General features: G+C 35.3%; 3 protein-coding genes across 8 annotated transcripts; 2 read left to right on the forward strand and 1 right to left on the reverse strand.

Annotated features, from left to right (window-relative positions):
• Window positions 1-5,708: 5,708 nt before the first annotated feature.
• On the forward strand, window positions 5,709-69,391 carry LOC128985365 (fatty acyl-CoA reductase wat-like). Of its 2 annotated transcripts, XM_054404794.1 has the most exons (12): window positions 5,709-6,655; window positions 7,517-7,554; window positions 31,710-31,869; window positions 32,496-32,586; window positions 34,595-34,840; window positions 35,442-35,587; window positions 41,151-41,260; window positions 51,029-51,230; window positions 56,431-56,664; window positions 57,837-57,968; window positions 59,953-60,081; window positions 69,274-69,391. In XM_054404794.1, the coding sequence occupies exons 3-12, from the start codon at window positions 31,718-31,720 to the stop codon at window positions 69,371-69,373; spliced, it is 1,542 nt and encodes a 513-aa protein (XP_054260769.1). In that variant the 5' UTR covers window positions 5,709-6,655; window positions 7,517-7,554; window positions 31,710-31,717; the 3' UTR covers window positions 69,374-69,391. The 2 variants fall into 2 exon arrangements, with proteins under 2 accessions (XP_054260769.1, XP_054260770.1); XM_054404795.1 differs by lacking the exons at window positions 5,709-6,655; window positions 7,517-7,554 and adding an exon at window positions 17,287-17,365.
• Window positions 69,392-95,128: 25,737 nt separating this feature from the next.
• LOC128985973 (uncharacterized) lies at window positions 95,129-214,631 on the forward strand. Of its 5 annotated transcripts, XM_054405997.1 has the most exons (21): window positions 95,129-95,387; window positions 120,982-121,127; window positions 121,738-121,814; window positions 149,508-149,703; window positions 153,901-154,203; window positions 154,790-154,975; window positions 159,115-159,162; window positions 159,635-159,754; window positions 160,337-160,459; window positions 163,031-163,143; window positions 165,130-165,403; window positions 184,273-184,363; window positions 185,046-185,199; window positions 186,233-187,071; window positions 188,434-188,668; window positions 194,637-194,804; window positions 197,900-198,006; window positions 199,935-200,064; window positions 208,631-208,792; window positions 210,251-210,418; window positions 212,621-214,631. In XM_054405997.1, exons 2-21 carry the CDS (start codon window positions 120,998-121,000, stop codon window positions 212,999-213,001), a joined length of 4,005 nt encoding a protein of 1,334 aa, XP_054261972.1. In that variant the 5' UTR covers window positions 95,129-95,387; window positions 120,982-120,997; the 3' UTR covers window positions 213,002-214,631. The 5 variants fall into 5 exon arrangements, with proteins under 5 accessions (XP_054261972.1, XP_054261977.1, XP_054261974.1 ...); XM_054406002.1 differs by lacking the exons at window positions 185,046-185,199; window positions 186,233-187,071; XM_054405999.1 differs by lacking the exons at window positions 95,129-95,387; window positions 120,982-121,127; window positions 121,738-121,814 and adding an exon at window positions 136,756-136,903.
• On the reverse strand, window positions 107,298-107,949 carry LOC128985104 (craniofacial development protein 2-like). Its single transcript, XM_054404485.1, has 2 exons — window positions 107,760-107,949; window positions 107,298-107,476 (listed from the first exon to the last, which is right to left on the reverse strand). The coding sequence occupies exons 1-2, from the start codon at window positions 107,947-107,949 to the stop codon at window positions 107,298-107,300; spliced, it is 369 nt and encodes a 122-aa protein (XP_054260460.1).
• Window positions 214,632-234,668: the final 20,037 nt, after the last annotated feature.

Below are 234,668 nucleotides of genomic sequence, written 5' to 3' on the forward strand. Positions count from 1 at the left end.
GTTTCATTTATCTGGCTGATAATTGATTGAACATTTCCATTAATTTAAAATCAGTTATAAAAGAAATTTGGATTAGTAGGTTTTGGGGACAAAAACATCCTCCTTTGACTAGAAGAGTGCCTTAAAAAAAAAATAAAGCTAGATTTTTATCACAGTATTTCAAAGTACTGTAGCAAGACTATAGAGTCTCGCAAAAGTGCATGTTACATCATGCCTTCACTCCTGATAGGTTTTCAAATCAACTAATAATTATTGACTAACTTACGGGATACAACCCATTTAGGCTAGACAAGTCTTCATTTAGAACAGTTGGTAGCCTCAGCAAGCAACAATGAAATACACAATCAACTCAGCACAGAGTATAGATGATGGTGCAATGTTATATTTGTTTCTTTTTCAATTCAATGGCATAGGTTGTTTCAAGCAGCCATGGAAGTAGGATTCCACGTTCTCCTTTTATGGATTCTGGCCTGCTGAAAGTCTGCAATTATTTTTTACAAGTATGTCCCAATGTTTGTCTAACCAGTGAAACATTATCAACATTGGGTGTTCGATGAGAGACTTTTTGAGTTGAAATAAAGTAAAACAAGAGGAAACAGAACTTGAAGAAGCTCTGAGGTACTTGTACATGCTATGTTTTTCTGACATTGTAAGAGCGAGAAAGTGAAACTCAATGTTTCAGTTGGTTGTTGAATTTGTCTTGATGTGTTGCAAGACTGGGATAGAATATTATTCTCTGCATTGTTGTTACCGACAATACTATTGCTGTTCTTGGTGACTAAAGCAAGTGTATAAGTCAATCTGATGCAGAGGATGTGAAATAAACACCAAGACCTGTTGATGTTGGTTTGTATCCTATCAAATTGTTGTGTTTTATTTTGGAGTTGTAATTTACTTGACTCATATTTTCATTTTATCTGCTCAGGTGGTGTTACTTAGATAACTGAGTGATGTCCGTTTTCAGCAGGACAATTGGAAGGTTGTGTATTTTTGTGCTAATATCTTGCCACAAATGTATCCTCCAATTGGTTTCTGAAAAACCAAACTTCCATAGTGTTTCTGCATTAACTCCAAAACGCAGATTTAAGTTTACTTATACCCATATTTAGCGATAAGTGATCATTCCTAATGAAATTGAAAGTGGAATTATAAGATGGTAGTTCCAGCAACTCAATCACGATGCTGTCAGAGTTTTGTTAAATTACATCAAGAAAATGATTCACGTCACTCTGTCATCGGTGAGAACTTTATTGACTATTTCACTGGATGGACATAAACACCATTATAACTAACTAGTATTGCCACTGCTATTGCCTAATTTGATCAACCACAACCTTTTAATTTCCCTTGAGTAAATATGTTCAGAATAATATCAACCTAAAAGGATAGCCTCAAGCAAGGTATGTGTATCTAGGTGGTGATGTACAGAGTGGTTACAGAGAATCAACTTGTCCCTATCATACAAGTTACATGCACATCATAAAATTACTTATCAGTAGTTGTCTGCAGGTCCCTGATATTTTCGGTCGGATTGGGTCATTTTACCGGTGATTGGGGAAGTTGTTTACGATTTCGCTGTCACTGGGGAAGAAGATGTCACCGTGACCAGAGAAGATGAATTTGATTTCGCCGTGACCAGGGAAGATGTACTTTTGATTCTGCCGTGTTGAGGAAAATTTTCTCAGTTTCGCCTTGACAGAGGAAGATATTTTGATTTTGTCATGGTGGAGAAGATGTTCACAATTCCCCCGTGCCCACTGACGATTTTACAGCGATATGGGGAGATCATGTACCATTGGTTGTAGAATTACAATTTCCAAATCAACCCGATTTTGGCCCGAAGTATACGATTCTGGCCTGCAGACCCTTTCTTTGCACTATTACTAAATAGAGGGAAGATTTTAATCTTATGCTCTATTTTTTGTTTTCTACTGTTCTCTAGGTTCTTATTCGCCTTGAATGCAAAATTAATTTGCCTTTATTGGTCTTGAAAACTCAAATATACGCTTTTATACTTTTTATTTTAGTTCATTTTCTTAATTTCCTCTTACAAGCTCAACTCCTTTACCAAATCCTCTCAACGTAAAAGAAAAAATGTTGACAACATGTCGATGAAATCATTAGATAAAAAACAAAAAAATTTCATGTGAACTTGAGAATATAACATTTCTGGGCAAATAACTTTTTTTATGTTCAAGCTATGTAATAATGGGGTACACATAAAGGTTAAAGATGTTAAAGACTATTTACTGACAACTTTCAATGATATCTTTTATGTACCTTTACATTATTTCTTTTGTCAATATAAAATTTGCAGGCTAAGTCAAGAGTAAGGTCATCACTTAGTTTTAAGGTCTCAACTCAAAACTGCATTACAATATTGCCAAGAACATTTTATCTTTGCATGATAACTACTTGCTAAGCCAGGAAAAGCTTTTATGTAAACTTGCCTCTTTCTACAGCCGAATATTTATATCTTTATTTTATTGTTGTTAGTTTTGACAGTAAAGGATGGGTCTCTTGGGTGTGGTGTAATAACCATTGGATGCAGTTTTATGGGCGTTTTATGTTGCTTGCATAGTAATAACTGTTTTGACAAAAGATTATTCTGCTCGATACTTTTAGATATGGATCCTTCAAAGAACTTTTATCACCTTGCTTTGACTGACCAAGACCAATGCAGTTTTCAAGTGAAGTTTTAAAACATCTGCAACTGTTAGGGAAATTTAGGACCTGCTTATAAATATATATGGTGAACTAAGTTTGTATATTACAGATAGCAACTCTGTTGTGGTGAGAAGGAAAACAAATTTAACATCAGTAGAACTGCAGTTACAAATTATTTTTCTATCCATGTTGTCTTCTAACCTTAAAATATAGCTGTGTTTAATCACAAGCCTGTTTAGTTTTTATTGCATACTTTTTACCACAGTTCATCACACACTCTCTTTACATGATGGCAAATTTTTGTGATTTCAAAAATGTTACATTCTAATTTCCATGATTGATTTGAGTAGGAATTTTTTAATATACTTCTTTGTCATTGCCTACTTAATATTTACCATGTTTGATCATGTTTAAAATTTAATGGTGATGGGTTTAAAATAGTTTATTTAAATTTTAAAACCCAATAGTAAAGGCTAAAGTTGATAGGATAATTAACATTGTGTCTTTTTTAAACAAAAATTAATTTGTTACTAAAAGTGAACTTAACCTAGTACTGTAGAATGTTATCAGATCTAGTTTGTTAAAAAAGGTTCAGTAGAAAACCTTATTCTTGGACTTAATTGTCACTGTTATCTTTGGGAGTTTTACAATTGGAACAAGGTTCATGATGAATTCTAACAGTGTGTATCATTTGCATATATTTTAAGTCATTCAATTATTAAACCATTTATAGGAGTAACCTTTGGATTTTCTTAAGTTACTAAATCACTCATGCAACTCAAATTATTAACTGCTGTCAGTAAAATAGTCGTACCTACTGACGTTTTCTTGAAGGCCAGTGTTTCTAGGTGTTTGGATTTCATTATCTGTGTCAGACTGGATGAGTAAAAACATTCATCTGTTAGTATTGCTTGGAGTTTATTTGTAATAAACACACCTTTATTTAGATGTTAGTCATCGCCGTTGTTATCTTCATTTTAGCAGTTTTAAGAGTGTCCACTCTTAAAATTGGATCTCCAAAATATTTAAAATATTTTTTCACGATAGTACTACTAATTCTTATTCGTCTTTTGGTAGGATCGTATTTCTGCATGTTATTTTGATTGCTAGCACTTTAAGATATATGTAGTCTGCCATCTTGAAGAGACGATCATCTGCTATTGAGGAGATTTGATTTTCCTGCAAGAAGCAACCTTGGTTTGACTCTGGAGCTAGAACTGGCCGGTTTGTTGGTGGAATTGAAAACCTGGTCTGTGAGTATATGAAGGTGTCAGTCGAAAAAGTCTGGATAAATGGTGAGCCGTTTAGATTTTAATTTCTATTTGTGACTTTTTTGTGTGTTGATCAAATATCAATTTCCATTTAAGACTCTATCACGGAAACTAGTTAATAATTTTTTTTTTTTTATAATTATCATAGGGATGGTATTTTTAATATACAAGTTAAAGTTACTAAAACATTATATTCCATTTTTTCACAATACTGTATTATGTAAAAGATTTGAGATCTCCTAGTCTAGAGAAAAATTCAGTTTTTTGCAAATCCCTTTCAGTCTCTATTTATATTGTAAGTCACATTAATCTGTGTATCAAACAATTCTAGTTGCCTAATGAGGAAGAATATGAAGTTTTTGTCAGTCAATAAATTGTAAGAACCACTCATCATGAAGTTCAGTAAAACTAACTACAGTATTGCCCTTTGTTTCTGGTGTTATATTGTCATTTGCTCATTTGGAGGTGTTCATTATCACTGTTTACTATGTAATCCAGAAGAACGGTTGAAAGGTCAAGTCTTTTGAAGGAATGGCCTAAGTCATATTTTGCCCTGATCGTTAAGATGCTACAGTACTTTTATAAGGGATTGTGTTTTTTCGTGCTATTAAGTGTTTTGATGGTTTGAATGGTGATTTTTTATTACTGTTCACGTTCAGTATTTTACCTAGTCTTACTTTTGAAACGCTAAGTTTAAAATTGTGATGTTGCTCTGTGAAATTGTGACCATTTATTACTAAATAGTATAGTAATTTCCTCAATAGTTCAAAATAAGAAGTTTTGTGTCCCCCCATCCCCCAAAAAATTGATAAAAAATTGTCTACATTTTTGCTCTGTTTTCACTACTGTGTGATCTTATAATTAGCATGAATCACTGAAATATCATATTTGTCTCCCTAAAAATACACTGTAATCTATTTAATTTTGCTACAATTATAACCCCATACATATAGTTAAACTATGTCATTCATAGATTAGTCATAATATTTTAACAGCAATTTTAAGAAGTTTTTATCCCTTTCATTTTTTACTCAACCTAAACTCAACATATTACCTGCAGAAAATCTTTTTTTGGGAGACATTCAAGGGTCAGTGTTATAGCAGCTTAATTTCAGAAATAGTCAATTTAACTAAAATGTTCAAGTGAAATTCTGTTTCAATTAATATTAATCACAGTATATATTTTACATTTTGGATAGTAGGAGTTAGTTATTGTAGCATAATCTTGTCAATATCTGGTAGCTACTATACTGGGTCATGAGAGTCAATTCTATCTGAAGGGTCAATGATCCATTCTGTCCCAGGCCACTGTATTGTCTCAGTCGCAAATAGTTATTGATCTCATTCATTACAATTCTGTCCTGGGTTGTTAGTAAATCTGTTTGATGAATGAGATTAATAGTGGCTATATCATGAAATGTGCATAGCAGACAATCCCACATTATGTTCTTGGTTGACTTTTGAATATTTGACATAGTCAACAATTAGGCGGTGTCCACAAGAAATATCTTTTTATTCGGTCTTGAAATATCAGGTTAACAAAACACAAAATCTAGTAGAATTCAACCGCACAGAAATTAGTGAATATTTGACATTACTAAATGGAATTATTTTTTAACTCTGAAAGCCTCTACAAGAAAGATTTCTTGCTTTAGGCACATTGTATGATTGGAATTGCACCATTGGTTTAGCTTATACTGGGTAATCAGATTTTAGAATGGTGGAAAGTATCTGCACCTCAGTAATATTTTATAACCCATGTTTATTCACGTTTGTGGGTCTGATTGGTTAACTATCACCAAAATGGCATTACACACTTATGCTTTGTTGTCATCTGAAGCCATTTACTTTTGAATTTCATAATGGCCTAAGTATGGGAATTTCTAAATTTTAAACTACCGTACTCAACTCTTTGACTGCCAAGGACTATTAAATAATGAAAAGAATTAACTTTACATCAAGGCCACAAAAAGGATTTTTTTAAATTGGCCTTTCTTGCTCCTTCTCTTACAGAAAGTTGAACATCAGAGCTAACAACTAAAGCCAAATTTGAACCCTGGCTCGCTTCTGGATGAAGGGAGAGCGAAATGTCTGATTGGCCTGAATCAGCCATAACGCTTTATGTTATAACAACGGCAGTGACATAAGTTATCGGGTAGTTGCCGATTACTCCCAGTTTCTCCCACTGCTCCAGCACATGCTTTTTGTTTTCCTATGAGTAGTAGTATCAGTATGCAAGATGTTGGTTTTTGTCTTGTTTGGATCTGATACATATGGTCCATGGTGGTCAATGGGTTCAATCAATGTTAGAAACCATTAGAAACTGAAGTTTTACTAATTATTTTAACATACAAGGTGTCTAGGAGCCTCAACTGTTTTACTGTCAGCGATTATTAGATTGATTGAACAAGCATGGTGTCACATTAGTAAAAACATTTCACAACCACCGAGTAATACTAAAACTCATTGTGGTTTGACTGCCGGTGATAGGTGTGAAAGTTTGGGGAGTTTTTGTATTACTTCTGCCTTTATAGTGTTGTTCTAGTACCTGTCTCCATTGAATGAAGACGTCCACAGCATTTTGGAAGTCTTGGTCTTGATTTACTGCGTATCAAGGCTCTTTGACTGTCGCCTTGTTGATGGATTTCTTAAAATGCAATACCTGGAGGGTGAATCGTTAATCTGTCGATATTTTTGTAGGAAGTTTGAAGAACAAGGTATGTAAACTTTTGGTTGTGCCTATATGCTGGATTTTATGTAGTTTGGGGTATTTGTTCTGAATTGTGATACTTACACTTAAGGTAACAATCGATGGTTTTTTTCAGGAAATTTGATATTTATAAGAACTATTCAAAAACAATCTATTCATATTCTATTTTATGGTGGGATTTTTCTTTGTCTTATATAAAAATCTCGTCATTAGTCAATACACAGTCTGTGGTTTGAGAGAAAGGTTAAGTAAGTTATAACATTGTATTGCAACTAAAACAGGAGGATGAAACAATATTGTATGTAAATAATTGTTTAGGTAAAATGACAATTGTGTCCCGCTAATCTGATGATTATCGCTCAACTGGTTGGGAAAGAAGGATTGTTCAGTTACAAATATGTTTACAACACAATTTGGGGTTGGAATGTTTTTCCAATACAGATTTTGCACACTATTTGTGAGTCATCTGGCAAAAAATGCTGCAAATTGAATTTGTAGGCTTTTGTCTGAAAAAAGGGGCCAAGGGCGGTTGTTGAGGTTTTTGTATCTTTGTTTTAAGTGGTTGAAGCTTTAACTTGTCTGATGACTTAACAACTTGGGCTTTAGAGCATTGGATTCCAAGAACCAAATTTGAGTGTTTTATTTTTGTGGATGGATCAGGTATACCCAACAGTTTGCCTCTCTTGCTTCATAAGAAGTATTTAAAATACAGTACACACACACAAGTTTTGTTTTTTGTAAAATCAAACTCTTTTTAACGGTTTGAAATTTGTTTAACATTTGACTGAAGTACCTATAAATAAGATAAATATAAAATGAATCCTACCAACTACTGAAATAAAATGTTTTCATACTGTTCTTTTTATAGATGCTGATTGAAGGACAACATCTCTTGAAACCAGTTAAGTAAGTAGTGAATTAAAATACTGCTTTATGAGAAGTTTGAAATGAAATACTCTACTGTGCCAATTATTATTTTGTTTATGTAACAAAGAATCCACAAATTAACTTTTACCATGTCTAGAATACAGACCCGAGCTTATAAAATTTAGGAACAACACTACTGCAAGGAAATTATATTTCCTGGGGATCACAATTTCTGAATAAATTTTAAATATTTTATCTAATGATATGTCACCAGTCTTTATTAGCGAATTTCCCATATAGGGAATAAGCTATTACCGTAGTACTCATGGTTAGACCTGAACCCGGGAACGATTTACTTTTTCGTTCGTGGGGTCCCTAGAAGCCAAAAACACCATCCGTTCAAATTCATATATATATGAAGTAAAAATATTTACTTATATAATATCTTAATTTTACTTGGGTACCGGTACTAAGTTTTTCAATGTCTGATTTTCATTTATATATGTCCGTTAGCGCAATAACTCTAGCAAAGTTATCCGATGATGAAATTTGGTACAAACGTGTAAACCTACATTTATTCAAACAAGCTAGCGAACCAGCATGATCAGCCTATGGGAACGGGGGTTTATGGGGTAAAAATAGGGTTTTCCCATTTTTTACCCTAAAAACACAAAATTTCACAAATTATTTCCAAACCATTTTGTAGAGCTTAAAAAAACAAATAATTTAGTATATTGAACCGTTTTTATGCGCCTAATGGTTATAGAGAAAGTTAAAAAAAAAATTAAATTTAAAATTCCCATGCCATTTTTATGGAGGATAAGTCAACTTGTTAGAACTCGTGTGAAATAAAGAACTTTTACAAATGTTATATAATAAAGAACTGATTTAATGCTGATACATAACAAATATTTCAAACATTTCTCTATAACAAAATTGTTATGTTCTCTTTTCTAACTTTAAACCCTTACAACAACTCTTCTCTATTGTTTAAATCAATTAAAACATAAAACATCTGTTAATTAAAAACAAAGCCTAATAACAAATAATTATATTTGATGTTGATCAATCTTGAAACTGTACTATACAAAAATAACTCAATTTCCAACATCCTCCCCACCTTGGAATTTTGTTTTACATTATCAAAATTTCAAACAAAACTATTTACATATTTCTTTTAAGTTTACACGTCCATTTTCCTACAGTTTTTTATCTTCTTTCATCTTCTTGTTTCTGTAGGTGTTGATGAATTATCTTCTACTTCAATATATAAATCCTGTTTCCTTGACATGTCTTTTGTATTCATTTTCATGGGGTCGAGAAAGATTTTAATATATACAATCATTCTATGATACTCTTTCTTAAATCTTGATCTCTTCGACGATGTTTCCAAACTTTTCACAAGTTGTTTCCACATACCTCCCCACCATGGGGGGCTCAGAGGATCAAACTTCCAGGATATTTGATGGATTTCAAACTTCTGTTTCGTGGTTTTCCAATCCAACTGCTTTCTGAATTTCACTACATGAGATGGAATTAAATTTTCCAAATTTGTACCTAGAGCAAAACATTTGTTTAAAGAATTACTTCTTCTGAACTTTGTAGACACATCAAACACTGGCTTTATTTTTGTAGTTAAGCTACTATCTTTTGTCACTTGGCGATGCAGCAATTGATGAACCGTTGTCGACTCTGCTGGATCTGAAACATTTTTTCTAACACAGTCACTTAATATGTTGGGAATATTTAGTCGTTTGCTTGATGAAAAATTGACTTCATATCTGTTTTCAACGTTCACCGCTACATTTTCTTTAAAATGTTGAAACACTTCCGCATGAATGGAGTCTCTCTGTTTCACCCCAATAGGACCCTTCTTCTAATTGTCTGCCAGCTCCCTAGATCTCTGAATTCTGGTTTGCTCTGGCAAAATAAAGTTAGAAGAGACGTATTACGACTTCCATTGCGTGATTGTTTCCCCATCACGGTCCATCCAAGGTACGTTTCAATAGCAACTAAATCGTCGTCAATCCTCTGGATAGTTCCTGTATACAAATCCACTAATACATCTGCACCAATAAAAAAATTTTAACATCTGGTACATTTTCACCTACATCAGTTAAAATAATGTTATTTTCTTTCAAGATGTCAAAATACTCTTCATTCTTAAGCCTAGGTACATGGTTGCAAATCATTTCTTGATCTGTCACAGGAATAGAGATCTTGAAAGAGTTATTTACATTCTGAAGAGTCACTAGGTAATTTTTATGAGATTTTAAAACATTTTTATTAGCTCGCTTTATTGTCCGGTACAAATTTTATACTAACTTCCCGATGAGCTAGAGACTTGAAACTCGAAACATAATTTTACAAATGGAAGACAATGCAATATTATATCATTTATTTTTCATATTTCCCTTGGGCTACGCCCCATGGGCTTGTTTTTATTAATTCACTTTCTTGCAAATTTTGATACTTCCCGATGAGCTAGAGACTCAAAACTTGAAACATAGCTCACAAATGGATGACAATGCAATATTACATCATTTAATTTTCATATTTCCCTTGGGCTACGCCCCATGGGCTTGTTTTTATTAGCTCGCTTTCCTACAAATTTTGATATCAATTTTAAACAAAGTTCCCGATGAGCTAGAGACTTGAAATTTGAAACATAGCTCACAAATGGATGACAATGCAATATTATATCATTTAAATTTCATATTTCCCTTGGGCTACGCCCCATGGGCTTCCAAATTTTCCATGTTTACATTTTGAAAGAATTTAAACGTATCAATTAATTTAAGTCAACTGTAAATACTTAAATTTGACAGTTCGAAGAGCTACAAATTTGTTAATTATTCTTAACCGTTTTGTGGTTAAGAGGTACAGGTTATGCTCCCAAGAGATTCTTTATTCAAACAAACATTTCAAAATAAAGATAAACAATCTGATTGCAGATATAAAGATGTTTGTTAATAATGTCAATTGTTATTTATTTAGTCCTATTCTATAAAGTAAACAATAAATAAAATAGATTGATATATTTATAGTTAGTAGGTAGGCCATACATTCAATCTAATACATAATTATATGAAAAAGAAACTTATATAAATCTTAGATTTCCCACATGCCTCTGTCTTAATCTGATATAGATGCTTGAAATAGATTTAACATCCAACACATTAAAAACTAAAAAGTAGAAAATAATTTATAAATAAAAAATTTTTTTAAAACAAAACGTTTTTAAACACACTAAAAAGTAGAAAATCCTACTAATATTATAAATGAGAAAGTTTGGATGTATGGATGTATGGATGTATGTTTGTGACAAGTGAACGCGAAAAATACTGGTCAGATTGGGCTGAAATTTGGCATGATGATAGCTGACATTCCCGATTAACATATAGGCATATTCTTATTTCAAAAATCCTTTCGGGCTCCGCCCCAGTGGCTCTGGAGTTTCCCATGTTAACCTAATGAGAAATGGAATTATTGAATCTTAACAGCTGTTACAATTAAACAAGTTGGTTCTGTTCTATGATGTTCAATAGCATTAAAGTTACAAGGATTACCAACAGGGTGCAGCACTATTATTTCTTTTACATTTATGACAACAGCTAATTTGCAACCAAAAGGTGAGTGAGCGTAGCGAACGAGCTCCAACCTAAAGGTGAGTGAGCGTAGCGAACAAACTTCAACCAGGACGTGATTGAGCCATGCGAACGAGATAATCTTGAAAATTAAGAAGTTAAACGGGGCAAAGCCCGCGGGTTACAGCTAGTAATTTATAAATATGTGGAGAGTATAAATACTTGTAAGATTTAAAACGAAAAACGTGGGGTGTATGCAATTGATAATAATACCAATAAGTTCAATAGGTTCAATAAATTCAATAGGTTCGATAGGTAATAGGTTCAATAGGTGAAGGTAATTGTAAATTATATATTGCATGCACCCACGTTTTTCTTTTTAAATCTTACAAGCATTTATACTCTACGCATATTTATAAATTATTTTCTACTTTTTAGTGCGTTTAAAAACGTTTTGTTTTAAAAAAGTTTTTTATTTATAAATTATTTGGTTTAGATTTACTCTACCAAACAAACTATGATTAATGACTTCACTACCTGTTTCTTGTAGACCTAATTTAGTAACACAGTCCTTAGTAATGTAGGATCTTTGGGAACCAGGATCCAAAAGTGCTCTTCCTAAATATTCTTTACCTTTCTCATCTGCAACCTTAACTAATAGAGTCTGTAATAGAGTTTCTCCTGTACCATTTCCAAAATTACTGAGAACCTCTGACTTAGGCTTAGTTATATAGCTGCTGTAAGTCTGGTATGTCAACATCAATTTTAGATCTACTTTCATATAAGTCCCTACTCATGATCCCATAATGCCTTTTACCATAGAAGAGACATTTGACAAATATGTTGCACTTTTTTGCTGCGTGGCCTTGCTTCAAGCATACAAAGCAGCAATTTTTCTTTTTCAGATGCTCCTTTCTTCCATCTAATAGTCCAGGAAATAAAGCTAAAAATATCATCAAATTAGGAAATAATTAAAGCCAGATTTTTTTCCATTTTTACCTTCTATTAGGTATAAAAATCAAATACAGAAAGTTCCCCATTAATGGTGTGTGCGGATTTGCCAATCTACTGGTTAAATTAAAATAATTATAAAATGATTTTAAAAATCTGGATAAGAAATGTTTATTCTTTCTTACAAGTAGACTATTCAATAAAAAAGTCATAAAACAGGTTAATCATAAATTATTGCATGAATACTTCTAATACAGTATGTAAACCTAACATAGCACACACAGAATAAGTTCGCAATGTAGGCTAGTTCTTTACTTAATCTCTATTTTTTGCTTTTTTCACAGGAGGCCTCTGATAGTTCACATCATTATACAGTGTTTCACCGGAACCCTGACAAACTTCAGGAAATAGTTCCTGGGGTCAAAACTGAAAAATGTCCTATAAGCATAAAATGTCCTAAGCTCACTCGTTATCTAGTTATACGTAAAAATTGTTTTTTTAGGTTTTTAGTCGATCTGTAGAACATTTTTCCCTCTAGATTGAAAAATTGACAAGATATTTTGATAAAACTTGCATTGATAGAATATTAAATTTCAAAGAGATTTCATTACTATTTTGTGCAATCATGTTGGTTGTGACCATCAAACTTGTATTATATACTTCGATGGTTGTGACTGATAAGTTTAAAAATAAAATATTTTCAAAAAATCTTGATTAAAAATTATTTTTTGTTTTTGACAGCTCTTCATGTGGTACCATTCAAGCTTTTTGCTTGCAACTTTACAAAGAGTTGTAGAATTTAACGGAGAACAAGGAAATGTGAATTGATGTATATCTTTTATTGGGATAATTTTTGTCAAAATCTAAAATATTTTAAAATATCAAAAATTAATTAAATTAAACTAAATAAACAAAATTGTATATACGGTATTTAGCTTATTTTTTTAACACATCCTAATAAAAGTTGGTATATGGGTTTTCCTAGTTGAAAAGTATTGCATAATGGCCTAAAATTTCCTTCTTTTTAATTTTTAATGATAGAAAAAAGGCAATACCGGTACCCACTTTCCCATGTTAACCTTATGGAAAAAAAAAAAATACAATAGCTCACATATTTCTTAACACATCTTATTAAAACTTGGTATATCCCTTCTTTTAGTTGAGTAGTACATGATTATGGCCTAAAATCTCTTGTTTTGCATTTCTGTTGCACAAAGCCTGCTTACTACCATCCTTTAGGAAAAAATTAGTTTTTCCAACTTTTTGTTTGTCTAATGAACGTTTTAACCTAAAATAGATATAATATTTTTAAAAGAGTGTTTGTGATTAGATAGAATATTAAATTTTAATTAGATACCTTTACTTATTTGTGCAGAAATATTTACTGTGGTAAACAAATCTTTTGAAAACCAATACAGTACTTGATCCAAAAAAACTAGATAAAAATATGTTTTTATTTTAGTAGCCATTCATACTGTAACCTTTCTATCGTTGATCTAGCGGATATTTTAGGCCACAATCTTGTAGTACTCAACTAAAAAAAGGAACATACCAAGTTTTAATTAGATGTGTCAGAAATATGCGAGCTATCGTATTTAATTTTTTCCCCATAAGGTTAACTTAGGAAAGTGGGTATGCTTGTTTTCAATCATAAAACGAAAGAGAAGAAACTTTTAGGCCATTGTGCAATACTTACTTCTCAACTAGGAGAACCCATATACCAACATTTATGCCATTTTATTTATTTCGCTTAATTTAATTAGTTTTTATATTTTACAATATTTTAGATTTTGACCAAAATTATCCCGATAAAAGGTACCTATAGATAAATTCACATTTCCTTGTTCTCCGTTAAATTCTACAACTTTTGGTAAGGTTGCAAGCCAGAAGCGTGAATGTTACTACATGAAGAGCTGTCAAAAACAAAAAATAATTTTAAATCAAGATTTGTTTGAAAATATTTTATTTTTAATAGTCACAACCAAAATGTTTGCCCAAAATAGTAATGAAATCTCTTTGAAATTTAATTTTCTCTCTACCAATGCAAGTTTTATCAAAATATCTTGTCAATTTTTCAATATAGATGTAAAACAGATAAACTGAAAACCTAAAATAGCCTATTTTTACGTACAAATAGAAAACGAGTGAGTTTAGGACATATAGGAAGTTTTTTATTTTAGGTTTGATCCAAGGAACCATTTCCTGAAGTTTGTCAGGGTTCCCGTGAAACACCCTGTATATTAGCACATAAAGCCACCTACCAAGTTTGTTTAAAATGCATTCATAAACAAGAAATATATATATATATATATATATATATATATATAATATTTGTGTACTGTATAGCATATGAATTATTCTCCATGAGAAAAACATGGTAACTGAGTACAAAGGTTTGCCGCAACAAGGAATACAAAATATGAGTTTTTATGAAAATATTAATAGAACTCAACTAGGTGAAACAACATAAAAAGTTTTATTAATTTATATTCATAATTAAGGGAGACGTAGCCTTAAATTATTCTCCTTCAGAATAACATAGGGGCTGAGTATGCAGGTTTGCTGCTACAGAATTTGGAGAAAAAATTTAAAAAATTGCTATTTAGAGAAAAAATGTTTTTAGAGAAAATATCAATAGACCACAACGAGAAGAAGCCGTATACCAAGTTCCATCAGTATACGTTCACGAATAAGCGAGGTGTACAACTTTTCTATTCCTCCATAAGAATAACATTAGACAGCGTACTGTCTTTAGCACTTTCAATATCTCAGTAACCAATTTGCGTAGATAAATGATCAAAATACCAATCTGTGTAATTTTTAAAGCCGTATCCAATGGTAACAACTAAAATTTGAATCTTTCAAACTTTAAATGTTAGTTAATTAATGTCAATTAATGTTAGTTAATGTCAAACTTTAATGTTAAATTACTCGAAACCCCCATTTTTGGGGTACAAAATCCCCCCAAAACACCCCTTCGGATTAAGCGATCTGGCTGGTTTTCAAACTTTAAGTTTGATATGCTACATTAATGGTTTGTACTAAATTTCATCAGAATCAGACCATTTTTACGTGCGTAATAGCTAATTTCCTGTAGGAGAAATTTGCTATATGACGTTAGAACATTTGACGAAGTTTGTGAAATTCCCGTACACACAATATTTGAGGAACTCTTCATTTTTGATCATTAGACCAAAGTAAAGCCATCCATGAAAAAAAATCCAGACTTTAATTTTTCCCTAGTCAAAATCTATATTTCCTGGACTATAAAGTTAATTGTTGAAAATAGGAACAATCTTGAGCATTGTGCCCTCCTTTAGAACAATAAGTGCAGTTACTCACCAACCTTCTAGGACCCTCTGTACCAGTTGTCAATAGAGCTGCTACCATAGGTTAACTCTGACGAGTTTCATGTACAGTTGACATTTTCTTTTGGCCGCTGTATTTGCTGTTGTTGTCTCCTGGAGTGGTAGATTTAAAACTCGAACGAGCAAGCGCCAGCCTCTCTTCACTTTCCACCTCAGCCTTTAGAAAATCAAGAAGTTCTTTTAGAAAATTACAAGAAATTACTAGATCTGACGATGTAGAAGTTGAGGGTGTGTGTAGTAACCTACTTGAACGATGCCGCTCCCAGGCTCGTAATGTTTCTTCGGGCAAAGCAGATTCTACAAGAGGATACAGCATTGAAGCATACTTGTCTGAAGTGACTCCTTAAGTTTCAAGTGCCCAACTGTGTTTCTAATTTGTCATACAGTTGGCACAGTTTAGTATTAGGACCTAGCGTTACTTGTTGGTGCACCAAACTGAGCAGTTCCCTCACATATACTTCTATTAAAAAGTCATCCCCACCAAATCTTGCTTTTAATTGTTGTAGGGCCTTAACATAATTAGTTCCCGATGGTGGAAAACTTTCTACTAATTCCCTAGGGGACGATCCTGGTTTTAAAGATTGGATGAGGTATTGGAACTTACCTCAGGTTCTAGATCAGGATCATCGTGGACCTTTTTAAACTGCCCCCAAAACCCTATCCAATTTTTTACATCTCCATCAAACTGGCTTAATTGTAATTTAGGTAGACTTAAGCCCTTCTTAGATGCTAATTTAAGACTGTGAACGGTATCCTCAACTTCACTTCTTGACTGTTGACTTAGGCCAACCTGAATAATGAAATGGTCATACTTAGCTCTCATTGAAGATAACATGTCTCTGTAAGATTCTGTAGTATCAAACTCAGCTTCTAGGCCTAAGTCCTCTTCTTTTGTTGCAGGATCTCCAAACAAGGCTTCCTTGATGTCTTCATCTAGCTCAAAAAGCCTATCAGCTTTATCTTGCAGCTTGTTTAAATTACTTTTAATTATTACTTCATCTTAACTATCTTCATTCAGTAATTTGTCCATTTCATTTCTGCACTTTGTAAAAGTTCTTCTTAGTTGAGTCCTTTCAGTCTTTAATGACCTCAGCTTATCCATTGTAAGTAAAATATAAGCTTGGTCCTAATCTGAATTTTTACTATAAATGTCCGGTCACGGTCGCCACTATATTAGAACTTGTGTAAAACAAAGAACTTTTACAATATTATTATAATAAAGAACTGATTTAATGCTGATACATAACAAATATTTAAAACATTTCTTTATAACAAAATTGTTATGTTCTCTTTTCTAACTTTAAACCCTTACAAAAACTCTTCTCTATTGTTTAAATCAATTAAAACATAAAACGTCTGTTAATTAAAAACAAAGCCTAACAAATAATTATATTTGATGTTGATCAATCTTGAATCTGTATATAAAAATAACTCGATTTCCAACACAACTGTTGTAGTCTGCTTGTTTATGAACATATTTTGATCAAATTTATAAAATACATTCATTTCTTACTAAACTGCAATATTAACATTTTACAACAAAAAACTTTTTACCATCCCTGTTGCAGCAAACCTAAGTACTCGTTAAACTAATTTGATTTAAATAGGGAATAAATGTGATATTTTTAAGGAGACATTTTAGTGTAGATCCAATCAGATAAATGGAAATTCGCTAAGTCTGCAGTCTTGCTGCGGCGGGGTTTTTGAGTTCTTATAAAACAATCATTATTTTGACTAGTGTAACTATTCACATATATATGTATGTAGACTACTTGACCATTGTATAATGCACAATCACTTAACAAATTAGATGCAACATTCATATTGATGAGTTTGGTTCACTAGTTTTGTAACGTCATTGTCCTCCGGTTCTTTGACTTGTGTTGTGTGTCTGTGACTTACAATTATTAAAGAGACAATACCTACTTCTTTCTGAGTGCATCGGTAATTAATAATCACAACATTAGTGATTTATTAACCATTATTTGTGTAATTAAATTTGATATCCATCCATTGCGGTCATTTTAATTACAGTAGACTCCCTCTTACCCAGACTCCTCGGGACCGAGGCCAGTCCAGATAATGGTTTTTCCGGTAAAACCGACATCCCCAAAAACTGGTTAAAACGGACCGTTTAAATGCATACTGTATACAGTATCTGACTTAAATTTAGGAGAGCATTGTATTTAGACACATGATCACTGGTCTCAAATCTTTCCCTTGAGAACAAGTCATTTCAGTACCGCCCACTTGCTGCTGATCTAGTCCGGTTAAACCGATGTGGTGATAAAACTTTTCCGGTTAAAGTGATGTCATTCCAGCCGAGTGTAGTCCGGTTAAACCGATGTCCAGTTAAAAGGTGTCCGGATAAGAGGGAGTCTACTGTACATGCAATATGTGGCATTATGAAAGTACATTTCTTAGTTTTAAAAAAATTAACCTAGTTCTTCTATTTTCAAAACTATTACCGATAAAAAGTATGAGACATCATAAGATAAGTATTAGTAATAAAATTTTACTTATTATAAAAAATACCATTTGTAAAAACGATTAAATAAGTTTTAACCGATCATCATTTATAACGCGTTGTTAAAGTCAATATAACATGTTTTTTTGTCAAACTGAGACTATCAGATGTGTATTTTAGAGATAGACAGTATATTTTTTAACTGATTCCGTGATAAAATATCTTTGTGATTTCGTTATGCAGGTTTATCACACCCCCTTTGCTGTTTTCCATAAAAATGCCCCAATTAGATAAAGACCCTTAAATTAATTAAACATGATCCCTTGTAGGCCTAAATGTATCCTGAGTATACCCAGCCTTGCTAAATTATTTTATTCAGGAGGATGACACTTCTCGGTTTACTATATAATTAATATTTTTTCTCTTTTCAGAACATATATAATTTTGTAAGAGAATAATTGTAACAATATGAATAAATCATACAATCAAAAAATTCAATATCATAATAGTGGAAGAATATTAGAAAAATCGACCTAACAAATTCGGACTAAGTGGAAACTTTGCACAGTTGTTTAGTAAGCCTAAATAAATAAAATATCAAAAGTCCCGATAAATCCTGGCTGTGCTTCAGCCGCCATCTTGGATCTTGGTGGCCAATTTTCACTTTTTTGACAATATTTCACAAACTATTGGTATTAGAGAATTTTCGTAAATAAAAGTTAAGATCGTCTAAAAATACATCTTTTTTATATTACAAGGTTTGCTCTATCTCTAACAGTTATTGAGTAATAAAAGTTAGTATTAAATTTAAAACTCCCATGTTATTCTTATGGAGGAAAATAAAAATTTTGCAGTTTGCTTATTCATGGATATATTTTGATCAAACTTGGCAAGTTTATTTATTTTATACTAAGCTATTAATCTTACTAATATTATAAATGTGAAAGTTTGTGTGTTTGTTTGTTTGTTTGAAGTTCAATCATGCTTTAACTACTGGTCGGATTGGGCTGAAATTTGGTATGATGCTAGCTCACATTCCCGATTAACATATAGACGTATTCGTATCTCAAAAATCCTTTCGGGCTCCGCCCCAGTGGCTCTGGAGTTTCCCATGTTAACCTTATGAGTATTCATATTTAAAAGGGATTTTTTTGTCAGCTGTTTCAATTACTCAAGTTGTTCTATGATATTCAATATTATTCAAAGTTATAAGGTTCACCAACAGGGTGTAGCACTTATACATTTTTTTCATTTATGACAACATTGATAATTTGAAGCTGTGATGCACATGAGAACTGTTAAAGTATGATTGTTCACAGTTAAGATTATGTTTTTAATTTATAAAATGATGTTTTGATATTGTGCGAATACTCGATAATTTACTTAAATTTTTATTGTTTAGGTGTAGTGGTAGAACATTATGGCTATCGTATATGTGCTATACTATAGCTTCCGTAAATTAAAAGAACCAAATTTTCTCAAAACTGTGTCCTCTTCCATTGCAAACACAAAGCATTAGTATAACTGCAATAAGCATTTTATACTTATAAGCCAACCCCGTACGAAGGACGGGTAAAGTTATTTAAATAGGAAATATATCTTACATTTTTAGGATATATTTTTAGTAAAAATCCAGTCAGGCAAATGGATATTCATTTGTTAATCATATTAACAATCATTTTTTCTTATTAGTATTATGATTTAAAGCCCACTTACTATCTTGTCACTACTAAGTAACTACTCAAAACTTACATGGTACGTTATTACTCCCGGTATAATTATTTTGTCGGTAAATATTAGGAAATTAAACCTTAAAATCCGGACTAAATTGAAATTTTGCACAGTTAGCCTAGTTGGTGAAAATGGCAAAAGTCCCCACAAATTCCGGCTGTGCCTCAGCCGCATTTATTCCGGATTTTAAGGTTGAATTTCCTAATATTCACCGACAAAATAATTATACTCAAAAAAATTAAAAATATATAAGTAGGCCTACCATGTAAGTAGTTACATAGTAGTGAAAAGATAGTGAGTGGACTTTAAACTTTAATACTAATAAGGGAAAACTATTGTTAATATGTCAAAAAATAACTTTCCATTTGCCTGACTGGATCATTACTAAAATACTTCCTAAAAATGTAAGATAGATTCCCTATTTAAATACGGTAACTTTAAATTTAACGAGTACTAGGTTTACTGCTATGGAGAGAGTAATAAAGCGTGGATTGAAGTTAAATATCATTAGCTTAGTATGAAATGAATAAATTTGCCAAGTTTGATCAAATTATATCCATAAATAAGCAATATGCAACAATTTTATTTTCCTCTATAAGAATAACATGGGAATTTTAAATTTAATACTTACATTTATATATTTATCTCAATAACCGTTAGAGATAGAGCAAACCTTGTATTATAAAAAAAATGTATTTTTAGACGTTCTTTAACTTATGTATTTACGAAAATTCTCTAATACCAATAGTTTGTGAAATATTGTCAATAAAGTGAAAATTGGCCGCCATTTTCCGAGATGGCGGCTGAAGCACAGCCGGGATTTATGGGGACTTTTGATATTTTATTTATTTAGGCTTACTAAACAACTGTGCAAAGTTTCCACTTAGTCTGAATTTGTTAAGTCGAATGGCAGTTTTACCCCTAAAATTCTTGGACTATAAGAAAAGTTTTTATCCAGACAAATTTTCAGGCAAAAATTTCCCTTTTTTAAAAAGAAGAATCTCTTTAAATTGAGAAACAACTTGTACGAACACAGAACCTACTTAATGGAGTTATAATTAACAAATTAATGCTCCAACAATAAATGTGATTAATAATCTACTAGAGGACCATAGCAGCAATTAACCTTAAGCTTTAAATTGAACTAGTTAACAGCCCGTGCTTTGCCACGGGAATAATGTCAGCAATAAAAAATGTTGATGCATATTCCGTGGAGATCCAATAAATGAATAAGGCAATATTATTTGTTTTCCAACAGCATCGTCCTGAAGACCACTTCTTTTGTGCACAAAGTCAGCAATATTCAGATAAAGATCAGCACGTAGGCTGTTTTGATTGAAACAAATATAGTTTAAACGTGTGCCCTCAATCCTACAATACATGTCCACTGTCCATTGCAGGTAGAGTTTTTGTGATCTATGCAATAGGCTGAAATCTGGACGAATCGCAAGCTGATAGGATGCGTACTGCAGTAATGTAGTTTTTTTACGTTGATTTACACTACAACGGTCATGTTCTGTTTGGGGTTTCCATCCAAAGTCACCATATGGGAACAACAGAGGATAGGCCAATGGGTCTAAAGATGGCTCAATCACAGAAATTTTACGAAAACCATTAGATCTTGAATATACTCTTTAAGTTTCTCTCACCAGGGGGTGCACCATCTTCTGACCGGAATATAACAGCCACATCTGTTTGAACGGCATCGTTGTAGCTTGTAGCGTCTCCTGTCACACAGTTTGTCTTCCACTATATGCATAAGAATTTCAGAGTCATATTTACAACACATATCTGCCATAGTTCTAAATGAAGATATGAAGGGATTGATGGAATAAAGATATTCACTTAAATAATGCATCAGCAGTTGGTCGCATTTCACATTGGACCTTTGACCCATTCTGTGAGTAACAGCGGTGTTTACGTCGTATATATAGAGTTGGGCATACTTTGGTTCAATGTTAGAGGGTATTAACGGTCCAATCCGATGGTAAAAGGAGTCATGGATCTTAAAGTTATATATACCACCATTCATCTAAGTGATTGAAGTGGTTGATTCATCTAAGTGAGACTCAGAACTCACCATAGCAAAAGCTGAGTTGTATGATCTTATATTATTCAAATAGTTTCTTGATAGATTTTTTGTTTCTTTTACATTTGATGTAGTCCCGTTGATAAGATTCTCCATAAACTCCAAATGTTGATAAGGGGCTAATTTTACCTTCCCCTTGTGTCAACATAAGGAGAATGCATTTGTGTCCCTGTTAAGCCCCCCATACACTATCGAACATGCCACCCGACCTGACAACCTGACCTGACGACGGACCCATCATCCAACCTGACTTATGTCGGGTGTTTCCCACACACTATCGAGCATGTTACCCGACAAGTCAGGTGAAATATTAGTTCTGAGATGGATTTCGAGACGACTGTAGCTGTTTGGGGGGGATTTTTAGCGATGATTTTTAGAGATTTTTAGAGCCTACGGAACGAGGCTCTTAAATTTTCAATTTTATTTTTAACGAACTTTAAATCACACTCTGGATACAGTTCCTTGCACTTTTCCATCAGAATATCTTGCTCCTCTTTACGCACATGTTTATTGCAATAGATTTACTTTTGACATCACAAAACGCCTTCTGGTCTCTGTAGAATTAAATAAATTCTAACCAGAACTATTTATTACCATTAAATTACATTAGGGAAAATGGGACGGTTATCACACACAACTCGCTAAATACAAGTCAACTGGAAACTGTGGCTAGTCGGGCGAGCAGTTTGACGGTTTCCCACACACGGTCCAACCATCGATGTATAATAACTCCCATGCATAATAAACCAAACCGATGTATAATCGATGTATGTAGTAGAGTATTATACATCGATGGGTCCAACATGTCAGGCGGACGGCTCGAGTCGGGTGGTGCTATCGGACCGAGCATCCGACCTGACATATCCGTCGAGCATGTCGGGTCGGAACCCACACACTGTCCAATATGTTCGACAAGACGTTGGATCCCGACATGTCCGACCAACATGTTGGATAGTGTATGGGGGGCTTTAGTCTGTTCTGACTCGAAATTCAAAGATTTGCAGTAGTGACAAATCCAATTTAATGATCCCAATTCAAAAGAGTCGGTGTTTTTTTAGGAACTTCCAGGGCACATTTTACACTATCACTGCTCTTTACTTTTTTAGTTCGATGGTTTTCTACGCGGGTTTTTGTTCTGTTTGTCTCTTTACGCCCAGTTAATGACTTTTTACCTTTTCTTTTTCTTTGTGTACTTTTTTCATCCTGGGTATTATGAGAAAGTTTTATAACACTGTAAGTTAATGACCCGAGTCAACATTGCCACTAAACATCAAGTCACATACTTCTTTGCCAGAACCAATGTCATAAGTCACAGTTTCTTCAGCAACTTCCCTGTGTACTCGAAATAAATAGTTAGGGTATAGCTCACTGATACATTGTAGTTCCACGTATCCAGCGTACTCGCCATCTCGGGAAAGTAAAGTTTGGTATTGGTGACGGTCAAACACTGATGTTGAGTAAAGACTCATCGCCTACGATAAAATTTTTGTATTTTTCCCACTCTTTAACAATTGTCTGGACAACTTTCAAACGGATTTCCCTATGATTATTCTGGTGGCCGTATAGAATAAATGATATTGATCGAAACAAACAGTTTCCGTCCCCTACCATGGGTATAATTTCATGTTCCATACTCAAACATAAGCTCAATCAACACTTTCCTTCAGAAACACTTTCAGCAACACTTTCGCAGGAAAACTAACACATTATTCGAAAATACAAAATTGACACTAAAAAGTACAAATAATGTTCAAATACATTTACAAATAATACATCGTGGTATACAACTTTAACAAATACACTTTTCCTTGAAAACTCAATCAACACACTCCTTCAGAAACACTTTCAGCAACATTTTTGCAGGAAAACTAACACATTATTCGAAAATACAAAATTGACACTAAAAAATACAAATAATGTTCATATACATTTACAAATAATAGGGCCTACGTTGTGGTATACAACTTTAACAAATTCACTTTTCCTTGTTTGAAATCATGTGTACAGGAACTCCTAGATTAATAATTACATACTGAAAGTAAGGTTATAAAAATAATAACAAATCTAACAAACATTAAAAAGCTGACATATGATTTACAATTACAGTATTAAATAAGCTGTAAATTATATTCTTCAATAAGAATTGTATTGACTCAACCTTTGAAGGGCTGTAGGTCTTAACCCTTAGAAAAATCGTGAATTCTAATGAAGTTCAGCAAATCTATGTATCATCCCCTTTAATTTGACACATAGATCTTGTGGATCGGTCCAGTAATTACTGAGAAAACAGTGATACAACTGTGTATTAAATATATAGATCCTCAACAGCCATGGTACCTTTTTCCTAGCTCGAGGTATCTCATGGGGACCGATTCGTTTATAGAATTAAATATATAGATTTTCACTTGTTTTTTGAAGATCCACATCTAAAAAAAATAATGAAATCAAAATTTCAAAATACTTAAAAAATACTACATGTTGCCATAAAAGTATCCCTTTCAATGTTGTAGTAGAGCCCTACTCTCCTATAGTCCGTTCAAAAAACTCAGGCAGTTTCAGGGGAAGTTTTCTGGTTTCATCCTCTACTTTTTTCCTAGATGTATGTTATAGCTGATTGACAGTTATGAGCTTATCTGTCCAGCTGTTTTTAGCGAATTTCCCATATAGGGAATAAGCTATTACCGTAGTACTCATGGTAAGACCTGGACCCGGGACCGATTTTTTTTTCGTTTTGAGGTCCCTAGAGGCCAAAAATAGCATCCGTTCAAATTCATATATATATATATATATATATTTATATATATATATATTTATATATATATATATTTATATATATATATATTTATATATATATATATATATATGTATTTATATATATATGTGTCCGTTAGCGCGATAACTCGAGCAAAAATGATCCGATTTTGATGAAATTTGGTACAAACGTGTAAACCTACGTTTATTCGAACGAGTTCGCGAACCAGCATGATCGGACCATGGGAACGGGGGTTTATGGGGGCTTTTATGGGGTAAAAATGGGTTTTTCCCATTTTTGACCCAAAAAACTTAAATTTTTGCAATTTCTTTACAAACTATTTTGTAGAGCTTAAAAAAACAAATAATTTAGTATATTGAAGCGTTATAATGCGCCTAATGGTTGCGGAGAAAATTCAAAAAAATTGTAAATTTAAAATTCCCATGTTATTCTTATGGAGGATAAGTAAACTGTTGTAGTTTGCTTATTTATTAACATATTTTGCCCAAATTTGGAAAATGTTTTTATTTCTTACTAACCATTAACATTTTACATAAAAAAACACTTTAACCCTCCCTGTTGCAGCAAACCTAAGTATGTGTTAAACTGATTTGATTTAAATAGGGAATAAATGTGATATTTTTAAGGAGACATTTTAGTGTAAATCCAACCAGGCAAATGGAAATTCGCTTAGTCTGCAGGTTTGCTGCGGCGGGGGTATTTCAAAAGTAGGGTATGGTGGATGGGATGGAATTGTTTCCCCTACAACTGCCTACATTTTGTGATCACACCACCACAGGTCTGTCTCCACATCGTAATCCCAGTAAACTCCCCCTTATTTACTTAATGTTCCAACAATCCCGATGTTGGCGATGTTACCTCAAACCATTCCAACTCTCATGAAATGGGGCTCAGAATATAAGGCTTATGAAAAATAATCCTTTCTTAAATTGTAATTAGATAGAAATAACATTATTTATCAATTGCCTGCTTTACTGATCTCCCTTGTCTTGCGTCTCTTCAACTAACCCATTGTCGCCGACTTAACGAGCGTTACTCGTCTGGCCACTGCAGGCCCAAAATCCAACTAAATGAGCTTAGCTTGTTTTTTTAAATTTTTGTTTAACTTTTATGATGTTTATAATTAGGCTATCTTGCTTTTGGTTTTGCGTATTTAATAATTTATTTTTGGGAATAACAATGGTTGTGTTGCCATGGAAACCAGATATCACCCAAAATGAGCTGTTATAAGGTAAAACAAACAATTATTTTTCTTTGTTATTGTTATTACCTACTTATAAAAGTAAACAACTTGTTATTTTTCAATGTAGGGAATCAAATCAAATAAAATCAAATCATTCTTTATTTTGTAGTTTCATTAAGAATAATACAATGGTGTCAATAAAAATACAATAATATATTATATATACCTATAACAATTAGAGTAAATGTCTACAAATTTGTTAAAATTAATTGCTGACAGAGGGCACTGCAGGCAGCTCATTAATTCCTTCCCCAATTGGTTAAATTGGCTATCAGCTGATGTATCTAATAATTTTATCTGCTTGTTAAGTCACCCTTGCCTTTTTCAGAACAGTAATATTTTAGTGTGAAATTACATTTTTAGACTCTAAAAAAAAATTTATTTCTTAAAAAAATTATAATAAAAACAAACAAATTTGAGGAATATTTTATTACATTAATTCATGGAAATCTGGTTTTGCCAGGTTTTTAGGCAGTAGTCCATGTGTGAATTGTCTATGCAATGCATTGGCTGGTGAATGCATTGTGCACTGACCTGTATGAATAAAACATTACAGTGAAATTTCTCTAAATCCATGGATTAACAGAACTACTGAACCGAGTCTAGTCGAATATTTTACCCAAAGTTGTCCTTAATTGCATTTCATAAATGAACTTTGATGAAGGCAAAGGCTGATATTAAAATGTAACTCGGTATTCAACAATCAATTACATAGGTCCTTGATGGCAAGTAGCTGTTAAATAAAAAAGTGAATCCAATTTCCAATCATTAAATAAAAAAATAACATTTGAATTACTTAGACAAACATTATACTTTTGACTTTTTGAGATTATTTTTTTAAATTTACCCCCATGGACAACTTCTAATCCAACGATTTCTCATCGGCCTTCAATGTTCTCATGTCTTTGACCTCTTCATCTTTCCTCCTTTTCTTTTGGCCTCCAATGGGTTCCCCTTCTATCTGGGTTTCACTTCCATATTTGTCTTGCCATTGCTTTTACTCCCCTCCTTATAACCTTGCGATAATGTCTAGGGACGTAAATTGTTAGGGTGGTTGCCGGTTGGTAGGCCATAGGTAAGTGAGGGACTCAGTAAGTAATGCAACAGACTACAACAAAGTCAGCAATGTCTCAGTTCCGGTCTCGAGACCGCAGCTTGAAATGTATCAGTACAGTTCGATCTTCTCTTCCTATCCTCCTACTAAGGGTCTGCGGGTCAGACTTTTTTGGTTTGGGTCGGGTCGGGCCGATAATTTTGGTCCTCGGGTTTCGGGCCAAAATCGGGTCGGGCCAAAAATTATTAATTACCGGAGTTTTTTTCTTTTAACTCCTATCTGTGTTTATAATATTACTTGAAAATAAAATATGAAAAAAGATTGTATTTATGTATATTATTTCATGTTCATAACTTATTTACAGCTTAGGAGTTGCCTCAACTGCAAGAAAGAAGAAAATAATTTTTTTTATCAAGCCATTCTTTCCCATTTTCATAACTGTTGAAATATCTAAATAGCTATATTACGACAATTTTTTAATGGGACTTAGTATAAAAGGATCATAAACAAATCAATTAACCTTATAACAAGTTTAGGGCTTAAAGACTGCAAGGAAGAAGAAAATAAAAATTCTATGTTTCCACCATGCAATATGAATCATTCATTCCCTGCCTCCTAACCTCCTAAGTATAAAAACCTCACATATACAATAGCATTATTAGTAACATCGTCATAAATAAAGAATTATCTATTATTGGCATTAGTAGGCCTTCAGCTTTACATAGGAATTATTTTTTTATAGGGCCTAAAATAGTAATAGGCTAAGCGACATGACAAGTGGATAACTCATTGAAGAAAAGATATTGTGTAAACTAATTTACTATAAAACTCTAAAACAGTAAATAACACACATACATTGTTTATGGTAAGGTTATAGTAAAGACTGTAAAAATTGAATATCATGTCATACACAGTATTATAGACCTACGGTATTGCAAGAGATTAAAATCCTAAAACAACTGATTTTGATAGCTAATAAATGAAAAGAATTTAAATTAGGTAAATATCACAATTAATTAGGTACCCAAAAAGGAACTCTTAATATATAGAAAATTATATTAATTCAAGATAAAAGAAAGTTAAATGCTAATTTGGCAACATAAGCAGACAGCAGATACATAGTGCCCTAAATTAGCAACACAACTCAATGTTTTTAAACTGTAAGTCAATTTTTTTGAAACTGTAGGGTCTTTTTCTCGGAAGGAAGGGTAGTAGAATGTAAACAAAAACCATGAATCACTCTCACAGACAGGTCCGGCCCAGGGGACACTCAAGGTTATAGACCCTCCCCCTCCCCCTCCCTTCCACCACCCGGTTGTTCCAATTGCTGACAAAATGCAAGTAACGAAACAAGGAAGTAGAGACAAAAAGATATATTTCTTTATTCAAAAATATAAAACTGTTACAGATAATGTTCAAAGAAATTAATTCATGGTAGTTTGTGTCTTGTAAATATTGTATTGGATCTTAGAAATATATTTTTTGAAACTCAATCTAACTTAAGAAAAAAATAATTTTACTGATGAAAACTTTCATAAAATTATAAAATACTAGCTGTACCCGCGGGCTTTGCCCCGTTTAACTTCATATGTGAGCTCGTTCGCATGGCTCAATCACGTCCTGGTTGAATAGGTTGGAGCTCGTTCGCTGCGCTCACACGACCTGGTTGAAGTTCGTTCGCTACGCTCACTCACCTTTACGGTTGGAGCTCGTTCGCTGCGCTCACTTGCCTTCAGGTTAGCTCGTTCGCTACGCTACCTCGCCTCCGGGTTGAAGTTCGTTCGCTACGCTCACTCACCTTTTGGTTTCAAATTAGCTGTTGTCAAATATTAAAAAAAATAATAGCGCTGCACTCTGTTGGTAATCCCTGTAACTTTAATGCTATTGAAGATCATAGAACAGAACCAACTTGTTTGATTGAAACAGCTGTTATGATTCATTAATTCCATTTAAATATGAGTACTCATTAGGTTAACATGGGAAACTCCAGAGCCACTGGGGCGGAGCTTGAGAGTTCGATCAGAATAAAAACCACTTAGTTTTCCTATTTAATGCCTAAAGAATCAGTGTACCAAATTTCAGCCTCCTAGGTAAGTGGGAAGTGGGAGAATTAGTGATGAGTGAGTGAGTCAGTCAGTCAGTGAGGGCTTTGCCTTTTATATATATAGATTTTGGCCTAACCTCTTTGTAGACTTGCTGATACTTGATAGTTAAAAAAATGCAATGGTGACCATAGAATGCCGAACCAGACGATCAGAAGTGTTGTTTTGTTTTGTTACTGAATGACAAAAAGGACAATATAGGAAAATAAAAGAACAAGATACAGATCTGTACGTACACTCTTATCAGATATTTCTTTTGTTTATAATTTATTATGTAAAATACTAAAATATATTTTAAACTAGGAATGGAATAAACAATCTATACTTATTTAAGGGGAGTCCAAGGTCCTATCTTTAGTAATGTTAACTAAATGTCACTTTTCTCAGGAGTTAGATTAGGTAGGATAGTGAAACTTGGTATACTTTTATATTAACTAATTAACTAGACACAGACACATGATTTTTCATTTAAAATTAAAAATAACTATTTTCCTACAGTCACCCGAGAAAGTTGGCTTCCTTGTACTGTTTACAGTACAGAAAGCTGCTAATTGCTGCATATTTATACTTTGCCGTACGGTTTATACTTTGCCGTACGGTTTATACTTTGCCGCACATCAGGATTCCAACGAAACAACACAAAACAGCGCGGTTCTATTATGCACGTAATCCGTGTACGCTTGGAAATAGGTTGGCAACACTTAAAGATAATAATACTATGAGCAGCTGATTGACTATTATAACTACGATTTAACCTGTCATTTCGTGTTTATAGTTTCAGTATTTCTAAACTTTCTGGACTTTACTTTTAAACGTTTTTAAAACATTCCTACGATCTTAATAAACAAGAAAATACCTTTATAGCATTTTTTTAGGCGTGGAAACCACTTCAAATTACAAAAACATACGGAACTATATTCTCAAAACGCGGAGCATATTTCTTGCCGAGGAAAAATAGCGGAGTGATACGGACCGCGGGTACTACTTTCTCTAGGGCACCATTTGTGTTGCCAGCTGAACCTAAAACCGTGTTGTAGCCTATAGTGTTTGAAAGACTAATTATTTATATGCTTTATAGTGACTGTAGGAAAAATATAATGTGTAACACGAGTGAAAAAGGCCTTTGCTGCACTCGAGATCATTCCGCACTCGCCTGCGGCTCGTGCGTAAACATTGCTCTCGTGTGCAGCAAAGTGCCACTTTCACCACTAGTTACACAAATAACTATTTATGAGTTTTTATAATTTAACAAAAATTTGTTTCAAAAAATAAAATTTATTATTTTTTTTTACATGCTTCTACTAAAGATATGATGAATTCCTTATGTCTGTGTTTAGAATAAGTCACTAAGACTACATGGTAAAAATTTCACAGCTGTAAGTATTACCAGTCCTGAAAAAAATGACATTAAAGTTTAAAAAAGTAAAGTTGCGGAAATCGGCAAGAAAAGGCTCCAAGGGTCTACTAGTTTTACCTTTAAAACGTCACTGCAATGTTATGGAAAATATATTTTTTTATACATTTTTAGGTTAGTAATCAAAAATGTAATTATACCATTTTAAAAAAGAAATTCTGTGCTATAAAAAGAACATAAAAAGTAAAAATTGAAAAAATTAAAAATTTCGACTTGGACTCCCCTTAATACGCAAGCAGGTTTTTTGTGACAATTACTCCTCCGAAACTACTGAACCGATTGACATGTTTTTGGTGTCATTGGAAAGAGCGTAACGTGAAGTTGTGCAGGAAACTTTCTTTTTAGGGAAATAATTAGAGAGTGAGGCCCTAGGGCCCTTTAAGTTTTGTATTTCTCCACAAGATTAACATGGCAAACAAACATTGTTATGAAACTCCAGCTGTTGTCAGAAATTAAAAGTGAGAAAAAGAACACATATTAATTAAAAAATTGTGACAGAGAGGTTATGCATAAAATAAGGTAGTTAATGGTTATTTGGTGCTATTAAAATAAAGACTGAAATTTGTAAATGTACTGGTGACAATGGGTGATACAATGCATTATCATTGACAAAGACCGACATGGACAACCTATTGCGGCTATAAGTGGGAAACATTAATTGTACAATACAGATCAGCTTTTGATAAATGATAAAATATTTACAAGAAATGTTGATTACATTGAACTGTTAAGTACATTGTGATTATTATCATTAGTTATGTAATCTTTGAGTTGAAAGTCATCGGAATTTATGACTATATTTGTTCTAAAATAAGTTATTTGTTTTTAAATAACTCCTTTACTTCTTTGTGATTGCTCGATTTCGAGCAACATGTACACTAGTAAATAATTAAACTGGTACCTCTGGATAAATAGTCTTTCTTTTGACTTCGTTTTCTTTGCACTGTTGCGTCACAGCTTTTGTCAGTAGTCGACTGGCTCTGACTAGTGGCAGTACGGCATTGGTCTGTTGTGTCTTTGTTCTTGAGCAAACTTAATATTTAATTCTAATTTTAACGTTTTAATTCCTCTGTAATAATGTATATTATAAGAGTGTTTCTTTGAAAATAAATTATCATTTTTTTTGGCCCGAACAGATCTCTGACCCGACCCGGTCTCTCGGGCCTTTCACTGGCCCGACCCGACCCGAAAAAATCGGGGACCCGCAGGCCCCTACCTCCTACTCTTCCTTTGAATGTTACGTTACGTTCCATGCACAAGCTTTAGAGGTCCATGTTGACAGGCAAATCCGAGGTGAAGAGTCTGCCAACCTTAAAGGAACAAAGTACCACAACACAAGACAAGTAGCTTGTAAATTTTTATCTAAGGTCTCTTTTATCTAAACTCACAATAAAAAATTAAATATCATATTTCAGGTTGGATAATGGACTACTACGAAGCTAGGGATGATCTGGACGACCCTCCACTTGAACAGCAGGAAGACAGTCCAATACAGAAACTGTTCAAAGGAGCTCACGTGTTCATAACAGGGGCCTCGGGGTTCATGGGGAGGGTCCTCTTGGAGAAAATACTAAGGTTTGCAAACAAAGAATTGTCAGCCAATTCATCTCAATACATAACAAATAGTTGGTGACTGAATCTTTCACTAATGGCATTAAGTAGTGTCTACCTCAACCTGGTGCTTAAATTCTGGTCTTAAGCCGTATTTTGATAACGTATGTCACCAAAAGCTATACGACCATTATTATTTTTGTGAAACTGAAAATAAAGCGATTAGGAATAATTATTGAAATGAGTAGGAGGTGGCGAAACTAAAAGGATTTGCTAAAATTAGGAGTACCTCATACTGTTGATTCCTGCTGTTCCAGCCATATTGAAGAAGTGAAGTCATGTGACCCAGTGGACTTCCCAGGTGACTCTTGATTTGAGGTAGTGGGGTATGGCGGCAAATTTGAATACTGGTATAGGATGGATAGGTAAACTGGCTGTAGGTCTTGGGGAAATAAAATGAAGTTATTCTGGTCAAGCAAAGGGGATTAAAATAAAATGGTTTTGAAACTGAAATAAATCTGTCCTTAACAGAAACATATTTGTTTTATTTTTCTTTGAATTAGTTTTGCAAGTTAAGTGAACCTTTTTTGTTTGGTATATGTCAAATATTATAGTGGTGGCTTCAATTATTTTGTAATATCTTGTTGCAGAACATGTGACGTGGCTCAAATATTTATTCTAGTGAGAGACAAAAAAGGAGTAAAATCACAAGAAAGGTTGTCGTCCATATTAGACGATAGGGTGAGTTTTGTACAAATATTTCTTTAGTTATCAAATTTAAGCTGAGGTTGGAAAATGGCCTTGGGTCGAAAAGACACTTTTGGCCCATGTGATAAACAGTAAACAGTATTTTTTGTCATAATTTGTCATTATTTAAGCTAACTCAGTCTCAAAAAATACATCTGTGTACATTGTTAACCTATAAATTAGCTTCAACAATTATTTTTAGATCTTTGTACCGAATTTCATGAAAATTAGGTAGTTTTCACTTGAGTTGTTATTGGACACTTTACTACAGAAGTCATTATATTAGCCTACAGACACAAATGCAAATAGAAATTTCCAAATAATGATTTTTGGCCTCTTTGGAATCAAACGAATGGTAAATTGGCCCCAAGGTCATACCATGAGACCCATGGTTTATTCCCTAAGAAAATTCACGATAAAATGTTTTAAAAAATAGTTGTTTAGCCTCCGGATTACTGTATTATACTTAAAATGGTTTACAATACCTGCATATAGTAATCCTTTGTTGCTGATTTTGGCAACTAGTTTCGGTTCATTATTGAACCATCTTCAGGCCTCAAGGTGTCAAATAATCACTTCATTCGAAGGTCGTTAATAACAGAGTTCAATAAATAAGACATATACAAAACACGATACACGGAACGGACACACATTACAAAAAACACGAAAAACACGAAGGGACATTGACAATCGATCGTGACCGGGCTGAGGTAAAGTCTAGACTAGCGGTCAAAGTGGTCTATGACGTTGTCTCTGTCTTCTTATCACCGCTGCGTGTTCATTCATTCATTGTTCCCCTCCAGTATCCTAATAGCTGTATTGTAAATATAGTTGGATTGAAAGGAGAGTTTATCGTTCAAAACGTTTTGATGGTCAGCTTTAACTGCTCTGTATATTTCAAATTCCTCCAATGTGTTTCTGTAAACGGTCCTGCGAAAAATGTTAAACTTCCATATTACTATTGATGTTTGAATAATTGTGGTTGTGTAATACCAGATGTTCTGCGTAATTTGATGTTTGGGGTGCTGTTGTCTTTCTGGGCATATGTTCCTTAAACCTCTTCTTAAACGAGCGTGAAGTCTGGCCAATGTAATATTTCGTGCAGTCATTACAATTTATTTTGTAGACTCCAGACTTATCGTAGATGGTTGAATTAGTTTCTGTTTTTTCTTTCAATAGAGATCCAAGTTTGTTGTTAGTCTTGAACGATACGGTGAATTTATTTTTGTCCATGATATTTTTAAATGTGCTACTGATATGTGAACCATAAATTGCTGAAATATACGTTTTCTTTTCTGTTGATTTCGTTTGAGGTTTATTTAAATGTTTGAAAATCAGTTTGTCCACTAGACTGGAGTGAAAGCCATTTGTGACTGCTATGTATTTTATCGTGTTTATTTCTTCATCATAATCATTCTGATTCATCGGTATTGATAACAATCTATGGATAAAACTGTTGTAGGCGGCGATTTTTTGAGAGTGTGGGTGGTGTGAATCAGCATTTATGGTCTGGTCAGTGCAAGTAGGCTTCCTGTAAATTTTAAATTCGAATCATTCGATATTGTAAATTTGTATACTAATGTACCTGTGCAGGAAACTATATCCATCCTACATACGAATTTGCAAAGAAACTCCAAACTTGAAAGAATGAATGAACACGCACCGGTGATAAGAAGACAGAGACAACGTCATAGACCACTTTGACCGCTAGTCTAGACTTTACCTCAGCCCGGTCACGATCGATTGTCAATGTCCCTTCGTGTTTTTTGTAATGTGTGTCCGTTCCGTGTATCGTGTTTTGTATATGTCTTATTTATTGAACTCTGTTATTAACGACCTTCGAATGAAGTGATTATTTGACACCTTGAGGCCTGAAGATAGTTCAATAATGAACCGAAACTAGTTACCAAAATCAGCAACAAAGGATTACTATATGCTGGTATTGTAAACCATTTTAAGTATAAAATGTTTAATTTTAACTGAAAATTCTCTCTCTCTGCAGTTGTTTGAGTCACTGAAGCTACAGAAGCCTGGAGAGGTGAGGAAGGTAAGGGTGGTGACAGGAGACTGCAGTGAGCCTGGCCTGGGACTGGGACAGGAGGACTTGCGACAGATGTCCTCAGTCAACCTCATCTACCACGTGGCTGCCAACCTGCAGATGGACCAACACCTCAAGATAGCTTACACCACTAACGTACTGGCCACCAAGTGTCTGCTGGAGTTTGCTAGGACTCTGCCTCAACTCAAGGTAAATGGCAAACACAGTAGTAATTAAAATGACCAGGTTAGCAGATGGTTCGGGATTAAGGCTGATGACTGCCACAAAATGCAAACTACAAACGAATTACCCAATTACCCACTCCAACTACACTGTGATTTACAACATCTGACTGCTGGACGTAACACCAGCAATTCAAAACATCTTCATGCATACTGTCTATTTACTTCTACCTATTTATACAACATTTAATCTAATTACCAAAACCACAGCCTCATGCATGTCGCAATCAGAACCTTAACAATAAAATTGTATAGATGAAATCATGAAAATTAAATAAAAAGGTATAATTGTTAAAAGTAGTGGAAAGTTTTTTTTTTTTCATTGAATAAAATACATGTTTGGTTAAATAGGCTAATCTTAAAATAATTGTGTTTATCAGATGTATTGAAATATTTTTTTTTATTTTTAGTTTAAACACACTACTTATTTTATTTCCACATCAAGCTTGGATAATGGTGAAGTTTCTGGAGTGAATAGTTTTGGAAGTTTTAGGTTCTAAGCGAATGTTGAAATTATAATTTTTAACAATTTATATTACATGTTATGTTAACGATCATTTATTTTTTAGGCTTTCATGTATGTTTCCACTGCTTATACACATGCCTACCGAGACCTGGTGGAGGAGACATTCTACAGTGTTATATATGACGAGGAAGAAATTGGTCAGATATGTCGAGACATGGATGATCATCAAATAGGTGCCTTGACGCCCAAGTAAGGATTTGACATTTATTAATGTTAGGGGTGTGCGAAGCAGCAAAAAATTTTTATTCGATTCAAAAGATTTTCGATTTGAATCGATGCAACTAGATTCAAAGCAATGCGCCATTTTTCTATTCATACTTGTCAATGGAGTGAAATAACAATAGGCTAATGAAAATTAACCTCTTTGTGTAATGCAAATTTTTGTTGGTGTGGTTATAAGCCTATTCATACATATGACACATATGAATTTTAGGTAAACAAATATTTATTTTAAATCATACTAGTGAACCTGTGCGGCTCAATGCCCCGCAAAATAACATAGGTATTTAGAAAACAAATTCATCGTGTTATATATTGACTCGATGTCGAAAATGAAATACAGTAATAATAAAGCCTTAGAAGGGAAGCAGTCCAGCCATTTTCTAGCTGTATGTGTATTATATTTATTAAATTAGCCTAATAAGTGTTCAAGTTAAAGTATGTTATAGGCAGCAAGTAAGGTTATAGGCTAGTTATTTTTAAAGATTTTAAAAACACATTAACAAAACATTATATTATATCAAACCAATAGGCGTATGTAGCATATTTTGAGGGTCATAAAAATGCTGCTTGAAGAAAACACACTTTTAAAATAAAAATGAACACTAAAAAAACAATATTTTTATCACAAAAGCACTTCCTTGAATACTATGATTTTAGTCTTAAAGTTACCTTCAGGAAGATTACCCTGGTCAGAGTTTTCCGTAACGAATACGCGTATCCTATTAAAAGATGTAGCCTTACATTAAAACAACATATAATCATTGACTATATATACCTACAGTATATACTACCTATACTACTACCTATAGGTATAGTTGCTCGTGACTGAAATTGGTCTGGGTAGAACCAAAAGTACCCTTTAATTAAAGTGGTTGTGCTGCAAATGCCAAAGATAACAGAAATTAACATCTTTCCATTTTAAAAGGTACTAAGTTTGTTTCAGACGGGCACATTTTTATCCTCAAAATCAAAATATGTCCCCACTCACTTGTTCCAGTTAAGACTTTACATTCTACTAAGATGTCAACCGTTCTGATTACAAGAAGCCTTGTGCCATTAATGAGGCCCTTTTTGATGTATTAATATTCCTCATCAATAAAACCACTGCCCCCTTTTATTAGTCTAATCTGTGTCTTGGCAATCCACTGACCTCTATATTTAAAAACTCAGTTGGATTTTCTAGATGGGTGTCTCCGCCTTCGTCTGTTATAGAGGACCCAGTCTTCTTCCCCTTGGCATACTGACAATTAATTACCTGACTTTTCAAGTTCATGTAGTAATTCTTTAATACTGTTAGTTTATAAAGAAAATAAGATAAAAGTTACTTGGCTTGGTGCTTTCAGAACTGCAAACTCAAAATACACCCACAAGTAAAAAAGAATCAAGATATTGGTAAAAAAAAAAAAAAAAAACCAATTTTTGTGTAATAATATTATTCACATGAAGTAGGTGATTTGTTTGATTTGTCGATCAGCTGTTTAGTTTCAAATGAATTAATAATGTCAAAGATTTGTGATTTTAAATACATAAATTATTATAGTAAAGTTTTCCAATTCATGGTAACTTATTCTCAACTAAATTTTAATATTTCAAGTATTAAAATAAAGTAGTAAGATCCATTATGGGTAAACTTTAAGGTACACAATCCTTGATTGAAATGTAGTATACATTAAGAGTCATAATACTCAGCAATTATTAGACTTTGACTATTTTCAAGTAACAAACATATGTTTCTGTAAATAAAAATAATCTCCCATGTTATCCTTATGGAGAAATATGAAACTTTAAAGAGCCCCAGGGCCTCACTCTCATATTATTTCGATAAAAAGAAAGTTTCCTGCACAACTTCACGTTACGATCTTTCCAATGACACCAAAAACATGTCAATCGGTTCAGTAGTTTCGGAGGAGTAATTGTCACAAAAATCCTGCTTGCGTATTAAATAAGTAAAAATAGATTAGAAGAACCTGTATTGCTGGAAATGTCAGTGAGCTGCTTTACTTGCCTATTTCATAATTTTTACTTGCAGATCATCATATTGTTAAGCATGTTACCTGTTTTATAATATTGATTTTACAAATAAAGATATATTTTGGTGTAAACAAATAAAAACATTTTCAAGATTTATACTGAAACTTTCAATTGGTTTACATTGATAAAATGAGAGGATAGAATCAGACCTACAAAGTATACATAAGCTTCAGACCTACTAAAATACCAAATTTATCAGTCAAAAACATCAATCTTACTAGTTAAGTATAAAGTGAACATTTTTAAGACTTGTGTTATGTTTAGAATGATTTTGGAGTGACTTGTTTTGGCTATGTTTACAGTAGTAAAACATGTCTCACACCGCTTACACTTAACAAAACTTACCATCATTTGCAATGTCAAAACAAAAAATTATAAAACAATTAAAGCAATATTCACAAGCAAAGAATTTGTTAAAAACGAACGCCTTCGCAAAGAAACGCAACAACGCGCTCCTGTATTGCGGGTATTGCATTGACTTTATGCAGGCGTTTTTCGTATATATGGATACTGACTCCCTCATAAATCGAATAGTTTTTTATTAATCACCACTGAATCGAATCGAATTGTATTTTCGATGCATCGCACACCCCTAGTTAATGTGAAGTAGGCCTATAAGTAAAAGTAGTTTTTTATAATTCTTACCTGATTTTTATTCTTTACATTGGTGCTACAGTAGACTCCCTTTAGTTCGGACACCCCAGGACTGGTTTTTTGAGCTAAAATATGTCTGTATAGCTAAAGGTTAACACAAAACTTAAGTACTAAATGGAAAACAAAGGATTACAGCAATTAACTATTTGCAATTAATTAAATAAACTATTTTTTTAAAGTTTATTTTCTAGTGCCAATTTTTTAAACCACACTACGTTTTGAGCTATCCAAATTTTGTACTGTGTCGTATATTGTTTTGTATTGTGTAATTAATGTTGTAAACATAAGTGTTTAGATTAAAAGGGGAACGTGCACCATTTTGGTTAGGTTAGATGAGCTAGTCAAAAACAGGAGAAATTTTATTACCTCCGGAATTTTCATAATTTTGCCACGATCGCGCGAGACGACGATCGTGTTTCCGTGACCACGGGTGACGATGATAATGTCTACACAGCCGCTGGAGATGTTTATGAAAAAGCCGCGATCGCGCTAGACGTTGATGACGTTTCCGTGACCACGGGTGACGATGATGATGTCTACATAGCCGCTGGAGATGTTTATGATTAAGCCGCGATCGCGCTAGACGTTGATGATGTTTTTCGTGACCGTGGCAATCGATAATATATACACTGCCGTGGAAGATTTTCATCATTTTGCCGCGATCGTGGAAGACGACAACAGGGTGTATACCAACCGGGAAAACCGGGAGAACCGGGAAATAACCTTGAATTTGAAGGGACCTGGAAAAAACCGGGAAAAAGCCGGGATTTTTGGTCCGATTCCGGGATTTTTATTTTAGCCCCGGTAGAAGATTGTAGTCGTAAAATGCGTCTTGCCGTGATTGCGGGCGACGACGATGACGTTTCCGTGACCGCGGGAGACGACGATGACGTTTCCGTGACCGCGGGAGACGACGATGACGTTTCCGTGACCGCGGGAGACGACGATGACGTTTCCGTGACCGCGGGAGACGACGATGATGATTTCTACACGGCAGCGTGAAATGCTCAAGATTTTGCCGCGATAGTGGCCGACGACGATGACGTTTCCGCGACCGCGGGAGACGACGATGACGTTTCCGCGACCGCGGGAGACGACGATGACGTTTCCGTGACCGTGGGAGACGACGATGACGTTTCCGTGACCGTGGGAGACGACGATGACGTTTCCGTGTCCGCGGGAGACGACGATGATGATTTCTACACGGCCGCGTGATATGCTCATGATTTTGCCGTGATTGCGGCCGACGACGATGACGTTTCCGCGACCGCGGGAGACGACGATGACGTTTCCGCGACCGCGGGAGACGACGATGACGTTTCCGTGACCGCGGGAGACGACGATGACGTTTCCGTGACCGCGAAAGACGACGATGATGATTTCTACACGGCCGCGTGATATGCTCATGTTTTTGCCGTGATTGCGGCCGACGACGATGACGTTTCCGTGACCGCGGGAAACGACGTCGACGTTTCCGCGACCGCGGGAGACGACGATGATGTAGACACGGCCACGGGGAATATTCATGATTTTGCCGAGATTGCGGACGACGACGAATATGACGTTTCCGTGACTGCGGGAGGCTATGATTATGTCTACAAGGCCGCAGATGTTCATGATTTAGCCGCGATCGTGGACGACGACGATGACGTTTACGTGACCGCGGGATCAACGATGATGTTTACACTGCCGCGGGAAATATTCATGATTTTGCCGAGATTGCGGACGACGACGAATATGACGTTTCCGTGACTGCGGGAGGCTATGATTATGTCTACACGGCCGCAGATGTTCATGATTTAGCCGCGATCGTGGATGACGATGATTACGTTTCCGTGATCGCGAGAGACGGCGATAATGTATACATACCGCGGGAGATGTCCAGGATTTTTCCATGATAACGTAAGACTGTGATGACGTTTACGTCACTGTGGGAAGCGACCACACGACCGCAGGAAATATTCAGGATTTTGCCACCGTTGATAATGTGTTCATAAAAAATTAAGATAATATTCAGGATTTTGCTGCTATCGAGAGAGAAGATGTTTCCGTGGCCTTAAGTAATGATGATAATGAAAATGATTACTATAATAAGGACTATTACTTTTTCAACACTAGCTCACTATGGACTTTGAAACAAATTTGATGTAAGTTTATATTGAATACTTAAGCTGCAAGTCTTAAATTGATTGTAGTTTAAGTGGAACCAAAGAAATACTCGGGAACCTGGAAAAACTTTGAAAAACCAGGAAAAACCTGGAAAAAACCTGGAATTTCACTTTAATAAAATAGTATACACCCTGGACAATCACGTTTCTATGACCGTTTCAGTCAATGATGATGTCCACATGGCCGTGGAAGATTTTCATGATCCAAAAACCCAAAATTAGCTAGTTTAAATTTGTCATTGGTGCATCTTTTTTCTTTACTTGAAAAATACCTCATTATCTAAATAAAAGTGTATGACATAAAGACATGATGTCAAATGTCAAAAGCTAATTAATCATCTAATTAACATCCATTTATATAGGCGTTCTTATCGGTTTGTAACACATACCTTCATAAAGTGTTGGATTAACTGTGGTTTTCAGTTATCTGTGGTCCCCCTCCCCCTCCCCCCCATTACCCCGGATATTCGATGTTCTACTGTACAATGGTACAATGGTGTTTGGTGGTACACAAACAAGCTGTACTTGTATTCATTCAAGATCAGAATTTGTTTGTTATTTAATTTAAAAAGTTGCAATTTGTGTAAATCATAGTGCAACAAATATTCCAATGATTTATGTCGATGAAGCCATTTAGATAAATATATTTTACAAGCTACCTTATGCTTGTCTCCAAGGTTGATCGGGAGGTGGACAAATACATACGCCCTCACCAAGGCATGTGCGGAAAACCTTGTGTCAAAATATGACGGTGTTCTGCCCATCGGTGTCGTTCGCCCATCAATAGGTGAGATTTAATCATTTGTTTTTTAAACGTAACAATTTTTTTCAGCCAATTATATTCATAAATAGCTTCTGTGTTGGCCTTATTGGAATGCCAATTTTATGCCGTTAGTATTTAGAAATAGTTTTGGGCAATGGTACAAGTGTTTGGTTTAAATTATGTATTTACTAGCAGAGTACCCGTCCTTCGTACGGGGTTGGCATAGAAGTATAAAATGCTTATACATATGGTTTGACAGCTCCATTTAAGTGATGTTAAATAATGTTTACATTTAGGCTAGTGACATCATTATTTTAATTTATAATCCTTACCCTCTCTGTTCTAATATTCGTGCAGTATTTAATATGTTTGAACCAGCTGTGTGGAATTGTAAAATCAAAATTCATTTGACAGTTAGTTCTGCTTGTTTACATTTTTAAACTTTGTAGGTTTGTTCTTTGTTACCATGGATACCATCAATCAATATTTACTTTTAAATCTCTCACCTCAAATTTTTGAATGCCCACGGGGCAGAGCCGTAGGACAATATCGAAGCGGGAATAGTTCTATATGTATCCTCGGAACTGTAGCTTCATTTGTGTGCAATTTGAGCCCAGTAGGTTCAGTAGTTTTTTAGATTAGCTCATACAAACACACACACACACAGACACCACCTCTTCTTTATAATAGTATAGATAGATTAGACTTGGCCTATTTAATTTAAATGTATTTAATATTCAAGCAGCTAAAGCCCATACAGATACTTAAACAGTGTGTCCAGCCGACCTGGAACCCGGGAGTTGTACGTGAATTTTGTAAAGAACCGGAAAATTTAAATGTTTAAATAACATTTGAAAAATCTGCTCAAAACCACAAATTTTTGTCGTTTTGGGAAGTTGAAAACCGCGATCGGCACTAGATAGCTATCACGAATAACAGATGTTGCCATGATCACGGAAGACGATAAAAAATTTCACCCCGATTGCAGGAAATCATAACATGTGTTGCCGTGATTGCAAGATAATCTCAGATGGCCGGGATCTCAAAAAATATTTGCAGGAGTTGAAATTATTGTTGGAGACGATCGCGTAAGTTGCCGCGATTGCGTGAAGTGTTGTCACCAATGCGGTATATAATCACAGTTGTTGCCGCGATCAGTGAGAAATGATCAAAGGTTTTGACATGATAGCCAGGAATATAAAGGGATGTTGTCGCTATCGAAAGACGTTATCACGTATGTTGCTGTGACCACAATAAATTATCACAAATTTTGCGGCGATATCAAAATATGTTCATGGATGTCCGACATCGTGGTAAATTTTTACCAATGTTGCCGCTATCAGAAGTTATGATCACCAATGTGGCCGCAATCGCAAGAAATTTATATGTATGTACTAGTGACTAGTTTTGTCCTTAAATTTTGAGTTTTGAGGGTGGGAAACCTGGATTGTCTTTCCAACTTCTAAGGCTTCCCAATATCTGTTGTTATGTAGGCCTAGGGTTTTAACGCCTGAATCAAATTAAATCAAAACTTCTTTTTTTTTCAATGTACAGTCATTACATTAAATTAACTTCAAATAATTCTTAAGTCTACTTACAAATTATAATACAGAATTTTGAGCAATGTGATGTTATATTACACTAAATAAAATTAATAATTACTGGTATGAAAGCAGAACTAATTTAAATAGCCTAATGGGATCAGTTGCTGAAGGTCTAATTCCCGGAAGGTCTAATTAGACCTTCGACACACATTTTGCAGTTTGTACTTGTTGCTGAGGGTCTAATCTGGTAGTATGTCGAAGGTCTAAGTCCCGGAAGGTCTAAGAGTACAGTCAATGCAAAAAACTATTACTTACTATTACTTCACTGATACTGTTTTAGACCTTGCGGGATTAGACCTTGGGCACACAATGTAACTTTTTTAAATAAATGTTTATAAAATGAGAGTTGCTGAAGGTCTAATTCCCGGAAGGTCTAAGATTCGATTCCCGGAAAGTCTAAGATTCGAGTCCCGGAAGGTCTAATATTTGAGTCCCGGAAGGTCTAAGATTCGAGTCCCGGAAGGTCTAAGATTTGAGTCCCGGAAGGTCTAAGATGCGGGCGGGCATTGCGTTGCCATAGATGAAATTTGAGGAGAGCCTGCAACTGTTTAGGGCCTCTGAGGGTTATGAGTATCACAATAACACATCATGCAAGGTGAATATGTAACTTAAATTTGTATATATATTTTCAATAAAGTTATGGTGGAACTGATTGTACTATTAAAATAGGTTTAAACGTGTAAACCTAAGCTATGGGAAATAGAATTATAGCAACAAACATGATTTTAAGATATTTTTAGAGTGAGCAGTCCGAAGCTCTTGATGGTTAATTCTTTCTAACTTGAACTTGAGTACTTTAGTAATCGTCCGTCACTCATTAATAACCAATTTTGTTGAATAAATATTAATATATTTAATACATCATTGGCCTGTGAGGACAGGGTTTAGGTTTCACCGTAGTATCTACGGTAATAGCTTATCTAGAGTTATTATTTGCTTGAAATTAATTATTGCGATGAACAACTACAGTACACTAACGATAACCAGACAGTAGAATAAAATAACAAACAGTAGTAGAGCTCAAAAGTATATTTCTAACCTTTATATCACGGCGGATTCAGATTGGACTTACGAATTTGCTTGAGACGCATAAATAAAACAGGGAGCTAACATTTCCCGTTCTCCCTGTGAGCTGCCACCCTGACAGCTGTCTACCTGGCTCGCAGACGTAGCTTACGTCCCCAGGATTAAAACCTTTTCGACCCTTTACTAATTGTTGTGGTTTTCGTCCCCCAGCTTTAGCCATAAACATTCGTGGCTTTCGGGACGCAGCCGAACTAGCCCTTCAACGAGTCGTCCGGCGTAGACTTCTTGACGGTGTAGGTGCATCCGGCGGTAACTCACGTGCCGTTCGGCGAATTCGCCGCCAGGCAGGCCGCAGGCGTGCGACGGACATCGTGTGAAAAAACTTATATAAAAACTCCCATAAACCAACGCCGCATGACAGTGTGAAAGAGGTCTTAGATTTTTTATTCAAACCGTCTTAGAAAAAGTTAAAAAAAAAACAATTTAGCAGCCATTTTTCCAATATGGCCCCCAACTTTGATTTACATCATGGAATACCCTATATTTTATGCTAAGAGTAAATAAGTCTTAAAATTGCTTTCACTTTCTAAAAAGGCCATAAAATACCTAGTTTTAGCGAAATTCCCTATAGGGAAGTAGCTATTACCGTAGGTGGCACGGTAAGACCTAGGCCCGGGACCGATTTACTTTTTCATTTTGATGTCCCCGGAGGCCAAAAACACTATTCGTTCAAATTTTTATATTATGTATATATATATATGTCCGTGAACGCGATAACTTGAGTAATTTTTGTCCGATTTTGATGAAATTTGGTTTAAAGGTGTAAAGCGGGATAAACTTGAATGAGTTCGCGAACCAGCACGATCGGACCATGGGAACAGGGCTTTACGGGGGGGTTTTATGGGGTAAAAATTGGTTTTTCTCACTTTTGACCCTCAAAACACAAAATTTCCCAATTTCTCTTTAGACCTTTTTAAAGATCTTAAAAAAAGAAATAATTTAGTATATAAAAGTATTTTTGTTTGATTATTAGTAACGGAGAAAATTAAAAATAAATTGTAAATTTAAAATTCCCATGTTATTCTTATGGAGAATATTGTCAAATGTTGTAGTTTGCTTGTTTATGAATATACAGGGTGTTTTTTTTAAAACTTGCATCTTTATTTATGTAAAAACCGCAATAGATAGAAATATGCAGTTTGCGTGAATCATCTATTGACGTAGGGGGCCCAATTGTTTTGAATTCTACGTTACATTCATATTCCCCCCCTTTCCCCCCCTGCCCCCAACTTAATTTTTTAAAATAGCAAGGTACCCCTTGTGACATATCAAATAAAAGAGCATGAAAAAAGAAAATGTTTGATGAAAAAAAATTGAAAATCGGTTCATAAATTTGGGAGATATTCCCCCCTCCCCCCCCCCCCCCGGAACTTAATTTTTTTAATAGCAAGGTACCCCTTGTGACATATCAAATGAAAAAGCATAAAAAAAGAAAATTTTTGGTGAAAAAAATTTTAAATCGGCTCATGAATTTGTGAGATAATCCCCCCCCCCTTTCCCCTACCCGTAACTTGTTTTTTAATAGCAAGGAACCCGCCGTGACATATCAAATGAAAAATAAATTTCACCAAACATTTTATTTTTTCATGCTCTTTCATTTGATATGTCACAAGGGGTACCTTGCTACTTAAAAAAATATAAGTTCCGGGGAGGGGGAGGGGGAAATATCTCGCAAATTTATAAACCGATTTTCAATTTTTTTTTCATCAAACATTTTCTTTTTTCATGCTCTTTCGTTTGACATGTCACAAGGGGTACCTTGCTTTTTAAAAAAATTAAGTTGGGGGCAGGGGGGGAATATGAATGTAACGTAGAATTCAAAACAATTGGGCCCCCTACGTCAATAGATGATTCCCGCAAACTGCATATTTCTATCTATTGCGGTTTTTACATAAATAAAGATGCAAGTTTTTAAAAAAACACCCTGTATTTTGATCAAACTTGGCAAATTTATTTATTTTGAACTAAGCTATCAATATTTTACCCAAAAACACACTTTATTAGTTTCCTTGTAGCAGCAAACCTAGGTACTCGTTAAACCTAATGTTATTAAAATATATTTAACTGAAAATCAATTCAGGCAAATGGAAATTCGCTTAGTCGGCATATTTGCTGCGGCGGGGGTATTCTTATTTTAAAATGTTGTGCCATGGGATCATTATCTATTATGTGTTATAATTTAAGGTCTTTTTAGACTGTATATGAAATTTTCAGACTTTTTTACTCTTAGCATTTTATCTCTATTTAAGAGATACCCTACATGGCGTCGAATGTAGGCCCCTACACGGCACGTAATTTTTTCTTAGTTTTAACACACTGTAACTCCTAAATGAGTAGCTTTAGAGAAGAAATTCAAAACTTTTTCAATGGCATATACTTTCTAAATAAATCATCAACTATAGAGTCTTATATTAGGGTCTAATGAAACCCTAACCAGTCGCAAAATAGTTAGTACATAATCAGAATTTGATCAGGCATTTTCCTTATAGAATATGTAAAGTCAATTGCACCTTAGGAGGATTACCACCAACCACCACATATATTTACACTAGACTAATAGTAGTTTTTGTAATGTCAAACAGAATCAAATTTAGGGTTAAGTTATGTCAGTGGTATGCCTTTACTTTACACTAATTTTGTCAAACCTTTACAAAATGAGCGTAGTCCTAAACATAGAAATAATAACTGTGTCGAGATGCTTATTTAGCGGTTTTCACTAAGAACTTTAGTCCGTCCGTTTGGCTATGATACCCAGCGGATTAGGAACCTTTTCCGAACTCGACTCACCCTTCAGACCCCCTTGCCTGGCTGGTCGTTGATAAAAAGTTTACCTACCTACTGTCCCAGTCCCACAGATATGTAATTTTTTTGTTTTAAGTTAAAATAAATTTGTATTTGTATATTTGAGTTTTACATTAAATTCCAAAAATAATGAGTCCAAACACGATGTGGATACTTATCTACGATCTGAAAGTTTGACAAAGCTGGTGATGATACAGAGTACCTAATTGTAATGCTTTCAGATCGTATATATTTAAGTATCCACTTCCTGGCTGGGCTCATTATTTTTGGAATTTTTTGTAGAACTCAAATTTATAAAGAACAATTTATTTTAACTTAAAACAAAACAAGTTACCGATCTGTGCGACTGTGCCAGTGGGTGAGTCATTGTTTGTCTCCGGCCAGCCCGACGATCGGGTCGAGAGGGTGAGTTGAGTTCCGAAAAGGTTCCTAATCCGCTGGGTATCATGACCAAACGGACGGACTATAAGCTTATCCCAACAAACCTTTATTCACCTTTTCATATTTGACGATAACAAATTCCAATATTTCAATCAGGGAAGCCTTTTTATTATCATTATTTTTATCATAAAGAAAAAAACAATAAACTGTAAACAAATTATGTACTGAGATATCTGAATAAAATTTGATTCTGATGTTATTTAAACAATACAATAATTTGTTTTACATTGGAGCTTTTTAGGGACTTATGTCCCTACAAGCCACTAGTGTTATTTAATACTGTAATTATTTTTAGCGAATTTCCCATATAGGGAATAAGCTATTACCGTAGGTCTCATGGTAAGACCTAGACCCGGGACCGATTTACTTTTTCGTTTTGAGGTCCCCAGAGGCCAAAAACACCATCCGTTCAAATTCATATATATATATATATATATATTTATATATATATATATATATATATATATTTATATATGTGTCCGTTAGCGCGATAACTCGAGCAAAATTGATCCGATTTTGATGAAATTTGGTACAAACGTGTAAACCTACATTTATTCGAACGAGTTCGCGAACCAGCATAATCGGACCATGGGATCAGGGGTTTATGGGGGGTTTTATGGGGTAAAAATGGGTTTTTCTCATTTTTGACCCTAAAAACTTAAAATTTCTAAATTTCTCTCTAGACCATTTTGAAGAGCTTAAAAAAACAAATAATTTAGTATATTGAAGTGTTTTTGAATGTTCATTGACTACGGAGAAAATTTAAAAAATTGTAAATTTAAAATTCCCATGTTATTCTTATGGAGAATAAATAAACTGTTCTAGTTTGCTTGTTTATGGATATATTTTAATCAAATTTGGCAATTTGGTTTATTTTATACTAAGCTATCAATATTTCAATTGAAAAAAACACATCTCAACATCTTCCCCGTAGCAGCAAACCTAACTACTCACTAAAATTAATGTTATTTAAATAGGAAATAAATCTGAAAATTTATAGGGAATATTTTAGTAGAAATCAAGCCGGGTAAATGGAAATTCGCTTAGGATGCAGGTTTGCTGCGACGGGGGATTTTTTTTATATTTGGGTATCGGAATAGTTTGCTCAAGTAACAATGGTATGAATAAAACTGTTTACCTAAATAAACAACTCATGTTTTTTTTGTTTTTTTTTTATAAAAAGAGGTTGGCGGCCTCTTTTAACTTTGCATTTGCCCGTCCACATAGACTACAGATCTGTGCGTGGAACGTATCCAGCAAAGCAAGGGGTGAGCCGGTACAGTACAAAGGTGAACTGTACTGATAAAAGTTAGTGGCAGTGACCAGGATCCGAACCCACGACACTTCTGCCTTGGGCCCGAAGTCCGCGACGCTACCGACTGAGCCACCGACTCACTTACATGTTACATGAGCATAGTACGAATGAGCATGTACGAATGTTTACATGTTATGTTAATGTGTAGTACGTTCCAAAAATGCATTAACATTCATAGGCCCACGCAGTTATGAGGTATAATAGAACCAAGATACTTGTTCTTTAATTTTACTACTGCTATTCGTCTAGGAAACAAACAAGCACAGCTTGGAAACAACGTTCTCGTGAGGTGTTGAATAGCAACTGTCCCCATTCCATTCGGACTGCCGACTGCCGTTAGTGATATGATATCTGGAATACGATGTCATATTGGAGAGAGGTGGAGCTGGGGGTTAAAGGGGAGCCTCTGCTTCCAGTTGAAGGATGTATCAGAGGGTGTATAGTGTATACATTATATGTTAGGGAAACGGACACGGACATCGGTTCCCGCGGAGAATGTCATTTTATGTCACATGCCACACTGTGTACAAATAAAAACTATCGCTACGTTCCTATAAGAAATTCCGTGAAGAAGTTTTAAACTTTCCATTAGGGTTCCAAGGTCTCGCTCAAAATCACTTAATATTGATATTAAAATTATTCTCTGGCATCGAACACGTTTTCGGTTGTATTTGGATCCGAGGTCCCGCACCAGGACCTCGAAACAAGCGGGGACCTCGGACCCACGGTGGAAAATCACATCGATCGCCTCGGAACCGGCCTTATACGCACGGACGCAAAAATTCACAAACTTTTAGATTTATAATATTAGTAAGATGAAACATTGACTATATATGTGGTATAAAGTCAATGGATGAAACTATTTATTGGCTAAGTTAAGCTGAAATAAACAAAACAGAATCCTGAACACCAAGGAAACTAACGATGTTATTTTAACACCAACATTAACTTATTTCTGCCGAACTTATTTAAATTATTTCTGCCGATTGCATAATGGTTTTTAATTACCAATTTAAACTGATGTAATGATTTATTCTGAGCTATAGCAACTGTTATGGCCCAGCAACTATGCCAGTAACAAAAATTAAAGTATCCAATAGTCAATGATATAATATAAATAAGGATTTTTTTATATCTCCATCGTACTTGTAATAACGAGCTAGCAAAAAAAAAGACGTGGGAGTTATTAAAACTATCACTAAGATTATTACAACTCTAAAAGTTGTTGCGTTATTATTGCCTGCCTGTATAGCCTTCATCTCTGGCGACGCAATGCCCGCCCACATCTTAGACCTTCCGGCACTCGAATCTTAGACATTCCGGGACTCGAATCTTAGACCTTCCGGGACTCAAATCTTAGACCTTCCGGGACTCGAATCTTAGACCTTCCGGGAATTAGACCTTCAGCAACTCTCATTTTATAAACATTTATTTAAAAAAGTTACATTGTGTGCCCAAGGTCTAATCCCGCAAGGTCTAAAACAGTATCAGTGGATGAGTTTTTTGCATTGACTGTACTCTTAGACCTTCCGGGACTTAGACCTTCGACATACTGCCAGATTAGACCCTCAGCAACAAGTACAAACTGCAAAATGTGTGTCGAAGGTCTAATTAGACCTTCCGGGACTTAGACCTTCAGCAACACTCCCTAATAATGTATACATGGTGTATACCAACTGGGAAAACCGGCAGAACTGGGAAAAAGCAGGGTTTTTCAGAGTGATTCCGGGATTTTATTTTAGCTCCAGTACTAATGGCAATAATTGTAAAATGTGTCTGCAAAGTTCGCGTGATACAAAAAATTCACACATTTGCCCCAAATGCGGAAGACCGTGATGACGTATCTCTGACCACGAAAGACAATGATTACGTCTACATGGCAACGGGAAATGTCAATGATTTTGCTGCCATTGCGGAACACAATGGTGACGTTTCCGTTTCCACAAAGGACAACGATAATGATGTCTACACGGCTGCAAAAGATTTTCGTGATTTTGCGGCAACAGCGGAAGACGAGGATCACGTTTCCCAGACCACGAAAGATGATGATGACGTCTACACGGCAATGGGAAATGTCGATGATTTTGCTGCGGTTGATGAACAACAGAGAATATTCATGATTTTGCTGCTATTGGGAGAGACAATGTTTTCGTGGCCTTAAGTATTGATGATAATTAAAATGATTACTATAATAAGGATTATTATTTTTTGAACACTTGCTCACTGAACTTTGGAACAATTAGAAATATACAAATGTGATGTATATTAATGTATACTCAAGCGGCAAGTCTTAAATTGGTTATAGTTTAAGTGGAACTAAACATTTACGCGGGAATTAATATAATGCTCATGCAGGAACTTGAAAAAACTTGGAAAACCTAGGAAAAATCCTGGATTTTCACTTTTAAAAAATAGTATACACCCAGTGTGTACCTATCATAAATTCATCAAGACTGTAATCTAATCTGTGTTCGTTGACATGATGATTGATGGTGTTGTGATCGCTGGACATGTTTTTGAAACTGGGTTGTGTTTGGTTGGCAGTGGTGTCGACGTGGAGGGAGCCGCTGGTAGGGTGGATCAACAATGTTTACGGTGCCGTGGGAGTGGTGACAGGGACAGCGCTTGGTCTCATGCGACTGTGGTGTGCTGACCCTGATATGGTGGGAGACATGATCCCCGTAGACACGGCCATCAACATGACTCTGGCAGCCACGTGGGAAGTGGCCGTCTCCAACACACAGCTGTATGTAGTTTAAAAAGAATTTGTAAACAAAATTCTAATACATATAATTTTACTAACGAGTTATATATTCATTATTCAAGAATACTAAAGTCTTTGGGACACATTTACAATATATTGTATTAATAATACATAATAATTAGACCATAAATCAAGATTTTAAAATACATTATCTTTATTGTAGCTAAACTTATTTTATTTATTTTTATATATTTTATATATTTTTTCCTTCAGTCACCCGACAAAGTTGGCTTCCGTACTGATTACAGTACAGAAGGGTCCGCGGAATTGGCTAACTCTGGAACTCGCTAACCCCATGTTAAACGCCCTATCTTCAAATTTGGTCGATGAGAGGAACTCGCTAACTTGTTCGGTTTCGGAATTGGCTAACTCCGGAACCCGCTAACCCGCTCTAGAGCCGGGTTAGCGAATTCCGTCCACGTACGGAAGTCGCTAACTCGGTCCCTCGGCGGAACTCGCTATCTCCCAATCAGAAGCCTCGCGGGCCGTCCAATGGGAGCCAAGCACGAAGATTTTTGGTCAGTGTTGCCGAAAGTGTAGTACCTATATCGTATCGGTACCATAATGTCGTATCCTACGAATAATTAGGAGTAAGAGCAACGTTGTCGATAAAATAAATATATTTAGAAGTATGTTTAATATTATTCTTATGATTATTAGGGTGGAAAATGCATTATAGTCTTACCATAAACTAACCAACACGAGTAAAATTTACATCCCATTGTAAACTTTGAAGCTAGTTTTTCGTGTCTAGTTCATGTCCGGTGACAATGATCGCTAGTGTCAACGAAATTGTGTTTCTATTATTTTATAGTTAACTTCATTATTTTTTCTTTACTGTTCGTTTATATAACTAGTGGACGTGTTTTTAATTGTGATTAAAACGTTTCATTTGGTTAAACGAGGTTTTAAAGGGCTGAAAACAATAAACAATTGTAAACAAAACACGACCTCTAAAGACAGTGCACCGGACAGAACTAACAATACAACTGTCTTCAGCTGATCCATAAGGATGAGAAATGTACTAATATAAGGGAGTATGTTTTATTTGTTGTTTTCTTACTTAAATAGTAGTTTATTGGGATGCAAAAATATAATACTGTAGGCATACATGTAATTTGGATCTTTTACATGTTATGAAATATCTATTTTCGTAGTCCGCCAAATCGCCATTTGTTTCTTTTATTCACATAAATACCATTTTGTGAATTTCTGCTAAAAAAATTATTAAGTTAGTATTTTATATACTGGGCTTGTAACCTTGAATCATAAAATTGAATCATAAATCATGATAAAATTTACATGTTAAACACCATTACAGAAATACATTGTAGTGGTAATGTATTTTTAAATAGAGCTATTGAATTTAAATAAATATTGATCAATGCATTATAAAGTGGTAGGCCTAATGTATTAATAGATTGCAATAAAAATTAGTCTATGCATACATACTACTTGTAAATTTCTGTTATCGTAGGCTATTAGTGTATAACCCGGGTCATCCTCTTAATTTTGTTTAATTAATATTAATTTTACGTCTTTCAGTAGGCCTACTTTTTAAACAAAATCCTACTTTTTTTTAAAGTCTTGAGTGTTTACGGTTCTAAATGGACCGAGGCGTTCTTGTTTGTTACCATTTTTATGAATGGTGGCCATAGCTAAAATTACCTGATCTTATTCAAAAAACAAAGCTATTGTCTATTGAGCAGTTTAGTACCGGGGAACGGAGAACCGAGCAATGGCTTGGTATAGTTTATTTCGATTGTAAAAGCAATATAATGAAACCCCACACTCAAATCAGGAAAATCCGTCAAGTCGTTGATTAAGAATCGTGAATTAAAATAACCCTGTCACGTTTTATTATATGAATATTATATCTTCTCCTATTATTTACTAGTAATGCTTAGGTGTACAACCTAAAAACTGTTTTAAAACATGTAACATTATTACTAAAAATTCAACACATTTTATAATTAGGCAACTATTTACTATTAGGCCTACAATGCTTTGGTTTAAACTATTAGGCCTAGATTTAGGCCTACAGCTATTCTATAAATTGATATGAAACTTAGTCTATGTCATATTTGTACACGTAAGTTGGAAGATTCAACGACGAAAATTTAATTTTAAATCTATGAATTAGGTTTGAAAGTTACGGTGGTTGATGACTGTATTAAATAATGGTTTTGGTTTATTACGACATTACGATTAAATTTGTTTTCCGTGTTTGAGAACTTTCGTGTATTTTAGCTGAATTTCGTAGAGGTTTAATTATTTAGTACCAATTAAACTGAATTTTTAATATTTTTCATATTCTATTATTTTCTTTTATAAGTATGGCATTTATATTAAAGATCGAAACCATAAACATTTAATTGGCCATTGTACAGTTGAATAAAAAAAAACACTTTTTCATGATTTTGTTATTGTCTTTGAATTACTTTGGGCTAGTTATCTGTTAAAAGTAGAATTGATAACAAAAAACCATAACATTTACTGTAACTTCATTGTCACTGACATTTTGAAATACGGCAGTCTACGATTATTTCGTTGTACAAGGTTGGCAATGCTCCGTGCAGTGGGCGCGGCCGGGTTAGCGACTTCCTGAGTTAGCGAATTCCGCCGCGAGACAAAATCGAGTTAGCGGGTTCCGGAGTTAGCGAATTCCTGACTGAGACGGTTAGCCAGTTCCAGAGTTAGCCAGTTCCGACACACGACCGAGTTAGCGAGTTCCAGAGTTAGCCAATTCCTACGTCTCGTACAGAAAGCTGCTAATTGCTGCATTACTTTGTCGTACCGTTAATACTTTGTTGCTTGGCGCACACCAGTATTCAAACCAAACCACACAAAACAGCATGGTTTTATTATGCACGTAATCCGTGTACGCTTGGAAGTAGGTTGGCAACACTTAAAGATACTACTATTATGATCAGCTGATTGACTATTGATACTACGAATTAACCTGTCATTTCGTGTTTATTTTCTATTTTAGTTCAACGCTTGGATTGAACATAACCTAAAGTGTAGTATTTGAAAGAATAATTATAAGTGGGTCTAACATGTTAGAGAATAATGAACTCAGTGATTGTGAATATATGTGCACACCAGAAGAAATATGTGTAGCAGAAACTGCAAAACATGTTTCATTAAACCTGTTTCCTGAAAAATCTAGGAAGAAGTATGAACGAGCATACAAATTGTTTTCTTCTTGGTGCGTAAGTAAGAAAGTTAGTAAATTACTTGTTTATTCTCAGCTGGTACAGTGTTTCCCATTCCGTTCAACACTTGGGTTTAACCTAACCTAAAAACGTGTTTTGTAATGTTTGAAAGACTAATTATTTATATGCTTATAGTGACTGTAGGAATGCTTATAACGGGAATCGCAGGGTGTCTACCAGTCGGGAATTCCGGGAAATTCGGGAATAAGTCGGGGATTTTGAAAGGTCGGGAAAAGTCGTGAAAAAGTCATGAATTTCGGCCGAATGTCGGGAATAATCTAACCTTTCAAAATTAGGGATGAACGGGTCCCAAAACTGTAAAAAAATGTTCTGGATCTTATATTCCTGATCATTGGGACGGGATTACATTTGAGGGGTGGGGGATGAAAAGAAAATGCATCGGAATTCCAATTCGATTCAGTGATGATCAAAATAACGATTTGAATCATGGGCATTCAGTGTCCATAATATACGTTTTTGAATCAGCATCCATACGTTATGGAATCAGTATCTATATACGGTATTGAATCAGTATCCATATACGTTATTGAATCATTATCCAAATAACTTTTTGAATCAGTGTCATACGTCATTGAATCAGTATCCATATACGTAGTTGACTGTTACATTGACTGTTACATACAGGTTATTGCCATCCAAGTACATGGCATACACTGAGACATTGCTTAGCCATACAGGTTATTGCGATCCAAGTACATGGCATACACTGAGACATTGCTTAGCCATACAGGTTATTGTCATCCAAGTACATGGCATACACTGAGACATTGCTTAGCCATACAGGTTATTGCCATCCAAGTACATGGCATACACTGAGACATTGCTTAGCCACACAGGTTATTGCCATCCAAGTACATGGCATACACTGAGACATTGCTTAGCCATACAGGTTATTACCATCCAAGTACATGGCATACACCGAAACATTGCTTAGCCATACAGGTTATTGCCATCCAAGTACATGGCATACACTGAGACATTGCTTGACCATACAGGTTATTGCCATCCAAGTACATGGCATACACTGAGACATTGCTTCGCCATACAAGAAGTTATGTATACCTTGTAGTTCTGATTCTGTCCTCTTATTTTATCAATGTAAAGCAATTGTAAGATTCAGTATTTAATCCTACAAAGGTTTTTATTTGTTTACACCCAAACAAATCTTTATTTATAAAATGAATAAAATAAAATAGGTAACATACTTAACAACATGATGCTGCAAGTAAAAATTATGAAATAGGCAAGAAGCTCACTGATATTTCCAGAAATACTGGTTCTTCTAATGTATGATTGAAAACAGATATTTCACTCCACTGAGAAGTATGAATAGAAAAATTCCATGTTGCTTCGAATCGAGTTACATCAACATTTTTTTTAATCGAATCGTTGCTTTGAGTTGAAATGTTTTGCTGCTTCACACACCCCTACATTTAATACGGGATTTTCTTGGCATGTGATACGTTTCGATCGTCAGTGATTTCGCTGGGTCGTAAGTGACAACATATGTTGACGAAGGTACCGTGACCGCGAGACGGAAAAAGGTGTAGTAACATGGAGAATGGACCGAGTTTTTGGTCGGGATTTATATAAAAATGGTTATGAAAAGTCGGGAATTCCATTTGAGAAATCTGGTAGACACCCTGGAATGTCATCGCCGTCATCCGCGATCTCCGCGTTACACAAATAACTATTATTTCTTGAATGAAAGATTAGATTCCTTAGATCTACCCAATCAGATTTAAAATTCAGGGTAGATAAACTTGCCTCAATTTTTGCCCAGGCACAGGCGGTTAATCAGAATCAGAACAACAATTAATTGATCCTGGAACAGTTTAAAAATTGTCTACTGTACCTGTCTGCTGTCGTTGGTAAAAAAATACTAATTGTTCTATATTTTATGCCAACTTAACTTATGTAACCGTGTTTAATGTTTGAACCAGGAAAATCTACAACCTTGTCTCATCGCCCAAGAACCCGATAACGTACGATATCCTGCGCACTGCCAACTTTGGTCATGGGGCCAACGAACGGATGGAGTCTATAAATAGCATTGCTGTTCCTAGCTTCATGCTTGTCAAGAACAAAACAGCCTTCACTCTACTGTCCATCTGGTACCATGTTATTCCAGGGATATTGATGGACATGTATCTCCAGTTTATTGGGAAAACTCCAAAGTGAGTTGAAACTGTTGTTAACTTTTATTACCGTAGCCGTACTCATGGTAAGACCTGGATCCGGGACCGATTTACTTTATCATTTTGAGGTCCCTTGAGGCCAAAAACACCATTCGTTCAAATTTTTATATCATACTATTATAAATGTGAAAGTTTGTGTGTTTGTAAAAAAAAAAAATTAAATTAAAAAGTCCCATGTTATTCATATGGAGAATAAGTAAACTGTTGTAATTCGCTTGTTTATGTACATATTTTGATCAATTGTGGAAAATGTATTTATTTCATCCCAAACTCAACATTTCATACAAAATAAACACTTTTTTACCCTCCCTGTTGCAGCAAACCTAAGTACTCTAAACGAATGCTATTTGAATAGGGAATGGATGTGCTATTTTTTTAGGAGATATTTTAGAGTAAATGCAATCAGGCAAATGGAGATGCGCTTAGTTTGCAGGTTTGCTGCGGCAGGGGTATTTTATAGTTTCATCAATTTTTGGTGATGCCAAGAATATGATAGTTTCAATGATTTTGTGTGAGGATAGTAGACTTTTCTGAATGCGAAAGAGTCCACTCCGGCACAAGATACCCAATCCTTTTCATTATACATTAAAACTAGAATATTCAACTACCAGAAACACCAGAACACACCAGAAATCGGGGCTGTATCGCAATGAGCTCTCACGCTCTCGAACTTTTCAAAAAGAAACCTAAATATATGCTGGTTCAAAATTGTTTAACAAAATTCCAAAAAGCATAACAGATGAGGTATCAACAAAAAAATTCAAAATTAAATTGAAGCAGTACCTCATCAACAAAGCTATTTATTCTTTCGATGAGTTGTAGGAAGTAATGTTAATTTTTACATTGTTAACTCTAAGAAACCTTTGTTTTTCATTTTTCAATACCTGTACTTGACACTATTTATGTATGTATTGTATAGGCCTACTACTAACAAATAATGATTATTTGAATTTAATTTTGAATTTCACTGTCACTGACTGCATTTTTAACTAAGTAAGGTTAGAATTAGAGAGTTTTTGGCAAGGAATCTATATGACAGTTTTAGTCTACTGAAACTATATGTAGTCAATAAATTAGATGTTTATGTAGTAAGTTCCCTCTGTTGAAGAGTAGGTATTTTGTTAAGTTTTACCTGTAATGACTTGTTTCAGGCTCAAGAAAGTGTACACCAAAATATACAACGTCAACAAAAATCTGATGCCGTACTGTGTGGACCATGACATCGTGTTTACTGCAAACAACGTCGACCGGCTATGGGAAACGTTAGACCCCTTGGACAAAAAGTAAGTATTAGTGTTACCAAGAGTAAAAATTAGATCATAGTGTAGACCCAAAAATATAATTATAATTTAGATTTAGGGGCAATGTATTTGATAGAGGTATACAAGCAGCTCAATATTCGAGCCAAACCAAGACCAGCCTAAAAGAAAAGCTCAAACAATGGAGCCGAAAATCCGAGCTTTCATTTTCACAAAACTAGTGATGGGTCGGTACCTCATTTTAAATTAGGCTACTTAATTGTTTTATCTTAAAAACAAAATATCCCTATTTAAATTTTTTAAATAGGGGTCTGAAAGATGATTAAAGCTAAAAACTTGGAGTTGGCTCTATCGAAAATCTCAGGTTTACACAACTCTAGTATTTGATTGAAAACTGTTTCATTCATACCAAAAAATAAACATCTAGCCTTAATATCCAGTAATTTTTAGCGAATTTCCCATATAGGGAATAAGCTATTACCGTAGGTCTCATGGTAAGACCTGGACCCGAGACCGATTTAGTTTTTTGTTTTGAGGTCCCCAGAGGCCAAAAACACTATCCGTTCAAATTCATATATATATATATTTATATATGTGTCCGTTAGCGCGATAACTCGAGCAAAAATTATCCGATTTTGATGAAATTTGGTATAAACGTGTAAACCTACATTTATTCGAACGAGTTCGCAAACCAGCATGATTGGACTATGGGAACAGGGGTTTATGGGGGTATTTATGGGGTAAAAATGGGTTTTTCTAATTTTTCACCCTGAAAACATAAAATTTTGCAATTTCTTTTTAAACCATTTTGTAGAGCTCAAAAAAACAAATAATTTAGTATATTGAAGCATTGTTGCATGCCTAACGGTTACGGAAAAATCGCAAAATAGTGTAAATTTAAAATTACCATGTTATTCTTATGGAGAATAAATACAGTGTTGTAGCTTGCTTGTCTATGGACATATTTTAATGAAATTTTGAAATTTTGTTTACTTCATACTAAGCTATTAAAATTTCAATAAAAACCCCCTATTTTCTTCCCTGTAGCAGCAAACCTAAGTACTCATTAATATTAATGATATTTAAATAGGAAATAAATCTGACAATTTTAAGGGAATAATTTAGTGGAATTCCAGATGTGTAGATGGAAATTTGCTTAGTCTGCAGGTTTGCTGCGGCGGGGGTATTATGAATCCATATTTACTTTTGTATTTGGCTATTTTGAAGCCACATGAACTACTTTTTTTCTGAGACAAACAAATTGAAATAAATCAATTTCTGTAACACTTTTACTACCAACATGTTAAAAAAAATTCCTTCACCTCGGACCAGCGTCAACTATGGTTGACGGATGGATTTTCGCCACAGACAGGCATTAATAATAGTTGACGTGTGGTCTGAACTCACTGGACCGACGTCAACTATTGTTGAGGCCAACATCCATATACTTAAATGGCTTGTTACAAATGTACAACTTATTTTATTGACTTGGTTGTTAGTTGTAGCTCCAATGGGATAGCCCCTAGATATGCTTTTGCTGTAGTTTCCATGTGGGTGATTTTTTCCCGTATAACTTACCGGCTGCATTTTTATAGACATAAATTTCTACCGGTCTCAATGTGTTAGAACCCAGTCCTTTTCAAGTGAGTTGGTGGGTGTTTATAAAAAATGTTTTAAGTGTGTTATATCATGGAAAAAGATCGACATACTACTAATCTATAAAGACATCAGACATACAACGAAGTAAGTGATGGACCAATGTCAACTATAGCCGATGACAAAACTTATTTGAAATAATCGATCAGGAAAACGAATAGAAAAGATTGGTCTGTGGGTATGTTTAATTAAATAAACTTGGTCCAAAAGGGACATCTGGCTCGTCGGTTAAGGCAGTGTCTTAGTAAAGACAGACTTAGTAGATGCAGACTTAGTAAAGTTTGGTGTCAACTATAGTTGACGATCGGTAGTGAAAACGTTAACTATTTCTAGATGTATCACTTTGTTGTAGGCTGTTCCTGTATGACTTGAGACAGCTAGACTGGGACTACTTCTGGCTTCAGGGGTTGAAAGGCATGAGAGTCTATCTGATCAATGAGCCCATGGATACTGTACCTCAGGGAATCAAACATTATCGGAAGTAAGTACACCATCTTTTGTTATTTCTAAAGTTTAGAATCTTGACACTTTTTGTGGTTAAAGGCCTACTTTGCTTCGAGCGACTTAAGCGATAGTCGTACACCTATTATCGCTCAAAAGTCAAAGTCAAAGATTTTTATTGTCTTTAAACACATGTGTGCAATTGACAAAGTCACAAGCATATAATGTATGTAAATAGCCTATTCTAAATAAAAGCATTGACTATGTATACCTATACAGACGTTTCATAGCCATAGTGGACCTGTCGCCAGTAATTTGTTGGCTAGCAGCGCCAGAACAGAAAATGAAGAGTTAAAACAAGCCTTGCATGAGACAAAAAATACTAAATCTTGCCGTGAACTGGAACTAGAAGATATAATAATAGGGAAAGACAATGAAATAAAAAATCTGATTAAAACCCATCTAGAAAAGGAAGATGATTTAATTTTCTAAAATTTCACACTTAGAAAACCAGATAAAGAAGTTACAAAATGTTAATAAAGAACTAACGGCTGAAGCTGCTATCGAAGAGGACACTTTGAGAAAAATGTCTACTGAAGCTATTTGTAACAGATGTGAAGTACTCAAGCAAGAAACCAAAAATATGATTGACTCCATAAAATCTTTAGAGGCTGTAATTAGTGTGCTACAATGTGACAATGCTGAATTAAGGAAATCAAAATTAGAATCACAGGAAAGTAATCAGTATAACTCAAAATGTCTAAATTGTTTTCCAAATTTGAATAAAAGAAATTCTCAACCTTATCGTGATCAGTGGCAAATGCCTAAAAATCCCCTAAAAATACCAGAGAACAATGAGGTCCCTACTATTGAATGTAACAACAAGTTTTTGGTTCTTTCTGAAGCAGGTGCCACAGGCGAAAAAGTAACCCACAATAACCCATCGGGTGAAACTGTGACCCAAACAAACAAAAAGATTATGCCTGTAAAAAGAAAAAGAAATCCATGTTTGACAAAATTACAAAAATCTAATAAGCTACTAATTTTGGCTGACAGTCATGGCCGAGGACTTAGTAACCTAGAGGCAAAGCTGAAGTTTAATGACCATAAACTCAATACTTGTGATAACAAAAGTAAGGAGGCCTGGAATATTATAAAGTCTGAATCTGGTAGTTTTAATAAAAATAAATCCAACCCTATTATAGATGTTGACAACTTCAATGACTTTTTTGTCAATGTAGCAAATTTTGATGGTTCAAACAACAATGCACTCTGCAACTCAAATAGGCCTAGTTCTTTTGATTTACTTAATAATCATCCAAAGCAATGTTATACTGAAAATCTTAACTTCATGTGGGAGCATGTATTTCCACAAGATATAGACTTAATCATCAATAATCTGAAAAACTCCACCAGCAAGGATTGTTATGGTTTAACAACAAACATTGTAAAACAACTCAAGTATGCTCTTGTTCCTCCTCTGACATTCATTATCAATTTAGTTTTACAAAATGGTGTTTTTCCAAATAATCTTAAGCTTACAAAAGTTGTGCCTATTCACAAGAAAGGCGACACTTCATGTCCATCAAATTACAGACCGATTGCGCTTGTCCCGGTATTTGCTAAGGTTATTGAGTGTTGTATTTATAACCAAATAAGTGTCTTTTTTAGTAATCATAATTTTCTAAGCAACTCCCAGTTTGGCTTCAGAGCCGGTTTATCAACTATCGATGCTTGTAAGTCAGTTGTTGATGACATTCTGAATGCTTTCGAATCACACGCCTTTTTAGAGTTAACTTTAGTAGATTTAAGTAAAGCATTTGATTGTGTTTCTCATAGCCTGTTGATTGATAAGTTAAGTTACTATGGTGTAAAAGATAAAACTTTAGATCTATTTAAATCATATTTAGGAAATAGATATCAGATGGTATCAGCCAACAATAAAACCTCTCAGTGGAAAGAAGTCACAGCAGGAGTACCCCAGGGTTCTGTACTTGGCCCTTTTTTGTTTTTAATTGCAATAAATGATCTTCCATCTAATCTCCCTTCAAAATCAGTACTGTATGCAGATGACACCTCCTTAATAGTATCAAGCAAATCTTTGCAAGAGGTAAAAATTAAAACTGAGGAGATGAAAATAGCAGCCGATAGTTGGTTTAAGGCAAATAAATTTTCAGTAAACAATGACAAAACTGTTTCAATTATTTTTTCACAGACAAATCTTGTATCTGAAGTATCAAATGCTAAACTGCTAGGAATCATATTAGACTGTAAGTTATCTTGGCGTAGTCATACTGAAATGGTTGTTGCAAGGTTAAGTAACTCTTTGTTTCTGCTCAGGAGGTTGAAAAATCATGTTAGTTTAAGTATGTTAATTAATGTTTATTATGCATTCTTTCATTGTCACTTAGTTTATGGGGTAATTTTGTGGGGCAGTAGTAGCGGGGCAGTTAACGTTTTTAAAAAACAGAAAAAAGCAATCCGTATCCTAGCTGGCATAAAAAGTAGAGTTAGTTGTAAGACCTTTTTTCCTGAATACAAAATTCTCACTTTACCAAGTGTGTACATTTTGCAGAATATCATTTTTGTAAAAACAAATATTGAACAATTCTCATCTCGCTCATTAACTCACAATCATTACACCAGAATAAGGAATAATTTAGAGTTACCATCATTAAGACTGGCCTCAACACAGCGCAGCTATAAATATTTACAACTTAAACTTTTCAATGCCCTCCCTGAAAATGTACGCAACTTGCCTATTAAGTCACTGAAAAATGTATTGACCGATTTTTTGAACAGAAAGGTTATCTACTCTATCGAGGAATTTTTATCTTTCAAACATGATGATTTTCTGTAAAATTCTAATTGTTAAGTAGGGTATTGTTTCTAAAGTATGCAATAATGGTTTCATGAACTGTGATATAATAGTCTTTCATAATAATGTTATTTCTGTCAACTTTATTTAAAAATTTATTGTTATTTAGTTTTAAGCTGTATCTCACTGCCAATTTTAGCCTTAATTATTTTGTTATAGGCACTTACCCAACTTGTTTGCTTAACTATAAACAGTATTATTATCATCATTATCAATACATCTCAAATACTTTTGTACAAAAACCCAGTATTATTAGTTTATTAGTATAGCATGTTCATCTATTTACACTTGACTCTGTACATTGTACTTTGAATTGTATATTATCTCCATTGACCTGGCCTATTGTATGACATGTATACTTAATGGCAATAAACTATTTGAATTTGAATTTGAATTTGAATTTGAACCTCTTATCGCAGAATACCAATCTTAATGTAACGGCCGTTGTAAAACCTGGGGCATTGTTGACTGATGTTATTCGAGATATCTCTGAAATTTCAAAAGACTTTGACCAGAATGATTTCATTTTGATCATGGGTGGAACCAACAATGTTGACCACAAAGGCGCAAAGAATGTCATGAAAGACTTTCACACTTTACTGAATAGTTCTATAAAGGCTAATTTAATAGTTGCTTCTCTTCCTATGCGCCATGACTTACCTAGACTAGACAGTAAAATCACTCAAATTAAATATGAGCTTACGGAAAAGTGAAGAACTCAACATCAAACACCAGACTTCTAGAACTACATCTTTTGCCCCGTGACCTATATACAAACCACGGACTTTACTTTAACAAGAAAGGAAAAAGGAAGATTGCTGAGGAAATTAAAAGACTACTCCAGGATTGCTGTTTAAGTTCGTCGTCTTACAGTAAACTTAACATCAAAATGCCTACTGAAGATGCACCGATCACTGTGATGGAGGCGGACATGAACACCGTGATTCACAAGTTAAGGGGTCTAAAACATACAGCTTTTGCCCACTGCATATCTGCCGATATTGACAGTGACAGGCACATGAGTGCAGGTGTGGCAACTGCATTCAAGAAACATTTCAACAAACCTTTGACGACAGATTTTGTTAATAAAACTCTGTCTTACCAAAATTCCACAATGCAGTTGTTTATGGGTTAGTAACTAAGCCTAAGTTTAACACAAAACCCAACATTGAAGACTACAATGAATCTTTCGAAAGCTTCATACAGAACACATCACTAGAAAGGCATCAACTAATTGTTTGTTCCCCAATGGGTTGTGTCAGAGACAATATCCCCATAGAACATTTTGTTACAAAAATATGTGAGCTCCACCAAAAAACAAAAGCTAAAGTCATGATTGTAGTAAGCAACGAATCTTCTACCAGAATTCTAAGATGTGGTCTTTCTTATGTCGAGTTTGTTGTAAGGATTAGACAACACCTAGGGAACCTGATGAAGACCTTTTATGTCGCTGATAGAAGACCGACAACAGCATCAACTTTGGTGAAAATCACACGTGACTGTGGGGATGCACCTGTTTCTGACACAAGATCACTCAATGTAAATAGTAATGTAAATAGTAGTTGTAGTGAAAATGTATCCCAACTTGACTCCAATCCCATCCTGTCCCCTCTCACTTTAAACTGTCAACACCCACTTATCGACCTAACAACCTAGATAAGTTGGAAAATAAGAATTTTCAGAGTATTATGCTCTTAAACATTCAAGGCAGGATTCCAAACAAGCTCAATAATCTTAATGTTATTTTACAGAACACAAATATAAATGTTATATGTCTCGTAGAACATTGGCTAAGACCTGATCAAATAGCTGTTCTTAATACTTTAAATTCTTTTAGCTTAGCTGCTTTTTACTGTAGAAAAGAAGGTATACATGGTGGATCCTGTATTTTAGTTAGATCTGATGTAGTAGTCAAGGAGAGAAATGATTTAAATGTATATTTTGTAGATAATGTATTTGAGGGATGTTGTATTGAGATACCAAGTTCAAAATCAGTCATCATTTCAATATACCGTGTACCAGATGCTAGTAATTTTAAATTATTTAAAAAAAAGTTAGAACAGTTTTTTTGTTTTATTAAAAAAGGAAACCAAAGGCAAATTTGTTTATATAGCAGGTGATTTCAACGTTGATGTTCTGAATGATTGTAAAAACAAGCAAGATAAAAACTCTTTTTTAAATGTTATAATAAGTCATGGCTATATGTACTACTCAGATGAACCAACCAGAATTAATCAAAAATCTCAAATGTGTATAGACAACATACTTTTTAATAGAGGAAGAGACCTTTCAAAGTATTACAATATAGAATTAGGATTATCAGACCATAGAGCCTTGTTTATCTTAACTGATTGTGGGTTAAAAACTGAGCTTAACACTAGCAATAGTTTAAAAAAACGTATATTTAATAAAAGAAACACGCTAAGGTTTTTAGAAGTGCTTAATGAATCCTCATGGAATGTCACTGTACTTAATGATGCCCAAACAAATTTTGATAATTTCTTGCAAAAATTTAAGTTGGATTTTCAACATTGCTTCCCTTTAAAAAGCATTAAAGCAAATTGTAAAAATAATGTAAAATCAAAAAAGTGGATCACCCAAGGTATTATGGTGTCAAGTGCTAGAAAAAGAGAACTATGCAGGCTAGCTAAACATTCAAATGACCAGCATTTTATTCAATATGTTAAGAGGTATAAAAAGGTGTTCAAATCTGTTTGTAACTCAGCCAAGAAACTATCTCACAGTAATTACATTAAGAACTCTGTGTAGATAAAAGTAAAGCTGTATGGGCAGTTGTTAACTCAGAGCTAGGTGTCCTTAAAAATAAATCTAGTTTCAGTAATATTGAAGACAATAATTGCATAATTGGTAATGGCACAGAAATAGCTGAACATTTTAATAATAAATTTGCCAACATTGCGAAATGTAACTCTGCTCTCTTCAATGAATTAGATGCCCACAAATTTCTTAGCGATACTAATCTCAATAATCATTACATACCTCATTTCAACTTTCAGCCTGTTTCCAGAGAGAATGTTGCAAAAGCAATTTTTACTCTTAAAAACAAAATGTCAGCTGGTTGGGACGAAATTCCTGTTAAACTGATAAAGCAAACTGCCAACATTGTTTCTGGACCTTTAAGTCAGATAATAAACCAGACAATAGACAATAGACAATAGACAAAATCTTTATTGAAATATTCCTAGAGAACATTCATGCGTCAGGTACATAAAATGTACAGTATGTACGTAAACTATTACAGTAATTTGCAATTACAATTAGAATTTTTTTCTTCTTTTTCTTCTTTTTTCATGGTAGCTTATTGTTTAAGAATTCATCCTCAGAGTAGAACGGCTGGTCCATAAGCCATGTTGTCAGGTGCTTCTTGAGCAGATTGGGTTGTTCTCTCTTGAGGTGCTCTGGTAGGTTGTTAAAGTACAGAGCACCTTTGTAGGATGGTTTCTTCTCGTACAGACTCAGATGGTGTTGTGGGAGGGAAAAATTGGCGGCATGTCGTGTGTTGTGCTGGTGTATGTCTCTGTGTCTTGGCTGGGCTGTTTTAGTGGTGTGGATAATGACTTCTCTTATGTAGAGTGAAATTGATGTGAGAATTTTAAGGTTCTTGAAGGCTTCTTGGCAACTGTCTCTGTAGTTCAGGTCGGCAAGGCATCTAATTGCTCTTTTTTGCTTTAGGAGTACTCTTTCCAGGTTGCCTTTTGATGTTCCACCCCAAGTCGCAATGCCATATCTGAGGTGGGACTCGAATAGAGCAAAATATGCAACTTTGGCTACTTCTGGGCTGCAAGCTTGCTTGATCCTACGTATAACGTAGAGACTTGAACTTAGCTTTTTGCAGAGCTGGTCTATGTGGGGTTTCCATGATAGCATGATAGATTGAAAGCCAGTCTTTTGAAAGTGGAATTTTTCCTTATCAGTTAAAATATGCTGATGTGAAACCGCTTCATAAAAATGGCAGTAAAACAAACTCAGATAACTATCGCCCAATTTCTATCTTACCAGCCTTTTCTAAAGTTTTTGAAAAAATTATTACTGAGCAAATTTCTTTTTTCATTGAAAATAATAACATTTTTGTAAAAGAACAATATGGCTTTAGATCAGGACGTAATACAACTCAGGCTCTGTCTGACTTCTTGTGGGAGGTCGGCTGCAGCATTGATAAGTCTCAGAATGTTGCTGGAATGTTTTGTGACTTGTCAAAAGCCTTTGACTGTGTTGTACATAATATTTTATTTTCTAAGCTTAAATTTTACAATTTTTCTCCAATTGCTTTGAAGTTTTTGAAATCCTATCTTACAAACCGCTTTCAAAGAACTATTATTTTTAAAGATAACATCTATAACTTTTCAAAATGGAAAATGATCTATTGTGGTGTACCTCAGGGCTCTATATTGGGACCCTTGTTGTTTTTAATCTATATTAACGACCTGCCTTTTAACATAAACTCAAAGCTTGTTCTATACGCAGATGACACAACAGCTATATTAAAATCAAACAGCCCTAAAAATTTACAAAATTTGATAAACCAAACTTTTGAAGATTTAAACAAATGGTTCAGAGCAAATGGTCTGAGTCTAAATTGTTCTAAAACTCAAATTGTCAGGTTCAAAACTACTCATGACAGAGAAACCATCGAATTAAATATTAATTTTCAGGGGGAAATTATTAATGAAACGTCATCTACAAAATTTTTAGGTATTCAGGTACAAAACACTTTAAATTGGGATAAATACACATCAGTTTTAGCTAATAAAATAAATACAGTCTGTTTCCAGATGTCTGTCCTGCAGCATGTTACTGACCTCAGAACTAGGATGATTGTTTATTATACTTTGTTTGTGTCAAACATGTTGTATGGAATAGAGTTCTGGGGCAGCTGCTCAAATGCCGAAACCATTTTCAAAATTCAAAAAAAGATCCTTAGAATTATGACATTTTCAAAGCCTAGGCAATCCTGTAAATTATTATTTAGAGAATTGAAAATATTAACACTTCCGTCTGTTTATATCCTGCAAACTTTAATATTTATTTAAAAAAATCTTGAATATTTTATGAATGAAAACCATAACCATAATTATTTAACACTACATCGAAATGATTTACAACTGCCCATTCATAGACTTGCCTCACTAGAAACCCTTCCACAATACCTAGGGAAAAAACTGTATAATAAACTGCCTGATAATATTAAATCATTAGAATCTTTTGAAAAATACAAAAAAGAAGTTACCAAATTGCTGCTTAATAAAGGGTATTACAAAGTTGATGATTTTTAAAATGATGTATATATTTGATTTCTTAGCATATTGTATAGTTATTATAGTTTTATGTATTTTAATTGTCCATGACCATTTCACCTGTTTCCCAGCTATGCTGGATCTGTAAAACGTTATGTGAAAATAAATGATTGACTTGACTTGACTATGACGGACGGTATAAGAAATATGTTATTCAATAAATTATTAACCATATTTTGTAACTAGCGCAATAGTCATTATTGTTTCTACACCTATTTATTACTCATTAAACAATACTAAATGCTCACATTTTTTATAATTTCACTCTTTTTGTCGCAGTTAGAAGAAGTCCTTGGAGACTAGACGTTCTAACTCAAAAACCAATTTAAAACCTACACAGCAAATTTCTAATCTCACATTAAGGCTAGATATATTTTGATTTGGTAAATAACTCTTCAGCGGCTGTTTAAAAATAACAAAATTAACATTGCTCTTATAGCGGGCAATTCCAAGAAGGCCGTTGGCTTCCATGATCTCCCTTGGAAATACATTTAAAACAACAAACAACATTTCTAATCTCACAGTCAGTGCAGATTTACTACTAGGCCGAATAGGCCGTGGCCTTGGGCCACAAATTCTTTAATTCCTCTAAATGTGAATACTCATAAGGTTAACACCATTAACTAAGTCCACATACTCGTTACATGCTATTATATGCCTCTCCTGTTAGATAAAACTAAATTCAAACATTTTCACACACTCATCCACGCAGTGCATGACCTGTCCACGCTCCCGGTCATCACCCAGCCGCAGTGAACGTTTTAAAGCGTGTTTGTGTCATGTACTTAACATAATTTCATTTGTGATCTGTAATTAGTGAATAAAGTTGAAAAACCATTTGATATACTAGGTTTAAATCGCTACTGTCAAATAATATATTGTTGATGAGTTTGAGCTTAAATTTACATACATTTATGTATATTTTACAAATTGTTCAATCAACTACTGTGCTTGCCATAAATAAATCTTGACTAATCCACCCGAGCTATCTTTTAGTGGTAACCAAACTATTTACTAACCATGTTTTTGTTTATTTCAGGTTACTTATTAGAAAGCTGCTATTTGACTCCATCATCTGGTCGTTTTTGGGAACATTAGGTTACTTAATTTTAAAATCAGTTGTTAGTCCTTATTTGTAAATAAATTATTATAAATTATATCCAGAATCCATTCCCCCTTCTTCAAGATTTTATTTCTCTTCTGTACGCTCTTTGACTGATTTTATGTAACTTTTCAGTTGGGCGAAAAAATACTATGTCATAAATTACATTGTTTTAAATAAGTGCCTGTGCTGCGTAGTGATAAAACTTATTGACTTTTGAGTTGTCCATTTTTATTGTGTACGTTCTAACGAAACACATGCCTAACATTATGATTTTTTAGGTAATGTGATCACAAGTTTATATTGTCTTGTTTGTATTGCACTAAATTGTACCAAATATCAAAATGGAGCTGTCCGTTGGAAGTTGGAATGTAATACAAAAATAAAAAAAAACAAGATTTTTGTTCATTTTCTCTAAAAGAATAAAAAAGAAGTTAAGTGTGATGATTGAAGTGCAAAGATATTACCATTCTTCAGACAATTAATGTAGGTTTTTTTTAACTGGTACTGTATTTAATGGTAAATTTCTCTACTTCAGATACACCAAAATTTCATTCCATAGTTAGGCCTACCATACACGTTCATTTTGGCCTCAAGGTTTGGACTGAACAGTCTTGGACTGAAGGCAGGACTGACAGTGTGTGGCGATTCCTTGAGGCGGATTGGCGGCCGGACGGCGGGATGGGAAACACCTGAGGCCCGGCCTCAAGGCAGCTTGCCCTTAAGGCAGGTATGTGTATGTGGAATCCCGCAGTCCAATTCTAGTTTTAAACTTCAGATCTTCCAGTGTCTTGCCTGCATCAAAGTATCGCAATGTTGCCGTTAACTTTTTGTGAGGCTTCACGGATTACCTCATAACAGTGTCATGCTTGACAATAAAAAATCCAACCATTATTTATAACTCCAGCTAAGTTAGTTTGTCCGTTCGTAAATAGTTCTTCCAAACTCTAAACACTGTACTTCGGCTGAAGTTTGGTTAGTATATTGACATGATAATATTTTCCCCTTTCAAGCAATGACTTCGCCCACATGTTTCTCTTTCCCTTTTTCCCATTTGCTATAACGTACACTATAACTGCCATTGCCACAAGATCTCCAATAGTTGACTGTCGATCTTAAAAAGTATGCATTCGAAGAAAGCTACCGCGTGACTCCTATGCTCAGGCCAGTTCGAAAATACGGTGCGTGTGTGGGGAGAAGACGACTCTGGCCAAACTGTGCAGTTCTGGCCTTCAGGGTGAAGGGTAGGCCTTAAAAAAAATCATAAATATTTATCCAAAAAATGTTTCCAAATCAGGCATAATAAATATAAAAAAATATAATGTTACTGTTGTGATGAGTAAAATCTGACACTTGTTGATTTCCAATATCAGAGTAACCCAAGTACAAGAGAACTTCAATGTCCCGCCTCTTCAACGTCAGGACTTGCTGAGCACATGATGGATAATCACAGGATTGATGAGGAATGGGGAAGATTGCTCCCCTTCTCAGACTTAAATAGTCTTAAATAGTCCTTCTCCACTGTTCTGTTTGGATTTGGAATATGTATGATAACTCTCCCCTACCTCAAAAAAGTAAGGTACTGAGGAAAAACACTTATGGGACGACCGTGCGTTTTCAGCTCTAGTATGTTGTGCCAGAAATTCATAAAACGGATTCGTTTCGAGTCAATTTTTCCCACATTTCTTACTCTATTCAATTTTCACAAAGTGCATCTATGTATGTGGTCACCCCACGCAAGCTCCGAATCCAGGGTGAAGGTGAAACATAGCAATCTTACAGACTCGTCACTGGAAACATTTTTATTAATGCTAAACATAATTTATTGAGTTTTGGCTGCATTCAAAGCCAATTTATTTCCATCAAACCATTGAGACTTTTCACTTAACAATGTGCTAACAGAATTTTTGGCCATTATATGATTAATATGTCTAGCAAAAATTGTAGTGTACTGTATTATCCGCGTACATCAATATATCATTTGAGACGCCATAGTACAAGTCATTCATTTTGTAGAGCTTAAAAGTTAGTATATTTTTTATTTTATTTTATTTCAACGGACAGGCGTTTTATTTTATTGAAGCGTTAATTATGCGCACAATGGTTGGAGAAAATTCAAAAATACTATCAATTTAAATTCCCATGTTATTCTTATGGAGGATAGGTAAACTGTTGTACTTTGCTTGCTTATGAACATATTTTGATCAAATTTGGAAAATGTATTTATATCTTACTAAATTATCAAAATTTTAGAAATAAAAAAAACACCTTTTTACCCTCCCTGTTGCAGCAAATCTAAGTAGGGGACTTGTTAAACTAATTCTATTTAAATAGGGAATAAGTTATTCCCTATTATAACTGTCATATTTTTAAGGAGACAATACAATGAGTGTAAATCCAATCAGGTAAATAGAATTTCGCTTAGTCTGCAGGTTTGCTGCGGTGGGGATATTTTCCTTTGCCATAAGTGATCAGACACTTGTAGCACAGACAATAGAATAAACCTTGTAGACGCTTGTGGACTACGTTTAGCCATGCCGCAGCACAGTATTCAAAATGGGTGAGGTTCATAATGTCCAAATTTCACAAACTCCAACGTCTAAAATATTAAATAAACAGTGCGTTTCATAACCTCCAAACTTCATAAACTCCAAAACTAAAACTTTCAAATAAGCACAGTTTCACAATGTCCAAATTTCACAAACTCCAACGTTAATATATTAAATAAACAGTGCGTTTCATAACCTCCAAATTTCATAAACTCCAAAACTATAACTTTCAAATAATCACCGATTCACAATGTCCAAATTTCACAAACTCCAACGTTTAAATATCAAATAAACAGAGCGGTTCATAACCTCCAAGTTTCATAAGCTCCAACGGTACAGTCTCTGCCAGAGGTTGCCGTGCCATAACAAAAAAACTACTGATGTAATCATCATGAAATTTTAACAGCTATTAGAAAATATACTTATAAAATATATTTATATGTTTTAAAATTTTTCATCGGTAAAAAAAATCTCTTACGATATTTGTAGTGGCTTTTTAATTGAGAGATGGAACAGTTAAGAAACTCAGTGAATTAAAGCTATTAAAAATATAAAAATGTAAATTTGATTTGCACATTGTGTGCTAACACATATTTGAGTCACACAGCTGAGTGTTCTTCAATCATTAAAATGCACGTATAATCAGTAGTTGAGCGCTGGCGAACGGTGCCTTGCCTGCTATCTGACTGTGGCAACCACTGTAGAGACTTCTGGCCCAGACTGTTCCGTTGGAGGTTATGAAATTTGGACATTATGAACCGCACTGTTTATTTGGTATCTTAACGTTGGAGTTTGTGAAACTTGGACATTGTGAAACAGTGATTACTTGAATGTTATAGATTTGGAGCTTATGAAATTTGGAGGTTATGAACCGCTCTGTTTATTTAATATTTAAACGTTGGAGTTTGTGAAACTTGGACATTGTGAACTAGTGATTATTTGAATGTTATAGTTTTGGAGCTTATGAAATTTGGACATTATGAAACGCGCTGTTCATTTAATATTTTAAGCGTTGGAGTTTGTGAAATTTGGAGTTTATGAAAAGCTCCCTTCAAAATCGTGTTTAAACAATATTTTATCATTAATTTTGGGTTTCCTTTTTTCGCACCACCACCATAGTTGACCATAAAAAGAGGATGTTTTCAAAAATGAACTAGTGTTTGAAAAATAACAATATTACTTAATTATGCAGATAAATTACACACAATTATTTCCCAATTATTCAAAATAATGCCTTTCAAAAAAAATTATCTCCAACATAAGCCTCCTATAATATAAGGCGTAGGTAAACGTGGCAACATCGCACTGGCCGGCCTGTTGCCATATTGTAATAAAATAACAAACGTGAAACCATAGATTAACCAGCCACGTGAAACATACACTTTGCACAGAAACCTCATTATCATTTAGTGCAACAACCTGTTTGCGGGCGGAATTTTACCCCCGTGGATTTGGGAGTAAAAAATAAAAATAGACATAGCGAGATAAATGAGATTAACAATACAAACCGGAATTATATCATATAATAGCACATTGTATAATTATATAATAGCACATCAAAACACAGCTTATCTTTTGCCATTTTAACTTAACAAAGTCATTTTTTTCATTTCTTGAGAACGAAATCCTGCAAGTGACGTCCTTGTCCTACTTGACATTAGGCACTTGAAAACACCATCAAATACTCCTCCAGCATTTCTTCAGGAATCACTTTAGTTTTTGGACAATTCTTAGCTTCGGTTCAAGCAAATCTGTGGGGTGACTTTGAAAAACCTCGAACTTCAAGTAGCTTATTAGAAACCCCCCCCCCCCTTTCCACAAAAAAGAGCCAACGTAAAGCTTTCATTAACAACAGCTTCCTGGCAAATCTCTTTGGACTTTGAGTTACTGCGACTCGCACTCTTTCAACATTTGCTGGTGTACAAAGAGTTTTGAGGCACCCACCGAATATTTTTTAGGTTTAAGCGTTTATCCAAAATAGTTTTACCCTGTTCATGATTGTTTTCCAATCTGGAACAGTGTCAGGTTGACTAAGGATGGAAATTTCGTTTACGTATAAACCGAAAACCGAGTGAGACTATAGATAATTATATTGCCGATGCTTGATGGAAAATCTGTAAAGGCGCGTTCACACATGGCGACTTTACTCGCTGCGACTAGAGTAGCGGCTACTAATCGCTATGTGTGAACAGTAAGTAGCGGCGACTAGCACTCGCCGGCGAGTAAAAATTCACTCGCGAGGAAAGTTGGACATGTTTAACTTTTGGGGCGAGTAGTCGCCAGTAGCTGACCTTGAAGTGTCACGTGGTACACTCGCCAGCAACCCTGTCGCCCTGTGTGAATAGTGTTATCGCCGACTAGAAGCCGGTACCGGTAGCTTGCGATCTGACGACTCGTGGTTGTGTTTTGCTCCTTTTAATAACGTTTTGTCAGTTTATACGGATTCTATACTAAAGATGGCCGATAGTGTGAAGTGGAGTAGTGACCAAATTGTTACTTTCGGAATTTTTTTTGTTACTTTTGTTTAAACGGAAATTGTATTGTATGGTACTCTAAAAAGGTACTGGAGTGATTTAAAGGCTGTCTCCACTCGCCATATACCTCAGAGCTATCTCCAGTTTGGTACGGCAAGAAATTGCTTCCCTCCATCGTGTATCCTCGTGTGAACGCGCCTTTAGTGCATACCTTCATTTTGAGAACTCAATCATGAAAATCGGTCTGGTTCTGGTAGAAGACATAACACGAACTCGGCAAAGAGAAACCAAATTTAACTCCCATAAGAAATACATAGAGAGCAAATTTCGTTTACGTATAAACCGAGTGAGACTATAGATATGTAATTATATGCCGATGCTTGATGGCAAATCTGTGGGTGCATGCCTTCAATATTTGAGACCTCAATCATGAAAATCGGTCAGGTAGAAGAGCCAAACGACCTCGAAAAAACCAATTTTTTAAATGTTTTATTATTTTTCCATGTCAAAATTGTACTATAACTTATTATATTAAAGTGCTTTGTTGGTATTTTTTTAAATATATAAGATTGTTTTGCAATTTCCATTACTCAAGATGTCAAAATGATGACTAGGCTATCATGGTCATGTTTCTTGACTTCTTTTTTAGATGGACGGACAGTGTTGTGCTTGCACTGTTCACAGCAGAAACCAAAGTCCTTTCGATATATTTTTTTTCATTACCAGATACATTATTTATAATTTACCTCATGAAATTCATAACTTCTTATTAAAAACATTGTACCAAGAACAAAAAAGTAAAGACGGTTAAACTAATCAAGCAGCTATAAGAGCTAAGTGAGCATTGTTCCTGAGTAAGAAAGATATCTAAATGCCATATTTAAACTGTCTGTGTTATATACTTCGATGTACAGTTGGATTTTTTTAGCTAGAAGCAGTATGGTGTGGTGGAATATCTTTGAAGATGAACCTATTTGGCTGTAGTGCGATCATGTGTTCATATGTGACAAATTTTGGGTATTTACTCAGGGGAGGTATAGAAGAGGCTACGATGACAGCTGTGGGCTTCTTATTAGCTGAGGGAACGCCATTACCGTAACAATACGATCTGTAGCCATCGGCTCAGTGGTCTAGTAGTTAGCGTTCCGGGCTGAAATGCCGAAGGCCCCGGGTTCGAATCCCGCTGGTGGCACTAACTTTTTGTCCAAGATTTTTTCATTATCAGCAAGTTTGGTTGGGTTATGACAGTTTAATTTTATTATTAAGTCATTATAAAATTGTATTTGAGCAATTTCTAGTTTTATTTAATAAACAGAATTATTTTTTTCTATTACTAAACTTTTGTTATATTATTTCATTATCAGCAAGTTTGGTTAGTTCGGTTAGGTTATGATAGTTTAATTTTATAATTAAAAAATAATAAAATTGAATTTGAGGCATTTATAATTTTATTTTATGGACAGAACTATTTTTGCGATTAGTAAACTTTCATTGCCAAAGTGCTCTCTACGCGCTGTTCACGGAGGAATTTTGAACTAATGCCTCAATCGTACCTCCCCTAAGTCAGACCCCAAATTTTGAGGTTGAATCAAAACAAACAACAATAAAAAACTGGCATATTGTCAATTAGGCAAGGGCCGTGTTGTATTACTTACGTTACGAAAGAATGTCCATTTAAGATAAAATTAATTAATTTAGTATATTTCACTGTCTAATTTATTAGAAAACATTCAGTATTTAGGCTACTGCATTTTTTAAGCCAAACTCGAATCTTGCTTCCTTGGCCTATCGTATAATGTTATCCTGTTTGTACGTGGTGAACTTATCTGATTGTATTCATGAACTATCCAGCAATACAATTAGCTGTTAATTATCTATATAGGCCTAAATAAAATTAGAGTTTTGTCTGTACATTGCTCAGAATCATAAATGTTTAGGTTATTTTTACATTTTATACATTAAAGAAGCCGAAACAAGTCTCATCTAAATTTCTGTCTGTCTGTCTGTCTGTCTGTCTGTCTGTAACACTCAAGATGGCAATTTACGCAATCTTCTCCAGGAAAACAAGAGTCAAGACCCAAGTCATTTTAATGTATTCACTGGATAGGCGACTCGAGAGTGTCTTTAGCCATTAAAATATGGCCTCCCTACTTTGTAATTAAAATTACGGACGTTCAAAAATGCAGTTTTGTGCGATTTTTGTCAAGTTTTCGTCCAATTTTTATCACATAATCATGTATGAAATAACGAACAGCTGTTCGGATCAAGATTATTTTTTCTAGCTGTCACTGAAATGTTTACAAATGCTGTTTACAAACACCGCAACCATTTCCGATCACGTTTTGAAGGCAAATCCCATCCAAGTGAGATTAAAAACGTTTTTTTTACATAAAGGATTTAATTAATCGCAAGTGGAATAATATAGTGTAACCGTAAATTAAATAACTAGGCATCATCCAGGTCAGGAACCAGAGATTCTTTGTGTATAAAATTGTTCTGGAGTTTTGATAACCAGAAACAAGACATTGAATCAGTGTTGTATACGGCTGGGAAACTTAAATTTATTAATGATCGTTGCCAATAGCTTAGAAACAAGGTTCCACTCATTGACGACGCTTCAATGGCGGTTGTGTAAAGTGAAAAGTAAAAAATCACAACTGCAGTGGGTGATTGTCGTAGGTTTAAACTCGATTTTCCAATGTGTCACTTTCTGTTCCTACCATTGACTATATATAGTCAATAGTTCCTACTCAACTTGTGATGCAATCGCTGGACCATACAGTTAATAGGCCCATAGCCCATCTCTTGGATACGTACGCTTACCCAATTATTTATAACAACCTTTTCGACGACGATCCTTGATACCGGTACTTTTCCCTAGAATATACGGCTTCTAGGTACTTCAGAAATAAAATTACAAACGTCCAAAAACCCAACGTTGTGTGATTTTTGTCACATTTCCTTATAATGTTAATAGATATACCAATCATTGTTTAGAGAATACGTAATCTATTAAACAACAGAAAGTTGTTGTATAAGGTTGTTTTTTTTTTCAAACTGACACCGATAAGTTTACATTAAGAGTTGTGTACAAATAAAGCAATTGTGATGTACTTCGGGGTATGTCGTGTCGTTTTATCACTAATTTCCAGGATCTGCTCAGTCGTTGCTGGGGTTCGTTCCAGGGGTCAGGAAAGAAAGGTTCGAAGGGTGGCTCAGATACCGGGCAATGTTTCAAATAGTCTACAATAGGGCCACACTCATCATAGCCACCGGGAATGCTGGGTTTTCACTAGCAGGATATCGGTAAATCTAATGCTATGGATTTCTCTAGCAGGACGGGATCGTGCTTGCATTGCTCTAGCAGGACGGGGTCGTGCTTGGATTGCTCTAGCGGGACGGGGTCGTGCTTGGATTGCTCTAGCAGGACGGGGTCGTGCTCGGATTGCTCTAGCAGGATGGGGGTCGTGCTTGGATTGCTCTAGCAGGACGGGGTCGTGCTTGGATTGCTCTAGCAGGACGGGGTCGTGCTCGGATTGCTCTAGCAGGATGGGGGTTCGTGCTTGGATTGCTCTAGCAGGACGGGGTCGTGCTTGGATTGCTCTAGCAGGACGGGGTCGTGCTTGGATTGCTCTAGCAGGACGGGGTCGTGCTCGGATTGCTCTAGCAGGACGGGGTCGTGCTCGGATTGCTCTAGCAGGACGGGGCCGTGCTCGGATTTCTCTAGCAGGACGGGGTCGTGCTTGGATTGCTCTAGCAGGACGGGGTCGTGCTTGGATTGCTCTAGCAGGACGGGGTCGTGCTTGGATTGCTCTAGCAGGACGGGGTCGTGCTGGGATTGCTCTAGCAGGACTGGGTCGTGCTTGGATTTCTCTAGCAGGACGGGGGTCGTGCTTAGATTTCTCTAGCAGGACTGGGTCGTGCTTGGATTTCTCTAGCAGGACTGGGTCGTGCTTGGATTTCTCTAGCAGGACGGAATCGTGCTATGGATTTCTCTAGCAGGACGGGATCGTGCTATGGATTACTCTAGCAGGATGGGCTAATCGTCGGATACTTACCAGCTCGTGAGTCGCTCTGGTCGATGTGTCCAGTTCGGCTGCTCCAGCTAGACTGATTTGTAGCCTGGTAGGGGCTCCGTATTTATGGGCTCCAGGTCGCGCATGCGCAGTAGGCCAGTTGGTCGTCAGTTGTATTCCAGCCGTCATCGAGGCCACATCGCTCCTGGTTTCTGCATCGTTGCAAAGGGGCTGTTGAAATACTTACCGGTTTTGAGGTTAGGTAGCGTCGTCGCTCTTCTCCTCAACCCGGCCTGTCTGTACCTGTCCTCGTGGGCGACGCTGGGCTCTGTGGCGGGTGGTTTGGAGAACTTTTTGGGTCGTTGGTGTTTTGGAGGGGTGCTTAGGTGGGGGAAAGTTTCAGGTTGGTACAGGAAGGCGTCGTGAGTGTTCGGGGGAGCTTTATGAGCGACGTCGCCCTGGAATCGGCGACGCCGTGGTAGGTAAGTGACTCTTGGGGTTTCGGGTGATGGTTTCTGGCGTCGGGAATGTTGCACAATGAAGCGGGTGCGACGCAGCGGCCTAAACCGCGACGCCGGGGTGGGGAGTGGTATAGGTAATTACGGTAGGACTGGTAAAGGATGCGGAACGTGTTTTTGGACATCGGGACCTTTTACAGGGGACGTAGGCGTGTTAGAGACGACGTCGGGGTTGGAAAGGTATCAAGGGAAGGGTAGGTAACTGGTCCCTGAAGCGGACTTCTGGATTCGGTCGCGGAAACTTTCGGGAGGGATACCGGACTACGCTGAGGGTTTGGAGGCGACGCCGGTGGTGGAAAGGTATCAGGGAAAGGTTAGGTAACGGGTTCCTGAAGCGGACTTCTGGATTCGGTCGCGGAAACTTTCGGGAAGGATACCGGACGACGCTGAGGGTTTGGAGGCGACGCCGGTGGTGGAAAGGTATCAGGGAAAGGTGAGGTAACGGGTTCCTGAAGCGGACTTCTGGATTCGGTCGCGGAAACTTTCGGGAGGGATACCGGACGACGCTGAGGGTTTGGAGGCGACGCCGGTGGTGGAAAGGTATCAGGGAAAGGTTAGGTAACGGGTTCCTGAAGCGGACTTCTGGATTCGGTCGCGGAAACTTTCGGGAAGGATACCGGACGACGCTGAGGGTTGGGAGGCGACGCCGGTGTTAAAAAGGTATCAGGGAAGGCAAGTGAAACTCGTAGGTAGGTCGGGAAGGTAAATCGGGTACAGGGGTGAATGGGGTACGTTACACAATTAATGGGAAATAACTTTGATTGCCGATAACCTTTTACGAGAAAATCCAAAACCAAGAGATCAATAACCTTGATTAACGCATATAATTGGTCGGATGTGTTCTTAACTGTAAACGTTGGTTTTTGTAACGGTACTGGTTCTTTTCCTTTTAACCATTGGTAGCAGCAAGAAACATTTTTACGTACCAACACATCACAGTAATTTACAAATTAGTTATCGTTGGTGTTGCACCTTATTTATTACAGGCGTATTCAATTTAATTGATGTCTTAGCTGTATAAGTTTTGCTTTTTCTGTCTGGATTCCAAAATGTTAGTTTATGCTAAGAAAAGGATAACGCATTTTAGTAAAACATTTATTCAGCAAACCATTATGAATTGTTCAAACGCTTTGAACGTTGACTTGGCTTAAAATACCTACTTTGTATGGTCGCCATTTAATAAGAAAGTATAAAGTAACTAAAGTTGTTTATGTATCAATAGTTCGTGGCCTATTTGGTAATTTGTATTATAAATTACCAATCTAAATCGTCTATTATAGTACTGTACTTCATGTCATATAGCAAACCGATTCAGATAGCATTTCGACAGAATTTCGGGTCATCTCCGGTCCGAGCAAATATAAATTGTTATGATAAAATTTTATGAAATTAACAAAGATTTCAAATACTAATTTTATATGTACTTTGTTATGCTTAAAGCGTAGCAAATTCCCTAATTAAGTTCTGTATTTTTGTGTGTATGTCTGTTGGTAACGCATTAATGTCCTTATTTCTCAGTGTTTCACGGAAAAGGACAAGAGCACCTTGATAATGAAAATGTCAACCCGAATAAAGTGTTCAATTATGAGGTTGAGGTAGTACCTTAAATACTTTTAACCATTATAGTCCGGCAGAATTGACCCGAACCTGGTTTTGTCCTATTAAGTTTTTTTTATTGTTGATATGTGAAATCTAAGGTTAGTAGACCCTAAAACCACCGGGTACTTTTTTGGTACCCTTGGGCAACAGCCACCATCTTGGAAAATGGCGGGAAACGTAAATTACAGTGTAAGCTTTTACTTAAACCAATGTAATTAAAAAACAATTTAAGCTAGAGCAATGCAAGTTATTTTCAAACGTTATGGTTAAATTCGCTACTCAAAAATACCATATATTAATTTTTTTTTCAAGGTCAGTATTAGTTTTCAAAGTTTATAATTTATAAAAACATAATGACATATTTCTTTTTATTTCAATTTTGCGCCTTAATTACTCAAAATATGACTATAATATGCATTATAAAGATTGCAGACCTTTAAATTTGGCATCGAATCTAAATAATATAATACCCCAGCCACAGCAAACCTGCCGACTAAGCGAATTTCCAGTTGCCTGAATTGATTTTCAATTAAATGTATTTAATTAACATTAATTTTTATGAGTACATAGGCTTGCTGCTACAGGGAGGATAAAAAGTGTGTTTTTTAGAGAAATATTAATAACTTAGTATAAAATGAATAAATTTACCAAGTTTGATCAAAATATATCCATAAACAAGCAGACTACAACATTTTACAATATTCCCCATAAGAATAACATGGGAATTTTAAAATAACAATTATTTGAATTTTCTCCGTAACTAATAATAGTACAAAAACACTTTGATATACTTAATTATTTGTTTTTTTGAGCTCTTTAAGAAGGTCTGAAGAGAAATTGGGAAATTTTGCGTTTGGAGGGTCAAAAATTAGAAAAACCAATTTTTACCCCATAAAACCCCCCGTAAAACCCCGTTCCCATGGTCTGATCATGCTGGTTCGCGAACTCATTCAAGTTTATCCTGCCTTACACCTTCAAACCAAATTTCATGAAAATCGGATAAAAATTACTCAAGTTATCGTGTTCACGGACACACATATATATATATATATATATATATATATATACATATATAAAAATTTGAACGAATGGTGTTTTTGGCCTCTGGGGACATCAAAATGAAAAAGTAAATCGGTCCCGGGCCTAGGTCTTACCATGCCACCTACGGTAATAGCTACTTCCCTATAGGGAAATTCGCTAAAAGGCAAAGCCCTCACTGACACACTCACTCACTCACTCACTCACTCATCACTAATTCTCCCACTTCCCATTTACCTAGGAGGCTGAAATTTGGTACACCGATTCTTTAGGCATTAAATAGGAAAACTAAGTTGTTTTTATTCTGATCGGACTCTCGGGATCCGCCCCAGTGGCTCTGGAGTTTCCCATGTTAACCTTATGATTTTTCATATTTAAAAGGAATTAATGAATCTTATCAGGTGTTTCAATTGAACAAGTTGGTTCTGTTCTATGATGTTCAATAGCTTTAAAGTTACACGGATTGCCAACAGGGTACAGCACTATTATTATTTTTTTAATTTATGACAACAGCTAATTTGCAACCAAAAGGTGAGTGAGCGTAGCGAACGAACTTCAACCTGGAGGCGAGTTAGCGTAGCGAACGAACTAACCTGAAGGCAAGTGCGCGCAGCGAACGAGCTCCAACCTAAAGGTGAGTGAGCGTAGCGAAAGCACTTCAACCAGGACGTGCTTGAGCCATGCGAACGAGCTCATCTTGAAAATTAAGAAGTTAAACGGGGCAAAGCCCGCGGGTACAGCTAGTGCATTATAAAGATTGCAGACCTTTAAATTTGGCATCGAATACATCTGTTAGATGCTTTGTTGGAACAAGGGTAACGTCATAACAAAGCGTTAGAAAATAAATTATTTATTGATTTTCAATAAAAAAATAAGGATATTTTATATGATCAATAAAATTGTAACATTTTTCCTGAGACCATCCGGTACTTCTCACTGGCCGTCTTTGGTATTAAAATGTTTATACAGTTACCAAAATTTCATTTGAACTATTACGTATTTATATTTAAGGACTTTAAGGCCGATCTATTCATCTCCACTCCAAAGAAACAATATTTTTTCAAAAAGGAAAGTTTAAATTTTGATCAACCCATTGAGTTATTATTATTAGATGTTGTATGTATTGCAATAAAAACACTCAGTAAACAACTGGCTTCCATTTGACATGAAGATCACTGAAATTGAACGAGTTGGAGGTGAATTACATGACTTCAACTAACAAAGATTTTAATGTTTGTATAATTTTCTTTGAATAAAAGATTATTTCTTCGAGTACTGATTGTGGGATGTTATATTTTTCGATAATAATATACTCAGCAAACTACTGGCTTTCATTTGAGGCATCGGTCATTCAAATATATCGGGCTTGAGGGGATTTATAGAACTTTAACCAACTAACATTTTAGTTTTTCCAAGATTTGTCTTTAATTAAAGATATTATCTCCGGTTATAATTACGATACATGAAAATGTTATACAGGGTGAGTTTTAATTGTCCCCCCCCCAACTTTTTTCTACATTTTTTCAAATATCAATCCCAGACCACTTCCAAACATTGTTGGGTAGTAAGTACTTCATTTTGACATGGTGGCCATTTCCGGCCGCCATCTTGGATCCGCCATATTGGATGCAAAATTTTTTTTTCAAATGTAAAGGTGGGGTTGTGACCCATTATTTCGAACTAAATTTTTACCCTGATTACAATGTCGCAAACCGTTTAAAAAAATCTTGATTCATTTTAAAGTTATGAGGACTTTTTAAAACTTTATTTTCGCCCATTTTAACATTGTGCATTTACAAACTAAGACCATAATCTCAAAATAGTGCTAGATAAAGATAAGTATACACTACCAGTAATTGTCGACCTATTTTCACTTGGTTATGACTGATGTATTTTTTTCGGCCGCCATCTTGGATCCGCCATTTTGAAATGTGATAAATTATTTTAAATATGAAGGGGGTGTTGTGACCCATCATTTCGAACTACTTTTTTAAGCTGAAGACAATGCCGCAATCCATTTTTTGTTATCAAGTTTTATTTATGAAATATTGAAATTTTTTTGTTAAAAATGTCAATATTTCAAAATCAAAAAATGAAAATGAAAAACGGATCATGGAATTAAGTTCAGCTTAAAAAAGTAGTTCGAAATGATGGGTCACAACACCCCCTTCATATTTAAAATAATTTATCACATTTCAAAATGGCGGATCCAAGATGGCGGCCGAAAAAAATACATCAGTCATAACCAAGTGAAAATAGGTCGACAATTACTGGTAGTGTATACTTATCTTTATCTAGCACTATTTTGAGATTATGGTCTTAGTTTGTAAATGCACAATGTTAAAATGGGCTAAAATAAAGTTTTAAAAAGTCCTCATAACTTTAGAATGAATCAAGATTTTTTTAAACGGTTTGCGGCATTGTAATCAAGGTAAAAATTTAGTTCGAAATAATGGGTCACAACCCCACCTTTACATTTGAAAAAAAAATTTTGCATCCAATATGGCGGATCCAAGATGGCGGCCGGAAATGGCCACCTTGTCAAAATGAAGTACTTACTACCCAACAATGTTTGGAAGTGGTCTGGGATTGATATTTGAAAAAATGTAGAAAAAGTTGGGGGGGGGGACAATTAAAACTCACCCTGTATACTAGAAATACTCAGTGAGTTACTGGCTTTAATTTAAGCCATTGACTATTAAAATCGGTTTAGTTGAATATGAGTTGTAGACCCCCAAACAACAAAAAAATAAGATTTTTTTACAATTTATATTTAGTTAATGATTTTGTGTATTGAGTTATTTTAACGTGATATTGTATGTTGTAGTATTGGAATACTCAGTAATTTAATGCGGTTCTTTTGAGCTACCGTATTATTTATTGAAATCTGACGTTTTTGGGGCGAGTTATAAGCTTAAACGTAGAATAAAAGTTGTTTTTTTCTTAACTCTCTTCAGTATTTAAAGACATATTTTTTAGTTGCTATGTATAGGCCTACTATGTATTTTGTTCTGGTATAAAAACACTATGTCAACTTAGAAATTTCATTTGAGACAATTTTCATTTGAATATATAGAGTATAAGGTGAGTTGTAGGCCTCTAACTAGCATTAGGTTTTTTTTATTTTTAAGGACTGTCTTTGATTAAAGATCTATAACTCAAGCTCTAAATGAGCTGTGTTATTCATTTTGGAGAAGAAAACCTCAGTAAACTATGGGTAAACTCAGATATGAACCTAATCTGGTTTATTCCTATCAAGTTGTTTTATTGTTGCGTTTGATATACACCAGTGAAGAGAATTGAAAATAAGTACTTGCGTGAGCTCAGGCCTACCTTGCACAGTATTTTGCCATTTTGTAGATATAATACCTATTTAAATGGGAAAAGACAAACTCAAGACGAAAGTGAAGACTACGACAATGAAGAATAATGAGGTAATACCCCCGATGCACCAAACCTGCCGACTACATTTCCCATTTGCCTGGTTAGATTTTCAATTAATTTATTAAATTAACATTTATGTTTAACGAGTACCTAGGTTTGCTGCTACAGGGAAACGAATCAAGTGTGTTTTTAATAAAATATTAATAGCTTAGTATAAAATAAATAAATCTGCAAAGTTTTTTTAAAATTTATCCAAAAACAAGCCAACAACAACATTTTACAATATTCTCCATAAGAATAACATGGGAATTTTAAATGAACTATTTTATTTTTATTTTCTTCGTGACCAATGACCGTACAAAAACACTGTGGTAAAGAGATCTAGAGAAAAATTTATAATTTTTTTTGTTTTTTTTTTAAGGGTAAAAAATTATAAAACTCCATTTTTACCCCATCAAACCCCCCTAAACCCCGTTCTCAGGGTCCAATCATGGTGGTTCGCGGAATCATTCAATTTTATCCCACCTTACACCTTCAAACCAAATTTTATCAAAATCGGACAAAAATTACTCAAGTTATCGTCTTCACGGGCATCATGGCCTCTGGGGACATACAAATTAAAAAGTAAATCGGTCCCGGGCCTAGTTCTTACCACGAGACCTACGGTAACAGCTACTATACTATACAGAAATTCGCTAATATTAAGGTTACTGAAACGTTATTAACAAGTTTATACATGTAGACCTATTATGTAAGTTACAATTTTACACGAATAAAATATTTATGTTACATTACAAAATAATAAAAGTCAACTATGTTGAAATAGATTTTTTTTAATTAAACATTTTTTTTTTTCAATTTAACGCAAAATACTAACGAGCATAGCCACAAGTGCAACGGGAATTCAGCTAACTGAAAAATTGAGTATTATTTATTACAAGCCATAATAATGATGTAAAGAATGTGTCTTGCTAGTAACTTAAAGAAGCTCAGGTTTAAATTGGCAAAACTTATATTTTGTTTGCTTAGAGGTAGTCTAACACTAAAACAAGGTCGTATACTATTTTTTTTAATTGGGCAAAAATTCATTTTTTTAGATAAAAACTCGTTTTCCGCCGCCATTTGTAAAAATATAGACTGATATGGCTAATATCTGGTAAATTTATGAGTAACATTATGACGAGGTTTCATTCTAAATTTCATGATATCTTCTATATATATAATTCCGTAAGTCAAATTTTTGTAAAGAAATTGTGAGTGACTGGATGGCCGTAGAAGGATGGGAGGGGTCTTATTTTAAAGGTCTTGACGTGAATTTTGAGGGAAAACTATTCATTTTTCTTATTTTTTTACCATAAATTCGCAACAGAATAAAACTTTTCCCATTAAAACAACATGGGGGTTAATTTGTTTACATCTATTGAAATTAAAACAGCTGTGCCACAGATTTGAAAACAGTGATCAATACACGAATTTGGTTTACTTTTAGCCAGTCAACTATGAAATGTATACAGTACTATAATAAAACTGAAATATTGAAGATTAGTCGGAAAATTCTTTGTTTATATTTAAATCATATACTCAAGTTTCATTTTTTTATGCTTTTACGTTATTGTCGTGTTAAAGGAATAAACGACGTAGAATAAATATTCTGTATAAATAATCAAAGAGTCGAAATTAAATCTAACTTCTGTTTTGTTTTTATTTTTAAATCATATGTTCAAGTTTATTTTAAATGATGTTGTTTTCTTTATATTTCTACACATTTTAAGGTTAAGGTTGTGTAAATATACAACTAAAATAACCTATAAAATGTTATTGGTTCTAAAATGGTGTATTTGCATTCCTTCGTAAGTAAATTCAGTGAATATACAACGTAGAGTAATCATATTCGATCATACTTTTATAAAATCACCAGGGATTCAAGATGTTTTGGTATGTAGGCTGCTGGATATATATTCTTTTCATTATAAGTACTGTAATTAATATGAACGCCAGGGGAATACCACAAAGGCGGGGAACTGTTCATAGGAATGACAGTGCGCGTAGGAGAGCAAGAGTAGATAATGACGAACGTAATCAAGATATGTTACAACCCCTTTTTAGGAGACCCATGGTAGACGAGAGAAATGTAAATATTCATATGCAGGATTACTGGACCAAGAGTGCATTCAATGTAGTGCTCTTCATTTTAGAGAAGAACTAACGAATAATCATTTTATGACATGTTGCCATAACGGAATTATTAACTTTCCTCAGTCAAAAACTAATGTAGAACTTAAAAGTTTGTTTGAAGAGAGCCCACAACTGTATAAATTCATTCGACAATGCAACAGTGCGATGGCTTTTGCTTATTTTTCAGCCAGTAAGAAAGATATTCCAGGAAAAGGACCATACTGTTTCAAAATTCAAGGACAGATTTATCGTTCAATCTCAGATTTGCTGCCTCAACATGATGAAGACCCCGTGTATGGCCAATTGTACATTATTGACACATCAACAGCAACAGAAATTCGTCAAAGGCGTCGAGAAAATAGTGACTTAAAACCTGAAATATTGTCAAAACTAGCTGAAATTCTATTAGAAAATCCATTTGCACAAATTTACAAAAGAGCTTCGGAAGAAATGGTTGTACAAGGTGACAGTGAATTAGAACTTAGGTTTGTAGACAGGATAAATATGGATCGTCGTAGGTATAATAAGCCTACTGCAGATGAAATTGCAGGCGTCTTCAATTCATCTGAAGGCGAACCTCCAATGAATTTTTAAAATTCCAAACAGGGAAGCTTTTATTTATCCTCATTAACCACAAGACCAAAGCTACCTTAGTAAACCAGTATTTATTCACAAACAATTATATGTTTGCTGCCTTTTCATGTTAAACCACTGGAGTGATTCAAATTATTTATTGAAAATGACATCAACAAAAGCAAACAAAGAAGAACAACAAACTGGTTTTTACACAAAAGATAAGGTGTAGGGATGCCTATTCTGACACATAGATAATGTTACTCTAAGTTTGTTTAAATACCGGTATTGCAAAAAATTGTTTTACATTTGAGCTTTTTAGGGACTTATGTCCCTACAAGCCACTAGGTCGAACAAAAACGTATAGTTTATAGCTTGATTAGGCCCTACCAAGTTTTAAAATCGAATTATTTTTTAATATAGACAATTATTATCTCAAATTCTGGAAGTTTCACAAAGGTACTTTGTATGTACCCGCTATTTTCTGCATCTAAATACTAGGTACCCTAATTAAATATCAACAATAAAAAAACGTAATAGAACAAAACAAGGTTCAAGGAAAATTCTCTGTTTGGCCGCCGGACTATTCTCAATTTACAAATCAACGGATTAAAAAAAAAATATTTTGTATTGATTGGTGATCTATACCTCAAACTTTTTTAAATCTAAATAACATCAATATGTTTCATGAAAGCCAGTACGTTACCGACTGTTTTCATTTGGAAACATAAAACATAACACTAAAGTTATAGGGCTTTGATGAGATTTTTTATAACTAACATTACGCTTTTTTGGGCGGGGGTCCATAACTAGCTTATTAAACATCCTAATATTTGAGCGTAAATGAAAGCAGTTGGTTTATCGAGCATTTTGATACCAAAAACCCTAGAAAAGAACTACAGATTATTCTTCGGAAGAATTATATAAATCATTCTCATTAAATAGATACCCCTCTTTATAATATAAAAATAATAACAATTATTTCTTACAATTTGTTATGACCTTATCCTTGATCCAAAAACGATCCCTATAGGTGCATTGGATGCAAATTTCAATATCTATAACTTGCGTAACATGTATCATGGCCTTTTTTTTAAGAGACTTTAGCACAAAGTTGAAAAAAGTGGGGATAGAACATATTTTTATCTAAATTATTAACTTTAAAAAGAAATACTGGCCTTAAAACACAAAATATATAATTAAAATATGATATTTTCCTGCATGGAATTTCACTGGGAGTATTTTAAAAGCGTTCGCACTGCTGTAGATAGCATGGTATTTTCATAACATAGTTTTAAGTAAAAGCTTACACTGTAAATTACGTTTTCCACCATTTTCCAAGATGGTGGCTATTGCCCAAGGGTACCAAAAAAGTACCCGGTGATTTTATGGTCTACATACCCTAAATAACTCAAATCAACAATAAAATAAACTTACCCTAATAGAACAAAACCAGGTTAGGGACAAAATCCTCATTTGGCTGCCGGACTATTTATGTTATAGTCCTTTAAATTCTGAACAAAATTGTACAAATCCCATTTCCGTATATTTACTCTCACCGCTTACACATGATAAAGGTTGTTGACAAACTTATGGGAGGAAGTATGTGTCAGAATGCTGATACCGTTTATTTAGTTTAATCATTGGATTTAACATATGGACCAACAAGATCCGGTGACATTTAATTGCGAAGCATTAGTTTTGGCTGGAAACTGTCAGATACTGTATTTAATTGCGAAGGAATAGTTTTGTCAGCATATCTGAAAGTATGCAAACCAACTGCTGTGCTTTAAATAAGAAGGTTTTAACTGACTATGATATTAAGATCCCCGTGCGTAGAACGGGCACAGTGTCCCACACGCACGGGGATCTTAATATCATATTCAGTTAAAACCTTCTTACACAGCTAGTAATTCTAATGGGTCAAAACGTTAGTCTTTAAAGGTTTATCTCGTCCTCGTCATCTCAAGAGTATTCTGGCAACTTACCTAACTTGAAACCTAAAATACCATTTAATTTTGGAATAAAAGTATTTTGATTTGATTTTGATTTGAAAATGCGGGTCTATATTTAGATGTTAAGAGATTTCAAAACTAAACGTAAATCATCATTACTGTATGTCGCAACAATTATTTTATGTGTATCCCAGTCACAGCAACTATATTATTCTATTAATATAATGATCGAAATTAATGCAAGAAGATTCAATAGCCTATTTTAATATTTGCTCATATAATTAACTATTTCCAAAGCAACCATCACTTATAATTTGGAGACAATCATTAAATAACAACTTATTCATTAGTTGATTGGAATTAGGAATCACGTCTATTTCACAGTAAATATTCTCTAAATTGCCAAATACTTTTATAAAGGTAGGCTAGAGTAAGTTTAAAGTATTTTTTAACTATTAATTGTCAATTCCAAGAATATAATATGCCAGTTTGTTTTGATTTAACCTAAAAATTTGACAGATATGAACACATGATCGCACTACAGCCAAATAGGTTCATCTTCAAAGATATTCCACCACACCATAACTGCTTCTAGCTAAAAAAATCCTACTGTACGTACACTCCACACAGCCGCCATTTTGTTTGTTTCACTTATTAATCCTACTATCCTACTTCTTATCCTACTAATCTATATAAATAAAATTAGAGTTTTGTCTGTACTTTGCTCAGAATTATATACTTTTAGGTTATTTTTACGTTTTATACATTAAAGAAGCAGAAACGAGTCTTTATCTCTATTTCTGTCTGTCTGTCTGTCTGTCTGTCTTTCCCTTTGTCTGTAACACTCAAGATGGCATTTTACGCAATCTTCTCCGTGAAAACCAGAGTACCTATCCAAGTCATCCAAATCCAAGTCCATTTTATTATTTTGTTATTTATTGATCCAAGTCATTTTAATGTATTCACTGGATTGGCGAGAGTGTCTTTAGTGATTTAAATATAGCCTCACTACTTTGTAAATAAAATTACGGACGTTAAAAAATGCAGTTTTGTGCGATTTTTGTGAAATTTTCGTTCAATTTTTATCACATAATCGTCTATGAGATAACGAACAGCTGTTCGGATCAAGATTATTTTTTCTAGCTGTCAATGATATGTTTACAAATGTTGTTTACAAATACCGCAACCACTTCGAATCACGTTTTGAAAGCAAATCCCAACCAAGTGAGATTAAAAACGTTTTTCTTACATAACGGATTTAATTAATCGCAAGTGCAATAATATAGTCTAATAGTGTAACCGTAAATGAAATTAAATAACTAGACATCGTCCAAATCGGAACCAGAAATTCTTTGAGTATAAAATGTTTCTTGAGTTTTGACAACCAGAAAGACGACCTTGAATCAGTGTTGTATAGGGCTGGACACTGAAATGATCGTTGCCAATAGCTTATACAAAAAAGGTTTCCACTCATTGACGGCGCTTCAATGGCGGTTGTGTAAAGTGTAAAGTAAAAAATCACAACTGCAGTGGGTGATTGTAACAGAGGTTTAACAGAGGAAGTGCTAAACTCGCTTTTCCAATGTGTCACTTTCTGTTTCTACTCACCGTGTGATGCAATCGCTGGACCATACAGCCAATAGGACCATAGCTCATATCTTGGGTACGTAAGCCTACATATTTATTCATAACAACCTTTTTGACTACGATCCTTGATACCGGTACTTTTCCATAGAATACATGGCCTACCTACTTAAGAAATATAATTACAAATGACCAAAACCCCAACATTGTGTGATTTTCGTCACATTTCCTTCTAATGTTAATAGATATACTATCATTGTTTAGAGAATGCGTAATCTATTAAATAACAACAAGTTGTTTGGGTAAGGTTGTTTTTTTTTCAAACTGACACCGATAAGTTTACGCTATAACTTTTTACGAGAAAATCCAAAAGCAAGAGATCAATAACCTCGGGACTAGATATTAATGTATTTAATTGGTCGGATGTACTATAGTTCTTAGGTAGGTTCTTACGTAGGGTAGGTACTGGTTCTTTTCCTTAGAACCGTTGGTAGCTGCTAGAATCATTTTTACGTAGGTACCAACACATCACTGCAGTTTACAAATTAGTTATCGTTGGTGTTGCACCTTATTTATTAGAGCCGTCCGTATTCAATTTAAGTGATGTCTTAACTCTGTATAAGTTTTGCTTTTTCTGTCTGGATTCCAAATCTTAGCTTACCCGGTATGCTAAGAAAATGATAACCTATTTGAGTAAAACATTTGTTGGGCAAACCATCATGAATTGTTTACGCCTTTATATTGTTTTGTATCAATAGTTCGTGGCCTTTTTTGGATTGTTGTGTGTATGTCTGTTGGTAACGCATTAATGTCCTTATTTCTCAGTTTCTCACGGAATGGACAAGAGCACCTTTGATACTGAAAATGTCAACCGGAATAAAGTGTTAAATGGTGAAGTTGAGGTAGTACTTTAAATACGTTTAAGTTAACCGATGTGGAAAGTAACTTTCAATTATAGGCCTACTTTAGGGCTACGCTTCATGGATCTATAAAACATTTTTTAGTTTAATCATTGGACATATGGACCATAACGATCCGGGTGACATTTAATTACGAAGCATTTATTTTGGCTTGAACTGTCAGATACTGTATTTGCGAAGGTTTATATATAATAGTTTTGCCAGCATATCTGCAAATATGCAAACTAACTGCTGTTCTTAATCTTAATATAAGAAGGTTTCAACTGACTACTATAAGATCCCCGTGCGTAGAACGGGCACATAGCTAGTATTATAAATGAGAAAGTTTGGATATATGGATGGATGTATGGATGTATGTTTGTGACAAGTGAACGCGAAAAATACTGGTCGGATTGGGCTGAAATTTGGCATGATGATAGCTCACATTCCCGATTAACATATAGGCATATTCTTATTTCAAAAATCCTTTCGGGCTCCGCCCCAGTGGCTCTGGAGTTTCCCATGTTAACCTTATGAGAAATGGAATTATTGAATCTTAACAGCTGTTTCAATTAAACAAGTTGGTTCTGTTCTATGATGTTCAATAGCATTAAAGTTACAAGGATTACCAACAGGGTGCAGCCCTATTATTTCTTTTACATTCATGACAACAGCTAATTTGCAACTAAAAGGTGAGTGAGCGTAGCGAACGAACTTCAACCTGGAGGCGGGTTAGCGTAGCGAACGAGCTAACCTGAAGGCAAGTGAGCGCAGCGAACGAGCTCCAACCTAAAGGTGAGTGAGCGTAGCGAACAAACTTCAACCAGGACGTGATTGAGCCATGCGAACGAGATAATCTTAAAAATTAAGAAGTTAAACGGGGCAAAGCCCGCGGGTTACAGCTAGTTTGTTTATAAAGAATGGTTAAACATACAAAATTGAAACTTTGCACAAACATTTATGACAGCTAGAGAAAGGTAAACAGATTATGAAATTTTTTTTAAATAAAAAAATGGAGGTAATTTAAAAATTTTATTTAAAAAATAACGCAAAACCGTTAATTTTACAAAAATGTTACAAGAATAACTTTGGAAATTCCATTAAAAATCTATTGACACCTTACTTTTTAAGATTGGATGAATATTAACTGAGATATGGCGCAGCTTTAGTGATACGTGACCGCTGGAAGTTAGTTGCAGCTCATATTGAAAGCGGTAACTTTATCAATAAAGCTGCCATATCTCAGGTAATCTCAGTCCAATATAAAAAAAGGTGCCAATAGATTTTTAATGAAACTAGCTCTTTCTAGTGGGGCCTTGTACCAACGGGCTTCAGCCAGTTTGACTTCATAAGTATCAATAAAACTATTTGATTGGTTAATTAAGATAAGCTGAAATAAACAAAACAGAATACAGTACTACAAACAAATTAATCAAATCACACCTGAATTTAATAAGGTAATGTAATAAATTGAAAAAATAACAAACAAATAAGTACAGCTGAGGTATTTTAAACATTAGGTTCATGGAAAGTTCCCTTTAGAAAGGAATTACGACCTTAAAGGGCAATTTATGAAGTAATGGATAGTTTTGCGCAAGGTTTCTCGCCATGACCACACCAAAATGTATAGCCTAATGTAAAATGTTCTTGAATCGTAGTTAAGGTTAGGCATGGTGTACAGTTTGATATATTTAAAGTATTGTTTATGCTCATTTTAAGTATATGGTTTATGGGGTGTGACTTTTAGTTTTCTCAAAATTTCATGGGTAGGGAACTAACTACTTTGGGATTTATGTATGGATTGCCTTAAAAAGTTACTCTAGTAAAATATTTGTGAAATCAACGGGTTTTAAGTTATTTAAGAAACAACATTTTAAATAGCCACCATTTTGTTTTATGAATTTGAAAAATTGTCATAACGTTTTGGTAGCTTTACATAGTTTTGTCATAAATCTTTGTGCACGAGTTTCCATTTCTTTATAACCATTCTTTATAAAAAAATTAATAGGCGAAAAAATGGTGGCTGTGTGTTTAATTGATTTATAATTAATTGATAATTGATAGTAATACTTCCCCAGACAGCACGTGAGCTTGGACTAAACTTGGTTTTTACATATTTCTGAATTGGTATGACAAACTTGGAGTTTGGAACCCACTACAAATTTAAAACAGCTTTGGTTAAGTGAGCTTGTGTGAATGAGCCAAAACTAAACTTGTGTGTCTAAGGAACATGTCGGCCTTAGTCACTAACAAGACTACAAGATCGCGCCACTCATCCTACACTCATCCTTCACTCATATTTGGGTTAAAATACGCACATAGTGGCGTCCCCATCTTAAAAATAATTGATAATTGATAATAATTCATATATTCCTGAAAATTAAATACGGTATTTAGATATGTCTCTTACTCAGGAACAATGCTCTACAATTTTGGTAGAAAAAGTACCGGGACACTCTGTCTAAATTACTATGTTGTCACATTTCAGAGCCATTGTGTTACCGGTTGGAAATCACTCAATGCTGATTGCAGGGATGGCTCCAGGAATATGTTTTGGGTAGGCCTGACAAGAATCAAGAAAGAGTTTGATCGGGGACGAAAGGTTTGAAGATCTTTGTCCGCAAAAAGGGGGGAATTTTAAAATTTAAATGCAAAATAATATGTTTGAATGCGATCTCTTTATTTACATGTAATTAGATTTCTTTATTTGCTTATGAATGCTGTGGTTATTAATAACTGAATAATTTAAATAAGAATTTAGCATATTGTCCATACATTTGTTATAGTATTTTATTAGCTCATTACTTTACTATTTCTATGGCATCTCATCTTGGGCAAAGAAATTTGCATTATTGTTTGCTATGCAACCTCTGCAACGACAGCCAACGCCTGGCCGATTTCGTTGAAATTGAAGATGTAATGCCGGCAAACCGAGCTGGTAGAAGAAAAAACTAAACGAAAACGAAGTGGAGTCAGTGGAGTGGAGTGGACTGAGTGGACTGGAAGCTGCGATGTGGAGTTGATGTGTGAGTGTGATGGCGTGCTGAGCCGAATGAATTATTCAATCAGTTCAATTATTGTGTAAGCAAGCATCAGTACATGAAGCTACGTCCAGCATTGGCGGCATCTTTTATGCTTTTGTATAATTAAGTTAATGTGACGTTGGGAATCTTAAACATTTTAATGCTTATTTTCGTAATTCCGTGTATTGTTTTGTTGTGCATGTATGGGATTGTCAGCAAGTGAATTGTCCAGGAAGTTTAGTTCTATTATTCATTGAAAACTTGGTGAGTTCCTTCATTTATGTGTAGACAAAAAATAACCTGTTAGGCTAATTGTTAGGTTGCCAGCCTCATTGATCTGAGGCAGTACAAAATACTTCAATTTTTTATTATTGAATACAACGAATACCGGTCCGGTACGCCGGCCATTTTGAATGTGCATTCTGCCTTCTTTCTCACCTTTTTTCCTTGGCCTAACTAAACTAAGTATAAAACCTTAGCTTAGATGATTTTATTAGGCCTCTGACCCTGATACTTATTGTTTTTTTTATTGTAAGATGAGTTAGGCATAAAGATTTTTCGACTTAAAATAGTGTATACAAGTTACATGGTAAACTGTAGGCTAAGTTAAATTATAATCTTTATTGTGATTGTTCCCTGCCACTGAGATAGGCCTAAAGCACGGGTCACACTAGGCTGTTCGCCAGCCGATGGTGATCAGCAGCTGGCACCAGCATCACCGGTTCACCAATCCAGGCTGAGTCAGCTCAGTGTCAGCTGCGAATTTTGTGGTCACATTAAGCTGACAGTCGCGGCTTCTTTCAATTCGCCGCTGATGCCAGCCTAGTGTGACCCGTGCTTTACTTACACTTGTTAGGGTAGGGTAATTTAGTTAATTTTGTGATAACTATCAAGGCTTAATCCCCTGGTACACATCTTAAAGGTTACCATGTCAGGTAACCATGATTTTGAAAGGAAAAGAATCAATGAATATTATTAACTGCTGTTTCAATTAGGCCTAAGTTAACCTCTACACCTCCGGGTCCGCCTCCTCATGTATGAAACTACAGAGGGCCCACGGACGATGAGTGTCACTTCCGGTGCTGCCCAAGGTTCCATACTCGGCCCAGACCTCTGGAATGTGCGTATGGTTACCATAATTACCATCCTCTTGACTGTTGACCATTTCTGGATAGGTCGCGTCAGTAATGATACAAATATCATAAAACTTACAAATAAAAAATACTTCAACATATAATTATTATTAATTAACTTGAGTGTCAGGCGCCATAAAAAATATTAAAAAACTAACTGGGCTTTGAAGTAATCCTCCAAGGAATGAAAGCTTTGTTGGCAACACCACGACTTTAACTTCTTTTTGAACAGTTTCGGCTCCAGGTTCTTAATGTTCTCAGGCAGTCTATTAAACATTTTACAAGCCAGTAGTGGGAAACTGTCCTTCACTTTAGAAGTGCGGCATCTGGGAATGGAGATCAGGTTGTTGTTCCTCAGATTGTGACCGTGAAGCTGCCCTCTTATTTGAAAATCAGCTATAAATTCTCTTTTATGTAGAGGAGGGAGCTCAACACGAAGTTCCCATAGACTGTCAGGATGCCAAGCTCTTGAAATAAAGGTTTGCAGTGTTATGATATGACAGCCTCCTGAGGTCTGAAATGCCTGAGGAAACTGTTTTGGTTGGGTACGCAGACGACGTTGCAGTTTTGATAGCTGCACGTAGTGTAGAGCTGGCTCAGCTAAAGCTGAACCGAGTTATGCGCACCATAAACGCATGGATGACAGACCACGGTCTCTCGCTTGCTTTGAGCAAAACTGAGATGGTGATATTAACAAAAAAACGGATTGACACCATCGTGCCGTTGAGGGTAGGGGCCGTCGAATTCAGACGGTTCGTTCTGCCAAGTACCTTTTATGGTGGTCAGCAAGCTTAGCTGGCGGGATCCGATTTTCCGTACGGCGGACAAGGCCGCTAGGGTGGTCTCCACTCTTAGCCGGTTGATGGCCAATGCCATGGTCCTCGGTCCAGCCGTAGAAGGCTGTTAATGTCTTCTGCCCAGTCCGTACTCTTGTACGGTGCTGAGGTGTGGGCAGACGCTCTCAATAAGGAGTTATATAGGATGCTGCTCGCCCGAGTGCAGCGTCAGGCAGCACTAAGAGTTGCATCCGCCTACCGAACAGTGTCCGAACCCGCTGTCCTGGTGGTTGCTGGAGTCATCCCCGTCAAACTTTTGGCGGCGGAGAGAAAGGCAATTAATCAGCGCCGTGGGGAGGACCAGGCACGAACAGAGGAACGCACCCACACCTACTAGCTGTGGCAGGAGAGCTGGAAACAGGAGACTCGGGGATGCTGGACCAGCCCGACTAATACAGCAAGTCCAACCTTGGGTTAATCGGCGGTGCGGAGAGGTGGACTTTTACCTCACCCAATTTCTGACGGGTCACGGCTTTTTCCGGTCGTAGGCCTACCTGTTCAGGATGGGCAAAGCCGTGTCACCCGATTGCATATACTGCCCAGGCATTCCCGATGACGTGGAACATAAGTACCTTTTTCCACTGCCAGCGCTGGGAAAGGCCCCGCCTGGAGGGTCAACAGTTAGTAGGACTGCTGTCAGTGGACAATGTCATACCGATGATGACGGAGGGTGAGGACAATTGGACCTGTGTGTGACATTACATCCAGGGTATTCTTCGTGCCAAGAAGCTCGACCTTGACCGTGATGCGGTAGCGGTGTAGGTCATAAAGTATCTAAATGCCAAAAACGGCGAGAGCCCTGAGGGCTTAGGTCACATGTTGGCCTGACTTGAAGTAATGTGACAAACAATTCCAGGTCTGTGTCCAACAGAGTAGAGGGGGTTTTTTAGTGAGTAGTCTGTGATAGATTCAGGAGTCTCACACTACAGGCTGGCTACCTGTGTGCGTAAAAGCATTTTCCCTCCTCCCCCTTAAAAAAAAAATAAAAAATAAAAAGTTGACCTTTACACCGCCAGCGTTAAATCATTCCTATAATCGAGAACCGCCGTGGCCATTTTGTACTTAAAACGCTATGCTTACTGGTACCTATATTTAAAATGGCTTAGTTATAGCCTAACTTTTATTTTTGCAAATATTTTGATAAACGCAGAGGATACACGTCCGGCAGTTACTGTCATAACCTAACCTAACCAACCAAACTTGCTGAATGAAAAAAATCGAATGAAGGTTAAGTTCTGTTCATAAAAGAAATTCTTTGCTCTGTTCAAGTAGGCTAGGATTCGGAGAGTAGCCTACTAATTAAATCCACACAACTTACTTCCCAGAATCCCGCCTTGTTCTTTCCTCAATTTCAGTTCAATGGGACCTTTTAACTTATCCGGTCCAGGATTACTGCCAGCACTTTGCTTGGGACTGACAAAAGGGTAAAGGTAAACTGCCCAAATACCGTGACCTTTAACCCTCCAACTGCTAGTTATGCCCTTGGTGCTAAGCATTTTTTAGGCAATTAGCGGCAATAATAAAAAAATTTATAGAAACTGTAAAAATCAAACAAACCATAACAATATATATATTTTCTTGTTCAGCATAAAATTACCTACAAAAACATACCATATTGTTGCATGGTTATGTTTTCATAAAAATATTTATAGGTAGGCCTACAGATGTAAATAAACAAAATATATAGTAAATAATGGTGTAAATTACCTGCATCTTTGTGATCAATGTGTTGCTAAAATGCAACCGGTTTCGACTCACAAAGAAGTCATCATCGGGCCAGTACAGATGTCTTCTTGCTTCATTTGAAGGTCGTCAATTTGTAATAAATAAATACATTTAACACGCACACGTACACGAACATAGAAACGAACATTTAAGGTTAAAAACGAAAGATAATACTATAGCGGTAACGGGACACGACGTGATCGGGCGGGGGTTATGTCTAGACTAGACATAACCCCCGCCCGATCACGTTGTGTTCCGTTACCGCTATAGTATTATCTTTTGTTTTTAACCTTAAATGTTCGTTTCTATGTTCGTGTACGTGTGCGTGTTAAATGTATTTATTTATTACAAATTGACGACCTTCAAATGAAGCAAGAAGACATCTGTACTGGCCCGACGATGACTCCTTTGTGAGTCGAAACCGGTTGCATTTTAGCAACACATTGATCACATAGATGCAGGTATTTACACCATTATTTAGTATTTAAATGTGATCAGGAGGCTAAAACTCAATATAATGAAAATATATAGGCCTATATATATTTTTTTCAATTTGTAACTTTGCACTTCATCAAAATAAAATTATTTTGCTCTACCGATACTAAAAATTCAAAATAGGTACTGTAGCCAATTTTGTAGCAAATGTATTAGGGAACAAGAAAATATAGGCCATACTTTTATGCATATAAAATAAAATACCATAACTCATTTATGGACCGAAACACTTTCGGTTGATTTTTTACATTGCCGTATTCCTCGGTCATAAATTATACACAAGACATATAAGACCCTAGAAAACCATTACTAATGATTATGTAGGTATATAGTCCAGGCGCTAAACGGGTTGAGTATGCACTGAAAGTCTGACAAAATTTGACTTTTGATTATTGTTGGGGACATCTAGTAGATGAAAAAAATCGATGATGTCGCATTTCTAGGGTGGTCACAACTCGGGGGGGAGGGGGGGAAGTTGCGCGGGTCATCGGTTTACGTTTCCGCGTCTAACTCACAAACGGTTAATGATAGAAAGGTGAATTAAGCGTCTATCTACGCCTAAATATATTGTCTTTTAAAAAGGTTATTAAAACCTTTCTTCTATCTCTCATACTTTAGGCGCTAATCAACATTTATTGCAAAAAAAAAAATTTAAAAATACTTTAAAATGAAATCTCGGAAATATTGCGCTGGTTTAGGGCATGTTACAAACTATTTATAATTAGAAAAACTAAGAAGTAGTACAACAGCACCAAGTGTAAAGAAATATGTGCAAAAACAACAGAGCTACGTTGATTTCAGTAAGAGTAAACGTGGAAAATTCGTAGTAGTATTGAGGCGCGCATGGATGGTACGCCCACAGTCAATATCGGTTTGATGTTGTAAGTAACTATGGGAAAGCTGAATTTTTCTATGTTGTTAGACCATGTTGAGATGATCATTTTCCTGAAAGTCAACACTCCTCCCCCCTTGTGCTTTCCTTTAACCCCCCTTTTTAGATAAATTTACAGCCTCTTAGCAATTAAGCTATAACTTTAAAACTGGTAAGGATAATAATGCAATATTTTATTATTCATTTTGCGTTACGATAATCTACAAAAAGAATTATTAGATAAATAAATATTTAAAAAGAATTTTTATAGATTTCTGAAGAAGGAGAAGAAGAAAATTTGTTCATTGTAATAAAATATCAATACAGTGTTTTTTTTTTAATTTAAATGCAAAGAACAATGGTCAAAGACCGTCTGTTTTGTGTTAGACACACTAATTTTAAAATGTTTTAAAACAGTTTAAAAAAATTCCATGAATCACATACAATTATTCATAAAATTAACTGATTTCAACTACAGAATATACACAAATAGCACTACATACTAATAAAGATCAGATAACAATTGAATTAATAATAAAATTTAAATGTAGCCTACTGAGAATCTGAATTTTTCCTACAAACAGTTAATAATTCATAAAACAAACCTGTTACTTTTATAATTTACTTTGATAGATACTTGTCTTAACAAACAATATTTTATAAATTTTTTAAATTACATAGATTTTTCCCATTTTTGTATTGATATCTCAATTCTTAAATTTAATAATTATACTCCATTATCAATTCCCACCCTTTACTCTACGCCTCTTTAAGATAATTTCCAAGTGCCCGCCAAACTTTGCCATTTAAAAATTCAAAAAACCTCATATTCATTTAAATATAACTTGTTAGACCAAAATTGACGTATCTTTTTTTAAATTGGACATTCTGCTATAAAAGGGTACACGTTTCATCCAGGTTGAGATTACATAGTGAACATACATAAATTTGATTTTCCATATAGAGTTAACTTTTTATTCGACGACCCCCTTTATTTGTAAAAAATGTTTTTAGGGATGGTTACGAATAAAAAAAATATATCCACCATTTTCCAATATGGCTAACAACTTTGTTATTTCTTATGGAGTACGCTGTATTTTAGTATTCTTTTAGAATTTAAAAGCAATTTTTTATTCGTGACATTTTTTCTCTAAACCTACCCCATTTAGGAGTTACAGCGTGTTATATCTAAAAGAAAGGCTTGTGATGTACATTCGGCATCCTGTAGCTCATAAACGAGTAAGTTGAGAGAGAAAGTGCAAAGAATAAATAAGTCACATATAAGTCCTCGTTCAAAAAAATATATAAAATACGTTAAAAAATACTGATTTTGTTGTTTTAAAAATGGCCACCATTTTCAAAAATGGTAGCTTACTTTGATATTGGCACAATTTAATTTATGGTTTTTTAAAAATGTAGATGTGATTTAAAAACTTGTTTATTCTTTGTATTTTCGCTCTTAAACTTACTCGTTCATGAACTACAGGATGCAGGATGTACTCACAAACCATTTCTTCTTCGATGTAACTCCTAAACAAGTAGCTTTAGAGAAAAATGTCAAGAATAAAAAGGTTTAAAAATTGTGTTACATTCTAAAACAATCATAAAATACAGGGTATTCCATAGGACTAACAAAGTTGTCAGCCATATTGGAAAATGGCGAACATATTTTTAAAATTCGAAACCACTAAAAAACCATCTTAAAATAAAGGGTAGTGTCCCATAAGAAGTTAACTCTATATCTCATAATAAAAAAGTTATCTATTGGTTCACTTTAGGTGAGACATCCTGTATAATAAAATGAGGCTCTGACGTACAGCAGCAAATGCACGATATTCATTCATATGTATCCACTACAGTCTGTATATGTACTGAATGAGCTACATAACGTTAATATAATCTATATAAAGCGGAAAATTCAAATACAAAAACCATGATATACGTAATTTTTTTCATTGTTGCGGTGCACAAAAAAGCCAGAGTCCTGTAAAATCAATATACTGTACTATCTATAACCACTATATGCAAACAAACTGTTAATAACTATGTATCATTTTAAAATGTAGGCTAAACTATGCACCCCAAATTTTGTATCAAACATTTTGTTGTGTGACCTCGTATAAAAAATCTAAAAGTTTCATAAATTAATCCGTAAAATTTTTTTTTTTATGTTTATGATATTTTTTAACTATGAATATTTAGGATACCATGGTAAATACACTTTTTGTAGAATATCGTTACGCAAAATGATTAATAAAAGATTGCGTTATTATCCATACCCGTTTTAAAGTTATAGCTTAATTTCTAAGAGACTGTAAATTTATCTAAAGGGGGGGGTTAGAGGAAAGCACAAGGGGGGAGGAGTGGGGACTTTTGGGAAAATGCTCATCTCAACATGGTCTAACATCATAGAAAAATTCAGCTTTCCCATAGTTACTTACAACATCAAACCTATTGACTGTGGGCTACGTACCGTCCATGCGCGCCTCGGTACTACTACGAATTTTCCACGTTTACTCTTACTGAAATCAACGTAGCTCTGTTGTTTTTGCACAGATTTCTTTAAACTTGGTGCTGTTGTACTACTTGTTAGTTTTTATAATCATAAATAGTTTGTAACATGCCCTAAACCAGCGCAATATTTCCGATATTTCATTTTAAAGTTTTTTTTTGCAATAAATGTTGATTAGCGCCTAAAGTATGAGAGATAGAAGAAAGGTTGTAATAACCTTTTTAAAAGACAATATATTTAGGCGTAGATAGACGCTTAATTCACCTTTCTATCATTAACCGTTTGTGAGTTAGACGCGGAAACGTAAACCGATGACCCGCGCAACTTCCCCCCCTCCCCCCCGAGTTGTGACCACCCTAGAAATGCGACATCATCGATTTTTTTCATCTACTAGATGTCCCCAACAATAATCAAAAGTCAAATTTTGTCAGACTTTCAGTGCATACTCAACCCGTTTAGCGCCTGGACTAATAAGAGTGGCTTGACATTATCTATAAGAAAATACAAATATGAATTACTTATACTCCGTGCGCGATAACTTTTCACCTGGGACTTGCATAACTTGGCAACGCTACAGGGCTCGCTACCCCATCCTATACCTGTCACATGTGACAAGAAGCGGGCGCTCGCCTCGGCGGTGCGACGTTGCCGATACAAAATTCACACGGAACACCAAAAATCCCAAGTGAAAAGTTATCGCGCGCGGACTATAGGCCTACTCATATATTGGTGTATGGTGATGTCCTCGAAACCAGTAAATTGTAAAATGAAAATCCACTTATTTATGGGAGTTAAATTTGGTTTCTCTTTTCCGCGTACATTTGGCTCTTCTACCCGACCGATTTTCGTTGTTGTGGTCTCAAATTGAAGGCATGTACGCAAAGATTTGCCATCAAGCATCGGCATATATTTATCTATTATCCCACTCGGCTTATACGTAAACGAAATTTTCGCCCCGTGTATTTCTTATGGGAGTTGATTTGGTTTTTCCTTTCCGAGTTCGTTTCCACATAAAAAAGAAAGAATAAAAGATTTCACATCAAGCAATGGCATAGGCTAGTTTGATTTGATTTTTAATTTAAGATTACCGGTACTTAAATTTAAGATGTACCATATTTCACCAGTTATAATTATATAATCCTATATATTTTGGTCTAAGAACCTTCAGTAAAATACCGGCTTTCTTTTAAACTATTAGTTAGGCCTATTCAAATCGGACGAGTTTTAAGCAAACACATTGTGAATAACCAACATAAAAATTATTTTTCATAAGGGTTTTCTATTATTAGGCCTACAAATCAAAAGCTCCAGTGTTCATGTTTTTCTATATGTTTTAGACTCAAAATAGGCCTAATCAGTAAATTATAGGCTTTTTTAATTTGAGCTATTGATCGTTTAAATCAGTTAAGCTCAAGATAATGTATTACTCAATCAAAAATCATAAATTTGATTATTTCTCGGATTTTATTTTTTTTTTTACGCTGTGGAGGAGCATGGGTCCTCTAGTAGGCCTATGTATAATGAAAATAGATCAAATGGACTATCTTTAAACATAAAAATTAACTTAGGCTACTACCTTTCCGTTAGGATCAGTAGGTGTATGCTATATGTTCAAAAACAACAAAAGAGCAGACGGCAAAGGTAGGTTTGATCATATGACATTGAATTCAAGCTTAGAATCTCCTTTTTCTGTTGACACAAAATCAAATCCCAGTTCAGTACAACTGGAGTTCATTCAGAGCGAGTTGTGTTGCGTCTGCAACATCGTATACTATCAGACCAGCTAAAGTCATTGGAATTCCGACGATTGACACTCGGACGGTTTAGACCTCGGACATCAGGTAGGCCTAGTTTGGTAAAACTAAGTTACTATCTTGGAAAGTTTTTTACCAAAATGTTACAGAAAACTAGCGTTTGGACTTTTAGCTAACACATCAAGAAGAATAATAAGTTTAGATTTCACTCCGACACTGTTAATATTTGTAAATTTAACTATTTCTAACACAATTAAAGCATTTTTTAAAATCTAAACTCTGTGAATTCGTCCGTGAACTTGTCACGAAGTTTACCAGAACCATTGGTTGATTCATTCATGGTTAAAAGACCTTAACATGATCAAAAATACTTGTAAAAATGTTAAATCTGTTGGAATATATATTTTTTATGGGGTTACTTAAGTCCGTACAAAGCGGGGAAGTAGGCTACTTGGAATATAATTATAGGGCTGTGATTAAAACCTTATTTTAGTATGAAGTCTTCAAAATGTAGTTCCAGTAACATTGTTATTTTGGACCGGTTTTACCAAAATGCAATAGAAAACTCACGTACGGACTTTGGCTAACACATTAAGATGAATAATAGGTTTAGATTTCACTCCAACACTGTTTATATTTTTTTGTAAATTTAACTACCAACACAATCAAAGTGTTAAAAGTTAAACTCCGTGAATTTGTCACGGAGTTTAGATTGATGCAGTATATTTCTGCTAAATAACGTTATCCTAATATTAATCGATTCTTCAGAAAAGGACAGATTACGGTCATCAAGGAATAATAAATAAAAATTAAGATAATAAATACATAATTTGTTGTTAAATATGTAGGTAAAAGTTTTTTTTATACTTAATGTAAAGAAGAAAAAAATCTAAATGAAATTTAATGAACATTTTATGTCCACAGAAGGTGACATCACTTCTGTGGACAGTCACCCCTCTAGGTTTAGCTTAAGATTAGCTGATTTTACTAACAAATTTGAAATAAGAATTATTAAACCCAATTGCTGTTGGCTATCTAGACATTGAATATTAATAAATTTTTGTTTATTTTACTTTTTCTATTCTATTTAAGGAAAAAAAAAACAAAGAAACTCGGTCACCAAAGCCTGCATCACTCCTGTGGACAGGCATATATGTAGTTCCAAAAAATCCACCAGGTAGCACTGGCCAACTTTCACTATTTTTTTACAGAGAAGAAGTAACCATCTTGAACATAGAATCAGTTTGGTTGTGTTCTGTTCAGTTATTAGTTGTTTATTTCATGTGAAACTAGAGTTTTAATTGATCGTCGAGCTAATATAGTCACTTCTGTTACCACATTTTAAAGGTAATTATACATGTCAATTAAACCTAACACACTAATTTACAGTAGTTTATATGTGTTTCTCTACAAAAATAAGAGCAAACATTGTTCCTAACCTATTTGCTAGACTCTATGTTAGGCATAAATGTTAAATCATCACTTCTGTGGACACTAGCAGTTACCCGGCGCGCGTTGCTGCGCTTAACAACTATTATTTTAAATGGCAATTAAACCTAATACGCTAATTTACAGTAGTTTATGTGATTCTCTAGAGCAAACATTGTTCCTAACCTATTTGCTAGACTCTATAGGCATAAAATGCTAAATCATCACTTCTGTGGACATCACTTCTGTGGACACCTAGCAGTTACCCGGCGCGCGTTGCTACGCTTAACACCTATTATTTTAAATGGCAATTAAACCTAATACACTAATTTACAGTAGTTTATGTGTTTCCCTACAAAATAAGAGCAAACATTGTTCCTAACCTATTTGCTAGAATCTATGTTGGTTTTTGAACTTTATTTGTAAAATTTGCAGTTGCGATAGTCACTTCTGTGGACTTATTGTCACTTCCGTGGACATGCTAGTTTTTAAATACTAAAAATCAGGGAAAGAGATTTTTATTTAGTGTGACCATTGCAATGGGTAAATATTAAAAAAGGTCATACATTAAAATATCTAAAAAAAATTAAAAAAATAAAATATAAAAAAATAAAAATATAAAATTGAAATCTGTCCTTTTCTGAAGAATGGCCCATATAACCTTTACTAAATTGAAAAATTAACTAAATGAATGCATAAGAACTAAATACTAACACTACGAAATAAAACTAAAATTATTCACAGCTGTCATACGTAATGAGTTAAATCCTATTTTGCTTACCTGAATCACTATCTTGAAGCTCAAAACACATTAAGAATTCAGCGACATTCGAACTGATCACGATTTCAGACGCTACTGTTACAGACTGCTTGGCGCCAGCTACGACCAAACCATAGAGTAACAAACTCAAAGACACATAGAACAAGCTATTGTTTCTCTAGGCTATGTGTTGTACCTTCAGTCGTCGGCTTATTATTTACGTTTTAAGCGGAGAATCACGGTATTTGGACGAGTCAAAGCATTTGGCAATTTACCTTAATACCTCTCCAATTGTTACAGATTGTTACATCCCCTTTCTTTGGTATTATGACAACTATGTCCTTCCATTCCTTTGGAGTTCTCTCCTCTTGCCAAATCTCTTGAAGTAGTAGATGAAGTAGGTCCGCGGTTACATCACCAGCTTTTGGGATCTCGACCGCAATGTTGTCTAAACCAGGGGCTTTGCCATTTTTCATGCTTTTGATCGCATCTCTGATTTCTTCAATTGAAAGGATTTCTAGATTTATACCATGGTCCATCTGCACAGGGCGAGGTAGTGGCAAAGCCTCTTCCTGTGTTTGTGCTCTATCCAGTAGTTCGCTGAAGTGTTCCTGCCATCCATTCAACTGGTCTTTAATGTTTGTCAGCATTTTACCACTCTTAGGCTACTTCTTGCTGGGTTTTTTCTAGCGAAGTTTTTCTTTGCCAGTTTCCTTGTAATGTCGTAAAGCTTTTTGCTATTTCCTTGTCTTGCAGCTTCTTCTGCTTCCTGAACCAGTTCATCAACCCATCTTCTTTTGTCTCCTCGCACATATACCTCTTGACATTACGATATGCCTCTGACATTACGATTTAGCATGTAAGTCACTAATAATAATTTTTACATTCCGCTTGTTTGCTTTTCTTAGCTCTTGTGAAATGCTAGATTACTTAACTTATTTTCCTTGTTCTGCTAGTTCAGTGGGCGCATAGCATACAAAAAAAAAACAGTAATATTTTGCACTTTTCCTTTAAATTTCGCCCAAATAAACCAATCTGAGACTCCTTCCCATTTGATTAGACTATTGTGGGCATTTTTAGTCATTAATAATCCAACTCCATTTCGGCTTTCTACCTCTTCACCAACTTGGCCTGAGTGCAAGAAAGTTTTGCCTCCACTAGTTCGAGTTTCACCAAAATCACTCCATCTAGATTCGCTGACTCCAAGTAAGTCCAACCTATAGTTGTCCATTTCTCTCTCCAGTTGCCTCATTTTCCCTATCTCTCTCAAAGTTCTATCATTCCAAAATCCAACTCTCGTAGCCTGTTTCATGTCAAAGGTCCTAGCCAACAATTTCGTCCAGTTTGATTTTCTTTCTGTTTCTGTGATAATTTGGCTTCGGAAGTGCAGGTTATCAGCCTACAGCTACCTAGTACTATGGTGGGGCTGCCACCTTGAGGCCTAAGCACATGCCTGAATTTAATTTCAGGGTCTTAAACCCCTTAGATAGCCTGACTTCACTGTGACTAAATAGTGCTATCTACCCTATAATGCCTTCTCTGCCATATCCACCGTACCAAGACCTTTCTTCTCCGCCTTCAATGCCGTTAAGGACTTGACCGTGACCCTGGCCAGCCCTTACAGGGTGCTTTCTGCCCGGAGCCAAGCAGTCCCTGGTTTTTTAACGAGGTTGTTACTCCTCCTTCCTCACCCAATCGTGATGTGATCTACGGGCTTGTCACCGTCATCGGCATAGTTCAGTTAATAATAAACAATAGATTTTACTCCTTTAACCGTACAGATAATGCAATATAGGACATGGGAATGGCACATAGAATTGAAACATGTGAAACAAATTGGCTAAATAAAAACCATGAAAAAAAATATGTATGATAAGAGGCGAATGAAAATTTTAATCGTCTATGTAGCCGGCTACAGAGTAGTAGGAAATCTTAATGAAATAAGTTAGCCTACAGTTTTTTTTTTATCTATTGAATGCAAGATTTCTTACAGCTAAGGGGAGTTTATTGTACAAAGCAAGTTGATGGTAAACATGACAATGTCGGACATTAATTTGCAAGCCTTACATATTATGGAGTTCTGTGTTGAGTTATGTTGGCATTAACAGTCAAATACAATAAACTTAACCTCGTGGTTTTTGTGAATATTGAATTGTATAGGCTATCTGGAATTTCTACATAGTGATACTATTATTTTATTTAGGAGAAATTACTGCTTGCTTCATTTTATTTGACTACGATCATAATGGTTTTTATTAATTAGGTCTAGAGGTAAAATAAACTAAATCACACATAAAAAATAAGCAGTTTTAGTTATTTGATAGTTTATTAATCAATTGAAGTTTGTACCATTGTAACTTACGGCTTTTTCTGCTTTCCAGATTTTTTTTGTAAATACAAGATATAGGCCTAGTATTTTTATTTTACTGTAGGATTACCCTAAAATGGTATAATCCTAGAAAAGGGTAGGCCTAATTATCCTAGAAGTGGGTAGACTGATTCAATACAGTACTTAACATTTTTTCCTGCTATAAAAACCTGTCCCTGCCCCTCACATCAGCCAAGGTGTAACTCGACACTTGACCCTTTGCTATAGGCCATCCGATTTGCGATTAGACCTAGGAGACTTAGAAGAATATAGTTGCGGCCACGAAGTCAGGCGGGTGAAAGATTTTGCAATGTTGCCATATTATATTCCAACAAACCAGCCCCCTCGAATAATAAAAACGTTAAACAAATATAAACTTATTATAGATCATTGTTAATTTATGTCGTTTAGGCACTATATTTTTAAAACATACGATCAATTGATATTACAACGTTGCTTTGAACGGGAATTTTCGAGGCAACTTAACAAAGTTAACTAGGGTTTACAAAATTTACAAGAAGATTAATATCATGTAAACAATTAGAAAATATTGGTGTTTTTCAGAACATTAGAGTAGGCCCTATGGTAAATCTTTAAAATATGTAAAATTATTATAAAAGATCTATTACACTTACGAGCTTCAACTTGTTATGGCATATAGGAGGGTTATTTACAAATCCATTAATTTGTTTATTTTCACGATTTTAACATTAATATTTTCCAATTTCTTGTAGATTTTGATTTTGTTAACCTTTTTTAACTTTGGTATCTTGTGCTTAACATTTCGGTTCAAAGCAGCATTTTGAGTATCATTTGATTGTAAGAAGGAAACACATGGTGTATAATATATAATAGGTATAAATTTTGTAATGAGTTTGTATTTGTTCAACATTTTTATCCCTGCGCGTATTGAGATAAGCTCGACGCATGGACTTTAGACAACGTTAAACCCTGGACGCTCAATGTAGCCAGTTTGTGCGCCAAGGTATGCGATTCTCGACCTTCCCTCACATCGCTGGTCCCATTTGTGACAACAGCGCATTTCCACTCAACCACCCGATTTCGTTGCTATTGCAACTATTGCTAATAAATAATTTTATTTTATTTTAAATCATATTTTATATTAAGCTAGGCCTAATATTTATTTGTGAAAGGAGAACAGGAAGCAGAAAAAAGTATGGATTAATATTTCTTTATTATCTCATTTTACTGGTAAAATTCAATTTTTGAAATAAAAATATTAGGCCCAAGTGAGGCCCCCCTTAGCCCGAGGACCCCGGCGGCCGCCGTGTCCGCCGTTAGTTAAATACAGCCCTGATAACATAACATTGGAGAGTTCACTAAATGACAGATTATTTTGGCTACCTCTAACTTGGTTATGTCAAACTACAAAGTCTAAATATAGAATGTTTAGCTTGTGTAATCAATCATTTTTACATAACAATTGTTTACATAGCTACCTACAGATTTGTTATCTGTTTGTCATCATCTTGTAATCCAAGAGACATGTAAAGAAGACATCTGTAAAAAAATAACAATCCTCCTGATAAAAATGCCTTTGAATGAATGAATGAATGAATGAATGAAATGAATGAATGAATGAAATAATATGTTTATTTTCCAGATAATATACAGAATACAAAATATAAATACATACTTCTTAACGTTACAATTACAAAATATAAACTAAAACTAAAATAAAAAGAAAAATTTCTGTACTAACATAATTTATTTTTTTAGAAAATCAGCAGACATAGGCAAGAGCTGCCTGTGCGTCCGCTGGGTTGCTATTAAAAAAAAATTAGTTAGGAAATTATAATGGAAACATTTGAAAATTCAATAATTGTTGCTTAAAAAATATTAGTTTAGGGATATACGAATAATAGAATGCATTAAAAAATAGATAACAAAATGAAATGCAGTTTTAATCAGGTGGGGGCAACGGTTCCTGCTGGCCTAGAGCGGGGGGGGGGGGGGGGGGGGGCAAGGGTCGGGTCAAGCGCGTCGGTAATCAGCTGTGATGATAACGTCGGCCTCATCTATACCGAGCCTGAAGAGAAATTCTTTAACTCTTAGTTTGAAAACATTAAGGGAAGGCGATTCAAAAAGCTTATCGTTACTAAAATGAGAACATATGTTTCGATAGAGTATATTAGAAATATAGAAAGAGTTCGTTTTAGAGAAAGTATAATTTATTTGAAGTGAAGATATGCCTACTCGTGTGGAGTAACGGGTACTATGAGAGTGAGTTATTCCTTGAAATATATTAGTATGATTTTTAAAGATGTTTATTAATAAACTCTTAATGAATAACTGTCGAATAGTGAGAATGGACAATTCCTCAAACAGAGCGTCAGTCGGGTATCGTTTGCACTTGCCAAACCCCACTTTTAAAATTGTTTTTTGAGCAATGTTTAAAGGTTCGAGAATACTTTTATAACACCCACCCCATGCAATGATACCAAATGAAAGCAGCGACTGGACATAAGCAAAGTATGCCATTTTTAGTTCTTTAATTGATAAGATTTCATTCATCTGTTTAAAAGCAAAAATATATTTCCGAATTTTGTTTCTGAGATAAGAAATATGCGTATTCCATTTCAAACGCTCGTCAAAAAATACACCCAAGTATTTGTACGAGTCTACTTTGTCAATGCTTTCGCAAAAACATGTAGTACTTTGATAGTTATTACAATTATGAATAATTAAATCAGTTAAATTAAATTCAGCACTTTTATTTATAGAAATTGGCATAAATTTGGTCTTAGATACATTTAGCGAAAGAATGTTTTGATTCAACCATCGTTTTACAATCATAAGATCATGCATAGCTTTATCTCGGACCTCGGGCCAAGTCTTTCCCTGAAGGAAAATTAAGGTATCGTCAGCAAATAAAAACATTTTACCAAAAATAGTTAATTTTGAAATGTTATTTATATATAATAAGAATAAAATTGGCCCGAGAGTTGACCCTTGGACCACCCCGTAGTCTACAGGCATTCTACTGCTATTCACACCACATATAGAAACATACTGTGTTCTATTAGAAAGATAGCTTTTAAACCAATTGAGGGCATTGCCTCTTATTCCCAGTAATTCCATTTTAATCAACAATTTTGTACGATCAACAGAATCAAATGCTTTTTTAAGATCGAGAAATATTAACATTGGGTGATTTTTATCTGAGATAACGCGATTAAGTTCTCTATTTATATCGAACAAAGCATCCGAAATATTTTTATCTCTACGAAACCCGTACTGACGCTCACTGAGGATGTCATTGGTTTGAAGATAGGATACCATTTGATCCTTTACTATTTTTTCTATTATTTTAGCAAAGACACTAAGTAGAGATAAAGGGCGATAATTGTTTTTGTTGATGAAATCGTTAGATTTGTGTAAAGGAAATACTTTCGATAGCTTATAGCAATCAGGGAAAACACCAGAAATGATGCTGTGGTTGATAATATGAAGTAAGGGGTCACATAGTACATTAAAATTACTTTTCAAGACATCGGCCGAGACACCATCACAGCCCGGCGCTGACCCTCCCCGTAAACCGTGAACGTAACGTTGCAAGTCAAGTCCGTTGATCGTTTGTAAGTCGAAAGTACAGTTCAGTCGAAAGTCATTGTCGTTCAAAACTGGGACATCGGTAGGATCAATTGAATCAGCCAGCTCCTTTCCAACGTTTGCAAAAAAGTTATTAAAATCTCCAGCCACCTCTTCACATAAGGTTGAGGTAATGGCAGAACCGCCAGGTACAGCTTTTTCAATTGGAAATGAATCTTTTTTATTTATTCTACCTGACAACTCATTAATTATTCCCCAGAATTTTTTAGGATTATTATTACATTCATTTAGTTTTGACCTATAATAATTGCGTTTTGTACGCTTTAAGTTACTGTTAAGAGTTTGTTTAAAATTGATGAAATGATCTATTAACACATTATTAAAAGGCTGTTTTTTTACTCGTTTACTTAATTTATCTCGTATCCTAATTTGCCTAACCAAGTCTATAGTTATCCAAGGTTTGATTTTATTAAGTCTAGATGTTGAATTTTTCGAGATCTTTGTGGCTGAATTAATGCAGTTTACTACTGTTGTATTGAAGTGGCTGGAGCAGGAATTAACGTCCTGATTACAGGTGACAACAGGAGCCCAGTTTGAATGTGTAAGTAGATGAGTGAGTAGTTGATGGTCAAGATAAGTATGTGTGGGTGTGGAGCATTGTGGAGTGTTGGGTTGTGTAGTGGCAACAGTGATCTTAAGTCCAGTGCTGTAGTGATCCGTCACAGCCGTCTGAATCACAGCAGATTTAATTTCACAAACGTTTCTGTATTTAACAAAAATGTGATCCAGACAGCTCGCCGAAACACCTGTAACTCTAGTAGGTTTGTCAATGTACTGAGTGAAACCACACCCAACTAAACAATCTAAGTATTTGTCAATCAACATGTCTCTCTTCAGTAAGTCTAAGTTGATGTCACCCAAAAAAATGCATGTAAAGTCTTTATTGATCGCATTAAAATATCGATCTACCTCATAAATAAAACTGTCGGGATTGCTGTCAAAAGTCCGGTAAGTAGCAAGAATGTGAAATGGTCTGGCATTTAAGGTAAAGTTTAAACCAAGTCCGTAAACATCACCAAGTGTAATTTGTGTAGCAGTAGCAGAAAGTCGTTTGTGTATGTAAACAATAACACCGTCATTTTGGTTGCGTTGTGTGTCAGTCTGAAACAGGTCAAATCCCTCCAAACCGGTTCCCACCCCACCCTCCCCAAGCCAGCATTCTGTCAACACAATTACATCTATATTGTGAATAAATATATTTAAATAGATTAACAATTCATCAAAATTTTTGTTATAACTACGTATGTTTGTTTGAAATAAAGACAAATTATTTCCCCCACCAAGATTATTATTGCTGTAAAAATCAGAGAATTGAGTGATAGTACCTAATTCTAAACAGTTAATATTAAGTGATGAATATTCAGACTCAGCGTCATCACACCGCATCAGCACGTGCCCTGTCTGTTGTCTGCCTATTATTTAATATTTGAAAAAAATATAATACATGTGCCAGTAACCAATATTAAAAATTTGATACATCACTTCATTAAGACACATATAAGCACCTTTTCAGCTTACAGAATTATGTATTAATAAGGGTCATATGTTGAGCCAAGCAGTAAAAAAACACACATTTTGTCTATAAAACTAGCACTCAACCAAAATCAGGTACCTACCTTGAAAAATCACTTTTTGTAACCAAGGACAATTTTGCTTTGTAAATTGTGAACATGGGTATTCACCTAAAATTAGTTCTATTTTCATATTCAAGGTGACACAAAGGTATTTTTACCCATTTTCTCTGCTAATCTCTTCAATATTGTAGTTCTTTCACAAGAATTGGAGATGTGCTGTTGCGAATAGGCCTATTATGACAAAAAGTCTAGACGAAGGAATATATTGTTTGGATCTGATTTAGTTCCACGGATATTTTTGGCTGTCGACTATCACTTCGCTGTTGCAAATTGGAAAACTAGATCTACTCTTAATTAATTACTGAATAGGCTAGATCATATCATTTGCAGCGAGAAGGAAAAATGTCAGCCTAACAAAAACAAATTGCTTGAAACTTATTTAATTAATTTTGTGATTCACAAATCATTAACTGAGAATTTCCTAAAATACAATAAATTTTGGACATAATTTCATTGAAGTTTACTAATATTAAAAAACTAAAAACCATTTTAGTGAATGTGCTACATATTAAGCCATCACCATGGTCTCATAGTATGACCTGGACACTGGATCGCTTTACTTTTTTGTTTTGATGTCCTCAGAGGCTCAAAACTCCATCCTCTCTAATACACCTGGTTTTTTAAATCATCTGATTTTGATTAAATTTGGTACAAACAAGTAAACCTATGTTAATTCTAATAAGTTCTTGAACCAGCTTGATTAGACTATGGGGACCGGGTTTTATAATTGTTTTTTTTTTAGTTTTACCCTCAATAACATAATATTTTGCCTTTACTTTCTATAAGCATTCTGTAGTTAGTTTAAAAAACAATAATAGTTTAGTACAGCGTTATTGTAGGTCTGATAGTTAAAAAAACTTTAATTTTAAAACTACCATGTTTTTTTATGGAGAATAAATTTAGGCCTACTATTTGTAGTGTGCTTTTTATGGTATATTTTGATGAAATTTGTATAGGAATAAGTAGGTATTCAAAATAATTTTAAATCAAACAAATGTAGGGTGAAATTTTAATCAGTTTTTTTATTAACTTAGCTATCAGGTCAAATAAAAAAATGCCCCCGCCGCAGCAAACCTGCAAACTAAACAAATTTCCATTAGCCTGATAGGAGTTACACTAAAATGCCTCCTTAAAAATATCATATTTATTCCCTATTTAAATAGAATTAGTTTAACGACTACTTAAGTTTGCTGCAACAGGGACGGTAAAAAGGTGGTTTTTTTATGTTAATAGTTTAGTAAGAAATTAATGTTGTGATGCAAAATTCTAGGGGGGGGAATAAACTAGTATTCACCAAGTCAGTCTAGGCCTACCCTAGAACCGGCCACACTCAAATTTCTTCCCCGGAGTGCTCAGAAGGAGCCGATAAAAATCCAGGGGTCGATACGAAGTTGTCACAGCTTTGACTGATCAATTTATTAAAATTTAATCGAAGGCTCAGAGCTCTAGATGCGCTCAGGAAATCCTGCAGACGCTCAGTAGGAGCTATTTCATCCTCACCTTCGCTAACGTGTTTTGGAGAATTTTGCCTAACTTTTATAATGACTCTGTAGGGCCGACGAGTATCCAATCTTATGCCAATGTGATATAAATACTCGTTTTAAACTATAAACTATTTGGCTAAATACGTTGGTAAATAATAAAATCAAATCTAATGTAAAAAGCAATTCCTACAGAGTCGTCGGGCCTAATTAATATTATCGAATGGAGAATTTTATCGTGGGATGATTTAAAATAGATTTAATATGAATATTCGTAGCTGTTTGATTGTTCAAATCAGCTGCTTCCAAGACTTGATTCTTTCACCCGCCAAAGACGGGGTTTAGAACTTAGACGACAAGTCTCGGGGTATTAAAACAGCGAAAACGAGATATAATTTAGACGTGATAATTATTTGTTAAGCGAACGGAGAAATCGTAATTTCGAAACTAATTAATTAAAATTAAATAAACGATAGCCACCGCTAGTCACTGGCAGGCAGGAACTGGCAGGTCAAGACTCAAGTTAAGATATTAAATTTAGATAATTCGAAACGGAATATTAAGAAAACGAAAAGGTATAATAAGTTAAGTATGTGCAAGATAAAACAGAAATAATGTAAAACGTAAAAAGGGGCCTAACTAGTAGGCATGGTAGCTAACCTTCGTAATAATATCGTAGTGTCGTTGTTGTATTCGTGACTCGTGCGAGCTAGTCGGTGGTCAAACAGCGAATAATCCTTGTCCGGCTCAAATCCCGATTTCCTCGGCCGCGGCTCAAGCGCTGCGGTGGCGATTTTGGAAACTAGCCAACAGCTGATTGGGGATTCGGTCTAGTTATCGTCTGTCATCGTCAATCAACAAACACCAGCTTTAGGTTATGTCGTCGTCGTCGGTGATAAATACTTGTAAAATCGGTCGGTTTAACTTTGTATGGTGAAAAAGAGTGCTATTGTGAATAAATATGTAGTTGTGGATGTGTTTGTGTACTTCACTGTTAGTAAAAGTAGGCCTACGTTCTTTGGCCCATAGCCCAAGCTATGGCCAACACATAGGCCTAGGAGTAGGATGTTGTGGATAAAAATCGGGTAAGTGATGGTGTTTGTTGACTAGCAATACGTTTTAACCCCCCTAAAAATTTGGTACCTCACAATGTATTTTCCAAATTCGATCAAAATATGTTCATAAACAAGCAAACTACAACAGTTGACTTATCCTTCATAAGAATAACATGGGGATTTTAAATTTACAGTTTTTTGGAATTTTCTCCGTAACCATTAGGCGCACAATAACGCTTCAATATACTAAATTACTTGTTTTTTTTATGCTCTACAAAATGGTATGAAAAGAAATTGCAAAATTCTGTGTTTTAGGGTCAACAATGGGAAAAATCTATTTTTACCCCATAAAACCCCCCATAAACCCCCGTTCCTATAGTCCGACCATGCTAGTTCGCGAACTCGTTCAAATAAATGTAGGTTGTAGTGACTCGCTACAAGACAATAGGTAGCGCAAGTCACGTGATACGGTTGCGCGCGCAGTCGGCCTGGCAAGCACGCGCGATGAGAGTAGAACAGGAGTAGTGTGTCGACCTGCAACCGTACAACTAGACCGGATAAGTAGTAGTATAAGGATGTCTAGCTAATAGATATAGGCGTTGGGGAAGGGTGTAGGCCAGGGCAAACTTAATTTAATTTAATTATGTAATTTTATTAGGTTCTCGAATGGTCGTGGTCTGGCAATCAATATCACAAATTTAGAATTCACATTTGCTAAATCTAGTTACTTTTCACGAATTAGAATAAGTCCAGATATATATATTTATTTCTCTATTCACTAAATATTATAATTAGATATATTAAATAACATAAAAGCTGGCTGTGATAGGCAGCTAAGGTAATATTGTGCACTTTGACGAGTTAGATAGTTTCCATGCAATAGAGTTGGGTAACGACAGGGAATGTGCGTGATTTGGTAGTGGTTAGAGGAAGATATATAGGGCCCAGGTATCTTCATTTACACTCATACTACTCCACATCATCACAAGGTTGTACCAAATTTAATCAAAATCGGATAATTTTTGCTTGAGTTATCGTGCTAACGGACACATATATATATATATGAATTTAAACGGATGGTGTTTTTGGCCTCTAGGGACCTCAAAACAAAAAAAATTAATCGGTCCCGGGTCCAGGTCTTACCATGAGTACTACGGTAATAGCTTATTCCCTATATGGGAAATTCGCTAATAATATTTTTTAATATTTACATCACTGTTAACGCTAACCCTAGGATTTGAAACAACCGGTACTATTTAAAGGTAACTTTGACTCCTTTAATGGATTTTCCGTATAAACTACAGAAATTGAACCATGTTCTATGTGAGTCCTAGCATTAAACAGAACTACTTAAATGAGTTTTATTGTTTGTACAGTGTTATATCTGACATTTGAAACCAAATGAAACGGTAGAATTGAGTAGAATTGAGTAGATTATGTTGTTGAAAGCTATGAGCAGCCCATCCAGACAACACCACCCTCCTGATGCAATCCTGTTATTGATTTTCTGTTCACGGATCCTGGGATGATGACGCCATCTGACCAAGCCCATCGTTAACTTTTATCATTTGCTACCAAGGACTCACACTGTTAGGATTAATCATCAAGGGTTCTTTTGAGGTGTTTAGGCCCATTTTTTGAGACCTCAGGAGACAAAGTTAAAGAGATTCACTTTAACAACAAATTTAGATCTAAAATGTTAGTTGTGGAAAAGCAAAGCTTTGCTGAATGGTATTAAATTGTTTCTTATGACTATTTAGAAAGGCTTTATATATTTATTATAACACGTAGGTTTGGTCAATTATATAGGCCTACGTCGTAGGTATAGCATTTTTTGTTAGAAAATATTTGCAGCAATGCATCTAGGGTTATTTCTGGCCTCTTGATTCTTTGAAGCAAAAGTATAGAAAAATATCAGTGGTAGATGATAACTGTAACTTATATCTTCTTTTTACGGTTGAGACATATATTTGTCAGAAAAATGGGAGTCAAAGAGCCAATTTATGTCAATTTGAATTAACAATTCAACACAAGTTAACCTAAAGTCCCAGTAGTTTGAGATCTATGTCATATCTATCGAAGTAAATATAATACAACTCAATGGTCATATCTAACCATAGTCTGTGAAATCTGTCAGTATTTTAAATTTTTATCACTATGGAAAAATAATGTTTTTGTTGGCACTAGTAATTTAATATGCCAAAATCAAAATCCCCGTTCTTTCCTAACTACATGTATGCAAGTCCAGTGCCACACCTTGCATTTTAGCGAATTTCCCATATAGGGAATAAGCTATTACCGTAGTACTCATGGTAAGGCCTGGACGCGGGACCGATTTTTTTTTTCGTTTTGAGGTCCCTAGAGGCCAAAAACACCATCCGTTCAAATTCATATATATATATATTTATATATTTATATGTTTATATATTTATATATACATGTATATATGTGTCCGTTAGCACGATAACTCGAGCAAAAATGATCCGATTTTGATGAAATTTGGTACAAACGTGTAAACCTACGTTTATTCGAACGAGTTCGCGATCCAGCATGATCGGGCCATGGGAACGGGGGTTTACGGGGGATTTTATGGGGTAAAAATAGGTTTTTCCCATTTTTGACCAAAAAAAAATAAAATTTAGCAATTTCTTTCCAAACCATTTTGTAGAGCTTAAAAAAACAAATAATTCAGTATATTGAAGTGTATATGCGCCTAATGGTTACGGAGAAAATTCCAAAAAATTGTAAATTTAAAATTCCCATGTTATTCTTATGGAGAATAAGTAAACTGTTGTAGTTTGCTTGTTTATGAACATATTTTGATCAAATTTGGAAAATGTTTTTATTTCTTACTAACTTTTAACATTTTACAAAAAAAAAAAAACAGTTTTACCCTCCCTGATGCAGCAAACCTAAGTACTTGTTAAACTAATTCTATTTAAATAGGGAATGAATGTTATATTTTTAAGTAGACATTTCAGTGTAAATCCAATCAGTCAAATGGAAATTCGCTTAGTCTGCAGGTTTGCTGCGGCGGGGGTATTTTTAAATTTGATAGTGTGAGTTTTCCTAGCTACCCTGATTTAGTAAATTTTGAATTTAACTTAAAACAGTTGAGTAGGGCCACTTTTATACTCTGTGGCACGCCGCTGCTGCCTGCGCCCCTGTAAGTGCATTGAGTTTAAATGGTTGCTTTCATACTCTGCGGCGGCCGCCGCACGCTGCTGCGGCTGGCTAGATGCACGACGGCGCATTTAGGAGCCTCAGAAACGTGCGGCCTCTAGGTACAATGCGTTATATGGCAGCTTTTATACAAGTGCTGCAATCTGATCATTAAACAAACTCCAAGCCCAACATGGTACTGCCTTGCCTCCCAAATTTTACTTTCTGTTGTATGTTGTGTTCTTTTTGTGTACTTTCTGTTTAAAATTCATTGTGATAGGAGGATTTGTTTTTCTTATTAGAACATCAGTTTGCAAGGTTTGTGTTTGCAAAATGACAGAACTATGACTGAAGTAAACATTGACGAAATAAAGTTCATCCACGAAATAAAATCTAGACCAAATTTGTGAGTTTGTTCATCTAAGGACTACAAGCTCAGGGATGTCAAAGGGGCTCAATGACAGGAAGTTTGTGTTGTATTCTACTTAGACTATGGTATAATCAACACTAGTGGCGTGGTGAATATAAATTCCTAAATTTGTAGTCCTAATACCCCCACTGATTCTATTTGGCCACCGCACAAATTATCGGCGCCCGCCATCAAACGTAGCTCTATGGGAGCGCCGTAGAGTATAAAAAGAGCCTAATGTGATAGTCAGGTTTATTCAGATTCTGAAGAATAAGAATTTCCAAGTGTGATAAATAACCTTTAAGTTTTGGTAAATAAGTGCCTTAATGAAATTTTATAGGCCTAGCTGGTTTTGTGGTTAAAGCGTGGGAGGGAGATTAGTTATGGAAGCATCTCGGACTGTTCCAGAATCTATGGTCAACTTATTGTAGCTTGTGTTGACAGTTTTATTGTCATCTTTTCACTTCACAAAACTGTCAATCATTACTAATGCTTTAATAGAAGACATTTTCTGGTTGGGCGTACCCTTATTCAAATGGTTTGGAAATGGTATTATAGGTTTCACTTAGAGGGTGGAATTTTGACATTCTTTTCTATTTTAGTGTGTAACATTGAAAAATGGAGGGTTCAACAGAAACCATTGTAACTCCAAAAAAGACGAGAAAGACTCGTTCCACATCAGCAAATGAAGATGTTGTTGAAAATAAAACAAATTATGAGCCGGAATCGGTTATCCCGAATGGTAAAGGTTAGTATTGCAAGCTAATTACCAAACTTTATAAAACGTTATTGATAAATAACTATTATCTCGAATTTAATTCCGACACAAGAGTGACAAGAAGGGTTTTTCCGTTTAAAAAGATTGAAGTATTTTAAATAAAAAATGCCTCTGGGGTGGAAAGTGAGGTTTTGCAACTTGTTGACGTCAACTGGACAAGATTGTTTATGGTTGTTTTGTTTAAAATCTTTCTTTATTCTTGACTGTAACAAAGAAAGTCTGTAAATAAATTGCCTGTTTCTATCTTGTATTATTATTTTATATTTAGTCTGTGACTCAATTTTGTCCCAGCAAAATCTAAAATGTGTTGGTGTACAGGGTTTTACAATTAGGCCTAATAATGTGCCAAAATTGTTGCCTGAAGTGGTTAATGTGTATTTGTAAATTAATGTACTTTTAATACCTACATTTAAAAACCAATAAATTTATGTATCAAGTCATTTTCAATTAATAAAATGTCTGGCGATGGTATTTTGGCTGAACAAAAAGTAATTTAAAAACCTGTCCTATGTAGTAACTAACAATATTGCATACTTAAACAGTGAATCCTTTTATTTTTTACTAACAAACACATTTTTAGGTAAAACAAACGGAGAGGAATCTGGAGAAGACGAGAGTAGGCCTAAAACTGAAGTAAAATCCAACAAAATAATTAAGGTAGGCCTAGGCTAATTTTGACGGTTGACTAGTATAGTTTTAGTGACAAAATATAACTTTGTCAACACCACACTCTTCAGCAATATTTGTCATTGCTGTTGGTCTGCTGAAGTAAAATAATATTTTTCTCTTTTATCAAATTTTTACTGTATTGTTTCTCATTTTTTCACATTAAGGTTCCTCTCTATGCTTTTGTCACTTTAAAGTCATAAAACTATGTGAATGACGCTACATGTTATCAGGCGTACACAAAATAAATTCACAAAGGTCAATATCAGACTTGGATACCAGTGCTGTCAATACTTAAGTTTGACACTGCCAGAATAACTTATTCTTCAACAGTGACTAGGGAGTCGGCGTCCAAGTTACCTTATTGCTTTTTGTCTTGGATTCTTACTGTGGTGGTGGTGGTTGCTTATCATTTGTGTGCTGGTGAACTTGAAAATTTCGACACTAGTAATCAGTGTCACAGGACATGAACTAGGCACGAAAAACAAGTTTTGAAATTTACAATGGGATGAGAAGTCTACTTGTGTTGTTTAGTCTATGGATTTAGATTAAATAATCCTACCGCATAGTTGTGTAAAATATATATATATTATATTTCATTTCATTGGATCAGCTGTCTGAAATTGTGAAATTAACATTGACAGTTCTTCTTGTTTACTAAAATGTCAAAGGAAAAAATAAACATAATGAGTTTTCTCATCCTGCCATGGAGACCAATCAATATTTACTTTTGAAAACATCACCTCAAACCTTTAGACATCCACGGGGTGAAGCCCGAGGGGAACTCAAGGAAGTGAATAGGCCTCTAGATGACCATCCTAGATACATGGACCATCTTTGTGGTTAATTTTAGCTACAGTAGACTCCCTCTTATCCGGACTCCTCAGGACCAAGAGGCGGATAACAGTTTTTCCTGTTAAACCGACGTCCCCAAAAACTCATTAAAACGGACCGTTTACTGTGATATTAGATTTAAAGTTAGGAGAGAATTGTATTTAGACATGTGATCACTGATCTCCAAATCTTTCCCACGAGAACAGTCGTTTCAGTACCGCCCACTTCCTGCCAATCTAGTCCGGTTAAAGAGATGTCATTTCCGCCGATTGTAGTCCGGTTAAACCGATGTCCGGTTAAAAGGTGTCCGGATAAGAGGGAGTCTACTGTATATTGGTTTAAGTATTTTTTTAGTCGTGACAGCCGCCCAGACAGACAGACATATACCACCTCAGTTCTATGATAGTATAGATAATATATAGCCTATAATATATATAAATGTTGAATAACTCAAGGGAAAATAATCTGATTTTAATTAAATTTGGTACAAACGTTTGTATTTTGTTTATTTAAACAACTTTGCAAACCAGACTATGGGTTATCAGACTATGGGGAATGTTTAGGGAGTGAAAATTGTTTTTCCACATTTTTGAACCCCAAAACACAAAATTTTGCAATTTCTTTCTACACTATTATGTAGAGCTTACAAAAACAAATAATTTTGTATATTCAAGAATTGTTACATAGAGTAAAAAAAGTAATTAAAAACTCTCATGTTATTCTTATGGAGAATAAATTTATTTAATTGTTGTAGTTTGCTTGGTTAGGTATAGGGTACAAGTTATTGTTTATAATTAGACCATTTTCCTTGCTTAAACGAGGTATTAAATGACTAAAATAACAAAAAAAGATATAACTAAATATAACATTGGCTTCAACTGTTCCATAAGGATGATAAATCTACTAAGGGAGTATGATACACATGGAGTTTGGTGTTTGTTCATGGATTTTTTTTCCAAATCGATGTCAATGATTTTGAAACAGGTTTTTCTTCCCGTTGCGAAGCACGTGTACATGGTACAGGTAGTGTAATTAATATAAAGTTGTTTCTTATTTATTTTTATAGGTTTGTTCTAAGAGTTAAAATAAAACCATTAAGTACATCTCCTCGTAGATTTATTCATCTGTGAATCATTATAAGCACTTCATCATTATAGCTTAAGACAATAATGTTTAGGTTAGTTCCGTCCAGTTGTTGAAGTGGGCAATTTGATGTCCACTATTTGTTTCAGGAAATTTCCCTGTGGCAAAGAATCTATTATTGTTGGCGGAACAGAAAGATCTAGATTTACTTTTTCATTTTTATGTCCCTAGAGACTAAAACACTATTTTCATATATTTAAATCTATTTTATATATATTTGTGTGTGTGTGTGTGTCTGTAAACACAATGACTTTCATAATTTTGGACCAATTTTGATGAAATTTGGTATGATTGTTCATATATACTTAGATAAACTTGATTAAGTTCGCGAACCACTAAGATTGTGTGATACTAGGTAATAAGATTGTAATGTAGTAGGGTTTTAAGATTTTCAAAATTTTTGTTTTTTTCCCCTTTGTTTGTACCCTTAAAATATGAAAGTGTCTAATTCATGGCAATAGATTGGGCCTAGCAAAAATCTAATTTAAAAAATTGAAATTCGCTTAGTCTGCAGGTTTGCTGCGGCTGGGGTATTTGTTTAATTTAACCAAATAAAACAACCTAGTTGCGAAACAGTAGCTTGTCTCTAGTAATACAGGATGGGTAAAAGTCTCAGAACAGAGGTAAATATTTTGATGATAAGACGAAGCTGCAAAACATGGAACAAAGTTATTATTGAGTTAATACATTATTCAGTGATTACTACCTCAGGGAAAGTCAGAAGAAAATCTTAAATGTAAGCATTATGCTTATAAAATAAAAGGACTTTACTATTAGTGGAATACAATGCCCAGACCCGTCCCCTTCAAAGATATCTTGAATTTTAGGATTTTTGTAATAACAACATGGTGTACCTAATCATGTAACGTGGTGTTTGTATTACAAATTCAATACATCTTTGAAGGGGTGTCTTTTTTTACCATTTTGAGTTCTAGTTTGCGGTATTGTATTCTCCTCATAAAGATCTATTCACTGGGACTGTGGTGTCGTCTTGCAATCCAGCTACTTGGAGGTCACAAACTGTGGATATTTATATTTATGATGTTTATATTTATGATCTGTGGATGCGATGCTCACTGGTGTGGATTAACGTCAAGCACTAGTGAGTACTACGAATATCCGCAGTACTATCCTGATAATTAGACAAATTTTTAAATTACAAGGCAAAAATGGGATTTGGTTTCTACTATGAACTGTAGGTCCCTTAGTTTTAATTGGCTATTAATTAACATTCCAGTCTAAGGAACATGTCGGTCTTAGTCAGTAATAAATAACAAGTTACAAGATCGCGCCGCTCATCCTACACTCATCGCTATTCATGCTTGGCTTAAAATACCTACCTTCGTATGGTCGCCATTTTAATTAAAAGTATTAAAAGTTAAGTTTTAAAAAAGTGTCTTTTTTGCCAGACTACTGTGTTATAATTGAGTTACCACACATGGAATTAGTCCGTAAAACAGCTGTTTGCCGCCTGCTCAATCTACTGTACTACTGTATGGTAATGAATTTTTCCTACAGTCAAGGGAATGTTATCAGCATCTTCCGTGATCGTGGGAAAATCTGAGACAAATCCCACCGTTGTTGAAAAAACATCATTGTCTTCGGTGATTGCGGCAAATATTAAATATCCTTTGAACTCACATTGGGACATCATCATTGTCTCCCGCGGCCGCAATAACAGAAAAATTATCATTGTTAGGGTGAATCAATGATTTTGTAGATTATTTTATCAGACATCGGACCATAGAGTGTTGTATTATGTATTTTCGTCAATGCCATACATGTACTTAATTAATTGTGTAAAGGCAATAAAGATTTTGATTTTTTGGATACTAATGGTACTATCTGCAATCGCGTAAAAACCTTGAATATTTCCTGTAGCTAAAGAAACATTGTCCTCTCCCACGATCGTGACAAAAATATTAAGTTTCTCCCACGGCCACAGGAATATTATCATTGTTTTCCACAATCGCCCGGGACCAATAAATGTAAGTTAATCAAATTAATTAGGTCATTTAATATACTCCCCAGATATTCCGACCTATTCACTGTCCTGACCATTGACCCGGCCCATATGTGACGGTTTAGTGGGGTTGTACTGTACAGTATTAAAAAAAGTTTTTTTGTAACTTTATCTGTCTATTTTCCTCCCAGTAAGTCAAAGGACTGGTACGGGTGGCGTCGTCCTGTAATCCAGCTACTAGGAGGTAACGAATTGTGGATATTTATAGGCATGCACTGTGGATGCGATACTCCCTGGTGTGGATTAACGTCCGCACGAGTAAGTACTACGACTATCCGCAGTACTATCCTGATAATTAGACCAATTCGTATATACCAAGGAAAAATGTGGTTCGGACTCCACTATAAACTGTAGGTCCCTTAGTTGCCATTAGCTGTATGGGCTATTAATTAACAGCTGTGTCTAAGGAATGTCGGCCTTAGTCACTAACAAGACTACAAGATCGCGCCACTCATCCTACACTCTTCTTCATTCATACTTGGCTTAAAATACCCACTATGTATGGTTGCCATTTCATTGAACAGTATCAACAGTAAACCTCTTACTAATTCAAAACTCTTTATTATTCAAATTTTATTTGCCTGGTCGACCGATTTTGAAATGTCAAGAGTTTACTGTAGTACCGTTAATGATTATTAAGTCTTTAAATTGTAAACATATATCAGATTTTGAATTTTTTAAATATTAGGTTAATTTAAAATAGTAGGCGAAAAATACTGTATGTCCTTTTTCCAAAATGTGTTAACCGTATTTGTATGCTAATCCTTAAGGCTCGTCTGGTAAACACCTATTTTTTGGACTAGTGACACAATAGACAAAACATGGAACAACCTTAATCTTATTTGATGTGCATATCAACCTAATAATTGTCTAGGTAGCCGAGTAATTATAGCTCGTAATTATGGCTCGCCTTCAAATCTGAAGATTGTTGGTTCGATTCCATGCAAGACCGTTTCCAGATCCAGATGCCATTTGTCATTGGTCTATGAATTTATGTTCCTATTAAAAAGGTCAACGTTAGAAAGCAACAAGCCAGGGTTTGGACTTTTCCCTTTCAAAACGTTAAAAAAATGTCATTGGTGTAGATGACTCAAAACAAGCAAAAAAACCTATGCGTACTTACAAATTTTCTTTGGACTCTTAGCGAACCCCCATTAAATGACCACCATTAAAATTTCAATAAATCTTTGAACGGCTGTCATTTTAAGCTGATTCCTAGCAAGCTGTTCCCCCAAGGAGGTAGCATATCACTGAATAGTGTGTTCAAAATTTATTTATGTCCTGTAATTAAGTTTCATGTTTTGTAGCCTTATATTAATTAAGAAAATAAATATTAGTCACAGGATTTTTTCCCTCCCTGTATATCCAAACAGCTAAACCCAAATGAACCAAAATTTCACATTGTCAGAAAAAAAATAAGTAGTCAACATTAGCACGGTCTAAACATTACCAACATGAAAAACATATAAAATAGGTTTAATATTTTACATTTTGATTATAATTATATTCAGAGTGGATGATAAAAGCTAAACCTAATGGGGGATTTGCAAGGCAATTATGCATGTTGTTGCATTTCTAATTTGAGTGGCTGGTATTAAAAACTGTTTATCAGTAAAATACATCCTGAAACATTTTGATTAACATGTTGCCTCTATTGATTAACATTTTTACAAATACTGTCTGTCCTAAATACTGAATTTTTACTGTCATCCTGACTGCTTACTATTTGTGCTGTGAATGGTTGCAGCATATAAGGATGTTTGTTTTAAAGAAGTGGTATTCACATCGGAACAATATTTGTATATTTCTCTTCTCTGGTGAGATATCTCATAAACAGGCTAATGATAAGTACCAAAGATGGCCACATGTTTGTTTTTATGTAACCTCTTATCAATTACCAGCAATCCCTAACAAACAATCTCTTTGTCTCTATACAATCTATAACAACCACAAGAACCCCAGGGGTGGGTCCTGCATTCTTCAGTCTGACCCTTGTTTTGCTTGTGACAGTTTGGGACAGCAGGGAGGGAGCAGTTTTGATCTGACTCGCCCCTGTTTATTGCCATGTAGGATAAAGTTTGAAAGTCTGGTTTCCTATTTAAAGATATAATATTTCATCCTTAAATCAGAAAAACAAACAAAAAGCTGAAGGCTGTATTTTTATATATTAAAAAAAAATTGGAACTCGACATTCCATTTCCTAATGAAGCTGCAGGCCTAACTGGTTTTAGAAAAAAATTTACAATTTCACCCTCTGCTGGTTTTGTACACGTTTTGTGAAGATAGCTGATTGACTATTGACTATTGTCATATTTGAATTGAGTCACTTGCATAGTGTGCTGATGTGAATTAATGATTTCTGTTGGGTAAGCCAATTCTTTTACCAACCAAACTGAAAGCACAGCTTCTTGTCAACTATCGCATATTTCATGTTACGTCAACTAACTTGTCACAGTAACAAAAATTTATGGAGAAATAGAGCTTGATACTGTAACATTTTCGGTGATTGGATCATTCAACTGAATGTTCTTTATTATGAAGTACCAGAGGACCGAGCATTGCTCGAGGTGTTGATTTGTTAAAGGTGTTAAAAAAATAAAACAATTAATTAAGATGGAAAGTCAATTTTTTTTTCAAGAGACATCCACTCAATCAATCAATCAATCAAGAAATTTATTTACACAATAATTGCCAATACATAGGATACAAAAGTGCAAAAACCACAAATGGTTTGTCTGCACTAAAAATATTGTTTCTTATTTACCATACAGTTTTGTCAGTTTGAATCAGTAGCATGCAGTTTTATGAGTTCTTAATTGTCTCTTGAGTAATTAATAAAAAAAAAGACAACAAAGACACAAATATCTGTAAAAATTCAACAGTAACAATAACAAATAAACTATTGGAATAAATAACAATAATATATTACTTTAACTTCAACTAAAAATGTAAATAAATTAAATGCATTTAATTGTAATAAATCCATTCTTGATTACCTAACAAACTTTTTCATGTAGATGAGCAATCTATATTGAAAATTTCTACAATCAACTTCAATATAAAAATTCATGATACAGAAAATCTGTTGACCGTTATTGTGTCAGTCACTGGGATCGCAGAACATCGCAACTAGTTACGGGATGGTGGAACAACGCATCAATTCCGGTGGCGCATCGGCGAAAACTACAAAATGTCCTTGGCCTTTCCTCTAGACTTTTAGGTCAATCTAGTGTATAATGCTTTGCGGTAAAAGATATAACGTTTTTGAAGTCGTAACTATCCCTTTGGTTAGTAATACTTCATACAACCCATTCATAGGCATGTCCTTTTCCTTTGTACTGTATTTTGTAATTCCTACTGTACTGTAGATGATTTGTTAAAAGCATAAGTTACAATTAATTTCTTTACATTTTTGTAAAACTGTTATAGCTTCTTGACAGTCCATAAGACAAATGTTAAAACTATTAAAATTTCATTTCAAGTTTTTAACGAAAAACAAATTTTCCCAGAACAAAGTCTAGCATGGATATTGCTTTTAGCCTGAAACTAACAATTTCAAACAATTTGGTGGTAATCATAGGAGCAGTTTTTTTAAATCATTGTGTGCAAAAGTTAATCATATTATAGTATAGACAGTTGGCTACAGATCTATAATGTGATGACCAGAAGAATTATTTCAGTATCCAGAAGTCGATGTAACTAACCTAATCTTTTATTCGGAAGTATATCATCCTTTACTTTGTATTCTGGTTTCTGTGTTTCATCAATCATCAGCACATTTTGCCAATTCATTCATCTTTTAGCGAATTTCCCATATAGGTATTAAGCTATTACCGCAGGTCTCATGGTAATACCTGGACCCGGGACCGATTTAATCTTAAATTTTTGTTCTGATGTGCCCAGAGGCCAAAAACACAATCAGTTCAAATTCATTTATATATTATTATTTATATATCTGTCCGTTAGCACAATAACTTGATTTTGATGACATTTTGGTACAATTGTGTAAACCTACGTTTATTCGAACAAATTCACGAACCAGCATGATCGGACCATAAGGTTTTATAGCCAGAAATTGTTTTTTCTCATTTATGAATATGAAATTTGCCAATTTATTTCTAAACCATTTTGAAGAGCTTGACAAATAAATGAATTATTGAAGTATTTAAAATAAACTGTATCAGCATTCTGACACATACTTTCTCCCATAAGTTTGTCAACATCCTTTATCATGTGCAAGCGGTGAGAGTAAATATACAAAAATGGGATTTGTACAGTTTTGTTCAGAATTTAAAGACTATATATAACATACAAAATTTTTAACAAAATCGTTCGGGCTGTTTTTGGGAATAACCGATTTTACCGTTATTTTATGGGGTTTTTATGGGAAAATAACATAATTTACAATCACTTTTGAACCGTAATTTGTACAAAAATGGGATTTGTACTATTTAGTTCAGAATATAAAGGACAATAACATACTAAATTTTTATCAAAATAGTTCGGGCCATTTTTGAGAAAATCCGATTTTTCCGGTTTTTTATGGGTTTTTATGGGAAAATCCCCATTAAAAATCAAAATTTCAAAAAAATGAAAAAAATGCCTGGAGATACCATGGATTTGAACCTACATACCAAATTTCATCGAAATCAGACCACAGGCGTAGTCGCTAGCTCTGTACACATCCAGACACACTGACACACACACACACACACACACACACAGACATCACTTCGAAAACCACTTACGATTATATCCACTCAAAACTCAAACTCGAAAATTTTGACGAATACAATACTTTGTCCATATACTATGGTATAGGGCAGGGGTGCCCACAGGGGGGTTTGATGTCGCATTTTGCGACATCAGAAATTTATTTGGGGGGGATTTTATGATTTTGGAGGGGGATTCAAGCCAGTGGTTGGTTAAAAGCACATAAAAGATTAATCAGATAATTTTTACGACCTCCTTACTTTATTACTGGGGTAATTATGCAATCAAAATCCCGTTTGACATTTTATCTTGATTAATGAATAATTTTATAATTGCTATAAAATATATAGATACTTTTATGTGGATTTCCACTTTCTGACTCGTATCATGTTTGACAGTGAGAATAACTCCATGCCAACTGCTGTCAAGGATTATGGTTGGCTTATTAAATTGTATCTGCAATTTGAGTTTGTTTTTACCTTTCATTATGAACTCATTCTCAAATAGTCTCATTGCCTTGAGGACATATTGATGGTTTTTTAGGTTTGTTTATTATAATATATACTTGATTCATAAAAAACCAGTATTATGATAATGATAATCATTTTGCTATTTTTACAACATGAACAACAACATGAAAGCTTGTGATAATATTTTCGCTCTCCCAAATAATTATGCCTGGGTCATTTAGCACAGGATTCAGGACTAGTAACAAAATATACTATTTCCTACAGTCACCCGACAAAGTTGGCTTCCTTGTACTGTTTATAGTACAGAAAGCTGCTAATTGCTGCATATTTATACTTTGCCGTACGGTTTATACTTTGCCGTACGGTTTATACTTTGCCGCACATCAGGATTCCAACGAAACAACACAAAACAGCGTGGTTCTATTATGCACGTAATCCGTGTACGTTTGGAAATAGGTTGGCAACACTTAAAGATAATAATACTATGAGCAGCTGATTGACTATTATAACTACGATTTAACCTGTCATTTCGTGTTTATAGTTTCGGTATTTCTGAACTTTCTGGACTTTTCTTTTAAACGTTTTTAAAACATTCCTACGATCTTAATAAACAAGAAAATACCTTTAAAGCATTTTTTTTAGGCGTGGAAACCATTACAAATTACAAAAACATACGGAACTATATTCTCAAAACGCGGAGCACATTTCTTGCCGAGGAAAAATAGCGGAGTGATACGGACCGCATGTACTACTTTCTCTAGGGCACCATTTGTGTTGCCAGCTGAACCTAAAAACGTGTTGTATAGTGTTTGAAGACTAATTATTTATATGCTTTATAGTGACTGTAGGAAAAATATAATGTGTAACACAAGTGAAAAAGGCCTTTGCTGCACTCGAGATCATTCCGCTAAACATTGCTCTCGTGTGCAGCAAAGTGCCACTTTCACCACTAGTTACACAAATAACTATTTTACCACACTATGATGTTTTTAACTGTTTTACATATAGATACATTATTGGTGGCTGAAAGTTATGTTTAGCAGGCCATGCCAGCTGTCATCGTCATTCGGGGATCGAGCAGGTTTTTACATCCCTAGGGCCGCAAAATCAGCTGCCCGCTTACTTTCTTAAAACATGAATGCATATTAAATACACAATCAGTATCCATAGCATTGCAATAGAGTTGTTTTATTGTCACCGCTGCCTAGCAACTATTTATTATTATTTGTACTGATTCCTCAAATTATTTATCCACATGACCTTAAAGTTGTAGTTGTGTTGACTATATCAGTGTGCAGTGCATTATCATTGAGGTGATTTAGTGGTAATAGGGTATAGTGTGGTGAATAATAGCGTTCGTACCACGGACTGAAATGGTTTTGCAGTTCTCGATCGTTTTAAGTCCTCTACTTCGTATCGAACTTAAAAATTATCTCGAACCAGCAAAACCTCATTTTTGGCCCTAGGCACGAGATATACTATTAAGTTTAGGCCTAGTAATATTTTTGAGACTAAAATTTTACACTTATTTAAAAAGGACCAAACTCAGTAGTGGATTAAAGGGCAATTTAGAAAATATCTCAAACTTTTTGACATAACTTTAAGTACTTTCTCCCCTACAATTTAATATGGTAAAAGAATTGTTTATGTAAAAACCCTGATCCCAAAAAAGTGTTGTGTTGTCTGTCTGTAGGCCTATGTGTGTATGTATGGTACAGAGCTACTGACCACGCCTGTGGTCCGAGTCCGATTTTGATGAAATTTGGTATTTTAGTTACCTACCAATCCATGGTCTCTCCAGATGTTTTTTTCATTTTGGATTTTTAATAGTGATATTCCATAAAACCCTATAAAATAATGGATGAATAAAATTTTCTTAGAATTGGCCCGATTGATTTTGATTAAAAATTAACATGTTATACTTTTTCACTATGACAAAAATTGTATAAACCCTCTATGCCGTAAAAATTTTGGTTCAAAAGTTATTGCAACTTTTGTGATTTTCCCTTTCAAAACCTATTAATTCATGGAAAATCGGATAAAAAAAAACTACATGGCCAATTTTGGTTCAAATTGTGTGCATGTTAAAAATCCAACTCATTTAAATTAAAACTAAACAAACAAATAGTTTGCTACTAGAGTTTTAAAGCAAAATTGTCCATTTAAATTGGGTTAAAAGTTTGATTCAAACGCTTAAATTCACACAAATTTAAAGAAGTGTCAGGGGCACCCCTTCCCTCCCCGCATTATAAACATAACTATGGGTTAGCCCCCAGACCTTCCGGCATGGGTTAAACAACGAATTTGGGGGGGATTCTGCGACGTGAGCTTTGGGGGGGATGGGCACCCCTGGTATAGGGGGAGAAAGTAAAAATTTAAATTTAAAATTCTCATGTTATTCTTATAGAGTAGCTATATGTTAACTGTTTGAGGATATATTTTGATCAAACATTACAAATTATTTATTTTATACTAAGCTATTTAAATTTTACTGAAATCTCACTTTATTACCCTCCCTGCAGCAGCAAACCTAGGTACTCTTTAAACATAATGTCATTTAAATGGATTAAAGTGAAAATAAAATCAGACAAATGGAAATTCGCTCAGTGAAGTTGTGTTGTTTTTAAACATTGTTTATATATGAGATGTATACTGTTAATACTGTTCATGAAATGGCGACCATACATAGTAGGTATTTTAAGCCAAGTATGAATGGAGATGAGTGTAGAATGAGTGGCGCGATCTTGTAGTCTTGTTAGTGACTAAGGCCGACATTCCTTAGACACAGCTGTTAATTAATAGCCCATACAGTTAATGGCAACTAAGGGACCTATTGTAAGTTTACAGTGGAATCCGAACCAAATTGTATGCTTACATTAATAATTTTAGAGCATAAGAAAAGACAATTCTCCATTCATCAGACTAAAAGGTTGTTGGATAAATGTTGAACTTTGTCTTTGTTGCCCTTACAGCTTGCTGTCCTGGTCTATGTCTTTGTTGACAGGTTGTTCTTCTTCTTTCACTGAAATCGTACCTTATTTGGATTGGAATCTTACCGATTGTTTGGTTTTGTTCATCTTTTTCTTAACGGGTTTTTGTTCTTTTATCACTGTAATTATATCCTTTTTAATGTTAAATGCTAGTTTTTTAAGCTCATTAAAAAGGTTTTTAGAGAAATTTGGAAATTTTAAAGGTCAAAAACGAGAAAACCCAATTTTTACCCCATAAAACCCCCCGTAACACCCCATTCCCATGGTCCGATCATGCTGGTTTGTAAAACTAATTCAAGTTTATCCCGCCTTACACCTTTAAACCAAATTTCATCAGAATCGGACAAAAATTACTCAAGTTATCGTGTTCACGGACACACACTTAAAAATATATATGTACCTATATAGATGTATATACCTATATAAAAATTTGAACGAATAGTACTTTTGGCTTTGGGGACATAAAAATGAAAAAGTAAGTTGGTCCCGGGCCTAGGTTTTACCGTGCCACCAACGCTAATAGCTACTTCTCTATAGGGAAATTCGCTAAAAGTAAATTTGTCCTGGGTCTAGGTCTTATCATGAGACCTTTGGTAATAGCTTATTTCTTAAATGGGAAATTCACTAATATTCCCTACATGAGAAACTGCTAGCCTACTGAAAAGATGAAAAAACCCCAATCTTAACTTACACAGTAAAAAAGTTAAGAAAATAGTATACATTATAAATCCGTCTAAAGAAAAACTGTAAATTTTAAAGATACAGGAAGTAAAATCAATACAGTACATACTGAAATACTAAATTCAAAATCTAATGCCCTAATCTGCATGTTGTTTTTGGTTGGCATAATCATCAGGCTTTTATTTTATTTGCTCATAAAGTTTGTTAATGAAAAATTGGTGAGAGTGATCTGCTTACGTGCAGTGGCATTGATCAAGTCCATAGAACAATGCAATTTGGCAATCTATATGACCACATTGTCCATCCTAACCTGTTATTGAAAAACCTCTTTCGCACATTTAGAGCGTCAAACAGCCTCTTTTAAACTCATTTCACAACTTGTTTGTCCTCCTTGCCCTCATGGCAAACCTTTTCCTTTTGCTTTTGTTCTATCATTACCAACAAACTGATTCCCACACAACGCATAATCTAAACTTCAAAATAAATAAAATAAACTCATCTACTAATACTAATCGGAGTGCTATGACCAAGCTTTTACGATAGGATTTTTTACTGTGAAGGTTCCACCCAAAAGAAATTCAGTAAACTGAGTTTATTTTTTTTTTTTTTTAAATTTGTTAAAAAATTTATGGTTTTGTGTACATTTTTTTAGTATGTTTGGTAAAGTTTACATTGCTTCTCATAGAGACTTCTTATGGATGAAAATAATTGTTCATAGGCTAATAAATGGTCGTCATTACATTGAAAAGTATTAAAGTAATATATTAAGAAATTGAACTATTCATACCGAGGTTCTATATTCTATCGTTATTTTATGTGGTCGGCAATCGATTAACATGTAAATGTGAGTTTTAAATACATAAAAAGTAGTGTTAGCAACACTGCTGCATTCATGGATACATTGTTAAGGTTAGTCTCTACCAAAGAATAGAACAGTTCCATTCTGTTTATTCATGTTTCATTAACGATGATGGAGAAATAAATATCGCCCGAAAGTGAGCATGGACCTACTAATATTTTACATGCCATGCAAAATTTACTGATACTGTATAACTGAATAGTACTTTATTTGCAAATCAACACATCACAGTATTATACTGTGTATATATTATATATAATCAAATTTTCATAATGTATTATTTTTTCTTTTAGAAAAATAATTAATTGGATAGACCTAATGAGGTGTGATTAGACGAACTTTGAGATTTTTTTCATTTACTGACTTACTTAAGAAAGTGACGTTGAATCAAAATCAAATCAAGATAATTTTGCTTGCTTTCAATCAAACTCAAACCATGCTAACAATATGGGCGGATTCTTATATATGGAAAGAATGTTTGGGGTTAAGTAATTTAAAGAATATGGACTAATAGTGCTAATAGCCTTAAAAGTTCTTGTGTAAATATTGTTATTTTTTGTCTGTTGAGTTTACTGTCATTATAATTGTTCAAACGTCAGCACCTTATTTTAAAAACTTTGGATAGGCTACACAAATTTAGCTTGCATGTAGGTTTGTGATGAAAAAAACAAACGTAGAATGACATATTTTTAACTTTGTCTTTCCAACCTGTCATGAATTCAGAACTATTCCACTGTCAATAAAGGAAGATGCTTAGAAAGATGCATATTTTGAAGATGGATTTTCAATTATTTTCATATTATTTTGACATTACTGTATCCGTCATTTTAAGAAATACGTTTGCACTCGGTATGTTTTGACTATTATTGGTGATCTTTGAAAAATCGTTAGATGTTGTTTTCTTTAGGTCAACGTTAAATACTAACTAACAATAAAATAATCAAATCTACTCAAAAACTTAATCACACATTTTATTCTTAAACTCATAACGCTAATTAAAAAATAACTACAACCGAATAAAAAATCGCTACCAAAAATCGCGATTCGTTTCTGAAGTAGTTTGCAGTTGGATACAAAAATTGTAAATAATAGTTAGTTGTAGGCTGGGAATGTTTTGTTAGTTAGAGAGAGCTGTGGGAAGGCAGTGTTGGCAATGGCAGGGGGAGGGAGAGGGGAAGTGGAAGAGTCCATTGTGAGACTGGAGGGGAGGCAGGATCCACCTTCACTGCTCACTCACCATGTTGTTGGCTTTGTAGCAGTTAGCACTAGCAGAGAGGCTCACATTCACATTATTGTCTGGCTTGATTTTACAAATAACCAAGCTGTGACTGTCGTTTTATGCGAATGCTTGTGTTATGTCTGAACAGGTATGTTGTTTTCCTAGTCGTATTGTCACGATTCGCTAATCACTTGTATAAACACTTGTTTGTGAAATTGGCTCTGGTAAGTCTGTATTTTTAGACTTTACAACAATACACTTGAAATTTAAATGATTCTGCGCTTTACGAGGTTGTTATATCTTATTAGCGCTTTGCGAGTAAAAACACCAATTTACTCTGATTAGGTTGCATTTATTTGGTCTCCATTTTATTCTTTATAAAAATGTTTGTAAAGGTTATCAGGCTGTTACATAAATATAACTTGTTGTTCCACTTCTGCCGACTATTGTTCAAACTCTTTCGAGTCTTTTCTCATATTAGTTATCAAAGTAATTGCATAAAAACTATTTTGTTGTACCCATTTAATCGTATTACAATTATAAATCGCTTGTTTGTTGAGGTAATTTAAAATTTGAATAAAATTATTGCATAAGATTTAACATTATGGATCAGTTAAGTTATAGGCCTATATATATATATATATATATATATATATATATAGTTGACGTTTCCTATAAATTGACAGCACAACTAAATTACTCTTAGGCTACTTTTATTATTATTTTCAAAGTACCAATTGTTTGTTGTATTGTACAATTTTTTTTCTAAGATTTATTAGCTCAAAGAATCAATGATAATTTTATTAGCTGAACCGTCAAAATGGTATTATTTTTAAGCTTGTACTTAGTACATTTTTACGGGAATAGGTCAAATGTTTTAAATTTGTTTAGTTACCACAATGTTTTATGGTGTCAAAACATTTGGCTTTAGATGTAAGTTACAAAGGAAGTGTCCTGGGTATACCGTCTGCTTTTCCTTCAGCATATTTGTAAATGTTCCATAAATTTGTTTGCGAGTACACAAAATATTACTTTGATTCGTACTTAAGACTGTTTATAACAATAATACATATAATATGACCTTGTGTGTTAGTAATGCTCCCGCACACATCGTAACCTCTATTTGATTCATTGAAAATTTATTTGCATAAAATTAGCGTTTACATTCTGAAAAAAGATACGTTTTTTGTTGCAACCATCTGTAAGGGTAGTCTTAAAAATCCATAAAACAAAATTCTTTTAAACTATAAAAAAAATAATAATCACACTTATTTATTAAAAAATAAATGTTTTAATTTGGAATAGTATGACCGTGTTTTAAACCTCTATATTTTTCTGAGTCATTGGTTAGTACTGTTGAACTTGTCATGTCTGATATTGGCTCCACCCAAGTCTTATCAGGACAGTACAAAGTACAAGTCCCTCATGAAGTCCCTGCCCTGCTCGTTTGCAGGTTCAATCTTTTGCCAACATGTTTTCCAGCTGAATTAACTGCCTCATTACTGATGACATACAACCGTTATGAGTTTACAGGTTTGTTTTGACTTTTTCTTCATTAATATTCCGCTAGGACTGGAACATATCATTTCGATTTATTATGTAGATTTTATGCTGACTGTTTTGAAATACTGTGGTAAGTTGTAGTTTGCTAATAATTATATTTGTCTATGAGATGGTTTCGGAATTGTTTTCTTAACATTGCTGTTTTTCATTAGGTACAACCATTGTACAACTCTATGGTGTCAAAACAAAATCTAATTAGCTCTTTGAAGATTACAAGTTAGACTCAGACGTATAATGATCCCGACAGTTTGTCCTACATTAACTGGTTATCGCTGTTATCATCTTGTTATCCCACTATTGTTTTGGATATAATTGTTTTATTCATTCCAGTTCATTGAGTTTTTTAAGTTTAAACATAACAAATGAGGGGTCTCATATGGACATTTGGCAATCAGCTGTGTGAGAGAAAGTCTGTGAATGCCGTTTGTCGCAGGCTAAGGTCATTGACTCAAATGTATGTCAAACCAAGTCACACTATTTCAGTACCGGTGCCAAGTTGTTATTCTTTGTGTTGATAAGCTGTACTTTAAAGTTAGTTTCTATTTTTTTAATACGCTCAGTGTAGATTTATAAAATATACAGTGAATCGTCAAGACGTAGTAAAACCGATCACAGATAAATTGAAACGCTTATCACTTTATAGGCCTACTTGAAATGTTCACACTTTTGTTGAACACTGGCAGTGTTTTCATTTGAAAAAAAAGAAATTTGAAAGAAAAATTGTATACTGATTGTATGTGATAAATTTATTAACAATCCGGTTGCTTAATATTTACAACTTTATTGTCTAGGAGAAAAACGTTAAAGGGTGGTCTTGAATTAACTTGATTGTAGTTCTAATTATTTGAACTAAATGATTTTATTCTTCAACTGTGCGATTAGCGGTTTTGAAATGTAAAAGTTCCCGAGTTATAGCAAATAGTTTACTATACAAAACTATTTTGAGCCAAATTCATAGAAACATTGATCCAATACAAACAATCGCAACAATCGTTAGCGAGTAATGTTTGTAGTTTAAATTGTCTTGGTTACTTCCCAATAGAGGCATACCCAGACATTGGGATTGAAGTGGAAAGAACTTCCAACAATAGTCTGTCATTGGTATAAAGATTTGGTTTTACACTAAACAAGCCTTGCTATGGCATTTGGGAGAGTTCATTAGAGTTGTCGGTCAATCGGCTGTTTATGGACATACTGAAAACTCTTCAATCAAACACAGAAAAGTCGCTACAACACCAACAGAATGTGTGAAACATCTCCGTTAAAATTCTAAAACCTCCTCGCACAAAGACTGAAATGCTCATTTAGAGAAAACCTGAGAAGCTGCTTTTAGATTGTCGCAGCCTCTAGTGACCGCACATTGCTGACTGAGCAATACCGTTGCTATGTAGCTCTGGCCACCAAGCAATCATCCATATTGTGGCTACATACTGGATAATCCATATTCTGTTGGTAAATTTATATCATTATCTGAATGCCATTCACATTAACTTGAGATGTTGAAAATATGCAAGGTTAATAATGGGGTGTTTTAAATTTGTGTATTATTATTATTATTCTCTGATTTGTAGGCATTATACCCCCTTTTTTGGACAGTCAAAATCGGTTCGATAAATTAAAATCTTTCTTAACAATACTTTTATATCCTTAATTTATGTTAGTAGTTGGATCTTTTTGCTTCTCAAGGTTTACATTTTTAACTCTTCCAGGACTATAGACGGATATATCCGCTAGCATTTTGTGCATAGCAGACGGTAGGCGGATACATCCGCTTATCTTTTTGGGCTCCGCGGACGTTAGGCAGATATATCCGCCAATTATTACGACAGTTATTGTTATATAGTTTACTGTCTATAACATCATTAATCTTTGTAAGAACGTCTTTTTATTCAATTACAGTAGAACCTGAATTACCCGAACCTTAATACTGTATCTCGAATTTCTTAATATCTCGACTTTTTTAGATCCCCTTGAAATCCCCATTAATCATAATATTAAAAGTACCTTTATAAGTCCAAGTTTCTAAATATTTAACCTCAATAAGTTGAATTTTAACAATTTTTTATCAGTAATATTCAACCTCTGTAACTCGAATTTTCCTGTCATCGAGCCTCAGTAACTTGAGGTTTACCTTTATAAGTCAAAGTTGAATGTGCATCAATAATTGGAGGTTTTGCCTTAACAGTGCAAGTCAGTTGTGTTTTGATTCCTGTCAAGACATGAAAATCCAACTTCCTGTGTTTGCTTCCTGTGTCTGTTTGGCTATTACTGTAGTCAAACTAATGTTTCTTTGTTATTTAGTACTTTAGTAGGTTTTTAATGTACTCTATCAAACTTATTCATTAATTTGTTCCATACACTAGGCCTACATAATGTTACAAAACGTTAACAGGACTTGCGTTTAACCTCGATAACACCAAACATTATCATAAATCCAGTACTATGTATCCATAAACAATTTTTGCATAGTTCCACGACAGTTTTTCATTATTTGTATTGTAGTACTGTATTTGTACTTATACAGTTTTTATGTTGTTTAATCCAGTGAACTTACGTTTACAATAAATTACAATTATTGCTAAATAATAAATACAGTTACTTTATGTGCAATAAAATTTTTATATTTTGTTTCCACAGTTACTCTTCAGTACATATAAATAGTTTGAGTTCAATTTATAAAGGTTTACCACTAAAATTCGAGTTATAAAGAATGAAGGGTTATAAGGTTTATGACGTAACATCACTGTCAGACCCTAACACCTCAGTATCTTGAACTTTATCGTATACCACCTTCATAACTCAAACCTCACTTACTGGAAAAATTTGAAAACTCAAATGTTTATCATAGCTCCTTCAGATTCGAGTTATTGAGGTCCTACTGTATATCTTTAACTGATGTACTAGGAATGTTTTTCTAAAAGAATAAGAAATTAATAAAAAAAGTATAAACAAACTATTTTGGACAATAGTGCTGCATAGATCAACTATTTTTAACGTTCTATAAATTGTAGATTTAAAAAAAAGATACGTTTTAATTTTTCTTTTAATAAAGTAATTTTGTTGTCTGTATACTTTAGGGTGTCTGGGATGGGTTAAGTGTTCTGTGTCAGTTTTTTTATTAAAACCCAAAGTAGTCTAAAACCAACTTAAGTTTTTTTGTGACATGATGCTTGCACATTATGTAGGCCTACCATAATTTATGTTGATTCCAATAAAAATGTACACTATTGCCTTTTTAGTGGTTTTGTTCTGCACTTTTTGAACCAGTTCAGATGGATTAAATTAAATTATAATATTCCTACTCTTTTTTTTATTCATTTTATTTTTATTTTACGCCTTTGGCACTTTAAAGTAATATTAACACAGTTGAACTTAATTCTACAAGTAAGTTATAACATATTAAGTTGCTATTGTAATAATAAGTTACAGTTCACTTTCATGCTAGGAAAAATTACAAACCCAATTTTAATTTGTGATTTTTATGTCTAAGGGTTTTTCATAGTTATCTTGGGGGCGTAATCCTAATCTGTCTTTAACCCTAGGAGTGGCAGATCGACAGAATATGTTGATTTCAAAATGTGCCGCTGGAGTGGCGGGCGACAGAATATGTCGATTTATATAACGTTTTTTTCAGTTGCATGTTAAGCACATTTAAAGTCGGTGAAATGGCATAACTCTTATACCAATGGAAAGATAAGATTCCGAAGTTTCATTTTATTATAAGAATGAACCTTATAACATAAATATATCAATCTTATAATGAGTTACATTTAAACAAAAAATACGCGCAAACTCGCGAACGCCATGTTTTGTTGCGCAATCGTAAAAGATGAGTAATTTCAAAAATAAATAGCCGACGTAATTTTTGTCTCTGACAAAAGCAAGTGGTGCCACTGCAACAAGCATGAAGTAATCTTTTATTCTGTATAAAGTATAACGTCATAATACATTCCAACAGCTGATGAACAATTTTTGTAAATAGCCTATTTTTACGTATTGTAGGCTACATGTGGCGGATCGACATAAAATGTCGATTTCTAAATTGCATATATATACAATGTGAAAAGTACAAAAACGTTGTTTTATATACGCTCTTGTAGACGAAGGACAGTAGAATTCAATGTTGTTAGGCTGGTCACACAAATAGAAGCTTTTGATTTTTCAAAGCTAAAGGAACAGAACACTTGTCATTGTCCAACCTAAAATGGCGGCGTGGTCGTGAGTTTTTGTCCAATAACAAAGACGAAGTGTGGGTTTTATCCCTAATTTTACAGTGTAATGTTCGTTTTAGTTTATTATTTTGTATTAGGCGAAATATTTATGCATTATTTTGCATAAATATTTTTACATGTGTGATCCAAAATAGGATAAAATGTTAGTGAAGTTTTGTGGGCTGTAACAGCTGATCAGTTGTTTTGTTTACATTTTTGCTTTTGTGAAAACCAAATATTCTATTACTTATCTTATTTAGTTATTCTTATATAGAATGATATTATTGGCTTCAAAAAATGTATGGTTTTACCATATTGATTTATTAGTAGAGGGCATTTGTGGACCTATCAACGTGTAGTTGAAGAAATTGACGTTTTCCAATTTTTCCGTATTATTGCTAGTAAATCTATAAAAATAATTATTTTGTGTATATTATGATTTGTCTAGATGTAGAGGAATAAATTCTGAACAAAATGCTTATTTTGAATTGTGCAATAAAAAATTACGTTACATGTGACACGTGTTTACTTTTGAAGTACAATTTAAAAAATTTATAAATTTTCTTTTTTTTTACTTTTTTCTAAAAATCTACCTTTCTAAAATTGGTTTGTATTACCATTTTTGAATTCTACTGACTATTACGAACAAAATGAATATACGGTTTAATAGTTTATCTCTACATACTAATTTTATACAGATTTTTGAAGAACTCCCTTACAAATTCACCAAAATGAGCGTGCCACTCCACAAAACACATACTGAAAATCGGTCTCGCCACTCCTAGGGTTAAAAAACGTCTTATTTCATAACGGTTATAATGCAGCAGGTTTGAACTACCTTATCAATCTACCTCATTACAATATTTTACGTGAATTATTAATTATTAATATCGTAAAACATCAATACTGATGGCCAAATACAAATCATACTACAAAAGTCGTAAGCTATTTTTTTTTTTTTTTTGTTTAGAGAGTTTCATTTATCTATGACAGTGACGACGCTTTTTGATGAATCTTGTTGAGCTAGTGATATGAAGAGTGAGTTGGCTAGTTGCAGTATTATCTTGTGCACCGATGTTTTCAGCTTGTGTAGTGGCAGAGTGCTGGTTGGCCAAGCATGTAATGTTTTCTGTTCAGCAGTGGTTCCTCCCCTCCCTACCCCCACCACTACTGGCTGGCCTTGATGTGCCATACTGCTAGCCTAGCATCTGCCACTCAGCACTAACAATGTCTTTACTCTTTGTAAGTTTTGTGTCAGTTCCCAGAATGGCTGTTTTCTGTTGAAAGTCTTTTAAGTTATGAGCTGTATTGCTTTACGGATGCTTAATCGATGTCAGAGTTAGTTGGTAAATTGTGTCGTACTTACCGCCCAATTTTACATAAATGTAAGTTTTATTTGTTTTGTTTAATGGGAAAATTTTATTTTCAGCTATGTTTGCCTTACAATTTAACTCAGTAGAGTTATATTTATTTTTCAAAACCGTTTCGGTTAGTTGAAAAATACTTTGCTAAGCACTTATTTAAAACTACCTTGCCAAGGATTTATACAACAAATGATCATTTTAGTTCTATATGGGATAATTTCTAAGGATTTTCAAATATTTACTTTTTACCTTTTTTCAGTTAAAGCATCATACATGATTTTTTTTAATCCTCACAGTATATCAAGCTTTATGATTATTCATGATTTTAGTACAAGATACGGAGATGGGAGTAATTTTTCCATTACAGTTCCTATTGTGCTTGTAAGAAATGCGGTTATGTTTAGCTATTTAAGCTTTTTCAATAGTAAAAAATTCAAACAATCAATTATTTATTTATTTTTACATTGATAGCAATTGATATCCTTAGGCCAGAAAATTGTGGACGTCTGGTACGTCGCAGAAAAGTAGGAGGGGTCTTAAATTAAAGGTCTTGACCCCAGGGACTCGGGAAAAATAGCAGAATTCCCATAAAGTTACCAGAAAACGAGATATAACGTAAAATGTTCTCCATAAGAATTGCATTATAAGCAATTACTGCTGATTTTTGTTTACTTCAATACAGCTGATCGTGATTTATCATCAAGCGAGTACGCAATGTTAACATTAGGATTACTTATTTGCCAGTCAATTCTGCAATGTACCATATAAAACCAGAGATAACGTTACCTATAATAATTAAGACTTTTTAGTTGTTATATAGAATATGGAAATATATTATTTTACTGTGAAACTTTTCAAACTTGTGTTCAACATGAAATAACCACATTGAATAAATAATTAACGATTCAAGATTAAATGGAAAACTTCTGCTTTGTTTTTATTTCAAAACATATGTTCTAGATTTATTCTAAACTTTATTTTATAAATTTGAGATTTATTGTAGTGTTTGATCAATATTTTGTATGAAGTGGAATAACCTCAACGGCTACTCTTAGAAAATAACCTGGGAATAAAGATGGATGGGTACATACAGCAAATATACGAGTATATTTGTTAATTAAGTAAATACTATGACGAAGTTCCGATGGGAGGAAAAACAATTTTGTTTGGAGATCTAAACAGGTTACTGTTTGATGCTCGCAAAAGAGTTAAGAATCAGCAGATGATTAGGCCGAGCTACCTTAATAAACCAGTATTTATTCACAACCAATTATATGTTTGCTGCCTTTAGCAGAGTTAAACCTATGTAGTGATTTGAATGATTTATTGAAAATAACATCAACAAAGACAAACAAGAAACTGTTTTTTACACAAAAGATATGGCATACAGGGATATCTATTCTGACACATAGATAATATATTTCTTTGTTTGTTTGAATATTAGAATAATTTGTTTTATATTATTGAGCATTTTAGGGACTTATGTCCCTACAAGCCACTAGTCTATTCATAATTGATCAATTTTGTATGCTTGTGTCGTGTTGTGAGACACTGTTAGGTATCTATGAATTCAATAATTGGTAGTTGAATCCAGTAAATAAAATTCTTCTTCATAGTTTATGTTAGTCGAATCCATAGCAAATAAAATTCTTAGTCATACTTCATAATAGTTGAATCCGTAGCAAATAAAATTCTTCCTCATAGTTCATAATAAATCCTTTTCACCATTGCTGAGTTTTTGAATAAATATAAACCGTGATTTCTTGCTGAAAAATTATAACGAAGAGGTAACTTTGTTACTTCAATCAAGTTAAGTTTACATTCATTGTTTTGTTACGTTTATTTGTAGAAGATTTTGAGTGTACTGTAATGCGCTTCTAAACCTGTTGTCACTGATATTTACTTAATGGTTTGTAAGTACACATTTAAATGTTTTTTTCATAGTTTGGAATATTTACTCAAGGACAGCCATTTAACAAGTGTGTGTAGTTAGTTAACACGATTGACATTGTTGGTGGAATTAGTCGCTCTGGCTGCATTCCAGTTTTCATATTCATTCGGTTGACAATGCGTTGCTTGGGGGTGGGGGTGGCTCAATCAATACACAAGGTTAAGGTTGAGTTCTGCTCATGTAGAAATGTTGTGTTGTCATTTGTTGATAACAATTGTTGATAAGTCTTGGATAAGTTAGCGACTCTGCAGAGGCCTGGGATGCATATTGTCATGGTTAGCATTTCATCATGTTTTTCCAAGTTACAGAAATATTTTTTATATCAAAATTTTAAACATATGCTCTAGTGGGTGGAATAATTGTTGTTTGAAGCTTAAAATGTTTCATCAGTCTTTGTTCAAATGTTCACAATATTTTAAAACATAATATAATTTCTGTCAAAAATTATCTTTTCATTATATTATGGTTTTGAAGTTTCTGTGGTGTTGATGGAGTTCATATATTTTCGTCTATATTTTCCCGAGAAAGTTGTGTTTATTATAGTCAGTTTTAAACGAAGCATAACATTTATTATTTTATCATAATAGTTCATATCCTTAAAATGTTTGAACATTTAAGGGAATTGGCTTAATCTTAAAATTAATCTTAGTAACATGACAAATGTTACTAAGATTAATTTTACAGTAATTATTTAACCTACTATGAAATTTTAATACAGACACATCTGTATAATGTTTTGTTCCTGGAAATTTCTGGATTTGAAGTGAAAAAGGTTTAATTAACCATAAGGGCGAATATCAAATTGAGATACATAAAGTCCCAGTGCTAAAATCAGGAAATTAGTAATTAGGTAGTTTACTTTGGTAATTGAATAAAATTCAAGCTTATAAAAGTAGGCCTGTTGTTAGTTTTAATTGTTAAATAAAAAATATAAACAAGTGAATATTGTTAAAAATAATTTCATACACTAACAAGGAATATCGTCATAACAATGAAATTAATTAATTTCCATTCACAAAAGGTGAAAAAAATTTGCTAACATCTGTCCCCAAACCAAAAAGAATGGTAAATCAGGGAGGGAAATTTGTTTTCCCTGTCAATGTTGGCAGCCGTGGTCTTTACTTGCTGTAGAGGATGGTATAAGATTCGTAAAGAATGGTTGTGTTTTGTTGTCAGTGTTTTTTAGTTAAATATTTGAAAGTTGGGCCTATATTGTAAATCAATCAAAATGTAAAGCATAGTATGTCTGGTCGCCCACGGTTAGAATTGGTAATGTTTGTGAAATCAACAGAACTGTTTTTATATACTGTTGAAAAGATTCTCAATCATAATCTCAAAGTTTTTCAGTTCATTTGAACATTTCTATCAACTGCTGTTATATGTCAAAAACTACAAAATGTCCTATCGCTCACGTGTCTTGTCGCTCTCGTTGGGAATGGAAAACCGTTGGCAATAGAACATTAAACATCGGCGACAATACATTAAATGAGATTTATGTACTGTAGTTAGTAAATAAATTTTTCCCCTTTCTTTCTTTCTTAATTAAGGAATTTTGACAAACCGAAGAAATATTGCATTTTAGTTAAATTCAACAGTTTGAACTAGTATTACTATTTAACATTTCTAAGATTTGTCTTGTACGGTACAAAGAACCATTGAATTTAAAAATAGTCATTTATTTATTGTCATTTTTAGAAAAATTGATTCTTACCCAATAAAAATTTTTACCCCATAAAACCCCCCTTAAACCCCCGTTCCCTTGGTCTGATCATGCTGGTTCACAAACTCGTTAGAATAAATGTAGGTTTACACGTTTATACCAAATTTCATCAAAATCAGATCATTTTTGCTCGAGTTATCGTGCTAATAGACACACATATATCTTACTAATATCATAAATGTGAAAGTTTGTGTGTTTATTTGTTTGAAGTTCAATCATGCAATAACTACTGGACGGATCGGGCTGAAATTTGGCATGATGATAGATCACATTCCCGATTTACATATAGGCATATTCTTATCTCAAAAATCCTTCTGGGCTCCGCCCCAGTGGCTCTGTAGTTCCCCATGTTAACCTTATGAATATTTATATTTCAAGGGAATTAAAGAATTTAGTCAGCTCTGTTTCAACTAAAAAAGTTGGTTCTATGATATGCAAAAGCATTAAAAGGTTATAGGATTTACCAACAGGGTACAGCACTATTATTTTTTGCATTTATGAAAACAGCTAATTTGAACTAAGCAGCAACAAAAAACTGTGATACACAATGAGAAATATCAAAGTAGGATTGTTTACAGTTAAGTTTATGTTTTTAATTTCATGAATAATTTGTGCTATTTCAAATTTTTTTTCTCTGTTTAGGTGAAGTGGTAGAACATTATGGCTATGGTAGAAGTGTAATACTATGGTATACCATAAATTTAAATAAGAAAATTTTATCAAACTGTGTTCCCCCATTGCAAACGCAAAGCTTGAGTATAACTGCAATAAGGATTTTATGCTAATGTCAACCCCGTACGAAGGACGGGTACTCTGCTATTATAAATATATACTCGCCTTTGGCCCCCTAGCTGTTAGTAGTCATTAGCGGCGGGGTGAAGGGTCGAGATTGTCGGAAGTGCCTAGAAGGGTTTTTTAAAAAGTTTAATTCCTGACCATGAATATTCTTGCAAATCTTTGCTAGATCCGTTTTCGAGTTGTAGAAGTAAAAAAAAAGTGTTAGGTAGTTGTGGAGGAGGGGGGGTTAAGTCTTTAATAAAATGGAGCTTTTAAAAATTGTAAGGGCTAATTTTTTGTAACGTTCTACACTATTGTAAAGTTTTAATTCTCTAGGAGGATTGTAAACTTTTTAGATCCTCATACCAAAGTCAGCCACTTTCAAGGTTATTAACTCCATAAGCATAACAAGGGGGTGGGGGTAGTTTGATATTTTGGGGGGAGGTATTGTAAAATGTCACTTTTTGAAAAAGGCGCAAGACCTATAAACGTGCCAAATTTCAGATCTCCAGCTAATCTAGAAGTAGGTAAACGTTATCAAGACTGAAACACCTATGATAGATATAAGGGGGGAATCGATTTTGGATGGAGTGAATAATTTTTATATGGTGTATTTGATATTCATACCATGGTGTTAGCTCTAATGTAGTATGAAAACATTATAAAGATTATTATAAATATAAATATAAATAACATTTTAAATATATATATATATATATATTTGAATGGTTGGTGTTTTTTGCATCTAGGGACATCAAAACAAAAAACTGAATTGGTCCCGGGTCCAGGTCTTACCATGAGTAGGACGATGACAATAATAGCTTATTCCCTATACGGCGAATTCGATAAAAGGAGAAAAAAGTTGCGAGAAAAGTGTAGAGGGAGAGGAAACACAAGCTGAGGAGAAGCCAGAAGGAAAATGAAGAAATCTTAGAAAATACTCCACCAGGATGAAGTAACAGATACAGCAAGAAATACCTCAAGACAAAACAAAGATAATTAAAAAAAAGTTTAAAATTGTAACAGACCTTTAAAATACCAAGGATGAAAATAAAAAAAACTGCAACGACGGTTGGAGAGGTATAAAAAAGGCTCCAAAGAAAAAAGAATATTCTCTTTTTACTAAATTGGAATTTGCGAGTATTTATAATGTAATTCTGTTTCAGATTTCCAAGTCTACTAAGACATCAGTGAAAGACACAGCTAAGACTACAGCAAGTCCTAATAAAAATAAACCTGATAAACGACCTGAAGAAAGCAGTCCTTCTAGTTCATTGCTGTCCGAAGATTTTTGTGGGTTTGAAGAATTCACTGAATCAGATGAACAGCTAAAAAATAAAAGGGCTTTACAAAGATTGCTCGGTAAGTAGACAGCATAATTCAAAATTTATAAATTATTTTAGTGCTATAAAAAGCTTCTGGTTGTTTAAATAGCTAGCCTAAGTGGTAAAATTAGATGTAAACATACTAACCAATGAAATCAATCTTTAGTAATTGGATTAGATATGTCCAACAATATTAAAGATTTATTTTTTACATACATTTAAAAATACATATTAAAGATTTGAAAGATAATCTAAACCAAATTTAATTCAAGTTAAAGATGGCAGCCTGTATGCTACTCAACTCAAAAAGACTCAATCAATTTAACTAACATTTTTACACAATAAGGTTTAGGGCCGTTTATTTTTTTTTATTATATATTATTTGTTAGGTTAATTGAACTAAGCCCAGGTTAACTCAGAGAAGGGGGGGGGGTTGTTACTGAAAGCTTTCAAAGAGTCACAATGACAGAAAGGATCCTCTTCGGGAAGGCGCCACCTTGTTTACTGTAGAACGTCCACCGGCCAACAAGGAAGTCCAATGGCAGTACAGGGTTGAGATTAAAGGGTTTACCCTCGAGGACCACTTAGCTTATCATTCAGACTCACTCATTTACTAAGCCTAGACAATTTAATGTGTTAATATCGCTAATGGTTTTGCATGAGCGTGAGGAGTAAGATTAATTTGTAAGGGAGTGACTAAAGTTTGATTTTAAACACAGTAGGAAATATTAATATAGTGAAAACACAACAATTCAATTTGAATTACAATAGTTTAATAAGGAAATTAAGATTTAAGAGGATTACAAATCTCCAAAGCAAGATATTGACACAAAAGTTAACGATAGTCAAACAGATTTCATATCATAAATTATGGGATAACAATAACTCAACGCTCAATCAAAGATGAGTTTAAAACATAGGTAATTAGTGGTGGCCACCTTAACTTAAGTTGAATAACTCTGTCTATAAATAAATTAAGACGAATAGCAATGAACATAAAAAGAAATACAAGTTAGATACCGGTAATAGTTATGAGATCAATTTGTCCAAAAAAAGAATTTAAAGTGAAGTTTAGGATAACTTAATTGGTCTACTTAGCGGTAAGGCGTATCAGGTCCTTTCACAACACGGTATTTGGCGAAACAAACAGGATTCCAGTCCCAGTGTGATTCGACTAGTAGGGCTAGAAGATAGGTAGAGGCCTAGTCTTGGGTAGGTGACCAGGTCTCATCCAGCAGACAAGGACATCTCACAAGCCAGCATGCCCCGCACATATCCCTCGAGGGTGATTCATTTTAAGTAAATTTAGTTGAATTTAGATGACATCTCATTCTTGATTAACAAAAAAAATCAACTTCTAATTTTGTTGTCTTCGTCACAAAATCATGGCTAGAGGAGAAGAGGGAGGAAGCGTCGGTTTCAGTCCACAGATCCGTCGAGTTTCATTATTGAGTCCAAACCACCAATCAGAGGTCTATAACTTTATCGATTGAGTGAAGATGGGATGTAGTAACCGTTGGAGCGAAGAGTATGAAGTGGTAGAGGCGTACTATATAAAATATTTTATAGTGACAAAATGAAATTCAGAATGCGGTCAGGCAGTCGATGCGCGCTTAAAGACTGAGATGAAATATTTAGCGGGTGATCAGTCCGCTAGTCTGTATGTAGGCGTTACTGAAATTCAGACTACAACTTTAAATCAGACACATACCAATTGCCTATGTTCTGGCCTTCGGAATCCACTAAAGTATACACATTGTCTGATTTCTCCTCTGAAATGGTGTATGGTCCAACGAAGCGTGGAGTTAATTTTGAAGAGTAGAAGTTGGCGGCATTCGATTGTGTGAAGTTCCGCTTCCAAACCAGTTGACCAACATTAAACCTCTCTGGGCGTCTGCGGAGGTTGTAGGTTCTTTCATTTTGTTGATGGGCCTTCTCCAGACGTCTCTTTACGTCCTCATAGATTTGTTTGAGTTTAGATATCTTCTCAGCATAGTCAGACTGATCTGTAGGTTCCAGTGGCAACTCAGAAAGTAGTTTGGAGTCCTCACACCCTGTTACTGACAACTCACGTCCAAAATTTAAGAAAGCTGGTGTGTAACCCGTGGTCTCATGCTTAGCTGTACGAAGAGCAAAACCTAAAGCAGGAATATTCTTATCCCATTCTCGGTGATTATCCTTCATGTAGGCTCTGATCATCTTAATGATGGTTCTGTTAGCTCTCTCTGTTGGATTTGCCTGTGGGTGCCTACTGGGGTTAAAAAGCATTTTAACTTGGTATTGTGACATCAACTTCCGCATTTGTGCCCCGGTAAATTCTGACCCATTATCACATTTAAAATAGGAGGGGACACCATAAATCATAAATACTTGTTCCTCAAAAACTTTTGATACTATAGTGGCGGTAGCAGCTCGAATCGGGAACAAAAGAGTATACTTAGAAAAGTTATCAACGACAACCAAAAGATATTTAAAGCCTTTTGTTGACCTTGGAAAAGGTCCCATTAAATCAGCGCTTATAGTGCACCAAGGTCGGGTTCCACCACGGCTCTGTCCAAGTAAACCAGCTGGTTTGGTTTGGTCATATTTTGTTTGTTGACAAACTTTACACTGCCGCAGATATTTCATGACATCTGGACGGAGTTTGGGCCACTAATAACGTTGTTGTATACGGCTCAGAGTTTTATAACTACCTAAATGCCCTGCTGTTTCGGCATCATGATTCTCACGGAAAATGTTAAGGCGTTGGGCTTTCGGGACAACTAATTTCCAATCTTCAGTATCGTGGTCCAAAGTGAGTTTTCCAGGAATATGTTTCCACAGCTTACGGTTTTCTACCCTCCAAAGCGGATATTGATCTGGGTGGTTGGTAACTTCTTCAATCATACGGTCATACCATTTATCTACGCTAGGAGTGAGTTCTGCAATTGTTCCTTCGACTTGTTCTGGCAAGGCACGGCTGAGGAGGTCTGGTACGACATGTTCCTTCCCTTTACGATGGATTAATTTAAAGTCGAAAGGTTGTAACCGTAATGCCCATCGAGCTAGGCGGCCTTGAGGATCCTTTAAATTATTCAACCAGAGGAGGCTGTAGTGATCAGTCACTACGGTAAAGTGGGTCCCTTCGATATATGTACGGAAACGCTCAATAGCCCAGATGACGGCTAGACACTCTCTTTCTGTGGCTGAAAATTTCATCTCACCTTTTGACAATGTGCGACTGGCATAGGCTTCACCTTCCTCAGTAGGCTGTGAGAGTACTGCTCCGATTCCAACGCCACTAGCATCGCATGAAATTGTAAATTCTCTGGAGAAATCAGGACATGTCAAGATAGGAGATTTTATTAGGCAGCTGCGGATATCTAGAAATGCTGCTTGAGCTTCTGGGGTCCAAATGAATTTCAAAGTCTTCTTTAACAGGCTGGTGAATGGGTGTAGACGAGTAGCAAAGTTGGGTATAAACCGGCGATACCAGGAGGCCATTCCGCAGAATCTTCTCACTTCTTTTGTGGTCTTAGGTGTGGGGATATCCAGTATTGATTTCACTTTGTCGGGGTCCACTTTTAGTCCATTCTCGTCCACAACATACCCTAAGTAGGCTACTTCAGTTCCGGTCGGCAAAATTTACATTTGTCCCGATTTACAGTTATTTTGGCTGCACTTAACCGTTTAAATATTTCTTCTAAAATTTCTAAATTTCATTTCGTCACTATAAAATATTTTATATAGTACGCCTCTACCACCTCATACTCTTCGCTCCAACGGTTACTACATCCCATCTTCACTCAATCGATAAAGTTATAGACCTCTGATTGGTGGTTTGGACTCAATAATGAAACTCGACGGATCTGTGGACTGAAACCGACGCTTCAGATCTGCTGAAAACATACAGTTTAACACAAAACCTTTCCACAACCATCACAGTCTGTCTCCGAGCGTGAACCGGCTGTTTACCCCAAAACAGTTGAGACATCCGCTTCCGTGGAGTATAGACTTTTTATTGCCAGGCATACAACAATCTTACTAATTTTAAAAATGTGTCTTTTAACGATTTGTGATTTGAAAATGTTGACAATTATCTGAGATTTGAAAATGGAGTTGTAACACTCTGCAACTTTCCTTCTAACAATAGATGGTGGAATGATGACTAGGCCTACAAAAGCTTTGAATATTATTGTCATTGTATCAACCCTGATGACAAAAATTAATCAGTCATGATATTTGTTGCCTATAGACAGTCTAGAAGATGTAGAAGAGAAAGAGAAGAAGACTGAAGACGAATCGGAAGAGGAAGCAATGACAGCGGAGGACGCAGATGCTGCAGACTCAGACTCGAATCAGATGGAAATAGACGAAGGCAACTCTCTTGCTGACTCAGTCGAGTTTAGTGACAAAAATGCCAAAAAGGTAAAAGATTCTGACAGAGAAGTTATGGAAACAGACTCAGTGAAAAATGTGGAGGGTTCTCCTGAAAAGCCCGAAGGGGATGCAAAACCAGCTGAAGAACCAACTACGGAACTAGCAGCTGCAGAGTCAGGTATAGGTTTGCAATTATGTAAAATAACAGTAGTGAAAGTAATGATACCTTGATATTCATTGAGTTTGTTATTTCAGGGGATATTATTCTTAATGTATTAAAAATTATCCTTGTGTAATTCTTACAGTAAGTAGCCATTTCAAGTGACAGAAAGAGGCAAAAGAAACACTTGTTCCAATCATTGCCTCCCGGGGTGAATCTGAGTCAAAACTTACATTCTTAGCTTTGCATCGCAAATGAACTAAGGTGTGGCTCTGCTTCATACATGAACCTTGAGTGTCCATGGTCTTTCTTTTAAAATCTTTCCTTATGTCCTTGATGTGCAGCACCTGTTCATAGGAGAAATAACATCTATATCTTAATTATGTCTAAATATTGCAGTGGAATTATTTTCTATATGTTTGTTGCACAAAACTGGTTTAAGTTTAGTGTCGTGGCGTCACAAGTTGACTGAAAATGGTAATACTATGGTTTTAATATTTCTTATGTATTTAGATACTAAACAGATGTGAATTACTAATTTATTGAAATTGGCTGCAAATTTATACTTAACGACCTACTGATCAATATTCTAAATGCTTGATAGGTGATCAGCTGAAAGTGGAGTACTGTGGAACTTGCAACCTTGTTGTGGACGATGCAGAAGAGGGCATCTGTTGTGACGGCAAGTGTGAGCGTTGGTTCCATCTGCAGTGTTCTGGCCTTACACAGGCTGAGTACGATGAACTGAGTCATGACGAGAACGCCAAGTGGGCATGTAATAGATGTTCAGGTATGTGATTGCTACAGAAGTGTCTTGATTATCCAATCTAAACTCCCGACATCAAGGTTGGATGGTCGGAAAGTTGGTATGATATTAAAAACAAGTAAAACCGCAATAAAAATCTCAAACATATAATTTAAATATATAAAAAAAAACATCCCAAATACACATTTAATAATTTAGTGAGTCGGTGGCTCAGTCGGTAGCGTCGCGGACTTCGGGCCCAAGGCAGCGATGTCGTGGGTTCGGATCCTGGTCACTGCCGATAACATTTTATCAGTTCAGCTCACCTTTGTACTGTACCGGCTCACTCCTTGCTTTGCTGTAAACGATCCACGCACGGGCGCTTAGTCTATGTGGACGGGCAAATGCAAGGTTAAAAGAGGCCGCCAACCTCTTTAAAAAAAAAATTATATATACTGGTAAATAGACTGCAAAATATACCAAAGATCTCTTGACTATCTGAGATTCTCGGTAACTGAGGTAGTCTCGGTCCCAACAACCTCGGTTAATCGGGAGTATAGTGTGTTGTATTTAAAAATGACAATTTTATTATAATTTTTGAAATTTTGGGATGGAATTACAATGATTTTCTTAAGCACCATTTAAGATATAATTGCAAAGTTTCATTTATGTCAGTCCTGTGGTCTCTAGGTTTAGCTGGTGCAGTATGGGGGGAATTTGTCATAGCACGGACAATGCTTTTCTGAATCTTAAATATTGCCATTCACTGTAATGGTAAGACGACCGCGCATCAAGACACGGATGCGACGTTGCCACGTTTCGCTTGCCGCGGCCTTGTATTAGAGGTGGCTGTGGCTCCACCCCAGTGGCTCTGCATTAGACCATGTTAACTTCTAGAGGTGTGCGGATAGTGAAATTTCATTTCGGATCGGATTAAGATCGGATAGTTGAGGCTCCGTTCGGATCGGATCGGATATTGGGAGGTTCGGATTCGGATAGTTCGGAGCGGTTAATAATAAGCTGCATATGCATTTTTAACCTATAAAACACTGTAAAGCTGTGTAAATAAACTTAAATGACGATTTTGAAGAATAGAATTTCAAATTAGCCACGTCCATAGTTTCTTCCCTCTTGAAAATCATAATTCACAACATCTATTTTCAAAAGTTGGTTGCTTGAATTAAGTACACTAGCAGCCGAAATCTTCACACAACACTTTAGCTCAGGAGGACTGATGTCAAATAGTTTGGGCTTGTTTACTTGAGGTTATGTTTTATGTTGTTTCCTGGTTTTCACAAGACAAGGAGTTCTATCTCAAGTTTATTTTCACATTGTATTTCCTTACGTTTTTGGAACGGATTATTGGCCTTAAGTGGCATTCTGTGGGTTTGCCAAGTTTAGAAAACATTACTGTCTAAGCTGGGCTCTAGATTTGATGTTGTGGCAAGTTAATTAGGGCAATTAGGCTTTATAACTCTGTAAAAGGTGTGTATCACTGCCAAACGTAATTCAGTAGAACCTTGATGAACCAAGAATTACACTAGCCTACAGAACTTCATTACCTCAAAAAAAATACCAAGATAATTTTTAAAATTGTATTTGAATAGTATAATCTTAGTTTGTTAAAAATGGATTGTAAATTCAACAATTATTGCAGTCCATTATTGTTATGCAGTATGGTCCCAAGTTATTGTTTTTGATTTTGAAACATTAAAGGCATTTCATTTGAAAAAATTAAAGTTGAAGCAGCCCAAGGTCAAGTCACGCGTGTGCAATAGTTTTTTTACAAGCTTTCTCTAGAACTCTGGGGAGGGTCGTGTCTGATAAGCCGTCTATTGTCCACCCTCAATGCGGTTCAACCCTCATTAGTGCCGCTCGGCTTCACTCAGTGGGGAACCCAATATCATAAATCAATCTTTAAATGAATAAAAATATTTGGTAATAATTGTTTTATTGATATTCACCTTGAAATTTCAATAAATTTGGTGTAAAATTTGACAAAAATCGGCCAATTTATTAATACAGTACCAATAATGTACATTGGTAATTAAATAATAGGTAAAAATTAACCGATTTTCGTCAAGTTTTACCCCCTGCTGTGCGCTATGTCACAAAAGCTGATAACGACATGGGTGATTAGTAACCATGGAAACTAGGCAACTTGTTGAATGCGTGATGAAGGGAAACCCAAGAAATAGAAGAACAAAGAGAAAGTATAATGACGTTGTAATCTTTATACCCTTTTTACAATTGCTGTTATTGTTTTTTTTTTATCTTTATGTAAGATTTTATGATTTTGTTTTATAGGTTTATAAAGTAATTCTTTTTAACCACGGGAATATCAATTTATAATTTATCAACGTGTTTCTCTTCTGAAACAGCAATACCGGATGTATAATAAAGGTCAATGACCTAAAATATCATGATTGTGCAATATTGTATTTTTATGTTGAAATTCAAATCATGACAAAAGTTTGTATATTTCCCCTGGTCTCTATCATTTAATATACACAATCAATGCTAAATAATCGTGGTTAGTTCTAATTTTATTTTTGATTATTCAAAGTTTCTACACAATAAGACAATTCAAAGTCAAACCGGGCAATGAATACCCGAAAAACAACGTATCTTGTCCTGTGATTGGAATACCACTTGCCAGTCCTTTAGATTTAGAAAAGTAGTGAAAGTCTATAAATAGCTTCAAGGTCGTACCCACCCCTTCCCCCCTCACGGCCTACTCAACTCACTGTTGCTACCTGTTACCCGGGCTCCTTTCGAGGTCGTTGCCCAACCCCTCCCACCCTTCTATTGTGTTGCCTTTCTATTGTTTCTATTCTGACTTTTTTCGGGAAACATTAAATCTATTGTTTACGTAACAGCACAGAAGTAGGCTAGATTTTTATACTTTAAAACAGTACTGTAAAAAGAACTATTACGCATAGCGCCCCTAGTATCAGGAGACAATCACGAGTTGACCATGGTAGTTCTTTTCTGCTTTATGTCTGTTCGTTCCAGACGAATCTAATCGTAAAGCAAAACAGCCGATAACGACTAAACTAGACATCGGTATTGCATCATACGGCTTCTTTGTCCTTTGCTGTTACGTCTTCGTTGGAAACGTATTGCTGTAATTTTGTCCTTGGAAACTAATGATGGTTATGAAGATTTAGTTTTCTGTCCAAAACGTCAAAATATGTTGTCTATCCGAAAAAGTCGGATATATAACGGATAATGTCGGATATCAAATTTAGGCTCGGTTCGGATACGGATATCCAAACCGAACCGAATCCGACCCGATTTTTTAAAGGGAATTAAAAAATTTATTCAGCTGTTTCAACTAAAAGAGTTGGTTCTATGATATGCAAAAGGTGCAGCACTATTATTTTTTCCATTATTTATGAAAATAGCTAATTTGATCTAAGCAGCAACAAAAAACTGTGATACGCAATGAGAACTGTCAAAGTAGGATTGTTTACTGTTATGTTTTTTTTTTTTTTTTTTTTTTTTTTTTTTTTCCATTAATAAGTTAATTTGTGATATTTTGCTAATTTATTAAAAAATCTATCTTTCTCTATTGTGTATGTGAAGTGGTAGAACATTATGGCTATGGTAGAAGTGTAATACTATGGTATACCATAAATTAAAATAAGAAAATTTTCTCAAACCGTGTCTTTTCCCATTGCAAACGCAAAGATCGAGTATAACTGCAATAAGCATTTTATACTTATATGCCAACCCTGTACAAAGGACGGGTACTCTGCTAGTTCATTCATAATTCCAACAGCATGCGTAGATTTTCCCTGCGATGCACACGAGCTGAGAAAAAAGGTTTTAAAGAAACATGCTTACCTATTAATATATAGATAATTTCTTTGGATCAGCTGTCTGAAATTGTGAAATATTATGCAATCTGGCATTTCTTCTTGTTTACATTGAAATGTCAAAGCAAACATAAACGTTGTTAGTATTCTCATTAATTGCAGCCATGGAGACCAATCAATAATATATACTTTTAAAATCTTCACCTTTAGAACTTTTAAAGCCAAAGGGGCAAAGCCCATGGTCGGTATCAAAGTGTGAATAGTCCTATTACAATTCTTGGTATGGTAGCTGTATTTTTGTAAACTTGTATATGTAATTTAATTTGACATGCTGATGCTAATGATATTCTTTGATGGTTCCAGGAAAGCCACCACCTGAAATAAAACCAGGAGCTAAACCTCTTCTTACTGGTGAGTAGTAGCTTACTACTGCAATAATTTGTGATTTATGTTTTAAATGCCTAGAGGTACAGTCTATATTTCTTTGTGAAGGAAATTAAATTCATCACAGATGGACATAAAAAGTTAAGCTCAAAACTGAGGTGGTGTGCAGCATAATTTACATTTATTTATGTTTTATCAAAAGTTGTTAATATATATATATATTTTTTTTTCCTAGGACGCTAGGCACGAGCCTGGGATTGTTTTTCACATTACTTCAGGCTAGACCTAGGGGTTGCAGCATTATCACTTAGATAAAATCCATTGGTGACTTGGCGGGGATTGAACCCGGGACCTCAGGGACTGAAGTTCCGCACTCTAACCACTACACCAGCTCGCTCCCCAAAGTTGTTAATATTAGACACTAATCATTTGATAAATTTTAGATATATCTTGGTACATACAATAGTCAACATTTTTCTTTTTTCTTGTCCTTGTACAGTTCGCAAAGATCTGACCGCAGTGTCGACTCCTTCGCCAAAACGAAAAATTACAACTAAAGAAGATAAACGTCCAAGAGTAGACATATCAAATCCTATCTTTCTCAAACCTTTTGACTATGGTAAGTTAATGGTATACTTAAACCTCAATTTATAAAATATAAATGAATTCCAAAGATTTACGAATATTAGCAGCTTGCTTACTTTAAACGTTAACATTAATCTATTTCTATTTCAGTTCAATTATATTTTGTAAAGCTATTGAGCAACACTGAATCATGATTCACTTCCACTGAAACCAGCCATTCTGTACACGCAAATTGTTTATTGAGGCATGCCTCAAGCCTCAACGTTTCTATCTGGTTTGTTATCAGTATGTTTTGACATTTGGCCCAAGAAAGTTTTAGTTTTGAAAATATATCTTGGACTATAAAATAAGTAACTGCACAATCAAGAAGCTTAAGAACTTTATTTATATATTTGTTTAAATTCAAATTAAAACTTCATGCTAGTTTCATCTACCATACTATTTTGAAATGAGCATTGTACCAAGACATTGTGTTGATATTTATTTATTTGATATTATTGTTTTGATAAATAATATAGTTTCTTGAATATTTCAATATTTGAAAATTACTACTTTCTACCTCATAAAAAATAGGATTTGTTTATTTAAACTGTTCTAACTCTTAATTTGTATTTAGGTTGGAAGAGAGAATTAGTCTTCCGCAGCACTAGTGATAGTGCCACTAAAAAACAGGGTGATGTTTATTACTACACACCTAAAGGGAAGAAACTTAGATCCCTAAGAGAAATTGGAGAACATTGTAAGTGAAATGTCTATAACATTAGCATTAATTATTTTCATTGTTATAGTTGTGGCATTTATTACAAATTCTGAAGCATTTATTTCATATAGCCTCTGTGAATTCTTGCATTAATCAGATTTTTGAAGAAGAGCAAGAATTTGCTGGTAATAGTAGTTATGGCTAATTGATTCACTCATCAAGTGATAGATTACCATATATTTCCACTGAATTTAACAACTAAATTACGTTTATCGCATTCATTAATACTAAGGGTCTGTGGTACAGAAAATTTAAGGTTGGTACGGTACAATATTTTGTACCTCGGTACAACATCGGTACGGTCTCAGGATTGTATTTTAACGATTATTTTAAATTTTAATGACATTACTATGCAAATGGATAGTATCCTACATTCATCGCATTCTAACAAATATTATATTACCATACATTATTAAAACATTTGACTTCTAACAAGATTGTTTTAAAATAGTTTTAAAACACAGTTAAGATAAAGGTTTGACCTATTTTACTACTAAGATGTTAAGTCAAAGCACTGATAAAGTGGTTTTAAAGACTTTTTTAGGCATAGGCCTAAATATGTTTTAACAAGATAATTTAACACAACTGGTAACTTTTTTCCAACTGACATAATAACTTGGTGTTAAATTTAAACTTTTAAAACATAAAAAGTGTTTTTTATATTATTGATGCATCCAATACCAAGACAGACGTAGTTGCCAGCTGTGCACATTCAAGTTCAACTAGTTCAAGTTTACTAAAGGGAAGGAGTGCTGAGGAACCAGTCTCACTAGATAAACCTAAAATGTAAAGTTGAAAAAAAAGGGAAATGTTACATTTACATTGTTAGAATGGAAGACATTGTTAGATGGTAATGTGTATGGAAAAGAAATGCAGAAGATTGTAAATATACGACAAAAACTAAAGAGGGATGATTGTTATATCAGCTGATCATTATTTGATTTTAAAGTTTTAGTTTTCTACTTACATTTCAATTATCTCAGGTTTATGAGTTCAGTTAATTGAATCTGTCATTTTATTAAAAGTTAAAACACAACAGAATATAATGAAACAACATACACAATGATATTGTGAATGTATTTATATTTAATATTTCTTTGCTATTCCATTTAAACAACTCTTGCTTACATCATGTCTGCTTTTGCCGCCCATTCAGTGCCGGATTTACCACTAGGCCGATTAGGCCGTGGCCTAGGGCCGCAAGCAAAAGGGGGCCGCAGAGGATAGGAAAAAAACATTTTTAGACAAAAAATAATTTATTTTAAACCACCAGTTTGCCGCGATTGCAGGTGACCATAATTATGTCTCCGCGGACCGAGGTAGATGTTAACGATTTTGCCGCGGCCGCGGCTGCCAGTGATGATGTCCCCGTGATACGGGCCCGTGGAAGACGTTCAGGATTTAGCCGTGGCCGCGGGTGACGGTGATGTATCCTCACGATCGAAGCCCGTGGGAGACGTTCAAGAATTAGCGACTGTCACGATGATGACGTCCCCGTGATTGCGGCCCGCGGGAGATGTTCGCGATTTTGCCGCGGTCACAAGTGTCGAGGATGACGTCCCCGTGATTGCAGCCCGCGGCATATGTTTATGATTTTACCGCGGCCGCGAGTGTTGGTGATGATGTCCCCGAAATTGCGGCTCACGGGAGATTTTAACGATTTTGCCGCGGTCACAAGTATCGATGATGATGTCCCCGTGATTGCTGCTTCGCAGGAAATGTTAACGATTTTGCCACGGTCGCGTGTGTCGATGATGATGTCCCTGTGGTTGCGGCCCGCGGGATATGATAACGATTTCACCGCGGTCGCGAGTGTCGAGGATGATGTCCCTGTGGTTGCTGCCCGCGGGATATGATAACGATTTCACCGCGGTCGCGAGTGTCGAGGATGATGTCCCTGTGGTTGTGGCCCGCGGGATATGATAACGATTTCACCGCGGTCGCGAGTGTCGAGGATGATGTCCCTGTGGTTGCTGCCCGCGGGATATGATAACGATTTCACCGCGGTTTGCGAGTGTCGAGGATGATGTCCCTGTGGTTGCTGCCCGCGGGATATGATAACGATTTCACCGCGGTCGCAAGTGTCGAGGATGATGTCCCTTTTTTGCAGCCCGCGGGATATGATAACGATTTCACCGCGGTCGCGAGTGTCGATGATGATGTCCCTGTGGTTGCGGCCCGCGGGATATGATAACGATTTCACTGCGGTCACGAGTGTCGAGGATGATGTCCCTTTTTTGCAGCCCGCGGGGGATGTTTACGATTTTGCCGTGGTCACGGATACCTATGTTGGCTTTGACTTGGTTTAGGAGAGATGTCCACGATTTCATCCACGATCACGGGTGTCGATGATGATGTCCCCTTGATGCATAGGAAATATTCACGAATACTTCCGCGATCGCAATAAATTTCCACCACAGGCGGAGGGCCGCTCAAATAATTTGGCCTAGGGCCGCAAGTACCCTAAATCCGGCACTGCGCCCATTATGCAATCTGCCTTGTCTCATCATTACTATCATAAGTTAAACTGTTTGAATTATTTTGTTACAGTGATAGGAACTGACCTCTCCATCGATAACTTTACGTTTTGGAAGGACGCACTGGGATGTGACCCTGAGAAGGAAATAATCCGGGACGCCAAAATTAAGTTAAACAAAGACAAGGTATTTACATACAAAAACATTTAACAAACCAGTAAAGTTAAGTGTTTTTCTCCATGCTGATTCTCCTTTTAGTTTTAATTTTCACCTACTTACTCCTGTGGCCATTGGAAACCTAGGTTGTTTTTGGCCTCGCCAACCATGTGCCTCCAAGCTCTTCTATCCTCTGCCAGCTCCAATTTTCACCTAAAAAATTCAAAAACTCAATAAACTTATTGTTTTGTTTATTTTAAACAAATTTCTCAAATGCCAGGTTTACTAACATTACTCGCTTGTTAAAAGAGTCCGGCTTAGTACTGCAATATTTAGTAAAAGTAGGCTTTTAGTTTTACAAAATGTTTTGTATCAGAACACTATCAGAGTAATATTATTTATTGTTATGAATCAAGATTTGTTGATGACAAAATTTATCAATCCTCGATACCGATACAATTTTTCAAAATCCTACCAAATATTTTACATGGATTGGTTATACTTCACCAACCCACTGTCTTCTTTACGTCTCTAGACAAAGTCATTTTTGGGTAATGTTTTAGGGTAGAGTTGTTTTTAAGTAAAGAAAGAAATAAAGCAATGCAATCATGAACAACGCCCGCAAAAACGTGATCGTCGTCTTGCGTGATAGCGGCAAAATCATGGACATCTCCTGCAGCTTTGTAAACGTCATCATTTTCTCCCACGTTCTTGAAAACGTGACCATCGTCTTTCGTGATCGCGGCATAATCATGACAATCTCCCGCAGCTGTCTAGATATCATCATCGTCCCCCGTGGTCACAAAAACGGGATCGTCTTTCGTGATAGCGGCAAAATCATGAACATCTTCTGCGGACGTGTAAACGTTCTCATCATCTCCCGCGGTTTCAAAAACGTGATCGCCGTCTTGGGTGATAGTGGCAAAATCAAGTTTATTTCCCGTGGCCGTGTAGACCTCATCATTGTCTCCCGCGGTTGCGATACAATCTTTGATTTCTTCCGCGATGACGGACGAATAGTGACAACACCTACGCTAACGGCGAAATAGCGAGGATCTTTTGCGGTCACTCAGATTTCATCAACAGCTCCCGCTATCGCTGCGAAAAAGATTATTGGTGAAATAAATTTATCAAGAAATAAATATTTGAGGCCCCAAGGGAGGCCCCCTTCTAGGCCAAGGCCCCCGGCAACCGCCGTGTCCGCTGTTCCTAGGCATCATTATCGTTTCCAAGGAAAATCTTACGTCATCCGCAATTGTGGTGAAAGCATAATACATTTTGGATCGCTTCATCTTCACAGAGAAGTCAGGTATTGGCCCTCAATGATCGATTTATGATATCGATGATGCCATTGTCCAAAAAATCAGTGGTGTATCAAAAATTTACACATTCCTAGTTGTGAATAATCCCCTAGTGGCAACTTTGTTATAGTGTAATAAGATACACATTTCTAAAAGAACAAAATTGAAAAGGGATAGAGTTCAGTTGGTTACTGGAGAAAATTTGAGTCCAGGAGCTAATAGATACACAATAATTAATCTAATCAGTCACCAAACAACACTAATAGTAGTTTTTTAGTCCTAGTATATGACTTCTTCAAAGAGTATGTTGTCAGTCAAAGTTCAAAACTGGAACGATGTTCATAGTTGCCAACTGTGGCTACCGCATATAAATTACTAGGACTTCTGGAGTCTATAATAAATTGGAAAGCTAATTCCAGCCTTCTTAACTGTTGAATTAGTCTTTGGGTATGGACTTTTTCACTTTAGTGGTGAAGCACAAATCAAAATCAAAGGTATGCTTTTAACATGGGCAACTACAGACTTGGTGAGTTTTGACATCTTACCTGTATCTATTCATCAATCCTATTCTCAGGGTTTGTGTTGTGAGGACCATATCGAGCTGAAATTAAGAAATTAAATAAATTAAGAAAACTGTTCTAACACTAAAAAATTTAATTAAATAGTTCTAGAAACCTCTGATAGTATGTATCCTTAATTATTATGATTTGGGCAGGACTCGAATGCCTCGCCAGTACCAACAGTGAAGAAACCAGCACCTCCAAAGACACCTAAAACTCCCAAGACAACACCGAAACTGACGGCAACAGTGACGCCCCTAGACAGCGCCAGCGGACTGCCTGTGGTGGCCAAGGTGTCAGCCAGCGTTACGCCGAGAGTAGTGCTGAAAGCGGGGAAAACTGGCAGCCTCAACACTGGGCCAAAGTTTAAGGCCACTCCTAACAAGACCAACACTCCTGTCCAGCCAAACAAGATAGTCATCAATAAAGGTAAGCGACACAATCTTTTATTGTGAAAGAGAGACAGTGAATGTATTAAGTTTTGCTTTCAATGTATGCCTCCAGTCTGGAATGATTATAAAGTAGCCTACATATATTTTTAAGGTGTCAGTTATATCTCATTGGGGACAACAATATGTTACATTGACTTTTATATTGACAATAGCTTCTACCGTTAAGAGAACATAATTTTTAGGGATGGTCAAGTCTCGAAATTTCGGGAAATTTTCAATCTCGTTACACGAGACGAGATTACTTTTTGGCCGAGATTTTTATCGAGACAAGAATAAAAAAAAAAAAAAAAAAAAAAAATTTAAAAACGCCTGCAGAAAGTCAATGCAATACAGGAGCGTGTTGTAGTTGCGTTTCCTTTTCGAAGGCGTTCTTATTTAATTAATTCTTTTAATGTAAATATTACTTTAATTCTTTTAATGTAAATATTACTTTCATTATTTTAATAATATTACTTTAATAACATTTGAGAAGTTTTGTTAAGTGTAAGCAGTGTGAGGAATGTTTTACTACTATAAAAAAAGTCAAAACAAGTAACTATTTTATAAAAATTAATATTGCTTTTATTTTATGATTTATTTTATTTTAGGATAAGTTGAACTCTATCCTAACTGATATCACCATGTTTCCTAATCGTAGGCATTTTTAATAAGTTAGGCGTGATTAATAAAAAAATGTTATGCTGATGTTATTTAATAAAAAATAGAAAATATTCTTGCCTATTATCATTATTTTAGTATTTAAACAGTCATCTAACAATGTTACAAAATCAGGTAAAAATTTCGAACGTGCATTTCCCGTTGTGTATGAGAAGAGAAATCTCGTCTCGATCTCGTCTAGAAATTTTATGAGAAATAAAAAATCTCGTCTCGTCTCGTCTCGAACTAAAAATCCAATCTCGTCCATCCCTAATATTTTTTTTTTAATGGCACAGTGTCTGGAAGAAAATTTCATTTGAGTATCTTAACTCCTCGGCAGAGCTAAATTTATACAGTGGGTTTTTAGCGAATTTCCCTATAGGGAAGTAGCTATTACCGTAGGTCTCATGGTAAGACTTAGGCCCGGGACCGATTTACTTTTTCATTTTAATGTCCCCAGAGGCCAAAAACACCATTCGTTCAAATTTTTATATATGTATATATATATAGGTACCTATATATATATATAGATTTATATATATATATATATATGTGTCCGTGAACACGATAACTTGAGTAATTTTTATCCGATTTTGATGAAATTTGGTTTGAAGGTGTAAGGCGGGATAAACTTGAATGAGTTCGCGATCCAGCATGATCGGACCATGGGAAAAGGGTTTTATGGGGGGTTTTATGGGGTAAAAATTGGTTTTTCTCACTTTTTACCCTCAAAACACAAAATTTCCCAATTTTTATATAAACCTTCTTAAAGAGCTTAAAAAAACAAACAATTCAGTATATCAAAGTGTTTTTGTACGGTTATTGGTTACGGAGAAAACTAAAAAAATTGTAAATTTAAAATTCCCATGTTATTCTTATGGAGAATATTGTAAAATGTTGTAGTTTGCTTGTTTATGGATATATTTTGATCAAACTTGGCAAATTTATTTATTTTATAGTAAGCTATCAATATTTTACTAAAAACACACTACTTTATTAGTTTCCTTGTAGCAGCAAACCTAGGTACTCGTTAAACCTAATGTTATTTAAATAGATCAATTGAAAATCAATTCGGCCAAATGGAAATTCGCTTAGACGGCAGGTTTGCTGCGGCGGGGGTATTGTACTTACAGTTGTTTTTTTGTGTATAATTTACACAGTGTGTGGACTAATTTTCTTTTCCTACAGTTACCTAACAATGTACATGTTCTATCACTGATTTGAGAAAGCAAAGTGGCCAATTCGCTCATCAGTGAGACAATGTTAACATTGTCTCACTCTAATTACTTTGTCTCACTCCAGATTTGCAACGTGAAGGCATGGAATAGTGAGCTCGTAACTGGCTGTAAATCAGCTGGTCAGCTGTTGTACTGTTGTATTTGTCACTTCACGTTAAATGTTATATTAAAAGTTCACTTCTGTGTAAAAATAGGTTATGTTTCTTCACCAATTTATTTGTTTTATGGTAACTGTAGGAAAAGTATAATGTGCAACTCGAGTTCAAAGTACAATTGCTTCACTCGAGAAACCATTCATCACTCGCCTACGGCTCGTGAGTAAGGATTTCTCTCAAGTGAGTCAATTGCTCACTTTTCTCACTAGTTGCACAAATAACTATTTCTGTTCACAAACAATTCAAATTATAGGAATAATCAGTTTTTTTTACTGTTTTGAGTAAAAGTATCTTTTTGCAGCCTAAGCAATAATGTGAACAACTATGAATTAAACACGTTAACAATCACAATAATGGAAATGTTAAGATAAAATATAAATCTAACTCTAATTTGAATTTTATAAATTTGTTTTTTATAAAAAGATTTACATAACATTTTGATCCTTCCTATTAATAAATTATTTTTTATTTGTTGTACTTCTTTCATAAACTTAATTCTATTTAGGTTGTAAAATAATATAATGCCCATTAGCTTATTAGTTGAGTTTACAAATAAAAAAGTTTTTTCTAGGTTTGCAACCAAACAAGGAAATGAGAATGGATAAAATATTTCATTAGATTTCACAAATTTGTTTTCACAAATGTTATATATAAAAGAACCAAACTAAAATACATATATTTATTTGCTAGACTTTGTAAGCTTTTTATACAAATTTTTTAACATTTATTTTATTATATAGTAACAACTAAGCCAATAAGAATTTACAATTCAAAATTATGACATCAGCAATTTTTGTTTCAGTTTACGCTGATTAAGTGATGGTGGGATTCAGACAAGGGTCTTACTTTTCATTGATCAAAAGGCATTATGTGGGGATAAATATATGATTAGTTACCTTTATAAGTATACATTTATATTTAAAAAAAAAATAAATTGTTGCAATGCCAAATAAGTGGAAATAACTATCTCCTTTTTATCTTTAAGGGGTGGAAGCAATTTATCGCTTACTCTGAAATTTTTACAATATCTACCGTTTCAATATTATTTCTCTGAGGATTGGTGATGTCATGATTTGTTTGAAAATAAATTTATAAGAAATTTAATTCAAATAAATTGCTAAATACTAAAATGTAACTCGATGCATACACACAATTTTTAGGAATGTCTTGTGCTGGTTATTAAAAAAAATAATTCACCACGCCGTTCCACTGAAATTTTTATTACAAGCGAATTAAAGTTCTAATTATTGTCCTATGGCCTTGTAGAAAATTTTAGCAGCCTAACGTTTATTATAATTCAATGTGAATTAAAGTTTTGGTTGTTTCTCATGTCAGCAAACCTGGGTACTCTGTCAATCCTGTTCCTTGGTGTGAAATCAAATTGTTACACCTGTCTCATCTGTATTTTTTCTGGTTAACATTTTATCAACCAGAATGTGGATATACATTCATTACCTCAGTAGACCTGTTAGCCTGGGTACTCATTGTAGTCTTAGACTCAAACTTGTTTGTGCTAGAAAAAGTCTGCGAAATGTTTAAAAGCTGCTGTGAATTCCCGGAGTGCAGGTTTGCTGCAAAGGGGGTGTTTACAAATATTTATTGGTATAGGTTGTAACTCCTAAGTTTTGCTCCTTAAGTGTAAATCATTTATAGTTGATGTCGGTCAGTTGTGTATAGTTTGTTCAAACAATCTGTCAAAAGTGCTAGTGCTTCATGAGAAGAAAGAAGATCTTGTGGATAGAAAGAGGTATGTAGATATTTATACTCATTTTTGTAACTGTTTTTGATACATACTTTTACAGCCCCTATAAAACCCAAAATAATCAACAATTGAAATTGAGGTTCACATATGATGAGAGAAAAATTAAAACCCTTCCCAAAAACTAAGCTATTTTGATTTAAATACCTACAAAATTTTATCCTTTTTGTCCTGATTTTTTTTTTACCACAAGAAGATTGTCAGAAAAATGCATACAATGTGCTTTTATCCAGTGAAAATAGTCTGTAGTTAGTAGGAATGCATTTCTCAAGTTTATAATGTATTGCAATATTCAATGGCTAAAACTTAAAACATTACAGTTTTTTTACTTTTAAAAACAATGTAACATTTCTTCTTGGAACTAGTGTCATAAGCTGTTTGCCATTTGATCCATGCTACTTCGGCTAAGTGATATCTCCATGTTTATTGTTAGTTGTTTTAATTTACTTGGTTTATATAATGGAACGATTCGAAACAATTAAAGCATGCATGTCTTAATTTATCTAGTATTTTTTTATTGATTTTCCATGTACCAATAGAGCATTTTGTTTTCAACATTAAATGAATTTTACTTGTCTTATTTATACTCTTTTATTTCTATAAAACACCCCTGGTGCAGCAAACCGTCATACACAGTGAGTAAATTGTTATCTGTCTCTATGTTAGCAATTCAAAATCTAGTTCTGTGAGACGTTGTTAACGTGGTATACAATGTTTCTTAACCTGCCAATAGAATAGTATCACAATCTTGAGTACCCAGAATTGCTGCTTTAGAACAATCTTGTCAGTAGATATAAAATATTCAATACAACCTGAGTACAAAATTACCAGTCTGGTAGAGCCCCTAATGTTGTAGGATGTTATGGTGTTTGTGTATTTGATGTTTTCTCTGTATTTGAGGTTTCATTGGGCCAAAACAAAACAACATTTTCCCTGAAAAGACCAATGCTGAATTTGTAATTATCTAATATTACCTTTTCCAATAATTATTCTGTCTTGTCATAGCATGATGTAAAATACTGCTAAACAAACTTGTTGGGGTCATCTCAGCTCATAAACAGATTTTCCGCTAAATTGTTATAGATATCGGTCTGCGATCAACAGATACCATTCTATTATGCTGTAAACTTAACTAACTAACTTAACTTAGGCCTATATAAAAAATTGGCTTCAATCAAATTTAGCAAATAAGTTTTTTACAGGTTTGCTGAGACTGGGGATGTTTTTGTTAGGTTAGAAAGTTATATTGGAGCAATAAAGAAATAATAGTACAAGAAAAACAAAATGTTTTGTAGTTGAATATTCCTGAGATTTTTTAAAATAGTTCTACCTTTGTAGAACTAATCTATGAAACTAAATTACTCATATACTAGTTTTTGTTTTATGTTCCTTGTAGCTTATATTATTCATCTTGCAACACATTAAATAAGTTGGCATACAACCGGTCCTTTATCGATTGATTTCATTTCCTAATAATCTCTTCATAATCTCATACAGAAACTTGTATAACCTCTAAATCTTTGCTGTGTTAACTAAACACTCACATTTCATGTTGTTTACTGTTACATTATTATTTTGTTTTTTCTTTAGATGGTGAAAAAGCGGCTGGGGATCATCAATCATCTGAGGACAAATTGTTACAAGATAGTCTAACTGTTTTGGAAGAAAATAGCCAGATTAATGAGATAAATGGCAGTAATGGTTTTGATCATGCAGAAATCAGGGAGGAGGATGATGAAGTCACGCCTAGGAAAAAAACATTCAGACGTTGCGGGTTACTGGCAAACAGGGTGTTGACAAGAAACAATGTCCGCAAGAAAATGCATAAACATGACAGTGCTTCATCATCAGGTGGCAGTGAAGAAGAATCAACTACCCCTGAGAAACGCAGTTGTCAAATGTCTCAGTTTGATGTGATGAAAGCAGCGGGTTTGAAACCGCGAGGAAATAACTCATCTCAAACCGAGTCTAGGATAAGCTCTTCCTCATCTGTATCAATGTTCAAAGGTCATCCTATCCCACAGTTAATGCACGGTGGAATCAATCTGTCACATTCTGATAAGAAACGTCCCCGTTCGCCAGAGATGCAGTTCAGACCGAGCGATCCGTCTTCATACGGTTGTCAGACCAACGCTCTCCCCTTGTGTAGACCTGTAGTTTCTAACATTCCCGGTCTCTTGTCTTCTTATCAACCTGCATTTGAAACCGTTTATATCGTAGACACATCTAGCGAAGATCCTTCACAAAGTAGTAGCCCGGAACGCCCAATCGTAAAATCTTTGAATAGCAAACCTTCCAAGTCACCACATTCCGTACAATGGACCCAGGACTGCTCCATTAAAGTGTTAAGTGTCGAGAGTTTAAAAACGACTTGTGAGTTTTCTAATGAAACACATCTTGTTGCTTCTTCCCCGAAGCAGAGTATTTCACCTAACAACAAAAGACACTGTGCTACAATCCGCTGTATAGAAGAAAATAATACCCCGCAATCGTCTCGACTGTTGACTAAAGATAAGTGTGAAACTTTCTCTGATAAAAACTTGACAACAGACATAATTGTGATTGATGAATACCGAAGTGAGAATAGTTTGCCTCCAGTGTTGGTAAAAGAGAAATACTGGTCAGAAAAACAGACTGAGTCTCAAAACCAATCTCTTCGCTGCCTTAAAAATAACTTGTCGCCTCCTGCCCTGTCCCATCCGGCACCTCTCTCCAACACAGACCCTACTACTGACAGCATCCCTGTGATAACTATAGACTCTTCCGAGAGTTTAACATCTTCACAGACATCCTCTACGGAAACAGCTTCAACTGAGTCATCTGAATCAGGTGAGTTATAACTTATAACTCAATGAGTTGCTTTGAAATTGCTTGACTCCCAAATCACAATGGTACACATGGAATAATGTCATTAGCTTAACTAAAACTCAAGGCTTATGTTTTCAGTTTTAGAATGATTTTTTCACATTTAACATTTATTTATTTTAAATTTGAGGGATTTTATTGTAGTGATTTCAAAACTCCTAAATTATTTAAGTACGAGGCATGTTTTTTAAGTAAGTACCGTTTTTAAATTTTTCCGTTGCAGGGCTGCGATTGGCATTTTGGACACTTTCGCTGTATATGTGCATCTATTGGTAAGCCATAGCCGGAAATTCGACAACAATTGGCCGTGTTTACATTTGGTATCGAGCATTCAAAATGGTGCCGCCAATTGAGACTGCCGCCGACTGTGAAGTGTGCGCTGTAATTAGATTTTTAAGTGCTAAAGGTGTGAAAGCCATTAAAATTTATCGACAGATTAGTGAGGTGTATGGCGAGAACATTTATGAGTGACGGAATGGTACGCAAGTGGGTAAGGGCCAGCGAACACAGAAGGGCATCTAAAGACGGCCCCACCAACGTCCATCATGAGCATCGCACTGGGCAGCGTCACTGTCCCCAGTACCCAGTGCGTTGCTCATCATGAACGTTGGTGGGGCCGTCTTTAGATGCCCTTACCCACTTGTGTCCCATTCCGTCACTCATAAATATTCTCGCCATACACCACTAATCTGTTGATAAATTTCAAAGGCTTTCACACCTTTAGCACTTAAAAATCTAATTACAGCGCGCACTTCACAGTCGGCGGCAGTCTCAATTGGCGGCACCATTTTGAATGCTCAATACCGGATGTAAACAAGGCCGATTTTTGTCGAATTTCCGGCTAGGGCTTGCCAATAGATGCTTATATACAGCGCAAATGTCCAAAATGTCAAGCACAGTGCTGGAACGGAGAAGTTTAAAAACGGTACTCACTTAAAAAACATGCCTCGTAGTTTGAAAATAAAAATTAATGAGATTATTAAAGTTATAAGTAGGGATGTGTCGATTCTCAATACCATCAATATTTGGACCTTGGTATCGGTATCGACTATTGAGAATCGATTGTCTAAAGTCAATTCCGATACTGATACACAAGATGTCTGTGAAGATTGCTAACTAACTTAGTTGTTTTACATAGTCAGTGACAGTGATAAGAAAGTGCTGGCCAGCCTTTACAGTTTTAACCAGTTAAGAGGGAGTCTACTGTATTGTGATTCTGACAGTGTTTTAAAGAATCTTTTGACATACCTCAATGTATTAATACATTGATGATGATGTGGTGACATACAATACCTGTTGAAGTTCTAAGGAACAAAACTTGTTGTCATACCAGCAACTGTGGTTGGATAAGGTAATTCTTCTATTTTATCAATGATATATTCTAACCAAGGGTCACAATAAATAAATAAAAAAAAATAATATGCCAACTTGTTGAATACAATAAAAGTATTAGCTCTAATATTATAATAAGTAAATTTTTCATAAATATTTTTAGGTCATTACTTTTGCAATATTTATTATATATAGTTTGCTTATTATTAACAATAGTTTTGTGTTTGTAGGATCAAAGTACGATGAATACAGAAAGTTGAAGAGAGAACGTTTCTATGTACGAACAAAGGCCAAACAGGAGATGGAGAAACTTAGGAAATCGTACATGAAGGAAAAAAGACAATTTATTAAAAATAAAGCAGAGGAAAAAAGACTAGCAGTAGAATACCTCAGGTTAAAAGTACAAGTAAAAAACATGAAACTGGCGATATTGAAGAATAGAGAACTTCAAGAATAAGCTTTTACAATTTTAATGTAGACTTGCTAAATTATTCACTAGTTAGTTATCAATAAGAAATGGTGACTCATGTTTTAATTTCTAATCATGTTTTATCATAGTTAATAAAAATATTGCTTTTTAGCTTATACTATAAATTATAAATTATGTCAAAACGCAACATTTTTTATTTATTTAGCCTTTATCTTGTGTACAAAATTGAATTTTTAAAACAGGGTATTTGTCTTTACTTATTATCCATCAGTCCAAATACATGAATCATTCTCTAATTGTTTAGAAAGTAACATGGCTGCATGTCTTATGCTTTGAAGTCAATTATTGGGCTATCAATTTGTGATACTATCTAAAAAAGGTTAGTGTTAGATAATAACAAGAACAGGGTTCAAACTGTTCCCTTACAAAACATTAACGATGCCATGCCAATGAGTAGAAACGCAAGTACAAAAAATAAGTATTTATAAATGGCCTATAAGCACTTGTAGGCTCATATTGTACCCTCATAGGTACCCTCTTACATGTAAATACTACAGGTATTATTTGTGTACTGCTCATTGTCTAAAAATACATTTTTTTATTAGTATGTAAAATATTTGTATAGTTTCAGAATTTCTCAAATAATTATAAAATTTGAATTTATACTGTTAATATTTTTGTATTAGTTTGAATTGAATTATCATAAGCTTTGAGAGAGAGTGAGATGATCTGTGTGGATTTGCTGGACAAAGATCAGCTGTTTCTTCAACCAGTGCCCTTTGCATTAAAAGTCCAATTAGTCCAGTCAAGGAATGAGGTGTAGAGTGCGTGAGCAGGTACCTAAGCGATTCCTTCAGAAAATTGTTCAGGGGGCTTAGGGTGTTAACATACCAAAAGTCCTGACTCCTAGGTGGTGAGCCAGGGGGTGGAGGGGGGAAAAAGGGGGGGGAGAAAGGTACGCATTTTGGGTTTTTTGATTATATCTCGAAAACTATCAACTTTTTGTATACTATAATAAATTATAAAATTGAAGAAGATTAAATTTTCTACAAGAAAAGTATATAATGTGTTAATTTTGGTTCAACAGATTACGAGTTATAACTTATTTAATTAATATCTTATTAAAATACTCCTTCCATAAGAAACACATGTAAATTAGTATGTGAAATGGGGCGAATCCTATCCGCCCAAAGGAAATATAACTGATATTCTGGAAATCTTGACAAAATTTCCAGTAATTTGACACTTTAATCATTAAAATTGATCCAAAATTAAGGCGAGGGCGAGGTAACAAAATGTCGAGTTTTGGTGTTTTTTTATTGGAAATATAAAAAAACCTCAAATCATCCCGTTTTTAAACGCTCACCCTCGCTTTAATTTTTGACAAAATTTAAAAAGGGACCAGGAAACAATTCAAAAAACATCTGAAAAGTAGTAGAATGGTTTACAGATATTCTGTAACAGTAAAAGTCCTGCTAACCACACCCTATTAAACCAAAACCCCGCCGCAGCAAACCTGCAGACTAAGCGAATTTCCATTTGACTGATTGGATTTACACTGAAATGTCTATTTAAAAATATAACATTTATTCCCGATTTAAATAGAATTAGTTTAAAAAGTACTAAGGTTTGCTGCATCAGGGAGGGTAAAACTGTTTTTTTTAATGTTAATAGTTAGTAAGAAATAAAAACATTTTCCAAATTTGATCAAAATATGTTCATAAACAAGCAAACTACAACAGTTTACTTATTCTCCATAAGAATAACATGGGAATTTTAAATTTATAATTTTTTTAAATTTTCTCCGTAACCATTAGGCGCATAATAACGCTTCAATATACTAAATTATTTGTTTTTTTAAGCTCTACAAAATGGTTTAGAAAGAAATTGCAAAATTTTATGTTTTTTGAGTCAAAAATGGGAAAAACCTATTTTTACCCCATAAAACCCCCCATAAACCCCCGTTCCCATGGTCCGATCATGCTGGATCGCGAACTCGTTCGAATAAACGTAGGTTTACACGTTTGCACCAAATTTCATCATAATCGGATCATTTTTGCTCGAGTTATCGTGCTAACGGACACATATATATATATATAAATATATATATATGAATTTGAACGAATGGTATTTTTGGCCTCTAGGGACCTCAAAACGAAAAAAAAATCGGTCCCGCATCCAGGTCTTACCATGAGTACTACGGTAATAGCTTATTCCCTATATGGGAAATTCGCTAAAACCACAGTAAAAGATTTTGTACTAAACAACTATTCAGAAAACAACTGTTAATTATTTTAGAAATAGATTATATAGTAGTTAAATTAACGTATATTAACTACTGTTGTGTTTTGAGTTAAGACAGCCTAAAATTCCCATAATTCATTAAAGGTTAATATAGGTAGTACAAAATGGTTCCGCCACCTTTATTTCGGTTAGTAGGGGTTTTAATGTGTATAATTTTAGAGAATAACCCTAAACATCAAGACTTATTTTCCTTTAAAGGCTTGGTATTTTTTATTGAACAGTTATTTGTTTCCAGTTGTTATTTCTGTAAATAAAATACATTGTGATTGCTTAAGTGTGTTATTAGCCTGTGTTGTGTTGTGATCATCTGGTGTATAATACTAAAACTTGTGTTTGTGAAACATTCAGAAATTGAAAATTATGTCAAAAACTTTTATTTTTAACTACCTGTATTAAAAAATATCAAAATACTCATCTGCAGCCAAATTTAACAATTTTTGTTGTTAAATCATATTCTGTTATCTAACCAGTTTACAACTGAAAACCTCTTCTAAATGAAGATTTTTTCAATCATTTACAATTGATTTGAATTGTAGGATGGACACATTTCAAGTCCTGACTACATTAAAAACAATCTTCTTCATCACAGAATCTGTATTTCACCAGAGAGTACAGTAGGTAGTTGAATACTTACTTGAATACTTGAAGGCTTCATCTCTGACCGTAATCCCAGATAGATTGTGTCAAACTAATTTAAAAAACTGAACTGAGATGGCGGTGAGTTAAAAAGTGACACGTCATCTAATTCTTTGATCAAAGTAGATAGTCCTACTTTAAAGTTTTTCTCACACGGAGGTTTTAAATCCAGCCATATCCATACTTCTGACTTCTTCTGGTAGACTGTTGAAGAGTTTGATTGCAGTCACTGGGGAAGCTATTCTCGGATTTGGACAGTCTGCATTGAGGGTTGTCGAGGTTTCTCGTGTGCCCGGTTTTATGCTGATGGATGTCATGTCTTCTTCCATACATAATGAAGTTCTGGCGTAGTGTATCAGAGAGTTGAGGACATATTGTCTATAAACATTGAAAGATAGGCCTATGAGTGAAATCTTTGCCCCTAATTTCAGTAGAGGTCATCATTCTCAACGCCTCCTTCTGGAGTTTTAACAATGTAGGCCTACTGCATGCGGAAGCGTGGCCCCATACACAAGTAAGGATACCATATACAATATGGCTGTGGAACAGCGAGAAGTAAACCGTATCAAGGTACTGCTCAGTGATCACATCATAAAGGTTTCTAAGGAGGAAGACCACTCTAGACAATTAGTTGAAGATTTGGGCTATGTGGTAATCCCAGTTTTATTTCTGGTCAAGCCTGAAACCAAGCAGCTTTACTGGTTGATTTTCTTCTGCACCAATTTTCTTTCAAGAGTGCAGATCAGGAGTTGGGTATTGTCCTCGTTTAATTTTAACTTATTAGAAGCGAACCACTCCTTTGTTTTCTCTAGCAAAGCATTTGCATCTCTCTTCACCCATTCAAACACATAAAGGGTTATCTTGAGGGAAGCCGATGACAGAGGAGAGGCGATACCACTGATTACAAATTTTAGGACATTGCATGAGACCCCACATGTCCGGGCTTTTAGAGTTCTTTTCAGTTCTTAACAATCTGACAGATATCTTTTGTTCTCTCACTTGACACCAGTTTCGAAGACCTGATCCCTGAACGTTGTTCAGTGGATTGAAGTTGACTGATGGTAGGCTGGCCACAATTTCATCCATGGAATCAAGGAAGAAGCCATTGAAGTCATCAGGGCTGGCAAAACAGCCAACTTTAAGCGGTTGTTTGTTGATTCTGATTCACGATACTCCAGGCAGCCTTGCATTTGTTGGAAGACTGCTCTATGACATTTACATTGAAGGTATTTTTAGCCACTGAAACATTATTTCTGTATAGCCCGTTTGTTTGGATATATAAGGCAAAAAGTTTTTTTCTCTCAACCGGTGACTTGGTGGACTTGACATGGTCATTGATTATCTTAACAAGGTTAGGTTTTTAAGATGATGTAGAGAAGGCGTGTACCAAGATTTATCCTGCTGTGTACATCCACTCCTAGTATTTCGAGGCCTATTAGACTTTTGTTTGAAAATTTTGGTAGGAAAGCTTGAATTGAATTTATTGTTGAAAATACTTATAGAGCTTTCGAAAGGTGTTTCATTCTGTGTTAGGCCTATACTTGTTTCCTTTACCCATATCAACTTTCCTCAATTCATATTTCAAAACAGGAGCTCATCTCTGACTATATGTTTAGGGACGGGATTGAATTTTTAGTTCGGGACGGGACAAGACAGGATTTTTATTTCCTTCCCAATTTTCGGGACGGGACGGGATTTTTTCCTGTGCATGAAAAGAAAGTAGTAGAGTATTGCAGTTACCAAAAAAGACAAACAAAATCAATTTTTACCATTTGTGGCACTGATCTATCAATACCAAAAAAATGTGTAAAAATTTACAGGTATAATGACTTGCGGTCATGGGCAATCGTCGGTATTACTCGCGGTCACGGTGCGATCGTCGATATGACTCTGCGGTCACGCGGGATTTTCGGTATGACTCGCGGTTACGGTGCGATTTTCGGTATGACTCGCGGTCACGGCGTGATTGTCGGTATGGCTCGTGGTCACGGAATGACCGACGGTATGACTTGCGGTCACGGCGCGATTGTTAAAATGATTTCGCCTCCTGCGTTTGCGGAACTATCGTGAACATCTCTTTCAATAGGGGCGTCATCGTCACTCACGAAGCGGCAAAATCACCGACGATCGGATCAAATCCCGTCCCAAACAATTCCCGAATCAAATGTGATCCCGTGATCCGTGTGATATTTTTTCCTGAAAATTTCCCAAAATTTTGGGACTTGTTCATCCCTAGTTTAGAAACAATGTAACTGGCCTGCCACGGGACTTTTGGTTGCCCACTGACTAGGTCAGGGTCAGCACTTGGTTTCATCTCCATTATCACTGCAGAGTGATCAGCAACAGTAGGGTCAATGCCTATAGTCATAATTATTTCACCAGAAATCGGGAAAACCTTGCAATTGGCCACCATAGTCGAAAACTTTTTGAGAAAAACCCCATATATGCGGGATCAAAATTTTATAATAATCTCCCAATCGAAATTAAATCAGAGACTTCCAAAACAATATTAAAAAATAAATTAAAAAGATTTCTCATCAGCAAGGCTATTTTTTCTTTTGAAGAGTTGAATAGTCTTTGAGGTCAAAAACTAATGCAGGATATGTATTTTCTGTTTACAATTTATTTAAAAAAAATGTAAGATTGTGAAATTTTGTTTTTATTTTCTTATGTTAGAAATGTATTTAATAAATATTAGGCCTACTTGCAGCTGAACTGTTGACACTATTCAATGTATTTTGTACAAGAGATGAATAAAGTAGTATTGAATTGAATTGAATTGTTCTTTATTCCCATATACTATCGAGGTGGCAGTATTTCTGATGGGTTTCCAGCAAGTAATGTACAATCCATAAGTAAGGAGCAGGTAAGAGAATACACTTTCCTCCCCAGATTGTTTCTCAAGATGTATGTTATAGTCCCTGGCCAGTGGCCAGGGCTATTTGTTTTCCGAGCTGAAATTCAAACGAGAAATGAAATTTAAACTATCACTTAGCTGTTCTATGAATTGTGGGAAATCACCATTGGAAGAGCGATAAAGCGATATTATTATTAAGTCAAGTGTCCAGCAGTTCAATGGCTACAATTTCAATGGTCTTTTCTATGCAAAAGTTATGTATATAGATTTCCTTAAAACTAATATATTTATTTACAAAGATTGCTGGTCCTCCATGTATAAATTCTTTTTGGCTGTAGATTGAAGCCAGAAAAAGGCCAGGCCCTATTCTGGAGTAAAATTCAGATTCTTCTGACCTTAGCCAGTGCTCAGTTACACATAACACAGTGGGATTGATTTAATTTAGAAACAGGTCAAGAACAATAATTAACTTAGTTCGGAGACATTAAACATTCACAGAGGCTATCACCATGTCAGGGTTAAAACTGTTTACATTTATTTGCCTAGGCCATTTCAGAAGTAGGCAGCCTGGACCTACCAAGACTAAGATCATTTGAGGAGTGTTGTTATTAGGCCACTTATTACTGTCCATTACAGTATATTTTTGAACAAAGTCAACACCAAGTTTGAAACTATCATTGTGGCGTTTGCTTTCAAGCTGCTCTATTTCAAATTTAACCTCAGGAAAGGTTTTGTTTACAATATTTGGGACATCATTTGAGCTGGACCCTTTAGCTACTCTCCCCAAATGAAACCAAGCCTTCTTTGTTCCACACAACCCCAGACAAAACATTTTCTGAACTAGTAGTGCCTACAATTCTCAGATTTTTGTTATTAATTCTAGGCCTATTCTTAGGTTTGACAGTTAGAGGACTTGACTAACTACTAGGGCTATGGCTTAGGCCCGGTTCACACGAGCGACATACCTAGCTGACTAGGCTGTGACTAGGTAAGCTTGACTGGGTGGCGTACCACAGGATAACACCGGTTCACACGAGCGACATGTCCACTGACTAGATGAAAATATCGATATCAAAACCACTCGGATCCATAACTGGTGCACAATGGGAACAAAGGGAAGAATGCGAGCTGCAGCGCGACTACCCAATCGCTCGTGTGAACGCTCCAAGGCTACGTGTACTGCTACGCCGCTCGACTGGGTTCAATTCAATTCAATTCAATTCAAATTCTCTTGATTCATTCACAGTACAAGTTTTTATACAATGAATAGCGTCAAATAAATATAAAGATGAATTATGCTTTACTTATCGCTAAAACAATCATTATCTTTTCAAAACAAATTTTAAGCTTAAGAATAATAAACAAAACAAAATTAAATCAAATCACCTTGCTAAACTATTATTTATGATTTCTCTTGAATTCCAAAATTCATCCAAAGAATACAAAGACAATGAAAAGAGATAATTTTTTAATCTTTTTTTAAAAACGTCAAAACATTTTTCCTCTATTATAACTTTAGGTAAATTAAATAAGAATTTGTCCTCAAGAAGGTTTTGACTACCAACCCCTTGATCCTTTTGAGCATGTACAACGCCTGCCTGGTTGAAGGGTTTTCCCCTTGTGCTGGAAGACAGCTAGGCTTGTGCTTGTTGGGAAGGGCAAGGGAGACCCAGATCTGCCATCCTCTTACAGACCTCTGTGTATGTTGGATACGGCTGGCAAAGTCCTCGAGAAATTGATCCGTTCCCGGCTAAATTCAGCCGTTGTCGCTGCGGGGGACCTCTCCCCTCGTCAGTATGGATTCAGGATGGGGCGATCAACGATTGATGCGATTGAGGAGGTGAAGCAAGCCGTGATGAGAGCTGAGGATTTTACCCACTACTCTCGCAGGGTTGTGCTGCTCGTAACGCTCGATGTGCGAAATGCATTTAATTCGGCGAGGTGGTGCGATATGCTGGATGCTCTGGAGAACACCTTCCACGTGCCGGCATACTTAATGCGCATCATGGAGGATTATCTCCGGTTTCGCCTCCTAACGTATGACACTGCGGAGGGCCCGCGGACGATGAGTGTCACTTCTGGTGCTGCCCAAGGTTCCATACTCGGCCCAGACCTCTGGAACGTCGCTTATGACAGCCTTCTGAGGTCTGAAATGCCTGAGGAAACGGTCTTGGTTGGGTACGCAGACGACGTTGCAGCTTTGATAGCTGCACGTAGCGTTGAGCTGGCTCAGCTAAAGCTAAACCGAGTTATGCGTACCATAAACGCACGGATGGCAGACCACGGTCTCTCGCTTGCTCTGAGCAAAACCGAGATCGTGATTTTGACAAAAAAACGGATTGACACCATCGTGCCGTTGAGGGTGGGAGCCGTCGAGGTTCAAACTGTTCGTTCTGCCAAGTATCTTGGGGTCATGGTAGACAGCAAGCTTAGCTGGCGGGATCAGATCTTCCGTACAGCGGACAAGGCCGCTAGGGTGGTTTCTTCTCTTAGCCGGTTGATGGCCAATGTCGGAGGGCCTCGGTCCAGTCGTAGAAGGCTGTTAATGTCTTCGGTCCAGTCCGTACTCTTGTACGGCGCGGAGGTGTGGGCAGACGCACTAAATAAGGAGGCATACAGGATGCGGCTCGCCCGAGTGCAGCGTCAGGCAGCACTGAGGGTAGCATCTGCCTACCGAACAGTGTCCGAGCCCGCCGTCCTGGTGATTGCTGGAGTCATCCCCGTCAAACTTTTGGCGGCGGAGAGAAAGGCAATTTACCGGCGCCGTGGGGAGGACGAGGCACGAACAGAGGAACGCACCCGCACCTACCAGCTGTGGCAGGAGGGCTGGGAACAGGAGACACGGGGACTCTGGACCAGGCGACTGATACAGCAAGTCCAACCTTGGGTTGATCGGCGGTACGGAGAGGTGGACTTCTACCTCACCCACTTTCTGACGGGACACGGCTTTTTCCGGTCGTACCTGTTCAGGATGGGCAAAGCCGTGTCACCCGACTGCATATACTGCCCAGGCATTCTCGATGACGTGGAACATACATTTTTCCACTGCCAGCGCTGGGAAAGGCCCTGCCTGGAGGCTCAACAATTAATAGGACTGCTGTCGGTGGACACGGTCATACCGATTATGACGGAGGGTGAGGACAATTGGACCTGTGTGTCACATTATATCCAGGGTATTCTCCGCGCCAAGAAGATCGACCTTGACCGGGATGCGGTGTAGGTCATTAAGAATCTAAATGCCAGAAACGGTGCGAGCCCTGAGGGCTTAGGTCACATGTTGGCCTGACTTGAAGTAATGTGACAAACAATTCCAGGTCTGTGTCCAACAGAGTAGAGGGGGTTTTTTAGTGAGTAGTCTGACAATTTTCAGGAGTCTCACACTACAGGCTGGCTACCTCCTGCACCACTAAAGCATTTTCCCTCCTCTCCCTAAAAAAAAAGAAGAAAAAAACTATTGAGGGCTACTATTATAATTAGTAAATGAAATAAATAATTAAACATTTTTTTAAGTTATTAATTTTTTAAATAACAAACATGTTTCGGCTCTTAGGCCATGATCACAGTTTTGAATAAATAGTAATGTTGATCACATGTAAATCGATTTGTCTGCTAAATTTAATGTTAACTTTTTCATAGCACAAGAACCAATTTATATTTCCAAAATAAAGTAGAGGCCTAGTAAAAACACAATTTCTCACAACACTTCTAAGTGTTCCACAGATTTGTTCAATTACAAGACTTTCCACAGGTTGGCATAACAAAATAAATTGATGATAATAATTAGTTTGCATTTTAAACCCATTGAGAAGGGGACGAGTCCCTACGAGGTTGTCGTTTATTTAAGGACTTATCACTAACATTCATAGGCCTTTTGAATCACAATTCCCCTTAATAAACACAAAAGATAGATCCTGTATACAAAAAATAGTTTACACAATAACGAAGTCTTATATTTTAAGGTGTTAAAAATGCAAATTTTTCTCCTTTAATAACTCTGTCACCATTAACTATGAAGAGGACCATTCTTATTTGCAGTTTGTCGAAGATTGTTTGTATTGATGATAGGAAAGTCACAAATAAACCCAAAACACGTTAATGTAAAGTCAAGTACTTTCAGTGGAATTAATTATTGTCGTAGGCTAGAGTCCATAAAAATTCTTATTTTAATACCTTTTGTAATGTTAATTTATGCCTTTCAAATCCATACTAATACAGCATAGAAATTATTGTCAAAATTAAAGATACGAGCAACCATTTTGTTACGAGAACGGATGTTTATTTATTGCCTTGTTACATCCTGTAGAGTTAAGCGTATTTAGCCGAGCGAGGGAGCGGAAATGCCGAGATTACTAGTAGTAAGCGGCGGATAATCCGATTATCAGTTGATGTGAGTTTGGTTAAGAGCTACTGTATATTGAACAGTTTGGAGTCAAAAGTTACCTTTAACTTTGGATGTTGAGGTTGGGTCGAATTTTTGACTGATTGCACCATACTACTGTATACTATAATTAGGCATACAATTTAAGATTCCTCCAGGACAATTGAACATAGGAGCAACATTGTAATGGTTGTACATTTAATTTTTAAATTTATTTTTGTCTTCAAAATCTTAAACTACTTAAATATATTTTCAGAAAAAAAGAAGAAGCCAGACAGCGATGATGATATGGAAATGGGAATGCTCCCTCCGACGTGGGATCCTGTGCAGAAACCCAAAGAAAACAAGTAAGTTTTTCTTAATATTATGCCCGAATAGTTTTTAGCCTTCATTCTTTACTTTCAATTTGATTTCTTTTGAAAAATCAAACAAGTTTTAGTTCTCGTGAGTTGTGATCAAGTTTTCTTTATTATTGCATTATAACTGCTTTTTATTTGTGGTTTAGTACGTTTTTTTCAGTTATGTAAGCATCACTCCATAATTTAATATCTTTTTAGGCCTATTAATTTTCTTTAATGTCTTCAATGTCTTCGCTTTTATCTAAAATCAGTTATATTTTCATATTTTCTAAAATAACTTATATTTGTTTGCTATTAATAAAGTAAGGTGAGTAGCCTATCTTTCTTATTCTGTACCCTTATTTCTGTAGATGTTAGTCTTACACTAATAAACCAAATTGTACAACGTTTACAAATAAAATTTCAAAAAATAAATCTTTGTGTACAAATTGATGGAAAATATGTAATTGTTGATAGGAGAACTGTTATTATTCTGCAGACAAGAAGATGGTAGGGTTAATCATCGTTATGCTAGACAGAATTGTGAAAAGTGGATTAAGATGGAGTTTACTTATAAAATAACCGCTGGGTTGGTCTGTTGAGGTAATCCTGGCCGTTTGATGGCCAAGAGTTAGGTTAAGTGCAAAGGTGGTGAGGGTTGATGTTTTCCTCCCGTTTCCCCCTCCTGTAGGATCCGGCAGATGGACGTCTGCTCCATACGTTGTCTGCCAGCCATGGGACTGATCCCTACGCTTCAGTGCATCGTCTGCTTGTGTCTGTATCATCCAGAGTGTGTAGGTCTAGGAGAGACAGGCCAGACAACCATTCACAACTACAAGTGTAAAGTAAGTACAACTACCCTTGCTAGGATAATGATGCATGCTTTGAGTGCTAAGGACTTTTCTTAAAATTGGCCAGCTTCGTTGTAATTATGGTCAAAAATGTTAGGTTGTGTTTTCGTCTGTTCTGGGAAGGGAGGGACAGTTGGGAAAAATATATTTTACCTGTTATTAATCTAAATGATTAGCCTATTGTTTATTTATAAGATTTGATGTACAATCAGGTACAGTACTTAAAATACCACCGCCACACCAAACCTTAATACAGTTAATACCAACCGAATTTCCATTTGCCTGGTTGGATTGTCACTTAAAGTCTTTAAATAGTCTTAACTAACCTTCAAATAGTCAGATCTATTCCCTATTTAAATAACATTAGTTATAATGGCCACTTAGGTTTACTACTACAGGGAAGGTAACAAAAGTCTGTTTTTTGTATTGAAATGTAAATAGCTCAACATGAAATAAATTAAATTTTGCAAATTTAATCTAAATATAAAATTTAAACATGCAAACTAAAACATTTGATCTATTCCCCATAAGAATAAAATGGGAGTCGTACATTTAAAATCTTCTTGGTAGTCATTACACATGCAACTACACTTCAATACTAAATGATTTATTCTTTAACCCTACCAAATTAAAGACATTTCAAAATGTTATGTTTTGTGAGTAAAAAGTGGGAAACTTTGATACACAATTGGAGATACAATGAAAGTAATAGTTAAATTTTAAAACTTTACTTGTAAAACAGTGCTTAGTAAAACATATACACATAAAGTGTCTAGTTGCAAGCATGTCCCTTTGAAAGTTTGGTACACAAAAGGAAGTTGTGTTATTTTATTTTAGGTGTTAAGTTCTGTTTCGTTCATTGATATCAAGTTCCCTTTATTTTAGAATTAGCTACTTATTTCAACACGAATCATCACTATTTAGTTTATCTTAATTAAAATCATATGTTTTTTGCACCTTAATCGAATCCTCACACACAGCAAACGTCAACAAAAACTAATTACTAACTTCTTTCCCTTTTTTTCAGAATTGCCAATTGGAGAAGCCCAAACCAGCTGCTGGAAACAATCAGAAAAGCGCTCAATTGCTTCCCCCCCCTCCGCCCCTTACACCGGCGCTGAGTTCCATTAATACTTCTACAGTACCCATGTCTCACATGATGGTTCCCGCAAAGAACTCTCTTCAACGAATCATGGATAATAAACTCAATAGAAATGTGGAAGGTCCGAGGAACAGGACACCGGTTACAAAATCTACTTCGATTGTCGGTGGAGTCACCACGTGGTTACCTCCTTCCTCGACTATTCAGCTCCGTTCACCCACCCTAGCCACTAAGTCTTCTCCCTCACAGAAAGCTCTCCTCCCCTCCACCACCTCTCACGACCCCCCATCGGGTCAGCCGGTTCAGTCTGTGTTAACCACCGGGACACATCGCTTTATCGTAGTTCCTAAACACAACGTGTTGTCTGTCTCTCCCGCTACCACTTCGTCAACTCAGGTTTCAGACAGTGTCAGCACACAAGTCACCACAACCACCTCAGATGCAGGCTCCGGCGTAGCCACTCAAGCCTACGGACCCGGAGGTCCTATTCTACCCAAACCCCAAGTCTCTACCCCGGCTTTCATCCTCGGATCTCCTACTACCACCACTAGTGGTTTCCAAAGTCCTCCCGGGGTTCTGCTAGTCCCTTACATCGCCCCCCAGACCTCCCCCACACAGAAGGAAGGCCAACAACCCCAGTATATCGTTGTAAATGGCCCCTCGGGGCTGCAGCCCGGCAATTTCATTATCGGCAACATTCCACAACAGCAGCAGCTCAAGCTGGCGTCAGTCCCAACCTCTCAACCTGCCGACCTGCCTACACTGTAAGTTGACCTCCTTCCTGTACTCGACTGTGTTTGTCCCGTTCCTTCCTCACTCATCATCCTTGTACAGTATCTAGTTACTCGTATAAAAACTTATGAGGGATTCTATTTTCTTGTTTGTGAATTAATTGAATCCGTTTGAAATGCAATGGTTGTATGTTATTAGGCAATAATCTTTAGGTTTGGTTTAACTTACTCAAGTGACAAGCTATAATGTTTGAGTTTTAAACTTACCTCATGAAATTATACGTAATAATTAATGGATGTACAAATATTTAATGATTCAATCATTTCTGATTGAGTATGTTACAATAGGCTCAGCTATCTGGTTTGATCTCTAGATTGTCCATTGTACTTGTATGTTTTATTTTCCAGATTTAGCCGTGAAAATCCTTGTCCTCGCCTTGTAATGCTTTTCAGCGGTCCTATCCTCACCTCACTGTGTTTGTTTAATGCCTCAATCACCTTTGCATTTGATTAGTGTACACAAATCTATCTGTATATCACCAGTGTTAGTAGAGGGTTTACTTGGTGTTCTTAGGGTTTGCTGTCACAATTGGTCTTTTGGCAAAGACCAATCATGATTTTTAATTCTTTAATTCTTTGAGTCTTAAACAAATTTGTTTTGGAATTTTTGATGTAGTAAAGACCGCAGGTAAATTTTATTATTTTGCCAAAAAATTTACTTTTTTTTCATTAAATAATGTGGATGGTAAAATTATAAATTGATAGGTAATCAAATTTGAATTACAAACAAAAATAAATTTATGTCCACAGTGTAACTGGCATAATATTACAATGATAAAATCAAGGATTTATTTAACGAGAGACTTTAAATGTCTGTACAGTTTACTTTAACATCTTTTCAAACAATCTTGTACTTTTCTTTCCTAAGGGCTTGATGGATACCTGTGCTGTATATAGCTTATCTTACTTTCTCACTTTGATCTTCAAAAAATTTGTGTGTGTTCTAATAGTTTAATGGTTGAACTTAATACAATTAGTAGAGTCTAAATCATAGAGTATTGGGCACTTCTATGACCCAACTATTGTTATAATTGAAGGCTAACTTTTTCATACAAAGTAATAATAACCGTAGGTTTGGATAAGGTCATTCATCCAGCATAGCATCATTAACTGATATCCCAATAATGAATTACATTTGTGTCCATCATTCCACGACTGGATCTCACAAGGATCTTGCACGGAATCAAACCACTGACCTACGGATTTGTAGGCAAGCAGTATAACCACTCGGCTTCTAGGACGATTATATTTGGGAGCAAAGCATGTTATATGTATGACTAAATTAGTAAACTGTACTCAAACTCTGGAACTAATGTAATAATATTTTATTTGTAGAACTCCAGTCAAGAGAGCTCTGGAGGAGGCGGAGGGTCCTCCCCCTGCCAAGCAGGCACGTCTGTCGTCTGCACCTGCACCTGCACCTGCGCCTAACATGGAGCTGCTCATGTCCCAAGCCTGTGGCATGTACGACTGTCTACTGCAAGTGTTCCAGTACCTCAAGGTGCAGGAGGTGCTGCGTGCCAGCCGAGTGTGCAGAATGTGGCGTGACCTCGCCCTGCACAAGAGTTTGGTGAGTTTCCAATGGTGTAGAAAAACAAAAACATTGTCATCCGCAATCCTCTTGCACAGTCGCAGAGACATCTTTATCGCCTATCCCCCATCGCAGAACAATCATGGACTCCCATCATATCGTCTCCTGCGGTCCTTGGGACATCATAATTAAGCTGCAAAATCAGGGAAAATCCAATCTCACAATTTTTTCAGATTCTTTCTGTGATCACGAGATTAAAAAGCCTGGTTCAAATTGATTATCTTGGAAAATAAAAGTTGGATAAGTCTGCAGGTTTGCTGCAGGGGGGTATTTAATTTCAATTTCAAACCATCTTTATTCAAATAAAATAAATAGTAAATTCTTACCTTAGCAATCCTTATTATGGTTGTCCGATATTAATTTCGAACCCGTAGGTTCATCTTCAGTCGGAAGTTTAGGTAGACCAAATGTTTATTCTAAAATCCACCCGATGGGTTTCGTAGAAATGTTGACATTTAACACCAACACGACACACATTACAATTGACATAAATAATATTCTGAGTTTAGGGATAAAATCCATGGTTTTGTAAAACAGTGGGATAACCTCACTTCAGTCAAGGAACACGCTGCCGGCAGAACTGTCAAAATTTAGTCAGGATTGTGGGTTGAGGTTATATTGACATTTTTTGATTACGGAGTGAAAAAAACATATGGTGGATGTATTTGGATTGATGCGGCTAGGTGTCTGGTTGTAATGATGCAAGTAAATGTGTTTCGGGGAGGTCTAGGTCTTTTATTTTATTTATGAGATCCATGGTATTTTTGAGTGATCTGTTGTTGGGGAGTTCTATTTCATTTCTGATTATTCTATCTAAGATCTTGGCTAATTTATGGGCTGGGCTATTGATAGAATTGACTAAAGGTCTGATGGGTTGGCCTTCCTTGTGTAATTTTGGAAGCCCTCTAAGTTTGGGTGGGGTAGGCTTTATGGTGCGGCATTGAAACTTCTGAGTTGCGGATAGGGTAGATGACTTGTTTATAGCGTTTTTTATTGCTGTATGAAACTTTTGTGTAGGGTCTTTTTTCATTTTAGTAATGCCGTTGTCTGTTATAAATTTCAAGATTTTCTTACGATGTTCCTGGTTGTCTACTATAACCATAGTGTTGCCTTTGTCGGCTTTAACCGCGGAGGTGTTTGTGTTTTTTAGTTTTTCCGCAAGTTTCAAAGCTACGGTTTTCAGTTGGTTATTTGTTCTTTTTTGTGGTTTCATATTATGTTTGGTGATTTTTTTGTGTGCTAGTATTCTGGTTTCATTTTGGTCACGTATGGGGAGTGACTGGATAGTGGCTTCGGTTTCTAGCAAAAGGTTTGTGTTGTTGTAGTCAGGTATGCAAAATTTAGGCCCTTTTTCAAGTAAGTCGATTTCAACAGGTTCCAAGTGAACATTTGTAGTATTGATGAGTTTTGGATAGAACTCATGGTCGGTGTATTTAGTAGTGGTTTGCATAAAATGTTTATCTTTCTCCTGTAGTAGATTGGCAATTTTATTTTAATGAACTTTATGTTTGGATGTTATTTCGTTGTCTGCCCAAAGGTTCAAAGTAGGGATGGTCAAGTCTCGAAATTTCGGGAAATTTTCGGGAAATTTTAAATCTCGTTACACGAGACGAGATTTTTTTTTGGCCGAGATTTTTATCGAGACAAGAATTAAAAAAAAAAAAAAAAAAAAAAAATTAAAAACGCCTGCAGAAAGTCAATGCAATACCCGCAATACAGGAGCGTGTTGTAGTTGCGTTTCCTTTGTGAAGGCGTTCTTATTTAATTAATTCTTCAAATGTAAATATTACTTTAATTATTTTAATAACATTTCAGAAGTTTTGTTAAGTGTTAGCAGTGTGAGGAGTGTTTTATTACTATAAAAAAGTCAAAACAAGTAACTATTTTATAAAAATTAATATTTTATTTTATGATTTATTTTATTTTAGGATAAGGTCTAGTCTTCAGTTCTGTCCTAACTGATATCACTATGTTTCCTCATCGTAGGCATTTTTAATAATTTAGGCGTGATTAATAAAAAAAATGTTATGCTGATGTTTTTTAATAAAAGATTGTAAATATTCTTGCCTATTATCATTATTTTTCTATTTAAACAGTCATCTAACAATGTTACAAAATCAGGTAAAAATTCCGAACGTGCATTTCCCGTTGTGTATGAGAAGGGAAATCCCGTCTCGATCTCGTCTCGAAATTTTATGAGAAATAAAAAATCTCGTCTCGTCTCGTCTCGAACTCAAAATCCAATCTCGTCCATCCCTAGTTCAAAGTATTGAAAATACATTCAGTCTCTATAAATGTAAGGTTGGCAGATATTTCAAGGTGGTAGTAAAATTGAATATTAAATATTGTGTCATCTTTATTCATTGAGTGTAGTTTACTGTTACATTTAACACTGTCGAAATGTATATTAAACTATGTTCTAACCTATTTCTATCAATTTGTATATAATTAAATTGAAAAATATTCATCTTTTTAAACATTTCTAAACAATGGGCGGGTATTGCAATATTGTTGCAATTTATAGTATTATTCCCATGAGTGGTTCCCAATGGTTTTAAAGTATGTTCTATTTCCTTCCTTTAATTGGATGATGTTTTAACATTAGGGGTCTGCGGTACAGAAAGTTAAGGTCGGTACGGTACATGCGGCTACTGGTATTTTTGTGGTTTTCTTCTCAGAATTGTATTTAAACCATTTTTTAAAATTGTAATACATTGAAATTACTATGAGAATGGATAGTATCCTACATTCATGGTTTTCTAACAACAATTTATGTACCACACGTTGTTAAAACCTTTTACTCCTAAAAGGATTGTGTCAAGAAAAAAATACAATTAAGATAAAGGCTTTATCTATTTTACTCTGAAATACTCTAAATGGCCATGGTAGAGTGGTTTTAAAATTAGGATAAGAATTTATAGGAATAAACAAACAAGTTTGAAGCATTAATTTGACAAGATAAATTACACACAACTGGTAAATTATTTCCAACCAACACATGTCTAGTTGTTTTTTAAACTTTTAAAAACATATCAAAGCATTCAGTATGAAGACTGTAGTTTGCCAGCTGTTCACATTCAACAGACGACAATAAAAAGCTGGAGGTTATGATGAAGTAATGGCAAAGAGCATCTTTTTTATGAGCTTCAAAACTAATTACAAGATGGATTAAACTCTTGGAAAGCCTGGGTGTAGGCACTTGAACGACGCTGTAATCCTCTTAATCACGGTCGGTTGACCTGTCAGTTCTAGGTTTGTGTTGAACGCTTCCGCTTCGTTCATACCGTGCATAGCCGAACTGTTCGCGGCAAATTGTTAGCTCTATCACCGTCGCTGTCAAAACGTATCGTTTGTAGGTTAAATTTTAATTAAATTTAATTTAACTATCATAACCTAACCGAACTAACCAAACTTGCTGATAATGAAGAATCGAATGAAGGTTTTCTAATAAAAAACAATAGTTCATGAAATAAAATTACAAATGCCTAAAATTCCATTTTTAATTTTTTAATTATAAAATTAAACTATCATAACCTAACAAAACCAACCAAACTTGCTGATAATGAAAAAATCTAATAAAGGTTTCCTAATCGAAAATAGTTCTGATCATAAAATTATAAATTCTAACAAAAGATGTACAGTTGAGAAGTAATCGCATTCTAAGCGAAATCTTTGACAAAAAGTTAACGCCTCCGGTGGGATTCAGAATTCTCGATTCCCCACCCCTCCTCCAGTGACCACTACCCTCAGGCCATAAATCAGGGGATTAACCCAAACAAAGATCTGGTCCATTGTCCGTCTCCCTGGAAAGCCTATTCTGAAACTAAAATTTGGATTAGCAAAGATTAAGATTATTGTCTTTTCATTTGCAAAGTTAACATCCACACATATCAATCATTGGTTTATCTCAGGCTCAATCCAATTTTCGTAGTATATTTTAAAGCTCTTCCAAAAAATCAAAAGACCTAGGCCTAGACCTAATGTAGGAGGGTGTACATAATTTTTTTGCACAATGGAAAAAAATAATTATGCAAACAACAACGCTTGTGGTGTTTGTGGTTTCAAAATATCCATAGCAAATATTTTAACTTATAAAATAAGATTGTAGATTAGTTACAAGTTTAATATGAAGCCATAAACAGTTTTATGGCAGTAGGCAATAGCCAGCGGCAAAGTGAATATTCACGAAAATACTGACTAAGTGAGAGATAATACTATTATTTTTATGGTAAAATAGAATTGGGGAAAGCCGGAAAGGAATAAAAGTGATAAAACTCAACAGTTCTTGGAAGTACTTGATTATTGTCCTGATAAAATATGAATGGATTTGGGAATGTTAATGGGTTTTTTATTGCATCATCATTCTAGTAATAAGTTATGAAGAGCGTTAACAAACCTCTGATAAGTCTTTTATGTGCTCGGAACCAACTACCATTGACTACGATGATTGAAAGTAATTTATCATTATAATAGCTTATTCCCTATATGGGAAATTCGCTAAAAGGAACCAAAACCGAACCAAATTGTACCGCGTAAAATGCTGTACCAAACAACGGTAACTAAGCCAGAACAGTACCGTACCAACTTTTTCGGTGCACCGTAGACCCCTATTTAATATATATATATATATATATATATATATATATATATATATATATATACATCCCATCAAACTATTGTCATTTTTAAGTTGAATAAAGTATTGGTGTTTTTAGTTGAAGTTTTAATATATTCGTCTCGTATTTTATTTATACTTCAAGATTATATGCTGGGTGACAATTAAATCTGGAACCTCTTTTTTTTATTTTTAAACCACAGTAGAAAAATATACCAATGTTCACACGTGTTACTGGTGATAGTAACGCACACATCTGCCCAATTACCGGCCGGATAACCCCTTTGGGAGACGGTCAACAAGGAGTCAGACAAAATTCTTAAATAGCAGCATAGGTTGAGTTTAGTATCTAATGAAAGGTCTCCGTTAGTAAAAAATACCATGCCACAACTCAAACGGACAACCAAGTCAAAAGTTGCAGCCGTTCAAATATTTCTTTAATCTGCAATTTTTTATCTTTGAAGGACTGCCATTTTTTACCCAGCTGATATTTTGAGCTCAAATTTGCCGCATTGTATTCTACCAATAAAGACGTTTAATGTGATGTGCATATCGACCTTGGCTTACTTTTATGATTTTCATCTGACTTCTAGCGGGTACCTCACAGTATAATAAGCATTGCAAATTCAATGAATATTTGAACAGCTGTCATTTTTTACTCCATTGTCTGTTTGAGTTCAGGTTTGTGACATTCTATTTTACTAACGGAGATCATTAATTTGATACCAAACTCAAACTAAGCTGCTATTTAAGAATTTTGTCTAACTCCTTGTGGACTGTCGCCCAAAGGGGTTATCCGGTCGGTAATTGGGCAGATGTGTGTATTACTTTCACCAGTAGGCCCTAACCACGGGTGAACTTTGGTATTTTTTTCTATTGCGTTTTAAAAATAAAAAAGCGGTTCCAGGCTTAATTGTCACTCTGTATGCTATTTAGGCTTTCTCAACCAAATAGAAAATGTCATTAGATATTATTTAATGTACTGATAACAAATATTGTAGTTTTAAGATTTTGGTTTCACAGAAATACTGTAATCTGCTTAGGGCAACAAACTGAAGATATTTTAGAATATATTTCAACACGGGTTTAAAAAAGTAACACGGGACCAAAAATGTTAGTCTTTTGTCAGGCATAACAATTTAATATCGTTTGTTTTACTGATTTCTTGGGTTTGCCAATTTTTTAAAATTATCAAATGGAAATTTTTTAGTTTGTGAGGTTTAAAGTTAATGGAGATGTTTTTAGATTATTCTGAGTAAAGTCAAGTTAAAGTATTTATGGTGAATGTATATGTGTATGTTACTAACCACACTGTGTATGTAATGGTTATAGTGGGAGGTGGTAAGGATGAAGAACTCTCAGGTGAAGGACTGGGAAGGGTTTGCAGCAACGTTACGTCGCACCGGGACTCGTCACCTAGACCTGCGCAAGATGCTGATGCCAGACAAGCAGGAAGCACTGAGAGCTGTGTGGGCAGACTGCATCAAGGCTCTCAGCAAGGTGAACTATATACTGTATTATAATCACAATCACTCACTACCATTTACTGCATTTCCTGCATTGTAGCCATGTCTTGAAAATGGGACTTTTAGACTTTGACTGAGAAACGGGAATCGGAATTTACTACTTTCCATTTCCACGTAAAAACTTATTATTGGTTGGATAATTGTTTACGACAGTGTTATTGCAAGATGTAAGCGTCATTTAAATAGTCTTTTCTAAACATATTACGTCAAAAAGGTAATACGGTGGACTGGATCGGATAAACCGGAAAAAGTCAAGCGGGATTTTAGATACAATGGGATAAAACGTGATTCTCTTGACCGGTTGACCGAATGAGTGGGATTTTTATTTGGTCATGTGGACTGTGGAGTGTGAGTGGGTTGTAACCGTTTGGTAATACAACTGTGACATACCGAAATACCGCGATAGTGGTTGCCTGACTGTTGCTGTTTACATACAAATAAAACTGTAACTTATTTGATGCCCGTAGTTTCTTCTTCAGCTTCAGATGAAAACAATATTATAAATTACGTTTTGGATTGGAACTGGAACTTAAGTTTGAGTTTTGGAAAATGTCAAAATTTAACATTAACAATTGACATAACCAAACTAAGAAACCGGGACTGAGAATTATCCTAATTGAAAGATAGTTTAGTTTTAAATCAAATTGGATAGGCCTACTTGTGATTTTATTGTGTTTATTTGGTGTTTCTGATGGAACGTAGCCTAAATTGTAATTATTTTCTTAACCGTGCACAAAAAGATTCGATTAAAAAAAAAAATCAAAAAGATTCGAGGTTTGATTTTTTAAGATTTGAAATCGAGATTTGAAATTTCTGGATTCGACCATCACTAGTTGTGTGTGTTCATAAGTGTCTTTGTCCTGAAGTAATGACAGTTAGAATTAATATACTTGTCAAACCTTCCTCTGATAATTAATTGTCTTTACTCTTTGTGGACTTGGTGGAAATCAGCAGTAATAAAACAATTCAACCATCCATCAACAATCATTATTTACCTGATTTTTTTGCAGTCAGAAGTAATTTAACAGTCCAACCTTCCATCCTCTCAATATAATTTATATTTTTGGTAATCAATCACCAGAAATACATAAGTGCTTTTCTATGGACAATTATTTGGCCTTAAAAACAGCAGTAGCAGTAGCATATGAGTCCAATCTTCCATCGGCGATTGTCTTTGTCAATTGAAAATTGGCTGCTTGGGATATTTTAGATTCAAATAAACTTGTCATATGTTAAAAACTGTTGTTGGTTTTATGTACTACAGTAATTGCTAACTTGAACTAAAGATTCTATGAACAGATTACCACTCAACCAGTTGTAGATTTTGTCAACCGTAAAAAAACCTTGATTGAGTGATAAATTTTTTGGTTGAACCTTCAAACTTGGGATGGGCAGATTTCAATAATTAATTAATTATTGACTTTTAAAAACTTTTTATTTTTGGTGGTAACAAACAATTTATGCATTACTTTATATTCAATACCAATCCTAGAATTTCCCGCCACCACGACATAATCATGATTATCTACCAAGATTGCAGTAAAATTGTTATAATTATCAGCAATCACAGTCAAATCAAATCATTTTCTATTCATCATACACAAAGAAATGTATTTAATAGAGTCAAATAACTTTAGGCTTAAAATACATCTATACAAATATACAAAATGCTTATATACATTTAGTTTCCAGGCTAAAATAAATTTAAAACTAAATACCCCCGCCGCAGCAAACCTGCAGACTAAGCGAATTTCCATTAGCCTGATTGGATTTACACTAAAATGCCTCCTTAAAAATATCACATTTATTCCCTATCTATATATATAATTCTGTAAGACCAAATTTTTACCAGAAAATTGTAGAAAAATTGCAGAATTCCCATAAAGTTACCAGAAAACGAGATATAACGTAAAATATCCACCATAAGAAATGCATGGGGACTAAAAAACGTCTGCATTCTATCAGCTGTTACTTATTTATTTGCAATGTTTACATTTAATCTGAAAGTCAATGTTGGTAAATAATGTTTCAAAATGAATTGTGTTTAATTTTTTTTGTTTTTCTGTTTTTATAATGAGTGAAGTAACTAGACAGGGTAGGGGAAGACCTGCAAGACGTGGAAGAGTGTCCAGGAATTCAACAGACCTAAGAATTGCAAAAGAGAACGTCATGTAGGGCCTAACTGTGAAAGAAATCCAGAAACTGTTTTACAACCTATCTTTAGAAGAACGCTGCTCAAAATTGAAACTATAACAGAATTCGTAAGATTACCAAACAAATCGTCAATTTTAAACTAGAAAAGATGTGCAATGTTTGGCTGTATGATTTCAGCTCTGATTCGTCGTTCTCCGGGCTCAGGCCAAACCGTCTGCACGTTTCCATTTGTTAATATGTTGTGTTATTGATTTAATCATTATTTTACAATTGTATTTCATTGACACATCAGAAGTAACTAATATACGACTCCAAAACGGAAGGAAAACCAAGATATAAAACAAGAAACACTGTTAATTTTAAGTAGCATAAAATTGATAATTAATTTTAAAAACATAATTAGAATATGTGTCTTTTTATATATGGTTTTATTTATTGTAGTCCAAATTAGGGGCTATGGCCCCTACAGGCCACTAGTTTAAATATAATTAGTTTAACAAGTACTTAGGTTTGCTGCAAGAGGGAGGGTAAAAAAATGTTGGTTTTTTTATGTCAATAGTTTAGTAAGAAATGAATGTTTATTCAAAATTCCATCAAAATATGTTCATAAACAAGCAAACTACGATAGTTGACTTATTCTCAATAAGAATAACATAAGAATTTTAAATTTATAATTTTTTTGGAATTTTCTCTGTAACCATTAGGTGCACAATAACGCTTCAATATACAAAATTATTTGTTTTTCTAAATTCTACAAAATAGTTTGGGAAAAATTGCAGATTTTTTTGTTTTTAAGATCAAAAATAGGAAAAACCCATTTTTATCCCATAAAACCCCCGTTCCCATAGTCCGATCATGCTGATTAGTAATCAATTATTATTAATTAATTATTAATTATTAATCGTTATTTTTCAGGTCAACACCCTGGTTAAGCTAGACATGTGCCGCTGTACTGGTGGTTGGCTGGAACAAATCATAGCTGTGTGTCCTCAAATAGAGTACATTTCTGCCGGAGCAATCAAGTAAGTATTCCAATAATTTTAGCCTAAATATTACAAGTAGATTTAATCATCCTACCAAAAAAAATGCATAAACGTGTGTTTTTGTTTTTCATGTCTGGGTAAACACTTGAGTGTGTTAATGTTAGTGAAATGTGCCTGCCATTTTTGAAATCAACTTTCCAATGTGTAGGCCTACTTTCTTATTAGTATAAACACATGAGCAAAAGATTACAAACCAACTTAAGTTGGCAAATCAACAAGAAATCTATATTCTATATATATACTTATTTAATACGCAAGCAGTTTTTTTTTGTGACAATTACTCCTCTGAAACTACTGAACCGATCAACATGCTTTTGGTGTGGTTGGAAAGAGCGTAACGCGAAGTTGTGCAGGAAACTTTCTTTTTAGGAAAATAATTAGAGAGTGAGGCCCTGGGGCCCTTTAAAGTTTCACATTTCTCTATAAGATTAACATAGGAAACAAAAATTATTATAAAACTCAAGCTGTTGTCAGAAATTAAAAGAGAGAAGAAGAACATATGTTAATTGTAAACAGTCAATAAGTTTGCTAATAATAGTTTGCTACAAACATTTACTAGAAATGAAATAATTTACTATTTGAATTTGGGTTGGCGTAAATATTACAATGGAAAAAAGCTAAAGAGCTTGGATAAATTGATATACTAAAAAGAAAACTCAATTAACACTGTGCTGCATTTCTTAGTAATCATTAAAAGAACCGATTTGCAAACTATGGTAACATAGGAAAGTCGTAGAACACCACCAAGGAGAAGAAATAGAAATCATGTTTTTTTTAGAATTTATAATCGTTATTATGGACAACCTAATGCGGCTATGAGTTAGACTATTTTTGTAGAAAACACTAAAAAACAAGATCAGCTTTTGAAAAATGATAAGATATTTACAAGAAATGTTGATTAAATTGATCTGTTAGGTACATCTTGAGTATTTCCATAATCTTTGAGTCGAATCTTTTAAAGTCATCAGAAATTATGACTGTTATTCGTTTTAAAATAACGCCTGTAATACTTAGCAATTGCTCGAATTCGAGCAACAGGGACACTAGCAAAAAGTAAATAAATATCAAATGCCCTCTGCGTAATACCCGCTCAGAAACATTCCTTTAAATTGCCTTCAACAGATCCCCAAGGGTGATAAATCTATTAGAAATTATTTTTAATCTTTGATATTTTTTTACATTCTTTTCCCACATTGGAGTGGTATAGATGTATTTATCTTATCTTACTAATATTATAAATCTGAAAGTTTGTGAGTTTGTGTGTATGTTTGTGTGTATGTTTGTTTGTGTGTGTGTTGCTCAATCACGCATAAACTACTGGACGGATTGGGCTGAAATTTGGCATGATGATAGCTCACATTCTTGTTTAACATTGAAGCATATTCTTATCTCAAAAACCATTTCGGGCTCCGCCCCAGTGGCTCTGTAGTTCCCCATGTTAATCTTATGATTATTCATATTTAAAAGTAATTAATGAATCTTAACAGCTGTTTCAATTAACCAAGTTGGTTCTGTTCTATGATGTTCAATAGCACAAAAGTTACAAGGATTACCAACAGGGTGCAGCACTATTATTTTTTTTAATTTATGACAACATCTAATTTCCAACCAAAAGGTGAGTGAGCGTAGCGAACGAACTTCAACCTGGAGGCGAGTTAGCGTAGCGAACGAGCTAACCTGAAGGCAAGTGAGCGCAGCGAACGAGCTCCAACCTAAAGGTGAGTGAGCGTAGCGAACGAACTTCAACCAGGACGTGAATGAGCCATGCGAATACTTATGAAGTTAAACGGGGCGAAGCCCGCGGGTACAGCTAGTTCCTAATGAACTGTATAATATCATGAATTGTTTTGCTATTTAATATTTTAAAACCTTTTGTCAGTGTCAAGTAATAATGTGTTTGGTTACAGGAGCAGTTCATTGAACCTTACCTCATTGAAAAACTGTCAAAACCTAACAGAATTAAGACTGAAGAGTCTGAGTGGCATGGAAGTAAATAACATTGACGTACTTGAAAACCTCACCAAATTAAAAAATGTGGTAAGTTGCTTGGGAGGTCCTATCAAGTTGATATGTTTAAGTTAGTCAATTAATTATTACAAAATAAATTCCTCAATTCCTGCTTCAGACATTGTTTACATTGTTATCTGTTTAAATGATTACCTTATTTAAATATTAATTATATCACAGAAATAATTGTAGAATTAATTGATTGTGAGTAGGCTTAAGGGTGTAATAACGGCATGGCTCACAGGCGCTGGGAGTGTTTAGTTCCAGCGTTGGCCACTACGCGCGCGACGTGTACTAAACCTAAGCCCGTGTGCGAGCCTCTCTTGAAGTAGGAGTGAGAGAGCGCGCGAGATGTATTTCTGTCTCACTCTCACCTCACCCAACGTTGTTTGTTGTTACCACTCCCGCTTCTGTTCTGAGCCTCCGCGGCCCATCTCGTTGGAAAACGCATCACTGTTGGTTGTTGTCCCCCAGTTGACATTGTATACTGTTAATCCATTAACAAATTAATTAAAACCAGTCGTTTTAATGCATGCGTTGCGGGTCTAAAGTAGCAATTTTACTCTTTATTAAGTAAAAAAGTTTTTATCCTCTATGGAGTAAAAATAGTTTTTATTCTCTATGGAGTAAAAATCAGCTGTTGTCAACTCAGTTGTAAATTTCTATTAAAAACGATTGCATGTATCGAATAATGTATCGATTCGTGCTTCGAAATAATTTTAACCTATAGTCTACAGTCTCTTCCCATAGCGTTTTAGCATTGCAGATACATTAATCCATTCCCACACTCAACACGCTCACCTTTACTACTTCCTTCACCACCCCCTACGTCGTGGACCTACTTCCCTCTCTTCCCATAACATTTTAGGATTGCAGATATATTAATGTAATTGCCAAAGACAGTTCCCACACTCTGCAGTGCAAGCCTTCCCACTTCCTTCACCATTTCCTACGTCATAGACTTGTTTCCTTCCCTTCTCATAGCATTTTTAGGATTAAAGATACATCAATCTAACTGCCACAGACGGTTTTCACACTATGCTCATACTTTACTACTTTCTAAGCCTTTTTCTACATCGTGGACCTGTTTTCATCACTCTCCATAGCAATTTAGTATTTTAGATACGTTAATCTAATTGCCACAAACATTCCCCACACTCCGCACTGCTAGCCTTTACTACTTCTTTCACCATTTTCTATGTCGTAGGGATGCTTCCATCCCTACTCATAACATTTCAGCATTGCAGATACATTAATTTAACTGCTACAAACGGTTTCCAGTTCCCACACTCCACACTGCTCACCTTACTAATTCCTTCACAACTTAATACGTCTCGGACCTTTTCTCTCCCTTCCCATAGCATTTTATGATTGCAGATACCTTAATATAATTGCCATAAAGAGTTCCTATAGTCCGGACAGCTTGCCTTGCCTACTTCCTTCATCACTTCGTACGTCGCGGACCCGTTATCGTCATAAACAGTTCCCACACGCCGGACTGCTCGCCTTTACTACTTCCTTCACCACTTCCTACGTGACGGACCTGTTTCCCTCCCTTCCCATAGCATCATAGGATTGCAGATACCTTAATCTAATCGGCATAAACAGTTCCCACACTCCGGACAGCTTGCCTTGACTACCTCCTTCACCACTTCCTACATCGTGGACCTGTTTTCCTCCCTTCCCACAGCATTTTATGATTGCAGATACCTTAATCTAATCGTCATAAACAGTTCCCACACTCCGGACTGCTAGCCTTTACTACTTCCTTCGCCACTTCCTACGCCAGGGACCTGTTTCTCTCCCTTTCCATAGCATTTTATGATTGCAGATACCTTAATAAAATGGTCATAAGCAGTTCCCACACTCCGAACAGCTTGCCTTGACTACTTCCTTCATCACTTCCTACGTCGCGGACCCGTTTTCCTCCCTTCCCATAGCATTTTATGATTGCAAAAACCTCAATCTAATCGTCATAAACAGTTCCAACACTCCGGACTGCTTGCCTTTACTACTTCCTTCGCCACTTCCTACGCCACGGAACTGTTTCCCTCCCGTTCCATAGAATTTTATGATTGCAGATACATTAATCTAATTGTCATAAACAGTTCCTACACTCCGGACAGCTTGCCTTGACTACTTCCTTCATCACTTCCTACGTCGTGGACCCGTTATCCTCCCTTCCCATAGCATTTTATGATTGCAGATATCTTCATCTAATCGTCATAAACAGTTCCCACACTCCGGACTGCTCGCCTTTACTACTTTCTTCACCACTTCCTACGTGACGGACATGTTTCCCTCCCTTCCCATAGCATCATAGGATTGCAAATACCTTAATATAATGGTCATAAGCAGTTCCCACACTCCGGACAGCTTGCCTTGACTACTTCCTTCATCACTTCCTACGTCGCGGACCCATTATAAGCCATGTCGCGGACCCGTTTTGCTCCCTTCCCATAGCATTTTATGATTGCAGATACCTTAATCTAATCGTCATAAACAGTTCCCACACTCCGGACTGCTCGCCTTTACTACTTTCTTCACCACTTCCTACGTGACGGACATGTTTCCCTCCCTTCCCATAGCATCATAGGATTGCAAATACCTTAATATAATGGTCATAAGCAGTTCCCACACTCCGGACAGCTTGCCTTGACTACTTCCTTCATCACTTCCTACGTCGCGGACCCATTATAAGCCATGTCGCGGACCCGTTTTGCTCCCTTCCCATAGCATTTTATGATTGCAGATACCTTAATCTATTCGTCATAAACAGTTCCAACACTCCGGACTGCTCACCTTACTACTTCCTTCGCCACGGACCTGTTTCTCTCCCTTTCATAGCATTTTATGATTGCAGATACCTTAATATAATGGTCATAAGCAGTTCCCACACTCCGGACAGCTTGCCTTGACTACTTCCTTCATCACTTCCTACGTCGCGGACCCGTTTTCCTCCCTTCCCTTATAATTTTTGGAATGCAGATACCTAAATCTAATCGTCATAAACAGTTTCCACACTCCAGACTGTTCACCTTTAGTACTTCCTTTAACACTTCCTACGTCGCGGACCTTAAGCTTGTGTCGTCATTTGATTATTTTATGATCCATACCACCGTTTATGTTCTAATATCTGTGGAATAATGCTATCAGCTATTTATTTATCTACTGCATTCAAAAGTCATCAGCTGATCATATGTCTTTGTTTATGTGTCAAATACTGCTTCCATAAGGATTACATTGAAACTTTGAGACCCAGTGGGGCGGATTCCTGAGAGTTATTTTTAACGCCATATAGATGTTGGCACTCACCGATATGGTCTTTACCACCATCCAAAATTTGAAAACGATTAATTCAGCCGTCTAGGAGGAGTTTGTGTATTACGAAATGCATAAAAGTCGACGTATAAGAGCTTCGCTCAATAAAATATTGTTTTATGGGTTTATTTATCGATGATTATGTTAATCAAATGTTTTCCTCCATTTGTTTTTACTTTATCTTTATGCCTTTGAAGTTGTAATCAATAACATAAATTAGGTTGGGATTTAAAACAAAAATCTCACCTTTAGAAAGTTGTACGGGACAAGCAAACATGGATTGGAAATTAAACATTATCTCAAAATCTATTTAATATTTTTTTTCAAAGGTTTAACAAATTACATTTTCAATTATTTACTAATTTAAGTTATTGCACTAATTGACTAATTTTACCAAAAAAATTTAACCTAAAATTATAGAAAAAGTACCATTTATCTGTAATAGAACTTGACCAAGTTAAATCTTAATTCCAGGAAAAATTATTTTTATTTTTATTACAAGGAATGATTTAGAGGAGTTGTACATAAAAAACAATGTTTGAAGCAGTTTTAATCAACTCTAAAAAATAACAAAGCAGGATCCCTGAGAATCGCCCACTACTTGTTTTTCTTTCTTGTCTTAGCCATATTTGCTTCTTCTTTACGAGTTTGGGCATCTATGATGTACGCTGGATCACGCACACGAAGGTGCCGATTTATTCTGCTATCTACCATTTCTGGTAGAAGGCAATAGTTGTAGAAACGGATAAGTTTTGACAGATTTTTTTTGCTGCGTTTTTGTGCAGTTGATCATTGAGGGCTCTAGTGACATGGTTTGCACATTCCACTTTTTGTACAAACCGTCCATAACTACAACTGTCTTGAATACGAGCAAACACGCTCGAGTCGCCATCGCCTATATAATATCTATATATTAGGCCGTAGTCTACTTCTCTGCGTTTGAAGCCGTTGACGATTATATTTGCTTCCATACCTGTTGATGGACCAGTATAATTGAGGTAACAGACATGCTCTGGTGATTCAATTCCTTTGTTTTTGCTTTTTGTGCACACGTAGCAAAATTTGTTCCGGACTTCGAGGTATAATAATTTCTTTGTCTCTGTTCCTATGATTACGCCCTAAAACAATACATTACAATTGTAATACAACAAAACAAAACATGATAAAATATTACATTATGAAATCAATTTATTAATTATTATAAAATTAAACTACAAATGGTTCAAATTCAATTTTATAATGTTTCAATTATAAAATTAAACTGTCATAACCTAAATATTGGAAAAATCCGAGACAAAAAGGTTGTACAACGGGTGAGTATCGAACCCGGCTCTATCAGCAGCTCGTCAGTCCGGCACTCTAACCATTATATCACCGAGTCCGATGATATTGTCCCGTATCGTTGCGGTAATGTTGCGTGCCGTTTGCACCACCGCCACAGCACTAAACAGTCAGTGGCAGTGGCCAGGGATCCCCTGGGCAGTGGCAACCCCGATCACACACAGGTGCCTTGTGCACATACACATGTACCATGTACCTTGACACGTTTCAGTTTGAAAAAGTTGCATCGCATCCCATCACTGATCGTGTTTTAATCACTGTTTGTTGGTGGGGGTGAGGAAATGTTTAACTAAACCCTATTTGAAGTTAGAATAAATAATAGTTGAAGTGGTTTATAAGAATAAATTAGCGTTCCCACACCTAAACTTTTAAAATTTTTGAGAAAACGATCTAAATTTCTTACCACTCCTCCTGTTGATGTCATGCCATGTCCGTAGCTCCTTTTCGCCCAGCCACCATCTCCAATAACAGTAATGAAGGGGGTTCCATTCAGGATGTCACCTTTTTCTAAAGCAATGCGCTTATCTTCTTCCGCGTTTGCCTTCATTTTTGAGTATAGAGTATCTTCCCAAACCTATATAATAACAGTTATTCCCACAAAAATAACATGTAATGAGCTTTTACATATGTAGTGACCAATTTCTGAAGAGAAAATTAATTATGAACCGTTTGAAATGTATAAGTAACTTATTGATAGTTTTGTGCTTAGAAACTTGACAAGTAAAAGAAATACTAGTTTCTAGAAATTCATAATGAGACTTTCCAGTACCATCGTTAAATTTGTGGCTATTTTTATATTTGCCAGGATTTGAAAGAGGTTCTAAAAAATGTTGTTTCTGACAACCAAACATCACCATTGTTAAACCATGGTTAAAATAAACTTGTGAAGATTATACCAAATTACCTAGATAAATATCAATATTATTTATAATATCATAAAATAGAGTTATTGTCTGTCTGTAGTTCAGGGTAAACGCAATAACTATTGAACCGATTGAGCCGAAATTTTCCAGAAGTGTATAACAGAAACGTGAACAACAGAGTCTATGTACAACTATTTTATTATAAAATATACTTATTTTATTACAAAATTATTTTATAATTGTTTTAAATTGGTAATGGTGAGTTTATGTCTTAATTTTTATTTTGTGGACAACCAAATATGGTTTATGGAAATTAAATACTGAAAGGTGAAAGTGTTAAACAATATAAAATTACATAATTGAGCAAACGAATGGAAAGGATTTCACTTTGCTTACTCGCTTATCCTGAAACGGTATTGTAGAATATATATTTTGTAATAATATGCATACGTACCTTGCCTATTTTCTTTTCGTGGGATTTGAATTTTGGTCGCCCCATTACAGGAATATCCATAACTGAGAACAGCTCTTCAACTTGAGCATAGCCTAGACCCACACTCAATGTTCCCCACACAAGTGCATTATTAGGAGCTTCTTTACTTTCTTCTGGTTCGGATGTGACAACAAATCGTTTTTCACAGTTGCCACAATAATACTCCCATTTTGAATATAGCCCACTATAGTTCGGACGCTTAGAAAACGACCTGCGCGCTAATGCTAAACCAATGCTGGAGGAGGTCGTTTTCTAAGCGGCCGACCTATAACTACTTCCCTTTCAAATTTGTATCCCCCCATCGTACATACATTTGGATGAGAAGCTAACTTTTCTAGTTGCATCAACACATGACTTATATCAACAATTCGACGACCGATAATTGAATAGTCTTCCACATCTATATCTATATATATAACACGCTAAGCCGATTTTTGTAAACAGAACTCCTCCCTCATTTTTGGACCGATTTTAATGATTAAAGTGTCAAAAAAATTGCCCTGATCTGTAGTTTTGCAAAGTGGTTTTCGTTTTTTGATATCTTTATTAGTTTGGGCGGGATCTTCCATCAAAGTTGGGTTTTCTCCCATAAGATGAACATGGGAAAATCTAAATGTTTAATTGGAAACTTTGTCTCCACTAATTTGAGAGAACGGTTGGGCGTAGAAACTTGGTAGAGGTGTCCAAAGAAAGGTCTTGGTCTGTAGATGAACTATCAACAGAAAAACGAAGTAAATTCGCGTAGGGCTCTGCCCCAGAAGCCTTTAAAGATCCCTCCACAGATTTGTTTACATTTGGCCATGTTGATAATACTTTTTAATGAAACAGCTGTTGATTTTAAAATTGTATTTTAAACAACACACATTTATAGAGATCGATGATTGGGAGTTACTAATATTGTCCAAAAGAAGTATTTGCAATGTTATTTTCTGATTTTAAAATTGGTTTTCTTCTGTATCATGTCATGTTTTGCAATATAACGTTCCATTACGAAATTAGTAGAAAATCCTTTTATCACAGTAACTCTTACAATTATTTCTTATTGGACTGTCTTATATCTATTTTGCGGGTTGGTGACTGCCTTTTCACCACTTTTGGCTATTGGTCATTTTATTCTAGATCTAGATCATCACAGGTTCATGAGATTATTGTCATACATGTTTTCAATCTTTGGAAAAAACTGCGATTGTGTAATACAATACAAAATATTACAACCCACAACCAATTTCTCAAAACTATGCTAGATGGTTATTCATTGGCACATAAGTACAATATGAACTGACGCGACCTGACGAAGGAAAAATCAAACTTACACTGTAACGGATGAACTTGAAGTTAGAACGTGTCTTCTCAGCAAAAAGATATTTTTTCTCAAATAAGGTCATAGATTAATCTGCATTACACTGATGAAATCGTGGAAGTCTTTAACTACAAAAGATCCACCAATACGATTTTAATACTATTTAAAGGTTCTTCCAAAAGAAGAGATACCAGTTTACATACTAATAATGACTCCGATTAGGAAATATTTTATTGGTATGGGAAATATTTTATTCATTGAATGACTAAACATATTTGGTAACTAAACGCAATTAATATCATTATTGTTTTTTAACTTATTACTCTTTAAATAATGCTAATGCTCAAAAAATGTATAATTTCACTCAATTTATCGCATTTAGATGAATTAGCCTAAGCTTTGAAAGTAACCGGCGATTTTGACGGGTTTCGCCTAGTCATGCAATAATAACCACAGACAAGAGAAACAAAATATAACTACAAAATACAAAACACGTGACCGGTGACAGGTTGGCAGCAGCTAGTTGAGAGCAGGTAGAGCGTGCGGGAACCAGGGTAGGCGCGGCCGGTGCGGGGGATGAGGAGGGGGGGGCGTGCGCCCGCGCGCCGTGAGTGCGCGTATGAGCACTGTACACACTCACATCGCACGCCACGCTGGTTTTACGTGATTTCTGTTTTCTTTCCAGCTTCTAAACGCTTAAGAATTTTCCATTGGAGTATTTTTTTATACATTCTGTACATCATTGGCTTTGTTCTGATATGCGTCTTTTCTCGATTCATATAAAAATAAACCAGTTATCGAATTTACAAAAAAAGGTACTTTTTTATTTATAAACGATATGGGAAATAAAATGTTTTAGCTTGTAAAGATACATTTTTTGGAATTTTTAAGAGTAGTTTGGTGAATATAATCGAAACCGTTTTTGAGCTGGAAAGCAAACGGATTTAGCACTTAAAAGCCCCATAACTCTCTTATTAGGCCACTTAAAAATTTCAGGTGACATTTTTTCTTACCCTTATAATATTCCCTTATATTATACCCTTATAAAATTCTTAACCTTAACAATTATACTTTAAAAAATAATAGTATTTTATTTTCGATCGAACACCCTTAATTTGAATTTCAGTAAACCTGCAGCCATTAAAAATGTTAAGTCTCTTTCTTTAAAGTAAGATAAATAACATGTTAGCTGTATTGTTCCTGTTGCTATTTCGTCGTAGCAATGTAATACCTGTTGCCGTTTCAGCTTTTAAAATATTGAATTATATATTGTTTTAGTCTTTAACATCAGTGAAAAATATGACAAAGGTGCTTGAAGTGGTACCAAAACTCACAAATCTGGAAGTTCTGGAGTTGGGGGAGATGACAAACCTTTCCAATGAGGCTGTGACAGAGGCCTTCTCCAAGCTAACCAAACTTCGAAGGCTCAGGCTGGAAAAGGTAAACATGAGATGAGTTTATCACTTGTTTTAAAATTTTTTTGGACATCTATTAATCTATATAAATAAAATTAGAGTTTTGTCTCTACATTGCTCAGAATTATATATTTTTAGGTTATTTTTACGTTTTATACATTAAAGAAGCAAAAACAAGTCTTATCTCTATTTCTGTCTGTCTTTCTGTCTGTTTGTAACACTCAAGATGGCATTTTACGCAATCTTCTCCATGAAAACAAGAGTACCTATCAAGATCCAAGCCATTTTAATGTATTCACTGGATTGGCGAGATTGTCTTTAGCCATTAAAATATGGCCTCACTACTTTGTAAATAAAATTACGGACGTTCAAAAATGCAGTTTTGTGCGATTTTTGTCAAATTTTCGTTCAATTTTTATCACAAAATCATCTATGAAATAACGAACAACTGTTCGGATCAAGATTATTTTTTCTAGCTGTCACTGATATGTTTACAAATGTTGTTTACAAATACCGCAACCATTTCCGATCACGTTTTGAACGCAAATCCCAACTAAGTGAGATTTAAAACGTTTTTCTTACATAACGGATTTAATTAATCGCTCAAGTTCAATATTATAGTGTAACCGTAAATGAAATTAAATAACAGGAACCAGAAATTCTTTGCGTATAAATTGTTCTTCAGTTTTGATAACCATAAAGAAGACCTTGAATCAGTGTTGTATAGGGCTGAGACACTTAATGATCATTGTAAATAGTTTACAAACAAGGTTTCCACTCATTGACGGCGCTTCAATGGCGATTGTGTAAAGTGTGAAGTAAATAAAACACAACTGCAGTGGGTGATTGTAACAGAGGTTTACGGATGATGCTAAACTCGCTTTTCCAATGTGTCACTTTCTACTCTACTTTGTTTCTACTCACCGTGTGATGCAATCGCTGGACCATACAGCCAATATGGGCCCATATCCCATCTCTTGGGTACGTACGCCTACCTATTTAATCATAACAACCTTTTCGACGACGATCCTTGATACCGGTACTCTTCCGTAGAATACATGGCCTACCTATTTAAGAAATAAAATTACAAATGTCCAAAAACCCAACATTGTGTGATTTTTGTCACATTCAACTGTCTACTATAAGATCCCTGTGCGTAGAACGGGCACACAGCTAGTAATAGATTATAATTCTAGCTTTAAATTCACAAGATGTTTTTTTTATTTTTTAAGTAGGCCATATGGTGTCAAAACATTTAGGCTAATATTCATCATGCTGAACATGTTTCAAACTTGTTTACAGTTCATAATCAGCAGCAGGGTAGATGATTCAAACATTATTCAATGTTTGTCAAACTTAGAATAAAACAATGCCACACAATCTTTGTGTTTACTTTAAACTACCACATTTGTCGTGTAACATAAAATGTTTTATGTGATTTTAAAAATCAGATTAAGACCAAGATTGTGGACTGATGTTGTAGGGAGGTGAGGGTTGTCCTACAGACATCATACTGGAGACCATCAGTCAACTGCCCAGTCTTGTACAACTGGAGCTCATCAACTTTGATGTTAAAGCTGGATTCGATGAAGCGCTGGGCCGCTGTACAAACATCAAAGTATTACTTATCATTCCTACGTATGTCACACAGGTAAATGATTTGTAAATGAATTTTCAACTGAGAAAAAAAAATAATTTTCTCTTATTAGTCATGTAGTTATGATTGGATAAGATTTTTACGTAATCATACACACCAGAGTGAGTATTTTGAGGTGAAGATGAGTGTTGAATGGATGTGATGATAGCTCACTAAGATCAGCTGGTTCTATATCCAGGACCATTTATTTGAAACCTAACTTAATTATTCCTGAAAGTCTGATTGAAATTGGAGACATTTTACTAAACCGTGAAAACCATAAAACCATGAATTTTGTGGTTTAACATCAAAAATGGATTGGATTGGTCGATTGAGATCTTCGATTGTACAACATTTTTGGTATCAAAGAAATTTTGATTCTCAATACTTTGTGACTTTGGATATATTCCGAAGACAACAATAATGTTCACACAACAGCAAGGAATGTTTATAATTTTTCCGCAATCACGGAAGTCACTGTTTCCATTACAGCATTTTCAGGATTTTGCTGTGAATGCGGTATGATGAATCTCGGTCTTGACAGAATCGACGGTATGACTCCACGGTCACGGCACAATCGTCGGTATGACTCCGCGGTCACGGTGCGATCGTCGGTATGACTCCGCGGTCACGGTGCGATCGTTGGTATGACTCCGCGGTCACGGCCTGATCGTCGGTATGACTCGCGGTCACGGCACGATCGTCGGTACGACTTCGCAGTCACGGTGCGATCGTCAGTAGGACTCCGCGGTCACGGCGTGATCATCGGTATGACTCCGAGGTCACGGCGTGATCGTCAGTATGACTCCGAGGTCACGGCGGGATCGTCGGTATGGCTCGCGGTCACCGCACGATCGTCAGTATGACTTCGCGGTCACGGCGTGATCGTCAGTATGACTTCGCGGTCACGGCGTGATCGTCTGTATGACTCTGCGGTGACGGCGCGGTCGTCGGTACGATTTTGGGTCACGGCGTGGTCATCGGTATGACTCCGCGGTCACGGTGCGATCATTAGAACTATCGTGAATGGCGTCATTGTTACTCGCGAAGCGGCAAAATCGCCGACGATCAGATCAAATCCCGTCCCGAAAAATTCCTGAATCAATCGTAATCCTATCCCGAAAATCATGAATATCTTTTTTCCGAAATTTTCCCGAAATTTCGGGACCCGTCAATCTCCCTAGTTTTTACTGTGATCAAACAATTTCGTAAAGTAAAGTGCTTGATTTATTAGCTGGTTCATAACCAGTGTTATCAGTGGGGACAGTAATTTGTTGTATAGGCCTATAACCTCACCTAACAATACCTAAACTATTAAATAACCTGCATGAAATTTAATATAAGATTTATACATGAATACTGTAAGGGATCTACTTTACTTTCATGCTACCAGTATAAACATAATAATAAACAGATCAAAAATTCAGTAAAAGCAAACTTTAGTGTCGCTTGCAACGTTTTTGCACTCACAGCTTTAGGAGAAAGTTTCCCTGGCTTAGGCTAATTTTTGTGTCCTATATATGGTTCCCCAGCGTTCCTACGTCCTTTTTGAACATTTCTCTTCCACTTATCAATATTAATCTTCCGTCTCTTGCTCCTATTCAGTCGATCAACATCACAGGGAGTTAGCGTAACACCGCCTGGAGAAGCCATGGTTTGGCACTTACAATGTTTTTGCAGCGAGGTGCCTGGAAATGGCGGGAGTTTGCCTGACCCAGTGCAGCCAACAATTTTTTTCAAAACTAAAATACCCTGCGTTTCATTTGTAATGACGCTGATTTCAATTTTTTGGCGTTTACAACATTCTTGGCGGGAGTCATTCAACTGATGTTTTTCCCTTTGTACTGTATTTTTTTATTTGCTAGTAAACTGTGGATGGCTTCTTGTAAAATCATGTTACAAGTATTTTGTTTACTTTTTCCTTGTTATTTTGTTCAACAAACATATAGCTACTTGGCAACTCATAAGGCCAATGTAAAATTTTAAAAATTTTCAAATGAGTTGTGTAGCGAATTTTCCTGAGGTAGTGGCTGTCACCAATCACGTTTTTAGGACTATTAAGTCCCCTAATTCCAAAATTTAGTAAAAAGCCTTGCGCTGGATTTTGAGATATATGACAAACAGACTTAGCTCGTATATAGGATAGGATTTGGCAATTGAGTCACACCTAACCTTCCCCCTTACAACTTGACCTACTGTTATGTTTTCTGTTTTCAGTCTGCGACTACCAACCATCTGGTGATAGAGGGTGTGAGCAAACTAAGCAAGTCATTGGTTCACTTTGTCTGGGGACTGACTTTGGAGCTGCTCAGAGTTACAGACCTCTTCATCGACCAATGGGAAATGAACAAGAACACGGGGCCCAAGAGTCCAAATCAAGCACCCAAGAAATCTGCTGGAGACAGCATTCCGATCCTGAAGCCTTCAACAAAAGACGGGAAGAAGGTGAAGGAAGGTGCGGTGACGCAAGTTGATGTTCTTCAACTCCCTAAATTGCACAAAGTCCTGACGACGTTGTTACCCAACACAAGAATAATCATCCTGAAAGTTCCGTTCAGTGCAACGTGGAGACAAACCATCTCCGGCTCCACGCAGTAACACAGAACAAACCAGACACAATGACTGAAAGTTTTGTCGTTTTGTATAAAATTTATTTTTTCATGTGTTATTTTTTAAGTGACTGATTCCAAAGTGAGTCGTAGTGACAAAAAACAATGGTGTTAACTATTATGGTTGCACAGTGAAAACCTCATTAATATACTATGTATATATTGACTCCAGTTGATTTCAATAATCTAGTTTAGATTGTTGGTAAAGTGCTGCAACGATAACAGTCAAATGTCTCTTCGACATTTTTGATTGGTATTTGGCTGTGGTATGATTCGCACTAAGATTCCGTAGTAAGACACACAAGGGTAGTATCTGTTCTCTTTCTATGTCAATTGTCGTAAGGGCAATTATTCAAGATGCAACTTTGACAACAATCAATACTGTGTTGGATAAGAGATACTATTAAATCACCCTTGTATTAAGTTTATAATTCCATTTAGTGTTTTTTTTTTCTCTTATCAATGTTACAAAAATCATTTTAGTAACATAACTTTCCGTTCTAGTGTTATTTTACAGTGTAGTAAGTTTAAAGATTGATGCCTTTCAGTACCAGTAAGATGCAATTAATTTAGTAGTAAGTTTGCAATCGTTACGTTTTCATCCGTTTTAATTTTTTCAACAATGGCTTTGATTGTTAAATATATAGTTTTTCTTAAGTGTTTTTTTTTTTCTCTTATGAACATTAACGTATATAGAAAATATATTTCTAGCTTGATAATAAAAAAAGCTAGTTAATCAGATGAAATTTGGTGGCAGTCAAAAGGTTTGAAATTATAATTTTTTCATAAATAAAAAAATCCATCTCAGCACAAATTGGGAATATAACTATTCATGCATGGTCCGCAGTATATAAAAACATGCCTAATGATATATTTATTCGTTCTTTTTCACTACTGCGAGATGGATGATAACATGAATCATAGTACCATTTTATTTCAAATTAACAGTCTTGCATGAGGGCAACTGCATTATTATTTGAAATTGTATTGGAGAAAAATGTAAGATGAGTTGGGAAACTAAGCTTTATAAAATAAGTTTAGCCTTGTAAAAATATTTAAATTTATAAATTAGGTGTAAGTAAAAGTTTTACAAATCACGATCTACCACTAAAGTTATGTACAAGTCTTATTGGCATTCTATGATGTATTGATATTTAATATGCATCATCAATATGTAGGAGTATAATGAAAAGTTTAAAATTCCTTTTTCTATTTAACTTATTGAGTGTTATAACTTACCTACCGTTAATTATGTATGGCTTTGCTTTATGTGTTTCAATATTTAATTTTTTCTGACAAGTTGTTCCTATTGAGGATATTGGCAGTGGATTATGGTTAAATGATTTTATAGTAAAGACTGTGATCTTGCTATGAAATACAAATACCTTCAAATGTGTCAAAAATCATTATACTTTTAATTAATGTCCCATTGTGTTAGTTTATTAATACTTCGGATTGACTTGTTTCAAGACACTTTTTATGCAAAAATAAACTGACAAATATTTTGCATTAATTCATTACCAAGCGACTTATAAAACTGATTTGTTAGATTTCACTTATTTTGTACAAAAATAATGGTATTTAATTTGTATAATTAATATAGTTCCATTTTGTACTAAGTTATTGTTCCTTTCTTACCCTGATCCACAAGTTTCTATTTACATTGGAATGTAGGAAATTCACTAGAACAAAGTTTCTTAAAAATGTAATGAAACCTTCAAGAGAGGGGTGGGAATATTTTAAAGACCAGACAATGAAAAATCTATATAGGAATACTTAATACAACTAGTCAGTGTTATATCTAAAACATCCCCTTTTCACAGGAGACGCTCATTGAGGCGCTTGCCGAGTAATTAAGGCGAGAGATTGGCACAGATCGCATGCGAGTGAACCATGTTCTGTCTCGCAGTCAAAATGGAGGCGCTTCATGCGCTCGGTACTTGTACAGTCTCAGGTCCTTTGACTCGTGCCAAAAACCCGACTTCAGACAGAATGCAGGTGACTAGGTGAGGCAAGACAACCTGAGTCAGGGCGAGAGAAGCCGAGCACACCGAGTACACTCTAGCACTCACACCCGCTTGCCTTTTCTCGGCAAGAGTTTACTGGGGGCATAAAATATTGTTTGGTGCAAGTCAATAATACTGGTTACTGGTTTGGGAGCTTTTTTCTCCTTTATTTTCTTTCACAGATTCCGACAACAGCTTATGTTTCATCTATCTTTGTACATGGAGGAAATATTGCATCTAACACTCCATAAGGAAATACATATATATATATATATATATATGCTGGCAAGCTTCTATAGTCTGGGGGGTAGTCTGGTTGGATCAAAATTTAATCTTAAGGCCGCAGTCTCCTTCATCAGAGTGAATTAAAAGTACCGAGCTTCATTCTAGTTGCTACCCCCTTTGCGTAAGCAACTTGTAGAAACGTGAACTGGTTTGCCAAACCCTAGACCTACTCACCCCACGATGCAACAGTCACTAGTCTTCCACAAAAAAATCTTCCACTAGCTGCTCAAATTTGTTAAAGTCAACTTTTGGTTGTCAAATTTTAGATATCAAACTAGCTGAACCCGGCAGACGTCTTGCCTTTGACTATTTATAATCCCGCGGGCTTTGCCCCGTTTAACTTCTTAATTTTCAAGATCTCGTTCGCATGGCTCAATCACGTCCTGGTTGAAGTTCGTTCGCTACGCTCACTCACCTTTAGGTTGGAGCTCGTTCGCTGCGCTCACTTGCCTTCAGGTTAGCTTGTTCGCTACGCTCACTTACCTTCAGGTTAGCTCGTTCGTTACGCTAACTCGCCTCCAGGTTGAAGTTCGTTCGCTACGCTCACTCACCTTTTGGTTGCAGATGAGCTGTTGTCATAAATATGTAAAAGAAATAATAGTGCTGCACCCAGTTTGTAATCCTTGTAACTTTAATGCTATTGAACATCATAGAACAGAACCAACTTGTTTAATTGAAACAGCTGTTAAGATTCATTAATTCCATTTCTCATAAGGTTAACATGGGAAACTCCAGAGCCACTGGGGCGGAGCCGATTGGACGGATCACGAAATTGATGGTGTATAAACCTATTCCATGACATTCTACACGTATGTACCAAGTTTCGTGGCAATCGGTTCAGGCGGTGTGTGAGTTTATCACTGCCAAACAAACAAATATATATACAAACATCCTCTTTTATACTTATAGATATCAAATTACAGTTGTCAACTTTGGTTGAGCCTTTAGATATGAGGGGCTAAAACAATGATGGTTAGTTTTAAAATTTTTACCCTTATAACTTAGGGATAGTGGTTGACTGGGGGTGGTAGGGGGTCCCTCAAAAATTTTTAACGGGAACAATAGTCTACTTCCTTTTCATTTTGCAGTCTTTAATGAAATGAAACAATTAATTGACATAAATAAAATCAAAATCGGAACACTAATTTTAAACGAGGGAATTTCTAAAACCCAGCAGAGAGGATACACTAGAAGACATATACACCAAATGTTCAAGTGAGCAAAAAGGGAAGGAGTGGTAATCACACCGAGATCCTTGATTCTCTAGACCACATTAAGACTGCTGCCATCGCGATGCAATAAACATACTCATGCACCACGCTACTTCGACTGAAGAACATGACCACACATTTCGAGACGTTGAGTTCCATAGCATTCAATTTACACCAGTTGTAAATGTTGTTGAGCGAGAGTTGGAGTTCTTCTTGGTTTATCTGTCGAAGTGATTTTGTTGAAAATCTTTATGTCATCAGCAAACAGAAGGAACATTGTTGTAATCGAATTGCAGATGTCATTGACGAACAGGTTGAACAGCAGCGGGCCAAGGTGAGAGCCTTGAGGCACTCCCGAAGTGACTGAGAAAGGGGGAGACAGGCCTCCATCACATTTAACAATGAGGATGCGACCTGTGAGGTAAAAATAAAACTCTTAATCCAGCAGAGTAATGAGCCACATGTGCCATATCCTTCTAGTTTTGCAATCAGCAGTCGATGGTCAATCCTGTCGAAGGCCTTACTGAAGTCCAGATAAACACAATCTACTTGAGAGTGTTCAGTGAACGCTGTCATTACGGCATTTTGAAAGATAAGGAGGTTGATACTGGAGGAGCAATTTTGCATGAATCCATGTTGTTCGGTAACAATGTGTTTGCTGAGCTGAAAAATTAAGGAATAAAGAATGAGACTTTCGTAAATCTTGGATAAGGCAGGCTGAATGGCAATAGGTCTGTAATTTCGTACGTTGTTTTTGCAGCCAGATTTGAATATGGGGACAACATAACTTTTCTTCAAAGACGAAGGAAAAACACCCACTTGGAGTAGTTTTGTGAAGTAAATATAGAGGTGAGGGGCAAGGAGAAAATGAGCACAGTATTTGAGTACAGCAGGTGGAATGTCATCCGGTCCAGCACTCTTGTTTGGATCAAGTGCCTCCAACTTACTTTGTACGTCTATGGCTGAAAAGTTGCAGCAGTTTATTGACTGATTCAACCCAAAGTCATAAGTTGGCTGTGGTATGTTGCTCAGGTTGAATACGGATGAGAAGAATCTTGAGAAAAGGTTACATTTTCCTCCTGCGTCAGTAGCCTCATCGGAATCAAGAAACATGGAAGATGGAAGAGAAGTTGAGCTTTTTTGACAGTTAACATAAGACCAGAAGGATTTTATATTTGAGGGGATGCTCTTCTCGACTTTGTTTAGATATTCAGAGTGGCATTGGCTGGTAAGTTGATTACAGATTCTTCTTATGTTGAAAGTTGATGTAGTCTTTCAATTATATCCAATATGAAGAACACCAAAACCCAAGACTATTATGGGTTTTCTAACTGGCTGATAAAAGAAGTTGCTGAACATATTGTAGTGCCTTTAACCCACTGTATAAACATCTGTCTTTGGGAAGGGGTTTTTCCAGAGGGTTTAAAAATTTCCAAAATTTGTCAAATTTTCAAAAAAGGGGAAAGAGACAGCCCAAGCAGCTATCGGCCAATATGTCTAGTACCTGTACTGTCCAAGGTGCTAGAGCATGTAGTATACAATCAGCTGACTAACTTTTTTGAATTAAACTCACTTTTCAACAAACATCAATTTGGATTTAGAAGTGGACAGTCCACTATGGATGCAATAGGTTCCATGGTTCATGACATATTGAACGCTTTTGAACAAAAAGAATATGCCTGGGCGACCTTCATTGATCTCAGCAAAGAGTTTGACTGTGTCGACCATGATGTCCTGCTCCATAAGTTGGAGTTTTATGGTGTTCAAATTAATGCTTTAAAACTGCTGAAGACATATCTTTGTAACCGAAGACAGATGGTTTGCAGTGGGGGTCGGTGGTCCGCAGTTGCCTTAAGCAACTGTGAAGGCTCAGTCTTGGGCCCTCTGCTATTCTTAATCTCAATAAATGATCTTCCATCCAGTCTCAAATGTAACACATACCTTTATGCTGATGACACAACTTTGCTTACACACAGCAGAGATATAGAATCTCTTGAGCTTGAGGCAAAAAACTCAGTAAAGGTAGCAGCAGAATGGTTCTCTGCGAAAAGCTTTCTGTTAAACAATGAGAAAACCCAAACTGTTGTCTTTGGACTTCGTAAAATTCCTGAAGCACAATGTGATAAGGTCAAAGTTGTTAAGTTTTTGGGTGTTTATGTGGATCAACTCCTGTCATGGTCATATCATGTTGAACATCTCTGTACTAGACTAAGTAGATTGACATTTCTTTTCAGAAAACTCAATGATGTTGTTCCTTTTGACTACCTATATAAAAACTGCCTATTTTGCACTTTTCCAATCAGCTCTTAATTATGGAATAATCTTTTGAGGCAGCAGCCCTTACATCACTGATGTTATTTTAATACAAAAAAAGGTGATCAGGATCATGGCAAATGCCAATCACAAGGAACACTGCAGACCAATTTTTGTAGTCTTTAAGATTTTGACCGTTGTTAATTTATTTTTATATAACATTTTGTTGACTAGTTTTAAGAACCTGAAATCCCACACTCTTAGGGGTGATGTACACAAGTTTAATACTAGGAATAGAGGTAAAATTGACATCCCTTATGTTAGACTTGAAAAAAAATGAAATCTAATTATGAAGTACTGGGACTCAAATGCCTAAATAAACTCCCCAAGGAAATACTGTTATTGAACAACAAAGCCTTCAAAAAAAAAATTCTTCTGTGGCTGACTGTACACCCTTTTTATGGGCTGGGAGAATTTTTTGAATGTTCAACCAATAGTTATTTGTGCAACTAGTGAGAAAAGTGTGCAATTGACTCACTCGAGAGAAATCCTTACTCACGAGCCGTAGGCGAGTGAGGAATGGTTTTTCGAGTGAGGCAATTGTACTTTGAACTCGAGTTGCACATTATACTTTTCCTACAGTTACCATAAAACAAATAAATTGGTGAAGAAACATAAACCTATTTTTACAAAGAAGTGAACTTTTAATATAACATTTAATGTGAAGTGACAAATATGACAGTACAACAGCTGACCAGCTGATTTACAGCCAGTGCTGCCAACGTATTTCGCGCACATACGACGTTGCCTGCATGTTACGCGCTCACTATTTCGTGCCTTCACGTTGCAAATCTGGAGTGAGACAAAGTAATTAGAGTGAGACAATGTTAACATTGTCTCACTGATGAGCGAATTGTGCCATCTAAATGACCTTTGTATCTATTTGATTTTTTTGTTTATGCCTTATTTGTTATGTACTGTAATTTATCTTTGACTTGTGTTTTTGCAGAATGTATTCAACTTTATTGACGTATCCTAATGCATGTACATGTCTAATGGAATAAAATATTGATTCTTGATTCTTGATTCTTTGTTGGGTCAGAGATGGATTGTATTTTTTTATGCAGAATAGCAGAATCTTCTTTTGAATTACCAAACTTCTAAGATGCTTTGAAAACCATAGAGGAAATTTACAACTGACAAATTGTTAAATCACATATTCCATACTGTTGGTAATCCACAGAGCTGACACCTAAAAAATTAACATATTGGACATTAAAAATAGGTATTTACCTTCGTCTACAGCTCAAACTGTTGTAACTTGAGTTACGGCCGTTTCGGCATTATAATGCCATCGTCAGACGTTGAACATTCAGCTGAAGTAGCGTCGTCATAGTTGAAACACATAACACGAACACGAATAACATTTTACAATTATTAACGAAAACACAACGAACAGGCCTGTCGTACCGGTTGACATTGCCCGCGATCTAAACAGGCCAGTTTCTGGTTTAGAGTTAATAGGCTCTCCTTGAACATGGACAAGACTCAAGTAGTTAATTTTCGATCAGATCATAGAAATAGTTTAAAACAGACCACTTTTACAAATAATCAGTTAATGTCTGAGGAGACAGTCAATTTTTTGGATATTCATATAAACGAAAATCTTGACTGGCTTCCTCACATTGACAAACTACGGAAAAAACTTTCTTCAGCAATATTTTCTCTCAAAACAATTTCTCAAGTTACAGATACTGAAACTCAATTAACAGTTTATCATTCATATTTTTCATCTTTAATGTCATACGGAATACTTGTCTGGGGAAATTCTTGCCATGGTAAGAAGATTTTTAGGCTTCAAAAGAAGGCACTTAGAATCATAGCTAAAAGTACCCCGAAGAAGTCCATGCAAAGTCATCTTTCAGGCTTTTAGCGTTTTGACATTTTATGACCTGTATATTTTAGAAGCATTATTTTGGGTATTCAACAATTTGTCCATTTTCAGGGAGGGTCACACAAACCATAGGTATAAGCCCACTAGCTATAGATTATCACTATTTGAAGCATCACCTCAATTATTATATTGGACCGAAATTGTATAACTTGATTCCAGATCATTTAACACGTAGCACGTAGAGTGCGGCCGTTCCCGATCGGGTACGGCGCTTGGCCACCGTACGGTGCGTCCGTACCCCATCGGGAACGCTCGGTAATGCCTTTTGTATATCTTCGTTTTTGCTCTAGCGTCGGCCGAAAGCGGACCTATACCACGTTAGCGTGTAGTAGTACGTGACTTGCATTTTGTTGTGGTGTAGGTTGGTAGTAAATTTCCCCGTAAAATCCCCGTCTGGCAATCTCAAAAGTCTTCTTTTTGTCCCGTCTTTTTCCCTCCATTTGGCAATACAATTCCAATGGGACCTGCTACGTTCCAAGCAGTGCTGCTATCGGTGGGTGTTTAGCGAACTACGTCGACTCTCGTTGTAAAGCAGGACATCCCCTCACGTTATTTGCTAGTACCTGGGGACCGAGCTTTGCTCGGGGAAAATCATTAGTTCACTCTGAAAGCAGTCTTAGTATTGGAGATACATAAATCCATTCCCAAACTCCACACGGTTCGCCTTTACTACGTCCAACACCATTTCCTACGTCATGGACCTGTTTTCCTGCATTCCCATAGCACTTTAAGATTGTAGATACCTTAATCTAATCGTTATTAACAGATCCCACACTCCGGACAGCTCGCCTTGACTACTTCATCCACCACTTCCAACGTAGTGGACCTGTTTTCCTCCCTTCCCATAGCATTTCAGAATTGCAGACACATTAATCTAATCGTCATAAACAGTTCCCACGCTCCACACTACTTGCCTTTACTACTTCTTTCACCACTTCCTACGTCGCAAACCTATTTCCCTCCCTTCCCATTGCATTTAAAGATTGCAGATACCTTAATCTAATCCTCATATACAGTTCCCACACTCCGGACTACTCGCCTTGACTACTTCCTTCACCACTTCCTACGTCGCGGACCTGTTTCCCTCCTTTCCCATAGCATTTTAGGATTGCAAATACCTTAATCTAATCGTCATAAACAGTTCCCACACTCCAGACAGCTCGCCTTGACTACTTCCTTCACCACTTCCTACGTCGTGACCTGTTTTCCTCCCTTCCCATAGCATTTTAAGATTGCAAATACCTAAATCTAATCATCATAAACAGTTCCCACGCTCCAGACAGCTCGCCTTAATTACTTCCTTCACCACTTCCTACGTGACTGAGCTGTTTCCCTCCCTTCCCATAGCATTTCAGGATTGCCCATACCCTTATCTAATCGTCATAAACAGTTCCCAAACTCCGGACAGCTCGCCTTGACTACTTCCTTCACCACTTCCTACGTCGCGGACCTGTTTTCCTTCCTTCCCATAGCATTTTAGGATTGCAGATACCTTAATCTAATCAACATATAAACAGTTTCCACACTCCGGACTACTCGCCTTGACCACTTCCTTCACCACTTCCTACGTCGCGGACCTGTTTCCCTCCTTTCCCATAGCATTTTAGGATTGCAGATACCCTAATTTTATCGTCATAAACAGTCCCCACACTCCGGACTGCTCGCCTTTACTACTTCCTTCATCACTTCCTACATCACGGACCTGTTTCCCTCCATTCCCATATTATTTTATGATTGCCTTTACTACTTCCTTCACCACTTCCTACGTCGCGGACCTGTTTCCTTTCCTTCCCATAGCATAGGATTGCAAATACCTTAATCTATTCGACATAAACAGATTCCAGATACTTCGCACTGCTACCCTTGACTACAATGATTTATGATTTATGATTTATGAATGTATCGAGTAATGTTCAGTATAATCTTTGCTAAATATTAACAAGTGATGTTTTTCCTTTTGTACTGTATTTGTAATTTGCTCGTATACTGTGGGTATACGGCTTATTATGAACACATGCTACAACTTCAAGTCTTTTGTTTACTTTTTCCTTGTTATTTAATTCAGCCAACATGGTTACCTAGCAACCCATAAGACTAATGTTAAAAAAATGTGATTTTCAGGTTCATTTTTCTACGTAATTCGATTTTTGTTGGCAGTTCTAACTGCAGTAAACTCGTTTTTAGGCCAGAAATAAACTATTTACAACATTTGAAGAAAATCGTCGGAGCCGTTTTCGAGATCTTGTTTGCAAGCAAGCAAGCAAGCAAGCAAGCATACATACATACATACAAGCAAACATTGCTCGTAGTACCTGGGGACCGAGCTTTGCTCGGAGAAAATCATTAGTTCACTCTGAAAGCAGTCTTAGTATCGGAGATACATAAATCTGTTCCCTAACTCCACACGGCTCGCCTTTACAACGTCCTACACCATTTCCTACGTCATGGACCTTTTTCCCTCCATTCCCATAGCACTTTAAGATTGTAGATACCTACCTTAATCTAATCGTTATTAACAGTTCCCACACTCCGGACAGCTCGCCTTGACTACTTCCTTCACCACTTCCAACGTAGCGGACCTGTTTTTCTCCCTTCCCATAGCATTTCAGAATTGCAGATACGTTAATCTAATCGTCATAAACAGTTCCCACACTCCATACTAATCGCCTTTACTACTTCCTTCACCACTTCCTACGTCGCAAACATGTTTCCCTCCCTTCCCATTGCATTTAAAGATTGCAGATACATTAATCTAATCGTCATAAACAGTTCCCACACTCCGGACAGCTCGCCTTGACTACTTCCTTCACCACATCCTACGTCGCAGACCTGTTTCCCTCCCTTCCCATTGCATTTAAAGATTGCAGATACCTTAATCTAATCGTCATAAACAGTTCCCACACTCCGGACAACTCGCCTTGACTACTTCCGTCACCACTTCCTACGTCACGGACCTGTTTCCCTCCCTTCCCATAGCATTTTAGGATTGCAGATACCCTAATCTTATCGTCATAAACAGTCCCCACACTCCGGACTGCTCGCATTTACTACTTCCTTCATCACTTCCTACGTCACGGACCTGTTTCCCTCTATTCCCATAGCATTTTATGATTGCCTTTACTACTTCCTTCACTACTTCATACGTCACGGACCTGTTTCCTTCCCTTCCCATAGCATTTTAGGATTGCAGATACCTTAATGTATTCGTCATAAACAGATCCTAGACTTCGCACTGCTACCCTTGACTACAATGTCTCGAGTAATCTTAAGTATAATCAATCTTTGGTATAATCTTTGCTCAATATTAACAAGTGATGTTTTTCCTTCTGTACTGTATTGTAATTTGCTAGTATACTGTGGGTAGTTGGTTTATTATGAACACGTGCTACAACTTCAAGTCTTTTGTTTACCTTTTCCTTGTTATTTAATTCAACCAACATCAAATCAAATCAAATCAAAAGTTCTTTATTGCCGTATAAAACACAGTAACATGCATGGCTTGAGTCACATTATTCAAATACAATACAAGAAATAAAATACAACATTCACATAAGTAACAAACCTCTTTACCACCTATTTTTAACATAATTTTCTACAGAGTAAAAACGTTTTTCGATTAGAAATATTTTAATTTTTCGTTTGAATAAGCTGATGTCACTTATTGACTTAAGCTTGTTGGGCAGCGAGTTGAACAACATTATAGTATTATAAAACATTTGGCGTTTAAAAAAGGAAGTTTTGTGTTGTGGGATATTTAAATCGGTTCTTTTCCTGGTATTGTAATTGGAGTGAGGGAATAAAGGTTCAAAAAAACTATGGTTTTGCTTTAAAAATATCAAAGTGTTGTAGATATAGATGCAAGGAAAAGTGAGTATTCTTAATTGAATGAAGGCCGATTTACATGAATCTCTTCGACCAATGCCAGCAATGATCCGAACTGCCTCTTTCTGGAGCGTAAAAATATGTTTTGTTGCACATGTTTCAGATCCCCATACCGTGACTGCATATGAGAGATAGGGGAAAACCACTGCATAGTATGCTGAGAGAAGAATAGTTTTTTCTGCAAATGGAGCCAGCCGACGTAAAACAAAAATTCCGGAATTCACCCTTTGTGCAACAATGTCAATATGACATTTGTACTTCAGATTCTTATCAATGTTAAGCCCTAAAAACTTCAAATTGTTCACAGATGACACCGCAACATCGTCAATCCAAACACAGAGATTAGATTTACTCTTTGATGATATGCTGAAGTCAATTAAGGCAGTTTTGTCATTGTTTATGACGAGACCATTATCCTGAAACCATTGGACGATTTTATTGGACTCCAAAAAAGTGGTTACTTCCATAGCATTGTGGGTAGGTTTCTCCAAAACAATTGATGTGTCATCCGCAAATAGACATAGATGGGCATCTGCAATGCAATTACCGATGTCATTTATGTACAGGATAAATAAAACAGGCCCTAAAATGGAACCTTGAGGCACACCAGCTTTGACAAACAAGACATCAGAATTGCACTTTTTCAGGGTGTTATTTTCTGTGTATGGTAATTGAACGACTTGCCTTCGTCCCCTGAGATAAGAAGACAACCATGAATTCGTTACTCCTCGTACTCCAATGTTGTCAAGCTTTTCTAGCAATAAATCATGAGATACCATATCAAAAGCCTTCCGCAGATCAAAGAAGACTCCAGAGGCCGATGCTCCTTTGTCTAATGCATTTACAACCCTATCGATTACTGAAAACATTGCATTGACAGTAGACCCACCTTTGACGAATCCAAACTGATTGGGACACAAAAGTTTGTTGTGATTCAGGAAAGTCAACAACCTATTTAAAAATGCCTTTTCAATCACTTTGGAAAATGTTGAAGTTATTGAAATAGGTCTAAAATTATTTAGATCATGAACACTGCCTTTCTTGTGGACTGGCTTTACAATGGATAATTTTATTGCGTCTGGAAAACTTCCCGTTTGAAAGGAGTGGTTGATGATATGAACTAAAGGATCTACTAAAAATTCACAACAGGACTTCAGTAGCTTTGATGACACACTATCACAGCCTGATGATGGCTTTGTTTTCAAGGACTTGATTAATTCTAATACCTCCTCCCTGCTTACAGGTGTTAAGAAAAACGAGGTTTCAGAAGAAACAGACTCCAAATTAGAGGAAGAATTTCGGCAAGCATTTACATTTCCACTACCCACTTCCACAAAAAATCTATTGAACATATTAGAGATCAATTTTGGATCACTAATACTTGTACCACTCTCATCCTTGATGTTGAAAATATGAGAAGATGGTTTCCTCAAGCCTCTATTTTCATTTACTATCTCCCAGACAGTCTTGGTTTTATTAGCAGACTTATTTATAATATCAAGCACTTTAGATGACTTGGCAGCTTTGATACTATTCCTATACTGCCTTTTCAATGAGAGAAAGTGTTGTCTCAAGACGTGAGAAGAATCCATATCCTTCGTTAAGCAATACCAATGAGCAACAGTATCACGGAGTTTTAGTATTTGTTCATTCAAGGGCACTTTGCTGTGGTGGTTACTTAGCATGGTTACTTAGCAACCCATAAGATTAATGTTAAAAAAATGTGACTTTCAGTTTCGTTTTTCTACGTAATTAGATTTTTGTTGGCAGTTCTAACTGCATGAAACTTGTTTTTAGGCCAAAAATAAACTATTTACAAGATTTGAAGAAAATCGTCGGAGCCGTTTTCGAGATCTTTCTGCAAGCAAGCAAGCAAGCAAGCATACAAGCAAACATTGCTCGTATTAGAGTATATAGGACAAGCAAGCAAGCAAGCAAGCAAGCAAGCATACAAGCAAACATTGCTCGTATTAGAGTATAGGATATTAGAGTATAGGATTCGTCAGACCGAAATTGGAAAGCCAATCACACGCGGCAATCGGGTTTACTCGACGCTGAGGGCTGCGCCGCACTGGGGATCCGCCCGCTATTTGACGTGGGAGTCATACCTAGGTCCACCGCGGTCAATCTCCCCCGCGCTAGTTTCCGCAAGGTCTGCGGCCGGCGGAGCATGAGACCAACAATCCCTCCCACTTGCCTCTGAGTCGCACAGTTTGGTTTGGCCGACCTAACCAAATGGCGCGGCGGACAACTGGAGACTACTTCACTCGTAAATACGCCTGCAAAATGTAAGATACTTTACCAAAACACTGCTGTATTGCGGGCTGACTAATGAGACCGTTTTCTGTAAAGTAGTAATTGTACAAATTACCGTACACTTGCTTGGCTACGAAAAATAATTATTCAATTATCATATCTATTACACGATTATTAATGGTTTTGAAATCCATACACCACTTTACTCACTAATATTAATGGTACAGATTAAGCACATAACATTAGAATGATAATTTACTTTAAACACAAATGCAAATTGTTAACGACAACATTTAATTAAAGACAAATCAATCAAATAACAATAAGCCGTTTAATTATTAACACAAAAGGTTTCGTATGATTAGATTATGAATACTGATAAACCACCTATGGCCATCTATAATAATATTTGGGGTTTCTTTTCCGAGTCGGGTTAGCTCTTCTACTCGACCGATTTTCATCATTTTGGCCTCAAACTAAAGGTATGGACGCACTACAGATTTGCAATCAAGAATCGGCATTCATTTTTATTTACGTATATTTCGAGTTATGCACAAAATGTGTCCCTGTACATTTCTTATGGGAGTTAATTTTTTTTTCAAGTTCGTTTGGCTCTTCTGCCCATCCCATTTTCTTAATTTTGGTCTTAAAATAAAGTTATGCAAGCAAATATTTGTGATCAAACATAATCATTAATTTTTTTAATGTATTACCCAACGAAAAAATTTAATTTTTTTTTTTTACTTCAATTAAAGATGTATTTCAGCAGCTCTAACTAAATTACCCTATATGTTTTGGTCTAAAGACCTTTAGTGAAATACCAGCTTTCATTTGAGCTATTAATTATTAAGATTCCGATCTTAATAATCGTATCTAAAGCACTGTTTTAATCAGTTAACTTCAAGATACTGTATCGCTCAATCAGAAAACATAAATTTGATTATATCTTGGATGTGGAATTTAGTTTGTGATATTTTTACTCAATTCAAATTACGTTATTCTATTTGTTTTGACCTAAGAACCAGGGGTGCCCACAGGGGGGTTTGCGACATCAGAAATTTATTTGGGGGGGATTTTATGATTTTGGGGGGGATTCAAGCCAGTGGTTGGTTAAAAGCACATAAAAGATTAATCAGATAATTTTTACGACCTCCTTAATTTATTACTGGGGTAATTAGGCAATCAAAATCCCGTTTGTCATTTTATCTTGATTAATAAATCATTTTATAATTGTTATAAAATATATAGATACTTTTATGTGGATTTCCACTTTCTGACTCGTATCATGTTTGACAGTGAGAACAACTCCATGCCAACTGCTGTCAAAGGATTATGGTTCGCTTATTAAATTGTATCTGCAATTTGAGTTTGTTTTTACCTTTCATTATGAACTCATTCTCAAATATTCTCATTCCCTTGAGGACCTATTGATGGGTTTTTAGGTTTGTTTATTATAATATATACTTGATTCATAAAAAACCAGTATTATGATAATGATAATCATTTTGCTATTTTTACAACATGAACAACAACATGAAAGCTTGTGATAATATTTTGGCTCTCCCAAATAATTACGCCTGGGTCATTTATTCATTGGAAGAAATTGACATACAGTACTGTGACAATTTAATTAAGGTTTTTGATAGGCTATGTGTTTACGTTAACTTCAAGAATTGAAACACATGATTCTGGATTAATTAAATTGTATTTGTTATTGTCTTTTCTTGAATCTAGAAAGAGCTTCAAACAAATTTTACTAGTCTTAGAATAGATATATAATTATTTTTTACGCCACACTACACTATTTTGACGAACTTCACATGCAAGGATTTAGTCCAGAAAACAGCTGTTTGTCACCAGCTTAATCAAACGGGGTTTCATACAGTAGGCCTACTACTGTACTGTAATGCGTTTTGCCGGACACCAATCAGCTGATTATACTGTATTTGGGTGGCAATGAGTGGTTATAGAGAGGTTATGACTAGTGATTTTTAGTCCTTTATTTGTGGTAATATATAGGGATTTGAACGGATTTAGTAGTATGTCGTAAACTATCGTACGTCACTCGTCCAAAATGTGTTGGCCGGACTCGTATAAAAAAAAACCACTACTCGACTTCGTCTCGCACGGGATTCAGGACAAGTAACGTAATATACTATTTTACCACACTATGATGTTTTAAACTGTTTTACATATAGGTACATTAATTGGTGGCTGAAAGTTACGTTTTGCAGGCCACGCCAGCTGTCATCGTCATTCAGGGATCGAGCAGGTTTTTACATCCCTAGGGCCGCAAAATCAACTGCCTTTACTTTCTTAAAACATTAATGCATACACAATCAGTATCCATAGCATTGCAATAGAGTTGTTTTATTGTCACCGCTGCCTAGCAACTATTTATTATTATTTTTGCTGATTCCTCAAATAATTTATTATGACCTTAAAGTTGTAGTTGTGTTGACTATATCAGTGTGCAGTGCATTATCATTGAGGTGAATTAGTGGTAATAGGGTATAGTGTGGTGAATAATAGCATTCGTACCACGGACTGAAATTTTGCAGTTCTCGAACCAGCAAAACCTCATTTTTGGCCCTAGGCACAAAATATACTATTAAGTTTAGGCCTAGTAATATTTTTGAGACTGAAAATGTTACACTTATTTAAAAAGGACCAAACTCAGAAGTGGATTAAAGGGCAATTTAGAAAATATCTTAAACTTTTTGACATAACTTTAAGTACTTACTCCCCTACAATTTAATATGGTAAAAGAATTTTTTATGTAAAAACCCTGATCCCAAAAACGTGGTTTTCGAAGTGATGTGTTTGTCTGTCTGTATGTGTGTATATGTGTATGTATGGTACAGAGCTACAGACCACGCCTGTGGTCCGAGTCCGATTTTGATGAAATTTGGTATTTTAGGTACCAATCCATGATCTCTCCAGAGGTTTTTTTTTCATTTTGGATTTTTAATAGTGATAACCCAATAAAATAACGGATGAATAAAATTTTCTCAGAATTGGCCCGAACGATTTTAATTAAAAAATAACATGTTATACTCTTTGACTATGACAAAAATTGTATAAACCCTCTATGCCGTAAAAATTATGGTTCAAAAGTTATTGCAACTTTTGTGATTTTCCCTTTTAAAACCTATTAATTCATTGAAAATCGGATTAAAAAAAAAACTACATGGCCAATTTTGATTCAAATTGTGTGCATGTTAAAAATCCAACTCATTTAAATTAAAACTAAACTAACAAATAGTTTGCTACTAGAGTTTTAAAGCAAAATTGTCCATTTAAATTGGGTTAAAAGTTTGATTCAAACGCTTAAATTCCCATAAATTTAAAGAAGTGTCGGGGGCACCCCTTCCCTCTCCGCATTATAAACATAACTATGGGTTAGTCCCCAAACCTTCCGGCATGGGTTAAACAACGAATTTGGGGGGGATTCTGCGACGTGAGCTTTGGGGGGGATGGGCACCCCTGCTAAGAACCTTCAGTGAAATACCAGCTTCCATTTGATTTATTGATTATTAAGATCGGACGTACCTAAAGGACACAGCTTAATCACGAACAACACAAATTGTTCAAAAAATAGAGTTATTTATCATCGATTTATAGTCAAACTATCTTGCTTGCAACCTCAACAGTAACTGTCGACTTTGACGGGATTCATCTAGTCAATCTTTAAAAAAATCAAACTTTCATAATTATTTGCAAATCTACACAAATTAGGCTTACCAATGACCTATTAATTAATAAAATCGGTTCAGTATAACTGTAGATTTAATTGTACAAAGTTTAACAACAACATCTTTCATTCAGTATTTTCTCACCACTATAAATTGGGAGGTTGCTTAACGTTTTTGAAAATAGAGTAACTTTTAAATGGTGAGGAAATCGACCAAAGTGGACGGTGATATTCTTGATAGAGAATAAAATTTCCTACAAATTACTATCATGTATTTCCTGAAAATACTCAAAAAAGACAGTCAATAAAGAGAACCGATAACGTGCCCGGCATGTCATTCCATTGTGGACCGAATAATTATGGGTTGTCTATTGAGAATAACTGTTGGCCCTCAAACACCAAACACCTACTACAAAACACGGGGTGGCCACAGGGGGTGCAAAGCCTCGTGGGCTGTATAACACCACAGAAGCGGAGCGGCGCGGCGGTTCGATGACCAGAGGGTCCAGTTTTGCGAGCAAGAGAACAAAGAGTTTGCGTTCCTTGAAACCCAAACAAAGACTGTTGTGTTGGGGTGCTAGCTTTCTCTCGGCGGCAGGTAGCTACAGCCGCGACAAGGGTCGCTGCAGTTGTAGCTAAATAATACCATCGACGCATTGACGGTGGTGGATAGATATTGTTAAAATAAAAATTAATTATAATAATTATCATAGTTCAATGTCCTAATTAAGAGCTTAATTTTTACGCAAAAACCTTATATCAGACAAATGTGCTTTATGGACAGATTTCACGTTTAAGTCCCTACCACGTGCAACACTTGGTTTTTTAGCAAATTTCCCTATAGGAAATCAATAGTTTCTTTGCAAACGTATTGACTGTTTACAATTAACATATGTTCTTCTTCTCACTTTTAGTTTCTGCCAACAGTGGTTGGAATTTCATAACAGTGTTTGTTTCCCATGTTAATCTTATGGAGAAATACGAAACTTTAAAGGTCCTCTGGGCCTCACTCAGTAATTATTTCCCTAAGCAGAAAGTTTCCTGCACAACTTCACGTTACGCTCTTTCCCATGGCACCAAAAACATGCCAATCGGTTCAGTAGTTTCGGAGGAGTAATTGTCACAAAAAACCTGCTTGCGTATTAAATAAGTAATACACGTAATAGATATACTGTTATAGTGTCCCTGTTGCTGTTTTCTTTTTAGTATATCAATTCATCCAGGCTCTCTCTCTCTTTTTTCTATTGTAATATTTGCGCCAACCCAAATTCAAATCTATATAATTAATACGCAACATGAAACTTTGTCGGTTGAACTCCTCCGCCATTTCTTTACCGATTTTATCCATTGACGTCTCATTGGAAAGAGCGTGTCGCGTAGATTTGCAAACTGGCCTTACATTTTTGAAAACGACCCTTGGGCTCTGCCCCAGTGGTTTTGAAAGTTCCCATGTTATCCTTAAGAAGAACATAATTGTTTAGATTTTGATCAGCTGTATAATTTAATTGCTGTTATTTATCTTTCAACTCAACGAAACGCATTGGGTTCATTTACTGATTTTGGTTTAATAGAAACGAGAGGTCGTCCAGTGGTCGAAACTCGACCAAAAATATGTAATGTAAACTTACTCACTTCTCTATTTTCACCCCACACTGTAAATAAAACATGTGATTGGAGTTTCTTCCATTTGTTTTGATTTTCTGTTTATGTTTCGTTGTTATTTCGTCACCAGCATAGCAACGCATAAGATCCATGTTAATTTTTTCAAATTTTTAAACTCATTTTTTGTGCTTATCTTTGAGCCTATTTAAATTTATAAAGGGATTCTGCACACCTACAGGAAAATAGCTTTCCAACGGTATGCGTAGATTTTCCCTACGATTCACACGAGCTGAGAAAAAAGGTTTTAAAGAAACATGCTTGCCTATTAATATATAGATAGATAGATGAAATAAATGTACTACTTTAATTTACAATTTAAATAATCGAGAAAGCCTTGGCAATTTGATATATTTTACCTCCTATATAATGAAGAACACCTACAGTATGAATATTCCCACAAAAAATGAACAAGGATGTTAGTCGAAGTGTTACTATTTTGTAGGAAACACGGACTTAACTTTATGATTATTGGCAAAGGAAAACACTCTAAGGCTGAATTAAACTGTTACGGCAAGGACTTTAATATATGTTTTATTAAAAGTTAAGAGATTTTAAAATAATATGACTACTTTCAAAAACTTTAATAAAACTTTCATTGAAGGATTTGCATTATTCACATTTATGGGAAACAAAAAAACCATCTGAACAATATTAGGTTTTTCAATTCTGCATTTTTTCTGGTAAATTTATCCATTGAGTATAATACGTGTACTCAATTATATAACATACGTTATAACAGTAACTAGCCAAATTATTGCCAATTGATGCAAATACAATTGTGATGGAGAGGTTATGCAGAAAATCAGGCAGTTCTTAAGTAATGTAAACAAAATGTTATCGTTGTAAAAAAATTACAGAAATTTGTAAACGTACTGGCAACAATGGGTAGTAGCATGCAGACTACATTATCATTGACGAAGATCAACATGGACAACCTAATGCGGCTATAAGTGGGAAATATTTGTAGAATACACTAAAAAACTAGATCAGCTTTTGAAAAATGATAAAATATATACAAGAAATGTTGATTATATGGAACTGTTAGGTACGTGATCTATGAGTTGAGTCTTTTAAACTCATCGGAAATTATGACTTTTATTAGGTTTTAAATAAGTTATTTGTTTTTAAACAACTACCGTACTTTACTTCTTCGCAATTGCTCGATTTCGAGCAACATGTACACTTGTAGTAAATGTTTCTTTCAACCAAGTGTTTGTAGCAAACTGTTAAACTGTCAAACTTCCATTACTATCCAAACTATCCATTATTTCGTAAATTGCCCTTTAGGGTCGTAATTCATTTCTAAAGCGAACTTTCCATATACCTAATGTTAAAAATACCTTAGCTGTACATACTTATTTGTTTGTTATTCTTTCAATTTATTTCCTTATTAAAATAAGTGTGATTTTTTTGTATTAGGTACTGTATTCTGTGTTAAAACATGTAGCACATGAAATGATTGATATCACCCCATTTTTCAGGATTCTCTACGGAGAAAATTCGTTTGAGTAGGTTGGTGTATGTCTCAAATCAAAGAAATAAAATGACTCGACTTCAATCACTTAACACAGGTTATCAGTAAGGCATATAAGGTTTTCTTAAGTTCTCGATTCTGGAAACACTTTGTTGCAGCATGTTACCTCGAATTGAAGCAGATCGTTTAGCATTCATTAGAAGTCATCAGTTAAAACTGAGAGCAGAAATACCGGTAATGTAAGTGAGCCTTGACGACGCAAATAGAAATATTTAAAATTAGTTTCTAAAAAGTTTTCAAACAACTCTAAGATGTAACTAAAACTATTCGAATTTAAGCTTAATGTTTTTCTTGGCGTTATGTTTCATACTATGCGGCTCATTGAGCCTCACGGGTTCTCTAGTACTATACAATAATTGAAAATATGATGTCATTTTGAAAAATTTTACAAAACTACAACATAGCAGCGCATAAATAAAATATTATTAAAAGCAACAAAGATTAACAATCCATTGATTAAATGAATGGAAAAGGCGTTCCTATCATCCCACAATACGGCGGAGTTTGCAAAAGGTATACTAGTTTTTGCAGGCGTTGTTTCGTATGGTACTCAGCCATACATATACAATAAGTGCCGGCTATGTATAACAAGCTTTATTTTTACATTGATTTCCTTGTAAAATCAAATAACTCAATTGTTAATATAAGTGTAGTAAGAATTATTACAATTAATACAATAATAGCATTCCCCAAAAATTTAAGTTGACTTTTTTTAAAATAAAACTTATTATGATATCTTCTGGCCAAAAGTTTAATTATCGTTCTGAATTTAAAATATTTATTTAACATTACAAAGTTTAAAGTAAATTATTCACCTACTATAGGAGGGTTTCGAAAAGGGTAATTAACTTCAAAAAATACAAAAGGATTTTTTTATTCTAAGAAAATAAGCATAAACCAGATTTATTTATCTTAGTAG

The sequence above is a fragment of the Macrosteles quadrilineatus genome, unplaced genomic scaffold (assembly GCF_028750875.1).
Source record: "Macrosteles quadrilineatus isolate MER2022 unplaced genomic scaffold, UCM_ALF_1.0 Scaffold_2__2_contigs__length_208266976, whole genome shotgun sequence".
In the NCBI taxonomy this organism is placed as follows: domain Eukaryota; kingdom Metazoa; phylum Arthropoda; class Insecta; order Hemiptera; family Cicadellidae; genus Macrosteles; species Macrosteles quadrilineatus.

Coding starts and splice junctions, on each gene's coding strand:
- LOC128985973 (XM_054405997.1), top strand. CDS start 120,998: ATGGAGGGTTCAACAGAAACCATTGTAACTCCAAAAAAGACGAGAAAG. Junction 154,976..159,114: donor GGCATGTAATAGATGTTCAG/GTATGTGATTGC, acceptor TGATGGTTCCAG/GAAAGCCACCACCTGAAATA. Junction 194,805..197,899: donor GCATCAAGGCTCTCAGCAAG/GTGAACTATATA, acceptor GTTATTTTTCAG/GTCAACACCCTGGTTAAGCT.
- LOC128985365 (XM_054404794.1), top strand. CDS start 31,718: ATGGACTACTACGAAGCTAGGGATGATCTGGACGACCCTCCACTTGAA. Junction 35,588..41,150: donor ATAGGTGCCTTGACGCCCAA/GTAAGGATTTGA, acceptor CTTGTCTCCAAG/GTTGATCGGGAGGTGGACAA. Junction 56,665..57,836: donor TTTATTGGGAAAACTCCAAA/GTGAGTTGAAAC, acceptor GACTTGTTTCAG/GCTCAAGAAAGTGTACACCA.
- LOC128985104 (XM_054404485.1), bottom strand. CDS start 107,949: ATGAAACAGGCTACGAGAGTTGGATTTTGGAATGATAGAACTTTGAGA. Junction 107,477..107,759: donor CTTGCACTCAGGCCAAGTTG/GTGAAGAGGTAG, acceptor TCGTAATGTCAG/AGGCATATCGTAATGTCAAG.